This window comes from Gopherus evgoodei, chromosome 22 (assembly GCF_007399415.2).
Source record: "Gopherus evgoodei ecotype Sinaloan lineage chromosome 22, rGopEvg1_v1.p, whole genome shotgun sequence".
Classification (NCBI taxonomy): Eukaryota; Metazoa; Chordata; order Testudines; family Testudinidae; genus Gopherus; species Gopherus evgoodei.
This window is the reverse complement of record NC_044343.1, coordinates 1590095-1869363: the sequence shown is the minus strand read 5'-3', so window position 1 is coordinate 1869363 and position 279269 is coordinate 1590095. Positions and strand designations below refer to the sequence as shown.

Here is a 279269-nt window from a genome sequence, read left to right as displayed (position 1 = left end):
ACAGGCCCAGGAAGAGTAGCCGTTAATACAGAAAGTGACCAGCCCTGCCCTGGGGAATGGGAGTTGTAGGGGCTGGGACTCTGTAAAGTAGGCCTGGGGATGCACTGGGACTGACAGATTGCACCTAGCGGGGCTCAGATCAAGGCTTAGGGGCGCTTTGGTTAGCCCCTGGCCGGTGTGGGACGTTCAAGCTGCTTACACAGTGTTGAGCCAAGAGCAGGCTGAGAACTACGGCGTGGTAAAGGCTGCTGCACTGGATTGCCTAGGCTTGTCAGCAGAAAGACACCCAGAGAAATTGAGGGCAGCCAGGTGGACTTATGGGGTAAGAGCCAGCGCATTTGTGCAGCAGTTGACTGACTGGGCCACCGGACAGTGGAGGTTATTGGACGCGGTCATGGATGCCATGGCATTAGAGCAATTTGTGCAGCACCTCCCAGACACCACTAAGGTCTGGGTGAGAAGACACCAGCCAGAGGCGGTGGAGGCAGCGGTAAAGTTGGCCGAGGAGTGTGTCCAGGCAGATTTCCCAAGGAAAGCGGCTTGTCGGGATGGGGGGAAAAGGTGAGATTCCCTCAGTAGTGAGACCTGCGGCTGCAAGGCAGGGAGAAAATAAGGTCACTGTGATCAGCTGGCTGCCCGTGCAGGGGAAGAGGCCCGATTCCGTGGGGCTGCCGGCCCGTGGAACGCACACTGCCGGAATGCAGCAGCTGGGCTGGGGAAGCTCTCCGAAGGAGTAAAAGCAATCCCTGTAAGGGGAGGTGGGAGTTAGTGATTCAGTGGCCGGGGGGGGCTTGTTTGTGCAGAGCAGACTGGTGTGGTTTTGGGAGGGGACACTCTAGGCATAACGTGCAAACACGGGGAGAAAAGACACGTCTTCGGTGGCAGTAGCGCATTGGCGGGATGGGGGGTTTCCAACAAAAAAGCGTCGGGTAGTGGGAACTTTGCCCCATCCTGTGGTCTTAGGGGCTGACTGGACTCCACTCTCTTCAAGTGGGCGAGGGAGGTCCAGCGGACGGAACCTCACTGGAGGGTAGAAAAGAGGAGGACTGGGGTTGAGCGTGGTGCCCAGAGCCCAGCTGGGGGAGATGAGTAACTCCGGGATAAGAAATGACAAAACAAGAAAGTGGGGCCGATGTAGGACATGTGGGGCAGAAGAGACGCCGGAGAAGGGGGTGAAGAAGCAAGGGGTTCCTGTACAAGGACAACCCTGAGTCAGTGGCAAACCCCCCTTCCCAGTGAGCAGGCCCAGAGGAGACAGAGCTGCCCAAAGGCTTAACACCTAAGGGGGCACAGAATCCGTCAGATTGCGAGGAGTGGGCCCGGGAGGTCAGCCTAGCACGTCCTACCAGGGATGGGATAGACACCCGGCAAAAATCTGTGGGGTGCCCCTGGGGTGGTGGCCAGCGGGTGGAAATGGAGTTGCCCCCACTGAAGGAACACTGCTTCTGGGGATGGATAGTGGGAAACCCTCCCAGATGGAAAGTCAAATGAAGGGAACTCCAGGGGCGGCGGCGAATTGCTTCCCCCATAAGCCAGGTCAGGGAGAAAACTGAGCCCCAGGGGAAAAGGGGGGCCCTCTGCAAGCTGAGAAGCCTGAAGGGGGATAGTGCTGAGGCACAAGCAGTATGAATGGCTGAGCCAGGAGCAGGAAGGGGGCTTCACGGATCTACGGCCATGTTGTGCTGCACCGGGAGGATAAACAGCAGTAACGACACGTGGGGCAGGTACCGGCTGGGCTGGATTCACCGAGGGCCTCCCAGCCAGGGTTCCCAGGAGCTGACAGGGGCCCCCGTTCCCAGAGGGTGAACATGTGGGGAAAGGAGCCTGTGGGCATGTGGACAAGTGTGTGTGCACACACCACGGGGGGTGCGGGGAGTGTGTCTGTAGAACGTGTGTCCCTGGAGTCCCCTTCCTCTGGACAGCCCAGCAGACAGGGCAGCCGTTTTCCCCAGACAGCCCACAATAATTATGTATCTTTCTACGGCCTCCTGCCCACCCACCTACTCACGCACTTGTGCAATCACACACCATCCCCCCAGCCAGGCGCTGTCTTCCACTCCCTCCTTGGACCGGCCTGTGCACCCTGAGAGGGGGCAGTCCCGCAGCCCTCGCCAGCCCCACTGCCTGGGAGGGAAATGCCCTTAGTCTGGAGTAAGTGTAGGGCGAAGCTCCATTGTGATAGAGCTCTAAGCCCCCTCAGCCCTGCGTCCTGCTGGATGGAGGCAGCTGTTTCCTCTTGTAAGAGGGGACTCCCTAGGGGAGCATCTCTCCGTGGGGGAGTTTTCATGCTGCATGTGAATTCCATCCTCACCAGCAGCCGGGCTCTCCCTCCAGGACACTCGCGGTAGAGATGGCCGGGAAGGCTCTGATGTGAGACCCAGCCCTTCACACAGATTTCCACCTCAGCATTTGCTGGCTGACTTGGAATGAGTCTGCACTGTCACCATAACAACCCCCAAATCACACAGACACAGCACGCATTCCACTCCTGAAAAAATCACACAGACACAGCACGCATTCCACTCCTGAAATCCACTTCATGGTGCCTGCTCAGGCCCCACTGCTTGCGCGGCGAGGGGGGTGGCTTTTATCTTGTCCCAGGAACGGTACCTCTCCTTTCTCGTTAAGTTGGTGACAAATGATGTTTGTTCCACGCAGATCTCTAGTCCCTCTTTTGTGCCTTTCGAGTGCCTGGCTCCAGGGGCCTCGTCTCCAGGGAAGGGATGAGGCTGTGTCCTCGGCTGACCTGGCAGGAGTGTTGAATGGGAGCATCCTCCCTTTAACCACGCTGGTGGGAGCTGCACACAGCTGGCCTCAGCTGGTAGCCCCGCCTTGCTAACAGTGAAAGAGCCTCAGAGAGAAGCAGCATCGGTCCGAAGCCAGGCAGAGAAAGGGAAAGTGAAGCTGGAGAATCGAGCTGCCCCTGGCATGAGGGTGAGAGGCCACGCCGGGCCAGGCAGCACACTGAGCTCTGACCATTCCTGTTGGCAAAGCACCGGCTGCAGAGTAAAACGAGGCAGCTGCTCCCACGAAAGGCAGGGAGGGGAACATGGTGCTCCTTGGCCTCCCAGGGCATTGAGGACCTGGGCCCATAAACCCCTGCCACCCCGTGCCTGAGTAGGGATTGCTTCTTGTTGGGTTTGGGGGTGGGGGCAGTTTCCCTACCAAGAAAATATCTGTTTGTGCTCTGCGGCGACGTCCCCTGTCTCTGCGGGGCGGGAGGTGGGGTACAGAAGGGTTTAGCTGGTTCACTGCACGCCCCCTGGGTGTGCACCAACATGGAGAGCCGCTGCCCCCTTCCCCACGGTGACCTCAATAAAGCCACAAGCCCTGCTGATTCTTTTACAAACCTTTATTTCCATTTCTCCCCACCCCTCCCAGCCTGCTCCACGCTCCTGTCACAGCTTTTTTTAGATAAAAACAACAAACCAGCTCTCTCCAACAATTCCGGACACACACGGATCCCCAGACGACTCTCCAGTCCCCCCCCGCCCCATTTCAACCCAGCTTCCCTCGGAGCCACAGCTGCGAGGGGCTTTCTGCTCCGGGATCGTTAATGGCTGACTCGAAAGGCAGAGAGGCCCAGCTGGCTTGAATACACCTGCCAGGACAATACTACAAACGTCACCTCACTGAGCTGATCTGCCGAAAAGCTATCATGAAAAATTGTGGGATGGATCCCAGCATGTACACAAAATATCCCCGCCCCCTCCCCAAACTGCCCTCCCCCCTCCAAAAAACAGATAGGTTGCACACATTAAAGTGATACAGAACGATACAGAACTTAGAAGGGGGGAAGGATGAAAGAGTCTCTTTGCAATAACAACCTACAGGATCCAGTGAAACCGAGGCAGCGTCAAAGTAAAGGGTCAATAGAGATACAGCTTTCAAACCCAAGGGTAGGGAGTCCTAGGTAATAAGTTAATCTATACAGACAGCGTTAGGCGAATGGACAGATGAGCGGATTTCCCTCCGCTGCAGAAGGGTGTTCTCAGCGCGAGTGCCCATGCAGAGTGCCCAGGGACAGCGGCCCATGCCAGCACAACAAAACCGCAAGGTATGAGACGTGAAGTCAAGGGATATGGAACGTCCGTGAGACGTGCTCCCCACCCCACGCCTGGCCACAGGAGCACAATCACCAACAGCAAAAGGGGGTGAATTGGGAGGCCTTGTCCGAGCACCCTGGGGTGTGGCTCAGGAATTGCCCTGATGCTCTATGGGAGCTGGTGCTAGAGAGCCAGGAGTGGTGCGAGATGCCAAGCTGGAAAATGGCTTGAGTTGGCTCCAACGCCGGCATAGGGGCCTGCCACCCAGCCCTTCCACAGCAGCCGCATCCCTACTGGGGAACCTGGAGATCTGGCATGAACGGGCTGCAGGGCGTTCCAAATAGCTCCCCATGGGGGGTCCCCCCCCACTGCTATTAGAGCAGCCCCAGAGGGAACTTCCTCAGCATCTTGCTCAGAGCCAGGCTCCTCCTGGCCGGGGCGCGGTTGCTGCAGCCAGCAGCTTTCCTTGCACCGAGCATGGGCTGGCCAGGACCAGACAGAAACCACGTCTGTGGTGTCAGCCTTGGGCCTTGTCTCCCTGCCGGATTTACCCTAATTGACAGAGCAGAGCTGCAGCAGCGCAAACCCTTTACATGGGGGCAGCGCGTCGCATCCAGGGTCCGCCCAAGCATCAGTGCCAATCTCCTCCCCGCAGGGCGCATCCAATGAGTAGCCTCCAGGGAAAGTGAACCGAGAGCTGGAGCTACCCCACTGTCACATCCTCTCCCCGTGGAGCCATCTGCTTCGTGCCCATTTCCACCACTGCAAAACCAGCTGCCCTGAGGCCTGCCAGGTGAGGGCTCTGCCGTGAACCCCGAGGGGTCCCCAACCACATGCAGCTCCATGTTTCAGACGGGCGCTGCCACGCCAACTCCCACACTCCCTCCCCACCCCCCACGGTAGGGCACACTTTCTCTCTGCCCCCCCATGCTCCCCTCTTTGCTCCCACCAGTCATCTGACTCCAGGCAACCAAGCTCACAGACCGTGTTGTTCTCATCAAAGCTCCCACCTGGAGCACCAGAGACACAAGGCAAGAAACCCCCCGACCAGATCCCCCTCAGTACCGCTCCCTGCTGGGGCTGGGATTGTGAACAGGGGGAGGAAAACAATTCCCCCTCCCGCACACAAGAACAATGGATGGAGGTGGGGCCGGGAGTGGATTCCCCTCCCCCCCCCATGGCCCAGGAAGGTTATCTTCGAACACAGTGCAGGGAGAGGTCTAAAACAGCAAAAAGTGGGAAGGGAGATCAAAGCAAGGGGGGGGTGCATTAAAATGTTCACAGGAAATAAGGCATGGAGATGACAGGAGGGGCTCTAGAGCACAGTTTTGTCCAGATCCACCTTAACCGGCAGCGGCCCCGCCTCCTCGTTGTCGTCCGCTGGGCAGATGGTGACAGCGATCACGGGGTGCAGAGAAAAGGGGGTCGAGCCATCCAGGTCCTCCAGGTCCTCCTTATCGCCGTTAATGCTCAGCGGCTGGAAGAGAGCCAGAGCCAGACACCAGGTGACAGGGCGTGGCCGGGGACGAGGGGGCTGTGGCAGCGGGGGGGGGGCGGGGATGAATCACGGCAGGGGGCTGGTTTGCACCCATCGGGGACCCAGCTCAGAGTCTGTTATCACCACGGCTCCCCGAGTTTCTAGGATTCATTTCCCACCTGGCGCCACAATTTAACCCCTCGAAATAAACCAGTCTTGGGCACTGCTTGGCTAACATCAGGCTGTGAAGTGCCACAGCCCTGGTGTACTGGGGGCATGTGCGAGGACGGGTTATTTTTTAGTGCTTTCCAGGCTCTGCTCCCCACGCAGTGTCACCACCAGCAGACTGTGCTAGGCAGGCCAAGGGTATGAACTGTCCCCAGCCCACGCGGACACCCTCCAGCAGGCTGCGGCTGGGCTCAGCGCACGGTCACGGCTCAGTGGCATCTGCACCTGAGTTTGCCCTAGGATGCCGGCTGGCTCCGTACCTGGGTCTTGATGTGCTGGTCCGGGGCGGTCACCAGACTGGCGCAGCTCAGCCACAGCATCACCATGATGGAGAGGAAGAGGCAGGCAGCCAGGATCCAGCGAGGAAGGCCTGAGCGCCTGTAGCACCCCACCACCCCCCGCCAAAGAGAGAGTTCAAGTTTATGGCTGGGCATCAGGGTGGAGGGGGCACAAACAGGACTCAGAGTGGGCCAACAAGGGAAGGATTTCCCCTGGCTACCACCAGCCTGCCTCCTCCATGGAGCGTCCCCCTTGCAGTCTCACCCCTGTCCAAATAATCCCACCCCTTACCCAGATAGCCCCACCCCTGGACCAAATAACCCCACCCCTCACCCAGATAGCGCTGTCCCTGGACCAAATAACCCCACCCCCCACCCAGATAGCCCTGCCCCTGGACCAAATAACCCCACTCCTCACCCAGATAGCCCAGCCCCTGGACCAAATAACCCCACCCCTCACCCAGATAGCCCCGCCCCTGGACCAAATAACCCCACCTCTCACCCAGATAGCCCCGCCCCTGGACCAAATAACCCCACCTCTCACCCAGTTAGCCCCGCCCCTGGACCAAATAACCCCACCCCTCACCCAGTTAGCCCCGCCCCTGGACCAAATAACTCCACCCCTCACCCAGATAGCCCTGCCCCTGGACCAAATAACCCCACCCCTCACCCAGATAGCCCCGCCCCTGGACCAAATAACCCCACCCCTTGCTAGTAACATTTTGCAAGAGTGGTTTATTCTGCAATGGAAATCCCCATCCCCTGTCAAGCCTCCTGTCCCCTTTCCTCCCCCTCACATACCCCTCCCCCAGTTTGCCAGGGCTTTTCATTCTGCCTCTCCCTCTGCCCCCCTCACCCCTGCAGGGCCAGGCCTGCACCTACTTGGACATGCAGCCCAGGAAGTCGTGCTCTGGTTGTTGGGTCTCCAGGTGCTGGAGCTTCGTTTTGCTCTTTGGCTCTTTCAGGGGAGGTTTCTCCAGCTTTTCCTGGGGGCCTGGCAGGATGACACCCAGACCCAAGTGACTCCCCTGCCACAGCAGGCTGGGCACAACCACCCACCCTGGCCCCCAGTGAAGCTGGGGCAGCTGCTCGCATGCCAAGGCCAGGAAGGGGAAGGTAGAAAACAGGACAAAGAGGACTGCAAGGTCTTGACCTGGCTTACTTGATAGCAGCCTAGAACGAGACTATCCCTCAGGAGGCTGGGCACAGACCACCATCCTCCCTGGACTGTCGCGACGGAGAGCTGTGACTGGTCAGGACCCCGTGAGCTTGGTGGCTTCTCAGTTTGATTCCCAGCAGCCAGGTGTCCACAGCTCAAACCCACCCCCACACGCCTCATGCTGGCAGCCTCGGCAGAGGCTGGAGAGGGAAAGGGACAGGGCACCTGAGCTGTCTGATGCCCCACCCCAGGTCAGGACGAAGCCTCAGGAAGCTTGGTCCCAGTTCAGTGGAGGAGGGGTATGGGGCAGGATGGGCTATCTGCCCCTCGGGTAGAAGCCCGGCAGAGGCAGACACCAGGCCTGCACTAGGATTCAGCCCAGCATGTGTGCATGTACCGGGGGGCTAATCAGAGGCCACAGGCTCTAGTGAAACCAGCTCAGAGCTGGAAGCACCTTTCCAGCAGCTCCCAGCCCCCTCGTCTCCTCGCCCCACCTGGCCCACACGGGCCCAAGCACTGCCCCTTGCTCACCTGTGTGGGGCTTCAGGGCATTAGGACTGGACACAGGCCAGGACTTCTCCATCAGCTCCGACTTGGATGCTGGCGCCTCGGGCACCGGGTACTCGATCTCCGGCTGGGACTGCAGGGCCAGCGTTCAAAAAGAAACAAAAAAGACCAAAATGCAGTTAGTGACTGAGCCCCAAAACCTCCTGTTGGGGCAGGACTGGCCCATGGGGGGGGAAGCACGCAGGATAGTGAGGGTCAGATCCCTCCTGCATTGACCGCCAGAGGCAGCCTCTCACAGCATCTGGGCAGCACCTGGCACAGTGGGGCCCCGCCCAATCTCAGTGCCCATCCTCGGCCGCACCAGATACAAACAATAGAGTTATTATTGTAGGAACGCAGGACTTGCCACAAAGGCTCGGACACTGGTTTGTCAGTCAGCCTGTCTGTCTGTCTGTCTGTCCATTGTACTTCTCAGGCGCCTGTCATCTCGGCAGTGTCTGAGTGCTGGATGATACAATCTAGTCTAGCACCAGACCATGACTCCATCGGTAGCCCAGTATCCTACCTCCCTGCTGTACCAGACCACTGGCCCGTCTAATGCGGTGTCCCATTCCTGGTTCTGGCCAATACCTGATGCTTTGCAGGAAGGCAAATATACCTGGCCACTGGTGAAATGCTCGGCACGGGTGGGATAAGAGGGAACCTGCAGCATTAGCTTCTCACGTGAAGCATGGGATTCCATGCCCTGTTCCCACAGCCACGCAGGGCCACTGATGACCTCAGCAGCATGATCCTGCCCTACCTGGAACACCACCACTTTGCCATCATCTGCCTGCAGGTAGAAGGTCCAGGTGGAGGAGATGAAGCTCTGGGCAGAGCTGACGATGTCGTTGCAAAAGCTGGAGACCAAGTCAAACATGGAGAAGGACACGGGCGGCAGCTCCAGACTCTGCAAATCAGCAAAGAGAAGAGCACCAGCTCGCTGTGCTGGGAACCTCTGCGTCGTCCTGCCCCACCCCAGCCCCGGCTCTCTAGCGCACAGGAGAGGCAGTTCAGGGCTCAAGGCTCTGCTTGAGGGCTCTAAAGCAGGTCTATTGAGCAATGCTGAATGACCCACACAGTGCTCTTGGCCTTAATGAGCTATGAACCCTCCTGAGAGTGACAGGATGGTCTAGTGGTTAGAGCACTAGCCTGGACCTTGGGACACCTGGCCTCATTTCCCAGCTCTGCCACAGAGTCTCTCTGTGACCTAGGGCAAGTCCCTTAGCCTCTCTGTGCCTCAGTTTACCCACCTGTGCAATGGGGATTACAGCCCTGCACTGCAAGGATTAATCCATTGACAACATGGAGACTCTCAGATATTGCAGTGAGAGGGACAGAAGACAGCTAACCTCCATATCACCCAGAGCAGTGGCTGGCATGAAATGCATTAGTAGGACTCAGTCTACGGCCCCTTGCACAGGCACCCATCCCTTCTCGAAGGACCAATGGCCTCAGCACCGTCAGCCTCAGCACGAAGGCCCCAAGCTGAGCGGGCCATGGAGCTCAGAGTCAATACACCCTGGCAGGAGGCACTGGGGATAAACAGGGGGCTGCGTGGCTGCCAGCCCAGCTCCTTCAACCAGCACTAAACCCACATGAAAATGTTTTAAAGAGGAGCTGAGATGCTGAGGGTGTTTCTCTCCTGGCAGCTTAGCCACGCCCCGGATTCTTGGCTCTTTGCAAGGTTTGTTATGTTTTAAAGCATCCCTGCTGGAATTTGCTTGGCTGCTCCTTGCCATGGATGTAGAACATTTCCCAAGGCTGGGAATGCCAGAGCTCCTCATACGGTTAGATGAGCAAACAGGAAAGAAATAGGTCAGGTTCTGTAGCTGATTATTGTGCTAAATCTGCTTTGCTTGCTTGCCCAGGAATCCAAAGGAAACATGCTTTGGGTGGAATGAATGGAATCAGGGAATGTTTGGAACGCTATCGCCAGGGAGCAATCTTGTTTGGGACCTGGCCTTTCACAGAGTTTCATCCACCCCGTCTTTCAGGGGAAGCAGGGACAGATGCTTGTCCCCTTTACAGGGACAGCTGCCACTCTGATACAGCCAAGCAACTGAGGCGTCTTTCTCACAAAGAGGAACATTGACCTCTGCCACTGATTCTGTGTTCAACCTTGGGCATGTCCCTGAACCGTTCCACGCCTAAGTTTCCCCATATTTAATGCTTGTTACCAGCCTCTCAGATTAGTATTAACTAATTAGTAGAAAGCACTTTGAGCTCCCGGGCGGAGAAGCTATAGAGGCAGCACCGTATTCCCATGCCTGATCCTTGCTCCTTACTGCAGAAAGCCATCCTGCAAAGGTGAAAGCCTCTCCCCGGGACCAAAGGCTAACACAGTTATTTGGGCAAAAGCTGAATCAGTTAAATGAAGGAGGAAAAGAGGCGGAGAAAGGGATAGCCAATCAAAACCCAGGGAGCCTGGAATAATCACCGGCAAGAACCTTCCATCTTGGGAAGTCAACAGCATCCCCCAGCTTAGCCCAAATCAGCGGCGGGCCTAGCGCAATGCAATGAACCTGCTGCTTATGATTTGATTTAAATAGCACAACAGCCCTGCACTGGGTGGTTCTGCTTCCAACACAGCCCAGACCAAGCCACTCCCTGGGCAATGTTCTTAGAAGGTTCCCTGGAAGCACTGGCGCCATTCACCTGTCTCCTGCAACCCAGGTACCTGGTGACCATCAAACGCCCTGAAGGTGTGCCATGCTGGTGGGATTCTCAGAGGGGGAATGACAAGGACATGAAATAAGCAAAGATTCCTTTTTGCTGTCAAATATTTGTAAGTATTGTTTGCTAATGGGGAACTTTACTGCTGCGCGAGGGGCTGCAAAGACCTGAGATTGCAGGGATTCAAAATGCCCGGCTGCAAAGCGCAGAGCCAGGACAGCGTTCTTCCAAAGGGCTGCGGCTATTGGTGTAATGACACTGCGATGTGGGGGTACGGCACACGGCTGCTGCCATCTGGTGGCAAGGTGGACAGGGGGCAATTGAATAACAGGGGACAGCTGGCCAGATGTCTGTGATTCAGACAGGTGGCATACGAGGAGTTATCACAGCCGCCTCCATCTTCAGCCAGCTGATCTGCTGAGTGTGTGTTGTGGGGAGAAGAGAGAGACATCGGGAAGGGGAAATGGCAACCATGCTCTACAGTTTTCCTGTTTCAATACAGTTTGCAAAGCATTGTGGGACCTTTGGGGGGCTGGGAAGCATAAAGCAGTCCTTCCCAACGGGCAGGGTACACCTCAATAGAGGGCTTGATGGAGTAGCTGGGGGCATGGACAGACCTCTCGCCTCTTCTCAGCTTTCATTTTACAAAAGAAGTCAGCCTCTAGCTGCTAAGGCTGGAATGAAAACCTTCCAAAGGTGACGTGAGCGTACAGGGTGGAGTGACGCCTGCCTGAGTCTGCAGAGAGTCTGAAGCAATAGCTCCAAGATGGTCACTGCCCCGTGCATTTCAACTGGTACTAGCTCAGATCCAACCTCCCTGCTCATCGCAGCATGTGAGAAAGGAGAGGACAGGTCAGACTGTGCAGATCTGCACCAGCATTTCCCAAAATGCGAGCGGGGGGATTACCGGCAGGGAGGTGGCATGGTGGAAGATGAATCCATTCCAGTGGAGGAGTGTTTAACCCACATGGCGCGACTGCAGGGAGAGAGTGACTGACCTCGTCTTCCTGACGGGCAGGCTAAGACACGTTAGACATGGCTCCACCTGGGCGTCAATGCTGCACCCTGCCCACTAGCTCTCACTGCCTCTGCTGTCCACACAGGGGCAGGTCAGCTGGGATCAGAACACACAGCGCTCCCTCCTCCTGGGGTTTCTGAGACAGAAGTTGTCTCCTAGTCCCTTTAAAATCATCTCTGCCCCTGGCCCCATCACCGGAACAAGCCCCAGGGTATCACCCCCTTGGCTTGCGGCTGGGCTCTGTGCAGAGAGGCAGCAGCTGTACTGGACACCAGACCCACCAGCAAGCTTTAAACCCCAGGTTTGGCCAGGAGCAACAATCCCTCCCCACTGCCAGGCACAGCCAGTCACTCCTCTGAGGCTGCCTGCCGTGGCCATGACAGCTGTCAGCACAGATATGTCTGCTGCAGCGACTCCAGGCTGCCCTGCCTGCGCAGCTCTCTCGCCCACGTGTCCGCATGCCCTGGCCCCGAGACCAGGCCCATCAACAGCCCCTGTGAAACGGCTGCAGAGCAGGATCCACTGCCCCAGCCACTGGAGGGTGAGTACAGATCCTCCTGCACCCAGGCCCTGAGCACAGCTCCCAGGGGAGCAGCCGCTTGGAGCAGCATGGAGGCCCCGTATCCCAGGGAGCAGGTACTGACCACACGCTTGCAGGACCCTGCAATCTGCAATCCCAGACCAGGCCACCTCCTCCTGCCAATCCCAGTGCTGCCCAAGGAGACAAAAGCTCCCTACGGTGCATCTGGGCAGAGATGCAGGGTGCTGTACATGGGGCCAAGGCGCGGATTTGCTCCCAGCCCCCGCTGCTCCAGGCAGTCTCCTCACGCTCGGCGGCAGGAGAGGTCTGATCATTGCAGCTTTGCCGTGCGACCGTGAAACCGAACGTCCAGGGGCCCAGTCTCAGGCAGCCTCCCCAACGCCCCACAGGGCATGTGGAGGTCAGGGTATCCCAGGGCCGAATCCACCCCAGTGCTCTCAATGCAACACCTCATGCTGGGGCTGAATGAAACCCAACCCCTCCCCGCGGAAACCAATAAAAGTGGCGTCCGGGTAGCAACGCCCCTTCGCCACATTCCCTGGGGCTCTGCCAGGCACAGGGCTCACACCTCACACACTCCCACGGGGTGCGAGGGTCACAGTGGGGGCTTGCAATTAGTCTGGGACGGGGGGTCTGGCCCTAGATTGGCTGCACGGTGCCAGACCATCAGCTGAGGGGCTCTGGAGCAGAGGTGGGAGGAGAGCACATTGCATGGAGTGTCTGTGTGGCTGGACCAGGGACTGTATGCGCTCCACCCAGGGGGAGCGTTACCACCGCCCCTCCAGGAAGGGAAAACAGCAGGGGAAAATCACTCAGATGACAGGCTTCTGGTCCAGCCTGGCTTCTCCAGAGCCGAGCAGACAGAGAGAGGAGATCTGGCCTGGACCGCCTGAGCTGGGACTGACCCAGGACTTCATTCTGGTTCCTGATCTCAAGACCGATATGAACTTGTAACCAGAGGAAAAGCCCAGTTGGACAGACCACTACCAGGCCCTGGGCCGGAGTCAGGGTGACCTCTCAGTAGAAGGCAGGTAGGGCCTTTTATTGGTTTTAGAGGCTTTCTCTATAATGCTTTTACCCTCCAGGATAAATGCGCCTGCTGACAAGAGCTGGGAGGTAACTGGTAATGTGCTGGTCTCAGCCCTCGGAGAGAGAGCAAAGCGCCAACGCTGGCTGTTTGGGCTGCCTGGCCGGCTGGGGATATCGCCGCCGCGGGGAGCTGGGCAGTGACAGGGGAGTGAGACACGAGGCTCCCCCCAGGAGAGATGGCAGCTGAGAGCTGAATGACGCTCCCTGACACAGCCGGGAGGGAGCACGTAGGGGGAAATACACCTGCCGTTCCCCTGAATCTCTCACTCCTGCACTCTAATCACCAGACACATACCAATCCCCTCCAAGAGGCAGGAATGGAACCCCGGAGTCCTGCCTCCCAGCCCCCACTGCTCCGCTCGCTGGACACTTCCAGAGCTAGGAGTCCTGTCTCCTAGCATCTCGCTTGGCCCACTCGCTAGCAATCCCCTCCAAGGACGGGCAGAGAACCCAAGTGTCCTGCCTCCCTGTTCTCTGCTCTAACTGCCGGATGGCACTGCCTGACTGGCTTCGAGGACACGGCAGCCCAGATGCCTGCTTCCTCTGGAACAGATGCACCATGACTCTCACATGGGGATGTTCCCAGCCCCTGCCTTCCCCGCCTTCTGCCCACAAGCTCTTTGGAGAAGGAGCCAATGCACAAGCCTCGGCCTCCTGGGACAGACAGACCACACAGCTCTAATCCAATTAGAGCCGGTTTCCAGAAACTGTGCCCCTGTGCTGCTTCCCGCTCCCAGCTCTGGAAATGGCGAATCTGGTTCCCCCCACGAGGGCACTGGCACCAATGCTGCACCGTGGACAGGTGCCAAGAGGGGACGGAGCCCTGCATCGCCTGCCCAAAAAGTGCAGAGCTCCCCTGGGGGACTGTGCCAGAACCACCACCAGAAAGGGGGGAAACAAGGTCAAATGCTCCCACGAATGCAGCGGATCCACCCGCTGCGTTTCTAGGGGGGGCCCGGCTGTGGCCCTTTGAACACAGCTGGGTTGGGTCCCTTTTCCCGTTGCACCTTTAGCCAGCACGAACAATGACGAGGGAAGAAGGGGAAAGGAAGGGAGGAGAACGTGTTGCCGGACAAGGGGGTTCCTGCCAGGCCGAATCAATTCAAGGTCCATGTGCCCTTCCTCTGCTCCACTTACCTCCGGGATGCAGAGTCTAGACAGAGGGGGCAGGGCAAACTCGCCCTCTATCCTTCAATCAGACAGCGAATTCCTCTGCATCCACAGATCCCACCAGCCCTGCACTTGTTTCCCCAGCTGCCCAGTGGATCGTCTTCCTCCAGGACACCCTGTCGGCTCTGTACGTCCACGGCACCCTGAGCTGACAGGCGCTGGTGGCAGAGCTCTCTGGGCTTTGGCCCCCGAGAGGTAACAAGGGCATGAGGAGGAAGGGAACGGCCCTGTACCCAACTCGCCCTCCCCTGTTCCTTGCCTTGAACTGCTGCCTGTGCCATCTCACTGGGATCCCCCAGAGCTGGGCTGAGGACAGCAACTGCCCAGCCAGATTTCCTCGTGCCACAGCCATTAAATGGGACCTTTGGTTACTGTCCCTCAATCCCTCTGATCCTGGAACGTGCAGGGCTCTGTCTGCAGGAGGGGGCCTCCATTCCAGGTGCAATCAAGCCAGGTTTTCCTCCCAGCTGTCCCAGGCAAGAGGCCGAGCTCACCCAATCTGCAGGCCAGATGGTCAGCTCAGCACTGCAGAGAGATGAGCACTAGCTGGCTTCCAGCCCCCACCTGGAATGGACCCTGGCTCTAATCCTGCTCTCAGGAGCCTTGGGCCACGGTGGGAGCTCCCTGTGTGGGAGAATGAAACTCTTTCAGCTCCTTGGCTTCCCTGCCAGCGCGGCAGAGCCGGAGACAGGAGGGGCCTTCTGCTGGTGCTCATCTCCCACTACGATCCATAGGTGCTCGAACTAGGGGTGCTAGGGGGGCTGCTGCCCCCCCAGCTTGAAGTGATTCCCATCATACCCAGGGGTTACAGTTTGGTTCAATGGCTCCCAGCCCCCCCACTGTACACACTGTTCCAGCCCCCCCGCTATGATCTGTTCTTTTCAGGCCCATCACCCAGGCAGCAGAGCCCCTTGGCACTAGGGAAAGAGGAGGCTGAAACCTTGTCTTTCCGGCTCTGCGTCTCAGGCAGCTGTTTCCTGCATCCAGTCGTGCAGCCGAACTGCTCCTCAGCACTGCCATAGGCTTCGATACAAGCTGCAAGACAGGAGGGGAAGGGAATGGTCAGGACCTGGGCACCCTGCAGCCATCGGACACGAGCGAATTCGGAGCTCAGGACAACAAGGGGCTGGAAGCACGGCCTGGAGCCAGGCAGAGCGCAGCGGGGGTGTTCATCCAGCCCACACTGCTCTGCCCTGCCAGGGCACCCACAGCCCCCTCCAATGCCAGCCCTGGGCTCCCACGGCCAGCTGTCAGTGTTCCTCAGCCCTGACTGCTATTCCAGGGCTGGACTTCTGCAGAGAGAGAGGCAGGTCACAGTCCAAGTCCTGTGACGTTGACAAACGCCCCCCTGGACTCGGATGAGACCCCCCCCAGCTCTGAGTCAAACACCCAGCTCCAGGGTGTGTCCATAAGCCCATCGGAGTCACCCGGAGAGCGCCCCGCCCAGAGCCCCCCACCTCCTCCACCGGGCTGAGCTAGGCACAAACAGGGCTGCCTGACAGGCTCCATGCCCTAGTTCAGTTCTGTCCAAAGACTAATCAATCATGCCAAACAGCACAACGTTCCCAGACAGGTCTCAGCTTCCAACAGGAAACATCCAGATTTCCCATAAGCAGAGCGTTAGCCAATGTTCCAAGCAGCTATCCTGAGATCCCAGCGGCATGGCATGGGGGGTCGTCTCCCCTATGATACCTTAGACACTGAGGCCTTGTCTCCTCTGCAGGGACATTAAAGCCCCCAGAACACTTTCACAAGAGTAGGGGGGTTGCCCAAACAGCCCCGGCTAAAAAGTCCCCCAGTCCTGGTGCTGAATACTGGCTGCTCTGCCCTGCCCCAGAGATGGCTGCAGTTCAGTGAGGCTGCAAAGTGCTTTGAGATCCCTTCTGATTTGAGGCACCAGGGGGTTAGCGCATCGTCCCTGGGCCAGGGAGGAAGCCCGGTTTGCTCACATAGCACCGGGAACTTGCTGGACGGTCTTCGGCCTGGCGGGGGGATTCAGTCACTGCTGTGGGAAACTTCCATCTTCGCAGCTGCCTGGCGGTAAGGCTAGAGCTGCAGGGGGGCAGGGGGTTTGGCTTCAGCCGAGGATCCTCCCCTGTCTTCTCCTATCCCTTTGAGAGGTTGAACTCATGGTCGGAACATTATTAATCCCCTTGGTATTTGCTGTGGCCACGGCCCTAATGGATTCATGTGGGGCCTTGCATCCACGTGACCCTCCAACTTCCAGGATTTGCACCAGGGAGCAAGCGGAGTTGGCCCAGATTTGCACCAGGGAGTGAGCAGAGCCAGCCCGGATTTGCACCAGGGAGCGAGCGGAGCTGGCCAGGATTTGCACCAGGGAGTGAGCAGAGTCGGCCCGGATTTGCCCCAGGGAGCTAGTGGAGTTGGCCCAGATTTGCACCAGGGAGTGAGCAGAGCCAGCCCGGATTTGCCCCAGGGAGCTAGTGGAGTCGGCCCAGATTTGCACCAGGGAGCGGGCAGAGCCGGCCCAGATTTGCACCAGGGAGCAAGCAGAGCCAGCCTGGATTTGCACTGCCGGTGCATCACGGCCATGGAACTTTGTCTGGACAGCATGGGAGCGCAGAAGGAGCAGAAGCAACCTCTGTCCTGACAGGAATAAGTGGAGAAGCCACTTCTGGACAATGTAACTGAGGGGGCCGTGGCAGAAGAGGGGAGGGAAAGTTAATTGGCTGCGCTGTTCTTTACCTGATTCACATTCGGCTCTGGTTGTGTTCAGCTCGGCGCTTGCATCCACAAAGTGACAGATGGAGAACAGCCGGCATCCTCGGTAACAGGCGTTGAGCACAGCATCCTGGAGAGAGGAAGAGAAGAGCTAGAAGCCGGTACAACACACAGTGCAGTAGCTACACCCCAGCGCCCTGCAAATACCCAAATGCCCCTGGAGACCAGCTGTGCTCTGGGACTGGGGCAGCAGGGAAGAGGCAGGGCGGGAGGGTGCTATCCACTGCATAGGACCAGGACACCAGCTCCAGATCCTTCCTCCCTGTCAATGGAACACGAGCACCAAGACCTAGCACTACGTCTAGATGCTGGCACCGTCCCCCAGGAGGGGTGGTGGAACCCCAGTGCGCTGGGCATTTACAGCAAGGCTGGACATGGCCCTGCAGAATATACGGTAGAGAAGGAACGGGGATAGGGTTCCCAGGGGAATGGACTAGATCAGTGGTTTACAACCCGTGGACCATGGACCCCTGGGGGTCCGCAGACTATGTCTAAGATTTCCAAAGGGGTCCGCACCTCCATTCGAATTTCTGTAGGGATTCGCAAATGACAAAAGGTTGAAAACCCTCTGAACTAGAGGAGACCAAGCTGGCCTTCTGCATCTTTAACTGGTCCCTCCTGGCACTGGGCAGCCTGCAGAACCGCATGTTTCTCTGAAAAACTCAGCGCGATGCTGGAAACCTCTAGCTGCCCAAGAACCATGGGCCTGGCGAGCCAACAGGACGTGCGTTTCTCACACACAGACTCTCTGGGCCCATGCACGTGGGGGAGTCTGCGTGTAGCTGTGCACGCACATGGTCACTGAGCGGGCACAGTTCTGAGGGCACCTTCACCCCCAACCCAGAATCCTGACTGGCCTGAGAGAAACAGCTCCTGCCATGGGGCCGGGCCCCAGCGAGAGCTGCTCCGGCCTCAGCAAACACAGCAGCTTCAGCAAAAGAACTGAGGTGCCATTTGCTGCACTCTTCTCCTGGGTGCTGTGCCCAGCAACCTGCACCCGTGTCATCACTGACCAGCAGTGGGGGAGTTCAGGGCAGGACACACAACCCCCTCCCCCCTGCCTAGCTGTCTTTCCCAGGGCCAGATTCTGCCAGGCCATCATGCAGAGCAGCCCTGTGAGACGAGGCCAAGGCTGAGTCCTCTCACCTGGGCTCACTTCTGCCCCACATGGCCACTGAGGAGGCTGCTTGGAAACCAGCTATGTGACGCTTCCACCTGCAGCAGCCATCCATCTGAGTCTCTGTGGCAGCACAGCTCAGGCCCTGCACTTGGCACGGGTGTGAAGTATTGATTCTCCCCAGTATTAGTATCATCAATGTTGTGTGTATTGGGATCATGCCTGGCTGGGATCAAGGCCCATTATGCTTGGTGCCGGACACACGCGTAACAAAAGGATGGTCCCTGTCCCATGGTAAAGTAGCTATACCACTACCTAGCTCTTTGCATGAGTAGATTTGAAATCATTACCCTGTTTTACAGATGGGGAAACTGAGGCACAGAGCAAGGAATTGACTTGCCCAAGGTCATCTAACAGGCAAGTGGCAGAGCCAGGAATAGAACCCAGATCTCCTGAGTCTCAGGCCAGTGTTCAAGCCAAGAGACAGCAAACAGACCCAACAAAGACCAGGCAGGAGATATTCCCATCAGGCTGACAAGCACATGACCCAGTCACCGCCAAGCACTCTGCAGGGAGGGTAAAAGAGGTGAGTTTTAAGGCAAGCTTGGCAGAAAGTCAGAGTGGCCCTGGACCAGCAATTGTAAGCAGGGCTGCGGTTCCTCTTCCCTCCGTGCATGAGACTAAATGCCAGTAAACCTAGAACTAACACAAGGGCAAGAAAGGAAAATGTCTAGGAATAACCTGAGCACTGGCTGGCAAATGGAGCCCACAGAACTGCACCGTTAGTTTTCTGAGACCACGAGTGATTTATTCCAAAAGGAGGCAAGGAAATTTCCCATCTCTACCAGTCTGGCTTTTGGCTCGACATGTTCAGCAACCTCCCAGCCCGGGAACGTATTTCTCTCCGTGTGTATTTGTCTGTGGTCGCGTTTGAAGACAGACAGACAGACAAAGACACACTATTTATCTAAGTCTACAGCTTCATAACCTCTGCTTTGCACAGAACACCAGGGCTGAATCCCAAATGTCTCCGTGCCAGGCAATGGGAGCGCAGCCCTGCATTTCTCATGCTTAAATGCTGCACGGAGAACAGAGATGCCGTTGGATGCCCTTCGGCATAAACCTTTAGAAGGATCCAGTTTACACTTCCTCTTTGAGGAGCCATGGATCAGGCAACTGGCCTGTACACTGAGGGACGCCCTAGGGCATGGAAGCGGGGCAGGATCATCCTTGCTAAGAAAGGGAGATGCACCTAACACCACACTGTCCAGAGTCACTAAAACAAACAACTTTTATCGCCACAAACAAACAGCCACTTGCAAGGGGATACACCAGAGGAGCCCAAGTTGCCCAGTTTACACTTAAGACGGTAGCTCTTCCCCTGAAATCACTGCTTTCTGCACGTCCTGGCTCAGAGGAGTTATTCCAGCAGGAAGGAGATGCTAGCATCCAGAGGACAGCAGCAGCATCCAGTCCCCTCCATTCTCTGCTACATCACGGGCAGCCAAAGCCTTGTGCAAAAGCAACCCCGGGAATTCTACAGCACAGCCCAAAGCTGCCCTGATTTTTTCAATCATGGAGGTGTAGTGGGCAGAGGCGATAGATCCCAGCATGCCGTGTTCCAGCAAAGGCACTCAGCTCTCCATGGAAAGTTGCATGTTGGGACCTGTAGTCTCCACAAGCTGCAGTGAGGTGGCTGCAACCAGCTGAACACCACACAAGCCAGGTTCTGCCCTCACAGGCTTGGGCTAGGTGCTAAGGCCAGCTGTAGGCTTTTCCTTTCTGCAGCATGTGTCATGTACTTCAAGCGGGTTTCACATTTTAAGCATGTCTTTGCGAGATATAAAGTTACAGAGCCCCCCAAATCTTTTCAATTCGCACCCTGCTCCTGTGGCTGAACCCACAGGGGCTCCACGCTTTCACCTCCAAAGCAGGATCGCTAACCAGAAAGCCACCCAATGGCTTGGAAAGCAGCTTTCCCATTCCAGAATAACACAAGTTCTCACATGCACAAAAACAGAGCAGCCCCAGTCCTGCCCGCTCCACCTTCCTGTTCGTTTGAGAAAATCCTTCCCCCGAAGCCTTATTTATTGCAAACGAACAATCCAGAAAACAAAAGCTAAAATGGACACCAGCAGGGCATGGAAAACTCTTGGGCTTGGCATTTTAAAAGTATTTTTATTGTTGCTGCACAAACAAAAGTCGGTCCCATTTCTGGCTGAAAGGGGACGACACCAAGTGTAGATAATCCTGTTCCAAAGGATCCGTTACCAAATTTGGGAGGACAAAGACCGGATTCTTCTTGTCTGATGAATGACCAGAGTGGATACCATGAATGGGGGTGGGGAGTATTTCAATTACTTTTTAACTAAACTATTACTGGTGTATTATGGATGGCAAGTGTCTGACGACAACATGCATTTCCCCCCCTCCCTTGAGCTGGTTTTAACAGCAGAAAATGTGACTGGTTTTAAAACAAACACCTGGGCTTTTCCCCTGCTGTGTCTGGATATGTCACATGGATCTTCCATGGCCTTTTCTACCTGCCCATGTACCACCTCAGTACGTTTATTACAGCAAGGCTAGGCGGACTCTGATCCGAGGCCTTAGTTAGAAGTTATTAGTCTAGAAGCCAGAACTGGGTTTTTTTCAATGATTATTGTTTGTGTGAGCAGCAGAGAGTCCTGTGGCACCTTACAGACTAACAGACGTTTTGGAGCATGAGCTTTCGTGGGTGAATCCCCACTTGGTGGGATGCAGCTCTTTGTATGGTTCTTGTCACCGTGGCTCTTACGAAGGACACTCAAGCGATTTCCTGAGAGCACTGTTGGCTCCAGCACTAACACAGCTTCCTCCAGGGCTGTGTGTGAGGAGTTTGACAGTTCTCAGTCTCCCAGGCGTCCCTCCTCCCTTGCGGAGGATGCATGCTGGAAGGAGAAGCTGCCCCAGGGATTCAGTGCTTTTCTCTCACTCATGGGTGTTTGGGGGACTGGCTGGGGCGGGGAGGGGGCTACACAGGCATCTCTCAGCTGAGGGGGGAGCCGTGGGAAAGAAAGCAGGTGTCCGGCTGCCTAACACAAGCAGATCCAGTCACTGGCTCTTGCTCTTTAACTGGACACCTGGTGCCTTGCAGAATAAAATGGATGAACAGCAATTTTATCAACACTGTCCGTCATCGCCCGCCCCCACCCCCCGCACCCGGGCAGCAGCCTCCGCCCGGGCACCTTCCACATGACAAACCTTCTCCCTGCTGCAAAAACATAAGGAGACCCCTCAGCCCCCTTCCTCCTTGCAAATAAATCAATGCCCCCCCGCCCCCGGAAGCGTCCTGGGCACGATGCAAAGACGCTGGAAGATGGACGCCTCCCCCCCCCCGGTGTTTTGCTCACAGGTTCCCCCCCCCCAGATAAATCTGTTCCTCTCCCCCCGCTCCCAGGCGGGCAGAGACCGAGCAGCCCGGGCTCGGACCCGCCGCACTCACCCGGGCTGCGCCGGGGGGTTGGCCGCAGCGCTTCTGGCAGGCGCCGATGTCCCCCAGCGGCGCGGAGGAGGGAGCCCCGGGGCCCGCGGCGGAGGCCAGCGCCAGGCAGAGGGCGAGCAGCGGCCCCGCCATCCCGGCCGCTTGCAGTGCGGGGCTGCAGCCCGGGCAGAGCGCGGTGCCGATCTCCCCGTGACGCGCTTTGCACGGAGCGAGGGAGGCTGGGAGAGAGACGGGGGGAGGCAGGGCGGGCAGCCGGGGCTGGAGCCGAGCCACATGGCTCCCTGCTGCGGGGGCTGCCGGCTGGCGAAGCAGAGAGCCGGAGCCTGGGCTCCCTCCGGCCGGAGCTCAGCGGGGCTGCAACAAGGCCACAGGGACCCCAGGGGACAGGGGGTGGGGGGAAGCCAGTACAAATTACCGGGGCCCTGATGTCCGGAAGGGGACCCGGCTTCCTCGGCTAGGGTGACCAGACAGCAAGTGTGAAAAATCGGGACCGGGGTGGGGGGTAATAGGAGCCTATATAAGAAAAAGCCCCAAATATCCAGACTGTCCCTATAAAATCAGGACATCTGGTCACCCTATCGTCGGCCGTTTAGCCGGTCGGCCCTTGCTGGGGGGCCCAAACCCGTTCTCGGCAGCCCTGCCCTTCCTGCACTGGGGCTGCCTGATGGGCCGTGGGATTTCCCGTTAGGGAGGATGGTGCGGCCAGGCCTGCTCTCCTGCGGCGCAGTCCGCACTGGGGCTGGCCTGGCTGGGATCACAAATTCTCACGTCAGCTCACTTGCTGCGGGGAGAGGACTAGAGCAGGGTGGGCCGGAGGCGGGAAGGAGGCAATGGAAAGTGGAGGGGGCAGGTTAGCATGGGGTCTGCTGAGCAGTGGGATACGGTGGCTAAACCAAGAGAAGGGTGGAGAACTGGCTGTCCCCTCCCAGTGCCTTTCTATAAGCCAAGTGCATCATCTAGGTACTAGGCAATCGGCACATCCGAAACGTGGACAGATGGAGTTTCCCAAAGGAAGTGGTGGAAGCCCCATGACTTAAGTCATTCAGAACAGGACAAGGGAAAGCCATGAAGAGTAGATCCTCAGGACAAATCCTGCCTGGGGCCCAGGCAAGGGGCTCCAGGGTACCGAAGAGCTCTGTCACGCGGCCTCCAGGGGAGTGTTGTATTTCCTGGCTTGGAGTGCAGAGGCAGAGAAGATGTCAGGGCCACCTGCCCATCTCGTGTCTTGGAGTCTCCTAGTTAGCAGAGAAGCTCTGTTATGGGGCAGTCATCTTGCAAGAGGGCCCTGGCGGGGCTCTGGAGGTTCACCAGCTGATGCATGATAGGAGGGTTTGGGTGAAGGCACCTTTCCTAGGCTCTTCGGTGGAGAGGAAATCCCAGCATGCTCCTAGGTACAGCCCCGACACGCTTATATTAGCATCACTGTCCACGAGTACGACATCCTCTGCGCTGACTGGTCATGCCAGCCAAACCAAGGGTGCCTGGTGGCCTTCAAGGGATGCACCTTTGCAGCTGGGCGGCACCGGTCGCACAGCAGGGGAAGCAGGGAGTGAAGGAGCTCGGCATCTTGTATCCGGGCCTCTCAGATGCAGCTCTCTGCTGCAAAGGGCACCTGAACGGCTGGCCAGCTGCTGCCTTTCTCTGCTAAATGGTTCTGATCTTCCCGCTCCAGCCAGGGCCAAAGCATGTTAGGAGGGAGCACAAAGCACTGAGCATTGGTGCATGAGTCAGGCGTTTAGTGCGTTCCTTTGGATTAGATGATTATTGATTCCAGTGATTAACTCTTAAGGCCCCAGGCATTTCCCAGCATGCTAGTGAGATAAATGAGACAGAGAACAGCAGTGCACACCCCTGCACGTTCCTAGTGAACTAACAAGGGCATCAGTGAAATGACAGGTGGAGGAGCACCCTGGATTCACAGCAGCTGGGTGAGCAGTACCCAAGGGAGATGCCGGGAGCAGCCAAGAATAAAGCAATAATCATTGCCAATTCCATTCCACTGGGGCCCTAAGTCATCCCACTCTGCCCCCCCCCCCCGCAAATGCAATTGCCAACAATATTCTCTCTCACTTCCTGTCCTAAAACTGTTGTGTGGTGTTGCTGTGAGCTGTTCAACAGGTGCCACGTTCTACCCCAGAGCTGGCTGCATTTCAGTGGCAGGTGAAATTATCACAGCGAGGGTTGCGTTAATTGATGAAGGGATGAGACCCTTGGGTGGACAAGCCCCAGGGAAGTGCAACAGGCCTGGTTCCATTTCCCAGGCTGAGCCAAATCTCTGGTGAATCAGCTAGGGGAAGGGGGACGGGAGCTAGTGGGGACTAGTTTAGTACCAGTGAGTTGATTTATAGTCATTGCCTTCCTGGTGGCAGATTCCTCTCTCCCTCAGACAGAGCAACAGCCTAGTCCGGACAGACAGACCATGCACGGTTCAGTTATAGTGAATGGCTTTTACTCAGCCTCACCTCAAAAGTAACGGAGCTGCCATTAAAGGGACGGAAAGGAGCTATTGACTCTTTGGAGCAAAGTGTGAATCAGGCGACACCGCAGTGACCCCGTTGTTGGAACCAGGGCCGGCTCCAGGCACCAGTGCGCCAAGCGCGTGCTTGGGGCGGCATGCCATGGGGGGGCGCTCTTTCAGTTGCCGGGAGGGTGGCAGGCGGCTCCGGTGCACCTCCCACAGACGTGCCTGCGGAGGGTCCGTTGCTCCCGCGGCTCTGGTGGACCTCCCGCAGACATGCCTGCGGAGGGTCTGCTGCTCCCGCGGCTCTGGTGGACCTCCCGCAGACATGCCTGCGGAGGGTCCGTTGCTCCCGCGGCTCTGGTGGACCTCCCGCAGACGTGCCTGCGGAGGGTCTGCTGCTCCTGCGGCTCTGGTGGACCTCCCGCAGATGTCCCTGCAGAGGATCCTCTGGTCCGGCGGCTCCGGTGGACCTCCCGCAGATGTCCCTGCAGAGGTTCCGCTGGTCCCGCGGCTCTGGTGGAGCATCCACAGGCACGCCTGCGGGAGGTCCACCGGAGCAGTGGGACCGGCGAGCGGCAGAGCGCCCCCTGTGGAGTGCTGCCGTGCTTGGGGCAGCAAAATGGCTAGAGCCGGCCCTGGTTGGAACCTGCTGAATCACAAGGGCTCGATCCTGCAAGGTGCTGGCTGGGATCAATGGGAGCTGAGGGCAGGTCTGGGGAGGAAAGGAACCTGGCAGCAGCCGCTGGTGCAGGATGCCAGGCATGTGGCCTGAGTGCTACCACTGCTGAGAGTCCAGCCTGGCAGGGACCAGCTGTGTCAGGTGAGAGGAGAGGCTCAGAGGCATAGACAGAACGAGCCACATGGAGCTGGGCTGGGATGAGTCACCTCCCATGGGCCAGGCTGGTGGCAGGGTGGGCTGGGGTTGGTCTGTACCCAGCCAGCGTTACATGCACCACCCATACCCCAGGGTTTATGTGGATTGGTGCCGAGTCGAAACCCCTGGCACTGCTTGCTCCATGCAGGCCCTAGGAGCACAGGTGGGTCGCCCAGCCTCTGCAGCCCATTTGTGCAACATGGGCACTGGTCTCCGGCCCCCAAGGAGACGGGGACGGGACGAGTTGCACTGTCGAAGGGCCTGCCCCGTGGATGTGTCCCTCCCTCTCTAGACTTTCTCGGGCTCTGTGGGCCCCGGAGGGCGGGTGGCTCCTAACCCAGACTCAGTCACCTGACATGGGAGCCCATTGGGCTTCTCTGACTGGCCCAGCCAGCCTGAAAGTGCATCTCCCTTCTGCACGCAGGCCCTGGCAGACTCACACCCTGATGAAAACTGTCTATGCAGGCTCCAGAGCCATGCAGGGCAGGTGCACACCCTGCAGCACCCAGCCAGGTGGCCGGAGGCCTCTGCAGACAGACTGGGTGGGCAAAGAGCATGAGGGTTGGCGCAGAGAAGAGCCAGGCCCAGGCAGCTTCAGAGAGCTGGCCACATTTCCAGCATTAAAGCGGAGGCCGAGCGACCAGCTGCTTCTTATCCGTGGTGTGAGAAGCAGCAGCTAATTGAGCAAGTGTGTGTTGGATTGGGGAGAGCCCCATGAAGCCGTGCATTCCCGGGCAATTATACCATATGCATCGGGCAGGGCCACAGGGCCGGGGGCCAACGTGCTTTCACCACCCAAGAAGAGCAGCTAATCACAGGGAGCGTCTGAGGCCTGGCACGAGATGGAATCTGCGAAGGGGAAAGACACCAGATGCAGGCGTTTCCTGGGCATTAGCGGCCTGGCTGTGACATCGCTGGCGGCCAGTCAGAAAGGACCACTGGTGTCTGCCATGCCTCAAGCCTGAGATATTTCCCTAGTGACTTTAGCAGCCCGGAGAGTGGACCTGCCTCAGGGATTATGGGCCATGGCACTAGAGCTGCCCCAGGAACACCAGTGCAGCTGCACCCCGTTAATTGAGCACGGGGGCACCCTTTAACCGATCATTCTCCTCCTGTATGTGAGAATTTCAGTTCATCCTCAGCTTGTGGTTCCAGCAGCAGGACTGAGAGTTGGGCCTCCTGGGTTCCAGTCTCATCTCTGCCACTCTCTCACTGCATGACCTTGTGCCCCACTCCTACTCTGGAGATCTAATGGTTAGAGCCAGGGACTCCTGGGTTCCACAACAAGCACTAATCCTAACGCCCTTTGTGACTTTGGGCCTAGACCTGGGTGCTGATTCTGGGCTCCTTTTTTACCTCTCCCACTACCTCCTGGCTACCGTTACTCAAAGAAGCCATAAAGGGCTCGGCAATTCTGAGGCTGGGCCCAGCTTTTGAGATCTTGTCAGGTTTCCAGAAATCCTTCTTGCTGCCCTCTGGAATGGTCACCACCTACAATCCCAGTGCCCAGGCCCTGCTGGAACACGGGCTGCAGGTCATGCCCTTCCCGGCTCGCTGCATGGGAGGGCAAGGCTGGCGAGGTGGGAGCGCTGTGTTTCCGTCTAGCTGCCATGCCCCTAATGATCCTGAGGGTGGAGCTGGCCATCAGAAGGGCGGCAGTTCGGGTTTGAGGTGAACATATTTCATTACATCCCTGTGCGCATGGAGCAGCCTCCGAGCCAGGCCAGTTCCTAGGCGAGGGACATTACCAAACAAAGATACACATTGTTGGGCCTTTCCTGACACACTAGATTTATAACTTTTATTTCACAGGGTATTTTTTTAAGGCAGGAGGAAAAATGCCCGCCAGCCCCCCACCTGCGCCTCATTCCCACCCCCACCTCCTCGTCTTCACCATGTCAATCTCATGCTGGGAGAGCAATATTTCCTCCTGGGCTGTCACTGCTCCATTCATTATGGTTATTTATCACAGCCCCCCAAAGCGTGCTTGGAGCTGCTGATGGGCTTTGATAACCTCACACCCCTAATGGGGAACACATGGGGCAGGATCCTCAGCTGGTGCAGAGCAGCCTCGCCAGCAGTGAGTGTAGAGCAGAGCGGAAGCGGGGCAGCCCTCTCCCTGGACCTACCCATGGTGGGGGGAGCCAGGGAGCAGAGGGGGAAGAGAGTCCTGCTCTCCCCACCCTCCCTGTGCTTCTCCGCCTGCTCCCCGAAGTTGGTGGCGTGGCCCGGATTTGCACTGGAGAAGGATCCGGGCCATGTGGAGGGAGAAGGTGAAGGGGCGGGTGGCTCACACTGACACGTCCTGCCAGCTTATTCCGCTCAATAAAACGGGGCCGGGGTGAAAAGCTGCTCGTGAGGTTGCCAGTTTGGCTTTAGTTCTTCCCCCGTTCCGCCCTCTCCGTCCCCCCCGCTGGAGCTGATCCAGGCTCCGAGTCCTGCATCAGTGAGTAATGGCGAAGTAAATTGAATAGATTGAAGCCGTCACAGTAAATCACGCAGGGAGCGGAGTCACATGCCTGACAGATAGGGTTTCCAGAGCCCTGCGGCCAGCAGAATCCCTCTGCCCAGCACTCCCTCCCGGCTGCACAGAAAAAGCCAGAGCTGCTCGCTCGCGCTGATCTCACTGGCAAAGCGTGCAGATTCACAGGAGCCGGCCAAGGCACAGCCCTGCCTTTGTTAGGCGCACTCCCCCGCGAGCATGCCAAGCCCCTGGCACTGGGGGTGGGGGAGCGGGACACTGTGCACTTTGCAGCGAGAACGCTGTGTCCCAGGCTTGCTTCGTCCACTTGTTCAGGGCAGTAATTGGGAAGCACCCGCCCACTCCCCCGTGAGCATGTCCAGAGCTAGCTGCGCTGCACGGATGCTTCTCAGCCACTCCAGTTTAGTTATGGCCTTGATATCCGCGTTCCTGGTGATTGCCCGGGGGTGTCAGCAAACCCGTGGGCCAAGGCCTGCACCGTTCCTGTAGCTTCATTAGAGCTACGATTGCACCAGCTGGGGATCTGTGCCTGTGTCTTGATCTACCAACGCTCAGGACACGGAGCCACCCAGGGAAGGTGGGCTGCCAGAAGCTCTGGCCTGGGGTCAAGGGCCCTGCGCAAGGGGAGCCCCAGCTGCGGCACTGTGGGCCTGCAGAGATGCAGTTTGGGAAACAGCGGGTGCTCGACTCCTTTGCTGATCCGACTCTAAGGGTCTCGAGCTGGGCAACCAGAAGTGGAGGATGCTTCTGAAAGTTTGGGGCTTAAACTCTAAACGAATCTGGCTTGGGTTTTGCAGGACCCTGATACTCTGCTCTTCTTGCAAACTCTCCAGTAAGGGTCACGCTCTGTACCTACCTTTAATCCCTCAATTGCAAAGTACAAAGGTGGCATCATTATCCCCACTGAGCAGCCGGGACCTGCCCCAGGGCACGCAGCAGAGCAATGGCAGTGAGGGGTGCAAAGCCCAGGTGCCAGGCCAGTACCCAATACCAGATTCCAGGGAATATTCCTGCCCCAGCCGTGTGCCAAGGCTCCTGGAAAGGGATCACTTGCATGGTCTTTTTGGATCTTTGGCTGGAGAGGCCACAGTACCATTTTCAGCCTCAGGGGGGAATGGGTGCGGGTGGTGCGACTCCCTGAGTGGGGTGATGCCATCACCATTCAGTTAGGAGCCCCCACTCTGAGACACAGGGTTGTGGTTAAAAGGGAAAAATGCTCAGTTCAGCCTGGTGTGCTGCCCATCACAAATACATCCATGCAGCTTTCAGCCTACTCAGGAGAACCCCAGGCCTGGAATAGAGGGTGGGCTGCTGGGCGGGACTGAGTCGCCGTCTGAGATGCCCCGCACTAGAGAAGCCGGGTAGCTGGAGGTCAGGCTTAAGGGGATTGAACGAACAGTGTGCTGCAGGGAGCCCAAGCAGGATGTGAGGGACGCTGGCAGAGCTGTGTGGGGCCCAGGACTGGGCTAGCAGGGGGGCTGCAGGTCAGGACTGAAGTGCACTGGCAGAGCTGTGTGGGGCCCAGGACTGGGCTAGCAGGGGGGCTGCAGGTCAGGACTGAAGTGCACTGGCAGAGCTGTGTGGGGCCCAGGACTGGGCTAGGAGGGGGGCTGCAGGTCAGGACTGAAGTGCACTGGCAGAGCTGTGTGTGGGAAAAGGTACACAGCACCTGCCTGCAAGATGCCTGGCTCAAGCCTGTGCTGTCAGCTCCTCAGCTTCATAAGCACTAAATTCACTCACATTTTAATGGAAAAAACCTTCCCGTGCAATCCTATTCCAGTTGGCAAATATTTACACCTGATCATCAACCTCCCCGCCTCCCCCTCCACTCTCCCCTTTTCAATACAAACACTTACTGCCTTTTGCATTTCTCAGAAATGACCCCTGCTTCCTATCGCTGAAGAGGCAGGAGCACATGGGCCAGGCCCTTCCAACTGGGTTGGCCAGTTCGTTGCTAGGGCCACACCTTTGGGCCACATGGTTACCTGAATACCTCATCCAGGTGAGCCCCAATGCACAACAGGTAACGGCTGGCGGCCCCGAGTCCCGGATCCCAGTGAACACATCTGAGTTAATGAGGGCTTTGGGTTTTTGGTCTGTGGCGAAAATCCACTTTTCCACCGAAACTGCACTTGTCCCATGCAGTGAGACACCTCTCCCCTCCCCTGGCTGGACTCTCCCTGGCCTTGGAGTGACCCTGAGAACCAGCCACTCTCAGACTCAAGCACCATGCTCAACATTTGTCACATTTTTTTCCCCCTCCTTAGAGATTAGCAAACCAATCCACCCGCACTCTCCTCCGGAATTATTTGTGCTGTCTCAATGCAAACACTAGCCAAAAGGCGGGGCTGGCTCTTTTCAAAGAGGGCTATTGCACAAAGGAGAACAGATTTGTGTCAGAAGTGTGGAAGGGGTTAAACGGGTTGTAAATTACCCATTAATGTGGAAATGTTACTGAGAAGAATATAAGGACAAGCCTGACTGCTGGATTCTTTGCATTTCTAGCTTCTTTATTTTTCCCCCAGGTCACTTTAAAAGGATGCAGAAAGTAATATGCAAAGATCTGCTGTGGGCTTGGTTGGGGATTTCTTCTGGGGTTTTTTACACCGTAGCTTTGGAGCCAGATACTCTCGCTATCCAAGGACTTTATGGAGTAAGCCCCTGGCTGGGAAATGAAGTAATTAGATTAACTCAAGAGCTATCTGCACGGAGGACACACAAGGTCCCATGAGGGCAGGATGATGAGGGTCCACTGGCCAATCAAACCGGCCCCCCCAAGGAGCGCTGAGCCTGAGCCAAGTACGAAGGGGAACCAGTCTCCAGTTCGGCTCCACCGGCCCTGGGTTCAGTCACCTGAGCCACTTTCCGGGGCTGTCGTTACCGTGGGGCTGTTGCTGACCAGTCTACAACACGGACCCCATTCCACACGTGTGCGATTCATCAGGGTTGCGCCAGCCCAGCTCCGAGCCCCCTCGTGCCGAGGGCTGCGCAGGCCCGGAGGGAGAGACAGGCAGATTGGGCAAGGCAGACACAGGGCAGGAGGGGAGGCTGGTACATGTGGTTTCCTACCCAGGGGGGACAGTCCTGTCTGCCCTACAGAGTCGATTGTGCCGGGGGGACCCAGCTGTGTCACAGGCTTCTTCCCCACACAGTTCCATGGAGCTGTGAATTCTGTTTGTGCAGCGCCTCGCACTGCAGGGCGGGGGTCCCCAGGAACTTCATTAGCACACACAATAAGGGGGTCCCCTCTGGTGCTGGACTTGGTGGGGTGGCAGAACCCCGCAGCCTAGAAAGTGGTTTCTAGGGATGGTTATGGCTGCTCCCCAGTGGGCAGGACACACTCTGTGCAAAGCGGCTCAGCCAGTCCCCAGTTTAAGTCATGCTGCACGTTGGGGCTGCGTTACCCCGCCACAAAAGGCTACAGCCACTGCTCTTCGCTCAGTGGCGCCTGGTGAGCCACGGGTGACTGTCAGTCTGTGGGCAGGACGGCGCGGCCACGGAGCCAGCTCTTTAAAGGTCACTGTCAAAGGCCGAAACGAACCACATCTGGTTTGTGGTGGAAGCGCTGACTCAGAGCAAGTGGGGAAAGGAACTCTCTCCACTCTGCCTTTGTCTCTGGCACTCCCCCTCTGCCTCCGAGGGCCTGGTCCTGCCAGGCCTCCTGCGCCCTCAGCTGCCTGCTGTGCCCTCTGTCATTATTTATTGGCAGCCAGCACTGCTCTCCTAGGACAGTCACGCTCACCTCTCCCTGTTTTGTGCTGTGTTTTGGGCTTTGTCACCCGGGATAGAATTCCCTCCTGTCCATAAAACCAAACAGGGACGGAGAGGTCCGGCCCTTCCCCTGCTTTACCCAGAAGAATCTGCCAACCCCCAAGGCCTCCCTGTGTGCCAGTGCAGTGCCCAGCGCAGTCCTGGCCTTGCCTGGGGCCTGCAGCACAAGTAAGGCTAAATAATCAAAGCTTCCAGGGCACAGTCTGTGGGTCTCTCAGTGAGGGAAGGGCGTGAACGGCCTTGAATGTGCTGCTCTGATGTTCAGTCCTACTCAGTGCACCCTGGTCATTTCCTGGCCATTGCTAGCACCCTCTGTCCTGCCATCAGGAACAGATTGTCCCTCCTTCTTCCCACACTCTGCTGTTCCATTTACAGGCATATGGGTTTTATAACTAACTATTTCCCCACAGCTGCTTTGACCTCTGGAGCCTATAACAAAGCCCCCAGATTTGCCTTCAGTCTGCAATTTCCTTGCTAGAGCCATTAATTTACCCACTTTGCTTTCCTGCACCTCAGCAGCATCTACATGGGTGCCCTCATGCAGGTGGTTTGCTCATGTTTCCAGAGGCATTCCCAGAGCAGAGTGGGATCAACACTGGTAGACAAGCTCATAACATCCCTGTGTGATGGCTTCCGATTCTGTTCCCCAAAACACATAGCATTGTTCTTTGATCCAGTTGCTTGTCCTAAGCGATGAATATGCAGCATGTTCACATGCTTTTCTGGTGTGTGCTGTGCTACACTGCTGCAAAGGCACTACCTTCTGGGTGTCTGTCCCCCAGGCCCCGCACAGCTCCTTGCACTGGATCCTGGGTTGGAGGTTTGGTGGGACCTTGTAGATGAGATTAAAAAAACAATCAAGAGCCTGAAAACTCGTGGTTATTAAAAACCCCACCGCCCTTTTCACAAGAGAAGGGGAGTTCGACCTAAGGACCCGTCAACTTGGGTAACTGCATTTAGCCTTCTATAAGGTGTGTGAACAACTGGTTGGAAAACTGTCCTCAGAGAGTAGTGATCATGGTTCACAGTCAAGCTGGAAGGACAAATCGAGTGGGGTCCTGCAGGGATCTGTCCTGGAGCTGGTTCTGTTCAGTGTCTCCATAAATGATTTGGATATCAGCACAGAAATCACCCTTACAAAGTTTGTGGACAATACCGAGCTATTGCAAGTGCTTTGGAGGACAGGATTAGAATGCAAAATGATCTGGACAAACTGGAGAACTGGTCTAAAATAAATGGAATGGAAGTCAATACAGACAAATGCAAAGTGCTCCACTTAGGAAGGAATAAGCAACTGCACACATACAAAATGGGCAATGACTGCCTAGGAAGGAGCACTGCAGAAAAGGATCTGGGGATCATAGTGGGTCACAAAGTAAATATGAGTCAACAGGGTAACATCACTGAAAAAAAAGTAAATCTCATTCTGGGACGTATTAGCAGGAGGGTTGTAAGCAAGACACAAGCAGTAATTCTTCCGCTCTACTCCATGCTGATACGGCCTCAGCTGGAGTATTGTGTCCAGTTCTTGGCACCGCACTTCAGGAAGGGTGCTGACAAATCGGAGAAAGTCCAGAAGAGAGCAACAAAAATCATTAAAGGTTTAGAAAACCTGACCTGTGAGGAAAGGTTGAAAGAACTGGGTTTGTTTAGTCTGGAGAAGAGAGGCTGACGGAGGCTATGATAACAGCCTTCATTTATAGAAAAGGTTGTTTTAAAGAGGAGGGTGACTAATTGTTCTCCTTTGCCACTGAGGACAGGACAAGAAATAATGGGCTTAAATTACAATAAGGGAGATTTAGGTCAGGAAAAACTTCCTAGCTGTAAGTTACAAATTACCTGGAGAGGTCGTGGGATCTCCATCACTGGAGGTCTTTAAGAACAGGTTAGACAAACACCTGTCAGGAATGTCAGGGGCTAGATCAGTGAATCTCAACAGCCAGCCCGTGGACTGGCGCCAGCCCCTGAGAGCTCCCTGACACAGTTTGGGAAGGCAGCAAGCCAGCCCCTGGTATCAAAAAGGTTGAGAAACGCTGGGCTAGATGATCCTTGGCTCTGCCTCAGTGCAGGGGACTAGGCTAGATGACCTGTCAAGGTCCCTTCCAGTCCTACATTGCTACGATTCCACCTGAACTCTGAAGTGGAGAAATCATGTTTTGCTTCTTCTCCTGCAGCACTGCTGGGTAATATTTTTCTGTGTTGTTTAAACAGATGCCACTTCAGAGGCAGATGCTTTTCAATGCACTTTATTCAGAGGCAATGAAACGTGATGGGATCGTTTGGGATGAAGGGTGTTACTGCATCGTATGTACAGCTGTCAGCACCACCTATAATTAATTTGAGCAGGACTGGCCCTATGATTGCTCTTTGCCACAGTGTGGGGCTGCAGTAGGCATCAGTGGTGACAGCAGGGAGCCTGTCTCTCCTGGGCGCTCCATTACCCACCTGCCAGGCCCAGGCCACATGGAGGAGAACGAAGAGCAGCTTGACTGGAACACAGAGGGGTGATGAAGAGGGAAGATACAGGGTGGGGAACAGGAGCTAGGGAGTGTGACACAGGAGAGAGCAGGGTGGATTGACCTGGGAATGTCGTTTAGTTTTACTGGGGCTGTCTGCATGGGGGATGGGAGAGCAGGGGGTGACTTTAGGTGAGGGACAGTACCTGATCTTGTAACCTGAGCCAGGAGGGGAGGTGGGGAGAGTCGACACCTTTGCCCTGGAAACTGGACAAAGGGAGAGGGGGAGAGAGAGGGGCTGAGCCTGCTGGAGGGGTTTTTGGTTTCAGTTTTGGGCTGGCTGGGAAGAGGCAGGGAACCCCAAGTCTGGGGTCTAAGATCCTTGCCCACCAGAGGGACCTGGCTGGGGGGTCCTGCTTGGTACTGTGTTCCTGTCGTCTAATAAACCTTCTGTTTTACTGGCTGGCTGAGAGTCCTGGTGAATCACAGGAAGCCGGGGTGCAGGGCCCTGACTCCCCCACACTCAGTGACAGGGAGCAGATCCAAAGGGCAGCAGGCAAAAGACAGGAGCTGGGAGTGAAGGGGGTGAGGCAGGGAGAGTTTCTGGGTTGGGGAGGGTAGAAGAGTCTGTGACCAGAACTATGCACCCCTCTCTAGACGCTGGCGTGGAACCCAGGGTTCCCGTCTCTGCATTCCTTCCCTGTCGGCTGGTAGCTCTGCAGCCCTCCTGCAAAGTGTGTCTCCATCCCCCTCTACCGCTGGGTCCCCACAAAACATAACAGCCCTCTACTACCATCGGTGTGTTAGAGCTAAAGATCACAGCTCTGCCGAGGACCCGTGTGTGGCTGTGGGTCCACTGCATGGAACTTTTGTTTTGTCAGTGTTCCATTTTATTGGCTGTTTGAAATGAGGAAACCATGTCCCAGCGAGTTACATCAAAGAACATGAAGGCTGCAGAGTGAAGCACTGCCCAGTTAGGAAGGCCAGACTGAAGGCTGCTTTAATCCTGGTGCACAGCACTGCCCAGTTAGGAAGGCCAGACTGAAAGCTGCTTTAATCCTGGTGTGCATGCGTCGATACCCTCTGTAATGACATGAACACAGGCCATTGGAGAGAACCCTTACACCACATTGGCTAGCTTGCATTCGGTGTGAATGGAGGCAGGATTGTTAAATTGGTGTGTTGGGAACCAGGGTGGCTGGCGAGGAGCAAGAAAGGAAATTCTGCTGTGAGAAAATCCAGCCTTGCCAAGAACACCCTGTTTATTTATGTTTGTAGGAAGCCCTCAGCAGCAGCAGAGTCTAGGTCCTGGACAGATCATTAAGAGCCCAATTTCTCTCTGAAAGAAGCATATTCTCTGTCTTGTCCCATCCTTAACTGGACAGGCCCTCTGGCTGGCTGGCTTTACTGTGTGAGCCCTGGACTGGGACAGAGGCAGGGACTGGCTTATTGACCCAGTCCACACACTAAGTTGCACCAGTTTCACATAAGGGGTCTTTACATCAGTATCACTCAAAAAGCCTGTGGTCACTTTTAATTCCCTGTAAACCTGGTTTATATTGATTTAAATGGACCTGGCCCCCTTGCTGCCTTCAGCTCCACAGATATAAGGCCGAGTTACAGGGAAGGGAAACTTGCCTTTTCAGAGAAATGGAAATGGTCAGCGGAAAAGTCTGTTTTTCTTGAATTTTGGTTTCACTAAAAAAACCAAACATCTTTAAATTGCCAAAATCCCCCCAACATTTAAAAATAAATGTATTTTAATTTTTGGGACACACACACACACACACACACACACACACACACACACACACACACACACACACACACACACACAAAGACAAATTGTCCTGCAGGAAGAAAACCGATTCCCACCCTGCTGTTAAGAGTGCTCGGCAAGTAACAGATTTCTCTGCCGATCTTAGTTAAACCAGCTCAACCTTGTGCGGAGAGAAGCCCTTTGTCCCTTGTTTGTACAGCCCCGAGCACACCAGGCGCTGAGCGCTTCCTAGGGGCTCTATATGGCTGCAGGACAGAAGACACCGGCTCCTGTTATTAATAAGGGAAGGGCAGGAGCACATGAGCAAACGAACTTTCCGGGGTAGGGGGCCAGAAATGGCGGGTTTACTCTCGGCCAGACAAGCCCCGGACTAGGAGGAAGAGCCGCTGCGGTCTGGGGGGGGCGGCCAGGGCTCCTAGGCAGGCACACGTGGGAGAGCCCAGCTCCAGGCGCCCGCCCGGGGGCTGTAATCCCGGTTCCTGGGCTCCGTTGGGAGAGTTATTACTCACCTCATCTCGCAGGGAATGTGTCTCTTCCCAGCCCTGGGGGAGGACGGGCGGGACACCCGGGCGCGTTATTCCGGGAGGCTGGTTGCGAACAGACTCCAAAGCCCCCAAAGGTTACAGCCAGCGCACAGAGAACCGGGGCCGGGTCGGGATTTACAGCCGTGACTCACAGCTGATCTTTGCAAGGCGCTGGTTGAGTAAGAGGAGAGCGATTTCAGGAAATGTCATTGAGATGGGGAGGCGGGGGGGCTTTCTCCCACACCCCTCTCTTTCGCTCTGCCGCAACCCAGAGACAAGGGGGGGGGACAATAGGGGAAATACTAGAGGATCTCTTCTGACTCGGGTTTGTAAATTTCTGTCCCCCCATGGGGGCGGGACCGGGCAGTGTGAGGCGGGGCCAGAGGCGCATTAAGGAGCTTGTCAATTTCAGTTGTTCAGACTTGCTTAGGACTTTCCAAAACTTGTTGGTGTTTCTCTGCCCCCCCTCCCCAGGCTCTTCTTTCAGGCATTTCTCAAGATCTCTTGAAATTTAAAATTGGGGTGAGAAATACACACCCGGAAAAAAATTGCGGGGAGCCCCATTCCCCATTGGGAACATCTGCCAGGGGAAAGGAAACATTTCTGCCCCTCGAGGTGAAGAACAACCCCCCCACACACACACAAAAAGGGTTGAAATATGATCACTTTTTTGTTCCTTTGGCTTTGTCTTCCTGGAGTGGAATCCTTGACATGTAAGTAAAGCCTGCATTCCGTTCTCTCCGGGCCTGCTCTCGGGAAGGTGGGCAGCAGATGCACGGATGTGTCGCAAGTCAGTAATAGACCGTATCTGATGGGATAATGTTAGCAAGAAATTGATAACCGGCTGGGAACAAGAGAAGGGGTGTGTGTGTGTGTGTGTGTGTGTGTGTGTGTGTGTGTGTGTGTGTGTGTGTGTGTGTGTGTGTGTGTGTGTGTGTGTGTGTGTGTGTGTGTGTGAGAGAGAGAGAGAGAGAGAGAGAGAGGTGGGGGGGGGCATTAGGGAAATAGAAACTCCAGCAAGATGGAATTTTTAGAAGCCCGGAGAAAGTCACCTTGGCCGTTGCAAGGTGGGAGCGCGCGCTTGGTAAAAGGGGGTCGCCTGGCCCAGGCAAAGCTGCCTCGATGAGGGCAGAGACAAGACAAAAGGTGGAGGGAAGGATCGTTGTAGATAGAAGGGAGGGGGCAGAGCCCGCCAGGGCTGAGCAAGGTTGTGGCGCAAACGGCCAGTCCATTTCCAAGAGGTGGGGTGGGGCGCGCGGGGCAGATTTTGCTTTCAGGCACCCGGAGTTGTTGAATTCCCCGCGAAACGCTTCGGGGTCTGCCCGAGCCCTTTGCCCCGCGCACATGGGACGGCGGGTGCACGGATCTGCCCCCAAAATACAGTGCAAGAGAGAGAGGCACTAACAATGGCAATGGAAGCCAGGAGAACCTCCGTGCGCCCCTGGCGCAGCTGCGGAGAGGCGAGCGCAGAAATCGGTGATGCTGGTTTAAAATGCGGCTCCTCTGACCGTCTGCAGCAAACCACGGCCAAATGCGCACCCCTCCCTGCCTGTACCCGGCCCCCTGGCCGGGGGGGCGCTTTCCCCGGGGGTCCTCTAAGGCCCCTGCCCCCTCGTTCGTTAGTCCTCACTTTTCTTCCTTCGCCAACCCATTCATTTCTCTCGGTGGATTTCCGAGGCGCGCGGGTCGGGGGTCCCCGGCCCCTATAATAACCCCCCAGCCCAGGTTCTCTCTACCCTCCCCCCGGGTCCAGCTGTGCTCCCCGGGTCTCACACATCCTGTCTCAGGCACACTGCGAGCCTGGCTGGGCGAGTCCGAGGCGAACGTGCCGGGCTCGGGCCCTTGACATGACAAAGGGTTCCCAGCCCTCAAGCCCCCTCAACGGGTCTCAGCCTGCGCACAGAGAGGGGGACTCTTGTCCGCTGCTCGCTCCGCCGCGAGCCTTCGGAACCGCACCTGGAGAGGGGGCCCCCTTCGCTCCGCGCCAAGCGCAAGGGGGGGGTGCGCTGGCGCAGAGCTGTGCGCAGGGAGCAAGGCGGGGTGCGCGCCGCAGGATAACGCCCCAAGGCCGTAACAAAGGGCTTTATTGCTGCAAATCTAAATCCCCCGCGGGGCGCACGCCGGACCCGTCTCCCTGCGCTGGGCTGGCTCTGCGCCCCAGCGCAACTCAGCAGCCACGGCCCGCACAGATCCCTCGGTGAGACCAGCCAGGCCGGTGGGGAGGCGGAGAAACCCGCTCCCCGGGCTTCGTCTCCCGTCGCCAGCCGCCCAGCCCCCGCTTGTGGGTGCCGTTCTGCAGAGCCGCTGGGGCGCAGGCTGAGGCCAGGTGCGGGCGGCTCCCCCAGGAGTGAAGCGCCCAGCTCCCTTCGCCATTTGTGGCCCCCCCCCCCGCCGCCAGCAGGTCGCCCCAGCCCCGGCGGTGCCCTGCGGGAGCTGCCAGCCCAGCCGAACCCCGGGGGCGCACCCGTCTGGCTCGGGGCCCAGCGCTCCGGGAGGCAGCCGGGTCGGGGGACGTGTGGTCAGTCTCGCACTCCCGCAGGGCTCCGTTCCCAGTTCGGGACCCGCAGGGCGCAGCCCCCATTGAGAACAATGGAGAATCCCCCTCCCCCATTGAGAACAATGGAGAATCCCCCTCCCCCATTGAGAACAATAGAAGGGACCTCTCAGTCCCACTCCGGGTCCCGTTTGGGCAGCGGGGGCTCCTCTGCTCACTCAGGGGAGCAGAACAGGCCCTTCAGTGGCTCCTGAGGACCCAGATATTCCCCCCCAGGGGAAGGGTCTGGGTCGGAGCCAGTTTCTGCCTCCTTCAGTTGGGATGAGCATTTCACCGAGGAAAACGTGTGTGTATGTGGTGTGTGTCTCTGGGTGTAGTGGAGGGAGTGTATTTGTGGTGTGTGTGTGTCTGTCGGTTTATTTGTGGTATCTGTGTGTGTGTGTGTGTGTGCCTGTCGGTTTATTTGTGGTATGTGTGTATATCTGTGTGTGTGTGTGCCTGTATCTCAGATCAGGGAGTGTATTTCCTAAGGCCCCAGAAGTGCTGTTAACACAAATTAGCCTTTGGTTCCTGGAGTTGTGTGTTTGGTCCCCAAGCGAGGGGGTGGGGGGATTCCCTTTCTCCTGTAGCAGGAAGTTGGTGCTTTTTTATGATGGGAATCTCTCAAGACGATATTTGCTGCAAACACATGATCTAGTCCGGCCAAGAAAAGCTGCCGCTGTTGTTTAGGAAGCATCAGCCACCCCCTAGCCTGGCCTGGGCCGGACACCTAACGCTGCAGCAGGAGGCCCCAGACCTCAGCCAGGACAGTCCTGCTCCCAAGCACCTGTGGTGAAAGACCCTGCCCCGGGTGCTGCTGCTGGATGCTCCTGGGAACCCAGAGTGCCAGGGGTATTTTGTCACTTCCCTCACCCTGGCCATGGCCAATATTAACAGTAACAGTACAGGCTGTGGCTCCACAGTGCTGAGTTGTGTTTTCCTGACAGGCAGTGAGTAGCTTGCAATGACTTATTTAACGATTGATTAATAAGAACCATTAGCAGCTGATTATTAAACAGCAAGAGCTAGTTATTTGGAACTGAAATAACAGCTAAGCTAGGCTGGTGCCAAGGAAACGAACCCAAACTGAGGAATTCAGAGTTAAAGTTCCCAGGTCTCATCCTGCACTCCCACTACATTAAAGTCAATGGAAGTTTTGCATGGGGAAGGTTCACAGGACCAGTCCCCAGGCACTCCTAGGTTAATACTCTGTGGGTGGCACTTGCTGTGTTAGTGGGTGTCCCACATGCCAGCTGGCCCTGGGATTGCTACAGTCAGCAAGGTCCCAGGTGTGCCCAGACATTGATGTCAAGTCTGGAGGTATTTGATGGGCACCTACATTGGCAGGGGGTGATTGTTTAGGGGTTTTATGGCCAGATTAGGGTGACGGTAAGAAACTCAAGCTCAGTTAGAGGACAAACCTTGTCTGTTAGGCTGGGGAGCAGTCTTTCCAGGGCAGCGTAGGTTGTATGGAATTGCCTTGGAGTCTGTGTTTTCGGGCACCCACCTGGGGTTGGGGAGAACTGGGCTAGATGTGACCTGCCAGCCCTAACCCGCTCCTTGGGTAACTCTCCTGGTTTCACTGGAGTTCAGTCGATCCAGCCCTTTGATCCTGGCTGGAGCACTCCCATGCATCAAAAGGTAACCCTTTAGATGAAAGATTAAAGAGGCTAGGCCTCTTCAGCTTGGAAAAGAGGAGACTAAGGGGGGATATGACAGAGGTATATACAATCATGAGTGATGTTGAGAAAGTGGATAAGGAAAAGTTATTTACTTATTCCCATAATACAAGAACTAGGGGTCACCAAATGAACTTAATGGGCAGCAGGTTTAAAACAAATAAAAGGAAGTTCTTCTTCACACAGCGCACAGTCAACTTGTGGAACTCCTTGCCTGAGGAAGTTGTGAAGGCTAGGACTATAACAGTGTTTAAAAGGGAACTGGATAAATTCATGGTGGTTAAGTCCATAAATGGCTATTACCCAGGATGGGTAAGAAATGGTGTCCCTAGCCTCTGTTCGTCAGAGGATGGAGATGGATGGCAGGAGAGAGATCACTTGATCATTGCCTGTTAGGTTCACTCCCTCTGCGGCACCTGGCATTGGCCACTGTCGGTAGACGGATACTGGGCTAGACGGATCGTTGGTCTGACCCGGTACGGCCGTTCTTATGTTCTTAACCCAAAGGAACAGCTAGAGATGGAGCAGGGTCTGTTAAATGCACAGTGCTGGGGGAGAGCAGGGGACATGTCTATCAGTGGCTTGTCTGGAGTTGTCATTTGGGGAGGGGGATTGTGCCCTTTTCCTAAATCTCCAGAGTCTATAGTCGAAAGTCTTTCCTCCCCTTTTTGCTATTGGGTTGGTGAGGGAGAGGGACGGTCCCTCTAGGCTGGGAACATGTTCCCCCATCACGGCTAGATTCCCCACAAAACATCCCAGAAGAGGGTCAGAATGGAAACGGGCAGGGAATGGTGACGAGAACACAGTAAGCCAGGCACGGGCCTGCGTATGGCATTTCTATTGCCCCTGCAGACTTGGTACAATGCCCACCTGGGGACTCACACTTTCCTATGAGGCTCCTGGGCTGTGAGACATGCGAGGGCATTCCCAAGGTATAGACCATGGTACATGAGCACCAAGTCCCTCCTATGAGGTGTGTGTTGGAATTACACCCTCAGAGGCTGGTGTACACAGAGAGTGACATGACCAGAAAGTCTCTTAAGAGGGATAGGACTTGAACGGTCCTTTATCCACAAGCCCGTCCTTTCTCCTCGGCAAAGGTATACGGCTTTGCTGTGCTATTTTATGAACTCAGTCTGCATGGGTGGATATGCTTAGGATTGCTCTGAATAATGGAAAACACAGACCCCCCCTAGTTCAGAGGCCAGTGGGTAATTTTCAGTCATTTATAACTTTATACGTTTTTTTTCAGTCCTGTCCAAGGCACCCACCCTGCCTGAAGGCTAAGCCCATGCCAACTCTGACATGCAGAAATGAGCCCCTTCAAGTGACCAGAACTCAAAAATAAACCAAAGCACTTTTTAAATGACTAGTTCCCCCCCCCCCCCGCACACACACACATTTGACTCTAGTGAGTTTGATAAAACATTTAAAAAGAGTCACCTGAGGGATGGAGCATGAGAAATGCAGCCTCAAAACCAGAAAGGAAAAAAAAAGGTTGAGGAAGGTTGTGAAGGAACAAAGCCTTTGGCTGAAATGGTTCTTTCGGTTGGGGTTTCTGGGGACTGTCACATCACTTTGGCACTGCAACACGGGGGTCTGTGCACCACATTTCTCAGGATCTGCGGGAATGTTAACTGTATTTTTTACAAAATTTGAGACCGTACAAATTCTCCTTTGTTTTCCCCTTTGGGGATCTTGCAGATAATTATTTTTTTAAATCTTTACAATTCCCAGTTAATGCACACTCTCACTGTGTGATCTCAGAGGCTTTTCTCAGAGACTTTTCCCCCCTTTCCCAGGCATTTAAACTTCCAATAAAAAAATAAAATGAAATCCAGCCATTCAAAAGAAAAGAGTAAACGCGCCTGACACCTTAGACGTGTGGTTTTACTTTATAGTATTACTTAGCACCTGATCAGCATTTTTTGTTTAATAGGAAAGTAATAAAACTCCTAGCAGGTATTTGAGTTCCAAGTTGCACATTCCACACGTTGACTGTGTCTCTCTGGCCCATTCCTCTCCAATCTGAAAACTTCACGCTTTTCACTTTTAAAACACATGTTCATTTCTGGGTCTGTCTCGAAAAAACACTGCTTAAAAAATTGGCCCCTCCAGACACTCCCTCTCTAAGGCTTTGCGTGGAGGACGGGAAACGTGTCTGTTTTATGGTGCTCGTATGTGTTTCCAGTGGTGTTTGGATTAAGATTTACTAGAATTAGGGTCCAGAGCACTGGCTGCTTTTATCCACAGGGTTGCAGCTTTCTCACCGAGAGCTCCTGAGGGTTTTGACAGGCTGGTGGATGGAAATGCTTGTGTGTAGGGTGATTACGTTTTCAGAGGCCCTTTTGGAGGCCAAGGCGCATTTTGTCCTACACATCGGGCTGGATGTTCTGAACTGCAGAGATTCTTTGTGAACTTGGGGGGCTCTTGGGCCATACAGCAGCTGGATGGGCCTCTGCTTTTAGCAAAGGGGAACATAAAGGCAAAGCTTTGTGCAGCACCTGTACTGCACATTTCCCAGCGGCAGCTCTGCATGCTAGAGACATGAGGGAAAGATCCCTCTGGCTGTGGTTCCTCATCTTGTTCAGGTGTCTAGTTACGCGTAGGCCATTCTACGGGACTAGCCTAGGCCCATGCTGACTAAGCCACCCCCTTGCTAAGCGATGTCAAGGTATCCCCATGCTAGACAGCCCTGTTCATGGGCAGTGCTAAACATGTGCCAGACAGAACAAGGCCCCTGAGCCTTGCCTGGGGCCTCTCGGCACTAGCACAATATGAGTAAATAGCAATGCAGTGGGGGCCCAGTTTGCCTCTAGAATACCAGGGCCCAACTCCGCTGACGTCAGGGACCGCGCTGTGGACTCAGCTCCTTGCCCAGCATCTGTACAAGGCTGGGGCTTAAGGCACAATGTGTTCTTTTGTCATCAGCACTGCAGTTAGGGAGGTTGCAGGCCAGGAGGGCTGTTTTGCCTGATCGCTCTGGGAGCTTGTAGGGTGCCCCCAGGGCCAGGGGCTTGGAGAATTAATCCCAAATAAATGCCCTGTCTAGCTCCCTGAGGTGCAATTCATCCCTGGGCAGGTGGCCACAGAGGGAAGATCATCACCAGGAGCAGAAAATGAGCCTTTTGGAGAAGCGGTGGCACAGCTGACAAAGCTGTAAAGTGGCATCAGCTCAGCAGTGGTTGATTCTAGTATCTCCAGGGCAACCAAAGTGGCATTGGAACATTGAGCGTGTTAGTCTCTATGGAAGGGAGATCGGTGGCGTTTCCTATATTTTGATAGCTAGAAATGTTGTGTAAATCTCCCAGAGCTCGGCAGGATGGCCCTGTGGCACAGAGGGTGGAATATAAACAGCCAAATCAGATAAAGCCTCAGCAAACTCTTTAAACACATGCTTAGCCTTAAGCATGTGAGCAATTCCAGTTAGGTTAGTGGGACTGCTAATGAAAGTACGAGCTTAAGAGTTGTGCTGAACTGGTATCTCTCACCGCTGCCCGGAGTGAGATCAATACTGCAACTCTGGCTATACCTTTAGGGCTGCACTGTCAAATAGGGGCATCTGAGCTCTGTGTCAAGTGGGTAATGGGGCATAGGGAGGGAGCGTGATTGTAACAGCTTGTGCCTTTTCAGCAGGTGCTGCTTAGGTGTGCGACCCAGAGTGTACAAGTGTCACTGGGTGACACTCTGGGTGCACATCATGTTCCCAAGCGTAGGGGATGGATCTGCAGGTCCGGGCTCCACTTCAGCAAAGCTCTTAGGTGCTGGGCAGTGGAATCTTGGCTCCCGTACAACGAATGGGGCGAGAGGGGCCCCTTAGACTGCCATTCACAAAAGCCAATATGCTAGGCTCTCCCATGGGAGATGCCAAGGAGAGGGGTCTCCAAGCTCCAGGAGGCACCTGCTTCTGTCCAATTCACAGCCAGGAAACAGCTTTGGAGTCCAGCGCCTCATGCTGGTTGGGGATGAGGAGGGGTAGCCCTGTGAGAAGGACTCTGTTGCCTGGTGGTTAGAGCATTCACCCAGGATCTAGGAAACCCATGATCCAGCCCCCCTGCTCCAATGACTCTCTATTTATCCAGAGTACAACAGCTTCACTGGGAGAGCTTTGAGGGATTTTCCCCAGCTTGGACTATCCCCTAGGCCCGTGGTTAGAGCCCTCAGCTGAGAGGTGGCAGATCCCTTCTCCCTATCAGGCGGAGGGGGGATTTGAACTGGACGGGGGGCTCCCACATCCCAGGTGAGTACCCCTGACCACTAGGATACAGGGTAGGAGGGAAGTTCTCCTCTGAGCAGCACCTCGGACAAGGTAGATGGCCACACACAGGCCTGTCTTTCCCTGGTTTGGGAATCGGGTTGGGCGCAGGGACGCAGCCACGTGCACATTCACAGGCAGAAACATGGGTGTCTAGGGAGCTTTTACTGCCAAAAGTTAGACAACGAGGAAATTTAGGCACCTCTAGGGTCTCAGCGGGAGTCCTGTGCATCACTGTGGGCCGAAACTGGAAGTAGGTGCCTACAAGAGGGACATATGCTCCAAACTCAGGCCTTACGCACACGCTTAAAGTTAAGCAGGTCCTCCGGTGCCTTGCTGAATTGGAGCCCCCCAGAACAGTGCGTAACTGACCAGCTCTGGGTCCCTGACACTTCCCTCTCTGGTGCGGGGAGGGCTGGCTGCGGATGTGTTTTTTGAAAAAGTGTTTCCACAGTTGTTTTTGAAATCCCCTTTGCCACAAGCCCCACCCACCACACCAGCCACATGCAGCCATGCCCTACCAAAACCCAGCCCCACAGGCTGCAGCAACCAAAGCCAGAGCAAACCACAAACAATCCCTGCCCAGGCAGCGGTGAGCAAGAGACACCTTTGCCACTGACACAAGCAGCTTATTCTTGGAAAGAAATCCACACTCTACTGCCATCTCACCCTCCAAGCGGGAAAAAGTTGCCAAACCTGCCTATATAAATCCCAGGCATCTCCTAGGTTTTCATCAGAGGAAGAGAGAGAGAGGATTTTTACCTGGCAGGCAGATCAGAGTCTATCTGGGGGAAGAGTTAGAGGTCGAGCCCTGTAAGAGATTGTTCCTTGATTTTCCTTTTTTTTTTTTTTGCTGCAGATCCTGCAGTCATATCCCCCCAAGATCCAACTCTGGTGATTGGCTCTTCGCTCATCGCCGCTTGCTCAGTGAACTCTGACTTACACCTGAAAGCAGAGGACCTATACTGGACTCTGAATGGCAGACGTCTCCCCCCAGAGTCCTACAAGGTCCTCAATGGTACCACCCTCAGCGTGGCTCTAGCCAACCTGAACGGGTCCAGGCAGCAGTCAGGAGATAACCTGGTGTGTCACAGCAGAGACGGCAGCATCCTGGCTGGCTCCTGTCTTTATGTGGGATGTATGTTTGCAATGTTCTGCTTAGAGAGATGTTTTGCCCCAAACACCCCAGGCACAGCCAGAAAAACAAGCCAGCCCAAATTTATCCCTGGTACAAGTCTGCTGAGTTGGAAGCTTACACAGGGATGAATCTGGCTACAGAGGGATATTTACCTTGTTCATTGATAGACCCTAATTTTAAATTGCACCTTTTATCCTAAGGGGTCCCAAAGCACGGACTGTATGGATACAGCAGTTGCTGCCCACCCACTGATATGCAGCTGTTTCTGGGGTGGAACCTCCTGGGCAGCACTGCTCAACAGCACTTAGGAGGGGAAATTAAGAATACAATCTCTAATCAAAACTGCCCCGGGGTATTTAGAGAGGAGAGAACCACTCGAGTTGGAATTTGGCCCAGACACTAGGCTTAACACTCCAGCTTTTGTCAAAAAAGTTCCCCTGGTTTCTACCAATGGCAAGATGTTCAGAGGGATTTTGCTTCTTTTCCAGATGAGAAGCCGCGTGTTGTCATGTGTCTACCTATTTCATTAGGGGCTGAGCATTTCATTAGAACAAATGGAGTAATTTAAAACAGTGTTGCTAGTTACCAAGGACAGAGTCAGAGAAGCCCCTGCAATATTAACAGGAATCTGTACACTAACCCTTTGCACCTTTAGTGTTCTTGTAATAATTTGTACTACCTGCTCATTCCCAGCATTCATTAACGGAACTCTAATTCTGGGAGTTATCGGAGCTGGCTTGAGCCTCTGCATGACAGAGCACAGCAGCAGAAAGACTATTTGGCAACCACTGGTAAAATGACTGTGTCCAAATCAGTGATCATAAGATTTTATCTTAGGCTGTTTTAAGGACATTTTTAGGAGTTTCTCAGAATACAGAGGCTTAACTGGGAACAGAAAACCATTTGGTTTTTTTGTTTGTTCCCAAAAGAAAACTGCTTCAGATCTCAACTCAGTAACAGAATAAATGGGCAGATGTTTAAAAAAAAACCAACCCAACAAAAGCACGTACATTTTAAACGAAGAGCTGGAAATCATTTGCTCTTTCATGCACCTGCCAAGACCTAGGTTCAGGAGCCTGTCTTCCTCTTAGACCAGTGGATGGTTTTCTTGGCACCGAGCTCAGGGTATTTTCCTGTGTTCCCTGGGGTGTTCTGGATGTTGATGATATCATCCACACTTGCATAGGAATCACAGAATCCCGACCTTGGATCCTGGCAGGTGAGTGACAAATGAGCTGATTTTAGCTGAGCATCTAAATGCATTTAGTCAGGAATCTTAAAACAGTTTGTTAAACAAATCTACTGAACAAAGTTCTCAGGCTCAGCCCTTGTAAGTCTCTATGCTGCTTTGAGCTGGGGAAGCTTAGGCGGTTTCTTTGCAGAACTAGTTTCATGTCAAGGGTTCTTTTCTCTTAGTGCCACCAGAAAAACCAGTCAACATAACCTGCTGGTCCAAAAACATGAAAGACCTCACCTGTAAATGGGCCCCTGGCACGGAAGGCGAGACCTACCTGCACACCAACTACACCCTCAAATACAAACTCAGGTATGGGCAAGCTGCGGGGGAAGGGAGATGAATTCTTTGCTCAGGATAAACAGCACACGCTGGCCTTTTGGGCTGGGAATCTAATACCTTGCAAAGAGACGGTGCCAGTATTAGACAGCAGATGAATGAACCACAGTTCGTGTTAGGAGCAGTTAACTCCTGTGTTAACATGGATGGTGCAGGGGCGGCTCCAGGCACCAGTGCTCCAAGCACGTCCCTGCGGCAGCAAGCTGAAGGGGTGGCCTGCCGGTCGCCATGAGGGCAGCAGTCAGGCTGCCTTTGGCAGGAGGCCTGCAGGAGGCCTGCTGGTCCCGCAGTTTTGGCAGCAATTTGGCGGCGAGTACACCGAAGGTGCAGGACCATGGGACCTCCCGCAGGCATGCTGCCGAATCCACCCGACTGCCGTGCGTGGGATGGCAAAATACATCGAGCCGCTCCTGGAAGGGTGTAGAGTTGGCAGTGCTGTCCATGCCGATCGCTCAACGGATTAATACCAGTAACATCAAAAGCTGCTAGTGAGGAAACCAGACACACCCCTGCACACGCACTAGAGCCAATGTGCATGTGCACAGTTCCGGAAGCAGTTTCAGCTGCCTATGGAAGGTTGGACGGAAACCAAGGGCCAAATTTTCTGCTGGTGCAAACTGACTGAGTTTCCTTGACTCCAGAGCCAATTCACCAGCAGAGAGCTCGACCTGACAGGAGGGCTGGTGCCTCTTGTTTGCAGGTGGTACGGCCGGGATAACACGTGCCAGGAGTATCGCACTGCAGGGCAGTACTCCTGCCACATCCCCAAAGACCTGGCCCTCTTCACGCCCTACGAGATCTGGGTGGAAGCCTCCAACCGGCTCGGCGTGGCTGTCTCTGAAGTCGTCATGCTCGACATTCTGGACGTAGGTGAGACATTGGCTTGTGCCAGCCCCTTCCTGCATGGGACCATTGCTCGTGTGCTTCCCGCCTCTCTCTTTCCTTTTCTTTTTTTTTAAAGAGTAGATTTTTATTTTTGAGAGGGGGATCTAAATCCTTCAGAAACAATCCATGATCTCTGCCCTCTCCCCAGCCCAGGAGGGGTTTAGCCACTCCATTGGGTGCTCCGGGGTGGAATCCCAGCCCAAAGGGCTTCCATCGGAACCTCCCATCGCTGCCCGCTCCCCGTGGAACTGGATGCACCATTGTGGGGCTGGATGCCGTGGGGAGAAGTTGTGCACAGGGGACGAGAGGGGAGCCAAAGGATTTCAGTCAAACTCTGGTGGGAAGGCCTAGGACGGCCCGTCCCTAATTACCAGCGTGCCTCTGCTCCCAGCTAACCTCCTTCTTCTGGCTGTGCTGGAAGGCGAGACGGGTGGAGCACAGCGGCTCTGGTAATCTGAGCCCCGGCTGCTTGGAGCAGCGCCGACGGGAGTTGGGGGGCTTCTCACATGCTAAAGAGCTGCTGACACCTCATGGAGAATGTTACAGCCCATTGCGGCGAGACCTGATCCTTCCTTGAGCCCCCCAGTCTCTGCATTCCCTTCCCCTCCTCCCGCACTGCCTGCAAACAGGATAGTCCCTGCCCTGCTCCTTCCCCACCTGGAGCCACAGCCCTCCCAACTGTGATGTCACAGCTGGTTGCTGCGGAGATGACTGTGATGTCACACACAGGGGATCATGACCTCAGCTGCGGGGGAGGCATAGCAGAGCTCCAAGGGGGACCAGGATCCTGGGTTCATGGCATCTTCCCTGGTAATAGAGAAGGACGGAGAAGGGCAGCAGGAAATGGACGATATGTGAGCAGAATTGCTTCTAATCTAATTAGGATGTTTCTCCATGTTTTCCTGGAGGCATCTGTTGCTCCTTAACCCTTTCTGCCTCATGAGGCACATGGCCAGGAAAGGAGCTCCACCCCCATCCTGGGGCCTGCTGCCAGGCCCAGGCAAGGGGGGCAGGGCTGCCACGACCTGAGACCAGATGTCCAACCTGCATCGCGGAGAATGTAAAACATCCCTGGTTCATGGCCGGAGGAAGAAATGCCTGTTTCCTCTTGTATTGTAGACTTTGGAGGCAGTGTAACCCCAGCACAATGTGCTGATCCATGGGGCCCACCAGGAGGCAGATGTCACATCCCCCTCACGGGCCAGGAATGGGCAGTTGCTAAGGCCCATAGATCACAATCATAGAATACCAGGGTTGGAGGGGACCTGCAGAGGTCATCTAGTCCAACCCCCTGCTCAAAGCAGGACCAACCCCCAGACAGATTTTTGCCCCAGTTCCCTATATGGCCCCCTCAAGGATTGAACTCACAACCCTGGGTTTAGCAGGCCAATGCTCAAACCACTGAGCTATCCCTCCCTTCAGTAGGGGGAAGTGGGTGTCCCACAATGCACACACCAGCAACAGCAGCAAGGCAAGCGAATGCCCCAGGCAATGCCCATCGATTGCCCCAGCAGCCAACAGGGCAAGAGGCTGAAAGAAGGGTTTCATTCAGAGCCCCCCCAAGTCCCAGCTCTCCTCCCTTCCATCTGTGCACCGGGCTGGTCTAGCACAGCAAAACACTGTTGGTGCTTGGTCCTGCACTCCCAGCCCCAGGAGGGTCAGAGAGGCTCCCCAGTGGCTTGGGTGCTCATCACACCAGCACCCCAGCCCCTGAGCTTCCCCCCAGGCTGGAGCGTTAGCAGCTCACCTCCGTGGCCAGAGGAGCACCAGTGGGCCCCACAGCCACATGATGCTCCTGCTCCGTAAGCCAGTGGACTCACCCCTGCAGCGCCTCCTGCTGGTCATCCATGGGAATTAGCTCTTCCAGCATCCTGGAGCGCCCCCTGCAGGCTGGTGATCCACCTTACTGCTGACCGCCATGTCCCTTCCAGGATCCCAGTGCCCCTTTCTCTGGGTTGCTGTCCCCCTGGCAGTACCCCCACACTCTGGGTCTCCCCACCCAGGAGAACCCCCACCCACTAACCCCACCTCACCTCAGTGTAAGGCTACTGCCAGTCCCCATCTGGCCCCCCTCCCTGGAGCAGAGTGCAGTGTCAGCCACTCATCACAGGCAAGGGTGGGCTGCCCTTCTGCAGCTCCAGTACTGTCTTAGGCCCTCAGCTAGGCCCACAGCCTGGGGCTTTACTAGGCCAGAGCTCCCCAGCTCCTCTGGCCTTCCCCCAGCTCCGCTCCGCTCCGCTCCCAGGACCCTGCTCAGCTCCCTGCAACCAAGCCCTTCTCTCCCTACAAACAGAGAGAGACTCCTCAGCTTCTGGCTGCCCTGGCCTTCTTATAAGGCTGGGTTAGTCTGGCTGGGGCTGGGGCATGGCCCCAGCTGCAGCCACTTCCCCCAATCAGCCGGGGGCCTTGCTCCCTTCCCCAGCCCCAGCCCTCTCCGGGGCTGTTTCAAGCCTCGGAGGGCAGGAGCGGGTAACCACCCTGCCACATGCTCCCTGCATCGCACGCTAGTGGCCACGAGAACGGGAGAGCTGCCTGCATGCAAGATGCTTCTGCACTTTACACCTTACTCTGTCCTGGTATGAAAGTAATGAGGCAGGAGCAGATTCCTGCCTGAAAGCCTCCCCTGGAGAAGCAAACCAATCCCTTCCCAGGCCTTGTGAAAACACAAGCCAGGACCTGGGCACAGCTGCTGTCTGGCCAGGCCCTATTGCTAGTGACTCCCCGTTTCCATGCACACGCCCCATCTATCTCTCTGTGGCACCGTGGGCCCCCCGAAAGCAGCACTCTGGGTTGGGGTGTTCATCTAGGTCCTGCCAGCAGCCCTCTCCCAGGCACTGCCTGTACTTGGTGCTCTTAACACATCTCTCCCCCTGGCAGTCACCACCGACCCGCCAGCGGACGTCACAGTGAGCCGAGTTGGGGACCTGGAGGACCAGCTGAGCGTTCGCTGGAGCTCCCCGCCTGCGCTGAAGGATTTTCTGTTTCAGGCCAAGTACCAGATCCAGTACCGGGTGGAGGACAGTTCAGAGTGGAAGGTGAGCATGAGGGAGTAAACGTGCATGGCTGGGACCCAGGAGACTGGAGCCGTGCACGCCTGCTTAGAGAGGGAATGGCCTGGTCCTGGGGCTCAAAGCCCTGCCTGGGCCTGGCCTGTCCCTTGCTCAGCGTGGGAGCCACGTGGCTCTCTGAGCATCCTTCCTCCCTGCGGAACAAGCTCTGAGTGGATCTCTGGGCATCAAGGGAAGGCATATTCCAGGGCACAGCTGCCAGCTCTGCTACAGGCCTGGAACCCACCTTCCTCCTCTCCCGGCAGGTGGTTGACGACGTAGGGAACCAGACATCCTGCCGGCTGGCAGGGCTGCGGCCCGGCACCGTGTACTTCGTCCAAGTTCGGTGTAACCCCTTTGGGATCTACGGCTCTAAAAAGGCAGGGATCTGGAGCGACTGGAGCAACCCCACGGCGGCCTCAACCCCTCGGAGCGGTGAGCAGCACGGCCCTACAGCAATAACCATGGCAGGGGAGAAGGGAAGGGGCCCCTCTGAATCCTCCACACTAGCACGGCCTGCAGGTCACAGGGGAGGAGGCTGGGGCAATGTCCAGCCCTGGGGCATCTGCCAGGGACCCAGCTCCCAGCTGATCTGCATGGGTCACTGGAGAGCAGGACCCAGGCTCCTCCAGCGGGAGAGGCTGCAGAAAGGGGCCTCGGGCTGGCAGCGGGTACTTGGCCCATGGGCCTGGCTGCCAGGAGGCACATGGGCTCCCAGCTGGCGGGAGAGAGCCAGGTGAATGGCCTTGGCCATGGGGTACCTCGGGTTGCGGTGCTGGGGGCACTGGACACGGCACTTCCCTGCAGGATGGTCGGAACCAGCCATGCCCTGTCCAAGAGCTGCTGCCTGGCCTGGGCTGAGGCAGAGCTGCTCCCCCTCAGATGGTGCCTGGGGGCTCTGACAGCTGGGGCAGCTGTTATGGAAAGGCCCAGCCCCGGCTCCATTGCAGCCAGCACGGCAACTCCATCTTCTCCAGCTGAGGGTGTCGCTCATCACAGCACCCCCCAGTTCATTTGCCTTGGAGGGGTCCCTCTGGGCTCCCCAGCAGGCCGAGCGCCTCTGCAACACCCCACACGTCCCTCAGCCCGGGGTGGGGAGCAAGAGACCAGGCCAGAAATCCAGCCCAGAGCCGACTCCCCCATTGCCCCTGGAGATGTAACTTTCCTTGGCGTGCCGGGGGTCTTGGCACCCCGCCAGCTGTTGGAGTTCAGGGTCACCCCTCCCCGCCCCTTGGCTCTGGCAGTAATTAGATTAGCATTCAGTCCTGCTGGGGCAGCCATTCCTCCCGCGCCATATGCAAATTGGCTGCTGTTTGCATTGTCTTTTGGGGTAGTGGGGTTGGGAAGGGAGGGGGCAGTTGGGGTGGGGGCCGGGCAGGCTGCAGAGGCCCCAGCAGCCCAGCCTCTGCTTCCCCACTTTCCGGAGAGCGCTGGACGTGTGGAGAGGTTGTTCCCCCCTTGGCCCCGCTCTGTGCCCGGCACCTGGATTTCTTGCAAAGGAGCCAATTTGGAGCTCTGATTTCCCAGCAGGGAGAGCGTGAACCTTGTTTCCACCCCTCCCGCCGCGCCAGCACGGCCCGGCCGTTCAGCAGGGTTCGCCTGCCCTTATTTATGATGTGACGTCGATGTCACGCCTTCCCTGGGCATTTGTAACACAGGATCAGTGGGGGAACAGATCTGCCCCACCCTAGCCCTCGCTGGGGGACCCGCAGGCTCAGCCTCTGGACTGCACTACAGGGGGAGCCCGGGACCTGCCAGTGCAAGGACAGGGACCTCCACAGCTGCCCCCAGCCAGGAAAAGTCGCTGGGGGCTCAGCGCCGAAGGGAGGGGGATTCTTAGGCAGACAGAAGATTTTAGGTTACATTTGGAGGCATTAAAACTCAGGAGGGTCCTGTCTAGACAGCTTTGCAAATCGCCTTCCCAGGCATCACAGGCCCAGCCCCAGGGAGCTGGGGTAGGAGCCTTCCTGCTTCCACAGGTGAGCTAAGCAGCAGGGAACATGGACCGGGGAGAAATGGCCCCCTTGCGTCAGCTCCAGAATGGCAGGGTTCCCGCCCCGCCCTCCGGTGCTGGCACTGCCATAGCTGCACCCCGGGCCGCAGTTCCCATGTTGCTCATGAAACCCAGAACATGGCCAAAGACGAGCACGTCTGGGGCCACAGATGTGCCAGGGTTCGTGGCCATCCTCCCCCCAGTATCCCGAGCCCCAGCAGCACCGCTCTGACCCCCTCTGCTCTCCCTGGCCCAGATCGGCTCCCGGGCGTGTGCGACCCCAAGAGCGGCGAGCACAACACCACGCTGCGGCGGGAGCTCAAGCAGTTCTTCGGCTGGGTAAAGAAACATGCCTACGGCTGCTCCAACCTCAGCATCAAGCTCTACGACCAGTGGCGCGTCTGGCTGCAGAAATCTCACAAAACACGGAACCAGGTAGGTAAGGACCCTTCTCCGATTCCTTACATCTCTGTGCCGAGAGGGAGGTGGGCAGGGAGTTTGGGCGTCAGGTGCCCCCCACCCGCGTCACCTTGCCCTGCGAGGAGGAGCAGAGTCTCAGATACACAAGGCTGCCTCCATCAGGCGGCTGCTGCTGCTCCACCATCAGATCCCCCTTGCCCCTGAGAGCCGTTCTCACTGGCCCTGAAGAGGCATCTCACCTGCTGCAGCGCCTGCCCCAGGGCACGGTGATCTGGAGATGGGGGCCCAGGCTGGGGCACCTGGGAGCCAGCACTCGGAGATAGTCAGGCCTCTGCACTTTCCTGTAGTACAGGGGCTGAAGCGGAGATAGGGCTGCCCTCTGGATTTATACCGGGGAGCCTGCAGGGTCCTTGGCTCCTGGCACGGTGGCACCCTGATACATGCCCTCATCCACCGGAGGCAGCATGCTTTGCCCCTGGCCATGAGGCTCCGAGGGGAAAGCAGCACGCGTAGGCTCTGGCTGTCCTGCCCCACTTTGGAGAGGTAAAGCAGCTGCCCGCACATCCTGCCCAGCAAAGCTGAGCTGCAGTCTCTGGGGAATCTGGGTCCTGGAGCCAGCTCTGTTCCCCCTGCCCCACTGGCCTCCCAGAGACATTCCCGCCTGGCCCTGAGCCCATGCCCCAGCCCTCGGTGCCCATGCAGCCGCCAGCACTCGAGGTTATAGGAGGAAGCAGACGCACCCGGCATGCTTTACAGTTGCTGGAGGGCAAACAGGCTGACGGGACGCAGACAGGCTGGGACCAGGGGAGGGCTGCTCTGCGGCTGGCCGGGCGGGTGCGGGGGGGCACATTTGGCTTCGCGGTTACTGCCTCTGGAAGCTGGGCTGTGCTTTCGTTCTAGGTGCTGCCCGGCGATAAGCTGTAGCCCCCGCCGCGCTCGGCAATGGCAGGAGAGCAGAGGGAGCACTGGGCTGGAGCTGCATGGCACCCGCGTGCGGCTGCATCTCACCCAGCCCTCAGGATCGGGGGAAGGGCACAGATCCGCCGCGCCCCCCCCCCCCCCATCATTCTTCTCCAGCTGGGATAGGAAGAAACAGACTTGGACTTCGAACACCTCCCCCAGGTGCTCCCCTCCCAGCACCCAGCCCTGCTCCTCGCCAGGGGCCCCTGGTGCAGCCTCCCTGTCACTGCTGGGTGGGGTTCCCAGCATTGCCGAGACACCCCCGGTGGGGAGGGGCCCTCCCAGCACTTGGGGGGGGCGCTATGAGTGCCTACAAAGCACACCCCAAAGCGGGGGGTATCAGACTGCTGTCAGCTGGGCCTCAGCTGCAGGTTGCTCCTGGGGCAGAATTAAGAGGGGGGGCCAGAGGGGCCTAATGCGCCTTGGACCATTCACAGGCAGGGCACTGGCTGACACCAGTCCTGGTCACTAGCAACCTACATCCACTGCCATCAGCGGCCCCTGCATGAAATGAGTCTGTAGGGTCTTAGCTCTGTCCCCCCGGGAGCAGCGTCCCAGCCCCCTAAGCATGGTAACTGGTGCTAACCAGGCTGCACTGTTGGGAGGCTGAGTGTAGAACCAGCTCCCCTCACCCCAAGGGCACCACTGCTGGGTGGGAAAAACAGCGGGACCTTTTACCTGCCAGAAATCCCCCCCAGGCAAAATCCAAACGACAGGCAGGATGCTGCACACGCAGGCCCCTGTGCATGGCCCTGCCAGCGCACCGGGGTGCCAGGCAGTGCCACCGACTGCATGGCACCTTTACACTGCCCACGCTGCACCGAAGGGCCCCAGCCGCCATAAGAATCCATCCTGAGGTGCCTCATGGAAACGATGGCCATCTCCCCCGCTGGGTCCCCTGGGGGCCTGAAGCCCAGCCCAGTCCTGCCCCACCCCGAGGTGTCAGGGAAACTGTCTGTCTGTTTTCTGGCTGCACATTAAACACTAGAGCGCAGAGGCCTCTGCATTTGAAGCCAGGCCCGTGGTTCTCCGAGCACTGGGCTCCAAACAGACATCACCCTCAGTGCCTGCATGGACTCGCTCATTGCACACTCAGTGTTGCCGACTTTAGCCAACCCCTACCTCGGTCTGCGCGGGGAGGTGCGCGCCCCTTGGTTTTATTTAATAAAGGAAAGAAAACCAGGAAGAAAAAAAGATCTGGCCTGAGTGGGTGTGAGCAAGGGGCCACCGGCCCCTGGCACATGGGGCTGTGGGTGTAAAAGCGGGTGTGTGTCTGTCTGTCTCCCGTGGTGCACCACTTTAACATAAGCTGTGACTTAAACCAGTGTAGTTAGAACAGTGCCAAAGGCCACCTGGCTGCTCTTAGTTGGCACCAGCTCAGGGATAATTTGGTGATGCAGAAGTCGATCAGGAACTGGTTTGAGTTAAACCCCAATAAAGCACTCAGACCAAAACAGCCTCCACCCCAGGTCTGCCCCCTAGTTAACTAAATCAGTGCAGTGTGTGCAGCCCAGGCCTGAGTGGGATGGGCAGCCACACGCAGCACGGCCCGGCTAGCTACACATCCCTCAGCCCTGGGCCCGGGCCCTGCCGGACGTGACTGATCACGCTGCAGCCTGGCTGGCGCTCCTGATCCAGCTCCTTTCCCAGGGGAGGTGTGACAAGGAGCTGCAGTGAATGGCCAGCACTGGCGCAGGCCCAAACGAAGAGGTGCCGGGCTCAGGCCTGAGATGGCCTGGCGGAGCTGCATGAAGGGAGCTGTGTGTGCTGTAGGGGCAGCAGCAGAGCTCAGGGCAGGTGAGCAGGAGGCTGGAGGTCAGGCCTGAGGTGTAGTGGGGACACCAGCTCCTCTGCACCCCTTATCCTGGCGTGGGGCAGCCCTGCACACACCCCAGCCTCATGTCCCTCCTGGTTCTCCCAGTAATGAGGATTTAAACCAAGCTCTCCCGTCTGGGGTCCAACTGACCAAGGCTTTACACATGGCTGTCAGGGTCTCTGCAGATGCAACCCCTCCCTTCTGGCTGAGACACCACTGCCCTCCTCCCAGGGCTGCTCCCTGAGCCCTGCCTCTCCAGGCTGGCCACAAAGAAAGCAAAAAGCCTTCCCTGCCACAGCCCCCCCACATCCCCTGAGGCCTCCCCGCTGGGCGCAGGCTGCTGGCCTGGAGCCCAGGTCACTCCCTCACTGGGCTGCCCCCACCCCGGGGTCTCAGGGCTACAGGAGGTGCCTTCCTCTGCTCCACCCAAAGGGCACATCTTCCCCAGGGCCTGGCTGGATCGCATGACTCACCGGTCACAGGACTAGCTGTGACTCACCTCCCCTATGACAAGGGGCCTTGGCAGAGCAGGGGGAGCCCAGGGCTGGAATGCGGGGGGGAGGGGGAAGGTTTGGCTGCAGGTCAGGACTGAGTTTGTGGAGGAACTGGCACAGCCTGGCCCACCTTGTCTTTTGCTCTGGCCCAGCATCTGACCAGCTGGCTGGGGCATGGGGCAAGTGCCCCCTGCCCGCTCCCAGGCATGCCAGGCGGTAGGGCTGTGGGGTGCCCAGCACAGTGCTCATGAGAAGGTCCGTGGGGAGACAGTAGCCAGTGGCCAGAGTGACCCAGGGGCTTGGGTACGAAAGGGGACCCTCTCACCATTCAGCCTGGCCCTCCAGGGCACGGTGATGGGCAGCCCCTGGCACCACCAGCCTGGGCTGGCAGCAGTATCTGCGGGATCTCACTGAGCAAAGGAGACAGCGACAGGACTCTGAGCTCCCACCTGCCTTTTACTGAGCCACAAAGAAGCGCAGCCGCCTCGATCAGCGAGGACAAGACCCCGCCACAGAACGTTACCTGCCTTCCTAACGCCACAGTTCTTTGCTTCATTCTTAAAACAAACTGACTGGAAAGAGGTCGCAGCCCGTCGTTAAAACACTTTGCTGCACTGGGGGGGCCTTTCCCAAGCACCCAGAGGATTTAGGAGCACAGCACCCCTCAGCCCCCCAGCCACCCTGGCACTTGGAAGATCCCTCCCCAACTCTGCAGGTTTGGCTCTGTCTGTACTCAAAGGGCCCTTGTCTAGGCTGCACGCTGACCCTGCCCGACGGGCTTGAGGGCACCCCCCGGCACCAAACTGGATGCTAGGGGAAAGCTTGTTAAGGGGGCTCAGCCTCCAAAGCTCCTGATGCTCTCAGTGGGGGGTTCTCCACTGCACTAAGCACGGGAGTGGGTTCCCCATTGTTCCCACTGGGAGTTGCTGGCTGTGGAGCCCTTTTGCAAATCTGCCCCTGTGCTGGGACAACCCAGCTCAAGCTGCTCCTCCGCTGCAAAGGCCGCTGCCCACCTGGCAGAGAGGGCCCTGGACATGTCTCTTGCAGGGGTGCCAGGGCCAGGGTTTGCTGGGGAGAGGATCCCGCCATGGAGCGAGACCCCGACGTGAGCAAGAGCCCCGCAGTGCAGCCCAGTGCTCCGCCCAGCTGGGCCCCTGCAGTGCTTCCCGCCTCCTCCGGCCATTCCCACGGGGAGACCCATCACTCGGCTTCTTCCGAATCGTACTTGAGGTCCTGGAGAATTTCGCTGATTGCCTCAATGGTTTTAATTAGCCTAGGAGAGCGGATGGAAACTATAAATAAAGGCCATATGGAGCGTATTATCTGGGCCGCCTCGCGTTCCCGGCGCTGTTTATGAAACACTCGGCCGGGGAGAGGCTGATCGGCACCAAAGCCATGCGGCAGTGCTAAACAATCCGGAGGGCCTACAAACAAGAGAGCTTTTGAAGGCACCATCTGGGTCTCCTTCAGCCCTGGTTAAGGGGAGGGGGCTGAGGGGTTGGGGAAGGCGCTTTCATCCCCCCCAACCCCCTTCCTCCAGCCCCAGCCTTGAAGAAAGGCGATGATAAAGGAGCTGCCAGGGCCTGGCGCAGCACATGCCAAGTCCAGCCTGCTCCACCGCCCCCTTGGAGGATCCCATCCCGGAGCTCACACTCCCCCCACTCCTCCCGGCCGGTCACATCCGTCGCCCCCCAGCCTGGAGGGTCCGAGATGCAAAACACTACACAAATAAACAGCCGGTGCAACTTCCCCACTGCTCCTTCCCAGCCCTCACCCCCGGTCGTGCCACACGCTCAGCTGGAGCTGTGCCTGCCTGGCTTCATGGGGGGGCTCCCACTGGCCCCTATGCCAGGGGGCGATGCCCCCTCCCTACCATAGGGCTCAAAGGTGTGCGGCATTCAGAGTGCCGTGGGTGGCAATGGGGTGGTACTGCTGCGCCCAGCTCCCCGGGGTGCCTACTTGTATTTCAGCTCTTGCACCTCCTGCTGGTGGGCCGGCACACTGGGCTGGTCCTGCGCGTTCTGCCTGGCAAGCTGCAGCTGGGCCGTCTGCAAGGGGGAGGGCAGGCGGAGTCGAGGGAGGAGACACCAACCCCACCCACAGAGCGACACAGAGTACCTGGCACCTCGGGGCCCAACCCCTACCCCAGGCTGCCGCACACAATAATACCAAAGCCACATGGCTCCAGGGCTACTCAGGGTCAGAGTGACCCCACCTCACCCTAGCCCCCACCCCTCGATTCCTTGTACCTAAGGCCCCCCAAGCACAGGAGAGGGATGGGAGCAGAGGCTCACGCCAAATGCTCCGCTGCCCAATTGAGCAGAGGCTGCGGCTGGGGCAATGTGACCCTGTGGCTGGGCCTCGGGGCTATGTCACTGACCAACCGCGTAGCCGTGGGGAGACGACTGCCTCCCTCACTTCATCTGTTCAACCTGGCAGCTCTCTGGGGCAGGGTCTGGAGCTGTGCAGTGCCCCGCACGATCGGGCCCTGATCTCGGCTGGGGCCTCACACACAACACTAGCCCAGCAGCCGGGAGTGCAAGCTCCTGCCCTTTCGCGGCTGGGGGGTGCTGTATGAGATGAGTTTGCTAGGGCTCAGACCAGCCCCTAGGAAGCAGCGTCCACACTACAACCCCACCCCACAGCGGGCACCAGCAGGCCCCCTTGCCTGATGTGGCTCTGAAGACTGGATGGTTCATGGGGGAGGAGGGGCCCTACAGGGTGGGGGCGGGGATCCTACGCTGGCACTGCACCTGCTCTGTGAGTAAATCAAGACCTCAGCCCAAGGGGAGAAGACAGGGGCCTCTCACCAGCTCTAGCTTCTCTTTCTCCTTCTGCTGGACCCTGCACAGGTGCTGGGCGAGCTCCGGCCGCCCATGCTCCGTCTGGAGCTGCTCCTTGAGCTGCAGGATCTCCCGGGAGATGCCGCTGAAGGCCAGTGTGATCTCATGGACCAGCTGCCGGTAGCGGAGGAAGTCGTAGTGCGGCCCGCTGCTCAGATACGCCCGGTGGCCCCTGCAAGCCGGACAAAGCAACCGGTTACCTGACATGAATGAGCCCCCCCCCGAGAGCACCCTGGACTGGGCCTTAGGAGACCTGGGTTCAAATCCCAGCTTTGCCACTGACTCTGTGTGGGCCACTGGGCCTCAGTGATGCTCCCTGGGGCAGAGACAGTCTCCCCCTGGCTCTCTGTGCAGCACCTGGCACAATGGAGGCTTGCAGTGGGTTTTACAGTAATAACTTCCAGGTGCAGCAAATTGTAGGCAGGGACTCGTAGCCTCAAAGCCTTTGCTCTCAGCTCGGTGCCGCAGAGAGGTGCACGGCCCCCCTCCCTACCCTCTGCATGACCCCTGCAGTCAGCAGCTCAGGTATTTTCCTCTTCAGCCTTTCCACGATATTATTGAATTAGCAGCTAGTGCCTCCGCTGGCTGCCAGTGCTCAGGAAGGGCTCATTACTGAGGCTTATTACCAGGCCCAACAGCTTAACCTTCGCTGGCCTGGCTCGGGGCTGGTTTGTTTGTTAAAATCCAGGGCCTGGATCCGGACAAGTAAATCATCTCCCAGCTGCCGCTGAAATGGGCTACAGGTGTCTGGAGTGCTGGGTCCCCCTGCCAGCCGGTGTTCAGCCCCAGCGCGGGGGCCGGGCCCAGGCATTGGGCAGCAAGCGGCCGCTGCTGCTTCCTGGGGTCCTTTGCCAGCCAGGTGGGGAGGCCTGAACATTAGAGACTGGGCACCACGCACTGGAGCAAGGGAGGAATGGCCCCGGGGCCAGCATGTGCCTCAGCCGGAGCCATGGGGTTTAAGGTCAGTGGGGCAGGGGATGGCCCAGTTTTCCCCTCCTGTCTCATTCCCCACCAGGAATCCCTCCAATGCCCCTGGGACACAGGTGGGAGAGGAAGAAGGCTGCAACGGGAAGCATCAGAAACTCAGTCTGGGGCGCCCCACAGGCAGAGGGACCAGCATAGGGCCTCCAGGTGGAGTGACATCCCCCACACGTGTGCCTGGGAATAACGGGAGCAGCCAGAGTGGGCCAGCAGCAGGAAGAATCTGCCTGAAAGTCTCTGTTTGGCAGGAGTTAGCCTCCCTTGTTTTGGGGCTGGAAGGAGAAGTCACTGCAGGGTGCTGCCTCCCACGCCGAGCCGGGCTGGGGCTGCATCGTCTGCCAGGGCAGTCTGCACCCGAACACACACTGCACGCGGGCTGAGACCCTGGAGCCCCACCCAGCCCCGGCACACCGGTGTCTCCAACGGGGCTGAGCCTGCCCTTACACACCAGGATGCGGATCCCCCTAAGAGCGACCGGGGCAGAGGACAGGATGGGATCCGGCACGTGAGGGAGCCAGGGCCGGAGCCCACAGCCGCCAGGAATTCCCTGGCCCTGGGGTCACTTACTCCTCAAAGAGCCGATAGGCTTCTACCCGCTCCCCCTGCAGGGTGTAAAAGCGGCGCAGCAGCAGCTTCACGGCGTCGTCCGTCTGCCAGCAGGAGAGAGAAAGGGACAGCGTGAGACTCAGGGCGTCCACCAGCCCTGGGGCAACAGGCTCCCGGATGGCTCTGAACCAGCGAGACAGGCCCTGCTGCATGCCCCCTGAACTAGCCCCTCCACCCCTCGACCAGCCCCAGGAGGGCGCTGCATAGTGATGGGGCACCTCCTCCTCCCCCCCCTGCAGGGCTCCCCACCCAGGGACTGCGACACTAACTCCAGCCACAATGTCACAGCTGCCTGCCACTGCCGACCTGGGGCCACACGGGAACCAGTGCCTAGAGGGAAAAGACCCCGTGCCCCATTCCCGGCCCCCCGAGCCAGTCAGTCTCCCGCCCTGGGATGGATCAGAGCCACGCCCCATAAAGAGAAAGGCCCAGTGTCCCATTTCCCTGCCTGAGCCAGCCAGTTCCCTGTCCTGGAGCTGGATGGGAAAGGCCTCGTGTCCTATTACACAACCCCCAAGCCAGCCAGTCCCCTGGAATGAGCACAGACTGGAGCTGGTGACAGGCTCTCCCCCCTGTGGAGTCAGGGGTTCTTAACCCTGTGACCATCCAGTCGCCCCAAAACAGGGACAAGCTGGAACCCAGGGCTGTAGCAAGGAATGTCTCAATATCCCATTCCCTGACCCAGCAGGTCCCCATCATGGGGCCCATTGCATCTCCCCACCGAGGGATGGGCTGGAGCCAAGGCCATGGAGATGAAAGCACCCCAGGGCTCCCCCAGTACCAGGGACCATCTTGTCCCCTCTAACCTAGGGCTGGATTTGAACCAGTGACCAACATGTGGCTGTGGCTACCCCCTGCATGCACTCCCACTTCCCCACCACTCCAGCCCACCATTCTCAGATGCCACACCTGAGGCACAGGGACGGGGGGTGCAGGGGGCTGCAGCTGCTCCTCAGAGGGAGGCCGGGATGGGGAGCCCGGTGAGGAGTGCATGGCCTCAGAGCTGGCTGTTCTGGGGCCAGAGTCCTCGCTGCCGCAGCTGCGAGATCCGGTTTCTCTCGCTCTCCAGAAGAAGGTTCCACGGGCTCCCAGAAGCCTCTTTCCATGGGCCTGTTCTGAGCTGCGGAGCAGCCGCGGGGCCTGAGTGTGTGCGTGGAGCCTCCCCAGAGCTCTCACCGTGCTGGGGTCTAGCGCACGGCAAGGCCTCCAGCCCCCGACACAACAGCTGTGTTTTCTAACTTGGCAGCTCCAGAGGCTCTTTCCTGTTGGCAAAGCCCCCGGCCGGCCTCTCCGGTTCCAAGCCCCATTGCCTTTGAGCGACTCCTTGGCCCCCAGCACCAAGCCAGGAGGCTCTGCTCCAGCCTCGCCCAGGACTCCCACGAGCTCCGCCCAGCCACCTGTGAGCATCCAGGGCTGGGCAGCCCCTCGCCAGGTGATGGAGGTTTCACATCATCTCACCCAGCACCGCGGGAGCCCCCCCGCCGTCTGCAGCCAGCGCTGCGACCTCGCGACCTTCCGAGCGGGTTCTGTGCTTGACAAGTCTCCAAAGCACAATTCCAGCACTTTCTGAGCCAGGGCTTAGCAAAGCGCCTTCCGCTCCCTAACGCCTCTGCTTCCAAACGGGGCGAGGGCTGGGGGAGGCAGAGAGTGAGCGGAAGGGAGTGCTGTCTTAGCAACATGCTGGCCGGCTGGCGTTTTTAGTTGCGGTATCCCACCCAGTTAAAAGGGACAGTAAATTCCAAGCTAACGATCCTCCATGCACTGCTGCTGCCCACGAGGAACTCAAACCATACCCAGTGTGCCATTGCCCAAGCACTACGGGGCATTAGAGGGCGCACACCTGAAAGGGTGGCAGCAGGCACTGGCCATGGCATCCTCCTGGGATCATGAGACTGGAGCAGTGCAGCAGCCTATCTAGGTCAGATTCCTCTCCCCACCAGGGCCAGCCCCAGCAACGTCAGAGGAAGGAACAGCAGGCAGAGACAGGATGACCTGATCCCTCCTGACCCCGCTGGTCATAGGTTGGCTTGTGCCCTGTAGCATAAGGGTTTGTTTTCTAATAGTTACTATTCTAGCGCTAGCTATTCATGTTCTCGACTCACATGGAGATTACTCCTGGGGGAATTCTCCGTTACTGTGCATGTGCAGAATTCATGGTCCCCACAGATTTCTTTGCTTCCCCAGAGAAAAATGACTTCTGACAGGGAAGCAAAGGTAAGCTGCAAGAGCAGTCACGCATCCCCCCTGAGCAGCGTAGGCAGGCTGCTCTGGGTGCTCAGAGTAACCAGTAGAAACGTAAATCACCGTTGGGGCATGGTGGCTGGGCGGTCATGCGTGTGAGAGAGGCACACTCTGTCCGTCTCAGTGCTCACTCCCTACTGCGGCAGGCTCGGTGAGGAGGGGAAGGGCTTTGGGATGTTTCTGATGAGGTAAGTGTGGGGCAGACATTGTGCCTCTGGCAAAGCAGAATGTAGCAGCCTGCCTGTTTAGTGAATTGTTCCCGTTATTAGTGAATTCCCCCAGGAGTATAAAACAGGTGTAAAAATGTTAAGGCTCCTTTACATGGCCAGAGTGATTGTAAAGGTCACAGTATGACCTTAGAAATGATTATGGCGCTTTAGTGATTAGAACTAGTCTAAATTTTTGGACTGAAAAAGTTTCCTATCAAAATGGGCTCCATGAACTGTTTGCTACTGACCTTCCTGGAGACCGTCAGTAGCCAGTATAAATTGTGAGCTTGGAGTCCCCAGCCCTTGCCTGGTCTGCAGTAGACTGTGATGTATCACTGAGCATATGGCTGCATATATTTTCTGACTAATAACTACAAGTAAAGGGTCAATATTAGCTAGGTTACTATTAGACAGAGGGGGGTTGGGGATTTCCTCCAGTGCCCCCCCCACTCCCATTCTCCATCCATTGTACTATAGTTTAAGCTCATGCTCCAATACGTCTGTTAGTCTATAAGGTGCCACAGGATTCTTCACTGCTTTTACAGAGCCAGACTAACACGGCTACTCCCCTGACAGTTTAAATAAATTATCTGTTAATAATTGCATTATTTTAACAAATAAAATATGCAGAATTTTAAAATATTGTGTGCAGAATTTTAATGTTTCGGCACAGAACTCCCCCAGGAGTAGGAGAGGAGCACAGATCTAGTTATCCACATTCAGGCCTGAGCCCTTTTCTCACTCCTGCTAAACTCTTGGTCTCAGTATGATGTTGTGGCAGGGAGTCCCACAGGGACCCTGCACATGTGAGGAAAGGATTTCCTGTTTTATCCCTTGCAGGAGCACCGGCAGCCTTTTTGGCGCTCCAGGCGGTGGAAGGTCTCGCCCCCAAAATGGCGCTGATGACCGCAGCAGCCGAACATCCAGCCACCGCAGTCACTGCCCCCCAAATGTTAGCGCCCTAAGTGACCGCCTAGGTCGCCTAATGGGTTGCGCCGGCCCTGGCCCCTCGTCTCAAGTTTATTTCAAGGAGGGCTGCTAGGGGAAACTGAGCTTCCACCCGGGATTTTGCAGCTTTGAGTTGCAGTCACAAAGCACCAACTCGCACCACAGAGATGCCAGCTCTGCTCTTGCCCTGCTGAGACCGTGAATTATGAGGGAAAAACATGTTTGTTTGCTCATTTTTTAAGAATCTTATTTTTGTATTTACTCCCTTTGAAACATTATCCCTGGGCTATTCCTGGTGTAAATGAACCAGTGGAAGGGTAAAGGGTTAAGCCAGGTCGTCTCAGTAAAGAGCCATTGTCACAACAGACCCAACCGATGGCAAATGGTGGCAGAAGAATGAAGACAGGCCAGGTGGGCCAGACACATCCTGCTGCTTTTGACTCAACACAGGGCCATTTCTATTGGTAGGTCCCCTTAACTGGGCTGGCATTCCTGAGCCTTCTGCTGGGGGCAAACTGGGGGGCGGAGGGGGGAGCCTCAGCCCAAGTTAGGAACCCAGGAAGGGAGAGAAAGGCCTCAGTACAGACCAAGGGTCCTCGCCCGAAGAGTGGGAAGGGGCCCAGCCCGGGGCAGGCTGAGGAGCTGGTGTAGACGGGTTTCCTCACCTGATAGCGCCTGGCTTGGTTCACCTCAGTCACTTCCCCTCTGCTCCCCCCGGCTGCTTTTCACAGCGGGGCTTCCCCTGCTCCAGTCCCAGCCCCCCTCCTATTACACCCCCACCACCCTGAGTGTGTGCAGCCCCCAGCCCAGACCCACAAACCCGGGGTGGGATGGGGACAGTCAGCCCCGGAGCGCGCTAAGGCAAAGGCGAGCCCGGCATGGGGGGGGGGGGGGCAGGCTGCGACCCCGGCCCCCGAAGGGGCAGAAACCAGCCCCCCCGCTCGCCCTGGGCTCCGACCTACCAGGGGAATTTGCAGCCTCCTCCTTGTGCACGACCAGGAAGCGCCCCCCCCTCGCCCCCGGGGAATGCGGCTCCGGCCCCCCCGGGGAATGCGGCTCGGCCTGGCCAGGCTCGGGCCGCCTACCCCCCCAGGAATGCGGTTCTGCCCGCCCCCCCAGGAATGCGGCTCCGGCCCCCCCCTGGGGAATGCGGCTCGGCCTGGCCAGGCTCGGGCCGCCTCCCCCCCAGGAATGCGGTTCTGCCCGCCCCGGGGAATGCGGCTCGGCCTGGCCAGGCTCGGCAGGGCCCCCCCACCAGGAAAACGTGCCCGGCCTGGCCAGGCTCTGCCCGCAGGGAAAGCGCTCGGCCCGGCAGCCCCCCCGGGAAAGCCGCGCTCACCATTGCAGGAGGTTCAGCCAGGCCCCAGGCTCCCCCCGGCCGGGCGCCGCCGCCGCGGAAGCGGGCAGGGAGGGGCCTGCAGGCTCCAGGCCGGGTGCAGCCCGGTAACTACCCCCGGCGAGCAGGGTCCCGCGGGCCCCCAGCACTGGGCTCGCTGGGGCCCAGGGCGCTGAAGCCGAAGCCTGAGCAATGCAGCTTCACCCAGGGTGGCAGGTTTGTATCATTTCTGGGGGTGCCCAGAGCTGGTCCCCGGAGCGGGGGCAGCACGCAGAGACACCTCCCTCCCCGGGGCCATAGGGAGCGAGGCTGGGCAGGAAGCCGCCTGAGCCCCGCTGCTGCCGACGGTGGCTGGGTGCCCCCAGGCCCTTTTAAATCGCCCGGGGGCAGCAGGTGGAACCAGGAGACGCTCCATGTGGGGTGCCCAGGCAGGGGCGGCTCTAGACATTTCGCTGCCCCAAGCACAGCAGCATGTCGTGGGGGGCACTCTGCCGGTCGCCGGTCCTGCAGCTCCAGGGGGCATCCCGCAGGCCTGCCTGCAGAGGGTCCATCGGAGCCGTGGGACCAAGGGGCAGGGGCCACAGGCAGGGCCGGGGTGGAGACCCAGCTCTGAACATTGGTGGAACCAAGCCCTGAATATTCCTGGAGCCTGGGCACCATGGGCCCATACAACTCTCCACTCCTGGCTTCACTGGAGCCCCTGGGACAATTGCCCTACTTGCTGTCCCCCTGATGCCAACCCAGGGCTTTCCTATGCAGTTGTTGACACAGAGGTGGGCTGTGGAGTTTTTATAGCAGGGGAAGGAGGAACAGAAAGAAAAAGGTTGAAAATCTCTGAGCTAGATCAGTATTTATATTGCTGTCTCACCTGGCCATGCAGAGCAGGAACACAAGGCTGTCCCCATGCCACAGAACTTACACACACAGTTAATTAGCTCTCACGGAAAGCATGGGGGTCAGGATCATCCCCATGTTACGGGGGGACTCAGCTGAGAGACACCAACAGCAGACCCAGGACTAGGTGTCCCATTTCCTAATCCCATCTTGTTCCTGAGCCCATACTGCCATTCCCAGTCACCCGAACCAGGGGCAGCCTCCTGCAGTGGAGCTTTGATGCAGATTTTGCTGGGCTAAAGCTCACACAAGCTCATGTTGGAGGCCAGTATGAAAGGTCCCAGAGCAGAGGTAAAATATTTCCTCACTTAGAACAAGGTGTCTACATGGACTCTTTTGGGTTCTGGAACTGGAGACTCACTCAGCTCCATGATCCCCATCTTCTGAACTAGGAACCGAAATACCATTTCCCTCAGAGCTGTACTGTGCACTAGCTGGGTTCAAATCCTGACCTAGGTGACAGGTGGCCATGAAGTGGGGGGGGGCTCATGGTGTTTCTTCTCATCTACAAGATCATAGGCCAGGCATGAGGTATGTTGGCAGAGCTAAACTGGGAACCTTCCACCTGCATTTCATTCCAGAAAACACCCTTCATCAAATAAATTTGTTAGTCTCTAAGGTGCCAAAAGTATTCCCTTCATCTGTGTTTTGAGTAAAAGCCCCATGTCAGAACACAATGGGCTAGTAAACCCCCATTCCTTACAAGGGCAGCTGATTTAGGGTTAAGCTCAAATCAAACTCCAGCCACTAGACAGGCACTAGTATATCTGAGCAGGAGCTTGTGCTGAATTGGAGCAAACAATTCCCCAAATAGATTGTCCAGGCTTTCAGCTCACTAGGATGGCACCAAGCACTGATCTGTCACTTTGCCATGTAGTTTGCCTTTTCAGTGTGGCACCAGGATCTGTCCATTCCAAGGGGCAGTCACTTAGAACACAACGGAAGAGGCTAACTCTCCTGCCCCCTCTTACCTGTCGGTGAGTTATTTTGGTAGGAGGAAAGGCATTTCCCCTCTTCCCAACTGACATGGTCCTTTCTGGGTGGAGCTGAGGAACAAGCTGTCTTCCCAGTGCTGCCCCCATAGTACTGTAGCTGCTGGGCTTTTATTCCAACCACTGGGGTCTGGAATCTCCTAGGGTTCACCCTCCCCCAGCCACCAGAACAGCTTTTGGTGTAATCCTGATTGCCACTTTAGGATGGTGGCAACTAGCCACAGAAATCCTCAACCTATTCCTAGAGGCTATTCCCTTTAAACCAACAAGAAAATAGGTATCACCTTGAATCCGAGGTGTGCTTTTAGCAAATGATATAGTCCATGGACTTAGCTACTGAATTCTGTTTCTACTGTACAGGAATATTGGCAGAGAAGTGTCTGAATCAAGCCCCGCATTTCATGTTGAAAAGACATGGAGTGAAAACACATTTTACAGGATATGCAGAGAAGATCATGTGCATTGTTCTGGACAGCATTAAAGTATGTCAAAGCAACTGTGCAGGTGAGAGGGCAGAGGATAAATGACAGACGCATGGCTGAGCACTGGAAGTAGATTTATTCAACACACCCCTGCTTCACACAGGACCAAGTTACATTGCAGCAGACTGACTACCCAACTTGAATTCAACAGAGCACAGCCACACGGGCTGAAGACAGGTAGCTTCCTCTACTTGACCTTCTTCTTGGGACGCAGATTATTGGTGTGGCCACACTTTTTCTTACGGCAGTTAACAGCACGAGGGTGCAGGCGGGCGTAGCACCTGAAACAGGCAGAAGAACAGCGGTTAATTCTTCTGGGGCTCGGGAACTCCCAAGAGGCTCAGCTTCGCATGGCAAGGTCCCAGTCAACTCCCCTGTAAACACTACTAGCATACGTACTAGAGGCAGCAAGTACAGGGGAAGAATATGCAGCTGAAGAGCATGACGGAAGTTTAAGTTATATAGGAAGGACAAATGTAAATTTGTTCTAGCCTCCTAGGTTCGTGATGCAAAGGGATTTTAATGAACAGCTACCAGTGCAGTAGAGAATGCGACACCCACCAATCTGATGGAATAATGGAATCTCCTCTTTCCCATGCAGAATGGGCAAGGTGACCCATCACAGGCCCTTCCCAGCCCCAGTGACTGAAGATGACCTATCCAGAACAGGAGCCTCTCTAGGAGGTTAGGAAATTGATACAGGTAAAAGGAGTTAAAGTTGCCAGGATACTGCTGTAGTTGCCCAATGCAGTTAGCTACTCAGCCCAGCTCCTCCTCAGCCTCTTTAGGCCAAGAGAGAGCAGTCTGACAGATTCTATTACCAATGGCCTCCTAGCCCACTGATCACCTGATGAGCACAAATTAGGATGTACGGATGCTGCTCAAAGCTGTTCACTCTTGGAGGGCAGCGGCTACACTCCCTCCAGAGGCTGTAACGCTGAGTCTATTGCATAAGACACATACTTGCGGCAGATCATTTTGTCACAGTTGTACTTCTGTGCAAGCTGGCGAAGGGAAGGCTCAATGATGCCTCCACGCAAACGCAGCACCAAGTGCAGAGTGGATTCTGAAAGTAGAAATACCGAGTTAGCAGCATTTCAGAGCTGGCACAGAGACTGTCTGCAGAGGGCTGAGCACAATGGGACTCTAGGTTCCAAGTGCTACTGCCACAGAAAGAAGTGACTACTTCAGTTCTGGTGGTTTCAGTCTCAACCCCAAATTAACTCAATTCCCACTGCAGAACCAGACTGTCATGGCTCTCCCAACCTTCCCTCCTGGCAGTATCCGAAAGGCAAATGGGACAAAGCTCTCCAGTTCTTTAGACACCTGGGCCCCCCTTATTGTTCCTAAGGCACCATACAGGTGTCGCAGCCTAAACCCCACAAACCCAGGTCATCTATGGATAGTGGTGAACACAAAGCCAGTTTTTTCAAAGCCATTTCTAAGAGTCCATACGCTATAGACACACAAAACAGCAACAGCATCTTACATGAAACCTCAAATTCAGATTTCAAAGCCAGAAGGGCCCCTTGTGATCTCGAACTTAGTATACACCACAGGCCAGACAATTTCACCGGGTAGTTCCTGCATCAAGACCACAACTTCCAGTTGAGATGAGGCACATTGTAAAGCGACTTACAAATCGTGGTTCAAAGACTTGCACATGGTGTAGAATCCACATCACTAGATGATTTGCTCCAATGGTTAATTACACTCCACTAAAAAACGTGCACCTCATTTCTAGTCTGAATTTATCTAGCCTCACTGGATCTTGTTATGCCTTTGTCTAGAGCCCACTGCTATCAAATTTAGTCCCCAGGTGGGTACTTCTATCACCCTGAGATAATCTAACCTTTGTAAGTTATATAGACTGAGCTGGTTTAGTCACAGGCTTTCCAAGACAATGCCTTGTTCTTGTAGCTTTTTTCTGAAGAGTTTCCAGTCTGTGTTCACACCAAACTGGACACAGTATCCCAATAACCATCTAACTAACACTTGTTATTGTCACACCACTCCTCACTACACTTCTAGTCATTATTGCCCTACTTACAGAGTCAAGGAAGGCATCTGCTCTTAGTTCCCTCATTGTATCAAACTAATTCTACAAGTTATCCACTGTAACCCTGAAATCCTTTTCTGAGACATGAACACACTTCAATATTCCCCAGTGCTTGTAGAAGACACCATGCGATAGCTTCTGCAGGCAGAAAGAGCTGAGTTTCCTCTAGTGGTTCTTTAAGCTACTGTTTAGCAACCATGCTTGAGGCCAAGTCTAATACAGTGGTAATATGCTGTCAAACAATACCTTTTTGGATGTTGTAGTCTGAGAGGGTACGCCCATCCTCCAGCTGCTTCCCAGCAAAGATCAGACGCTGTTGGTCAGGAGGGATACCTACAAGACATCCATGCATGGAATACTGAATTGCTTTTGTCATCACATTGAGATTATTTGAAGAGCAAACCATGACCCATGGGGCACTATACTACAGGGAGGCAGCAGACCTGATGGGAGTGATCTGCTGTAGCACAGCAGCATAGCATAAGGAGGTCTTGATTAGCACTACTGGGGTGGTGGCACTTGTGTCAACTCCACAACATTTTTATGCAAAACCTTTTCACTAAAAAAAAAAAATGCAGATTCAGGTCAATCAAAACAATTCACAAAGTCTGCCACTTCCTAAACAAAGAGGAAAAACATTTCAGTTTTGTTTTGGAATTTCCTCAAAAGTTAAACAAAATGTTTTGGTTGACAAAAATTTTCACCAAAAGTTTCAAAACATGATTTGGGTCAAACTAAACTTTTGTTTTTCAAATTTGCTGCGGAACCAAATAGAGGAGATGGGTGATGCAGTATCTTTTATTGGATCAACAGAAGTTGCCTCATCCATCTTGCCCCTCTAACATCTTGGGACCACCATGGCTAGAATTGCACTCTGAACCACATGGGCACTTAGGGCTTGTCTACATCACAAAGTTGCAGCGCTGGTGAGGGGGTTGCAGCGCTGCAACTTAGGAGGTGTACACATCTGCAGGGCATCACCAGCGCTGCAACTCCCTGTTTGCAGCGCTGGCCGTACTCCCGTTTTGTCTCGGGTGTAGAGGATCCAACGCTGGTGATCAAGTGTAGACACTTACCAGCGTTTTTCTAGACCTCCGTGGAATAAGCAGGTATCCCAGCATACCTGAGGAAGCCTCTCTGGTAATCAAGCAGGTTTTTCCTTCCCCGCGGTTTGCTCCGGTGTTCTCCGAATCCCCCCCCAAGCGGGTCTCCTTCCCCGCGGTTTGCAGGGGGGTTCGGGGAACGCGAGAGCAAACCGCGGGGAAGCAGGTCTCCTTCCCTGCGGTGTGCTCCAGTGTTCCCCGAACCCCCTCCGTGCAAGCAGGTCTCCTTCCCCGCGGTTTGCTCTCGCGTTCCCCGAACCCCCGTGCAAGCAGGTCTCCTTCCCCGTGGTTTGCAGGGGGGTTCGGGAAACGCGAGAGCACACCGCGGGGAAGGAGACCTGCTTGCACAGAGGGGGTTCGGGGAACACTGGAGCAAACTGGGGAAGGAGACCTGCTTCCCCGCGGTTTGCTCTCGCGTTCCCCGAACCCCCCTTGAAGCTGCCCAACAGCGCTGCAGTGTGGCCACATCTAACACCACTTGCAGCGCTGGTTGCTGTAAGTGTGGCCACTCTGCAGCGCTGGCCCTATACAGCTGTACTAATACAGCTGTAACAACCAGCGCTGCAAAACTGTAGATGTAGACATACCCTTAGTTGCACAGCCCTATGTGCAGCAATGCTGTGTGGGTGTTTAACTGCTACCATGTCTTAGCAGTTGCATTTTAGGGGTAGGTAAACAGCATTCATCTGATCCACCCACTTGTCAGGAGTGCAGAGCCCAAGCGCTCAGACAGAAGGTATGTCAGGGACTATTTTTTATAAAGCTGTAAAAAGGTCACAGGCCACGATTTTGTCACAGAAACTGCAACTTCCAACACAGACGACAACACCACTGACTGAAATGTGGCCCAGCCATCCCCACATCTGTGACCTGGTGCACAGCAGGGGAGCGGAGGTGGACAAAGAGGACAGGATCAAGACAGATGAGACTCAGCACGGCCAGCCCCCCCGCGGTCTCTGAGCAGGGGCCAGCCCCTCATACTAGATAAAGGGGTGTGTCCAGACCCCACTGGAGGGTCAAGCTGCCGAGGAGAGATTAAGGCCCCAAGGGCAGTGCAGGGGACGGGCACTGACTGCCCCAGATTTACCAACTGTGGCCCTCGCCCTCCAGTCCTTCCGCCCCTTACCCTCCTTGTCCTGGATCTTGGCCTTGACATTCTCGATGGTGTCGCTGGGCTCCACCTCGAGGGTGATGGTTTTGCCCGTCAGGGTTTTCACGAAGATCTGCATCTTGGCGCACGCGTGACCCCTGCAAGAGCCAACAGCCGCTCAGCGCCGGCCGCAGCCCGCGCGGCGAGTCCGGCCCGCAGCCCCGCCCCCTCCCCGCCGCCGGTCCCCCCACCCCCACCCCCCGGGCTAAGCGGGGGTCCGGCCCGCAGCCCTGCCCCCCGCCACGCTAAGCGGCCACCCTGCGGGGGGTCCGGGCCGCAGCCCTGCCCCCTCCCCGCCGCCGGTCCCCCCACCCCCACCCGCCGGGCTAAGCGGGGGTCCGGCCCGCAGCCCTGCCCCCCCCGCCGGGCTAAACGGAAGAGTCCGGCCCGTAGCCCTGCCCCCCGGGCCCCACGCCGCTCACCCAGCCGCCTCGCTGCAGAGAAGAGAAAGGGGCCTTCCCCGGAACCGGAAACAGCCCAGCGCACGTGGGCTTTACGTCACACGCCCCACGCACGCAGTATTATAATAGTGCCCCGCCCACTTCATCTCTTGCGTCATAACCAGCGCCCCGCCCCCGGTCAAGCTCCGCGCCAATCAGCTCCCGGGCAGGAGAGTCCCTCCGGGGGCGGAGTCAGCGCGGGGCTGTGGGCGGGGTCCGGGTCCTGGGCTGGGGGGGTCGCGGACAGGGGTCAGGCCCGAGTATCTGTGCGCCCACGTGTCTCACCCCCCCCATCCTGCACCCTGGGGCTGCCCAGGAGACAGCTGAGCCGCTGGAGGGGGGACAGACTCCCCGAGACTGGCTTACAGACCAGTCCAGTCCAGTCAGCTGTTCTTCTGCACGGGAGAGAGCGTGGAGCGAAGAATGAGGCGTTCAGTCTGCAAACACCTGGAAGATAGCAAGATGTTAAGTAACAGCATGGATTTGTCAAGAACAAATCCTGTCAAACCAAACGGAGAGCTTTATTTCACAGGGTAACAAGCCTTGTTGATCGGGGGAAGTGGCAGATGTGCTACATCTTGACTTTAGTAAAGCTTTTGATACTGTCTAGCATGACCGTCTTATAAACAAACTAGGGAAATACAACCTGGATGGAGCTACTATAAGGTGGGTGCAAAAATGATTGGAAAACATTCCCAGAGAGTAATCATCAGTGTATCACAATCATGCTGGAAGGGCATAACGAGTGGGGTCCCGCAGGGATCAGTTCTGGGTCCAGTCCTTTTCAATAGCTTCATCAGTGATTTAGATAATGACATAGAGAGCACACTTACACAGTTTGCAGATGATACCAAGCTGAGAGGGGTTGCAAGTGCTTTGGAGGATCAGATCATTTTGAGTTATAATCCTGACCAACTGGAGAAATGGTCTGAAGTAAATAGGATGAAATTCAATAAGGACAAAATACAGAAGGAAGATTATATATATATATATATATATATATATATATATATTACACATACACACGGGAACATGAAACAATGGGTGTAACCCCAACTATACATACAATATGATGGGGGCTAATTTAGCTACAATGAGTCAGGAAAAAGATCTTGGAGTCATCATGGATAGTTCTCTGAAGATGTCCATGCAGTGTGCAGCGGCAGTCAAAAAAGCAAACAGGATGTTAGGAATCATTAAAAAGAGGATAGAGAAAAAGACTGAGAATATATTATTCCCCTTATATAAATCCATGGTACGCCCGCATCTCGAATACTGTGTACAGATGTGGTCTCCTCACCTCAAAAAAGATATTCTAGCACTAGAAAAGGTTCAGAAAAGGGCAACTAAAATGATTAGGGCTTTGGAGAGGGTCCCATATGAGGAAAGATTAAAGAAGTTAGGCCTCTTCAGCTTGGAAAAGAGGAGACTAAGGGAGGATATGACAGAGGTATAGAAAATCCTGAGTGATGTTGAGAAAATGGTTAAGGAAAAGTTATTTACTTATTCCCATAATACAAGAACTAGGGGTCACCAAATGAAATTAATAGGTAGCAGGTTTAAAACAAATAAAAGGAAGTTCTTCCTCACACAGTGCACAGTGAACTTGTGGAACTCCTTACCTGAGGAGGTTGTGAAGGCTAGGACTATAACAGTGTTTAAAAGAGAACTGGATAAATTCATGGTGGTGAAGTCCATAAACGGCTATTAGCCAGGACAGGTAAAGAATGGTGTCCCTAGCCTCTGTTCGTCAGAGGATGGAGATGGATGACAGGAGAGAGATCATTGCCTGTTAGGTTCACTCCCTCTGGGGCACCTGGCATTGGCTACTATCGGTAGACAGATTCTGGGCTAGATGGACCTTTGGTCTGACCCGGTATGGCTGTTCTTATGTTTTCTTGTTCCCTGTGTATATCTATCTATCTATCTATCTATCTTCTGTATTTTCCACCACATGCATCCAATGAAGTCAGCTGTAGGCCACGAAAGCTTATGCTACAATAAATTTGTTAGTCTCCAAGGTGCCGCAAGTACTCCTATTATTTTCACAAGCTAAATATGAGCGAACAGTGTAACACTGTTGCAAAAAAAGCAAACAATTCTAGAATATATTAGCAGGAGTGTTGTAAGCAAGACACGAGAAATAATTCTTTTGCTCTACTTTGCACTGATTAGGCCTCAACTGGAGTATTGTGTCCAGTTCTGGGTGCCACACTTCAGGAAAGATATGGACAAATTGGAGAATCCAGAGAAAAGCAACAAAAATGATTAAAGGTCTAGAAAACATGACCTATGAGGGAAGATTGAAAAAACTGCGTTTGTTTAGTCTGGAGAAGAGAAGCCTGAGAGGGGACATGATAACAGTTTTCAAGTATGTAAAAGATTGTTACAAGGAGGAGGGAGGTAAATTGTTCTTATTAACCTCTGAGGACAGGAGAAGAAGCAATGGGCTTAAATTGCAGCAAGGGAGGTTTAGGTTGGACATTAGGAAAAACTTCCTGTTAGGGTGGTTAAGCACTGGAATAAATTGCCTAGGGAGGTTGTGAAATGTCCATCATTGGGGATTTATAAGAGCAGGTTAGACAAACACCTGTCAGAGATGGTCTAGGTAATACTTAATCCTAGCATGAGTGCAGGGGACTGGACTAGATGACCTCTTGAGGTCCCTTCCGGTTCTAGGATTCCGTGTGACACCCGCATGCTACACACGCACATGGACAGTTCAAAATGCTTTCTCAGCATCAGGTACTGTAGAGCTGCTGCCAAAATGTAAGATGTTTTCAGAGGTAGATAAAATACCTGCAGGACTCTGCACTGTGTTTGGGGCTTAACACCAGCTGTATGTGACACACCGACCCAAGAAACAGCTTCAGTGTTTGGGGATTAAATCTCCCCACCCACCGCACCAAGCATTTGTCCAGGGCAGAATTCACAGCATGTTGGGGTTTTGTCCCACATCCATTTGTCATTGTTACTCATTCCTAGTCTGCATTGCTTCTTTCTCCCAGCATTAAACAACATTCCTTTCTCATTTAACGGAAAGCCTTTGATCACTTCTGGAAGTAACCTTCTCAGGATACATTGTTCACACGCCTGGGCAGACCCCAGCTCTACAGGAATGAATGCTTTCTCAATGGATGTAGCACCAACACTAATTCACTTTAAAAACAAAGACGCTTTAGTTTAAAGTGTTAGTTTCCACCAACATGGCCACTTTTCTGTATCGGCTATAAAATCCAGGACGGAGGTTGTGAGCCTTGTGCAGGATCCTCATTTGCCTAAAGTAATATATACCGCTGTGCTATAGCTAATTTAGTGGTGCTATTGGCCGCTGCTATTAAATATTTTGAATTGGGAGCAAAGGCACATTCATAAAGCACTGACCTGCTTCCCTCAGTTGCTCTCAAAATCTGGCCTTTGCTTTGTCCAGTAAAGCTCACCTATTTTGCTCCTATTTTCATTTAAATTCACACTCTTAATCATGGTGTAGTGATCGCATCTCTATAATTAGGCCCACTCCTATGTCCCTTTTGTGATAGGCTAAAAGAGTTACAGCCACTACAGCTATCAGAGAAACCAAATGTCACCTCTAATGACCGAAAGAGCGTTCATGCACCAATTCCAGCTAATAAAGAAGGAACATGAAGTGGTTTGGATGGATGTTTTATTAATGGAGTCTCTAGCGGTTATTTTCGTCTAGCATTTGTAAACATGTAATACAAAAATATTTTTTCACTATAATATTTCTGGACATATGCTGATCACAACCACTGAGGATTAGAGGGCAACTTTCCCCTCCCTCCTAGGTTTACACGCGGTTAGTTATTACCACCCTAGCTCTCAGCAATACAGTAACAGAGATATTGACAAAGTCAGGTGAAAACAGACAAGAAGCAGACATTTCGGTACAGCGTCTTTATCACTGTTTGAAAAATGAAAGGTTTCACCCAAAGAAACTATCTGATAATTTAACATATAATGAACACTATAGAGAGCAAGGTACAGCCATAGCAGTTGTCAAATTGTTCCATTCAAAGATCTCCTTAAGCAATGTAAGTGCAGTTATGAAAGATTCCCTCATGAAAATCCGAGCTGCGGCACAGGACAGCTGAGCACTTAAGGAAAGAGGACTTCAGGTTCTTGCCACTATGTGGGAAAAGAGGTTCTGTAGGTGCTAGAGAAATCATTATCATATCTTAATTAGCTACATGGCCCTGTAGTGCAGGCAGGCCTCTCAGAAGGCAGAGATGACCCCAAAAAGCAAGCTGGTGTGGCTTTGCAAGTACACGCTCCTGCGAGCCACAAGCTGAGAGATATTTGTATCATGCCGGTAAGGAGGCTATAGGCTGGGTTTGCATGCACTGTAAATTACAGAGCCTCAAGATTTCTGTGTAAAACAAAGTAAATTATTTAAGAAAAGTAAACAACAGCAGTTCGAGTGCTCTTCTGAGACGATCTCTGTCCAGAAACTAACGATCAAAGCTGAACTTTGGGTTTACTGCTCTCCCCTGAACACACAAACAAGAACAGACTAGAATCATTTTAATCCAAACATTTTGCATGTTTGCCATATCCAGACTTGACGTTTGCATTAAGATGGCAGTTTTAATACCATGGGATGGGCCCCTCTCCACTCAGCCTTCACTTTCCCTCTCCCCACAAAAAAGTAAATGGCCAAAGAAACACAGAAATATAAATAGAGGACAGGAAGTTCTCTGGTTGCGCTCCACAGTCCACGCAGCTGATTCAGCTGATGCCTTAGTTTTTAGTATATGTTAGTCCAGCTCATTGGCCATTTCATCATCTGTTAGACTCTGTCCATTAACAGCTGGAGAATCATACCGGCCTTGTGATAAATCCTCAAAATCCTGACTCATGGTTGGAGAAATAATGTCAGGGCTTGTGTCACAAGACTCTGTGCTCTGCTCAGAGGTAGCAATGGTGGTCGTCGTGCTTTTTGGAAGAAGGTCAAAATCATCATCGTCTTCTAGAATTGGAGATTCATGAATATCTGAAAGGAGAGACACAATTTACCTTGGCTGTTTATTCTATCTGCATAAAGACGACAGAACTCCAGGTATCTGCCACATAAATTGCTCCAACTACCCAGAGTAAAGAAGACATGGTACAGATATCAGCAAGAGGAAACAGATGAGTGCACAAGGAATCCTCAAACACCACCGAAATGGATTCAGGAAGGACTCAAGAGTGCTAGAACGTACAATTTCTATTAAAAAGACTCCGGCGGCTCATTATTGTAGTAACAAAAAACCTGCCAGCTCTTCTGCTGCGATGTGCACTCAACTTGGCAGCCATTTGGAGCTTTGTACCCTACACACAGCCACCTTTCACTGGGTAACACAGAGGTGTTTACTAGAGACTCCCCACTGCAAGCTGCCAGCCCCTGGCCCAAACACACCTTTCTCTTTAGCTTCGGTTGCCCTGGGACTCTAAAGTAACCAGAAGTACTGATTTATCAGAGTGGAAGGAAGCCAATATAAAGGCTGTAAGTCAAATTGAATAATAAGGAGACACTCACTGCTGAAAGCTTCTGGGTACTGTTTGGCCAGCTTCCCTTTCAGGGTCCTGTAAGGGGGCAGGAGGGAGAAGAAAGAGAGAGCTGAGTTTTAACAAAGTACATAAATATATCTACCAACCCTTTGCCCCCTCCGTTCCAACGAAAGAGCTGCCAAGTATTCAGCAGAACAAGCTTTGTTGCAGGAACCCTTTAAGCGGATTAAGATAAAACGCCCTTGCACTGCACGTTCATGCTATCGCAGGAACAGAAATCCCAGGCCCTCCTGAGCTCTGGACCCTGCTGAATAAAGGCTAGATGTGAGGAGAGAAGTGTTACAGTCCTGACCACATCTCCTCTTGCCAGATGTTCCCCAAGGGGACATTTTCCTTCAAGCACTTTATTAAACCCCATAGCAAGCAGGGATCCTGAGGTCCCTTCCCACCCTGGAAATGGGGCACTGCTGCATTGAGATGTGTCATGCACCTCAACCAAGGAGCAGCAGCTCCAGGACCCCGATGGGTCCAGCAGCCTCCCAGTCTCTTCATGGACTGTCTGCTTGCTGCACCTCCCCACCATATGACAGGGGCATCTGCTGCTGCTCTCCATGCACTGAGAAGTAAGGGGGCCAAAACACCCCACCCCCACCCCAGAACTTTTAAATAAAGTAATTCACTATAAATCAACAAATACTCTACTACTTTGCAGACTCGACAGTCTCATGACTTTACCTCCTCCTTAGCAAAAACAAGGCTGTCCCCAGAACTGAAATCAGAAGTTTTTAAATAATATTTAAACCTTCTCTACAGCCTTTTACCCAAGAATCACACCCCCACAAGGATTAAGCCACATACGGCCTCTGTGAGGTGGGTCTGCATTATCCCCATTTTGCAGAGGCATAGAGAGGTGAAGTAGCTTGATCAGTCAGACAGTCAGTGGCAGAGCTAGGACTGGAAGCCAGGAGCCCTGACACCCAATGTACTATGGAAAGCACCACATCCCTCCTCCTCCCACATTGCTTTGTTTTGCAGAATAAAAGCAACCTATACCTTTTATTCACTCCCCTTCTGAACGTGTTTGTTAGTCACCATTCTGTTGTTTTGTGACCCTCCTGGGGTGCTGTACAGAGGTCACTGTGTCTCAGTAACCTTGTCTGGGACAGGGAAAGCAGGGCAGGATACCCTTGGAATCCTCTCAGGGCCCTTCCTCTATCATCCAACAGGAGGCACTGTAGAGAGACGCAGCATCCCAGATCCTGAATCCAGAACCCACCTGATTCTTCGGAATATACTATCTAGATCTTTCTTCATTTCCACCAGCGTTCTAGTGTGATGCAGGAACCTCTCATTCATCTGCTGCATGCGTACATTGGATAGATTATTAAAGTTGAGCAGCATCTCATTGGTTTTCTCAAATCTATCGAGCCTAGAGTGAGGAAGAAACATGGGAAATTTGTCCATGAGTTTCCTAAAAATAAAGCACACCAGGTAAGATTCTTCACAATTTTCTCAAAATGTGCACAAACCCCACAAAAGTCAGAAAGAAAATGATATTCTTTTCCCCACCTTGAAAAGTGATTAAAGCCCCAATCCTGCCCGGAAAACTCTGCATGAAAAATTCCACCCTGGGCAAAACCCTAGTGAAATCAATCAGTCTAATTGACTTTTTCTCCTGACAGGAAAGTTGTCAGGAAATCTGGGGGTGGAGGGAAGAATTCAAAATAAGTGAACTGAGGAGTCTGAAGCAGCAGCAAGAAGGAGAACAGACGTGAAGATCACTAAGATGTGCCGGATGGACTTTTCTTAATATTTACAATTTGTTTAAAACAGGAAATTAATTCAGCACTAAGGATGGTGCTGACTTGACAGCACTGCAGACTAAAGGCCTCTGTTTATTCCCAGAATTGACAAAGCACCAGCAATTGAGGAAGCTTCCATTACCACAAAGCGGCTCACCCATGCCCTGGAAAGATCAGCTCTTTCTGTTTTGACCTCTCAGCTAGGGCAACCTACAAGTGGCAAATGTAACCTTCTCTTCTGCAGCCCAGATACATGCCCACTAGGAACTGAACAAAGACCTTGCAACTCATTTGACGAAGTGGGGGGTTTTCTTGGGGTTTTCCAGTGGTTTGCATGCACATGGGGTGGGACTCAGTGTCCCCGGGCATTACTGGTTTAACGAGGTGAGGGGAGAGGGAGTCTGTTGTTACAGAGGACTGGAGAGGGACTTGGGACCCCGGACGATGGCCTGGAGGATGGAGACCCCAGCGATCGGTGACCTAGTGACCCGGAGGCCCAGCTCAGGAGACACAGCCAGTTCTAGCCAGTGGGAGGACAATGGGCTGTGAAAAGAGGACCCCGGTGACCTGACCAGCCAGTTCCAGCCAGAGGAGGGCTGAGAGGAGGGGAGACCCAGGCCTTCCTGTTTACGACCCTGTTTACCTGGAGAGAAGACAATGGACAGAGTTGGGGCTTGGGGCCGGGATATCGGAGGCCCAACTGGGAAGCAGGGGGCTGGAAAGGGGGAGCAGGCAGAGCCCACCTGGATGCAGGGGGACTGGGATATGCTGGGCTGAGAGAGGCCAGGCTTGAGGCCCTGCGAGTTTCCTGTGCTGTGTTTATCTCTCAATAAACTCTCCTGTTTTATGCTGGCTGAGAGTCGCTCTTGTCTAGAAAACAGGGTTGCATCAATCCCTTTGTGGGTGGAGGCCTGGGGGGTCCAGAGCAAAGGGACTCCCTGAGGGGGCCCATGGCGAGAGACAGATGTGCTAAGGCTCAGAGAGGTGCAGCTCCAGGAGGTGGAGGGCCCTGACCCTGAGAGAGAGTGGACCCCTGAGAAGGGCTGTCTCACTGAAAGGGGCACCCCCATGGACCGCACGGGGCCACGAGTGGGCACGATCTGTGAGTCTGTGACACTAAGAATTAGAAGGACATTTGTATATTTATTGGACAGAACAGCAGAGTTTTTTGGCTGATAAGATTCCACATGACTCACATATTCTTCTGAGCCAAAATGATGGCATTCACGTCTTCAGAGTTCACCATACTTAGCACCCTGCTGCAAAACACACCGGAGGCTGTGGGCTCCATTTTACTATACACTGCAGCCTGCAGGAAGGGATACAGATATAGAGGCGAAGTTCATAGGGTTGTTCATAAAAATACAAAGCAGCTTCCTCCACCGGCCCTAGCAACAATTAACAGCAGCAGACACCCTCAAACTGTTTTCCAGCAGTGTCAGATCCTTGAGGCAGGAAGAGAGCAGAATCTGCACGGACCAGCTAGGCCTTCGCTGCGACCCAGAACATAACCAGAACGGCAGCAATGGGCCAAGGCTGCTCGCTAGCCCCTGAGCCCTTCACCCTCCCCGAGAGCAAGAGCTGATCGCACTACAGAGCTGCCCAGCCAAAGCCACCCAGCCGGGGGATGAAGTGCTGCCCGCCGACCCCAAGCGGGAAGGGTGGATCCGTTAGCGATGTGCCCGCCTAGAACGGGCTCCTGCCTGGCTGGAGACCCTGCCAGCCCCGGGGATGGGGGCCACCCAGGGGCCTCAGCTGTCCCCTGACTGCGGGCCCCGCGGGACGGCGACCCCCGCCCCCCCAGGACCCCCATGGGATGGGGACCCGCAGAGCCCCTCCCCTGCTGGAGAGCCACGTCTCGTGACCCCCACGGCAGCCGCGGCCCCCTGGGCCGGGAACCCCCCGACTCCCCAGCCGGAGGCCGCGCACCTGGACGGGCCGCTCCCCCCGCCCAGCCTGGGGCCGCCGCCGCCGCCTTCACATAACGGAGGCGGCGCCCCGGCCAGGGGGCTCCGTGGGGCGGCGGAGCAGGAGCCGGGGCAAGCGCGGGCCCGCGGGCTAGAGGCTCCCTTCCGGGATGGAGGTCACGCGTACGACGTGACCCCCGCGTCAGGACGTACATGTGCGTGAGGTCCTGCAAGGAGTCCGCCACCACTGCCCCTCCCCCTCCCCCTGCGTGTCTCTGTGGGGGAGCCCCCCACAGCTCCCCTCCCCCCCAGTGTCCCAAGAGGAGCCCCCCCCAGGCCCCCCCCGTGGCTCTATGGGGGAGCCCCCCTCAGCTGTCCTCCCCCCAGTGTCCCAAGGGGAGTCCCCCCCAGTGGCTCTATGGGGGAGCCCCCCTCAGCTGTCCTCCCCCCAGTGTCCCAAGGGGAGTCCCCCACAGCCCCCCCAGTGGCTCTATGGGGGAGCCCCCCCTTACAACATCCCCCCAGTGTCCCAAGGGGAGTCCCCCCCCAGGCCCCCCCAGTGGCTCTATGGGGGAGCCCCCCCTTACAACATCCCTCCAGTGTCCCAAGGGGAGTCCCCCACAGCCCCCCCCAGTGGCTCTATGGGGGAGCCCCCCTCAGCTGTCCTCCCCCCAGTGTCCCAAGGGGAGTCCCCCACAGCCCCCCCCAGTGGCTCTATGGGGGAGCCCCCCTCAGCTGTCCTCCCCGCAGTGTCCCAAGGGGAGTCCCCCACAGCCCCCCCCAGTGGCTCTATGAGCGGAGCCCCCCCTTACAACACCCCCCCCTCAGTATCTCAGTGGGAGCCCCCTCAGCTCCCCTCCCTCTCAGTGCCTGTGTCATCATGGGCACTGTGGGGACTCTGGCAGAGCATGGAAACTGGCCGTGATGTTGTAGGGACCCTGGCCCAGTGGGTAACAGTTCAAGTTCATGTGACCCCCCTCAGCTATATGGATAACATAAGTGCCCTCCCATCCCTAGAGATAAATTTCCTCAGGGATGAGGCTATAGAAAATCAATGTTCCCAGAAGGGCTCTGGGGTAACTACACAGACAGAGAAATATTTATGAGATTCTCTGGGAGCTGTACATTCTTGTATATCACCAGAACACTAAATCAAAGACAGATTGGCTGAGCAGAGTACAGGCTGAGCCCAGTGGACTGGAATAAAATCAAAGCAATTTTTCCTACTTCATAGAAGGTCCGGTCAGTGCACAGGCTGGTCCAACTTCAAGCTTCTTTGCCAGCACAAAGCACCAAGAGAAAAGTTCCCAAGTCTCTGTGAGTCATTTATCAGAAAAAGTACTAGAGCTGGCAGGGCTTTTTCAGGAAAATTATTGCTTCACTTTTTTCTCAGTTTGCAGTAAGCCTCAAAGTTACTTATAAATCAGACAAGGCAGACTTGTTGCCAGCACAGATAAGCAGACCGGGTGTAATGCTGCTTTCTTTTCCACTTGCCTTCCAGAATTTCTAAAAACAGGGCCTCATTTAGCACTCTTTCCCCTTAATAAACTAAATCAAGGATCTGTCATTAATAGAAATTTCATCCATCTTACTGTAAGAAGGAAAGGAAATTTCATCCTCTTTTGCTACTGGCCTAGCAATCAAAAACTAATTCAGTTTTAAAAAGTGATGCATCTCTAGGTAGTTTTGCAAGGCCATATGAATGGATTTCTGAATATGTTCAACATTTCTCCTCAGATTTTGATGCGGATAATGTCATTTTAAAAGCTTGCATGACTCAAGACAGAAAATAAAGAAGAGAAGGGAGGATGAATTCCTGCCCCTGTCCAGTAAGGTCTCTTTTACATAAAAATACCCATATGAAGCAGTGGCATGTATAAATGCATATGTATGAACCAGTGGTCAAGTGACCTGGAAAAAACTCACAAGGTGACGATCTGGTGACCTTGAACACAAATGGTTGCTTTTTTGCCCTAGAAAAAAATCATGTATCCTTTCTTACAGAAAAATCAAAATACTACAAGTTCCTGGTTGAAATTTAATCTAGAAGTAAATCAGTAACCCTGCACTGAATATTGCTCCTTTGTGTGTGCAGGAAAGTGATATGAATAATGGAGAAGAATTAATCTGCTCATCCTGGCAGGGGCAGTGACTTTCTTTTGTTTAAATCTCAAATTTCTGTGTTGATTTTCTGTTTGTTAAATGAGTATTAAAGCAGAGTAGTCTAAGGCCACAATTTAAGAAAGCCCTGAAGCATGTGCTCAAGTGCTGTCCCAAATAGGGATGGTTTCCTGAATTGGGGCTTAGTTCCTTTAGGCTCTCATATTGCGGTGTCAATTTCAGAATGCTGCCTGCTGACAGATGTTACTGGACCATACTTTACACATTCTAGGGAAAGTTCTTTGGATATTTCCTGGAGGTACCTAGCCCCAGATTTCTATGAATTTAAAAATACTTTCTCTGGTATCAGAGGGTATGATGAGGATTTGTGCTTTATGTTGTAATAAAAATCTGTAAGATCCAGTAGTTTTTTAATTTTGAGATATAACCCATATGAAGGGCTGAGGGAAAGAGGGTGGTATTGTAACACCATTTGTAAATGATGGTCAGGGGAGATTGCTAGTGATACCCAAACAAGAAAAAGGACAGTTGGAAACAATACTTTGAGAGTCTCTTAAATAGACAAACCCCTTTTAGGGCAGAGGTGCCACTATATGATCTTAATGTTGTGCCTGAGCCTGACCTAACAGAGGAGGAGGTGAGAAGCGTAGTCCAGGAAATGAAGGCAGAGGGACATGGTCCCAATACATAAGAAGGGAAGCATCCATGAACGTGTTAACTTATTGAGCTATTAGCGCAAGAGAGGAAGATTGGAAGTTTACTCTAGGAGAAGGCAGAATGTGCCCTTCCCCCCCGCCCCCCGAGTTCAGCCACAAATACATAGTGTCATTAATAAAGAGGTGCAGCCTGCAGTGCTCTGCCCTGATCACACCTCTCAACCTGCCAGACCCACCCCCCCCACACACACACTGGGATGCAGCATGTGACAAAGACCCTGAATGGGGGTGCTGTAACTACATGTCAGAGGTAGCTAACTTTCAACCAAAAAAATAACAGGGACACCAGCTCTGTGCGGCCACAAGGACTCCTGGGATTAAAATGAGGGGGTTTGTCTCAATCTAAGTTGCAAAGGGGAGGCAGAGTCTAGGCTGCCAGCATCAAGTGGCACATGCACTGATGGGCTGTGCCGTCCCAGTGGGGTGTGTGGCTGCAGAGCATGCTGGGAGCTGTCATCTCCCCAGGGCTGGGGTGCAGGGGCGCATGCTGGGAGCTGTCATGTCCCAGGGATGGGGTGCAGGGGCGCATGCTGGGAGCTGGCATGTCCCAGGGCTGGGGTACAGGGGCGCATGCTGGGAGCTGCTGGCATGTCTCAGGGCTGGGGTGCAGCAGTGCATGCCGGGAGCTGGCATGTCTCAGGGCTGGGGTGCAGCAGTGCATGCTGGGAGCTGTCATGTCCCCGGGCTGGGGTGCAGCGGTGCATGCTGGGAGCTGTCATGTCCCAGGGCTGGGGTGCAGGGGCGCATGCTGGGAGCTGCTGTCATGTCCCAGGGCTGGGGTGCAGCAGTGCATGCTGGGAGCTGTCATGTCCCAGGGCTGGGGTGCAGTGGTGCATGCTGGGAGCTGTCATGTCCCAGGGCTGGGGTGCAGTGGTGCATGCTGGGAGCTGCTGGCTGCCCTTTCTGCATGGGGGTGGGGGCTGCTACAACCTGCTCCCGTCTGTGCCGCGCCGGGGACCCAGGCCAGAGCCCCGGCACGTCCCAGCGCCGCAGCCCGTGCTGAGCCCACCTGCGCGCAGCCCCAGGCCGCGGCCCCTTTAAGAAGGAGCCGGGCAAAGGCCGATCCAGACGGGACGGGCGTTGCAGCCAGCCAGTAGCGACAGGCTTCCCCGGCCAGGAGAGCCAATGAGAGCCCGGGGCGGGGCTGGAGCAGCCCCGCTGAGCCAATGAGAGCCGGGGGCGGGGCTGGAAGGGCTGCTCCCGTGGGCCAGGTGGGTGCTGGTGCTCGCGGCGCGGGGGCTGCGCAGTGTCTGTGAGTTCGGGGCGGGGCCGGGCTTGTGACGCCCCCCCCCACCGGGCTCCCAGGTCCGGGGCGCGGGGCCCCCCCGGCTGGGCTCTGCGCGGGGGTCCCGGAGCACCCACCGCTCCGCGTTCCTGCCCCGGCGGGGCGCCGTGTGCTGGTGCCCGGGAGGCGTCGGGGCGAGGCGGGGGCTTCTCCCTCCCGGGCTAGCCCGTGGCTTGGGGGTGGCCCTGGCTCGACGGGTGGGGAGCGAAGCGCCTGTGAAAGGCCGGGGAATCCTGGCTCCAGGACCCAGGAGCGGTGGGGCGGGGGGCGGGGAGCCCCGGAGGGACCCGCCCGGGAGCGGTGGGGTGGGGGGAGCCCCGGAGGGACCCGCCCGGGAGCGGTGGGGTGGGGGGAGCCCCGGAGGGACCCGCCCGGGAGCGGTGGGGTGGGGGGAGCCCCGGAGGGACCCGCCCGGGAGCGGTGGGGTGCGCAGAAGGACGGTGTGGAGGGAGGATAGTTCCAAAGGGGCAGTTCCCCCATGGCGCACGGTGACCCGCAGTGGCTCGGCAGAGAAGTGGGGGCATCAGTTCCTGCTCCCTGGGGTTTTGGGGAGGCTGAAGGGTCCCCTTCCCATATCGCCCTCACCTTCTTAGTGGCGCGCTCCTGTTAAGGCTGGTGCTTGGGTCCTGACATCTCTTTCTGTGGGTGGCTCCTGCTGGGAAGCTGAGCCTGAAAAGGGCAACTGCTGGAGGGGACGATACCTGTACTTCTGCCTGGGCTTGTTAGCTGGGCCAAGGCTCCTACGGGCATTGCCAGCTTGGGCTGGGCCCCGCACAGAGGCCTTGTCTTGCTCTCTGATTGAAACACCTACTAGGGCAAATGTGACTTCCTCCCCCTGCCCCATGCTGCAGTGATGGGGGAGCACTGAAGGGGAGATGGGACGCACTGTCCCATAAATCGAGGCAGTTCTCTGTGCATCGTGGGGCTCACAGAATTAAGCTGCCTTCTGGTGCTTTTTTGTAGACTGGTACGGCGTGAGTCTCTGGAAAGGTGCTCTCTGGGGGGTGCCTATCCATGCTGTGCTCTTGGCTGAGGGCTTTACTCTGAATTCCCCCTTGGCGAGTGACTTGGGGCTGGTGGGGCAGGGTGGTGTGGTCAGGAGCCCAGGAAAGTGAGACTGGGTAGCTAGGGTCCTGTTTGTTAAAGGACTTGTACCTTGGTATGGTGACTACAGCCTCTAGCTTGCCTGTTGTTCGGGAAGCGTCCCCGCTGGGTGTGTGTTCCCCTCTGGTGACCCAGCATGCTGCTGCCTTCTGCGCTAGCTGCAGCCCATCTCGTAGCTGGGCTGGCAGCCTGGCCTGAAGGGGCTGGCAGTGAGAGGCAAAGCCCAGCAAGCAATGGGCTGGGGGGACAGTGGCTAAGGCAAGGATGAATTCATTATGGCCCTACGCAGCCCTGTTGGACCCCTGAGTCTCCCTGGCCAGTGACTGGTTAAGGGACGCTCCTGGACTTGTCCCAGCCATGTTTGTCCTTTCAGGGCCCAGGGTTCTGGGAGCACACTCCTCGGAGTGACAAGTGTGAACAGGAATGTCGCTGTTACGTTTCAAGGGAGTGTAACTTTACCTCCCATGTTGCGTCAGGATCGCAAGGAGCCTGGTCATTAGCAAGGGCCTGAGAACCAGGAGGGGATGCTGACCGGGTGGGATTTGTTTGTTTTTTATGGGCCTGATCTTCATTATTCTACTGAAGTAGCTCCCAGAGGCCCCCAGTGCTGGGTGCTGCACTGACTTGCAGTGTGAGACGGGCCTTTGATTTACACTGTTCAACCCTTCAGGCCAGGGACTAAGGATGGGAGACAGTCAGGATCACTATCCCCCCTACTCACCTGGTCCTCATCACTGTGGGTCTGAGCATCTTTCTTCGTTCCAGAGCGAGAGAAAGGAAAACGAGCAGTGGCAGTGGTGAAGAGAGAACTTCTATTAAAAACTCGCCAGTCTTTGCCTTTTGATAACTGGGGATGGGGGTGTGACACTGAGGAGTAACTTCCTAAAACATGGCTCTTTTCTGGCCTGTGCCTTTGCTGTAGAGTGGTGGTTTTCAAACGACTTGCATTGGTGACCTCTTTCACACAGTGAGCCTCTGAGTATCACCCCCTCTTATAAGTTAAAAACGGGGGTGGGGGGAATTTAAAGGGGGCTCGGGGCTGTCAGCCCCATAGAATGGGTAGTTCGTGACCCCCATGTAATTACCTTGGGACCCCCTGAGGGGTCACACCCCCAGTTTGAGAACCCCTGCCATAGTGGATAGGAATGGATAGAGCCGAGCCAGGCATTGCTGTGTGGTGCATGATGGTGCTTCAGCCAGGAGGCTGGAAGGGCCCAGACGGGGAGAAGGATGCTCTCTGGCAAGCCTAGAGCCCCGAGATGGTGGGTAGGCAGTTCTGAGCTGCATCTTCTGTCACGTGTATTGCATTAGGGCCTCGAAGTTCAGTTCCTGGCTGGGACCCCAAGGTGCTAGGCACAGCACTGTAGGTCTTGTCTGGGTGTTTGGGCTGCAGACTCTGCTCGCGGTCCCTCTATGGCTGCTGAACATGACCCCCGCAGTTGTTTGCCTCAGTAGCTCCAGTTGCAAGTGTAGGTCACGGGTCGTCTTTAGTCTTGGGCTGGTGTCCAAGACCAGCGTTGGTTTCGCTTCTGTAATTAACTGGCAGAAAGGCTGACATCTACTCCAGAGGAGGATGCCAAGGCACCTGATCTCCATCAGCTGTCACCAGACCAGTCTCTTCCTGTCCATCCCAAACCTGTTCTCTTACATGTTCATCTCCTGCTCCGCCCAGGTTGATTGGCACTCTGCTCTCATCTGTCCTCTGTGGAGCTGGGTTCCCCCTGTGTTTGACAGCAGCCAGGGTGTTCCCGTTCCATCTGCGAGCTGGCTGACCCTGCGCAGAGGGGTGCCTGGCCCTTCTCCTGCCCTGGCTGGGAGCTGACCTGTTAGCGTGTTTGCTGTTAGCGGCAGGTGCCTTTCCTCAGCGCGCTGCTTTGCTTGTAATAAACAGCTCCCAGTGAATGGTGTTTGCCCGCAGACCAAGCTCTTGCTGTGAACAAGCCTCCCTTGGTGCTGGGAGTGTTCTCTGCTGTATCCAGAGCAGCAGTGGGTTGTGCGGTGGAGACACAAGGTTCCTGTTTCTCTTTGAGGCCTTGGCTTGTCCTCCGCCCTCTGAGTGTGAGGCCAGGCTGGGAAGCTGGGTTGACCTAATCTGTCTGTCCTTGGACTCTTGGCGGCATCACTCGTTCGCGGAGATTTTTTTTGCAATACTTGGCTCTAAAGCAGCCCAGTTTATGGGTCGCTCTGGTATCGGGTCCAGACATCTCCAAGCAGGGGCTGGGTGGGGATTTCAGACTCTGCAAGAGACTCCTCAAGCTTGATTGATTGGTTTTTATTTTCAGATACCTTGGAAAAGAGGAATGAAACCTCTCTCCGAATGGCTGGCCTTCTGGAACTATCCCCTTGACTGAAGACCAAGAGCCTACCTGAGGGTGCAGCCCAGCCCAGAGGTACCAACCGCCCTTGTTCCTCCAGCACCAGGGTAATCTCCACTGCCGGGTGTTTGGCAGCCAGGCCTTTCTGAAACCCTGGTGAGAGGCTCACCTGCCACCCGTCCTGCTGTAGAATCTGGATCTGGGAAATATTTTCCCTCTGCCAATTAGGCTCTTTGCTGCCTGTGAGCTTGATGGCTCCTCATTCCTCCCCATGCTGCGCCACGTTAGGCTCCATCTCCCAGCGAAGCCCAGCTCCCAGGTCTTGCTATAAATGGAAACAAGTTAGGGAAACGTGTGGTTGCAGTGATCCTGGGATCGGCCTCAGATTAACTCTTCCATGCCGGGCTGCTGGCTCTGGGAATTTCAGGTGCTTTGGTTCTGTGCCATTTGCAAACCCTCTGGTGGTAGCTTAGGGTCCCGGACCCTGGCTGTGGCTGAGTGATGATCGCTATTTATCAGAGTGAGAGTGCTGACTTCCCCGAGAGTGCTAGGCTGCGGAGAGACAGGATCTGGGTTCTAAGGCCCCATTTCAAGGTAGCTCTTGAATCTCAAACTACGGTTCTTCTTAATCTCCCTCTGGGGAAAAAACCCCAAACAAAACATCCTCTTCTGTCTTTACTTCCTAGTTAGTTGATCCTTGTCTCACCTCTCTGCCATGGCTTCTGGAGGGGAGGGTCTGGCAGATGGCTTCCCTGACTGGGGTGACACCAGCATCGATCTCAGCTCGCCAGGCCTCGCCAAGGCCAGCGCCTCCATCCTGGACAATGGGGAGGACTTCGAAGTCCTCGATGAGGATGACGACGATGACGACTTGAGTGAACTCCCCCCTTTGGAGGACATAGGGACAGGAAGGACCCCACCAGCCAGAGATGACACCCAGGTGCCTGAGTCAGAGCAAGCCCCAGAGGTGGCCTCCAACATGCCCCAGGCAGCTGAGGAGTGGCTTGATGTCTTGGGTAAGATCCTGTGTAGGAAGATGCCATGCTGTTTCCCGTTGTCGTAAGCCCTTCCCCTTCTCCCTGCCTCCCAGTGAGGGCAAGCAGGCTGAAGTCAGGGCTCCCATGTGCCCCCGGCAGCAGCTCTGCCGTAGTGGTGTGGGAAAGGGGGCCCGAAGGTGTTGGCAGATGCCTCGCTATGGAGCCTTTGGCCTCTGGGCCACCTGTCTGTACCCAGGTCAGGTGTCAGCAGTCATTGCGGTTTGATTACAGTGCCTCCTGTGAATCAGGTGTGTGTTCATTCAGGAGAGGTCTTGGCCCAGCCTCCAGCAGTATGCAGGTTGTTGGCTTGGATCACCGCAGCATTGAGAGCGTGCTAGTGCTTCCCAAGAAGAAAAAGATCTGGGGACTGTGGTGGCTAATCTGCTGAACGAGACACCCAGTGAGATGCTGTGGCAAAAGGGCTAATGCCATCCAGGGAAGCACAAACGGGGGGATGGTGAGTGGGTGCAGAGAGGTTATGTCACTTATGCACTTGGCACTGGTGTGACTGCGGCTGGAATCCTGCGTCCAGCCGTGGTGCCCACAGTTCAGGAAGGATGTTCATACTTAGATAGAAAAGCCACGAGGCTGATGAAAGAATTTGATGATGTGTCCCTCCGGGAGGGACTTGGGAGCTCAGTCTGTTTGGTGTGACAAAGAGGTTAAGGAAGGACTTGGTCCGTCTAAATCCCTACCTGGGAAAGAGATCTGATGATGGGCTCTTCAGCGTAGCAGACCAGGGGATGATGTAACACAACCGAAGGGCTGGAAGTTGAAGCCAGACCAATTCAGACTGGAAATATTCTTTAAATTTTCAACAGTGAGAGTCGTTAACTCGTTTACCAAGGGGTGAGCTGGATTCTCGATCGCTGGTGATTTTAAAGTCAAGATTGGATGATTTTCCAAAAGTTTCATAGATCCTAAGGTCAGAAAGGCTCATTGTGATCATCTAGTCTTACTCCCTGCAGAGCACAGGCCAGAGACCTGCCCCCGCCCCAATAACCCCTAGAGCAGATTGGTTAGAGAAACATCCAGTCTTGATTTAAAAATGGCCAGTGATGGAGACTCCTCCGTGACCCTCGGTAAGTTGTCCTGATGGTTAAATACGAAGAGCTACTCTAGAATGAACGGGGGCAAGTTTCTGGTCTGTGTTACCTGGGAGGTCAGACTAGCTGATCACAACGGTCCTTTCTGGCCTTGGAACCTACAAAATGCTGAGCAAGACGCAACCCCCACCCCCGGGAGGTAAGTGGCAGCTCTTTAGGGGATCCCCCAGCTAACATCTCAGCAGAGAGGCATGGAGCGTGAACCCTCCCTCTTGTCTCTAGCCCAGTCCCTCCCTGGCAGGATAGTAACAGGTTGGTGGTAGTTGCTGGGGATGAGTTTGCTTTGTCCCGCTCTCCCTCCTTGGTGTCTGTATCCAGGAGCCTTGGTTCCCCAAGGCTGTGAATCTAGTGGTTCTTCAGGGCCACCAGGTTCTTGTCAACATGAGCTGCGGGAGCAGTAGCTGTGTGGCCAGCTCTGAGCCTGGCATCAGCTCCCTAGTGGGAATGTGCCAATTTGTCTGCCTCCCTTCCTACTTTAAACCCAAGTGGACGTGGGCGGCATGAGCCAAGAGAGCCTTTCTCCCTCCCGCTGGCTGTGATGTGCTTCTGGCTCCTGTCTGTCTGCCCAGGGAGTGGCTTACTCAAGAAGAAGACCCTGGTGCCAGGTCAAGGCGTGGAGAGCCGGCCACGCAAAGGCCAGGATGTCACTGTCCGACTCAAGGCGATGCTGGAGGATGGCAGCGTGGTGGAGGACAATCCCAGCCTCTCCTTCACCTTGGGAGACTGCGACGTCATGCAGGTAGGTGCAAGGTGACTGAGGCCTGTGTGCCCTGGAGCTGGATATGTTTGGGGCAGCGGAGGAGAAGAATCTCTGCACAGCACTGACCTGCCTGGGGGAACCCAGCCTGCGTGCAAAGCCTGGTTCATTGACTTGGGAATGTTCAGGTGGGAGGGCCCAGTGTGAGTCAGACTCCTGCTTCCTCTGGGCCCGGTATCCTGCCTGCCCAGAGTGACTGCAGACACCTGGTGCTCCAGGGAGAGCTCTTGTTCCTTTGTCATCTCCATAATGCACCTGGCTAACTGAGGAATGCTGTATGTGGGGCAGTGCAGGGGAGGAAGGGCCCAGGAAATTTCTTCTTTATCCCCAAAGGGATATCTATACCCTGAGGCAGAGGCCGTTTATCTTACACCCAGCTGCCGTGTAGCTCTGTGGATTTGGCAGCTGGCAGCTCCTCTAAGAACTCGGGGGGAGAGAGGAGGTGGAGCGGGAGCACATCCTCCCTGGCGACCCACAGGAGCTGTGTGAGTGCTTCCTTTGCCCGCCTTGGCAGCGGGGCTCCCTGCCTTGCTCGAAGGCACCTGATCGCGTTGGCTGATTGACCCGGTGCTCTGCGCAGAGACCCAATTCTGGGACCTACAGGCTGATGCCCTCTTGCCCTGCCCCGCTCTGTCCCTGCATTGTGCCGTGCTCACTCTGGTTTGCCTGGTGCCCGGCCGGCCTGCATGCTGAGCTGCTCTGTGCTGGTTTAATGGCCTATCCAGCAGTACAGCCCCTTTGCCCACACTACAGCAGCCCTCTGGGGAGGAGCCCAAGTCTGGCTGTGGGATTTGAATCCATGACCACCCGCTCCCGTGCAGAGAGGGCCCTCCGCTGACCTCCCTCTGAACTCTGGGTCCCTGCAGGCCCTAGACCTGTGTGCACAGCTGATGGAAATGGGAGAAACTGCCTTGATCATGTCGGATGCCAAGTACTGCTATGGCCCGCAGGGCAGGTGAGTGGGGTCCTGGGACTTGTGGAGAGGTAACCACAGCAGGACCAAAGGAAGCGGGGGGATCCTTTGAGAGGAGGCTTTGCTGGTGTGGTCCCTGGCCTGCAGCAGCGAGGCCAAAGGCTGGAATCTCTGCTATACGAAGAGTGAGAGGAGGTGTTGGTCTCAGGGCCGGCACAACCCATTAGATGACCTGGGCGGTTGCCTAGGGTGCTAACATTTGGGGGGTGGCGACCACGCGGCTGGATGTTTGGCCGCCCCGGTTGTCAGTGGTATTTCAGGGGTGGGACCTTCCGCTATCTGGAGCGCCAAAAAAGCTGGCAGTGCTCCTGGTTGGTCTCATTACAGTTCCTCATCAACGTGTCCCCAGCACAGTTCACCCCCCAGCCGCAGTCCCAGTAGATAAGCCCAGGTGTCAGTCGGGGTGGGGTGGGATTTCTCCAGGGCAGGAATGAGGCATAGCTGGCAACAGGGTCTGTTCTGCTGCCCTCCCTGGTCTGGCTGCCTCCACACATGTCCGTCTTTGGGGTGCCCCTTTCCCCAGTGCTGAATCTGCATGGCTCCTTGGCAGCCCGGGGGTGTTCGGGGGCAGCAGCTGGCACTGGGCAGCTCTGATGCAGAGCCATAGTGTTGCTGGCCCCAGAGCCACAGCAGCCTAGGCTGGGCCTATTCTTCCTCCTGCAAGAGATGCCATCGCATCTCCTCCATCATGTGAGCAGGAGCCCCGACATCCTGCCCCACGCAGCCCTCACCCTGGAAGTTCAGCTGCTGGCCGTGCAGGACGCTCCTGACCTGGAGCTTCTCCGTGGGAGTGAGAAAATCCAGCTGGCCAATCGCAAGCGGGAACGCGGGAACTTCTACTACCAGCAGGCAGACTACGTGCTGGCCATCAACTCCTACGACATTGCCCTGAAGACCATTGACTCCAGCTCCAAAGGTACCTGCCCTGCCCTGGGGTCAGCCAGACCTGCCCAGGCAGTGGGGCTCTGGGAAGTGGAGTTACTGCACATCTGAGGTGTCTCCACCACCACTGTGCCCGACCCTCAGGGCTCAGCCCTCCTCATCCTCCTGTGTGACGCTGGCCCCTCTGGGACACACTGCGCATCGAACAGCGTCTCCTTGCCTGAGCCAGGGAGTCCCCTGCCTGGGAGCTGGGTCTCCTGCCTGTGTCTCTTGGGAGCTGTTGCCCTCTGAGATGCCTCCTTGCCTGGGGCACTTCTGCAGTGCCAGGGGAGATTTTTTGGAAAGCAGTGTTTGGTGGCTTTACAGCCTGCTTCCTTCATTGCCCACCTGCTCCTCACCCAGCATCCCCTGCGGGCAGCCACAGCAGCATGATTCTGAGATCCGGATCTCCATGGGCACCCTCTGTTGGTGTGCCCATGGCTGTGAGCCCCTTGGGGCAGAGGCTGGCTCCTCTCTGCCCTGCCCAGAGCCCAGCAGCAGCCTATTGGGGCTCCCCCAGGGGTAATCTTTCTGGGCTGTTGGTGGCCCAGGTGAGGTCTAGACACCTCCATGGCTTGCAGGATAGGGAGGTGGGTTCCCTGCAATGCAAAACGAAGGGAACTGGAGGGAACGAAGGGTTGGAAAGCAGCTGTACTGCAGGTGTAACTTAGCTTTGGGATCTTTGCAGTCGACTATAGCCCGGAGGAGGAGGCTGAGCTGCTAGAGGTGAAGGTGAAATGCCTCAACAACCTGGCAGCTTCTCAGCTCAAGCTGGACCATTATGAGGCTGCCCTGAGATCCTGCACCCAAGTCCTGGAGCACCAGCCGGAGAACATCAAGGCCCTCTTCCGCAAGGGGAAGGTAAGGGTGGGGCTCTGTGCTGCGCGAGGCCCCCTCCCTTTGGCAGCGGGAGCGTCGGATGGAGACCCTGGCCTCTCGTGGCCTGGGTGAGGGCATGTCCACTGGGGGTGGCCAGGGCCTCTCTGCTCAGCTTTGTGGCTTGTCTTCCAGGTGCTGGCACAGCAGGGAGAGTACAACGAGGCTATACCCCTCCTCAAAGCAGCTTTGAAGCTGGAGCCATCAAACAAGGTAGGCTGCTGTGCCCGCGCTGCATTGGGTTCGGGTAGCAGATTCCTCTGCCTGCTGGGATATAAGCGAGCGACCATCTGAGGATTTTTTCCTCTGGAGCCGCCAGGTTCCTGGTTGTGTGGCATCGCCTCTCTGAGACTCTGTGTTCTTGTTGCCAGCGATTCTGGCGTGGGGAGGCTGACTGGAGCAGGGCAGTGCTGCTCTGCTGGCCCGTGCGAGGCAGGCAGTGTCTCCTGGGGGCTCATATTCAGTGGTGCCATATGGCATGTGTTCACACTGTGTAGTGCGGAGACTGAACCTGCTCTGGCTACGGATGGGAAAATGGACCTACTGGGTCTCTGCTTTTTTCCCCTTCCTCCTTTGCCCCCAAAATCAAGTCCCATGGCAGGCAAGGCCCCCTCCAGCCCAGCCTTTGTTAAAAATGCCCCCTCCATTGATGGTTCCAGCCCAGCAACTTCCAGTATCTTGGGCCATCATTGCAGGAGGTGGGGCGGGAAGCAAGCCCTGGCTCCTTGCTTGGCACTGCAGGGCATGACTGCCCTGGGAGCAGCCCCGTAGGGCTAGACTCCAGGTCAGCACATGGGCCGGGACGAGCTCTGGGTAGAGAATTTCCTGCTGCAGGAGTGGAAGCCCTGAGGCAGCCTGGAAATACCCCGGATGGCAGTGAGGATCGTGGACCAGGGCAGAAGACACACACTCCATGTGGCAGGGCAGAGAGCGGAGTAGGGTTTTGGTCTGGGTATGAGCGCTCCCTGTCTGTCAGTGAGTGCCCCTGACTATGAAAAGGCATCTCAGTGGGCACTTCACTGCAGAGGTGTTAGACTTTATATCCCTGTGGCACCTGAAGGCCACAGATAAGATGGGCCCATTGTGCTAGGGGCTGTACAAACCTAGTGAATGACGATCCCTGCCCCAGAGAGGCTACAGCGTAAAAGGGGGCATCTCTGTTAGGAAGAGAGGTGGTGTTTGTGACGGGTTGGATCACAGAAACCCTCTTGGGAGCTGCCACCTGATGTGCCAAGGCTACTTCTACCCCTGCCTTCTCTGCCAGCTCAGGGCCCCACCACCCTGTCTTGCTGAGCCAGACACTCCCACCTTCTCCAACAAAGACCCAGTGTCTGAATTACTTGCCCCAAAGCTTCAGGTTTACCTGAAAGCAGTTAACAGAAGTGTTCTTGTCTTTAACACTCAGATGCCCAGCTCCCAATGGGGTCTAAACCCAAATAAATCTGTTTTACCCTGTATAGAGCTTATGCAGGGTAAACTCATGAATTGTTTGCCCGCTATAACACTGAGAGAGAGAGATGCACAGCTGTTTGCTCCCCCAGGTATTAATACATACTCTGAGTTAATAAGTAAAAAATGATTTTATTAAATACAGAAAGTAGGATTTAAGTGGTTCCAAGTAGTAACGGACAGAACAAAGTCAGGCGCCAAGCAAAATAAAATAAAATCAAACTGAATACAGATAAGATCCTCACCAGTTCCAGAATGCTCCCTTTTACAAATTTAAACTCCTTTTAGCCTGGGTCCAGCAATCACTCAAACCCCTTGCACACTGTCCTTTGTTCCAGTTTCTTTCAAATATCCTGGGGGGTGGAGAGGCTCTCTCTTTAGCCTCTATGTGGAGGTGCCAGATTCTAACTCTTCAAATAGAGTAGGTGAAAAGGAGGCTCTGGCCAATTCCTTCCCCCCACGGGGGCAGGTTCTGCTCTGGAGATGTCTTGCTGCACAGCAAGGGACTGCACCCAAAAATTCCTCATGGGCTCGCAACTCTCATGAAAGCTATTGGACGTGACACCTTCCTAACAGGGCCGACCTGGCAGACAGCCTGTGGGGTTTGGACAAGCAGCAATCACTGGGCTAACTTGTTGCATTTCACTCTCAAAAGCATCTTAAACACACCATCTGGAATCCAATCTTCTCTCGGGCGCCACTGATTTTTATTACTTTGGAAACGGTCAGATTAAATTTGGCTCGAAAGGCTGTTTTTTGAAAGGCTCCTCTTTCCAGAGCCTAAATCTCTTTCCATGAAAGGCAGAAACTGGAAATTCTGCATAGCTTGTCAAGGAAGAGCCCTTCCCCTGCAGCGCTCGGCTAGCGTACAGGAACCAAAGCGAGACGGCCCTGACTCCTCATTGCTCCAAATGAGAGAAGTCATGGGGAGAGCCCATCAGTGGGGAACAGCAAACTTGGATCTTTTAAATTAGCTGAATCTTAGAAACACCCAGGATAAATAACAGGAGTCCAGGTACTTTTCACCATGCCCGTGTGCCTTTACAAAGCCACTTTGTGGGATTGCCTGCTGTGAAGAGACAAGTAGCCAGCTTCCCACAGCAGAGGGCGCAGTCCCACTACACAAGTGGCGAAGGCCGGAAGCCAAATACCTGACACTTTCCAGGCCCTGGGTGTGTCTTGTCCGCACTCGGCTCTGTTCTGGTTCTTCTGATGTGGGCTTTGGGAGCCGGCTAGTGGCTGCTCGGAATCCTCAGCCCATGGGGCAGGGGCTATTACTGCCGTATTCCAGAGAGTGGGGCTGAGACAGTGACCTCTCGCCGCCCCAGGTGCTGGGAAAATGCCCCTGAATGGATCTCGAACCTGTCTTGTCTGAACCTAGCTCAGCTCTAAGAGGGTAGGACTGCAGGGCGGCACAGGCTGCGAGCTGAGTTCCATGCTGCACAGGGACTAGCCTGCACCTCTTGTGAAACCTCAGGGCTTTCCAGCGGAACTTCCCGGTGCTCCCAGGGATGCAGGCCAGGAGGGAGCGGATTTCAGTTTCAGAATCCACTAAATTTTGTCACTGATTCTTAGAGCAGCCGGGTGACCATGCTAAAGAGACTGGCAGCAGCTTGACGGATCCTGCTAGAGTCCAACTTCCGGCTGATCTTAACTGACCCTCTCCTCCCTTATCCAGTCTCTCTGGTGGGAATCCGAACAAACACTGCTGCATTGGTGCCATTCTTGGTTTCTTGGATACAGAGTTTTAGTCTCATTTACAACCAAAAAAAGTCCTTTTCCAATCAGCACACGGCACCGCTTCCTGTGAGGTGGCCTTTGGCCCCTTGCCCAGCCAAAGTCCTCTTCCGATGGGCCCTTATACCCGGTGAGCAGAGGCAGGTTTGGCTTCTAGGAAGGATGGAATCTGACATCCGTTCCATCTCTTCAGAGCTATTGGGTGGGGGGGGGGAGGGGGGTTGGAGTTCTGGTGTGTCCGTCTGCCTGTCCAGCCATCTCGCTCTTCCCTTCACTCCTGCTTCCCCATAAAGCCCCTGTGATGGGGTCTGTTTACCCCATGCTAGCCCAGACAGGGTTAAGCCCCAGGTATTGACAGCGGAAGTCCCGCCTCCCTGGCAACACGGGGCATGCTCCAAGTGCTCTAGTAATATAAAGGGAGGGAGACCAGCTCATTCTGGGCTGGAGGCTGCAGGGGAAGGACCTGCCTGGGAAGCTCCCGTGGAGAGTCAGCCACAGCCTCTGACTGCACCAGGAATCAAAGCCGTCCACAGCCCGCCTGCACCCTGACAACTGGAGGAAACCCTGGGGACGACTGGCCCTGCCAAGCACAGGGGAAAGCCCAGCACAGACTCTGGTAGGAAGTGACCCAGGGAGGGTGACGAAGTAGTACGTCCCACCTGGGGAAACTCAGCATGTTTCCGTAGGACCCCTGCGCTGAGTCAGTGGCAAGCCACTATGCCACTGTTAGGGCCCTGGGTCAGGGCCTGGTGGAGTTAGGTGGGCCCAGACCCTGCTACCAGGGCTGCCCCACCCCATAAGGGGCACCACAACGCTTTGTAGACTCTGGCCGCTAGGCCACACTGCCCTACGCTGAAGGGCTGCTTCGTAGACTGTGACGGATAGGCCGCGCGGGCTGCTGCAGCCCCATACTGCTGTGCACCTTCGCTTGCTGAGGTGGGCTAGCCTCTGCTCCGCTCTCGCTTGATCCTGGGCCACATGTCTCTTAGATGCAGGGGCAGCTCCAAGCGCATGCCTGGGGTGGCAAGCCACGGGGGGCGCTCTGCTGATGCCATGTGGGCAGCAGGCAGGGTGCCTTCGGCGGCGTGCCAGCGGAAGGTACGCTGGTCCTGTGGCTTTGGTGGACCTCCCACAGGTGTGTCTGCGGAAGGTCTGCCGAAGCCACAGGACCAGCGGACCCTCCGTGCTTGGAGTGGCAAAATGTCTAGAGCCGCCCCTGCTTAGTTGTGTTTACTCCAAGCCTGGGCTGCTTTCCCTCCTCCCAAGCCGGGTCTCTGTGACTCTCGGAGCTGGGAGCACAGAAAGTAGCGGGACCTGGGAGAAGCCTGGCTAGGCCGCCATGCCCAGCACCTGCCAGGAGCTCAGGCCTGAGCCTGACAGCAGTGTCCTGCCATAACAGCTGTGGCATTGGCTGCAGCTGCACCCTGGAAGAGGCTGGAAGCTGCAAGACCTGCTTTGCCTGGGACCCTCCTGTTGTCCTGCCCTTGCTGGTGCTCTCCCCTTTGCTGGGGATTCCATGGCCTGACCAGCAGCCCCAGCCAGGCAGGGCAAACAGCCATCCCCAGGGGTTGTGATGGGCCTGTTGCGGCTGATGGAGCCAGGCTGAGCCACGTGCTCGTGGAGGGATCTGGTTTGGTGGCGGGGCGGGGGGTGGTGGGGAGAGGAATTGTAGCAGGACTTTGCCCCAGGGTGGGGCTCTGGCAGACCAGCTGCAGAGGTGTGGCTTCGTTACCCACCACTAGGGTGCATCTCGCCCTCTAGCAGTGGATTTCAAACTCTTTTACTGGCGACTCTTTTCACATCGCAAGCCTCTGAGTGTGACCCCTCCACCCCCAATAAGTTAAACGCACTCTTAAATGTATTTAACACCATTATAAGTGTTGGCGGCAAAGTGGGGTTTGGGGTGGAGGCTGACAGCTCATGACCCCCCCATGACCTTGCGACCCCCTGAGCAGTCCTGACTCCCAGTTTGGGAACTCCTGCTCTAGAGGGCTGGAGCAAATACAAGGCCCTGTCACCCACACGTGAGGCTCTCGGAGGTGGGAAATTGAGGCACAGAAGTGATGTGTCTTGCTGTACAGCAAGGACCCGTACTCAGGAGTCCTTGTTCTGAGCTGCATGCTCTCCCGGGCAGAGGCCTGGCCTGCCTGAACTGAGCAGCCTGGGTGTGCTGCCCCTGCTCAGAGTGGGGGCTAGGTGGCAGTGGGGAGAGGCGGCTTGGGCACAGATGGCTTCTGCTGCCCAGTGGGGTGGCACAGCCTTGGTGTCTGAGCTCTCTGTGCAGCCCTTGGACGCCCAGGTTGGCAGAGCCGGCTCCGAGGGGCTGCTGGCTCTCTGTCCTCGCAGGGCTGTCGTGTTGCTCTTTCCTCCCTGCCCTGGGAGCTGGCTGGAAAGGGGAAGTGGGGCTGGCATCTCATGTGTGCCTGGCTGTCTCGCTCCCAGACCATCCATGCGGAGCTCTCCAAGTTGGTGAAGAAACACGTGGAGCAGAAGAACATGGAGACCGCAATGTACAGGAAGATGCTGGGGAATGCCAGCACCACCAGCACCGCTGCACCGTGCAAAGACAAGGCGCCCCGGGTGAGTGGTGGAGGATGCGGGGGTGGGAAGGAGCCTGGGAAAGCAGCAATGTGCTGGGGCCTCTGAGATCTCTCCCGGCTCCGAGTGGTTCCATGCTCGCTGTGTTCTGGCTGCCACTGCCTGTGCCCCCACATGCTGGCAGAGCAGGCCGCAGAATGCGTGAGCCTTGCTGGGGCTCTCCTAGTCAGCACAGAGCCAGCACATGCCAGGGAAACTGCTGTTGTGTGCCAGGCTCTGAGCTGAGTCTAGAGCTGCCAGCTGGAGGGGTCCGTGGTGGAGAGGGCAGAGGTGCCTGCTTGTTGTGGCTGGTCGCGAGGGGGCAGGCTGCGAGTGGGGCAGAGGCATGGCTCCCAATCTGGCAGCCCAGAGAGCTGCAACACCATCGGTCCACCTGATGGCATCACCCCGGCCAGATAAAGGGAGCCCCCTCCCCTTCTCTGCTGCGCACAGGCTGCTAGTCCAGCCCTGCTGTGCCCAAATGCTCCTGGGGCAGGGAACCTCCCTGCACCCCAATTTAGGATTGGGGTTCCCAACCCCCCATGTGACAGGCACAGGACTGGTCCCTCCTGCTCTTTCCATGCTGCTTTTGGGCCCCAGAGCCAGTGGGGTTCTAACGAATTCCTTGTCAAGGGCGGCCTACCCCTGGAGCACCCCGGTTGGCTCGGCTGGGTCCAGCTGGCTCTCTAACATTCGTGGCTCTTTCCTTCCTTTCCAGTCTATTCCCTGGAAGTGGCTCTTCGGCGCAGCAGCTGTAGCGCTCGGTGGCGTGGCCTTGTCCGTCGTCATAGCCGCAAGGAACTAGCGTAGTCTGCGGAGAGGCCCAAGGAGCTATGCCACGCCCCAGTCTGCTCACCAGCTGCCCCGGCACATCCGGACCTGCCCCGGTGAGGACTGTCTGATTTTCTCCTCCTAGAGCGGAGCTGGGGCTCTGTGCATCGCTCCCCTCCCCCTACCCACTGATTGTAAATCACAGACTCAACCTCCTCTGTCTGAGGGTCCTGGCCAGCAGCAGTTGCAGCGACACCTTTGCAGCAGGACGAGGCGTGGGTGGAGGGGTGGCAGGCCAGGTGGAGATGCCCAGGGCGGGTGAGCCCTCTGCGTGTGGGATGAAGAGCCCAGCATCTCTGCACCTTGACTGCTGGTTCGTCATTGTCCTACTCCGCAGAACCTGTGACCTGGTGCCAGCAGAGCAGTAACTTCTGGTGCCATCTGCCCCTTTCTGATGGTCAGGCCAGGAGGGGCTCCCCCAAAGAACCACTCTGTTAAGGGATGCACCTGTTTCTGGGGAAGGGTAGAGCAGGCAGGGCTTGTGTGGCCATGACTCTGGTTCTGCAGAGCCGGGTCCATGGTGGGGGATGCTCTCCATGTGGCTGTGGGGGAGGGCATGCACTCGGCACCCCATCCCCCTAGTTAGAGGGAGCTGGGAGCTGTGCCCATGGGTGAGGGCTGGTTTTCCTGTTGTAAAGGGTTCTAGTGCCATTACAGCCACCATGCTCTGCGACAGGCACCTCAGGGTGTTGGAAGGTGGCACCTTGGCCCTGTCCCTGGATCTCTTGGGCAGTGGGGCTGGGCGGGAGTGTACAGCCCCTCCAGCAGAGTTCTCACTGATACATCAGGGACGGGGGGGCTCTCTTGGAGCACGCCCTGCCCCTCAGCCTTCATGCGCACCTCTCTGCCTTCTTCACCACAGGGTGGGGTCTAGTGTGCGATGGCCAAGAACTGTCCTGGGAGCATGAGATGCCCCCTGGAAGCAAAATGCCATCTGGCAGGAATGGTGCAGGGACAAAATGTCTGTGTGTCCATTTCATCCTGCTGGTGCCCAGGGCTTTGATCTCTCTGCGGGTCCCCTGGGGAGGGTATTTCCCCTCTGACTGTAGCTCTTTCCAGCCCTGGTCCTGGATTTCCCAGCTGTTCTGTCTCCCTCCCCACTGGGCAGCAGGGCCTGTCTCTTCTGTGTGTCCACACTGTCCTAACAGCTGCGCTTCGAAGGAGTCAAAGTACTATTCCGCCCCCAATCAACTGTGAAAACCCTCCAATAAAAGGACAAGTCACAATTGTGTCTCCTCCAGAGCTGGGCCTCTTCCTTGCTTTGGGTTTCTGTCCTGCTGGGGCAGGGGCAAGACCTGGCTGTAACCGCCTGGCCCTCGCACCAGCTGCTGTGAATGGGGCAGAGGCAGCAGCTGTGGCCACAAGCTGGGGGGTGGGTGGGGAAGGGGATTATTTACCCTGCCCATCCGTGCCCTCCCTGGTTCAGGTCTAGGTCTGGTTCCTCCCAGAGGAGGGACCTGTTGGATTCTCTGTTGGGCCAGCAGGGAGGGATGGGGTGAGGGAGGAGACCCTCCCCTGGCCAGGAGCCACAGCTGGTCCTTGGAAACACTTGCTGTGAAAGCATCCAACTTGCAGCGTGTAGTCCAGGCTGTCCCCTTGCGGGTGTGTCTCCCCCACGTGCCTCTCAGCCCATCCTCCTTGGCCCTCAGTCCCTGCCCCCCCCGGTATGTCTTCATAGACTCATAGATTTTAAGGTCAGAAGGGACCATTATGACCATCTAGTCTGACCTCCTGCACAATTCAGGCCGCAGAATGTCACCCACCCACTCCTGTATCAAACCTATGTCTGAGCCATTGAAGTCCTCAAATCGTGGTTTAAAGACTTCAAGGTGCAGAGAATCTTCCAGCAAATGACCCATGCCCCACACTGCAGAGGAAGGCAAAACCCCCCAGGGCTTCTGCCAATCTGCCCTGGAGGAAAATTCCTTTCTTGCCCCAGATATGGTGATCACTTAAACCCTGAGCATGTGGGCAAGACTCACCAGCCAGCACCCAGGAAAGAATTCTCTGTGGTAACTCAGATCCCACCCCATCTAACATCCCATTGGGCATATTTACTGCTAGTAGTCAAAGGGGAAAACTCTTGTCTTTAATTGGGGCTCAGGAAATACCCAGCCCCTCTTCTGTAAGGGGAGCTGCCTGGGGGCCTTTGCTGGCTGGAGATCTGCCTTGGGCCAGCGGGGAGAGATGGTCCAGGCAGTGGGAGGGGGATTCTGAGCCGTGCTGGGGCAGTGGCTGATGAGGGGCAGGGCAGTTGTGCTGGCTTCCCTGGACAACTGGCTGGGGGGCTGAGCCCCGCCGATGAGCAGCACCATGAGCACCCCTGGCCCAGGAGCTGGTCCCGCAAGGGCAGAGGGGAGCAGTTGGTGCTGCCGGCACTGTTGCTCAGGTTGCAATGGGGGCTGAAGCTTTTTGTTCTCACTGCTGCTAAATGTGTGGGACAGGCCGGGACAGTGCTGCTCAGACTTGGGGAGGAAAAGCATTTGGCAGAGAACCAGCCCGTGTGCAGGGGTGGGGGCGAACAGATGGGGGAACAGGCCTGTCTTGCTGTCACCTTCTCCAACACCTAGGATCTTTCAGTCAGACGGCAGGGCCAGGCAGCCCTTCCCAGGAAACGCCTTCGGGGTCCCAGCACCTCAGGGCAGGGGGAGAATGGCCAGTTGCACCAGCGGAGCGGCGGGCTGGACTGCAGGCATGCACCGCTGGGAGCAGGACGTGTCCAGTACCTCACAGCCTGGTGGGAAAAGCCTCCTGCAGCTGGGGCAACCACCCTGGGCCCTGCACAGGTGGATCTAGCCCCACCCCCCCACATACCCTTCCAGAGGGCAGGGATGGGGGTTTCTGATTTGCTGTCACACTCTTGCACCTGCCCCTGTATTTACCCGTCACACACACGGCTCTCAGCTGCTGTGCAAGGAAACCCAAGTCCATCTGCAGGCCAGATTACCGGGCACTGGAGCCATGATTCACCCCAGCCTCTGTCCGCCCATGGGCACCTGTGCCCTGCGGTCTGCAGAGTGGAGCTTTGTCTCTGGCCAGGTGGCTCTGCAGCTCGGCACTGTCTCTCTTGGGGCTCTCTCCTATCAGGTGGGACCAGGGGGAGTGCCACATGGGCCATGCCCATTGGGAAATCCCTTTTGGGGGAGCTGCTGAGTGAGTCCCCAGCACCCCTGAAAGCTTCTCCACATCTGGCAGCCCCACTCACAGGCCAGCCCCATGTCAGTGTCTGCTACAAGACAGGCAGAGTGCACTGCAGTGGGAACAGCACAGGGGAGTCAGGGTTGGGCTCTTCCTTTGCCTGCTGCGTTCTGAGCTGCTGGGCCATTACCTGCATCCCATGACCAAACTTTTCTCTGGACCCATTAGGATGAGCCCCTTCCTCAGTGTTTTTCTTTAAAGCAGCTGGGACTCAGCACCTGGAGTCCCAGGTGCTAGCACGAGATGTGCCATGATGCCAGAGAGTTGGCAGCATGGAGCTCAGTCGGACCCTGGCCCTTTCTCCACTGCCAATGGGAGACCATCAGCCACAGAAACCACGGCGTTCTCTGTGTGTGCCATGTTGGGCCCAAACCTGCTGACGGGTCCAGAAAACCACTGGCTCCCTTGTGGCTGAAATACTGCAGATGCCAGCGTGCTCTGCCATAGGTCAGAGCGCCGGGCGCCCAGTGGCTGCTGCTCCACTTTAATAAACAAGGTGCCAGCTGCCGGGCGGAGAGGACAAGCCCAGCCTTTCCCTTCCCGGCCAGCACTGGGCAGTGGAAGCTGGGGGTAACTGGAGAAGAATGTTCTCAAGAAAACAGCCTCAATCTCCCCCGTTCAGCCAAGGTTTGTGACCTGCCCCTGTAGGCATGGGCTGCGGGAGAATGACACAATCATGGGACGCGCATCCCAGGCCCCTGGAGTGACTCCTAAAGAGCCACGTTCATCTGTGAGTGGCTGAACCTGGGTTCTAAAATCCAGCCCAGCAGCCTGGACACCTCGCATCCTCGGCACAGGTTAGCTGAGATCTGAGATGGCTGCTTGGTTCCCTCCTGTTGGCTATAAACGCACCTGGGGAAGGAGAAGCGTGAGCACTGGCTGTGCTAAGCTGCTCCACCGCAGTTGTTCCATGACTGAGCCCGTGTGCATCTGGGGCAGGGGCTAGAGCATCTACACACTGTGACACTGCAGAAGAGCCATGGCAACAGCTGGAAGAAGGGGACAGAAAACCCCTCACCATATGCTTGGCTGCTAGCTCTTGGAGATGCTGTGATTATGGTTTTGGTGCCCTCCAAAGGTCTGTCTACAGTGCAATTTGACCCTGTGACTGGCCTGTGCCAGCTGATTTGAGCTCACGGGGTTCAGGCTAAGGGGCAGTTTAATTGTGGTGCAGACATTTTGAGCTCTGGGACCCTCCCGCCTTGCAGGGGCCTAAAGCCTGGGCTCCAGCCCAAGCCCGCATGTCTGCACCGCTATTAAACAGCCCCTTAGCCCAAGCCCCACGAGCCCAACTGAGCTGGCACAGGCCAGCCATGGGTTTTTAATTGCAGTGTGGACAGACCCATGACGCCCTGCTCAGGATACTGTGGCTGATTTCTGGGTCTGGAGCTATTTTTAGTTGCTCAGGAGACTGAAACTCTATCCTGGTTTCTAGTGAAGTCGCAGAACCCATCTGGGGGGTGGCAGCCCGAGCAGACCTACGGATGTGGCTTGGCTGGGTTGCCATTGCTGTTGTTTAGTAACCTCCCAGGAGCTCTGGAAGGTGCACGCACATGCACAGATAATTCTAATCCCCTTTCTCAGGGACGGACGGGCTGTCCCTGAGGCTGCTGCCTGGTGATGCCTGTGCCGAATTTCACAGGCTAGCTGCATTTCAAATAGCACGATGGTAAACTAAACCAAAAGGCAGCATGTCCTTTGGAGAGAGGAGCCTCCTTTCTGCCCGCTGACCCACAGCGTAGCATGAGCTCAGGAGGCCAGACCCAGACCCACCTCGGGGAGCCAGTGGGCTGTGTCCCAGATGCTGCTCATTCCTTCCAGGGCAGCAGGTGCAGCCTGGTTCACTGGCTGCCCTGTCTGCATTTTGAGGAACTTCTTTTCTAACAACGGAAGTACCAGTAAGGTGACCAGACAGCAAGTGTGAAAAATTGGGACAGGAGGTGGGGGGTAATAGGAGTCTGTATAAGAAAAACACCCCACAATGGGACTGTCCCTGTAAAATCAGGACATCTGGTCACTCTAAGTACCAGAGATGGCACCATGAGCTTTCTTGTCAAGTGCTGGGGGGCTAGGGAACCCCTACATCCTCCAGCCTTGGAGCTGTTCCCTGCAGTAGCCCTGAGACTAGCTGGCGATGGAGGCTGAGTGGGGTAGGGTGGAGCAATGATGTGCAGCTGCCAGAAACTACGAACATTCCCCCAGTTTCAGAGGAGGAGCAAACCTCCCACAAGCAGCGGAAGGAAGCGATGCCAGCACAGGAGGAAGAGGGACCCTCCACTGGTACTGTACCAGCTGTTCCACTGTACGCTGGGCTTGCCACAAACCCCAGCGCTTAGTCACAGGTGCCTGGGACTTTGACATGTAGAGGGCTGCTAGCAGCATGTCCTTCAGTGACGCGCTTGGTGGCTGCCTGGCTCTGTGACAGAGCTGAGCCTTCTAACAAAGCCGGGGGGAGCAGCTAGGGCCAAGTGCTCAGCACACACTGCCGCCTCTTTGCGGTGCTAGATCTGAAGAAGTTTTTCCATGCTGACCCCAGCCCACCCTTTCTCTGGTGGCAGCAACCCCATGCATTCATTTAGTAGACTATACAAGCGGGGCCCTAATCCTCTGGGCATTTAAACGTATGGCTGGAGCATTTGGCATGTGGGTGAGCCTATGTTCCTAAAGCCTGAAACCCTCTCCTGGAGCCTGTGCTGTAGTGGACTCTGCATGGGCCTGGGGGCACGGGAGGTTGGACTAAAGCAGGGTAGGCAACCTATGGCATGTGTGCCGAAGGCAGCACGTGAGCTGATCGTTAGTGGCACTCACAGTGCCCGGGTCCTGGCCACTGGTCCGGGGGGGCTCTGCATTTTAATTTACTTTTAAATGAAGCTTCTTAAACATTTTATAAACCTTGTTTACTTTACATACAACAATAGTTTAGTTCTATATTATAGACTTATAGAAAGAGACCTTCTAAAAACGTTAACATGTATTACTGGCATGCGAAACCTTAACTTAGAGTGAATAAATTAAGACTCAGCACAGCACTTCTGAAAGGTTGCCGAACCCTGGACTAAAGGGATGGGCTGGTGCTGGCATTATGACACTGGCTGGGCCCGTGCCAGAGACTGCACCAGCTGTCAAACGAGGATGACCGCCCGTCCTTTTGCCAGCCCTGTGTAGACAAGGCCTGCTGCACAGAGAGTGTCCCACGGGCTGAGTTACTGGTGGGAGTGATCTACTGCCAGCTATGCAACTTCCTGTGTGGACACTTGTATGGGCTTGAAGTGCATCAGGCAAAAGCTAAATCACTGCAACCAATGTGGGCTACATGGCATTTGTATCAGTAGCAGTGTAATAATGAGGGGTGAGTAATTTACCAGTACAACCCCTCACACGGATGTCATAAACTGGTAAAAAAATTCCTTACGGGGTGCAGTGTATTCCCCATCCCATACTGTAGTCCTGTGTTTGGAGTGACTCTGGTATAAACGTGCTCACTCCGGAGTGGGGGCAGCTGTTGCTTTAACCCCCCCCCCCCCCGTGATGCTGTAATTAGCAGGGCGTGAACCAGAGAGTACATCTAACCCCCCCACCCAGCCTGGGGCAATTGTCCTGGGGCAGCCAGGCTACAAACTGCAGAGTTGGTGGGTTTGGGGTCAAGCCGGGACCCTGAGGCCCCCCCCCTTGCAGGGGGCCAAGACCCCCACTCTGACACCCTCCCCCTCGCAGGGTGCAGCCCAGCGTCCCCAATCCCACCGCGCGGGAGCAAGGGCTCCCTGCACTAGGGAATCTCTATCCCCCCCGCTCTCCGCCTGAGGGTGGCTCCAGGACCACACTACCCACAATGTACAGCGGCCTTTATTTGATTACCCCCGCCTCTCACGGCCGTACACCAATCGGAAGCCAGCCTTCCTCAGCCTGGCCAATCAGAGCGCGCTTGCCCGCCCACTTGCCCCCTCTTAGCCCAGCAACAGGCTCGCCGGCGGGGCGGGGCTCAGCGAATCGCCTGGTGAATAATCCATGAGGGGGCGGGTCATCGGGCGGGAGGCCCCGTCCTCCCCAGCGCGGAGGGGGAGATGGTCCCAAGATGGCGGCGCTGCAGGCGGAGCGCGGGTACGGGCTGTCCTGCGGGCGGCTCGGCCGGGGCACCCGCGTCTCCGTCTTCCACGTCAAGCTGACGGACAGCGCGGTGCGGGCCTTCGAGGGCTACCAGGGCAGCAAGGTACCGCGGGCCGGCGGGGGGCGCAGCTGGGTACGGGGGGGTGGCCTGGGGGGCACAGCTGGGTATGGGGGACTCCTGGGTATGGGGGACTCCTGGGTATGGGGGGGTGGCCGGGGGGACTCCTGGGTATGGGGGGGTGGCCGGGGGGGCACATCTGGGTATGGGGGACTCCTGGGTATGGGGGGGCGGCCGGGGGGGCGCAGCTGGGTATGGGGGGGCGGCTGGGGAGGGTGCAGTTGGGTATGGGGGGGTGGCCGGGGGGACTCCTGGGTATGGGGGGGCGGCCGGGGGGACTCCTGGGTATGGGGGGGTGGCTGGGGAGGGTGCAGCTGGGTATGGGGGGGCGGCTGGGGGCGCAGCTGGGTATAGGGGGGTGGCCTGGGGGGCACAGCTGGGTATGGGGGACTCCTGGGTATGGGGGTTGCGGCCGGGGGGGCGCAGCTGGATATGGGGGGGGCGGCTGGGGAGGGTGCAGCTGGGTATGGGGGGGCTCCTGGGTATGGGGGGGCAGCTGGGGACGGTGCAGCTGAGTATGGGGGGGCAGCTGGGGAGGGTGCAGCTGGGTATGGGGGGGCTCCTGGGTATGAGGCGGGTGACTGAGGGGTGCAGCTGGGCATGGGGGGATGGCTGAGGGGTGCAGCTGGGCATGGGGAGGCGGTCAAGAGGACTCCTGGATATGGGGAAGGGTTGGGGGGGCCATAGGGGGCAGGCTTTTGTGCATGGGGGACAGTGGAGTGATGTAGCACTTTCCTGGGGTCTCGGGGATCTGATCCTATTCTCCCCACAGGCAGGGAAGGCAGTGTGGGGACAGGCGAGGGCCCTTCCATCGTGAGGGTAGTGTGTGGGTCCCCCACCCAAGTTCCAGGAATTGGAGGGCAGCTTCCCTGGTCCTGTGCTGGTGTTGATGAGGTTCCTGCTCTAAGGGGAGCTGGGTAGGGGGGATCCAGGAGGTGCCCATTCCTGCCGGGGTGTGTCTTCTGTGAGGATGTTCCGCCCAGCCTATGGGGCATCTGTCCCAGCTTCCCTGGCCAGGGGCCTGGATCCCCCTTGTATGCTGTAAGGAGCAGCAGGGGGCACTGGGCTTGGAGTCAGGCCTGGCATAGGGCTTAGCTAGGATCAAGTAGATAGAGAATGTTATTGAGGCACCTTGCACACCCCTTTGGTGGTTTTAGGGGGGAGGGGCCTGATGGGAAAGGTTCTCCCCCATGGAGTAGAAATCCAGGGTGGTGGGGCTTGGGTCACCTCCATCGAGAAAGGGTTAAAATCCTTGGCCCCTTGCCACGAGCCAGTGATGGGTTTTATACTGTGAACTTTCTGACCCCATCCTCCCTTGCTTGGGCTGGGGGCTGCAACCTTCAGTTTGAAACTTCACCTGTGTAAACTGAAAATACCAAGAAAATACACACACACACACACACACAGAGCAGTGAGGCAGAGATCTATGTTGTAATGAGGGGTTCAGCACCACAACAATTCAGGGGGAGTTAATCCTTGTGTATCACGGGGTGCTAAAGAAGGGGTGAATCAGATTCTCTTCAACTGGAAAGAGCCCAGCTTCTACCCTGTAGGAGCATTCAAGAGAGAGACTTCCCAGGAAGGAAGAGGCTACAGCTTTCACTCACTGTTGAATATTTAACACTGTTGGGTAAAATGGGGAATTTCCTTCTCCTGTCCCTGTCATTGCTGCTGCTGATCTCACTTAAAGCTCTGATTTATCAGCTTCTCCTTCCAGGCAGGCAGATGCCTTGCACTGACCATAGACAAGGGTTCCCCATGCTCTAGAGCAGACTGTTGATTGCTGTAGGTGAGAAGGAAGCTAGCTTTTCTCTTTCTCTTCAAGTATCAGAGGGGTAGCCGTGTTAGTCTGGATCTGTAAAAGCAGCAAAGAATCCTATGGCACCTTATAGACTAACAGACGTTTTGGAGCATGAGCTTTCGTGGATGAATACCCACTTCCTCAGATGCATATTCACCCACGAAAGCTCATGCTCCAAAATGTCTGTTAGTCTATAAGGTGCCACAGGATTCTTTGCTGCTCTTTCTCTTCGTCTTTGATATCTTTAAAATTTTCAGGAAGGCTGTTGTTGAGATGTTTCCTCAAATTGCATCCAGTTAGCTTATTAGCTACTGCATAAATAAATAAAAATGGAAACACTGGACATCTTTTGCTAAGATGTCTCTAGAATTAATTAAAAAGATACCTCTTTTCTTTGCTCTTGCACAGTACACATTTCTCTGTCTTCACCTTGCAGGTAGGTGGTAAAAGCTGGGACTCTAACCTGTTTGTTGTTAGAAACATCCTGCTTGCCAGCGTCTGTAGAATAAACCATATGTTGTCACAACACTATTTTTAATTTAGGGTGTTGGTTACATCCCATAAGTGAGTTGGGCAATCTCTGCATGAGGGTTAAAGGTAATTACAGTCCCAGGGTTTGTCAATTTAACATTGGTAACAACAATTTATATTTTAATGAGTGTTTATCAGCTTTGTGAAAGGTCAGCAGCAATGAGTGAAGGAAACATTAGGCCTCTAATAGTGCGCTAGCTTTTCTCCAAAATGAGTCTGTCAAGGAAATTTTTGGGGGAAGGGGGGGAAATAAGGATTTTAGGCAGCTGTGTTAAATATTTTGGGAAACTTGTTTGAGTGCTTGTCGCACATGAATAGGGTTGCTTATTTTCGAAATGAAGTGTGGTTTCTATCTTTGTTTGGTAGCCAAGGGCTACTGATGGACTTTGCTTTCTGCTCCCCATCTGACACAGACAGACAGTTGGGCTTGTCTGCTACTAATGGTTAAATGGGTAGGAAAGGATAAGAATTCACTAGTTTGTGTAATGAATAACATGACAATTCGTGGGCTATTAAACACATACACTGTTTCTGCATTTGTTCTATCAACAAGCTAGAGAAACTGTTTAACTTGTCATCTTCCTCTGAAATGTGCTGTGCCAAGAAGCTGTCTTACTGCTCTTTCAGTATATGTGAAGGCTAGGCTTTAATTTCATTTGGGCTTGTAGAAGGTAAATAGAAGGATCTTGCAAAGAGTTTGTCCTGGTCTTTTTGAGTTTGAATTTGGTGTGACTGCAGTACTGGTCTAGCCCTTATCCAAGAAAATGTAAAAATCCAGTCCTGTTTGTTACCTGAAGTCAAATCTCTTTGGAGTCTGACCTGTCAATCCCTGTATAGTATGTTAGTGTGATTCCTATGGCCAGTCTCTGGAATTCTGCCAAAACAGTCAAGATAAAAAAATTGTCTCCAGTTCCTTGCTGAGTTTGCTCTTTGACTTTGTAATGCATGTGTTGAGTGTATACTCCATAAGTGAGCACCCAAAAGGAGTATTTGCCATCAGCTTTTCATTTTTCTCTTCCCCTCCATGTTCTTGCATGCTTGATAATAGCTTGCACCACTGGCAGATAACACAGACAAAGCTAACTTCTGTTCCATGACTTAGCTTCTAGTTAGAAGCCTCTGAGCAGCTTATTGGACTACTTCTTCCTAGCTGGGTCTTTGATACATGGTAAGTCATTTTTTGGCTCAAGTAGCTTTGATGTACCATTCTTGTAGACTTGGGAGTACTTGAAATATTATTTATAGATGGAGGGCATAAAACTCCTTTTGGAGAAGGCCACATTACGTTTTTACTTGTCCATGACTCAAGTGTGTAAAGTTAGGGTCATATACTCCCCTTGATCCACAATGGATCTCCCGATGAGGTGGGCATAAAGATCAAGTATGTGCCGTGACCCTTGTGTAGTAACAAAACTTGTAGCAATGCTACATTCAGCGTCACTGGGTAGGAGAGGAGAATGCACTTCTAGGACCACTATTATTTCTGCCCTTTGTCTGACCAATTGCCCTCATGATTGTGGACTTTTGGAAACTAGATGCACAGTTGCACAGCTTACATTTGAATATCTGATTCCGTGTCATCATTCTGTTTAAGAACTAATAGCCACAGAGATAAAATGGGGCAATATTTCACATCTTAGCCTGAAACAGCTCTGTCTGCAATCCAAGGAAAATGGTTGTGCATCAGACTTGCTTTACTCCACCTCCGCTATTGGCATATGCGTATGTTCTGCTTGACAGTCACCTTGTGTGTCAGGCAGGACACAATTGCCAGCTTTCTCCTGCCTCCTGTTCCTTCTGGTCAGTCAAAAATTCCCATTACTCTCCTGAAAGGGTCAGTTCAAGACACTGTTGGTGCACTTCCTGTTTTTCTGTTTATTTAGCCTGGGTCCTGAACATTGTACAGTACTAGTGTTGGCCCATTTCCTAATTCAGAACCAAAGATATGTTCTTAATCCACTCACCACCCTTTTCCTATGTAGACAACATAAGTTGTACCCATCCTCTCAGCCTGTTGTACAGCTGAAAATCATAATACAGGATACTCCCAATTAGCTGAGTAGCATGAGGGATGGGGATTTTATTCAGATAAATCCAGAGGACAGGAGCCATTCAGCTGTGGAGTGGCCTGGAATGATGATGACTCCTCTGAACCCTAGCGCAGGGTCTCTGCTGTGCCCCACTCACTCACTTCTGTCACAGCAGGACTGCAGAGGGCTCCCTGTGTTGTCCCAGGACTGTTAACACCCCATCCCTGCAGGCGCAAGGTGTGGGACTGAGCAAAGACCTCCAGCCAGGACTACAGCCTTCCCTGAACCTTGTGCTTACAGGGATCAGGTGTCACTGGTCCTGCTGCAGTGCAGGGAGCTCTCTACAACTCCGCTGTCACAACCCCATGTCAGTGGGGCCACAGAGGGCTCCCTGCACTGGTGCAGCGGTCATCCTCCTCACACTTCTAACTGGGGATCTCTGCTCTGTTATCTGAACTTCTGCATTATCCAACCCTTCATTTTCCCACAGCATGAGATACTTGGGAGACAAGGAGGAGATTCAGATAATAGGTTTCAGAGTGGTAGCCATGTTAGTCTGTAGCAGCAAAAACAAGGAGGAGTACTTTGTTAGTCTCTAAGGTGCCATAAGTACTCCCTGTAGTTTTTATTCCGATAATAGTTATTTTCAGATAAGAGTTTTGACTAAATGGGCATATACTGTACTAAAATGTGCATACATGACATGTCAGGCTTCAATGTCATGTCGTAACTTTCAAGGTTCTACATCCTGTGATGGGGTGGGTGAGGGTATGTGGATAGAATTAAAGCTGATGATGGAACCTTTAATTGTGAATCTCCTGAGTCTCTAGCCCAGGGGTGGGCAACCTTTCAGAAGTGCTGTGCCGAGTCTTCATTTATTCACTCTAATTTAAGGTTTTGCATGCCAGTAATGCATTTTAATGATTTTAGAAGGTCTCTTTCTATAAGTCTATAATATATAACTAAACTACTGTTGTATGTAAAGTAAATAAGGTTTTTAAAATGTTTAAGAATCTTCATTTAAAATTAAATTAAAATGCAGAGCCCTCCGGACTGGTGGCCAGGACCCGGGCAGTGTGAGTGTCACTGAAAATCGGCACGCGTGCGATAGGTTGCTTACCCCTGCTCTAGCCTGTAGTTCTTTAAAACTGCAGCTTCATGGTTTAAAGGACAATATGCTGTGAATGTTTAGAATTAATGTATCTGCTTTCTGTATTACATCTACCAGTCTTTCTCCTTTATTTGTGAAGATGGTAGTGATTATGAAATTCAGGAGCTAGTGGGGTTGCTGTGAGTATGACAGGTGGAGATGATGCAAGCTTCTGTCCCTGTTCCTCAGTCCTAGCCTGCAGGCACTCCTCCCCCACTACTTTTCCATAGCACCTCTCTTGAGCTGAGGCACCTGATTGAGCCAGACTGGTGAATTTTGGGATGTGGACTACCACAGGGTATTGTCCCTCTGCAGCACACCCTAGTCTTTGGCTTCAATCCTGGAACCTTGGTTTACTGACAAATCTGAATCTTCCAGATTTTGGAGTGAGGATATGGCTACACTTGAAACTTCAAAGCGCTGCTGCGGCAGCGCTTTGAAGTGCGAGTGTGGTCGCAGCCTCTACGGGTGTAGCTTGCAGCGCTGGGAGCCGCACTCCCAGCGCTGCGGCACTGTTTACACTGGTGCTTTACAGCGCTGTATCTTGCTGCGCTCGGGTGTTTTTTTCACACCGCTGAGCATGAAAGTTGCAGTGCTGTAAAGCCAGTGTAGCCATGGCCTTAGGTACTGCTCCTGTGCCAGTCGCTCTCTTGGTTTTATTTTCAGTCATATGCCCATTAATTTCTCAGTGGTAAAGTGAAGGCTCCCGAAGCAGCTGCTGAGTGGAGGAATAGATCAGTGGTTTGAGCATTGGCCTGCTAAACCCAGGGTTGTGAGTTCAGTCCATTTAGGGAACTGAGGTAAAAATCTGTCTGGGGATTGGTCCTGCTTTGAGCAGGGAGTTGGACTAGATGGCCTCCTTAGGTCCCTTCCAACCCTGATATTCTATAAAATCTGCTTCATTTGCACATCAAGTTATTTTACATGTTTGGCCACACAGAGTTTTCTTTTTGTTGTCTTGTGGGAATGAAGCCTTTAATTTTCAGCACAGACTGTTCAAAGGGATGGACATGTCTCGCTGCTTGTTGAGAGCATGTAGCTTTTTAATCAAAACCCATTAAATTGTCTTAAAGCTTTTTGCATAATTATTCCTTCTCTGTAACCTGTCTCTTCTCCTGCCTCATTAGTTCACAAATGCCTTCAGTCCATCAAAACTGAAGCATTTATGACATCATTAACATGGGATTGTGACGTTGCTAAGTGAATCAGTCAGGAGGAGGTTAGTTAGAAAGGAAACTCATCTGTTTGCACGTACACCCTTTGATGGTAAGCAGTGATGGGGCAGGATATAGCAAACATTACTGGTCTGTTAAAAGTTCTATTAGAGATTTTTTAATCTTGACCTGAATGTGCTGCCTTCCTTTTCAAGAAAGGGTACAGACAGAGGTTTAATCTTGTGTTTGAGGTATGTTTTGGCTGTTTCCTTTCAGTTATTTAGGGTAGCTTTTCTTCCAACGATATATCATTTAGATCTGCTCAAATTATAGATTTATCTCTCTACTTTTCAAATTGCCTGGGAAAGAATTGTCTGTAATTTACATCTAAAGTGACGTACAGTTGCTATGGGATTCAGTGGCAGATTATAAACCTATTATGTGCTTTTTTGTACTGCTGGTAGCTGACTAAAAACTAGGACTACTTGGTGATATGCCAGTGAAAAGTAGAGAGAACAGTATTTTGTCAGACCATCACTGAAAATGGTAGCAAGAATTTGAAAAGTGCTGCAGCAGTTTTGTGCTTTAAAGAAGGTACACTATTAACTTGAAAATCACAATTCTGTCTTGAAATATTTTATCCATATATTGTAACAAGCAACTCTTAGAGCAACTAACACTGAAAGATTAGTGCCCAGTTCTTCATCTGCAGATAGGTCTTAAATCCTGGAAGGTGCTGAGGAAAAATTGTGGCACAAATCCAGCAGCTGGATTAAGGCCACTGTGTTCAGCATCTTGCAAGAAACTCATGCTTATTTCCATTGTGTGATCAACTAGCTTCTGTACTGAAAATCTCTTCTAAACATCAGCAGGGGAACAGAAAAAACATTTAAAATTCCTTACAAAATACTTTTAAATGTCAAACTATTATTTGAGGTATATCTTATCAAACTCTGGTCTTCCAAAATTAAACTTAAGAAAACCCTGTTTGATAACATCCTTTTCAGATGAGCCCTGTGCACTGTTAAAAAGTCTGTATCTCTAAGTGGCTTGTATGCTTACATTATAAACTAATGGTTGACCTTAGAGCCCTCTCTATTAATAGGTGACCCTCAAACACATGTCTCCATCTCTTGGAAATGTTTTCTTCTTCTTCTTCTTCGTTTATTGTAATGTTCCCTGGCAGAGAGACTACTGCTGTTACGTCACAGTCACTCACTCACATAGTACAGGCTTTTGTCCTGCTAGCAGAGCAATTCTTTGTTAACAACTGGGGGAGGAGAGAGTCTTTTTAAAAAAAACAAACAAAAAAGCCCCCAAAAAACAAAACCTAAAATTTGAGAACTCAGAGTGTAGACAAATGAAGGCTGGTCAGTTGTGCCTTTATTTCCTGGATAATTTGCAGAGACCCCACTGTGTACTGCGGGCAGGACGAGTTTGCAAAGTATCTCTAAATCTCTGTGCATGTTATAAAGTGAGAAGGAAGAGACCATACATGCATCACTTTAATACCAATTTATGCCAAATAATCCCTGGAAGAAGAATGCATTTTGGCTGACTTAGCGGTTTGCTGAGTGAGATGGACGGAGTTGCTTTGCAAGAGTAAGTAAAGTTTGGAGCTACAGCAGCTACTTTTAGGCTCTCTAGAGTAGTCAGTGCAGTTGTAAGGACGCCAGGGGTTGGTTTTTTGGTGTGAGGGAAGAGGGGTTCTCCTTACTCTAGCAGCAGCAGTAATTTCAAGAGCATGGACAACTTTGTGCTTACCCCTGAAATGTTAGGGATAATGCCACTTTTATAAACATCATCATCCTAACAAAAGGAATCGGATTGACAGCCCCCAGACTAGCCATCCTCTTACCCACAGAGCAGGCACGGAATAGACAGTAGTAAAGCCAGCTTTCTCCCCAGCCAGCATGCCTAAACCCTTACCTGGAGGCATCATCCAAAGAGGGAGCTTAAATTTTGTAGGAGAAATAACTTTCTGTGGTAGCATTAATGTTGCTTGGAGTAACCCATGCATTAAGGCAGCCTTTGCACATTGTAGTAACTTAGTGTTGTGTGTTGATTGATCTTGAAGAATTTTGGTATAATAAACAGGATGGCACCATTTTTTTGCAGCTGTTGTCCTAACCTGATAGTTTGTTTTGAGTTCCAGTACTGCAGTGAAAAGGGAAACGTTAAAAATCCAATGCATTTTGCATTGCTGTACTGAATAGACATTGTTTAGGAAAAACACTTCGTCTCTCCTTTCTTTGTTTTGGACAGATGCCTTTTTAACTTAAAGAAACCAGATTTGTTTAACTTTGAAAAGTGGTCACTGCATATGAATATGACTTTATTTGGCAACCAACCTCCACCCATTTTGAGGCTTCTCTGATCTAGCTACAGTCTAGTGGCTTCTGTTAACCTCTCTCCTCCCCCCTCACCCAACAATCTATGCAGCAAAACCACTTTTTTTGGCCTGTGTTATCTAGGAGAGAATTTCATGCAGTGTGGACTGTAGCAGCAAAGATCAAGTACTTGATGCGAAGGTTTTATTAGAAGGTCAGCCAGTTTTGTTCTGCTCCTGAGGGCTGTTCCTTACCTGACAGGTGATGTTCCAGCCCATCAGCAGCCATGTGTGGCGTCTGCTTATGTGCCCAGCCTCCAACCATTCCTGGGCGCTTTGAGGTAGAGAAAAGATAAACACTTTCTGATGCATTTGCCTCTTGGACCAACTGGAGTAGAGAAAAGGGGTGGCCCATGTGACTTGAGAGATGTGGTCTGAGCACAGGACTGTGAACCAAGGATTCTGGAGTTCTGCTTCTACTGGAACCTTTAGTCCAGATTATGCTGTTTATTTAAAGGTGGAGACTGAGTTCCCCTTTTTAGATCTATGCAGCTCCATGTGACAGATTAGCGGTACTACAGAACACTCTAAACATTTGTCATTTCCTATATGTGTTTACTGGTGAAGTCTGATTATTACCACATCCCTTTTCAAGTTATTCTTTGGAGAGCTGGTTAAGAGCTTTCAAGCCCCAAATTCTAGTTCAGTAATTTTTGTCACTTGGATGACATGCCCTTCCTTTGATTAGAGAGAGAAGACATTTCCTGATACTTACAGCACTTCTGCTCATATTAATAAGATCTTGATAGTAAGAAGAGTTTAGTATGGACTAATAGTGTGTAGAAAGAATAAGAATGTTGCACACAGTCTTAGCAAAGGATACTAGTAGGGATGGAAGAAATATTGGCTTAATCCACATTGTGTTATGCCCGAAGGATCTGCATCTCCCAATACCCTAAATAGAAGAAGCTTTAATCTTCATTTTTATATTCCTGATAGCTGAGGGCCTGCATTATGTGATGGGCTTCAATCAGAAGCTTATGTGGCAGTTGTGATTATTAGAATCATATTCCACATTTCAGTGTCTAGACTCTGTTTGTATGATTTTTGTTGTTGTTCCTTTTCAGCTTCTTGGCACATATTTAAATTGTTATTGGCCCATTGTCATTGTGAAAAAATCAAAGTGTGTCTCTGTTGATTTTTTCCATCCCCCCTCTTCCCCCCCCACCCCCCCCCACCCCAAAAAAAAGGCGGTGGAAACAAGGGAATTGACAAAACTTCACTGTATAACCTGTTAGCCACTGAATTGGGCTTTGCTGAGGAAACTCTCACTTGGGCAAGTTGTGTCAAGTAAACCTACTCTGAAAGCACTTTGAAATCTGCAATGGCTTGGAAGTCATACCACTTGATCACGAGATGACAGATGTGAGGAAAGATCACAAATTCTTGATTGGTTCAGTGGGACAAATATCTTTCAGTGAATGACATGGATATGAATTTTATTGTAAGTGTTTAAAAAAAATTCCCAATGGAAATTAGAGACTCAAATTTAATCTTCCTAAAACTAAAAATAACACTGAATCTGACTTAAACCCACAAAAGCAAGAAAATTCCTAGTTGAGACTGGAGTAAAGCACCTTTTTAATTTGAGTCAGAACTGCTCTAGTCCATTTTCAACCAGGAACTTTCTTGCATTTGTATGTCTATAAGATCTTTAATATTCCAGCAAACACATTCTCAGTGGACTTCATCTTCTTTCCATTGCCTTCAGTGGGAGCAAGATTTGGCCCCATCCCTTGAATCTTTAAAAGAGATGGACTGCTGTTATAAGTTGAATGATTTGTGCCTAAATCATACTTGCATTACTACTGTGAATAGACCTACTGAATATAAAGGATCATCACAGAATATCAGGGTTGGAAGGGACCTCAGAAGGTCATCTAGTCCAACCCCCTGCTCAAAGCAGGACCAATCCCCAACCAAATCATCCCAGCCATGGCTTTGTCAAGCCTAACTTTAAAAACCTCTAAGGAAAGAGGTTTTCACCACCTCCCTAGGTAGGCCCATTCCAGTGCTTCACCACCCTCCTAGTGAAAAAGTTTTTCCTAATATCCAACCTAAACCTCCCCCACTGCAACTTGAGACCATTACTCCTTGTTCTGTCATCTGGTACTACTGAGAACAGTCTAGATCGATCCTCTTTTGAACTCCCTTTCAGGTAGTTGAAAGCAGCTATCAAATCCTCCCTCATTCTTCTCTTCTGCAGACTAAACAATCCCAGTTTGCTCAGCCTCTCCTCATAAGTCATGTGCTTCAGCCCCCTAATCATTTTTGTTGCCCTCCCACTGGACCTCTTCCCAATTTTCCACATTCTTCTTGTAGCGTGGGGCCCAAAACTGAACAGTACTCCAGATGAGGCCTCACCAACGCCAAATAGAGAGGAATGATCACGTCCCTCGATCTGCTGGCAATGCCCTACGTATACAACCCAAAATGCTGTTAGCCTTCTTGCCAACAAGGGCACACGGTTGACTCATATCCAGCTTCTCATCCACTGTAACCCCTAGGTCCTTTCCTGCAGAACTGCTTCCTAGCCATTCGGTCTCTAGTCTGTAAGAGAGAATGGGATTCTTCAGTCCTAAGTGCAGGACTCTGACTTGTCCTTGTTGAACCTCATCAAGTTTCTTTTGGCCCAATCCTCTAATTTGTCTAGGGCCCTCTGTATCCTATCCCTCCACGCCATCCTCCAGATCATTAATGAAGGTATTAAACAAAACCAGCCCCACCGACTCTTGGGGCACTCCACTTGAAACCAGCTGCCAACTAGATATGGAGCCATTGATCACTACCCGTTGGTCCCAATGATCTAGCCATCTTTCTGTCCACCTTATAGTCCGTTCATCCAGCCTATACTGCTTTAACTTGCTGGCAAGAATACTGTGGGAGACCATATCAAAAGCTGTGCTAAAGTCAAGGAATAGCACATCCATTGCTTTCCCCTCATCCATAGACCCAGTTATCTCCTCATAGAAGGCAATTAGGTTAGTCAGGCATGACCTACCTTTGGAGAATCCATGATGACTATTCCTGATCACTCTCCTCTCCTCTAAGTGCTTCAGAATTGATTCCTTGAGGACCTGCTTCATGATTTTTCCAGGGACTGAGGTGAGGCTGACTGGCCTGTAGTTCCCCAGATCCTCCTCCTTTCCTTTTTTTAAAGATGAGCACTACATTAGCCTTTTTCCAGTAAGATCTTTTTTATCATTAACTCTAACTGGCAAATGGAGCACTGTCTTGAGCTGGATTGGAAAAAAATTAGTCCCATGTGTGAAGCTGTGGTTACCTTGCTTGATGAAAGCTGCATTCATTGAAGAACCCATCTACGGGGAAAGAATGAACTTGGAAAAATATCAACAAGTAGAGTAAAAGTTCAGAAACATCCTCAGTCTGATGAAATAACTATACTAGGTCTTCTTATATAAAATGTAAATTGGATCTTCCTACTGGAACTAATACAGACTAGTTGGTCTCGATTTTGAAAACAAAATAACTCATGATACCCACAGGAAAAAATTAAAAGTTGCACATTTAAACTGGTAAAAGGAAATGGTATTGTTCATAACGCATTTTATGGCAGTGAGTTTCACAATTATATCGGGATTCACAAAGGGCTATGCATATGTCTGGGTAATAAAGTTCAAGTACATGATAGGATAAGAATATAAGGATATAAACTTGTGATTCAAGACATAAGATAGCCCAGGGGTTGGCAACCTTCAGAATTGCTGGTGCCGAGTCTTCATTTATTCACTATAATTTAAGGTTTCTCATGCCAGTAATATATTTTAATGTTTTTTAGAAGGTCTCATCTCTTTAAGTCTATAATATATAACTAAACTGTTGTTGTATGTAAAGTAAACAAGGTTTTTAAAATGTTTAAGAAGCTCAATTTAAAATTTAAATTAAATGCAGAGCCCTCCAGACTGGTGGCCAGGACCTGGGCAGTGTGAGTGCCACTGAAAATCAGCTCGCGTGCCCGCTTTGGCACATGTGCCCTACGTTGCCTACCCCTGAGATAGACATAAGTTGACAGGAATTAGAAAGAAACTTCCTCCAGCACACTTGTCCATTTTTTTGGTGATTAAAATTTGGTAGACCTAATTGGTTTAAATGTGTAATCAAAGAATTCACTCAATTTAATAAAATCATTAGAAATGACATGTCATAAGCAGTGTAAAGATGCTTACTCCTTTTAAATAGAGAACTCCAATAATTATATTACTGTATAACGTTTATCTAAACAAAAGCTCACTGCTGTAATGATTATTGTATTGTCTGTGATACTTACCTGGCTAGGATTTTTAAAGCTGTTAAGACTTCCCAAGTAAATACATAAGTGAAGGTGGGGAGGGGAAGAAAGAGGGAGGAAGAAAAAAAAAAAAAGCTTACTCTTAAGTCAGGTTATTCCATAATCTTTTTCATGATGGGGTTTCTTGAACCTTCCTTGTAAGCATCTAGTACTGGCCAGTGTTAACCAGGGATGCTGGACCAAATGGACCATTCATCTGATCTCACAGCACTGTTTCCTAATATGTTTTAAGAAGAGATCTGAAAAACAGATCAGTTGAACTTTCAAGGGGTTTTAATGGGATACTTATCAATCTTGGTAAATTCCAAATCTTGACTTATACTTTTTTATCCTTTAAGACAGAAATCTTATTAATCTAGTTTCCCACCTCCTCCATACCGAAAAACCCCTGACAAGTGTTTCAGTATTTTATTTTAAAGGGATGTTACTCAAAATCTCCTGACTTTCTTGAGCTAGTCTTTGCCCTCTGACTTCCCCACTCTGCTCCTGCACTGGGAGTTACATTATGTGCGATGACTTGGTAGCATCCTGTCCCCATCCCATGGGCAGCTGTTTGGTAAGAAGGGGAATCCCTGGCTGTCTGTGGGAATGCGAGCTTTCTCTGTTAGATTTCCAGTGCATGGTATAAGTGGTCTCTGTTCTGCTTTCTGTCTCCCATTCAGGATTTGGGAGTAGGGGGTGCTTCCTGTATTGCCACAGCAGTTGCCTGCAGCTGCAGTAATGGATCCCTGTGGGCTGCCTTTTGTTGACGTCATAGCAGAAGTTGGGGCTTGTTTCTAGTTTGAGGTTAAAAGTTTCTGCGTGGTCCTTATTGTCTCAGAAAACAACAAAACCCTTAAATTTCAGTTTGACTCCATAAGAAGCAGTTACTAATCCTGACTTTCACTTTATTGCAAAGTGAGAATGAGAGCATCATCCTAAATGGGAGTGGGTAGGAAATCAATGCAGGCAAGTGACCCCACAATAACAAACCAGTATGCGCAGCTCAGAATTAAGAAGCAGGTCTGCAATAACAAACCTGGCGTGCTGGAACAAAAATAAGTTTACTGAGGAAGTTGGCTTTGGTTTTCAAGTTTCCAAAGGATTATTGTCAACAAAGGGGTAGTAGTGAGGATAGTTATATAACATTAATGAGAATAAATGGGATATCCTTTTAAATCTGCTTGAAATCTGAATTTCAATTTGTGTAACAGTTGTGATTAGGAACTTGCTGCAACTCTTTTACTAGGGGCATGATTTATAAGTCCTAGATCATAATGGTCCCTCCTGACCTTGAAGTCTGAGTCTATAAGAATAAAACAAGAACTTTGTTGAAGCTGCCCACACACCACTGATGCCATTTTTAAGTAGTGCAGGACTGACTTCTACATCAAGATCAACTAAAATGTTTATTTTGTAATTCCTAAAGCTAAAAAGTCTTACTCCCACTTACCAGGAAGAAGTGGGGTTTTTTACCCATGAAAGTTTATGCCCAAATAAATCTGTTAGTCTTTAAGGTGCCACCAGACTCCTTGTTGTATTTACCAGGAAGAGTTGCCGCTGGTATTTTGCGGTATATAGACTGGCTGTTAGGGTTTATTTGTACAACTTCTGAGTGATACTCTGCAATGTAGAGAAACCCACAGTGGTTGTACCTACCTGTCTAAAGATGAAACCGCATCTTTCACATATGCAGTTATGGAGCCAATGCATCCAGCTCAGTACTGAGAAGCTTTTTTAAAATTGAATCATAAAATAAAGCTTGGATGAACTGACAGCAAAGAAACATCCTGTGTCTGAGCTCAGATAGCCCAGCCATTTGCCTTCTTAAAACAATCCACTAGCATTCCAATTACCATTCTTCTGAGGCTAAAAATTCTGATCCCATAACTGCGTAAAGATTCAATGGCCATACTATCTCTTTGGCGTGTGTTACTAGACTAACTCTGCTCAGTGGCAGAGATTCTCTGTCTGCTCAGCTCTAAAAGGCTCTTGAGGACATCTAAGCTTGTGCCCCTGTGAGGTTTGGTGCAGGGATGTGGTTTTTCTCTGTTTAGCCAGCAGAGGTAGTATATTTTTACTGTTCTTATCTTAAGATTTTGATATTCATTTCTGGAATCCCTTGTAACCATTAACTTCCACAGAGTGCCTGATGGGAAGCAGAGAAACATCTGATTTTAAGGGCAGATTTCTTCAGTTTAGAAGTTTCTTCCATTGTTTGTTTGTTTTTTGGAATGGATTTTGTTACCAATCAGCCTGGCAGTGTAAACAAAAAATGTGGCTAGAACAGAGCTAGTTTTGTGTGTTCTCATCCAGAAGGTCTATTGAGGGGAAGGGAGAGCCTCACTTCGCTCAGCGGAGGCCTCTCCAGCCAATTGTTAGTAGACAGGAAGGAGTCCAGCAGTACAGAGGGGATGGTGGTTGCATCTTCTCAGTGGCAAGCAGTAATTGCAATGGGGAGGGAAAGATGGTTAGGCAGATGAATTAATTGTGAAGTTAACTCGTCTGCTTTGCATAATGCTGTCAACTTAGTTGGAAACAACTCAGTATCATTCCAGTGGAAGTGCTGAGTGTTTGCAATGACTCCATTTCTCATTTAATCTGCAAGGAAGAACTAGTGGTTTCCCTGAATTTCTGTGACTCGGAGGAGCCCTGATTGAGTGTAACTGTGCTCTTAGATTCATAGATGCTAGGACTGGAAGGGACCTCGAGAGGTCGAGTCCAGTCCCCTGCCCTCATGGCAGAACCAGATACTGTCTAGACCATCCCTGATAGACATTTATCTAACCTCCTTTTAAATATCTCCAGAGATGGAGATTCCGCAACCTCCCTAGGCAATTTATTCCAGTGTTTAACCACCCTGCAGTTAAGAACTTTTTCCTAATGTCCAACCTAAACCTCCCTTGTTACAGTTTAAGCCCATTGCTTCTTGTTCTATCCTTAGAAGCTAAGGTGAACAAGTTTTCTCCCTCCTCCTTCATGTCGTGTTTGACATTTTACTAAGGACTTGTCTACACTTACATTTTATAGTGTTCTAATTTGCTGGCTCGGGGGTGAAAAATCACTCCAGAGTGCAGCATGTCTGAGTGCTTTAAAGTGCTAGTGTAGACAGGCTCTGAGCACTGGGAGCTAATCCCCTCGTGGAGGTGGATTACTGCATGACCGCGGCAGCACTTTGAAGTTTCCAGTGTAGACTCAAAGTGCCTTGGCCTAGCTGGCGATGCTGCATGAAAGCATGGTGGAAGCTAAATTTGGACTCTTGGCTTCCTTTTTTATGGTTGGGATGAATTGTAGAGGGGTGGGATTTCTTCAGGCTTCACTTGATTCTTATTCCCCCTCTGAAGGTCATGTACCTTGCATTGCAGCAGCCTACTTTCATCTCCATGTTGCTTCAGCTGTACAGCCTAATTATTTAAAAAGATAAATGTAGCAATAAAATCTGATGCCCACAGCAGTAAAACCAAGAAAACCAGTTCTGGCTGTTTATCCCAGGTTCAGCAATGCACGTGGTGAGGTATGTGCCATGGTTGGGACAGCAGGCATGTTAAGTCAATCTGAACTCTCGATTCCATGGCTGTCGTCTCTCCTGCAACAAAAGTAGCATAAGGATCACAGTGACGCTTCTGCCAACTAGCGAAGATCCGTCTGTGGGCAAGTAGCCATATGAAAGAGCCTTGTATTTTGTTTAGCACATTCTAAAACAAATGAGGTGTTTTCTTTACCAAACTTGGAGGCTTGGAATTACCATATTTTCATTAAGAATACAGAGAAAAAATCCTCTTTAAAATTGAGCCTTGGTGTGGTGTTTCATAATATCCATTAACGGACAGTTAATGGAATTACAGTCACTAATGTTTACTTTGTGTAATGAGTTTGATGTTGAGAATGGAGTACAGAACTGATGTTATTGCTACCCTTCTATTAGATTATCACTTGTTGTATATAGCTTGGTCTACTGACTAAACTTCCTTTTACAAAAACTGCCAGAATTTATATGTAGTAAAAAGCAACAGTCCTGTGGCACCTTATAGACTAACAGAAGTATTGGAGCATAAGCTTTTGTGGGTGATGAAGTGGGTGTTCACCCACGAAAGCTCATGTTCCAATACTTCTGTTAGTCTATAAGGTGCCACAGGACTCTTAGTCTGGATCTGTAAAAAGCAACAAACACAGCTACCCCTCCTGATACTTAAATGTAGTAGTTTCTAGAGCCTGGAAGAAAAGTTTTGGTAGCTAGTAGTTTGGTAACTTTGTTTTTAGTACAAAGGTCGTTTTAAAGCCAGACAAATTTCAGGTCGGTGACCTACAACTTCATGGGGGTTACAAATGGCCACTAGCTGCTCGTAGTTTGCATTTCTGAGTGAGAGTGCAATGAGTCGGATTTACAACGCCCGACTTATGTCGGATTCCACTTATAACGCTTTTCAATTGACTAGGGTGACCAGATGTCCCAATTTTATAGGGACAGTCCTGATTTTGGGATCTTTCTTATATAGGCTCCTATCACCTCCCAACCCCTGTCTTGATTTTTCACATTTGCTGTCTGTTTTTTTTGCTGAGTGTAAAAACAAATAGTTTAAAAATTAGGAAAATAACTGTAAACACACACAGATTGGGAAGGGAGCAAAAGGGCAGAAATATTACTTGGAGTTATTAACTACTTTTTTAAATGACTAGACTTTGACTTGACCGGGCCTCTTCAACACTTTTTTTTTTTTTTTTTTTTTTTTAATGCTGTTGGTGAAAAGGTGCTTGAGGGCTCAGTGAAACCCACTAGGTAGTGTTAAAAGGAAAGGACAATGATGCTCATCCATTTTGGCAGTAATTGGGAGGCTATAGCAGCAAATACTTAGTTATGGCAAAATAATCAGCTGTTTGACGTGACAGTGATAACCAGAAATAACCGTTTAGAACTACCAAGAACTCCAGAATGACAGGGGATTTTAGATTTTTTTTTTCCATTTCCAGTATTACTCTAAAGATACTGATTAAATTCCAGTTTTCCTTTGAGGATCTGAGTACTTGGCAGATATTAATAAATTAAGATTTATAGCACCCCGTGTATCACACAGGTTGTTAGCCATCTTTTACAGAAAGAAACAGGAGCACAGTGGTGCAGTGGCTTCACAAGGTCATGCAAGCCTGTGGCAGGAGGAGATGTGGAACCATAGTCCTGACTCCAAATCCTGTGGTCTGGCCACTTGATAAAGCTTCTTCAAAATAACCAAGTACTTATGCTGAAGATGTTTTATGATGGAATAACTTGGTTATTTTACTAATTTATATATATTCTCTCACTTTTTTTCTTGGAGTGGACGAGAAGGAAGTTCTGGAAGAAATAGACTTCCATGGGACAATTTTGCTACATGTGGGAAAGCAGCTCTTTCTTTTCACAGTCTAGGATTTTGTACAGTACAAAAACTGAAGCCAAAATAAACAGGGAGCTTAAATAAACAGTCTGTAGTATTAAACAGTGCTTTTATTTGATACAATTCAGCATGGAAAAGATTTCTTTGATCTACTTTACTGTTTAAATGGAGAGAAGTGATGGCCACTTTTTTTTACACTAATGTCAAAGTTCATTAGTTTGGCCAAAGCATTTCAAACAAAAGCCAATAGGGAAAGGATGGGAGGTTGACTAGGTCAGTCGCTATTCTTGTTGTTCAGTTTGTATGAGGAAATTTGCCATAAAACTCTCAGTAGCTCTTGATTTGGGGAAATGTGATATAGAAGACAAAGGGCTTATTTTTCTTTCAGCAGATGCACATAACTTGTATTAAATGTAGTTGCACTTTAGTACTGTATTTATATTGCACTATATACAGGAGTCACTTCTTCTGTCCCCTCTGGAGTAGAACATGGCAGCTGTTTAACCATGCATTACAACACTACACAGTTTTAGAACAGGAGCTCAGGAAGAACAGCATAACAAATTGAAGAAGAAAGAGATTTTTAAGCAGGCTGTAACTAGCCAGAGCCATAGGTTAATATCCCCAGTGAAAAATGCTATGGAATCTCTGTCCACAAATTGCCAGGAGTTCTGATTTACTTCTTCTGAAAGTAATGTGATTTCATTTTAAAAAATAGACCAGCAGGAATAATTAGTCTAAAATCTTTATTTTGGAAAGATTGGTGAAGAGTATTGTGAAAGATGCCTTGCTTTTCCAGTCATGTGTGGGAAATCCCTCACCACCTCCAAACTACCTAGGAACCTATCTCACTAATGAACTATGTGTCGTTTTCAGAGTACTTCAGACAGTTCTTAACTCTTCTCTCTTTTTCTTCCTGGTCACAACTTGTTTGTTTACCTTGTGAGAGGTGATCACGTCTCAAGCATCTAGTACAGGGGTTCTCAAAATGGGGGTCGGGAACCTTCAAGGGGTCGCAAGGTTATTACATGGGGGGTCGCAAGCTGTCAGCTTCCACCTCAAACCCCACTTTGCCTCCAGCATTTATAATGGTGTTAAATATATTAAAAAGTATGTTAAATTTATAAGGGGGGTTGCACTCAGAGGCTTGCAGTGTGAAAGGGGTTACCAGTACAAAAGTTTGAGAACCACTGACTAGTAAGTAGTTCAGGAAAGCTCTTCTCTCTTGGAGGGAGTACAGAAGCCTGATCTCAAGCTGCCTCAGGGAAATGGCTTTTAAAATATTAATCTAACAAAGTCTAACTGTATAGTTAACTGATATTACTGATGTTTGGATCTTAAACTGCTTAAAATCTTTAGAAGGGAAAATAGCAGCTCTTTTCACCTTTAACAGGGTTGGGAATTTTGGAATATTCAGGTTTCCTATCATCATATTTTTCATTCCTTTCCCAATTTAACAAGATTTGATTGTGCCAATAAAATACTTATTCAGAAAAACCAATGTGGTTCAAAGAGATTATATAGGGAGTTTTGAGTATGAATGTCTTCATGTGAATCTTGGCAGAACTGAGATCACTGTAAACCAGGGGTAAGCAACCCATGTCACGCATGCCGAAGGCGCTACACGAGCTGATTTTCAGTGGCACTCACACTGCTCGGGTCCTATAGTTTAATTATATGTTCTAGACTTATAGAAAGACACCTTCTAAAAATGTTAAAATGTATTACCGGCATGCGAAACCTTAAATCAGAGTGAATAAATGAAGACACAGCACACCACTTCTGAAAGGTTGCTGACCCCTGCTGTAAACTAACTTCCAGTACAGAGGAGACCTCTTGACTTTTATATACAGTAGGCTGCATCATTTGAGCTTCTTGAGATAATGTTAGTAATTATAAACTTAACACCATTGCACAATTATAACAATTTTTCCAAATTGCTATGTACACTTTACTGTGTGAAAGTGTTTTTTTCTGCCTTATTGGTTAAGAACTCTGCCCTTGGTTTTAGAAGTGAAAATCACAAAAGGAAAGATCTTGTTTTGTTGGTACACACTTTGAAAGTGCAGTTATTTCACCTTTTGTGTAGCAGAGCAATCTTGAAATCTGCTGGTGATTCTGCCAACAGAACTGTGCTAGAAGGTACATGGTTGTGCTTTGGCCTTTAGAGGTCACCTAAATTCCGACTCAGTCTTTCTAAAACATTTCCCCCTTCATAAGCAAATCACTAAATGTCTGCTATTTTTGTAAGAAATGGGTTTTGGAAACTGTTGCATTAATGCAGAAATGGATTTTTCCTAGAGTTGTATTATACATCCTTTTAAGCAAAAAAGTGTAGAATTTATTTGTTTTCTACTTCATTTCTTGACTCTGAATTTGGCAAGCCCAGCATAATACTCTCAAGGTGCTCTGGGAAATATTGTCAACTTGTTTTATACTCTCCTGGTATTGTCTTTTATTGCTGCTAGTCTGAGAGTTATAAGAACTACCTTGTCAATAGAACAGGATTACTTGTGGCACCTTAGACTAACAAATTTATTTGAGCATAAGCTTTTGTGGGCTACAGCCCACTTCATCGGATGCATGCAGTGGAAAATACAGTTGTCAATATAATCTGTCCATTCCTAATACACAAACAAAGAGAGAGAAGAAGAACTCTTGAATAGCCATGTTTAACAGAAGTTTTCAAAGCTCATGATACTACATTGTGGATGGGAGTAGTTTCACATGCTGTCACTAAGAATAACTTACAAAATGCTAGCAGACTGCTGGACTGTTCTGAGGGATCATACTATATTTTAAGAATTGTTGAGTATGGCTTGATCCTGTGAGGTGCAAGGCCATTCAACTCCATTGGATGTGGTAAGAGTTGTGAGCACTTGGGGTTTGGCCTATTATTTTCTGGCAAATAAAACATTAAGGAGCCTAACTTTGCTTCCATAGTCCTTGGGAGTTCTGTCAGTGAGTTTAGAGGGAGACTGTGCTTAAGTATCTTTTCCCCAGCTAGGCACTGCCAGGCTTCTTCAGCTTTTTGTGGCTCTGTGAATTTTAGCAAGGCAAGCGGAGAGTTCTTGATTGTCATTCCTCCAGGTGGGTTTATTCAGGATGGCCACCTCAAAACAAACAAACAAACAAAAATGGAGTTCCACAAGCTTTATTGGAAAGATTTTAATTAGTAAATATTATCAGGAACTCTCCAGTGGCGAGATTTATTTCTCATCCATGGTAAAGATGACAGTAATAGTCAGAGTGTGAGTGAACAAAACAATCAAATATAAATTAAACTGTAGCAATAGGACCTCACTACTTAATAAAAAGCAATTACATCACGATAAAGTAGTAGTTGTCCAAAGGTAAAACGGTGACATGTTCCAGAATTGTTATCTTTTCTACAAGCTACAGAATCCTTTCAATTCAGGTATTTCCTGCCTTCAGTAAAAAAAAACAACTGTATAGGTGAGTAGAAATTAAGTCTAGTCACTGTTTAACCCCAAATCCCAGTTGAGATGAAGATAATACTTAGACATGTTGTAAGGCCAATGGCTCTAATTTTTGAACTCTTACTCTCAGAAACAAGGTTCGTATGTTATCAGAACGTAACTTGTAAGCATATTGCTGGGCTTCTGCGATGCATGCACCTTATCCTGCAAATTGTCATTCCTGTCTAATAAGATTACATTTAAAATGGCACATTCAAGTTTTCCATTATTAACCTGATTTCAAATTCCAGTAGGCTGAAATCCTGACACTTTCTGGGGAAAAAACAAAGAAAAGTCTCCCAAACTTCTGCATATCTTTTTAGTGGGTTGGGAGGTACTGGGTTTGGGGGGGAGGGGATAGCTCAGTGGTTTGAGCATTGGCCTGCTAAACCCAGGGTTGTGAGTTCAATCCTTGAGGGGGCCACTTAGGGATTTGGGGATTGGTCCTGCTTTAAGCATGGGGTTGGACTAGATGATCTCTTGAGGTCCCTTCCAACCCTAATAATCTATGATTCTATGATTACCACATTGTATGTGACCAATTAGCCATTTTCTTATTGGTGTTTAGGATGGTAATTTGAATTAATAGTAGGCTAATGACTATTTTATTATGCTATCATATATTGTGAAGATACAGAATGCTAAACAGATGTGCAATATTGTGGGCAAAGTTTCTGAACTTGGGGACCTAACCACATACCCTGATTTTTCATAGGCACAGAGGCTCAGTAACTGTCATTGACTTCATTGGGAATGGTAGGTGCTTGGTGTCTGGGTTACAAGACTAATTATACCTGGTGGTCTCTTGGGGTGCACCCCCCATAGGTTTCAGGCCTCTGGACCAGAGCTTTTTAACCTTTTTCTTTCTGAGCCCCCCCCCTGCTATAAACTCTATAGCTAGCCCACCTGTGCCACAACTGTTTTTCTGCGCATAAAAGTCAGGGCTGGTGTTAGGGAGTAGCAAGCAGGGCAGTTGTCTGGGGCCCTATACCACAGAGGACTCGGCAAAGCTAAGTTGCTCAGGCTTTGACTTCAGCCTCGGATGATGGGGCCCCAGGCTTCAGCGCTGCTTTGCAGGGCTTTAGCTTTCTTCCCGGGCTGCAGTGACCCTGTAGCCATGCTTGGTGCTCCCCCTTCCCCCCCCCCAGCTAGAACTTGCTCACGGACCCCCAGGAGGCCCAGACCTCTGGTTGAGAACTACTGCTTTATACATCACCTGGCTCAGGGTGGAATCTTGTGATTCTCCTATTCTCCAGCCACCCTTTAACTGCAGTCTCCTGGTGTTTACTATAATTACTGCAGTGGGCACTGAAGATCTGTTCCTTCCAGGAGTAATGACAGTGGCATCCAGTGACCCAACTGTCATCTTACAGCATTTATTTTGAATAAAAACATTTGACAGACAGACTGTAAACAATAAACCAGTCTCTCTGCATGCCTGCTTTTTCCTAAGGCTTACCATTCTTTGGATGTGGGGGAAGAGACAGCTCTTTGAGACTCCTAACAGCTCCTCTGTCAACCTGTCCTCCTGACAATTGACCTCATCTCTCCCGAAAAAGACTTTTGATCATTGGGTTTCTAACTTGGCAAAAGGCGCTTGCATCTTCACAGGAGACATGATGTAGGATCTTCAGAGCTAACAGTTTCCCATATTGTCTTGTAATTGCTCTCAAGTTTCTGCTTGGAGATTGCTTACCTGGATCCATTGTGTTGCTTCCCTGGTTATTTTTCTTACAGCTCCCTAATAAGCTAGATCAATACATTTTGTCCAGAAAGTATTGTTGTATATTGGGTTATAATTTCTCCTCACTGACCAGGTCACACATAGCTTATATAAAATTATTACATCTCCATATTAGATTACATAGCAATTCCACATCCATCACACTTGTGAAAATCCGGCTGTTTAAAATAATGCCTGAGATTAGGCACTTACTAGTTTGCTTGCATAATATTTAGCATGTGCTAAAGTCAAATCCCATTTATTTTGAAAAATGTTTGTGTAAGGAATTGAACTTCTTGCAGTTCTCCTTCTGAAAGACACCCCTGAATTGTACTTACTATGTGCACCTTTTTGTTGGAAGACTGTGTCTTGTTTTTCTTAATGTCTTAGCTTTTTTGGTTGCGAGCAACGTCTACTCTAAGTCCCTGGATTTTAACTGTGGTGTACAGTGTGTTGATTTCATTACCAAAGGTGCCTTTCACAATATTTGTTGTCTGGTGCTAAAAAGGGGTTCAGAATATCACATCTCATGTCTCAGAGGCATCTGTTCTCTTGGGTGTTAAAGGCTTATTTTTGTACATACAGTGTAAGTAAAAACACAGTATGGCTCTGCAGTGAGGTGAAAATTCTCATAGACTCATAAGTCTCATAGACTCTAGGACTGGAAGGGACCTCGAGAGGTCATTGAGTCCAGTCCCCTGCCCTGCCTCTCTCAAGAACAAGCCATTAGTGAAGTGAAGTTACACCAGCACTAAGGTTGAAATTAAAACAGTTTTCACTGTGCTTAAAGGGAAGGTTTATGTAACTTAAAACCATTCTGTAAACAAATCATAGTAATATGCATTCAGCCCAGTGTTAGAGCTCTTTTTGAGACCCTCTTATCAAACAGGAATACTAAGGAGCTTAGAAGACTGCATTGTTAGTTTGCCTCCATTGGACCTCCTCCATATCAGACAGATGGGGGTTGGAAGTAATTGGCCACTTACCACAGAAAACTGGAGGCTACTTCACAGCTAATTCTTCCCTTCAGCCATTTTGTTCAATCCACTTACTCTTAAGAGTGATAGAAACTGTTCAATGCATCATACAAGTTGTGGCAATAGAACCAACCTCAAAGAAAAATTTCAGGAAGTTTACTCCATATCTTGGTTTCAGAATCTTCTGATGGCATCTGGACAATTTTAGACCTAAAGAGCTCTTTTTAAAAAAATTAAAATTCAAGCTGAAACCTTTCTGAAGTCCTCCCTTTCTCTAGTTCCCAACAAGATTATCTCTTCAGTTGACTGTAGGGATGCATTCATTTCTCCTACTGTTGAGATCATGACCAATACATACTCTTCTCCCCTTGGCTTTTACAAGCCTCCTAAGTTGCAGCTTCTCCAAAAAATAAAATAAATTATTTAGGCACTTAGGCCCCAATTCCTTATTGTGCTGAGATCCACAGTTCCATTAAAATGGTTACTTTAGCCTGCTTTCAGCTTGGGGGCAGAACCAGTTCACCATCACTGACAGCAGGGGAATGCCCCACCCGCTTAAGTTCCCTGTACCAGGAGTGGTGAGTTGTATGGGGCCGTGGTGCTGTGCTCCACCAATATGAGAGCACGGGGGCCCAGCTCCACCAAAGTTTGGGGCCGGGTCTCTCCCCTGGCCCCACCTGCTGCCCTGCACACCTCCCCCAAAGCATCCCTCCGGCCCTGCCTGCTGCTCCTGGGCAATTTAAAATAGCCCATGAGCCTCGGCACTGCCACTGGCAGCACAGCGGGGCTGAGGTGGCTTCCTGCCCATTCGCTCCACTTCCGGAAGTGGCTGGCATGTCCCTGCGGTCCTTTGGGGGGGGGGGGGTGTACATCCCCGTATGCTGCCCCCATTCCAAGTGCCGACTCTGCCAACTGTGGCCAATGGGAGCTGCAGGGGTGGTGCCTACGGGCAGCGGTGCGCAGACACCCTTCTGACCCCCCTGCCTAGGAGCTGCTGCCAGAAGGGGGTGCGGGTGGCTTTTGGGAGCCGCCCAAGATAAGTGCTGCATCACTCTCCCACACCCCTGCCCCAGCCCGCACCCTAACTTCCTCCTAACCACCTGTCCCCTGCACTGCCTTCCACCTCCCAACCCCCTGCCCCAGCCCAGAGCCTGCACCCCGCACCCAAATGTCCTCCCAGAGCCCACCCCTGCACCCCCTCCTACATCCCAACACCCTGCCACAGCCCAGATCCTGCACCCAAACTCCCTCCCAGAGCCTCCCCCCTCCCACACCCAAACTCCCTTCCAGAGCCTTAGACAGGTGTGTGTGTCTGAGGGGTACTTGGACCCATTCTGGGCACCACCAAAATGATACAAACCTGCTGCCTCTTCCCTGTAGTTTTAGTTGTCTCCCTAGCAGCCAGCTGCAGCGCTTTTTCTGAAGGAAAGTTTTATTTCAAATTTCTGATAATTGGGGCTCAGTGTCTCTAATTCCCAGTGGTGTTCCAGGACTGTGTTTTTCTTTTGGGGAGATTGCCCTCTCTGCTTTTACTCCTCTTGAGGCATTTGAAGCAGCTGCTGTCCCTACAAGCTTCAAGGCAAGACGTAGGCCAAGAGCCAGAGGTTGTCTCTGGGTTCATCCCCTTATCAAGTTTTTCATTTGAGCTGTGCTGACACCAGGCAGGCAGGGTTGGAAAAACGTCCTCAAGGGGTAAGCAGCTTCATGAGAGGAGTGATAATGGAAGGGCAGCATGCCAGATGGAGGATTGTACCTAAGTCCCTGGAGCCCACATTAGCAGCCACGCTTTGGACTGCAGAGCTCAGGTGCCTCCTTCCCTGCGCATGATTTTGGAACCTCATTCTGCTCCTTACAGAACTATCCAGATGGAATCTCTGTGCTATCAGAGTAGACTTCCTGATAGTGATCTCCAGACAGACAAGTTTTGAAATTAGGAGTTTTCCCAAATGAGACATCTAGTGTTGTGCTTTTAATTAAGACAAGCATATCTCCCAGCTATCACAGCATTCATTCACAACATAAATTCAAGAAATATTCTTCCTTCTGATAAGCATCAAAGTCCACATCTTAGGAGCACCGACAGTCTAAGGGGAGAGAAGTACATTTCTTCTGTACTGGGATCTGCTAGGTGTCCGTCAGTACATAAATTTACCAAGAATCTGTCAATCATCTAGTCTTCAGACACAGCCATATTTTTGGTGGTAGTCTTCTCCATGCCTTAGTACCCAGATGAAGATGGAGGATATATAAAACACCTCATTTAGATGCCTGTATTTAAGGATAAACCTGCTTCCCACCCTGGAGGCACAGGGTGTGAAGATCCCATTTTCATTGACCTGTGGACCATAGAATGATGAATAGGAACACTCCAAGTAATAAGGTTCTTGCCCAGGAGATACTGATCATCCCAAATAGAGATGAGAACTGATGTCCAGACACTTGGGTTTGTTTCAGTAGTGGGAATTTCACATGGTCTGCATTAGGAAAAATTGTACTTTCCTCAAAGTATATTGAATACAATCTATAATTTAGTAAAATAGAATGGAATTAGTTTGGCTATGGAATCTGTCTCAACTGGAGGGGAGTTTCAGTGGCAGGGTGGTTCCCTGCTGCTGATGAGTGAGAGGTCTGGTGGTACCCCAAGTTGCAAGCAGGTTGAAGTACCCATTGTACCGGATCTATGGTGCATATTTAAGTGACTGTGTATTTAAGTACATGTTTATATTTCATCTGCTGTAGCATGACATGGATCTGTAATGCATCCCACACATACAAACTGCTTAACTTGAGCTGTTTATACCAGATATAACTAGAAGGACCAGACTCTTGTCCTTTCTACAAGTTTTGGGATTATCTAGTTATACTTCAAACTAGATTTAAACGGGATTAGGGGAAAAGTCTTGAAATACATATGTGAATCATACTACATAACTTATATGGCAAACTCGAATGCATTTTTTTAATGCCGGCAGTGGACAAGTTCACTTTTAGTAAGGGAACTGTAATGCTGGGCCTGTTTAAACATTCCATACTTAAATACACCATGTTCCTTTTTATCCCTGGTGCTGCACATTGCTGTATGCTTGGCTCATTTTAATACCTTTTGTTTACGTTAGCTCTGTGTGTGCATTATCTGAAGTTCAGCGTTAGGTTTGACTCTTTCATTCTGAAATCTCTTCATGCCAGTACATTCCCAATACTGACTTTGCTCTGCTTGTTGGAGCGCATTCCATTTCACTAGATTCTTGATTGTGACACAACTCCTTCCACACATCAGGTGACAAGCCTCTTGTTGAAAGACACAACTTCCTTCATTGCCTGTTCATGTTTTCCATTTTCTGTATAGCTTCTGAAATTTCTTGCAAGAGTCTTGAGGCATTTTGACTCACCAAGTAATGTGACTGCAGTGGTACTGTTCACATGCTTTGTTAGGCACCTGCTTAAGTGTCTTACTGGATTGGAGTCATAATGAGTAGATCCACTGTAGTTTCTAGAACAAAAAACCCCAAATACAGAGTACATTTAGATTTTTTATAATAAATGCTTGGGGAAAAAAGTATTGGCAGTTGCTATGAGATACTATTTACAGATAACTCTGCTACCTATTTGAATCTCCATTTAAGAAGATAAAATTGCTTGTGCAGTAAACCTTGGCTACTAGTATTTTTTGGAGCATCTTTTAAAGTGATATTCTGAGAGTACTTCATAACAATTTGGGAAACTCTCTTTAATAGCTCATCAGATTTTTGTGAGAAACTGAATTGCTGTTCAAAGTAAACTGTTTCTTCTCATTTTCTATTCTGGAAAGTAGTAGTGGTATTTAGTGAAATAACTTCCTGCATTTAGATTCCTCCCAACCAATAGATTCAGTTCCTACCACATGCTGTTAATGTTGAATATATTTCTAATTGACAGTATTTAAGATCCACTGCAAACTTCATATATACATTTTTCATAAACTAAGTGTACCACTTTGACCTGTGGCTGAAGAGGGTTTTTATTTGTTTATTTCTATTTTATAAACTGTTTTTACACAGTCTTATGAAGGGTTAATTTTCACAGCTGTTCTCTGTATGTTCCTTTTTCATCTGGACTCATTAGTCCTGTTACTAGATCTGTATCTGGATATTGTTAGTAAGACTCATCCTAATTAAGCTCTATCTGTGATGAGTTAAAGCTTAAAAGTATTGTTCCAGTTAGGTTCTTCCAGCAAGATTCAGAGCAATGAAACAAATTCTGGAAACTATTGCCCAGAAGTTCAGGAATCTGATTTAGTGACCTACTTTTTCTTGTACACGTAGCATAGCTTAAGATGTTTAGTGATCATGTAGCTGTTTCATGGAGATTGTTCTAAATGATGCTTTTTAACCTTTTCAGTTTAATGTGGTGTAACAGTATATTGATCCTTTGATTACTATCAGACTTTCTGAGGGGAAAATAGTGATTTTTACTTTTGTCTTCAGTGATTTTTCATGGTTAGACTTGGCAGAAGCACATGTTCTATGGGTAGCAAGCCCAGTTCTTGAGTGCAGTATGAGGATCTTGGTGAAGCAAAAGTCTTATCTGTTCAGTGGCAGAAGATCTCTTGTTCTGATACATGTTAATTTATTGACACATCAGACAGTAAATGTAATTGTTGTCTTATAGATTGGATGTGTCTTACACTGAGCTCCGCTCAAGCTAATTTGAAGTTCTAATTAGTGTTGTGTCTTAACCAATTTCTAACAGAATTCTAATGAAATTATAACATCACAAGAGTGAAGAGACTGAAAGCTCATCAGCAGAAAGGAGGCCTATTTAAATCTGTTACTGTTTTTTCTTAACATCTAAATTCTTCTGCCTAATGAACCCTTGGGTGAAAAGACGTCTTGACAATTCAGCATTCCATCCCCTCAAGTAAGGTGAGAGAGCTCCCACTGTGCTTGTGTGTGAGATTCGCCCCGCCCCCAAGGGTCTCCCGTGGAACCCTGGGAAGGCCAGACTTCATGTTCTTGATATTTCTAAGATTTAAAAAAAAACCAAACCCTTCCAGGCTGCCTTTATACATAAGGGTTGAGGAAGGAGGTGGGGGGAAGGGCAGGTTTTAAAAAAAAGTCCTTTGGCAAGTTGTATTTAAAATTTAAGGTCAATTCCAAAACAGTCCATTTACAGAAATGAGGATTCCTCTCTCCTTCTGAAATCCTGCCTCCAGAGTCACAGCAGTCCTGAGTGCGTCTTGCAGGAAGTTCCTACATCACTCAGGCTACTGTGTAATGGGGAAGTAAAGTGACAACAGGTTTCCTGTAATGCAGTGCACAGTGAAGGGTTTCAGTTAAGTTCAGTTGAGAATCTAAACTCAAATGAATTATCCATCTAAGGATCATATAAAGAAATGCAGTTCTGGCTTTTCAATACAGTCTGTTTTTTTTTTTTTTTAACCTGGATTAGAAGAGGTGGTATCTGGGCATGTGTGAGAGAATAGACTTGAGCTGAGCTAGCTCTAGAGTTCTTTGTGAAGTGATGTCCTGATGACAGGGGAGTCAGTTGCTTGGAGGTTTGCATACTATTGTTTAGGGACCGGGTGTGTGTGGGTGTGTCTTTGCGCTCACAGTACAAAACCTTTTTCATTATGCTACATCTTGAACTTGATCTACAGGAGTTGTAAATCTTCCCCCTAAACTGACTGACGTGAACCATCTCATGTGACTCAAGTGGTCTGGTATTGTTGGTGGTCTTTTTGAAAATCACATTGCTACAAAAGCTGGCACCCCCCCACACCAAAAAAGAACCCCAACACCTGTTAGTGCTGAAATTCTCCAGGTCAGAGCCATAGTTCTGGAAGTTTAAAATCTTTAAGTGCCTTTAGCTCAGTATTGGCACTCTGACCAAAACTTCTGTTTGAACTTTTTAATAGGAACAGAAATGAAGTAGCGCATCTAATTTCAGGTACTACAGTGCTGAGGAGATGGAATTCTCGCTATACCAATACAGTTTGAGTATGTGGTTGAGGGCAAGGAAAATAGTATAGGACTGGTTTCTAAACTATTAATTTATGGTGGATTAACACTTTACAATCCAAGTGAACTTTTTGTTCGTGTCCTTTTTATTCTGTGTTCGTAAAGCACCTATCAAAATGGGGTCTTGGTCATGTCAAGGGCTTGTAGGTGCTACTACCCCTGGCTTGCAAGAAGGCAGCATTTTAATAATATAAGTAATAGACGGGTGGTAAATTTCACTTTTAAAAGCATAGATGAGTTGACAATATTCCAGACAATATGCCCTTCTGAATGGATGGTGCCTCTATGCAGTCAGACTTTGGAATGTCTTGAGATAGACCTCTTTCATCTCTGTTTAGCCTGTGCCCTTTTCAGAACAATAGATGCTAACTTAATTGGTGACTAGTGAATTTGAATTTTCTTCACCCACCATTTGACGTTCCTGGAGTACGTTCCTTACAGATATTACCAGTGGGATTTGTATGCTGTGCTACTAGAACTCTTAATGAACCTTGGGACTCTGTGATGTGGATCTCTTATGATTCCTTGGCAACTAACCTTTGGATGTTTTTGCTTTGGTTTTTGCTGCATGTAGTTTCACTCTGCAGAAAGACTGGAGTGAGGTGTTTGAAACAAAACAATAAATAGTAGATAATCAAAACTACTTTCTTCAGGACTTCAATGGGGCACAGGGGTCTGCTTGTGCTGAGTAAATCATAGGATTGGAGCATGTCATGAGATTTACACAAATAGAATTCCTTGCCTTGTGTTTGGGCCTTTAGAGTACACTTGGGTCATGTTTTCCACTTTCTCTCTATAAGGGTAAGGGCTAGTTCGTTCCTTAGCTATGGCTGGGAAGGGTGGGAACTTTTTGCCTTAGGAAGCACCTAATGGAAAAGGCCACGAGGCAGCAATTGGACCCAGACTCGGGCACCCCCTGTACATTTGCCTAACTCAGCAAAGACAATGCCTCCTGCCAGAAGGTCCAAATCAGGAGCGGAGTCTACTCTTGGCCGGGTCTTGTTGGGAGAGCAGGGAGCATTCTCATAAGCATGAGGCTAAGTCTTCCTCCAAATCCACTTGGAGCAGGTCTGATCCAGCCCTGCCTAAACCAAGCACTATCTCAGCTCAAGAGAATTTAGGACATCCTAAGTCTGAGGCACAATACGAAAGCGCACAGTCTAGTATTCTGTTGGCACCGTATCAGAATTGTTTGGTGCCCGTGCCTGTGGTACTTCCCAAGCACAAACCTGGCATCTGCTGGTATCAGTGACGACTGAGTGATTGAGAACACCGATCATCCGCGGTTCTATCTTTGCTTTCAGCAGCTATGGCACAGATTGTCTCTATTGCAGCTCCTGCGGCCCAGGCAGACAGGACTCTTCTCATGCTGGGAAGAACAGACAGCTACACTCCTCCTGAGGACATCTTTGCTCTCCCAGTCCTGGAGTCTCCCACTCCTTTGGGTCCCTCCCTTTTGAGAGAGGTGGTTGTTCTACCAGGGAGCCATCCTTTGGAAGTTTATCTCCCCTTCCATCTTCGGGCTGTGATTTTCCTCCAGTGGCACCCTCGGTAGCAGCATTGTAACTGGAGGTTCTTTGAGATGTGTAGTCTAATCAATCTGTATTCCATTGTTTGCCCTCCTTCCCTCTGCTTCGGATCTTCTCTGATTCATAGTGGAGAAAGAACTGGAGAGGCAGTCAGACTGATATACTGTTTATCTCCTTAGTCAGAGGCCTGAGGTGAACCAGGGCACAAGTGTGGACCAATGGACACTGCTTTCAAAATTCTCCAGCCCTGGGCACATAGAGCACGTGTACCCACAGTGCATACAGATAGGGACCACACATCTCAAAGAACCTCCAGTTGCTGTAAGATAAGTACATTTCTCTTTTTGATGACAGTTCACATCCCAGAGCTCTTTTGTACTGAGGCTGCTACTTTGAATGACATTTGAAAGGCTTTCTATGCAAACATAATGCCTAGAAATATCTAAAAAAACGAGTGCTTATGTTCTGCAGAAACTGAATTTGACTGCAGATTAGCAGTTTGAAACCTCTAGTCTAGAGATTTTGTATTTTAAAAACTTACTACTGTACATCACTGATAACTGAGGTGTGGAGCAGGAGCAGTGAGAGCAGCAGTTAACAGATTGGAAATGGAGAGACAGGTTGTGTCTCCTAGGGAACAAGTGAGTGATGGGGTGTAAAGTGGAAGGTTCCCTGTTTAAATAAGTGAAATCTTATGTTAACTGTGCGGATCTGGGAGAGAGGTAACACCTGTGAACCGCAGTGGGAAGGATCATATTTCCTGAATGAAATGAATGAATTAAGAAAAACGTATCTTATTTCTCATTCTAGGTAAATGCTTAGTAGGGCTTCTTGGCCATCTTTCAAAAATAAAATTACATTTGAGACAGTCTTCTCCCTAGCTCAGATGCTATATGATGTGAGAAATCTGTGCTTACGTCTAAGTCTTTAGTAGATGATTTAGTCCCTAAACTTATAAGATCTCCAATTAGAGACACGAAATGGGGGAGGTAATATATTTTATTGGACCCAACCTCACCCACCTTGTCTCTAATATCCTGGGACTGACATGGCTCCAGCTACACTGCGTACAAACTCTCCAGTGTCTGACTTCTTGGCCCTCACTCTTAAGAAAAGGTGTCCTACTATAGAAAGGACCATAGCCATGATTTAGTACAGCTTTGGTCTAATGGTGCTCTTACTAGAGAGAGCACAAAATGGCTACCTCACTGTTACTGTCATACAGGATGTGGCTTGGAGACACCTGTCTTATGGATCAAGGTCTACTGCTGTGGGAAGTATCTAATAGTCTTTTTGGAAAGGGTGAAACCTTGATAACCTTTCAATTCATTTATCATGGCCTGTAGTTCCTATTTTGAGGCATCTGAAACAATAATGAAACAGAGCAAATAAGACTATGTAGTGTATTATGTCCACTGTTTGGATTTGCCATAGACTGGGTAATGAAGAAGGGTGTTAGCCATGTGAGTAGATCTAGACCATGCCAGTGATGCTGCACTAGAGTGTCACTGCCTTAAAGCTTTCAAGACCGATAACATGGCAAAAATAGTAGGCCAAGCATGGCTCAGAATTAGTTACACCAAAACAAACATCCTCAAAGTGTAGATGTCAAGCGTTGTCATCACAGTAGAAGGCAAAAACAAAAGGAAAGTAGAACAGTTCCTGGGCAGCATCATACTAGCCAATGGAGACCTTAAGAAGGAAGCAACACTTAGTTAGGAAAGGCGTCCACAGCAGTTGTTAAACTCAACATATGGAAATCAGAGATACTAGGAGAAAACTGAAAATCAGATATGTCAGAACAAAACCGAGCATTTTCAATTCAAACATAATCTCAGTGCTAACATGTAGCTGCGAGAGCTGGAAATCTACCAAACCGTTGGACCAAAACTAGACTCCTTCAGAAAGAAGTGCCTATGAAAGATCCTGGTCACTGGATGGAAAGACTTGATCACCAACGAAGAGATCAAAGATATTGCCAACTTCTGGCCGTAGGAAGGGAAGAACAGTAGATAGGGTCGGCTCTAGGTTTTTGCAACCCCAAGCAAAAATTTGGCTGCCTGCCACCCCAGCCCTGGACGTCTCACCCCCCCCAACCTCCTGCCGGCCCCCAGCCCTGGGCTCTCTCTTCCTTCCACTGGCCCTAGCCCTGGGCTTCTCTCTCTTCCCACCCCCCACCTGCACTCCCAGCACTGGATTCTCTCTCCCCCTCCCCCCAACCCGCACCCCCTCTTTCCCCAGTTCTGGGCTCCCACCCCACCAGTGCTGACTCTGCCCACTCCCCCTCACCTCAGCCGGTCTGGTGCTGGCAGGGTCGGGGTAAGCAGCAGGAGTCACAGGCCGCGCCTCAGCCCAGAGTCGCTCCGCCAGGGCTCCCGCCTCCAGGACCAGCCAGACCCAGGAGGGCAGAGCTGGGGAACCACCCAGCAAGGGGGCTGAGGAGCCGGGGCAGGGTATCCCCAGAGGGAGCAGAGCCCCAGAGACTGAGGCGTGGGCGCTGCACGGCAGTGCCCCACCCTCGTATGGCCTCGCTGCTGCTGCTTCTCTCGCGCCCTGCCACATCCCTGGGTGGCTCGGGCCGCTTCACACAGCCCCAGCTGCGGCGCTGGGGGGTGGCCGCCCTGTGGCACCTGCAGACAACTCCTATGTTCCCGTGAGGCAGCCCCCAGCCTTGACTGTCCCCGGCTAGGAGCCTGCCCAGCCCAGCCACAAGGTGCTGGTGTTGCTCCCCTGCAGCGCGAACCGCAGCAGCTCCATGGCGCCCCTGCACACCGGCGCATTGCTGCTGTCAGGGCTGGCTCTAGGCTTTTGCCGCCAGAAGGAAAAAAAAATGGCCATAATGCCGCCCTTGAAAATGTGCTGCCCCCCAGCATTGCTTGGTTTTCTGTGCCTAGAGCCTGCCTTGACAGTAGATAACTTTTGAGCGTAGGGGAAGTACAGTGTAAAATAAAGCTAAAGCTCGTCACCTAATTCATGAGACTCCTTCCCCTGGAATCTTTCATAAATCAGCTTTTACTTCTGCAGTGGTGTGAAAGTGAATGTTGCTTGTTTGGATATGGTACATTTTAATAAAATAATTCTGTGATTACAAATTTGTCATGATTTGCATACAATATGTCTGGACTTCATGGGATTGCTTTTTATTCCAGTTAAGTAATTTCCAGATTAATTGCAGATTTTAAATCTGTAATTAGATATAGAAGTGCAATGCTCTTATGCAATGCAGTGTTCTTTAAAATGCCTTCAAATTCAGTGTCCTCTAAATTAGTCATATGGATTTATGGACATACACTGTACAGTACATGCTGACACGAAGAACAAGAGCTGCCAGTCCTGTCTATGAAACAGTGTGCTGTTGGTATGCAGTGTCGTGGTAGTTAAAGAATTTAGTGAACCCTGTATGAAGTGCCATGAGAGACGTTTATCATTTCACTATGAAGTTACATTGTCTGCAGAGTATTCAGTACAATGCAGAAAGTGAGTGCTTTCCAGACTTCAAAGACCACTGGTTTTCTTTAGTGATAGTGGATACCTGACTTGGTTACATTGTTGGAAGTTATGTTTAATGACTTAAATCATAATGGATGTGTAGTGACAAACACCCCGTGGATTTCGTCTTGCTCTAAGCTTGTTGTTTGTCTATAGACTTTTTCTAGATCAGGGGGTTTTCTTTGCTAAGCCACAATAATTTGATGTCAGTATGGAAAAGATCCCTTATGGAATTCAATAGGGAAAACTCTGCTTAATAGACTCTGAAGCCATTAACTCTTCACAGCGAGGCACACCCTCTTACATATGCATATTTCTAGGGCATTAATCATTGAAATCTGTGAAATGTTGGGAGGTCCCAGATAAATGGAAAGTAACACAGAAAACGTTCCCCTATTGTGTGCACCCAAACACATCAAAAAAGTTAAAGCAATTCAGAGAGAATCCTATGGAATGTCATTCCTTTGAAATGGCATCGTACAGGGTATAATGTAACTACTTGCTTTTCATCACTTCGGAAGGCTGGTATTGAAATCAGTCTCTCCCTACCAAAATGTATTAATTAATTAAACATGCTGCTCACCCTATCAGTAGAGCATGATGGCTGGGCTGTGAGCAAGTGTCTATTGCGTTAAAAATGCACTGAAATGTTTTGGGGTTTAGGAGTGAAAAGAACCTACATAGATTACAACCAGCTTCCAAACCAATTTGTAGTTATATGCATATCGTAGTATCATACAAGCTTTAGTAGTCTTTTAAGTAATCACTTCAAACATGATTATTCTTTAGCCTCCATTGCCATCAAAGGTTAAGGTATCAGTGGAATGCATCCGGTATAATATGGTTTTTTTGGATTACAGTGTACCCATAATCTAATAAATGTAATGATTGAATTCAATTGTCTATTATAAGGACTTTTATAGGGTTGTGACTGACAAACAATAGCGGAAACTTCCTGAAATGAAAGCAAATTAGTGTCACAGGAAAACAAAAACCTTTTTGAAGTGGACAGTCGAAAAAACATCACAACCTCATTGTAAGATATTGTTAACAGGAACCTGACAGCTAGTACGTGTGAAGAGTTAGGTGGAATGATAATTACCTAAAATGCTAGATTTGAGTGCTGTAACAGATTTTTCCCTTATATCCTCTACTAAGATGTAGGCTTACAACTACTTAAGCATTGCAAATATACAACCAATGTGTCTGTGCCTCAGATATAATGCTTCAAGGGTGTAAGGTAATGATTACAGGGATCAGGAAGGAATTCAGTATGTGGTATTTCAAAGGTGCCAGGAGATATTATAGTATTTTTGGCGTTCCTCTGAAAAATGTATGAAAGAATGTAAGGGGCAAAGTATACTGTTGGGTATTGGACACTACTGATGGCATAATAGACTAATGTCTAATTCAGTATGGCATTTTTTATTATTCTAGGGATGCATCCCTATTAATTTACAACTTAAAAGATCAGTAGCAAAACTTTGTGGTTAGGTTCACTATCCCTTTTCCTTCAAAATATATATACTGTAGTGTCCTTGTTAATGCAAACTGAATTATTGAATATTTTTGGTAGTGCATGTTATAACTGAGACTGTTTTGGTTTTTCTTGTTTTGTAGGACTCTGTTGCCATTGAGACCAACAATCCAATTCCAAGGAAACCAAGGGGTAAGTTTTGTGTATGGGTCTGGCTGGAAAGGCTGTCCCAGGGATGTGAAATACTGACTGCTTTGAAGTTAACCTATCTGAGATCTGTCCTGGGTTCAAAAATGCATTAGATGAGTTCATGGAGAATAGGTCCATCAATGACTATTAGCCAGATGGTCCAGGATGCAACTCCCATGTTTCGGGTGTCCTTAAGCCTCCAACTGCCTGAAGTTGGAACTGGACAATGGGATGGATCACTTGAAATTTCCCTGTTCTATTCATTCCTCTGAAGCATCTGGGCTCTGGTTGCTCGCCAGAAGACAGGATACTGGGCAAGATGGATACTGGTCTGACCCAGTATGGCTGTTTCTTATGCACATATCAAAGTCTACCTTACTGGGTGATATGATTTTTTAAAAGCATTGAGTTGTGTGCACACAGTATTTTCCAAGTAAAAGCATTGGGTGTTTCTACACAGACTGCCTTTCCTTACAGTTTCTCACCATTGTTTATCACTGTTGATAGCCATGGTGGGGCACAGTAAAAAGCCTTGTTGCCAAGAAGAATAAGGAAATCAAAAATACAAGTGATACGACTGTATGTGATAAGTGTAGCAATTCATGGAAGCCTTGCCTATGCCCTGGGGAACACACCTCACCCAACCTGGCATTCTGATGCTACATTTTGAAGTGTGAATCAGAATAATACTGTAGGCTGAATTATTAGTGCACTGTGATATTTGGCTTGACATAAAATCAGTCCCAAGCAACTGTGCAGCTCATGTGTTGAGCACAGCTCAAAGTTCTTCTATTCAGGAGTCTTGGTTCCTTTAATCATTTCTCTTCCTTTGCTGAATTAATCAGATGTTTATGGAAGCATGAAACTGATTTAGTTACTGACAAGGGAAGGGCTAAATTTCCATTATCTCAATAAAAGTAACTCAACACCTCGATACATTTTAAAGCTGGTCACTTATAGATCTGTAAATACAAAAGGTGTTATTTTTAATGTGGGACTCTCAACTAGAAAGAAGAAAAATTCCTCATCAATTCTGCTGCTCAGTCTTGACGCACTCTTTGTATCAAAGCATTGCATTAGTCTTAGAATTGAGTCATCTTAATTATCATGTGTTGACATGCTCAGCATAGGAAGGAGAGCTAAGAATGGAGTAGCTGCCTTAATACTAGATACCCTTCTTGATTTTTTTTGTTTAAATGATTTCCTTAACGGACAATTCTACTCTGAATGGCACTGTACGTTCCCTTACGGGGTATGCCTCTGTTGCAGTTAGATGCCAGCTGACTTGGGCTAAGGAGCTATTTAATCGTTGTAGACATTTGGGTTAGGGCTGCAGTCCAAGCTCTAGGACCTTCCCACCTCACAGGATCCGAAAGCCTGGGCTCCAGCCGAAGCCCAATGTCTACACCGCACTTAAACAGCCCTGAGCCCAAGTCATCTGTTTTAATTGCCATGTAGATATTCCCACTATGTCTTAACTCCAGATCAAGGTTTGGTCCACTTCCAGGATGACTTTTATTCCTAATCACGGTAGCACCCGACTTACCCTGGAGTATGAAACAAGTTGTGTTCTTTCTACAAACCAGGTTCTGCTTTCATTTACATTGTGTGATCCCACGTCTTGTTTGTGTAGTTACACAGCTGTAACTGAACACTGAATATGGGCCCTGGCTTAAAACTGGTTTTGAACATTTTGACCTGAGTACCTGAACTTGAGCTCCTAGATTCAATATTAGTAACCTAAATAAAAAAATGGCCTTGGAGTGCAGAATATCTGCAGCTTTCAGTGTGATTTATACGTTGAAGTAAATTGTGTCATTCTGAGTTTACATCAATGTTAGAGAATTGGCCCTAAATAAAGAGCACGAACACACGGAGCCCAAGCTGTGGGCAAAGCTGTTATGAACAATTTCTTCTCTAAATAGAATGAGTTACAGAAACAACAATGGCTACAGAATCAACAGTGCCTATTAATCAGTGATTACCAAGATGGTTCTGAATGCTCTGCTTTGAACATTGATTTTTGTAACCGAGTTAAGAACTTCTATCAAAGTAGGTAGTTTTAGGTTGAAATGCAGTCCCAGCATTAATTGAACAAAAGTTTATATATAGCCCGGCAAAATGTGCAATTTTTCCCCCCAGGTGCACATGTAACAGTCTCAGTAGCATTGTGATGAAACTATTTGGAAAAGAAAACAGATCTGAGTATAATATGTAGCCAAAGGAGAGTGTTGTGGTTGGCACAGAGTGGGGACTGTAAATTTGAAGTCAGATTTTAAAATTGGTGTATGTAAGGCAATTTCTTCTCCTTTTGTTTAAAGGGCCCAGTTTATGCCCTCGATATAATTGCTTGTTAAAGCTGCTTTCCCTTGTTAAGATGAGAACTTTGCAAATGTGTGTTTGGCTCCTTCCCAACCCTGTTTAACCTTAACTTTCATGAGCCCCAAAAGTATACAAATCTCTTCCTGGATTTTGTAATAGGGTTTGTGCCTACGTCCAAGGCATTTTAGTTTTAAATAACTTCACACTGAAGGGTTGGCCACAGGTTCTGGAAGCCTTCCCTGCTGCTGCCAGCTCATCCCAATTGGGATGCTGATCTCTAACCCGAGGGAGTCTTTGGGATGGTGGATTGTGATGGAAGTCTCTGGCTGACATCTTGTATTAGTCTTAAACCTCATGTTGTTGTTGTTATGATGACATGATTTACTTCCGCAATATGCGGAATACAGCAAGGCCAATCTGTCCTGACCACTCAATGAACTGTTAGGGATTGTTTGTGTAGTGAAAATGACGGGTCTTTTCATAAAAATTCAAATCAATTCAGTGTGTATAAATGTGAAATACACATTGGAGAGAATAATTAGAACTCACACACCTTCTAGGTGTATTAACTGATGCACACAGGAAAAGTGGGGCATTACTGTGGTCAGCTCAATAAAGACCTTTGTTCAGCATGCAACAGAAGTCAAAGCAAACAAAATGTTATCATGCATAGGGAATAGGTGTAAGAACAACTCACAAAATGCTATAATGCATCCTAAAAATAGTCTTGCCTCACACATTGAGTGACCAGAACTGAACATTCCATCTGAAAACAAGATGTAGCTGATTTAGAGGGGGTAGGGAAATGGGCAACAGGAATGAATTGGTGGCATGGAAAATTGCTGTCCTATGCAAATTGAAAAACTAGGGACTACTTCCTCTAGAGGAGATAGGAGAACACGTTTTAAAAATACACAAAATAAATGGTATAGAGACGGAAATCAGGAGCACTGTTCTCTGATTTAAGTTGGTGCGGATCCTGTTGTAAGTGCACATGTGCCACGTGCATGTGCAATTGGATTTTTTAAGGAACTGTCCAGGCCATGCATGCACCCTATGTCCCTTCATGCTCTTGTATTGGGGATTTGAAACCTGTTGGCTTCAAGCACTACCTATCTTGTGATGGGCTAATTCCACTGAAAGATGAACACAGCAGGTGCCTCTTCCACTTAGTCCCATGTACTGAGCAGTTGTGCTTGCCAGTCACCTGCAGTGGAATCTACATGGATATGTACTTGAAGAAAGAATGGTCACTTACCCTACAATGACTGTGGTTCTTCTAGATGTTGTCAGTGTGGATCCCACAACTTGTCCTCTGTCCCCACTTTTCAAAGTCTTCAACAACATTGGCTTTGAATTGCAGGGGAAGTGTGGGAAGATTGTGGCTGCCCCCATTATGCCTTTGTATAAGCACCTGCAGTGGAATCCATTCCGACTACCACATCTTGAACAACCAGAGGCACTGTAAGGTACCTCTCTCTAATACAAGACCAAAGGGACCTTCAGTGAAATTGTCAAATTCAAACCAGGACTAGATCTCCTGAGGTCCCTTCCAACCCTAATAATCTGTGATTCTGTGATAACTTCCACACAACATAGCTAACCTGTGAGGCTCATTTCCACAGGTTATCACAGTCCAAGAGCTTATCAGGATTCAAAAAAAGATTATTGGTAACAAGAATATCTAGAGTTCTTATGGCAAATTAAAAAAAAAGAAAAGGAAGGGATATAAACCCTCATGTTTCAGGGCATCAGCCAAGCTTTAATTATTGGGGATCAGCAGGAAACTTTCACTGGTGTGGGCTATCTCGTAGCTGTCTGAAAGTTTCTTACAGCTTCTTCTGAAGTATGTGGGACTGGCCTTTGTTGATGGAATACTCTACCATGTGGCCACCAGTCTGTTCCTGAATGGCAATTACTACATTCCTAGTAGAGGTGGAACAGATTTATACTCAAATTTGAGGATATCTGGGGCAGTTTCCAAGAGAGATCTTAGCTTATAAGCAGGGATCTCGTTTCTTGGTTTCATTGTCTTGGAAAATGAAGTAGAGCAAAATTACACCGTCTGTTTCTTGGAAGCAAAGTTTTATCTTCTGACTCGCCATCACACAGGATTGCAGCTGAAATGAGAATCGAATTCAAATGCTGTGCTCAGCTCCCTCTCTCTTTTGTGATTCCGCGGCCATGGAATTTGTTGCAGAATCCACCCCTCGCCAAGGAAGTGTGCAGCAGAATCTGTGCTGTCATTTTGTAAATATTACACTTCTAGCCCTTATGTGGTTGCGAAGAAAATCTTCCAAATGTGAGAGTTAAATAGATGTTAACAAACTCTAGTAATTCCTTCCCTGCGCAGGTGCTCGCATTTCAGTGCCTTGTACTTTCGCAATTCTTCTAGCTCTCTAGCCCACCAACAAAACAGGGAAGCAAGGTATAATAGCTTTGGTAAAGTTTCAAACAAAAATAACCCCAAGCCCCTTTTTGGTTTTGGGTGCTGGAGGAATGCAGGGAAGGTGCCACTTTCAGGCTTTCTTTATAGATAGTGGAATTTTTTTGAAAAATTGCACGTGCGGCAGACACTCAGCATGGAAAATTCATGACCCAAAAGTTAGATTGACAGTTGTAAGCAATTGAAAACAGGGCTTTTTAATGGGATGTGTTGGGCAGCCTTAATTCAGTGGTGCCATCAGCCCTGCCTGCAGTGAAGAAGCCAACAAAGTGCACAAACTTCCCCCTTGACAGGTCACCTTTTAAGGATCTAAATATGATTTTCACTGTAAAACTTTATAATAATAAGAATTAGAAGTATTTTCCCTTTCTAGCTGTTTACATTATCTTCGTCTTCCAAGGATGTAGTTTAACAGTGGGAAAATTCATCTGAACAACTTCAAAGTCCAGCCCCTGCCCTCCCTATCGCGTCCCTTTATTTAGTGAAGTTGATATTGCAGAGTTACCAGCACCACTGGGAGGCTGCATTCTTAAAGCTAGTGCACTTTTGGCCTAATTGAATTAAAACATACTTTAAAAACAATATTGATGATAAGAACAGATTAAGAAAAAAGTTAGTGTACTTTATTGAGGTTTTTTGGCCATGAATTTAAAGCTTCACAGAATAGTTTTTAATGGAAACAGCTGTCAGTCATCTGTAATTGTAGTCTGTTGAATAAAAAGGGAATTAAGCAGTGTGATTACTTCTAACATGACCATTTAATGAGTGAAACACTGAGACTTGCGCAGTTTGAGCTGCATTGTGGGTGGAGAGAGGCTGTTGGCAGCTCTGAGCTGCCCTCTGATTGCCTTGTTGTCAGCTGTGTAATTAATTGCACTGCCAAGTAAAGGCCAAAGGTAGAGCTTTGAGGGGAAGGAGAACCAGCTCACTTGGGACAGATAGAAGGAGCTTTATCTTTTTTCATTGTCTTTGCTGAGTAGGACAAGAAGCTGGCAGTTCTGTAATCATCTGCTTTTAAATTTAGTATTTGTATATGTGAGCAGTTTAGCTTTAAACAATTTCTAGTAAATCTAATTCAAGCAGAACAAATAAGAGCTAAATCAGTAATTAATAAGACCTCACATCCAAATGATCACATGAATACCTTTTTTATCTATTATTTTTGGAACAAACTTATCTCCCCCCCATTCTTCCTTTATCTCTTCTCTTCTCTTCCCCCCCCCCCCCCCTTGTATGTTGCCTCAGAATGTATGTTGCTATGGAGATGATTTTGATATCGTAATTTTTAAGGGTCACAAGTTCTGTATCTGGGACATACTTCCAAGAGAATATAATTTAAAGACGCAGTTTCCAGCAGCACATGGTTTTTAAAGGCTGAGGCGCTTTTTCCCCCTGTATGCCTCCATCCTACAGAGAAAAAAAACCTGCAAATTATTTAGAAATGTTTTGGTGGGGATGGGAGGGAGCAGGGGGAACGAGAGGGTGAGAAACATTTTAAGACAAATGTGTCTTCCCTTACATTGGCATTAATTTTCTAGAAATGCTCTCCATGCCATTTGAGACTTCATTACCCATTTTAAAATAAGCCCTATGTCCACCTTCTTTCATTAGCATGTAATGTTTGCAGTAAGTACCTCAGACCACTGTCTCCCAGCTGTCCATTCATCCTCTGGAAATACCTTTCATCTTGATCATTATTCCATAATTAAAGTGATATTAAGGTTGGGAGGCACAGAAAGTTCAGGTTCAGAAAGTTCAAGGCATGGCAGTGGTTCTACATTGTCTAAGGAATGCAGAGCTGAAAGGAAGGCTGTCAGGGTTGTTGGCTCAAAATATGACTGACAGCTCTTTCAATTATTAATTTGCAATCAGGAGGAAAGATCTTCCAAATATGACCACTGTCCCAGGTGGATTACATTTGGGTTCTGAAAGCTTTGACAGGTCATCTTAATCACATGTTGGAAATTACACATCTCACAAGAGCAAGGATATCTTCAAATTAGCATGGTTTTGTTAACTATGTTCTTGGTGTGTTACCATGTAATGTTTTTATAACTTTCAGCCTTTCCAGAATGTCTTCAATAATAAAAATAGATGGTCATTGCTGTAGTGTTACTCAGCCTTAAAGCAAGTGCTGGATCCATTGCTGAAATAAACTGCCTTATGGTCTTCATTAAGCTCCTTGAAAGAGGCAAATCAGTTTGTTACATTTGTATAAAGATTTTTCATCATCAACACGCTTTAATTTATTAATTTTATAAAATATTCACTTTACTCTTTCCGTGAGACAGTTCTAAATTAGAGTTCAAAAGCGTCAACAAGGGTGGCAGTTCTTGCAGTGCAAATCATTGTGAAATGTACAAGAGTTGCTGAAGATAGTTTCTATTTCAGTAAAAGGATGTACTGAGGGTAGGGTTGGTGCTGTGTCAGATTTGCAGGTGGTGAGTGGAAAGAGGGAGCAAGGAGAGAAACAGTTAAACGAGTTCAAATTAATTTTAAAATCTGAAGTTTCCTTATACTTTTGTGCAACTTTATCTTAATATTTTCACAAGGTATTTTTAAAAACCCAAAATGTGTGAATAACAACTTAATTGGAAACATGCCATTTTTTCCACTTCTTGGCATGGACTTGCATTGGCAGTAATGTTCTAAGTGAAACTTACATTCATCTGTGTAGCCTTTTTGTTTCCAATGATTTCTTGTAATAGAGAACAAAAGTCACATCTGTAAATGGGCTATATTTAAATACCAGTGGTTACATGGTAGAGTGATTACTGAACACCAGCATCATGGCTCTTTTGAAGACTTATTATGTGGATTAGGTAGCTGGAGGACCTGCTGCTTCAGCTAAAAATAATTCCTAGATAACTCAATTTGCATTAAACCTACTTTTCATTACTGAAACAAGCAAATTTTAACGTAAATGTTAATTGTGGATCTTGGTCACCTCAGTCTCAGTTGTGTCCCTGGAGGGCACTGGCTTTGTAACTATTACAGAAATTCTTCAGAAGTGCTAGGTTTGGGACTTTACGAGCAATCATTGTCTAGTTATAGCCAAGTGTCAAATTTGTAGTAGTTTGTTAACTTCTGATCTGATTTCTTCTTAGTATGGGACAAAACACTTGAAAATGTACTGTAAGGAACAGTGCCACATTGGTGGGGGGGGGGGGAGAAAAGGCCCACTAGATCATCTTGTCTATGTTCGATGCATGCTGGTTTATCTAGAAATATAAAAGGGAACATTAACTGTGTGTAAAAAAATTAGAGGACACGTAACATTTTAAATCTTCAAACATCCTCATATCCCACCTGTCAGAGGCCAGAATTATACCCATTTTACAGATGAGGAAACTGACAGGTTGAAATACCTGGTCACCCATTATGTGTTTGACAGCTGAGAAGTTCCCAGGACTCAGTCCATTACGCTGTACTTTGGGGAAAGAGTTGATGTTATATCTTGGTAGAGCACTGATAGCTGGAATTCTACCCAATCAAGTCCAGTGAATTTACATTAAAATAGTGAATTCCCAGATTGGATAACTTGGTCATGTTTCACATTTGTAAACTGTATGAAGTGACATTTGAGGTTTACCTGCTCTTTTGGAAATGAGGAAAATCACTTCTAGGAACTAGGGGCAGGCAAGCTTTGTTGTTGTAAAAATTATACTTTGTGTAGGGGAGGAGCACTACGGGCACTCATTTTGCCAAGCGCTGCTCCCTGAAGCATTTCTTGCCAGAACAATAGTAAGACATAATAAGCATTGCGTTCCTAGGCTGTTAGAGCACTCTGCTGTTACAGTACTTGGAGGCCAAAACTATGCGACTCTGAGCACCCAGAAAGCTGTATAGATCCTACTAAATGGAGTTTATATTATTCAGGAAATGGCTAATAGTTGGACCCATGGCTGCGCTGGACATGGTAGACATGGATGTGAAATATATGCATGTATGGTGATACAACCAGTAATTCACTTGGGGCTTGCCTGCGAGGTGAATTAGTACACAGAAAGCCAGGGTGTACATGCACATTGCACCAGCTTGTCATGGACTAACATACCATATGAACACTGCTCCAGCAAGTCCTCCAGTGTCTACATGGCAAGTTAGTAGTGTGACAAGTTGGTGTGCTGTCAGTTCACACTCTGGCTAGCTTTTGTACTAACTCTCTATGTAGACAAGCCCTTATAGGCAGTCAAACTTTAAATAGTATATGGTACAACTGAAAATAGATTACAACGGGCATTCACTCTGCACCCTACGCTGGCAACTGTCTTAATTATCATTTATATTGTGGAAGGCCCTATTCCATGCTGAGCCCAAAACATACATGGAAAAGAGACAAGCAGCTCTTTTCAGTTGGAAAAACTAGCATGGTAGGACTCAGAGAATTCGTTATCCATGAGAAAATGGTACAAGTTAGGCTGATGCCAGTGTCATCTGTAGGGTTCTCTGCAGAGCACACTTAATGTTTGATTCATAGCAGGGTCACACTCCAGTGTGAGCCTGAAATCCTGATTAGGAAGTTATAATCTATCAAGATGATAATCCTGATTTCTAGTGGCTTGTGTTGCACTGTTTAGTGCCAGATCACTAATTTTAAAGAAGCCAGCCCACACTGGTTTGAATTAAACACTGACCACAGCAACCATGATTTGAGGATGAGTGAATGAGGGTGGACCAACTTCCTAGAGCGGTGTTTGTCAGTGTCTTCTGGGGAGACTTCCTCCCTCCCCCTGTGATTGATTGGCAGATAGCTGTCAGTCCCCACCCATGCCTTCATACAGATTCAGCCTTTTGGTTTTGGGGGGGGATTTTTTTATTTTTTGTACCATTTCCTCTTTGCTCATTTTCTGCCTGTCCTGTTTTTCTTTCATCGAGCCTGTGTGTGTGGCAACTTCTATTCTACTTTGTGGCTCCTACCTCCCTATCTTCCACTTTGAGCACTACATGCTACTTGACATGAGAAGGGTACCCATTGGGAGATCTTTGGGACCAGGTGCTGTGTTCTTGCAGCTGTACTAAGTGTTGCAAAAACTGGCTATGCTGGCTCTTGCAACTTTACTGAGAGTACCCCAATACCTGGTATCTTATTAAATCACTAGCTCCTGGAAGCAAGTGATTATATGAGAATCTCAGCTTTCATTTAGTGTTTAAAAAAAAAAAGCTTCTAGTTCTTATGGTTCCATAGCAACTTGAAAATATAATCCTAATGCACTCTAAGTTCCAAAACTAGAAAGCAAATAAAAAGAATCCCAAATTTTTGACATGATTTTTTTTAAAAAGCCAATCTTCATTTTTTGGCGGTGTGGGGGTCTGACTCCTGATCTCTGAATGCCTGGAGTTGGCAGAGCCCAAGACTAGAGGAGAAAAGCTGGGGCTGGTGAATCTTGAGCCTGCAGCCAGATACGTTTGAGCTCGGGGTAGATAAGTGGATTTCAAGGAATTGCCTGTTGCTTGACATGCAGGAGCACGTTTGAGCCTTATCTACACTAGCACACTGACTGACTGAAAAAAATCCCTCAAAGCTGCCAGCTGTGGTGTAGTACCAGTGCAGCTCCTGCAGTGGTAGCGACTTCGATGGCACTGGTTCAGACAGAGCACAGGTGTTCACCAGCATTCCTCCCACCTTATCTAGACCTGCTCTGAGACGTCTCCATGACATGATGTTAAAAACAGCGTTGTCCACAGCAAGGCTCCCCCTGCTGCTAACACAGGAGGAACAGCGCAAATGATAACTAGGAAATTTTTGAGGGAGAAGACGAGCACATCCTCTCACTACTAGGAGCTCTGAAAGCACAGCCAATTTTTCCAGCTTATCTTTCTGGAATCTGGCAGAAATATTTCAAATGGCTTTGTCTAGCCTTCGATCTAGATTTAACTGGTGCATTACTTTTTGATGAGCTGCTAAGCCTTCCTACCTCCAAAAAAATCTATCATGAAAGTCTAGTCTATGCTAAGAGGTTTTTGCTGGTTTAACAATACCAGTTTAACTAAACTGGCAAAACCCTCCTAGTGTAGCTATAGTTACACTGATATAAGTGTCTACAGCAGTGTAACCTACTGCTAGCTTTGTGACCGACGTAAGCTTATACTGCCATAAGCACTTCTGTACCCATATAACTGCACTTATACTAGGGTTTTTACCAGCATAGCTGTGTTGGCAAAATATCACACCCCGACTGACATAGCTGTGCAGTCAAGTCTAGAATCTACAGCCCTAAGGTGAACCTGCTGGGGGGATAAAACCAACAGGAAGTGTATACCTCTTCAGAAACCTTCCCCAGATGGTTTGGGTTCCCTCTTGCTGTGGTAAACCAGAATTTAAAAAGCCAACTACTGCCTTAGATTGAATTTGCTGGTAAAAATTCATAATGCTCTTCTCCCTCATTCTGTCGCTATTTCTAAATCTCACACACATCTTACCCTTCTGTGACCAAGACCAGACTGCCATTTTCTGGTACTGTGTAACTGAAGAAAATAAATAAAGCTAGAAAATGACTTGGGGTTGGGATGGAGAAGGGAAGACAGAAGCAACTGTTAATGTTCATTAACTATATAAAACTGCCCCACTGCTGCTCCTTTTGCGTGACATCATTCCTGTGTTCTGTGCTGTAATTCACAAAGTTACGTGCTGAAAGTGACTAAAGAGAAATAAGCACTAAGTGACCCTCTGAATGTCTTGTGTTTGTGATAGAGCAGACTTGCCAATGATCTACCTTTTTTTTCCCTTTCCAAACAGCACATCACTATTCCCAGGCCCGATTGCCAAACGGAAGTGCGAACTTTCATGTTTTATCTTTCAAATATTGGCAGGGACAGCCCCCAGGGGAGTTTTGACTGCATACAGCAGTATGTATCCAGGTAAGTGGTACATCAAAAAGGGAGGGGGAAAATCCTGTTGCTCGGAATGAAGGGTTTTTACTTACTTTATGAATAAAAGTGAAATGTAAATGTGCCTTTAAAGTAAGTTTTTTTTTGTTTTTTCGAGGAGGCTTTCCCTTTGTGGGACCTAGTGTGTGTGCCGAGTGGTCATGCACAGAAAAATGGCTACCTGTCCCAGCCACTTCCTGAATTTTTTGCAGATGCGTTCGAAGACTACCCCGTCCTCTTCACATTCCACATTCTTTTGTTATTTTACAGGCTGCTTCCGTGTCTGTGTTAAACTTTTTTCTAAAAATTTCAGCTCTAGCAATGGTGGAGGTGCTAACGTAGACTGGCCACTAATATTTTAACCCGCACACTGACTAGCCCCACTTAGAGCAGCAGGTCTAGAAAACTTGGTGACTAAAATGCTGTTGGCCACTAGTGGCCTGTGCACGCGAAGTATCCTGCTTCACTATCATAATGGGACTGTCAATGAGAGCCTTGGAAATTCTTAGTTTAGTGCTTTGCAGGAGGGCTTAAATATTGGGCTACAATCCTTTTCCATGTCTGTAACATCCTACCTTTCTCTTATCCTTAGAAAGCTGTAGTGACTTTACTGACCCTTTTCCAGTGATAGGGGACGAACATGGAATCATAGAATATCAGGGTTGGAAGGGACCTCAAGAGGTCATCTAGTCCAACTCCCTGCTCAAAGCAGGACCACTGAGCCTCAGCTTCACCACATGGCAAATGAAGATGTCATCATCTTACAGGAATATTAGGGTTTATTCATATTTGTTAAAGAGTCTGAGCTGTTTAGATGAAGCATAGCCATGTGAGTGTAATTATTTCTGTAATAACTTGCTGGCAGGAATCTCAAGTAATAAACTGATTAGCTGACTAGCAAGTGTGGGGGTTTTATTTTTTGTTTTATTTTTTACTGCATATATAGAAAAATGTTGGTATGGTTTGTTATATAAGGAACTGACGTTTACCAAAAGGCCATGATGTGCACAGCTGCTTTCAGGTAAATTCAGGTCTCTCCATGGCTCGCTCACTAGACCAGCAGGGAAATGTATGTTAATCCTAAGAATATCTGATTATATCATTCATTTTTTACAGCAATGGTAATATCCATCTGGATTGTCTTGGAAGCATACAGGATAAAATCACTGTGTGTGCTACTGATGACTCCTACCAGAAGGCAAGGCAGAGCATGGCACAAGCTGAGGAGGAAACTCGCAGCCGAAGTGCAATAGTAATTAAACCTGGCGGGAGATTTGTAGGTAAGAAGCAACTTGATTGTTGGAGATGTACCTGGTTCCCACTTCGGAGGCATCTGTTAGTGTTTGTCTGGGCTATTCATGGCTTGACTGTAAGTGGTTTGTTGGCCAAACCTGACATCTTCACAACTCGTTCTTTTAAACAGTATCTGATAGTGTCTGATGAGGGTCTGGTAACTTCTCTAGAGTAAAGATGCTGAGCACAGCAGAGCTAGGGGTCAGATATTCAGTGACCATTCTGTTTCTAGATGGCAGCTGAGGATTGGTCTTACATAGTTCGCTTTTTGAGAGTCTTCCTTTATTTCTGTTACCGGGGTCCAAATTGTTGTATTGCGTCAAAAAGTGTTTCTGTACTGGCCAACTGACCAGATACACAACCCATGACCCACCCATCCTGTTCTACATACCTGGAATGCCTCTGCGCTGAAGGGAAAGCCATTAAGTGTCGTCTGGGGACTGAACTTGTATTCATCAACAAAAGGATTAAGGTGGTGGTGTTAATTGCAGCCATGAAAGAAACCGTTCTACCTTACAAGCTGAAAGGTAGAATCTCTGCTGGGACGGAAGAGAGACAGGACAAATACCAGTGGGTTCCAAACTCCAGTGGGGAGACCCCTATCCACTGCCAAAACATGAACAATTAGTGCAACCCAGAAGGCCCAGGCTCAGTTTTTATGAGTCAGTTGGTTTTTCTTCTCCCAGCTCATGTGATCTGACGACTTGTTTCCTCCCAGAGGATGTCTATGAACAGAACGGTGAGTTGCAGAATTTAGAATAGACCTTCACTCTTAGTTTTATCAGCCAAGTGCTCAAAGCTGAGAAGTAAGATAGTAATCAGGAAGGAAATTCATTGATTTCCTGTACTCTAGAAAATTTCGTTTAACTCTTCATATTCGAAAAACCATTAGAGTAAAGGGATAAAGTTGTCAGATTCATGAGTAAACAGCTTCCCAGAAAGAAAGGATAATAAAACTTAAAGTTCTAGTAAGGATTTTAAACTTTCCCTTTATAAAATGAAGACTCAGCCATGCAAGGGTCGGGGTGGAGGTGGGATTTACTGTGTAAGATGAGACTTTGATGTCAGAATGTCTGGGGATGGGGAGGAGGAGAAGACTGGGAGCACAGTAGTTAGGTTTATTCAAGAAAAGGGAAGAGATGTCCGGGGTCCTGCTCTCAAGCCTAGGGTTAAAGATGCATACTCAGAGTAGCCTCACCTTTTAAGATGCACATTGTGCTGACTTACAGGATCCTCAAGTATGTATGTGACTTGTTGACTTTATATGATCTAAGAGAGGAGGGAAAGCTGGTTTTTTTTTTTTTTAAATGAATGTTTATATAAGATGAATATGTAGTGATTTCGGGCAGCTCAACCTGATTGCTATGAAGAAGTTAATGAGAAATTCTTTAAGTGTGAAAATTAGAGCAGTCTGGATAAACCTGACCCTTGAACAGAAGACTTGTTGAGGTTAAAAAGGGTTTGGTTGAACATCAGGTATATTTTCTGTGTATCTCTCCAGCTCTTGGTTCCATCTATAAATGGAAATGCCACAAAAAACATATTTCTGGTGTTTGATTCCTGGCAAAAAACCCAAGCAAGCTCTAGAAACCTGACGAGTCTGTTCTTGTGACATTTCCTATCCTATTTCTAGAAATTAGATCCGTTTAGAGCTCTCAACTTCTGGATGCTTAACAACATGTGTGGACTTTTTTGTTCTCTCCCTTTTTATCTTCACTCAACCTCACCAGTGGAACAGCCTTTATTGACTTGCATCAATGTGTGTAATCAGAACCGAGGAAATGATGACTTAAAAAAATTATGCAACCTACATTTCAGTAGAATAAACATTGCACACAATCAGCAGCATCTTCAAATGACTTGGTTGAAAACATTGTTTCCTAAGCAGAGAAAACTGCCATGCTGAAATAAGATCACCAAAAATTGTCAGAATAAGTAGCTGGATTTCATTTATGCCAGATCAAATCACTCTGTTTGAACTAAAATGGCTGTTAATTTTTTATATGGCTTCTGTAAAACTGTGCAAGATATGAAGCCTCTGGTTTTGGCATCTAGTTTTCTTTTCTGTAGACTGTATTCTCTGTCATGGGGGCACATTTATGATTAATAGGATCTGGCTTTTCATTAAGAAAGTTCTTGTTTTCCATATGGAAACAACCCAGGTTTTTTTTAGAAAGAGGGGTGACTGATCTTCTAGCAAATGATGCAGTTTGTCTGAGTCACATCAAAATGATTTCTCTTTTAAAATAAAAAATTCAGGCTTTGTGGTAGCTGGAAAAACTTAGGCCCAGAGGGTATAATCAAAAGGAAATAGATAAAAACAAAACTCCCAAAATGGAATTGAGGAAGTTTTCCTGGGGGATTTGAACTGAATGTTAACTATTTTACAGTTCTCAAGTGTACACAAATACCCATTAAGAGGCTGAAAGTTATTACTTAAATAGAAAATCATATTAAATAGTTGGTATGATACATGCAGTCTAGACATCTAAGTGTTAGACCCCAGTCATGTCCTTGTGTTTGCTCTCGGGGAAGGGCTTGTGGAACCAGACCCATAAAGTTTCTGTTGTTCCAAAACCAGAAATGTTTGCTGGAGAAGAGTTTAGCTGAGATCAGCAGTGGGCCTCTCGTTTGCCACTTCTGCTCTTATCCCTCTGTATTGCAGCACTGCTCTACATAGCAATTGTGGGACTTTCCTTTTCAGAGGAAATATCTGGCTGGACCAAGTAGGCGATGTAGAACATTGTGAAGAAGGAAGGACTGGTGAGCAGAGAATTGAAGTTCGTCAAGTTTGTAGCCAGTAATAGCCATGTTCCCCATGTGTGATGATGCAGCTTTGGACTTCCAGTTATTTTTATGCTTGGATTAACTCTTCTTAGGTTTCACAGAATGTTTTTCCTGGACTTTCATTAGCACAGGAGTGTGTGTATTTGAGTCTTCCATTGTTGTTGTCTCAGGGCTTCATGTTGGAGTTTATTATGTACATATGCACATTGGCAAAACACTGGACTTTGCAAGGTGACTCCTGCAGTTCACTACGTTTTCATCTCATTTTAGGTAAAAAGGTTCAGGTTCGTAAGCCTGCACCAGGAGCTTCCGATGCTGTTCCCTCTAGGAAACGTCCAACACCAGTCAACCTCGCTAGTGCAATAAAGAGAGGCAATAGTGCAATTTCTCAGAGACCCTTCAAAGATAGGGTTGTGCACTTATTGGCACTGAAGCCTTATAAGAAAGCTGAACTTATTCTCAGATTGCAGAAGGATGGACTTTCTCAGCAGGACAAGGATTTGCTGGACAGCCTCCTGCAACAGGTTAGTGTCCTACCTAGATGTTTGCCTAAATCATTAAGACACATGTGGTGTCATAATGTTTGGCAGACTTTCTTAGTCCATATTTAAGCTGCAGCTTTAATGTGATCCATAGATTAATTTTCCTTAATGGCTGTGCCCAGTAAGAATCAACTAAGGGATAGGTTGCGGTGTTACATTGGTTTTCTAGAGACACATTAGCAGCTCCTCAATGTTTTCACTTTCAGGGGTTTATAACCAATTTGTATAAATTACCTACCAATTAGGACAGCTTTAAGAGCAGACATTTTGGTCACCTTCCACACTTTCAAATTGCACTGCAGTATATTGGATATTTAATGCCGAACTGTGACCTCTCTTTGTTTTTATGGCTTTGTGGCAAACACTTAACACTTGAGTATGAATTGATATGAACTGTGGTAGATAGGGTTCAGAGGTGTTCATAATACATGCAAAACAAGAACATGTCAGTAAATTGGCATTTGCAATATTTTCCATCCAAAAGAGAAAATATATTCCCTGCTCACTTTGTGTCCCTCAGCTTCTCTCAGATCATGCTTTTACTGCTAAAGAAATGTATTACATTGTTTAACTCTGAAGATCATGCAGCTTCTTGCTAGACATGTTCTCATGTATGCCAGACATTAATGCTTGTCTTCCAGTTATACCAATTCAGTAATACCAGCCTGAATACTCCGACTTTATTTGTGCTAGCTGAATGTGCCATTTATAATAATTATCTTTACTGCTTTTATAGTATTTACATTTTCAGAGCACATTATCAACATTAATTAAACCCCGCAACATCCCTCTTCGTTAGGTATTGGAATTGTTAACCTTCATCTGTAGCTGGTGAGATTGAGACAGAGAGGTGAAGTCGCTTGTCCAAGGGCATATAGCAAGTTATTAGCCAAATTAGGATTGTAACTCTGGCATGACTGGTTCTTGGTCTGGATTTTAATCCACTAGAACTACTGCCTCAATGTTCAGTACCATTCTGAGTTCTTTTTAACTTCCTGCATGTCTTAATGTTGTGTAACTTCAATGAACAGTGTCTGCTGTAATGTAGTCACAAACCTCTAGCAGGTTGCTACTATGTCTAGTAGTCACAACACTACTAACATGATTAGGATAACTCTGGCTTGGCTGGAAACTTATCACTTGTAAATTTATTACCTCTCAGCAGCAGTGGTGCTCCCATCCTCAAGCAAACACAGATAAGCTACAGAACATGGGCTGTGTTAACTTCTTGCCCAAATGTGTCTGGGTGTCAGTTCGTTATGCTGTTTTATCTACACAGCACTGTGCTACTATTGAGTGTACAGTCTAATTTCTCAAAAGATACTACTGGAGGAATGGAGCATGCAGGTCCCAGGAGCTGCAGTGTTCCCAGGACTTGCTGATGTGGAAAGCAATTTAAAAAATCCTGAGAACTTTTTCTGAGTAGATTATAAAACCTTCTGAGCAGGGCCTCTCTGTACAGTACCTGGCACGCTGTTGGTGCAACAGGAAAAATGATCTGGGTATTGATAGAAAATATTTTTGGGGAGTTTCTGAGGCAGAAACTAGCTTTGTTTCCCTTTTCATATTGGACATTACTGTGTGATTTAAATGTAACGTACATTGTAATTTATCTTTTGCTTGGCTCAGGATTTTGGAACATTGATAACTGAAAGGAAAAACGAAATATTTGTCATGTAAACTGACAATTGTATGTTTATCTCTCATCTGCAAAATGTGCAATATTTAGTCCTTGACTAGAACTTTTTAGATGAGATTGTCACATAGTGTTTCTTGTTAGGTGTCATCTTTCCTGCTCCTTCACTTTGCTTTTATGGGGGTAATTTCTCGTTTTGTGAGGATAATCTAATAGCACATTTCATACAGTGAGCTGTCAAGATGATTTACAATCCATAAAGACAACCTAAAATGGAACTGCTTCTACTGAGCTCTGTAAACCCTAGAAAACATATTTAATCTCAAACTGATAAATAGTATCTCCACTGGCAAACTAAGAGGACATGTCGAAATGTAAAGTGCAGCCTATTTTAGGACAGGGGAGTAAGAACCCGTGGAATATGCAACTTCTTTCCTGTCTTGGCCAATTTGTAAACATGACATTGCACAAGTACTTAACATGTGTGCCTCCGTTTCCCTTTCTGTAAAAGTGAGCCTAGTACTTCATCCCATACGTGAACTGTGATCCTTGACTGTTGCTTTGGAAAGTGCTTTGCAGTCCTCTGACAGGCTGTAGAGACATGTAGAGTATTTACAAAGGCATGATCCCTGCACGTGTAAGAGTTACTAATACATTCGTATGAACTTCGTATTTTTCAGATGAGAAGGTAATTGCAGCTGAGAGTTTAAATTTCAGTCTGACTGGTGAAAGATGAATGACAGGAGGGAAACCTAAGTTGTTTCCACGCTGGCATGTTTCTGTTATCTCCAACAGAGTTCCTCATTAGGCCTCGAATGGTCTCTGTGTATAGGAAATCTCTCAGTGTTAGGTTCTGTCAAAATGCAAAAAGCTTCCCAAGGTCATGTGCTGTATTAGTTATAGAATATGATTATTGGGTGAGGTGATTATTTTGTTGAGCTCTGGAGTACAAGTTATTAATGGTAGGTTTTGCTTTCTCTCTTCATAGTAGCTGTCAACATGATCACTTTTTCTTCTCCCATAAAACTAAGCAGGTCACTTTAACTAGAAATCTATCCCGTAAAACCACATTGTGAGGACCCTGAAGTATCGAGGAAAGCATTCTTTCTCCTGCCCTTCCAGACTATTACATCTTTTCTATTTTTAATTACTCCTCTCTACAGTGGGAAACTTTGTCTTCAAAGCTGTCACCATAACAGTTTGTATATCAGTTGATATGCAGCTTCATCTTAGGTGTTGGACAGCCTTGATAAATTGTCTGCCTGTTCCTAGCGGGTTTTATTTCCAGATGTTTCCCTTAGTTCACGTTGGAGCAGCCTCAGATTATGTTGTGTCTGTATTGAATGGCCATTTGTAGTCTCCATAGTTTTTTGTACTTGCATCTCAGTATAATTTGATATGTACTTAATAAATGAACATTTGCTGGGGCTCCTAGATGCTGCTAATATTGTGCTGCCACTGTACGCAAAAAAGAAGACGGATAAATAATTTGGAAGCAAATATTAATCCTGGTGCTTATTGACACTTACGACTCTAACTGGTTCAGTAAATCTGCTGCAGCTTTGCATCCAGATTTTTTGAATTTTTTTTGTAAAAATGTGTGAAAGTAAAACCCTAATGATTTTTCACAAATTACTTTTCTATTTCAGGTGGCAAATCTGAGTGCCAAGGATGGCACTTACACATTGAAAGATTGTATGTACAAAGATGTACAGAAAGATTGGCCTGGCTACTTGGAAGGAGATCAGCAATTACTGAAGAGGATACTTGTTCGGTAATTGTTCCACACTTTGATGTCATCTTCTAGCTGGATCTCTTACTAATCTACTAATTTGGGCCTATGAATAGTGAGCCAGAGGCTGGTGTAAATCAGGGTAGCTCAGTGAAGTCCATAGAACTACATCAAGCAGATCTGGTTCATAGTGTCAAGTATTTGATTCTAACATGCAACCTATTTAATCTGCTACTAAATTTTGCTGGTGAATGTGCTCAAGAGCATCAAAACCATATGCAGTCTCTAGTAAACTTAGGAATTTCACAAGTTACATGTCACTGTATTCTTAACCAATGAAAACGCAAGCCACAGGGAAAATATTGGAAGAAAGGAAAGGCCATTCCTTAGATGGGAAGTGAATGATTGTTTAGAGGACTCCTGGAAGAGAATTTAGTTAGCGAGGGCTGTAGTTCTCCATCAAATTTGGCTCTTCATTTAATGTTCCCTCCCCTTACATGTCACTTTGTTGCCTTGCTGTCCTCTGTGCACAGACTTCTGTTAGTCCCTTCCCCTGAGGACAGGTTATCCAGTGATGTGATTTCTCCCTTCTGCCCTGACATGCTGCTCAGCTACTGTGTTCCCTGCTCTTCTGGATGTTCCCCTCCCAATAATGGCTGTGTCTTTTTATGGCAGCTTCTATTTTAATCCTCTCGAGCCCTATCTGTGTGTACAGGTTTTGGTCGTGTTTAACATAAATTGTTCTAGATGGAACAATCTAACACACTTTCTGTCCAAACACAAGTCTCTTAATTGTGTGCCTGCTGTGCTACAGTTTGTGCCAGGTAACCCAGGGTTAACTGTGACTCAGGATCAATCACGTTAAACCTCAAGTGGATGGAGATTAAAGCAAACAAAGCAGTGTAGCTCTGCATATGGCAGCCATCCCTCCTCTGCCCATTTACCTAACCTTCACTGCCTAGGTGTCCACCTGGACAGAAGCCTCTTACCTTGTACATTTCCCTATTTACTAGCAGCCCCTCATAGAGACAGCTAGGATGGCTTCTCTGTTTCCAGCTGTTTTTTCAGGCCTTTGAGTCTTGTCTCATTAAAGCCTGTGGGATTGGAACCTCTATTTGGCAGGCAGAAGGAGTGAAAACATGTTTATTGCTGGGGGAGGGTAGTAAGCAGACTGTTAGAATCTGTCCACTTCATCAGGTACTTGTCCCTAGGATTGAAAGTCTCCCTCAGTCTGGGAGTTCCCAGAAGAGACTCTCATCCAACCTTTGCAGCTATACTCCTTAAATTACAACGAGCACTACAGATCTTTTAGGGTACTCCACTCTGTTCTACAGGTTTGTAGTCCCACTTCTGGTTTCTGTGTGTTTTTCTCAGTCTGTGCTGTTTGTGCAGGTAGAGACTTGATCTGGACTTGTTTTGAGACTTATTTCCGTTGTGATTTTGGTTAATATAAAATATAGCTTTTTGTTTGAACAGTTTCTGTGATTTGAAAGCACAGTTGGCTTGAAGATGAGACTTTTTAAACCAGCAAAGTCTGTAACACTAAATGTTCTTTGGCATACTTAGGAAAATTCAAACTGGTGTGTTGTAACCAATTTAAACATCCTTCGTGCTGAATTATAGTTAAATGGAAAATTACAACTATCCGCACGGTCTGTATGGCTTTTTATTAAATAAAAAAAAAAAAAGTTGATTCTTCCTAGTAGAGAAGTGTTTACTGCTTTGCTCGAATTGTGGCATTCAGTTATGCAGCGATCTAAAAATAAACCCCGGAAAGGATGTATTCAACTGTACAAACAAAGACTCGCTCAGCCAGTGCAGGTAATGAGACTACAAAATGGAAAAAACATGTCGCATTGAAGCTGGTAGAAAAACATTCTCAGAGAGCACAGACACCAAATGCAGGGTTTTACATAGTTTTGCCATGGTGGCCTCAACTGCTGCTTAGTTCTGTCCAATTGTTAAATATCCTTTGTCACCACCCTAGCTCTTTGTTTTTATGCTCACAAAACACTTGGGATGGGTTAGGAATTGCTTTAATAACCCAGCTTCAGACATTTTAAATGGTTTCTAACAAAATTAATGTTGGGTTGATTTGCTTTTTCCAGTGTTGCTTCCTTTTTCCAGCTTTCCTGCTGTGCTGTAGCGCAGTCTTTGGAGACCATGTCTCTGCTCTGGGCCCTTGAGCAGCATAGTAATGGCAGTACTGCACTAAGCACTAGTGTAGATGCAGACGATAGCAATTAAAGGAGCCTGTCTGTCACTATAGTAACTCCACTTCCCCAGGCAATGGTAGCTAGGTCTATTGGAAGCATTCTTCTGCCGACCTAACTGTGTCTACACCAGGTCAGGTTAGCATAGCTACGGTGCTTAGGTGCAAATTCTTCACACCCCTGGCCCTGAGCAGGTTACTGTCAGCCTAAATTTTAACTGTAGGCCACGTCTGAGTGTTAGCAACTTATACTGTGCATTGGATTCAGTGGCTTTATCCCTTTTTGAATACTGTTCATTTCAGTGAAGAGAGACATTCTGGAATTGCTTTTGTTAACTAGTTGAGGAGGTGAATTCGTCGTACTTCAGGCTAGTCAATGAGAAACTGACTTTAAAATGTTAGTTAGTTGTAACCTATATGCATTGCCGCTAGTCCCCTTCATAGGTGTACAAATTACCGTCCACTCAAGCATGTTTCTTGATGACCGTTACCACTGAGGCATGGTTGTTTGGTTTATATTGTCACTTCATTTAGTTTAAATCTCTTATTTAAGAGGATGTGGCTTTAAACATGAAAATTAACTGCTGAAGTATTGCTGGTGTGTAATCAAAGCTTCAGGTAAGGGAAAGAAACAAGTTCCTCTGAAATTTTGCAGATATCTCTGTAGTAGTTCTCTAGATTTGCAAAGTAAATAAATTTAAAAAAATAACATTTGTCAATTTAAAACTATCTATTGAATCATTTTATGGGAAAACTTAGATCTTGGTACTTAACATGGACATGTGGGTTGTAGAACTGCTGCAGTAAAACCTTCTTTGTTCTAAATCCTCTTCAGAGTTAACTCGTTTACAGATGCAACCTGATTCAGTAAAGACATTTATTTCCTGAGTGATTTGAGACATGGGTTCTCTGGCTCATGCTGGAAAAGTCCCAGGGCAAAGTTAATGTTCTCTGAAACTTACTCTGGGAGCTATGGAACTGCATAGAAAAATTAGCCTGGTACTTAAAAGGTGGATGATGGATTTAGCAATCAAAATGAACTGTAGTATCTTGTTTTGATGCAAGAGGTTGCCATCTTATTTGAGACAGTACTGCAAGTGCAGCACTTGGAGCAATCAACTGGGAGGTGCAAGTTTAAAGGGTATTTATTATGGAGCCTTAAATGTGCCTGGTGCATAACAGATCAATGAGGTTCTTGTTAGAGATGCCACTTTCCTTCCCCTAACCACCCCAATGGTTCACTTTTAAGGGATAATTGTCCCACCCTCTCTGGACTAAAATGCTCTCCTAATGGGGAGATATTTTCTCCATTTAACACTTGAACTTACTTTCAAAGCAAGGACCCAGTAAGAATGTCTCTGCTTTGATTAATTTTTTGTAAGACGACCTTAACCCTACAAGACTTAAAAACGTTTGAAAAGTCAGTGAGAATCTAAATGAATTCTGGTTACTAAAGGGCATCCATCAGTCTTCAAGCACTGGCTAGAACACACTGTGGCCTCCAGTACAGTCACTTGACTTTTTTTCGTTTTAATATAAATGTTTTATCTGGCATGCTCCTGGAATAATTTTGTTAGAGTAGAATGAATTTCTACAGTAGCAATTTTTAGGTCTAGGCATCAGGAAAAACAAGCCAAAGGGTAAATGTGAAGAAAATAAGCCACCTCCCCATCAGGGAATGCTGACTCCAGTCTCTCAGGCAGGGGTATTCACTGCTCTATTGACTCTACCCTTAGAGGCTCTGCATGGGCCTGTTCTCTTGTGATGAACAAGCCGATGTTGGGGAAAGAGGGAGATTCCTTCAGTATTTTGGTACCCTCAGTATTTTACTGGGCAGTTTTGTACATCTTGAACTTGGTTTCCCTTCCTAGAGATTTGACTCGTCTGGAATCTGCCTTTCCCTTTCTAAGGGCAGAGTAGCAGCTGTCCCTGAGGTAAGGAGGGCTTTCTCCCACACCAGCTATTGCTGTTTGCAGTATTTGCCGAGTTGGAATGCTAAAGTCCCCACTGGCCCTTAGAGCTTGCAACTACTTCTGCCACTAGACCTCCAGGCCAATTGCATGGGATTATCAAACATGAGTGTTACTATGGGTGCAGATTTATTGAATAACTTTTGAGATGATCCTCTCATGCTAGAGGAGGGTCTTCAGTGCCACCTGATGCTTTTTTGTCCCTAAGGAACAGGGTGTAAACCACCATACATTCTGTTTTTCAGGAAGCTCTGTCAGCCCCAGAACGTTAGCAGTTTTGTGGGAGACGCTCCTTCCTTGAGTCCCCCAAAAGGCAATGTGAACTCCTCTTCCCCTCCTCAGGTAGGTGGGTGAACTGCCGGGGCTAGTGTGTGGGGTAGCTTGGTGTCTGGTGATTAGCACAGGGCCTGGAGCCATCACAGTTTAAACACAACAACTGCCTCAGTGTTGGGCTTTCGGGAGGTGGTTCAACCTCTGGTTGCCCATCTGTAAAACTGGACATAGTTACTGCACAAGAGTGATGAAGATTAACCGACTATAAAGCTTTGCACAAAGGTAGAGCATTATTGTGAGCAGCACGCTAATCCATTTCCCCTCCTAAGGTGCGGTGCTGTGCTGTCTCTGTGGGTCAGCAGCCAGCAGCCTGTAAGATTCTTAACCTCGCCTCTTAAATGCTTTGGAATGCTTATTGAAATCCTGTGGCACTTCTGCTTCTCTGGGACTTAAACACTTTTTGAAATTTTTGAAAATTATCAATAATGTAGAGCCAGCCAGTAATGACCAACTCCCAAGCACAACTAAGGGCTTGTCTGCATGCAAGGTACTATGCAGCAAGTCCATGTGTGAATCTATAGTGCACCATCTTGCTGCTCAGTAACGTCCCACATCAAGATTGCTGCAGCGCACTCTGGGGCTTTCACTATGCTTGCTGTGTACCTCATTCTCAAATTGAACTTTTTCTAAAATAAGTGTTTATTTAGTATGTTTCATCCAAGAAAATCAAGGTGTTGCTGTTAACTATAATACAGGCCTTCGTTTAAGGTGAGTAAAAATTGGCTATTTATTTGGTTTGTTTTCATCTGTCAGGATCTGCGGACACCAGAATCTGTGAGTCACACTTATTGGAGGTTGCTTGTAGTCTTCTCTATCTGCACAGCCCTGCACCTTGTAGCAAAGAGGCGGTAACAGTATTGAAAAGCCACCAGGAGGCATTGAGGAAGTGATGTGGTTGCCCCATAAATCCTTGGCAGAGTGCATATTTCCTCTCCACATCCCTCCTGATTGTAACTAGTCTGGAAAGCAGGACTTCGTGTCACCAAGCATTCTTGGGCCTTCTCGAGTAGGCAAATGTGGGGAATTAACTGAAAGAAGAAAGCTAATTGGATGATTTCCATCAAAGGAGCTGAGATTCCAAATGCACTTTGAAGGAATAAAAATTCCACTTGCAAACACAACAATCCTGTCTGAGACAGTAAGAATAATCATTAAATATCCCAAAGAAACACAATCAAAACTTCCCCATTATTCCAGTGGGTGCTAAATAATCCTGCCTCAGATTCTGTGAAGCCTTTTGCAGCAAGGTAAATGTACACTGTGGTACTGAAGGCTATCCAAGGTAATTTGGCTGCCTCTGAAACTGGATTTGGGCTGGCAGCCATAGCTGCTGGCTCCAAGCTAAGCTTTTTGTACATTGACTGAAAAAAGGTTCTTTCACAGTGTAACTCTTCCTAAGCTAACCTGTAACCCCCAACAACCACCTGATTTAAGATGCAGATGTGGTTAGTTACCCTCATCCATCAACAGTGGATTTATCACTGACAAGCATTTTCTCAAAGCATTATCTTCAGAACTCCATCCCAATAGGTCTCAAAGGGCAAGTGGAAAATTCCTGCTTTCTCTCTACTTCCAGCCTACCAGGAGTTTTCCATATGTCAGTAGTTGTTAAGATTTAAGTGCTTACGTTTCTGCATTTCTCTAGCATCTTTTGTACTGTGAACACACAGCTCTTTACAAACATTCAGCCTTGGGCCCACTTCACCTTCCTTGAATCCCTTTGAGGTGGGGAAGGATATTATCCCTATTTTATAGGGGAAGAGACTGAGGCACAAAGTTCAAGTGACTAACCGAAGGCCACAGAGTAAGTCAGTATTGGTCTGGAGTAGTATCCAGAAATCCTGACTCTTGGAGCTCTAACCACTGAATATGCTTCCTCCTTTGCCATTATCCTACGTAGGTGTTTTGCAAATGCAGCATCTTTGGCAAATACTTATTGGATATACTCTCCAGACAGAAGAGATTGCAGCCCTCTGTTTTGTTAGTGTTCTTCCATTACCCCTTGCATGGTGGTAGCTTTGCTCCAACTGGGTGAAATTTGAAACAAAAAAGTTGGAAAGAGACTGATGGGTTGGTTTGGGCTTCTACAGGAGAGGCAGAGAGCAGAATAGTATGTCTATGACTAAGCTTGATAAGTTTATGGAAGGGATGGTATGATGAGAGCGCTTAATTTTGGCAATTGATCTTTGATTACCAGCAGATAAGTATGCCCAGTGATGGGATGTGGGATGGGATGGGATGGGATCTGAGTTACTGCAGAGAATTCTTTCCTGAGTGCTGGCTGGTGAGTCTTGCCCACATGCTCAGGGTTTAGCTGATCGCCATATTCGGGGTCGGGAAGGAATTTTCCTCCAGGGCAGATTGGCAGAGGTCCTGGAGGTTTTTCGCCTTCCTCTGCAGCGTGGGGCATGGGTCACTTGCTGGTGGATTCTCTGCAGCTTGAGGTCTTCAAACCACAATTTCAAGACTTCAATAACTCAGACATAGGTTAGAGGTTTGTTATAGAAGTGGATGGGTAGGGTTCTGTGGCCTGCTTTGTGCAGGAGGTCAGACTAGATGATCATATTGGTCCCTTCTGACCCTGAAGTCTGAGTCTATAAGCTTTCTCTATCCACTTGCTCATACAGCCTCTCTGGGCAAGGGCCTTCTAGTCCTGTGTAACACTCCCACTCCTTTTTTGTGTGGCTGTGCAGTTACTATTAGGGTCTCTAAGAGAATTAGCTGCTTGGGGAGCAGAATCAGGTTTCTCCTTGTATTGGATTGAAGGCTGGCAGTTTATACTGTAAGGCACAAGCTTGTGTCCTATCTGGGGTCTCCGGTGAGAGAGCTTGATGGATTTGCATTGGATTCAAAGATTCTAAGGCTGGAAGGGTCCATTGTGATCCTCTTGTCTGACTTCCTGTATAACACAGGCCAGAGACCTGCCCAAAAATAATTCCAAGAGCAGATCTTTTAGAAAAACATCCCGTCTTGATTTAAACATTGCCAGTGATGAAGCATCCCCCACAAGCCTGGGTAAATTGTTCCAGTGGCTAATTACACTCACTGTTAAAAAATGTGCCCCTTATTTCCAATCTGAATTTGTGTTGCTTCAACTTCCAGCCAGTGGAGGATGTTAGACCTGTCTTCGCTAGAGTGAGGAGCCCAATATTAAATGTTTGTTCTGCATGCAGGGACTTACAGACTCTAATCAAGTCATCCCTTAACTTTTGTGTTTAAGTTAAATGGAATGAGCTCCTTGTGTCTATCCAGGTCACTAATAAAAATGTTAATAACATCAAGCCAAGAACAGATCCCTATGGTAACCCACTAAGACACAGCTGCTAGATGATTCCCGGTTTACAATTCCATTTTGAGACTCATCTGTTAGCCATCTTTCAATCCACTTACTGTGTGCTACATTAATCTTACATCGTTGTGGTTATTAATCAAAATGTCATGCATTTGCAAGTCAAACACCTTACAGAAGTCTCATCAGCACTATCACCTTTATTCCTTAAACTTGTAACTTCATCAGAAAAAGATATCAGGTTATACAGGATCTGTTTTCCATTAACCCGTATTGACTGCATTAATTAGATTATCCTCCTTTTATTCTTTAATTGAGTGCTGTATGTTACCGATAGGCCTAAGATTACTTGGGTCATCCTCTGCATCCTTTTTAAGTATTGGTACAACATTAGTTTACTTCTAGGTTTCTGGAACGTCTCCAGGTTCCAGTACTTACTGAAAATCAACTTTAATGGTTCAGCAAGCTTCTCAGCTAGCTCTTTGAAAACTCTTGGATATAAGTTATCTGGACCTGCTGATATTAGAAATGTCTAACTTTAGTAGCTACTGTTTAGTATCCTCCGGAGAAACTAATGGAATGGAAAGTTATAATATGACTGTCTGTTCCCCCTCCACACACACACATACGCCCCCAAAGGAGAATGTTTATTGAATGCCTTTCTGCATTGGGCTGCTGGCCAAAGTACTTAATTTTTTTTATTTCTGGTCTAGTGACTTTTTTGTTTGCTTGTTGATACACCAATGCCACCTACTGGTGAAGCAGAGTATTTAAAGCAAATGACTGAGTTGAAATCACTGTCTTGTTAGTCTTTAAAAGAATGTTTTTCTTTGTCCTCAGAAACGATCCCAGCCTCTGGAATTCATTGATCCACTAGCCAACAAAAAGCCTAGGATATCTCACTTGGCCCATAGAACTCAGCCCACTTTCAATGGGAAACTGAACTCCTCGAACGGGAAAGATGCACCTGCTCCTGCGGTGCAGTCGGCTGTGGCCGATTCTGTCAGCTCCGGCTCTCACTTACCAGTTCTGGAGCTTCCAAGGCCTCATGACCCCCTTTCCGATGTCAGCAGTGACCTAAGTCACAATGGCAGAGACTGTGAGAACCCAGAGGCAACTGACAGATTGACTAATCCTTTGTCAACAGACTGTCCCCAAACGAGCAAACACAACTGTAGCTCACTGTATGTGAAAACAAAGAAAAAATCCAAAAAGCACAAAGAAAAAGAGAGGAAAGAGAGAAGTGAAGAAAAATGCAAAGAGGAGAAGCAGGACTGTGAACTAATCAAGAAAGGTGACTTAAAAATTAATACCTCCAAGGGTGTCACAGGTATGTGAATTTTGAAACTCTCTGCCTGCCTGTATGAACAAATGGCTGCGTGAAAAATATTGGTATAGATTGTATGATGGTTTTTGAACAGAAACAGTGTCCTGCCTATAGATTTGCTAGTGAAACACTCTCACTATCTCTATCTAGATCACGTGTGGGCTTTCTGTGCAGAGTATATCAAACTTTTTTCCTGTTTAACTTTTTTTATTTTATATGGTTTTGGAATCTACTTCTGACTGTGTCAAGTTTCTCCTAATTAAATTAAGCCTTGTATTAGTACATGGATAGTCATTCTAGTCTGAATACCAGTTTGCAACTGAGTACTTATAGCTGCCACTCTATTTCCCAATGGATTTGCATTTTCATATTGTTGATTGTGTTGAATTTAACTCCATAGTGGAAAAACTAGTCACATCAAAGTCTTTTAATGTTGAATACAACAGAAGCTATAGATAAACTTAACATGATACCTGTTGTTGTTAGGACTTGCAATAATGAACCTTATACTGTCTATCTCGTTATTTACCTGATCTAATTTTCTCAAGGATGGACAAAGCTACCAACATCTCAAGTGTTAAAAAAGGAAGAATGGAAAAAACAACTCCAATACAGTGTTTCAGAGATTACTTACTGCGTAGATTCACAGAAATTACATGGGAAAACGTCTGTTGGCTAATCTAGTCCATTCACCTGCTAGTGCAGTTGTGTTTCCTGTTTGCTACTACTTTGTCAAGTCTAATTGATAATGTCTCAAGTGATACTGCTTCTGCTGCAGCCTTTGGAAATAGGCTCTCAGACCTGTCATTAAATGATACATTACATCCAGCCTTTCCCTTAATTTTACCCCATGACTTCTAATTAAACTCCATTTTTAACCACACTAAACCCTCTCCACCTTTGATGCATGAGAATGCATATAAATTCTTTTCTTTTGAATAGTTTATCTTTTACAGAAGATACATTCTGTTAAAGCCCAAATACAAGTGAAAAATAGAATGAACTGTTTTTGATAAAGGTACACACTTGTTTTAGAGAACAAACTTCCAGTTCAATATAGGTGAACTCAATAGACAGGATATTAAATCTTGTAATTTTCCCCATACCAGCCAAAGCAGTTCATGTACACAGCATCTGATTGTTGACAAGTGATTTTAACTGCTCTCATGTAGGCTGTTCTGACCATTATAAATGGGGAAAGTTTTGGTACTTCAGGTGCTTTCCATTATTACATCAAACCTCATTTTACTATTTTGATCCTATTTACCGTGCGCCTCACTGTTCTGTGAATTTCTTCTCTTCCTGTTGCTTTTGTCTGTGTGACTATTGTCTTGATTTTTGGCATAAGTCATGCAGAAAATACATGCTATTTTCCTGACACTGCTTGTTCAGTAGCAAAATATTACAGTTCGTGTTGTTGTTTTTTTTAAATGAGCTACTTACTTTCTGGTTTGGGATTTTTTAAGTGTAAGGTAGAAAAGTGGTAAAACAGCAGTTTTGCAGTTCTGACTTGTTGCTGTATTAATGGGAACTGGGCTCGTTGTTTCTTCTTGACTTGTCCCAGATACGTCATATCTATACATTAATAAAGTGACTTATTTTCCACAATTCCTAGCAGTGCTCCAAGTGATTGGAGATCGTAAGTAACCATAAACAAAATGTAGTAGGTGATGCATAGATTCAGCATTGTAACTGGTTGGGTAAATCTGGCTAGGTTCACCTCCATGCCTCCCAGATGCCTTGTATAGAAGTTGAGTTTGTCCTTGCAGATTGTTTTAGTTGGAGATGAAGACCACATCGGGGTCTCCTGAGTTAGACAGTAGGTGGCACTCAAGGGCAAAATGAACCTCTGATTTATTTTTCTCTCCTCTCTGCTTTACTTCTTACCCTTGTCCCAAATAGTCCTTCACTTCACTAACCCATGCTCAGGTAGGTAAGTAATTTGGTGGGGAGGACTCTCTCCGCTCACCATCAGAAATCAAGATTGCTGTACTCCTGCTGATAGTTCTTCTGCCCCCCTTCCTGTTCCTGGTATGGTTTTCTTCACTTTAGGGAAGTCTTGGTACAACCTCCAACAGGAATGTATCTTAAAAGGGAGCATTGGGCAGCTCATCCTAGGACAGGATTTATTACTTCAGAAGTAGCTTTGGGGTAACTACTCCAGAGGAATTTTAGGGGGATGAAAACACCAAAGTGTAGTTGTAGCTGGTGCTATAAATGTGGGTCTTGGGGAATATGTTACCATTCCTATGTAACTCTTTTCTGTATTACAAGCTCAATATATAGTCAGATTCTACTTGCTTTGCTGACTCATTTGCTTTGAAGCACATTGTACTTCTCCAGAATAGGATTAGTACACCCTCACTTCTATGGCTTTGAAGCCACCCCCGTTTGTCTCTGCAACTTGCTTCTTTCTCTGACTGCAGCTGACTTCCTAGTAGGGCCTATCAGAGCAGTGCACACTTCTAACCTTTCAAGTTAATTTCCCACTGCCTATGGGGTATCCTCCCCTGAGGTGGTCATAAGAACATAGCCATCCTGTGTGCCCGTGGCCAGATGCTTCAGAGGGAATGAACAGCAGAGGGCAGTTTTGAGTGACCACTAACCAGTTACTGATCCATGAGAGGATAACTTTTATCCTCTGCTGCTTGATTTGCTTAAGAGCCTTTGCTGAGGAACCTTGTCAAAGGCATTCTGAAAGTCCAAGTACATTTTCAACTGGATTACCCTTGTCCACATGCTTGTTGATTCTCTCAGAGAATTCTAATAGATTGGTGAGGCATGATTTCGCTTTACAAAAGCTGTGTTGACTCTTCCACAACAAACTTGTGTTCATCTATATGTCTGATCATTCTGTTCTTTACTTTAGTTTCAACCAATTTGCTTGCTACTGAAATTAAGAATATTGGCGGCCTGTAATTGCTAAGACCACCTCTGAAGCCTTCTTTACAAATAGTGTTATATTAGCTACCCTCCACTTACCTAGTACAGAGACTGATTTAAGTGGTAGTTAGTAGTTCTGCAATTTCACGTTCGAGTTCCGTCACAGCTCTTGGGTGACTATCCGGTCCTGGTGACTTATTACTGTTTAATTTATTAATTTATTCCAAAACCACCTCCTAATGACACCTCAATCTGGGACAGTTCCTCAGATTTGTCACCTGAAAGGAATAGTTAGTTATGTGTTCAGCTCAAATTGAAGTCAGGTCTACCTTGGACCTAAATCTTATGCCTGCCAAGATCTGGTGTCATTCTCTTACCCCAAGAAAACCTTAAGGGATTTTTAGGTGATGTCTATACTGGCAATTGAACTACAAAACTTTTGTCTTTCAGAGGAGTTCTCTCCTTGCCCGAAAGACAAGTTTTTGCTGTGAAGAGTGCTAGTATGAACAGTGCGTTGTCGGCAGAAACACTCTCCTGCCGACAACGCAAACGCTACTTGTGGGGGGTGGAAGTTTTTTGTTAGCTAGAGAGCTGACAGACAGTGGCTACACTGCATGCCTTTTATTGGCATGGCTATAGCAACACAACCATGTTGCTATAAGCTGTGTAGTGTAGACATAGTCTTAGTCCTTTGCCAATTCACTTCCGCTTGTCCCCAACTCCCAGTTTTCCTAGCTTTCTGGAACAGAGTGGTTTCTGTTGTGCTCTGTGAGTGGATGGCCTAGTCTATGGACACGCATGAATGACAGCAGGCGTTTGCTTTATGAAGCAATAAATCTCTAAATGCAGTGTTGAACATATTCCTTCATCCCATTCTGACATTCCTCCAGGAATCCATAGTGTGAATAGCAGTAAAGCATCTAGTATAGAATAGAATGGGAAATAATTATACTCTGCTCAACTTTCTGATCTGCCCATCTGGACTGCATTCATTTGTTTTGCAGTTCACCAGTGCTGGGTTTAGTACATTCTCACTGGTGGGAGGCATGCAGCAATATTTATAAACTTGTTACATTAAGAGATGTGTGTGCTGCTCAACGCATTTGCAAATAGATGAATATTAGCTAAATCTTGCAGTTCCAGCCATCTCATAATGTTGATACACTGTCTTTGGTCAGTTTAAACTGGAACCACAAATCCTTTTATATCAAGGAAAATGCATTTTGTAAATGGGATATGAAGTTGGACTGTAGCTTTGTAAGATGTAGGGCTGATGCAAATGTGGGTTTTTATTTTTTGCAGGTTTAAATGGAACATGCAATAATTCTAGTGTACCAACATCAACTTCGGAAATGCCAGATTATTTATTGTAAGTATCTTCATTGTATCATTACCTTGGGGTCCAATTCCAAACTATCCATCAAAACCAGTTAGTGACTAAGACAGACTAACTCAGTTATTTTCTGATTTCTACGTTAGAACTCGGTAAAAATTATTTAGAAAAACAAACACAAACCCAGGAATTGAATCCAAATTCACAAATGTATGGCCTTAAACTCCAACTAGGTGTTACAGCAGGTAGTGCTGCCAGACCTCTTCTAGCTTCATTGGGTCCATTTCAGGGTACCCAGGGATCATGCAGCCTTGTGCTTCATGAGGAGGTGGAGAGGAGGGCATCCTTTATTCTGCCTGCAATGCAAAAATGGTCAGTCACAGCTTGGTGTATTAGAGGGTATGACTGTATCCCATACTCTAATCAGAGTGATGGTTTTATTGGTGTATAGGGGACTTCACAACTGAGTTCTTTGAGCTGATGTTGGCACTGCTGTTGAAGGAATTGAGGACTCTTTGAATGCAGCATGCATGTAGGATGTTACCTCTGATAGGCCACCATGTCTTTCTAGGGTGAGGAATCCTTGGAGGTTATAGCCAGAGAGAACACCTGAGCTGCCAGCCATATTCTCAACCTTGTCTTTGGGTCTGATTTGAATGTTTGATATTTGAGTCACAGTATAGGCTCTCCTGTGTAGTCACTCTGTGCTGACGGGACAGAGCTCTCCCGTTGACGACATTCAGCCACCCCAACAAATGGTGGTAGCTGTGTCAGTGGGAGAGCCTCTCCTGCTGACATAGCACTGTCCACCCCGGTTGGTGAAACTTATGTCAGTCAGGTGTATTTTTTTTCATACCCTAACTGATAAGAGTTTTACTAACAAAAGTGCTAGTGTAGACACAGCCTTAGTATCCAGCAAAATTATGAAGTTAAGTTCCCAGGTTCATCTTTTTGAAAATGTTGAGGGTGAGGATTGAGAGCTCAGGTACGGAGTGATCGCTTTGTGTCATCTCTCCTATGCAGTTTGGTTGTCAGTAGCCCAGTAAAACCACAACTTTGCAGTATAGAGAACAGTCATATCCTCTAATAAACTAATATGTAGCTGTGACACTTGGAGCACCTTTCCCAGCCCTGAGGAGGAATCTGTGTAGCTGGAACACTTGTCTCTCACCGACAGAAGTTGGTCCAATAAACAATATTACTTCACCCACCTTTCGTCTCTCTCATTCTGGGACCAACGTGGCTACCACAACACTGCATACAACATACATGTCAATTCAGTCACTTCAGTGATGCATCTCTGTAAATTAGGCTTCCTTTAATACAGAGTCCTTCCCTCTGTTCTCGTTCAGTCACTCAAGACCTGTGTTAGCCTGGCAGATCTCCAGCCCCCACTGTCATGCTGCAAAGAGTAAGGTGAGATATTGGTGCTGTCACCTATGGTAAACTTGTTAAAGCAGATGTGAGGTCAAACATGGAGATGAAAAGGGAAGAGTGGTCCCTTATATCAGACTAGACAGAAGGTGCCCTGCTGAAATTCAGGTGAACTGTGTTTGATTAGACGGAGTGGCTTTTAACTGACCTACGAGCGGTCTCTTTGGATACGCATGGGCACTCTGTGTTCGGTTCGTGCAAGGTATTTTCAGAAGGTGAAGAAGGGGATATGTTCCCTTTTTTAACATGGGAAGTGCTGTGTCTTCTGTGTTCTTGCAGTCCCCAGACCGATGGGGGCCCAGTGCTGACTGAGGCATCCAGATGCTGTTGCAATGCAAATAACATGGTTTGTCCTGGAAGGCAGGCACCTGCCAGGCCACCTTCTTTGAACTGCAGTAACATTGCTGCTTGAAAAGAGATTTGTTGTAAACTGTTTAAACTCTGTTCCCTTCAGAAAATATGCCTCCATTTCCTCTTTGGAGCAGCGTCAGAGTTATAAGAACGACTTCAATGCAGAGTACAATGAGTACAGAGACTTGCATGCCCGGATAGAGAGAATAACTCGACGGTTCACCCAGTTAGATTCCCAGCTGAAGCAGCTTTCACAGGGCTCTGAAGAATATAAGGTATAAGCAAGAATTTCTGTTTGAAAACTTAACCCTGCCACTTACAGAGCTGTGGTTTGTTTGTCGTTCACATGGCCGCTGTGTTGGGGTGTCTTGGGCGGACTTGCATTAGGCACTGTGTGATTGTATTAAATGTACTGTACACAGCCCTGAACTGGTGGGTGCAGAGCATTCATGCAGCTGACCACTTTTCAGGCTGTTTGTACAACAGCCCCGTGTTTCAGTTGAAACACATATTGTGGTACTTGTTGACAATGAGCAGCCTCACTGAGACAATTGGTGTCCCCAGCCAAATCCTGCTGGCAGTGATTAGTATATCATCCTCGCCAGAAAAATGATATTTCACCCGTATGGGACCTTATTAAAGGTGGAAAGTGAGCTAATATGGGGTCATCTGTTTCTCCTGATTCTTTGATCTTAATAGTAGAGTAGTATTCAACCTGTCAGACTGATTTTAAGAGCTTTAACTATTCATTAGCTTGAGAAAATAAATTTCACTGAGGATAATGAACTGTTCTTTACAGAGCACTTCTTGTGCTGCTCCAGTGTCCTTCCCCTCTTCCGAAATATGCTTTGTTTTGCTGTTGCTTTTCTTGGGACAGCAAAACAATGCAGCACTTGTCAGTGGAGGAAAGTTAAGGTACTTGCAGAGTAGACTAGGTAGCTCTCCTCAAGAACGGCATTCTTGGGGCCTGATCCTTCCAGCACTTGCTATTGGTGTAGCCATTGCCATAGTGAGTCACTGAAGCCAATGAAACCACTCTCAGTAAAACACAGTTACTGTTGAAGGGATCAGACCCTTGTTTTGGATCAGCTAATTGTTGGGCACCTGTACGTATTTCAGACTCTGTCCCTGCCACATCTCCTCCACTAAATCGTAGCTGCTTTTTTCCCTTTTGATATTGAACGTTCAGCTCTTTTATGTGAATGCAAATATACATTTTTTTATTTCTATTTTTTTCCATCTAAGTTAGCATATCTCCTGTACGCTGTAGTGGAAATTCCGAACTGGCCACTTTTCAGTTTGGAAAGGGCCAAGAGGACCTAAAACACACCAAAATAATTCCAGGTGCAAGAAACTGGGGGGCGAGGGAATATACAGTAGTTCTTTACATGTGATAGTTTGATAAACAACAACCTCTGGGAAAGAGGTCAGGGTCTCACTTGACTCAACTTTGAATAGTCAAAGGCCTTGGCTACACTGGCGCTTTACAGCGCTGCAACTTTCCCACTTGGGTGTGAAAAAACACCCCCCTGAGCGCAGCAAGTTCCAGCGCTGCAAAGTGCCAGTGTAAACAGTGCCCGAGTGCAGCTCCCAGCGCTGCAAGCTAATCCCCATGGGGAGGTGGAGCACGTGCAGCGCAGTGCTGGGAGAGCTCTCCCCCAGCGCTGGCGCCGCGACCACACTCAAACTTCAAAGCGCTGCCATGGGAGCGCTCCCCCGGCAGCGCGTCGGGGTTTAGAGTGTAGCCAAGCCCAAAGTGCCACTCACTAAAGTAGGTTCCAGTTGTATTGTTTTTAGGGAAACACAGAACTTGATGATGTTCTTTCTTTTTCAGACTATCCATGATCAAATTTTACAGGAATATCGTAAAATTAAAAAGGTGAGTGAAAACTCTCAGCCACAAACTGAAATAATCCCTTTCTGCACTTTGCAGAGGCAAGGTTTATCTGATGTGATTTGTCTGGCTGCTATTTGTCAGGAAGGAAAGGGCTCCCTCTGCTGGTTAGATGGGGCTCAATGGCTGAGGCAAGGCCCTGCAGCGAGATGTTAGTCCAGGGGTAGGAACCTATGGCACGTGTGGCACACGAGCTGATTTTCAGGGGCACTCACACTGCCCAGGTCCTGGCCACTGGTCTGGACGGCTCTGCATTTTAATTTTAAATGAAGTTTCTTAGATATTTTTAAAAACCTTATTTACTTTACATACAACCATGGTTCAGTTATATATTATAGACTTATAGAAAGAGACCTTCTTTAAAAACGTTAAAATGTATGACTGGCACGGGAAGCCTTAAATCTGAGTGAATAAATGAAGACACAGCACACCACTTCTGAAAGGTTGCTGACCCCTGTATTAATCAGCACTTTGTGTTGAATGAAATGCTGGCAAAAGAATGAACGAGCTACATTTCTGCGTTAGTGCCTGAGATCGCAAAAGGGCACCTCTGAGGCTTTGAGTGCACAGCCTGAGTGACCGTTATTGGAGTCCCCCTTGTTTTGTGGTGTCACTGGCATTTCTCAATGCATGCCGATATTACACAGATGGACCGAGTATTAAAATCCTCCACTGAGGATACTGGCTTGCTGGTGTTATTCTTTGTGTAGCACCTGCAGTGTGTTGTGTGCCTCAGGTAAAGTGACATGGTCCCTGCCCTGAAGGCTTGTAGTGAGAGTGGTGAGGTAGAAATGTAGGCAGGGAGCGAGCCAGGAGGTGAGCAGTGACGTGAGCGCACTTTGAACCACTGTGGTTTTTCTTTTATCAGTTTTTTAGTTTGTGAAAGGGATTCTGAGCCCTCCCTTTGCTGAGTAGTTGGTGGGCTTTGTGAAGTGAGTTTCTGGGGCACTCTCCCCTGTGCTCCACTTCCCCTTTAGAAGGATCCCGTGTTTCAGCTCCCAGGCGGAGAGGGAGGGCAGAGCTGTGTGGGCTGCAGATAACGCTATTGTGCCATTGCTTGATAGCCTATCTACACAGGTGACCTCTGTGTCCCCTTTGCGGCCTTGCGGAAGAGGCCCTCACATCCCTCTTTTTTAGCTAATACCTAGGTTAGGGGCATTGCACGCCACATTGTACCCAGCATGGAGGCAGATATGGTAACTGCATGTGTTTGTGCTCTTCCCACAATGCTGTTCACTTCTGCTCACTTGTGTCAAGGTGTATATCCCACAATATCCTGCACAGCACAACTCAGCACTTGGCATAGGCAGATCTGGAACGTGTCAGAAACCAGACCACATGAATGCCTTGCCCTCAGCTTGGGAGGTGTCTTCTCAGCCCCTAGCACTTGGACTGTGGTGTCCGGTGAAGGAGATAAAGGAAGATGCAGAACCAGTTAACAAACAGCTGGGTTGGATCTTAAGTGACACACGCAGTGCTTTTAACTTGTACACAGCCCTACTAAAAAATATGACGACTATGAATGCGTATTTCCGGCAATAACCTCCGTGTAAGGTGAACTGCAGGCTGCAAAAAACAGGTTCATGGAGATGCTGCTTTGCTTTAGACAATAAATTGGCTGCGCTTGGTTATTTGGTCTCTTACAGTTTGATATTCAAATTTTTCAAGTGTAGTAAAAATCTGGCTATCCTTCCAGCAATACCCTACTTAGCGTTCCTAATTCAGGGGCTGGGGGCTCCACTTACAGGACAGACACTGAGGCCTATAGCCTTGCACTGTTAGGAGGGGCATTATCTTAATCAAAATGAAGTCTGGTTGCATTTATAAGGTTCTGTTGATAGTTTTATAAGGGTTTAATGTTTTAAGCACATTACACTTATGACGGTGTGTTGTGGATGGTAATATAACCACCTATTATAACCTGTAACAATTAACCATTTCTTGCAATGTCTATTAATCAAACTTTTATAAGTAATATAAAGTGACTCAAAAGTAATGGGCACCTCTTTCCCCTTCAGTCCTCCAGTGGTGGGAGAGTTCACTCCAGAGCTTCTCTCCTGAGAAATGTACAAATTGCTGGCCTGTGCCCTCCCAGATCTGCAACAATGCAACCTGCTAGGATACGCGTTGCAGTACCTGCCCTTGCCTAACCCTAACCTCATAAAGGAATCTGACGAAGTGCATCTGAGGAAGTGGGTATTCACCCACGAAAGCTCATGCTCCAAAACATCTGTTAGTCTAAAAGGTGCCACAGGACTCTCTGCTGCTTTTACAGATCCAGACTAACACGGCTACCCCTCGGATACTCATAAAGGAAGAGGGGCTTATCGCTGTCTCCCACTTAAAGGGGCTGTTTTGCTTTTTTTCTGGAGTTACCCTGCTCAGAACAGCTTTCTAATTTTAGATTGAGGGCGGGTTGAGGAATAGAACTAGTCCACACAATCCAGGACCAACACTGTTTGCTGTAACCTGGCAACAACAAATCCAAGTGCCTTTTTGAGGGAGAAGGAAAGATCTTCCTGATGAAGAAACTTAATTGGATGGTAAAACTATTAGGCTTATTGGTGAGTCAGGGATGGTGACTGTCCATCCAGCGAAGGAACCAAACTTCAGTGCCTACTGTTAACCAGCATCAATATGGTTTGCATTTTGGGGCTGTCTGACCCACTCTGTGATGTGTGTTATGATAGAACTGGAGAACTATTAACTTCGGTAATTGTATCTTCCTTTTCCTTGCAGACAAACCCTAATTACAGCCAAGAAAAGAATCGCTGTGAATACCTCCACAACAAACTGGCTCATATAAAAAAACTGATAGCAGAGTATGACCAACAGCAGTTTTAGTCTTGGCACTAATATCTGGACTGGGTAGTGCAAAAAAAAAAAATCACTTGGATGTTAGTTTCCTTTATACAACAAAAAAATAAATTCCTTTCAGAGCCAAGCATGAAGTCCTCGTGGTTGGAAGAACTTGGAGATGATGATGATGCGGAGTCTGTCACACCAGCATCTGAGCCAAGTAGTGAAACTAGCGTCTGGCATAGTCCTCTCAAGTTTTACCATCTCTGAATGCTGGAAAGTAAAATAAAGGAAAATCTGCTTATTTGAAGCCAGCTTTTGACACTTAAGGGAAACTTGCCTAAAGTGAATAAAACTCCCAAAGGTAAAGAATCAATCGTTTTCATGGATAAAGTTTGGAATGAAGTTTAGTTCTTGCTGGCCCAGCTCTTGCTGTGCTGCATATTCTTTTCTGCAGATGGTGAGGAACTGGAATGCTGCTAAGTTACCTCCTTCTCTGGCACCTGCAATGTTCATATGCAAGCTGTCTGCGCTACATGGCACCATGTTAAATGCTCAATTTCCCAGAGCTCTCGTTGGTCATTCCTGTTTGTCGTCATCTCCAGTTTGTGCTCTCCTAGAGGTGGCTGTGTCAGCAGGAGGGGAACTGCCCAGGAATCTGCACCGAATGCTTTGTCCGACGCAGACTTTTGGATTCTTCATATATGAAATCTTTTATCCAGCTTGTGCATTTGGAAACAATCGGCGTAAACTTTGCCATGGCTTCTCCAGTGTGCACAATTCAGTCAGCCTGCATTATTCTTCATATACCAATGCCAGGAAGACTGAGACCTGTCTGTCTTTGACTTTTGTAGTTTTATACCAAGACAGCCAATTTTATTAATTGCTAATGAGACTGTGGTCTATTTTTCTATATATATAAAAAGCATCTTTTCTAAAACTGTGCCTCCCTTTTCCTTTAGGCCAAGTGTTTCAGAACCTTCCCTGTCTTATAATTGCAGTATTACTAATGCTCATTGGATAATTACCCAGAGAAGTTATTTTGTTTGTAATGACCCTTAGAATGGGATAAAAAAGGATTTGGTGGGGTGTGGGAGGGCGATGCTTTCTTGTTCTGTGTTCTGCACATTTCCAAAGAAGCAGCAGCAGAGAATCAAACCCTCCGAATAGGAACCGGAAGAGAGAAGTTTGAGAGAAATAAGGTAGCATGTCCAGTGTGGGTCACTTACACTGTTCTACTTTGTCCAACCTTTCCTCTGGATTTTTGGACTTGAAGGGAATACTTTAGAACATGGCCGAGGTGCGAGGAACTCAGCAAAAAGCACAAGGGTGCCCTTTAGCGCTGTGGTTTTTACCTTTTAATCCTGCCAGCCTGTGTGATTTTACTTGCTCCCGCTTCCACTTTTATCTTCCAAACAGCAGAGCTTTTCTTTCGTCCCCAGTTGTGGCTCCTTGCATCAGAAGAATGTGATCCTCTGAGAGAGAGTAAAATGGCAGAGTCAGGTCATCAGGAATAAAGTGGGGGGAGCGGGGGGGGGGAGGGACGACTCATTTTTCTCTGACTAGGTTTTGTTTTGTGTTTTGCTGCCCAAGAAAATGTGGATCTATCTGAAATAATTCCATTCCAGCTGGACTCTATTGCTGCTAGTTTAATAGGCTTGTGCTCCAAAACTCTCACCACTTGTCATCTTAACAGGCCCTTGTTCAAGGTGTAGATAGTTTTAAAGTGCCAGAGTTTCTCTTTCCTGCTTAGTTCTCCAGCACCAGTGGAATTGCTGGTGCTGCCATAGTTTGCTCCCACAGGGATCTGGCTTAGTGCTAATGGGAACCATTTGCATATACCGCTATGTCGGTTCTGGTATGGGGGTTCTGCAGCCATGATCCATGACTAGCCAGTGGCCAGTTACAATTTGCAGTCTAGCAGGAGGGCCTCATGTGTTTTCAGAACCAAGCAGTAAAGGGTTAGTAAGGAGTTGGGAGGATAAGGAGGCTCTCACAGAGGTCTGCAGAATGACTTGGTGGAAGAATCCAGTGTTTTGTAGGAGTGAAGTCCTAGAAACAGCTGAAGTTTTAAGGAAAACGTTGGTGTCTTCGCTTCCCCTACCCACAGAGCAGGCTAACGTTTCGTGGGGTAAGAGAGTAGGGGAAGGTTTATTCTTGTCTCGTGGACATAAGTAGCTGTCTTCAGAACATCTCATGCCCCACTGGGGCTTCCAGTGGCTAGGGAAAGCTGAAAAATATGGATGATTTTAAAGTGAAAAGCTTTTGTCAAATGAGTTTTTTTTCTCCTGATGTTACACGCATGAGTTCCCCCTCACCTCCAACAGCAAGTGGTGGTTTCATGGGAATCACAAACAAAGGATGTCCATTTTTCCTTGTCTGAGCTCAACGAGGGCTAAAAACGGGCGATCTGAAACAGCTTTGATCCGACAGACTTTCTGTAGCTGTGAGTCGCATCAAGATCTGTTTTATTAGAGCATCAGTGATCTGTTTTGTTCCAGCTGTGGTTAATTTGGGGGGTTACATTGCCCTGCTGTTGGGCTCCCTCTTCACCTTGTTTGTACTGTTCTCAGCAGAGACCTCTGGGCATGTTGTGAGGATTCACAATGCAAGCAAAAAGCAACTGAGTATGGCTGTAGGCAGCTTTGCTAGCCAGCAGTTGTGGGAATCCAGCATTTTCTGGTGGCAGCACTAAATCTGTGTAAAGGCTCTGCCAGAAGGCAGCGTTGTGATTTCGGGATGCAAACAGCAACATTCTGCCAGACGATGCAACCAGTTGGGCTTGAAAGAGTTTTTTCCTCGGTGGCTTTCAGATTGGTGGTCTAATCTGTAGCACAAACATTTATCAGCCACCATGTTTTTTTAGCAAAAGAAACACAAAGTATGCTTCCTCTTGAAAACGCAAGGAACTACAAAACTCCAAATGGCAGAAAAGGGCATCAGTTATGAACCAAGATAAATTCTTCCATAGAAACACATCTCGTTCTGATCCTTAATATTTTGAAAGGGTTTTTTGGATTTTTTTTTGAGGGAAGTAGAGATGGATCTCAGTCTTTATACATCTACTATAAAATATTTTTGCAAACAGAGTTGTATACAAAGATGTATTATGTACATTTACATGTATATTCTGGAACTTCTAGAATCGGAATATAAAGCTGAAAAAAATCTTTAATGACTATCCAAACTGTGAGACCCAATTAGCTTAACAACTTTCTGCTTCATTTTCTTTTGGTCTGTGTTATGTAGTCAAATCTGCCTTTTTCTTCTTTTTTTCCCCTTTTCTTTTTAGAGAGTATGAAGCTAGGCAAATCTTGTGCTTTTTGGGTTAATAGAAACCAGTTCTAGATAATTAAGTATGATCTAACTTATTGACACCGTGTTTTACTTTGTAATATTGTACTGTGGATAAAACCATATTGAGCCATGGAGTTGGAGTTTACAAAGAGCTTTTCACTTTGCCAAAATGTTACAATTTAAAGGCAGCATACCCTTCAGCTTTCCTAATCTTTTCTTAAAGAGCTAGTGTCTTTTTGTACACTGAAAAGCTGAATGCTGATTTTGCAACATATAATAAATTCACTGTATTGGAAAACAAGCACAACAAGGTTGTAATTTCTTTTCAGAGTTTATTTCTGAGGGTAAATGGCTGGCATGGGGTTTAACCCTCCAATAAAGAATGAACCAGAATTTTTGAAATATTGTGCTGAAATTCTGTATTACAAAATGTAAGGAGTTATCGCTGCAGAAGGGAGAGAACCAATGGCACAGGGTGTGGTCTGACACATCAGGTTGTGATAGGGGTACATCCCAGGGCTAGCGTTCACCTGTCACCCGCAAAGGATTTGGTAACTCATCAAGGAACCATCATTGCAGATGCAGAACAATGGAGCTTTCAGGGAGGTTCTCTCTCTGTTCCTGTGTGACTGAGGGTCAGGGTGCTCAGAGAACTCCCTCAAGATCTGAATTCAGGATCAGCTGCCTTATGTCCTTGGAGCTTTAGGATCGGGTTGCTCTAATTGGCTCTGATTTATCCCCTCTCTGTCCCCCGGTGGTTCTTAATCCAAAGCCCCATCTGTCTGCAGTGTCTAGGTACTTACCTGTGCTCCATCGCTGGAGCGATGCCTCTCAACCCCCTTCTGGGTAAAGTGTGGGCAAGGTGCTCTCTGAAGTGGACTAATCCTAATCTCGGAATGTTCTCGCTGGAGGATTAATAGTTATTTTTGTTAGCCCTGCCCTACTTGCCTGTGTCTGTTGGGAGGTTGAAAGGGCTGCGAAAATAGAGACCTGAGACCCGGTGGAAAATTTCACAAACGGCCGAGTCCCACTGCACAAGGGACCTGTTCCAGTGCTGCTCATGCAGCTGCTTGACAGACAAGAATTAACATGCTTTCTACTTGGCCGACCTCAGTGTGTACAGCACATCTGGTTCCAAACTGGCTTAGTGAGGTGTATGACAATGTTCAGCCACCAGGGGGCAGTACAGGGGTTCTCAAACCTTGGTACTGGTGACCCCTTTCACACAGCAACCCTCCGAGTGCGACCCCCAACCCCAATTAAAAACACTTCTACTTTTCTATTTGGCACCATTATAAATGCTGGAGTGAAAGCAGGGTTTGGGGTGGAGGCTGACAGCTTGCGATCCCCAGTTTGGGAACTGGTGGGGCAGTGCTCTCCATGGCCTCTGACTGGCCTGTATTGCTTAGTTAAGGACACATTCTTGTCAGTCTAAACATTTCTGTGTGTTTTAATTTTCCACTGACTCAGGGAAAATCCTCTTTGGCAGCAGCAACCCCATGCACATTCCCATCCTCAAGCCTAGTGGTGTGGAGAGCTTGAACTGGGGAGACGCTGTGGGTTGTGGAGGATCAGCAAGTCCCCTTGTGGGGAAGGTGGGAGGGGATTCTTTGCTCCATGGCCGATTCCCTTGGTTTGAGGCTGACTCATGAGAGAACACCTGGAAGAACAGCAGAATTCTAACTGAAAACACAGCAGGTCCTGGCGCCAGTAGGCATCCCCTCTCAGGTGTGATTAGGAGCAGCCTGTACCACATGCAGTGCTGGGGGAGGTCGAATTGGCCTGTACGTCAGCTGTCACATGGGAATCCATCTCCTGTTCCACGAACCAGTGAGCAGAGCATCTGACCCAAGCTGCCTTTGCGGCCCATGTGAAAGCCTCCACAATCCAGGAACGTTTGCTCAGCTGATGGGCAGGAGGTGATGGTGCACCCTCAGTTGGTACCGATTCATGGCATGGGTGGAGCACGCTGTGCTGCTGGATACCCCACTCCACACACAGCACTTGGTGCCCCTGCTTGCTTTGGGGCATTTTCACAAGACTTGGAGGTTAGCTCTGTCTAAATTCCCACCTGCTCTCTCTCCGGGTGCTGCTCATTCCCCTGCCATGGGCATGTGCCGCAGTCAGTGACCTGATCCCTGTAGATAGGGTGGCAGAGCCCTCAGAAGGAGCTGAGAAAAGTAAGAATTTAAAACTTGGCTAGTGGAAATTTCCAGCAGGCTCTCCAGTGCCCCACCCAGGCTGCTTAAGCTGAAATCCTCATTTGCATCTTATTGTCTAGAAAGCTGACTCTGGCAGGCTGAAAGTTTAATGTGCAAATGAGATCTCTGCATATTTAAACATGGCAAATGCCTTAAAGGGGCCATTACCAAGTTCTCGTGGGAAACTCCAGCCTGTGGCATTACTTCAAAAGGTGGATTTTTGTCCCCTTAAGACTTCTGCTCTTTGCCTCAATATCTGGCTGCCTGCTTGCTGGTATGGCATTGTTCCTGCGGGAACCTCCCAGGGCCACCAGTTCAGCATGACTTGCAGTACCTGCTGGGGAGAGTTGGGGTGAAGGCAGCAGGGAGTGTCACAGCTCAGGATGAAAGGCCTTGGCGAATGGGAAGGGGCTCGGGACTCGCAGAGCTGGCTGAGGTTGGGCTGGAAGAATGGACTCAACAAAGCAATCCAGCTCATGGAGTCCTACTTTCTAATTTGAGACACCAAAAGTGCCTGTCCATTTATTTCAGATACTTTAAAAGAGAGAGTAAATGAGGGACACTAAGAATCCTCCAGCACAGAGCGCAGGCTGGGTGAGGAAATCCTGCCTAACACAGGAATTAAATGAGAACATCTAGTGACTGGTCAGTATCCAAACCCATTCCTAAAACAGCCTCTGTTCTTCCCTTCATAGCTGCTGTCTGTTCTGTGACCACGTGCTGTAGTGGAGGGGGAGAGGGATGCAAGTGTCCATAGCTGGCGGGTGGCTTTTTTCTAAGGCCCAAAGGGACCATCCACAGGACTCCTGGGTCCAGTTAGTGTCAGCAACATAAGAAGGATGTCGATAACCTATGGCGGGGTCAGAGAAGAGCTGTGAGAGTGATTCAAGGGTTGGAAAACCTGCCTTATGACAGACCCAAGGAACTCAAATCTATTTCGCTTGACACAGAGAAGGTTACGGACTGACTTGATCACAGTTCAGAATGACTTATCTGGGGAACAAACACTGGATAATGGGGGCCCTTTGGTCTAGGAGGCAGAGGTCTAACAAGATCCAATGGGCTGCAAGCTAAAGCAATTCAGACTTGAAATAAGGTGCAGATTTGCAAAGGAGGGTACCTAACCACTGGAACAATTTACTGAGGGTAGTGGGGAGCAGGGGCGGCTCTAGACATTTCACTGCCCCAAGCATGGTGGCATGCCACGGGGGGGGGGGCGCTCTGTCTGTCGCCGGTCCTGCGGCTCCGGTGGACCTCCCACAGGCGTGCCTGCGGAGGGTCTGCTGGTCCCGTGGCTCCACCAAAGCCGCAGGACCAGTGGACCCTCTGCAGGCACGCCTGCAGGAGATCCACCGGAGCCACCTGCTGCCCTCCTGGCAACTGGCAGAGCACCCCCAGGGCATGCTGCCCCAAGCATGCACTTGGCGTGCTGGGGCCTGGAGCCGCCCCTGGTGGGGAGTTTTCCAGCCCTGGCAACAAATCAAGACTGGATGCTTTCATCAAAGATCTGCCCTAGTGCAAATGAATTACTTCAGACCAGCCTGGGTTCTGCTTGAGGTCAGACTAGATGATCTGTGGTCCCTTCTGGCTTTATTAATCATCTAGTCTGACAACACGGGCCCCAGAATGTCACCCAGTGGTTCCATATCTGTCTCCATGCGGGACTAGTGCAGTTTTATTTAGACCAGTATCTTGTCTATCTAAATAGCAAATCCTTCAGAGGAAGGTGCAGGAAACCATGTCATGCAATAACCTGCCTATAACACAGGCTTCTTCATAATCTCCTTACAGTGGCTGGTGATGTAGGAGCATGAGGGTTTATATCCTGTACACATGCAGCTACAGTAGAGACCATGGGTGCTTGTGATCCGTATGTGCACAGGTCAGTTCTTCTTTGGAATCCTGCTAAGCTCTTGATCTCCTGTGCAGGGAGTTCCATAGTTTAATTACATGTTCTGTTTAAAAAACATTGTTTTCATTTTTTAATTTCTTTCAATTTCATTGAATTTCCTTTGATCTTTTTATCAGAGGAGATACAGGAGTGTCAGATCTCCCTTCTCTGCTCTAGTCCTTACTGTGTGCATTTCTGTCATGTTCTCTTCACTGTCTGCATCCTGTTTTCCAATCTTTTTCACGTGGAAGTCTCCCAAAGCCACTGTGTGGAACAGCTGATCCAAAAGTCCTGTTCTACCTCCTCCCCTTGTTCCCAGGACCTGTGCAGGGGGCTGCCTGAGGCTCTAACAAGCACTGAACTGGGGGAAGAAAAACAATACCTAGCAACGCTGATTAAGACAGCTTACCCTTTGGACAGAGGCTACCTCTCGGTTGCCAAAATGGAATGTGTGTGTAAATAGCACTAAATTGCTGCTATCCTGTCACTTCTAGGCAATTCCAAGTCCATAAACTGCTGTCAGATTGTGTTCCGGGCGGGATCAGAAGAGAACCAATTAGCAGACTGCCTGGAGCTTTAGCAGGGCTGCAAGAGAGAAAACTGCCAGTGGAAATTTACCAGCCGCTTCCTCTCTGCCACGCCCAGCATTGCCACAGAAGCTTCCCTCTTATCTGAACCTAATTGTCTGGAAACTTGACTCTCCTGTCCGTTAGCTGAAAGTTTCATGTGTGATCACTAATTGGCTCTGAGCCTGCATGCTCCCAAAACCCAGCTCTCTATGGGGGTGGCCAGAAGCAGGGATGGGCTAACAGGTGCCAGTTTGACATGCTGAGCAATGGGCCCTGGCTTGTTTCTTCTGTGGGGTTAGGCTGTGTTCTGGGACAGGACTCACCTCTGGCCAACTTCTCCCAGGGAGTTCTGTGCTGCACAGCAAAGCTGGGCACTCAGGGTAAGCGGGGGTCAACTTAGCTACATCAAGCACAAGCTGCTGCTTTCCTTGCTCTGAAGTTAGCGTGATGTTGCCAGCTGAGAGGCAAACAGCACCAAGGTTCAGCTGTTAATAAAGGTGGTTCCCTTGGGGTAGCCTTAACGTGGAAGAATTAAAAACTTTCCATCACAAAAGCTGCTCCTGTATCTGTTCACTTAGAATCGCTTCCGGCCTCCCTGGGTTGTGCCTGCCAGCCCTCGGCTGTCTCTTTTCACGTGGTGCAGGGCTCTTGTCTCCGTAAGCAGCTTGTGTCGATATGCCAAGATGACACCAAGGGTCCCCATCTCAGTCTGGCTCTGCCCGAGTTACAGCCCTGTGAAGTGCCAGGACGTTTACAGGGCGGCAGCGGGGCTGGGGTTAGGCCCTGGAGCCCTGTTAATGGGACCAGGCGCCTTTGCTCCAGCGAGGCCTTTGCTGCCTCCCTCAGAAGAACGGCTCCATGGGGCAGAACAGCCTGGGGCCGAGTGATCAGGGCTCCTTGTAGAAGCCTGGGGCAGCTCTCGCTTTTCGTGGGGGGCGGGTGTTTTCATGGTGGTTTCTAAGTGCTGGTGAGGTCACATTGGTCTCCTGGAGTGATGCTCTGCCAGAAGGCAGCGTGGGCTGGTGCTGGTGTTGGTGTTGAGAAGAGGGCTGGGGAAGCAGGCGCTGCTGCTGGCCTCGCCGTGATGCTGGAAAAGCAGAAGCCAGGGAGCCCCTGCTCGTGCTGCTCCGACAGGGCGGGTGGGAGCTGGCACGGCAGGACAGGAACAATGGGGGAAGTCATGGGCGGGGGTAAAAAGGAAAAGCAGTGGAAAAGTACCAGCTCCAGGCCCCCTGGCCAGGACTTTCAGAGCCAAGATCCTGGTACAAAGCCGTGTTTTTGTTTCAATCCTTTGCTGAGGCTTTGGAATTCCAGCGCTCCGGCCGTTTTGTCCTTCATCTACCCACCAACGCCAGCAGTGTTCAGCAGGGCCCAGCGCGCACAGGCTTCCTCAGAGGGGATGCAGCTTTTGCAGGCCCCTTTCTCTCCGTTTACTGTTAATGCACAGCATGCGTTCCTCCCAGGGACACAGAACCGCCTAGCGAGCAGCAGGCTCTCTCCCAGGAGAGCTGGCCTGGGAAGCTTTCCTCTGCAAGCCGCAGGGGATGCTAGAGAAGCAAATGGGGTAGCAAAAGGCAGAAGAAAAGGGGCTGTTGACGTGGAAGGTTTGCACTGGGCTCATGGTAACTCTCTGTCCGTGCTTCCTCCACCCCAGCCTCCCTGCTACTGTGGGACTTGTGGCCAGTGCTCATAGCCCAGGGCTGCACAAGGGGTGACTGTCGCTTTTCCAGCACAGAACGAGCTCGGAGGGCTGCAGAGGCTGCTGAGTGGGAGGGTTTTGCTGAGTGCAACATGGCCGCCAGCCTTGTGTTCTCACTGCACAAGCCAAGCCACTGAGAGTCTGTTTGCAAAGCACTTTGGGACACCAAGTCAGGATGAAAGGCGCTTGGGGGAGGACAAACGGCCAAATTCTGCTCCCCTGAGAGTGAAGCCTGTTCCTATCCTTTTTCCGGTCCCCCTGTTTGTTCTCTTGTGCACGGTGTTCACTAGCAGCTGTGCTCCTGTGCTCTGACCTCTCTACTTTCGTTAACCCGTCTGCTGCCAGGTGCCCACCCTCACCCCATCAGCCCCCCATGACAAGACTCCTGCAGCCGCTGGACCCTGGGCCAGCTGTGAGCTTCCAGCTAGGCTGCTAAGGCAGTCCCTCCCTCCATTCCCAGCTCTCACAACTGGTTAAGGAAGTTTCTTTCTGATGAGCCAGGCCGGTCTGAGCACATCTGGCTGGGAGAGTGAGGGATGCCCCCCCGGGCGTGGAGTATCAATGATAATAAATGCTATTGCCTGTTGGCCTCTCCTAACACAGCAGCCAGGTGCGGTGCAAGGAAGGACAAACACTTCACCCCCTGCCTTGCTGAGCTCCCGCGGGGGCTTGTCGATGGCTGGGAGGAGCTGGTGAGGCCAGGCAGGCCCCAGCACCCCCTGGACCAGAACAGATCTGAGGGGGAACTGGCAGAGAATCTTGGGGGAATGGGAGGAAGGCAGCAGCCCCCCTGCCTGCTGTTCCGGTCCAGCTTCCCGTGGCCTCAGGCACCCCTGTGGTGAGGTGTAGCTCAAGCACGGATGGGTCTAGTGCTGTGTGGACAGTCCAGCAGCAGGATCTGGTGTTCCCAGCTCCAGGAAGAGACGGGGGTCTAGATACTGTTGTAGTGACCCTGTGTCAGGACGCCTGGGTCCTGTTCATTCCAGACGTGCTGTGTGATTGCAAATGCCTTCGGTTTCCTCTGCTTCAGACCTGGCCTGGGGGGAGGGGGCGGGGAGCTGCAGAGCCTCTGAGCAGTTAAGGGGCTGGGCTAGAGAAGGGCAAAGCATCCTGAGCTTGGGAGGCTGGTGCTGTATTTCTCTTGCTCCTTTGTGACCTGAGGGGCTGGGCAGACTCTGGGGCCCTGCTCCTGTTCCAGGGGAGGGTAGAAAGGGGGGACAGGTATTTATTTGAGGCAGTTTTGCTTATTTACAAAGAATCCGCAAAGTCCCATATCTCACCAGGCAATCAACCACCCGGATCCAGCGGCTTTGCTCCAAGCACACACATAACTGCACACACACACACCCCCCACGCTCTCAGCTGCTGCCTATTCCCATCAAACTCGGGGGTCTGTCTCTGTTTTCTGCCCTGGGTGTTAACTGGACGGTGCCTTCAGACCCCTCTCGGAGGTTTGGGATCGCTGCAATCCCAGCACTGCTCCACCTACCAGTCCTCTGCTGGAGCCAGGGGCCTGCTGCCCGGGCCTGCTGCCCAGCCCTAAGCTCTGGGGCCTGGGCCTAGGCCTGGGCCTAGGCCTGGCCCTGTGGTGCATGCAGGACTTGGAAACTCCGCACGAGCGGGGCAGGGGGGAGGGTGTTTTTGCAACCCCCACCCCCCATAGCAGCTGGAGTCTGGGAGGTGAGAAGGGATCTGGCAACTCCTCAGCTCTTCAGAGTGGCCAGGGCTTAGTTGCTCCACAGAGAGAGTGCGGCCCGGCCTGTTTCCAGTGATTCTTGCTCCGCAGCTTGAATTCATGAAAATAGTCGACTGAGAAAAGGAAGGGCCCTGGCTCCTTTCCCCTTGAGAAGGAAGCAGAGTGCCCAGTGCTGGGCCACTGGCCAGCGCAGGGAATGGGCCGCAGGGCTGGGCCAGTGCTGGTTTGGGGACTGGGCCGCAGGGCTGGGCTGCCGGGTGGGGCAGGGAACGGGCCACAGGGCTGGACCAGTGCTGGTTTGGGGGACTGGGCCGCAGGGCTGGGCTGCGGGGTGGGGCAGGGAATGGGCACAGGGCCCTGGCTCCAGTGGGGCCGGGAAGAAGGCTGGCTTAGTGGTTCCCTTCGTGGGCATGCACTTGCTGCCTGGACTGAAGCCAGAGACCAGTCCCTACTCTGGGGCTGGGAGGTGGCCAGGGATCCCCCTTGCAAGGGGCTGGCAGGGGGTAGTGCTGATCTGCTGTTGGACACCCCTGGGGTGACCACATGACTCGATAGCAGGGGCTTTGTCTGATCCGCAACTCGACCCTCTCCTGAAAAAAACAAGTATTAAGATGTTTCCCACTTGCTACCTGATCCCTGTCCCTGCCCTGTGCGTAGCTGAGCCCCCCCACTGCCTGGCATTGGCTGTGAGGGGTGATCGCCCGGTCCAGTGCCCCCCACCAGGGGAAGAGCAGCAGGACAGTAGGTTGCAGGGGGTGGTGGGCACTGATGCTGCCTGGGGGTGTGTGGACAAGGTGGGCCGGTGCCTGCAGCTGCTGGGCCCGGGGTGCAGTGCCCACCTCCAGGGACAAACCCCAGGGCATTATGGGAGAAGCCTGAGCCCATCACTGCCCAGCTGGCAGCACCCTCGGTTTGCCTGGATGTGTTTCAGCACATGCCACAATGGTTAATTCCTGGGGACTCCAGGACCATCCTGGAGGGTTGGCACCTGCACAGCTGCCTCAGAAAAGGGGCGATCCCGGGAGAACCTGGAGCTGCATGGGGGGGGGGGCAGGGGGTGCTGGGGCCCCGCCGTCCTGGGGGCTATGGGGCTGCCAGGTGCATGCACCTGCTGGGCGCGGGGGTTGCCTGGCCAGGCGGATCTAGGGGACGGGGGGGGGCAGAGGTACCGCTCTGTGCAGTCCGGGGGGGCGGCACGTGTCCGGCCCAGGCGAGCTGGGGAATCCGCAGCTGATGGAAATTTACGGCGGGGCGGAGCCGCGGGGGGGGGGGCGGGCCCTGGGAGCCCATTAAGCCGCCGCATGCCCCGGGGGTCCGCAGTAGAGCCGAGCCGAGCCGAGCCGAGCCAGGTGAGCCGGGGCTGCGGGCGGGTCCCGGTGCCCGCGGGCGGGAGTGCTCGGGACGCGGGGAGCCCCCAGCTCCCAGCCCGGGGCGGCTCCGGCCCCATGGCAGGTCGGGGGGGCGCGTGTATTTCCCGCGGGCTGCGCCCCCTCGCCAGGCCCTGGCGCTCCCGGGGAGCCGGGGCCCCCCGGCCCAAGCGTGCGCTGGGGTGCCCCGCCCCGCGGGACGGGGCACCGGGGAGCTGGGATCTGCCCGGGTCGGGCCCGGCCCCAGTTCTCTGTGGGGTGGAGCCTCCCCTCCGGCTCCGCCCCCCGTGCCGGGGCCCTGCCCAGCTGCTGCCCCATGGCAGGGCTGGCTGTGGGGGTAGGGACCGGCAGGAGAGCCCCATAACCGAGCCCTCTCCGCGCGCACCGATTAGCCTCGCGGCCCGACCGTGCTCCCCTGTGATTCACATGGGGGAAACTGAGGCACAGGCGGGACCGCCGCGGTCCGGTGGCGAGTCTGCGAGCTCTGGCAGTGGAGATCGCGGGGCGTCGTGCCCAGGCCGGGCCCTGTCAGAGCACCTGGGGGAGCCCCCCCCCCCCAGCCAGGCCCCCACCGCCTGCCGTGCCCTGCCCATGGTGTGCTGGTCATGGTACTAACTGCCCTGCGGGGAGGGGGCAGTGGGCGGAGAAGGGGGTCTGGGCTGGTGGGGCTGCCCCTGCCCTGTTCCCCCTCGCTCCACCGGGCACCAGCAAAGCAACCTGGTGCTTCCCTGCCCTCCTGAGCCCAACGCACCTGCTGGAATAAGCCAGGTTCTAGCCCTGTTTTGTTGCTGTCTGGCACGTCCCCGCCCTGAATGGTCCTGGCCAGGCGCGGTGCCGGACCCAGCCCACATCCCGCAGCCTCCCAGAAACCCAGCCACTTCTGTGCTCCTCTTTGTGGAGCGTCTGGGTTGCTGGCGGGCTCCTCCTGCCTGCACACTGGCAGCTAGGATGCCTGGGTTCTATCTTGGGGGGACAAGCCTCTTCACTGCTGTGTGCCTCGGTTTCCCTGCCTGTAAAATGGGGATTATCCCCCTCCTTAGCACAGGCCTCTGGGAGAGGAAGAGCCAGTCTAGGGCAGGGGGACATGGGAGTATCCTGGCCGCAGGGGCAGTGGGTGGGGAATGATTTGCACACTCAGTCCTGCCAGGGCCCGGGCATGAGGGCTGACGGGTCTATAATAATTTGCTTCCTCTACATCGCAGCTCCAGGAACCATGGCTGAGACGTTCCTCGTTGAGAGCCCTGATGTGACCTATAGCAAGGACTACATTGAGGCCAAGTACACGTACAGCACCGTGCACGTGAGCAGGGAGGATGGCGTCACCAAGGTACCTGCTGTTGGCGGGTCCAGCGTAGGACCGTGGCCCTGTGCCTACTGGAGAGGGAAATGCATTTGTTTGGCTCTGTGCACCTTCCCCACTGGTAGGAGTGGCCCAGAGCCCTGCTTGGCCTGGCTGGACTCAGGCTGTGTGAGCTGCCATGAGGCAGGTTCCTCCACTGGGCCAGGGAGTGATGGGGCACTTGGGGACACTACAGGCAGGACGAAGTGCCTGAGCAGTGTCTGCCTGCAGGCTGCTTCCCCTCTCCGCCTGCCACAGCCTGGGGGCATCTATGCCATGGGGCCAGGGCTCTAAGTTCTAACATTTAACAATGCCGTGTTGGGCCTGATCACATTGCCGCTGGTTTCCCTGGGCTCTGAGGAGCTAGTGGGAGCAGCCTCCCCATTGCAGAGGGAACCAGCCTTGGGGTGGGCTGGGCAAGCTGTCCTGGTGCATCGGTCGGGTTCTGCTGCCCCGGCCCCTTGCGAAGCCCTGTGGTGCTGGGTTCCCTCATTCCCCTGCCGCGCCAGCGGACGAGCATGCCCCACGTGCGTCTTGTCCTGTCCCCTGCCGCCTCCTCTCCTTGTGCTCTGTCCGAAGGCTGCACCCCGGTTCTCACTGCCTGTCTCGGGTTCCCAGGTGAAGCCGCAGTCCACCAAGTTCACCTTCCGCACAGAGAGGCAGGTCCCCCGCCTGGGGGTGATGCTGGTGGGATGGGGTGGCAACAATGGCACCACAGTGACAGCGGCTGTGCTGGCCAACAGGCTGGGCCTCTCTTGGATGACCAAGACCGGACGGAAGGTGAGTGAGTCTCGTCCCCCAGCGTCTGGTGGCGCTTTCCAGGGCGCAGGTGGTCTCTAGCCAGCTGCCGAGGCTGCAGGGCCTGCGACCGGCTGGCTCGTCTCAAAGGCCCAGATGCAGCCCCAGCCGGTTGCCCGTGAGATGGAGCCTGGGCCCAGGTGAGTGGGTGGATGAGCCAAAGCCCTGCCCTGCTGGGGTGTGCCTGGTTGTGAGGCCTCAGAGCTCCAGGCTGGCCCCTGAGGCTCTCCCAGCCTGTGGGGTGTGCGGCTGTGCTGTGCCTGGGGGGCCATGTCTGTCGTGGCCTCGGCCTGGGAAGTGTTCGTGGGGCTGTGGTGACGGGAATGTGGCGCTCAGACCCTGCGCAGGGGGCTCTCCCCAAACCATGTGGTGTGGTCCAGCTGGGAGCCGAGCTGCATGGGCTGTGCCGGGGCCTGGGCACTCAGACCTTGGGGAGGGGCCCCCGGCTCCCATGTTCTGTGCCCCCTGGAAGGTCCCAGGGGTGGGGGAGCTCCCCTGCCTGGGCACCCCTGGGGCTCAGTGTCCCCTTGGTGCTCTCCCTCTTCCCAGTATGCCAACTACTACGGCTCCTTGCTGCAAGCGTCCACTGTCTGCCTGGGAACTGGCCCCACGGGCGATGTCTACGTGCCCTTCCGGGACCTGCTGCCCATGGTGCACCCTAATGACATCATTTTTGATGGTGAGTGTGAATGCTGTGGGGGGTGGGATGGTCCAAGGGGACGGGGGCCAAAGGGGGGGGCTGTGGATGGGGGGGTGGCCCAAGTGGGGGGCTCTGTGGGCAGGGGCCCAGAGCTCTGACTGGCATCTCCTCCCATGTCTCAGGCTGGGATGTCTCCTCCCTGAACTTGGCTGAGGCCATGAGACGGGCCAAAGTCCTCGACTGGCAGCTGCAGGAGCAGCTCTGGCCCCACATGGTGAAGATGAAGCCCCGCCCCTCTATTTACATCCCAGGATTCGTTGCAGCCAATCAGGACGACCGAGCCGACCACGTCCTCCGTGGGACGAAGGCTGAGCAGGTGTGTGTCGTTCCCATTGCTGCAGGGGTGAGCCCTGTGGCTGGGGTGGGGGAGCAGCAGGCTCCCTGGGGCTCCTGGGCTGGCTCTGACCCTGCAGCCTGGGCTGGGGGAGCTGGGCCAGGATTTCGGAGCAGCCTCTGCCTGCGAGACCTGGGACGAGCCCTGGGCTGCGTGCCAGCAGTGGGGAGGCTGGGCCCTGTGCTCCACAGGGGGGTGCTGGGGGCACAGTTCTGGCACCTACCTCTAAGCACCGTCCCTGCTGCCCACCGGAGCTGACCCACACTGGGCAGGACAGGATTCCTCAAATTGCGGGGGCCTGGGGGGCCCAGCAGCTTCCCTGCCAGTGCCCTGTCCTGGGCTCGTGCTGCTGGGCGCTGACAAGCCCCTCGTGCAGGTGGCACAGATCCGCAGGGACATCCAGGAATTCAAGGCCACCAGCGGGGTGGACAAGGTCGTGGTCCTGTGGACGGCCAACACCGAGCGCTTCTGCGACGTGCTGCCGGGCGTTAACGACACGGCTGCCCACCTGCTGCAGGCCATCGAGGTGAGGACCCATGGGGGGCGTGTGCCCCCCCGCCTACCAGGGGATGGGCGCGCTGCGTCAGCTGCCCTAGTGGCAGCTGGTCTCGTCTCTGGTGCTCCGGATGCAGCCAGCCTGGGGGGCTGGTTCTGGCTCCTACCAGGGGCAGGGGCACTGGTTTTGTCCTTCAGTGGGGCCACAGCACAGTCCTGGAGCTGGGGGGGATGGGACTGGAGGAGCAGGTTTTGGGGGCAGCGGCCCCATTGTGTGGGGGGGCTGGGTTGAATGGTGGGGATGTGGGGGCAGAGCGGACAGTGGTGCCCTGTGATATATTTTTTGAGGGCCTGGTGCTCCAGCTGACTGTCTGGAGGGGGCCCTGCCCATGCGCTGTACTCGGCTCTCCCCATCTACTCAGCGAGGCCTCGAGGTGTCTCCCTCCACGCTCTTCGCCGTGGCCAGCATCCTGGAGGGCTGCGCCTACATCAACGGCTCCCCCCAGAACACCTTGGTGCCAGGTGCCGTGGAGCTTGCCCTGCAGCGCCACGTCTTCATCTGCGGAGACGACCTGAAGTCCGGGCAGACCAAGCTCAAGTCGGTGCTGGTGGATTTCCTGGTTAGCGCCGGCCTCAAGGTGAGCAGGTGCCGGGGGTGCCCGCTGGGCGGGCGACACCGCTGGGCCGGGTCAGTGGGCTGCCAGGGAGCTCTGGGTGGGATCCCCTCCTGGAGCCCAGGGGCCAAGTCCCGGCACAGTCACCAGGGAGAGGGAATCTGGCCTCAGCAGAGCCCTGGGGTGGGGTGGGAGGGATTGTAACCCCTCCTGCAGCCAGATGCAGGCCTGCTCCCCAAGGAGGCAGAGGCCTTGCACCGCACGAGTGGAGGGGCTGCAGGTTGGGATTAAGGCATGGGAGGGGGGGGCTGTGGGTAGGGAGTGAGGCACATCTGAATGGTGACAGCTGCATAACCCCCAAGGGCTTTGGGGGATGAGCAGGGCTGGAGCATCCTGGGAGTGGGGCCAGAGGTGGTTCAGTTCAGCCCTTCCCCTTAGAATCAGACAAACCTGTCCCATGGCACAGGGGTGGGGGGCACAGAGCAGAGCCCTCTTCCCTGCCCTGGCTGGGCCTCCCCAGCAGCTGGGTTTGGAGCTGTGATCTGTAGGGCTGCTGTGACCCATCTTCCTTCCCCTCTGCTCTCTGCCCCAGACTGTGTCCATCGTCAGCTACAACCACCTGGGCAACAACGATGGGAAGAACCTGTCTGCCCCGCAGCAGTTCCGCTCCAAGGAGGCCTCCAAGAGCAACGTGGTGGATGACATGGTGCAGTCGAACCCCCTGCTCTATGGGCCCCAGGAGAAGCCTGATCACTGCGTGAGTCCCAGTGGAGGGAGTCCCCTGGACTTGTACCTGGCTCTGTTTGGGGGTGGGGGGGAGCTGCCCTGAAGCCCCTGCCCGGGGGTGGCTCCGGGGCCCAGTGCTGAGGTGGCTCTTGGTTGCAGGTGGTGATTAAGTACGTGCCCTACGTGGGAGACAGCAAGCGGGCGCTGGATGAGTACACCTCCGAGATCATGATGGGCGGCACCAACACCATCGTCATACACAACACCTGTGAGGTAGGGCTGGGAATTCCTGTCCCTGGGCATGGGTCACCCTGCCCCCCAGCCTGGACGAGCTCAGGCCAGGTCCATGCCTCTCCCCTCCCTGCCCTGATGGCACCACAGGGAGAAGCAGCGGCTGGGGGGAGCATTGGCCCATCTGGCCCTTGGGGAGGGGGAGCTGGGCCCTGGCCCCCCTACTGACTCTGCCCCACTCCCAGGACTCCCTGCTGGCCAGCCCCATTATCCTGGACCTGGCCATCCTGACCGAGCTCTGCCAGCGCATCAGCTTCTGCACCGAGAGTGACCCCGACTTCCAGGGCTTCCACAGTGTCCTGTCCATTCTGGGCTTCCTGTGCAAGGCGCCCCTGGTGCCTGAGGGCTCCCCCGTCGTCAACGCCCTCTTCCGGCAGAGGAGCTGCATCGAGAACATCCTGAGGTACCCCTGGCTCTGCCCTCCCACCCCCTGCCCCTGGGGTGCCACTCTACCCCCAGCTCAGCACTGACTGCAGCTCCCCACTCTCCTCCATGCCTGGGGTGCCCACTCCCTTCGCCAACCCCTGGGCCCTCGGCTGAGCCTGGCAGGGATGGGGAAAGTTGCATTAGCCCCCGTGGGACCTGGTACTGAGAGCCCCTCTGGGACCTGGTGGTGCCCTGTCTGTGAGATGTCCAGCTGGCTGAGAAGGCCTCTGCCCCCCCTCCCGCCTGACATGCTGCTCTCTCTGGTCCTGCCCCCAGGGCCTGTGTGGGGCTGCCCCCCCAGAACCACATGCTGCTGGAGCACAAGATGCAGCGGCCATGTCCGAGCCTGAAGCGAGCGCGTCTGGCCGAGTGCCCCATCTCCCTCAAGAGGGCAGCTGCCCAGGTGAACGGCTACCTGTGCCCGGCCAGTAACGGGCATGGCACCTCGCAAGCTCAGCTGCACGCTGACAACTAGGGCCCTGCCCTATGGCCACAGTGACCCCCAGCTCCCAGGGGAGTATGGGCTGAGACATGGTGGGCAGAACTGCACTTCTGGAGATGGGATCAGGGTCAGCCTGAAGGGGGACAGGAGCAGTGCTCCCGTGGCCCATTGGGGGGCTGTATTTTGTAGGGGGATTCTTAGTTTGAATTAATTTGGGGGCACAGGAGCCCCCTCCCCCAACCACCAAGGCTCTTCTGACAGTAAATAGAAGTTGTAAACGTTTGGGTTTGGTTTTGTTTTTGGAATAAAGTGGGAGCATGCACGTGGCTGTTTCTGCTGATCCCTCTGCATCTCCCCCCCCCCCCCAATCCCGCTCTGCACTGCCTGGTGTCCTGCAGCCCTCTCTGGGAAGGGTGTGCCCAGAGCCAGCAGTGTTCCTGTGAAAGGGGTCCCCCTGGGGTGTGCCCCACAAGCCCTGCCCTGAAATCTGTGACTGGGGCTAGACCCAGCTCCAGCTGGCATGGGTCTTTTCCTTGGTTTCCCCAGCTGTCCCATGTCTCTGCCCCCCAGTGAAGGGGGAGTCCTGGCTCAGCGAATGCTGGGCAGGCAAGTGGGATTCAGGACTCCGGCAGGAGGAGGGTGCTTGGTGAGGCACCAGGCTCAATGTACAATGGTGCTTGTTGCACTGGTACATCGTTCCGGGGGGGGGCGGTTGTGGAAAAGGTCTCTGAGGAAGGGGGAGACAAGAGTCAGAGCTATGAAAAAAATCAAATTACATTTATTGATGCAGGTATTTTTGGGTGGATTTTTTGTTTTTTAGTTTTTTTGTTTTTTGTTTTGATAAGTAACTTTCAGTCTAAAGCCTTCAGAGTAGAAAGAACAGACAAAATCCCTACACAGACGCACTAACCTAGCAGGGGAGGCACTGCCCCCAGCAGCAATACGCCAGCTGGCTGCATCCCCTCCCAGCCGGCGGCGGGTACAGCACACATGTGAGGCAGGCGGAGGCTCACCCCGAACAGCAACAGAAACCCAGCTAAGGCCCCCTTGCCTGGGCGGAGGCGGCTCTGGGTTGAGAGCTGGAGGGAGCACGGCCGGGCTGCTGCTGAGGTCCTTCATGTTTATAAAAGTGGGGGTGGAGGGAATCCTTCATATGAAAGTTAAAAGTGGTCCTGACAGCAGGTAGAGGCGGGCGCCCGGGGCAAAGGGGGCTGCTGGGGTGGCCTATATACACTTGCCTCCCTTTGCTGCAGGGCAGGAACCGAGCCCAGTCTGCCCATCAGGGATGGGGCAGGGGGGAATCACAGTGGCTGAGCAAACAGACTGGGCTGTAGGGGGTCTCCTATTTCCTAGAGGCTCCATGGGGTGTTTCCAGCTGTGGAACGGTTGGGGGGGGCAGAGCACTGGGGGCAGCAGGTCTCCTGGGTGAGCTGGGAGCAATCACATGGGGGGTGCAATTTCCTCTGCCCTGGGGGTGCTCATGGGAACGGAGGGGTGGGTTACTGGGCACCATGAGGGGGCTGAGGCATCTCTGCTGAGCTGGCAGCCAGGGGAGGGCTGTGCCAGGCCTCCCCGGTGCTGGCAGGGGCAGGGGCTTGAGGAGCTGTGGGACTGCAGGCATGGCTATCAGGGCAGCATGGGCAGAAAGGGAGGGGTACAGTGTGGGGGGGTACCCCTCACCTTGGCAAATATCTTAGGAGCAGCTGACAGAAGTGGCATAACTACAGGGGGTGGGGGTTAGCCCAGAGCTCCTGCTGATGGCCTGAGGGGGCAGATTGCTGCTTAGACCTGCAGAATCTGCCCCATGGGTCCACAGCAGGCTCTGGTGTGGCCAGGGCCCTGGAAGGGGTGAGGGTGGGGGATCCCTGGAAGCTGAGAAGCAAGTGGGGGTGTGTGGGGGGAGCCCATGATAAATTAAACCCTGCACAGCAAAATGAACCCTTAAATAAATACCCCCCCTCCCCCCACCCTGCTGTGTGGGGCTGGGCCGAGCTGGAGGCAGAGCTGCCAGCTGTGGTCTGTAACCCCTGCTGGGATGGGGGCAGCAGGGCAGTGTTGCAGCAAACCCAGCGGGGCTTGGCCCCTGGCAGGAGTTCATCCCCAGCCTCCTTCTGCCCCACTTCTGCTGCCCGGCTGGGAAGGAGGCTGCCTGTGGCTGGACCTGCCCCCCAGCAGTGCGCTGGCTCCCAGCCCCCAAAGGTGCTGTCTGATGCAGCCGCAGCTCTGTCCTGTCCCCTTCTCTCCCCCTGCCCGCCCCCCCCGTACAGTCAGCAGGTTCCACATCCCCCCCCCACGTGCCTAAGAACAGCATCGTGCCTAGCACAAGCAGGCCCCCCCCCCATGTACCCCACAGCCCCAGGTTCTGGTGGTTTTCTCCTCTGCCTGGCGTGGGAAGAGAGGGGGAGCGGGGTGCCAATGGAGCACTGGGGGGGAGGGGGACACAGGGGGGTGCTGGCAGGAGGGCAGGCGGCCAGTTCCTGCGAGTGTTTTAAATAGTTTAGAACCGCGGGGGCGTCTGGCTCTCTGCGCCGGGACGTCCGAGCCGATCACACGCTCATTGTCATGCTGGGCGAGTACTAGAGAGACGGGAGACACCAGAGCGTTAGCAGGCGGGGGGAGGCCGCCGGGGCCAGCCCGACGCGCTGGGGCGGGGGCAGGGCAGGGCAGGGGGAGCTGGGGCAGCTCACACCTCGGGGAGGCTCCTCCAGCGCAGGGCTCCCACCGCCGGTCCAACCGTGCCAGGCTTGTTCTTCCAGGGGATGGCCGATGCCTTGCAGCTGCCCCGCCCGCCCCGGGAGCCCCGCCCGCCCCGCCCTCTCCGCCTGCCCGGCGGGCCCACGCTGTCCCTTACACTGTCGCTTTGGAAGGGGTTTAAGAAGGTGCCACTCATCTCGCCGTCGTCCCGTGGAGTCCCGGGCGGGTTGCTCAGCCCGGCCATGTTACTCGGTGAGCTCTGCAGGGGCACAGGAAAGCCTGGGTTGGGGGGGGGGGGGGCTGCTGCCCCCTGACCCCAGGGGTGAAAGGCCAACAGCTCCCAGCAGCACTGGGTGGGGCCCATGTGCAGAGTCACCCCCCCCCCCCCCCTGTGCCCAGAGAAGGCAGGGATGCACCCCCAGCAGCTGGCAGGACCCTGACCCTTTGAAAGGGAGATACACAGACCGCCCACCCTGGGAGGGGGCTGGCGGTGCCCCAGGGAGGAGTTCAGCCCAGGGGAACCCCCCCATAGGGAGCGGGTGGAAGTGGGGTGCTGTGCTCTCACCTTTGGCAGCCCGTCCATGTCGCCAGAGCCTGGAAGGACAAGCAGGTCCTGTTAGCAGTGCCCAATACCAGGTAACGGTGCCCCCTGCCCCACCTCCCAGGGAGCCCAGGCCATGCTGCAGTGTCAGCCCTACTGCCCTCACCCCCAATATAGGTAAGGCCTTTGTGGCCTCTCTGCCTCAGTTTCCCCCTGCACCATCGGAAGTGATGCTAACATGCTGGGGGGGTGGGGGAGGCACTGACAGGCAGCCTCCTGGGGGTGCTGCTGGCCCATAGGCCACCTGCAGCTGCAGAGCTAGGGGCTGAGCCTCCCCCCGCAGGGAGGCTGGGGCAGGTCTGAGCGCAGGGGCCAGAACCGCAGAGCTCCCAGCCTGGCACACCAGGGATAGCACCAAAGGAGAGGAAGGGACCTGCCCACAAACAGTCAGGGCACAGCCAGATCCAGGCTGCGGGGCGGGCCTCAGGTGTCCTGCTGTCTCTCTGCTCGTGTGGGCAGTGCCAGGCCCCGGTGGGCAAGAGGCCGTGCTACCCACCTAAGGATCCATTCATGTGATGGGGCTCCATGGCGTTCATGCCTCCCATGGGCCCATCGGGGCCAGGCCCCATGGGGAACTGCAAGGAAAAGGGAGTGCGTCAGTGCTGGGCACAGGCTGCCCGGGCGTAGTGGGGCCAGGGCTCCATGCACGAGCTGATGCGAGTGAAGGGGAAATGGGTGCCGGGCCTCAGGGACGTGCCCAGCATTGCTCTGGCCCCGGGTACTCCCTGGGGCTGCCCGGAGCCTGCACGCTGCTGCACAGAACCTCGGGCACCGCAGACCTGACCTGCCACAGGGTGGCCAGCCAGCCATGCCCATGGCCACCAACCACCCAGCAAAGCCCTCCTTGTCCCCCCACAACACCCCGCACGCCCAAGGGCAGCAGGGACGGAGAGAGGGGCCTCGGCAGAGCTGTGGGAAGGGGGAGCCCAGGGCTGGCCTGGCAGGGATCTGTGGGGTGGGGGGCACTGGCGGAGCTGTGGGAAGGGGGAGCCCAGGGCTGGGCTGGCAGGGCTCCGTGGGGCGGGGGCCACTGGCAGAGCTGTGGGAAGGGGGAGCCCAGGGCTGGCCTGGCAGGGATCTGTGGGGTGGGGGACACTGGCGGAGCTGTGGGAAGGGGGAGCCCAGGGCTGGGCTGGCAGGGCTCCGTGGGGCGGGGGCCACTGGCAGAGCTGTGGGAAGGGGGAGCCCAGGGCTGGCCTGGCAGGGATCTGTGGGGTGGGGGGCACTGGCGGAGCTGTGGGAAGGGGGAGCCCAGGGCTGGGCTGGCAGGGGTCTGTGGGGAGGGGGGCACCGGTGGAGCTGTGGGAAGGGGGAGCCCAGGCCTGGCCTGGCAGGGCTCCGTGGGGCGGGGGCCACTGGCGGAGCTGTGGGAAGGGGGAGCCCAGGGCTGGCCTGGCAGGGATCTGTGGGGTGGGGGGCACTGGCGGAGCTGTGGGAAGGGGGAGCCCAGGGCTGGGCTGGCAGGGCTCCGTGGGGCGGGGGCCACTGGCAGAGCTGTGGGAAGGGGGAGCCCAGGGCTGGCCTGGCAGGGATCTGTGGGGTGGGGGGCACTGGCGGAGCTGTGGGAAGGGGGAGCCCAGGGCTGGCCTGGCAGGGATCTGTGGGGTGGGGGGCACAGGCGGAGCTGTGGGAAGGGGGAGCCCAGGGCTGGCCTGGCAGGGATCTGTGGGGAGGGGGGCACCGGTGGAGCTGTGGGAAGGGGGAGCCCAGGGCTGGCCTGGCAGGGATCTGTGGGGTGGGGGCCACTGGCGGAGCTGTGGGAAGGGGGAGCCCAGGCCTGGCCTGGCAGGGCTCCGTGGGGCAGGGGCCACTGGCAGAGCTGTGGGAAGGGGGAGCCCAGGGTTGGGGCTGAGGGGCGCTGGCAGAACATCCCTGGCTGGGAGTTGCTCTCTGCGCCTGTGGCTGGGTCCCCATCAACTCTCTTTGGCTGTGGGGTGGGGCAAGGCCTGGGCTGCCCAGAGCTCTCCGTGGGGGGGCACTGTTGGGGGCACTCACGTTTGGCCGGTTCCCAGCGGGCCCGATGGGGTTCATCATGGTGTACATATTCTCGCTGGAGTTTGTGGAGTCTGTGGGGGTGCAGAGCAGAGTCAGTGCTGCCAGCCCGAGAGAGCACGAGAGGGGGCGGGCACTGCGCAGCCACGCACGAGCTCACCGGGGTTCACTGGCCGTGCAGCCCCCTCCCCACCCCCCAGCAAGAGGCATAGACGTGTCCGTTGCTTTTACCTTCCCGGCTGAGCAATGCCACCCGCCCCGTTCCCCAAGTCCGTCCCCCCTCCTCCACCCCACACCATGCAGATACTTCACCTCCTGGGCTGGGCATGATGGGGGTTCCGGGGGGGCCGCCGCCTCCTGGAGGGCCCTGTGGGAGAAAAGCAAAAGGCACAGGAGCCGTTAGAGCCTTGGCCCCTGGCACAGAGCCAGCCTGGGCCCCGTGGACACAATCTGCCCCCAAGGTGCAGGGCCTGCATGCTGGGGTGCAGGGGGTGCTCAGCATGATGCTGTGGGGCAGAGCACCTCCCTGCCCCCCGATTGCAGCTGCGGTACTCACCACGTAGCTTCCGGGTGACGAGGAGGAGTACGCGATCTGTGGGGGGATGAGAGGAGACAAGTCAGCACCAAGTGCACGTGGAGTGTGTCTGGCCATGTGCCCTCCCCCGGGCATCGTAACCCCCCCTCCTCCCCTGTGCATTGTGCCTGTCCGCACCCCCACCCTCGTGCATTGTGCCTGGCCCCGTGACCCCCCCCCATGCATCATGCCCGGCCCTGTGCGTCGTGCCCGGCCCTGTGTCCCCCCGTGCATTATACCTGGCCGCCCCCCCCATCCCCCTGTGCATCGTGCCCGGCCACGCACACCCTCTCGTGCACTCTGCCTGGCCCCGTGTCCCCCCCACATGCATCGTGCCTGGCCCCGTGCCCTGCTATGCGTCGTGCCCAGCCCCGTTCCCCCCTGTGAGTTGTGCCTGGCCTCCACCATGCATTGCCCCATGCCCCTCCTCCAGGACTCACAGAGTTGGTGTTGGGGTTTGGCCACGGCGCTCGCCCTCCTGGGCCCCTGAAACAAACAGGCGTGAGGCTGGCACTTCCCCAGGATCCCTGTACCCCACCCCCACTGCATGCACCCTGTCCTGCGGGGGGGCGCCCCGGCACTGGGATCCAAGGTCGCTGGGGGTGGGGTAGGGTGGCACGGGCAGCTGGGAAACTTGGATGATTTGTGGGGATGCCCAGTTTCCCCACCAGCCATGGATTCCCCCGGATTGGCCCAGACAGCCATCCCCCTGAAACCTGTCCCCCCCCCCAGATCTGTGTGTCTGTCCAGGGTATCAGATGGTGCTGGGACAGCCTGGACTCCTGCCAATCACTCAGGCTCTGCTAGGCAGCATGAGGTGGGGTGAGGGGGCGTGCTGGGTGTTGGCCAGGGGTCACTGCCAGGAGGGAAGCTGCAGGCCCCAGCCCATGGCCAGGAGCAGACGGGCGGCATCCTGCTGGGCTGGGACCTCTGCCCAGTGCCAGGGAGCCCCATCTGGTGCTGGGCCAGGCCCCCAGTGGCCCCCAGCCCATCCTGCAGGCGCTGGGCTGGCTCTGTGCCCCTCCTTGTGGGTCATGGGGGGCAGGGAGGTGTGGCTGGGGTACAGGGGGAGGAGAGGGGCCTTACATGTTCATGGTGGGCATGCCAGGGCCGCCCAGCGAGTTGGGTGGGGGCCGCATCCCGCTGCTGTAGTTCTGCAAGAGAGGAGCAGGAGCGAGCTGAGCATGTGGTGGGGGAGACGGGCCCAACCGCTGAGGGGCTGCATTAGCCCAGTCATACAGAACCCAGGTGTCCTGGCTCCAGCCCCTCCCCCCACACCCACTCCCCGCCCAGAGCCAGAGAGAGAACCCAGGAGTCCTGGCTCCAGCCCCTCCCTGCACATCCACTTGTGTTTTCTCAGAATACTGTGTTGGTGCCTCAGTGTCCCCTATGCAGTTCTTCAGTATCTAGGTGGTGGAATAAGGGTGTGATTGCTGCAGAGCAAAGGGCCAGTGCCCCTAAATGCCTGGCACTCTGTCTCCTAGCAACTGATGGCCTGGGCCCCTCCCCTGCAAAGGTGCCAACTGAAGGTGTTGGAGACAAAGGGATCAGGTGACCTCCTGGCCCCGGGGAAAGGAACGGAGCAGAGAGGAGGGGCTGGAGGGGGTTATTAGTCTGGAGCTGGTGGGGACGAGGAGTGAAATGCAGACGTGGGGGTCTGGCTCACTGCCCCCCAGAATGGACCTGGCCGAGGGGTCCGGTTCTCTGTACCTACAAGCTCTGTTTTAGACCCTGTTCCTGTCATCGAATAAACCTCTGTGTTACTGGCTGGGTGAGAGTCACGTCTGACTGCGAAGTGGGGGTGCAGGACCCTATGGCTTCCCCAGGACCCCGCTGGGGCAGGCTTGATGTGGGAAGCACACGGAGGGGCAGAGGATGCTGAATGCTCCAAGGAGAGACCCAGGAGGTGAAGCCGTGTGAGCTTCTTGCCCTGGAGACAGTCTGCTCCAAGGGAAAGGAGGCTCCCCAAATTCCTGACTGGCTTTGTGGGGAACAATTCCAAAGCATCGCCCTGGAACTCCGTGACACCACTCCCCTCCCAGAGCCAGAGAGAGAACCCAGGCGTCCTGGCTCCCAGACCTGTGCCCATGCTGCCCCATCTCCTCCCCTCCCCTCCCCTCCCCTCTGGGATGTTGCTGTGGGTCCAGCAGCAGTTCCCAGCGCTCCCAGATCACAGCGCTGCACAGCAGGGCTGTGCCAGGACCCCGCAGAGGGGAAAGATAAAAGGCACCCTGAGAGACACCCACCTGAGGAGCCATCCCCGCCATGCCTCGCGGGGGGTTCATCCGCTGCATCGGGCCCCCCATATTCGGATGCCCTGTGCAAAGGGAGAGGGGAAGGTGTACAAGGCAGCAGGGCACAAACACCCCTGAACCCCAACTTCTGGGGCATGGCTCCCTGAACCCCCCAACTCCCCACACTCAGAGCTCTGATCCCCCACCTCCCTCAACCTCCTACTTCCAGGGCATGGCTCCCTGAACCCCCCAACCCCCAACTCCCAGAGCTCTGCTCCTCCAATCTCCTTCAACCCCTCACTTCCGGGACATGGCTCCCTGAACCCCCCAACCCTCCACTCCCACAGCTCTGCTCCTCCAATCTCCCACTTCTGGGGCATGGCTCCCTGAACCCCCAACCCTCCACTCCCAGAGCTCTGCTCCCCTGACCTCCCTCAACCCCACTTCTGCCCCCCCATGGAGTCCCCAGCACTGAGAGGGGATGCCCAGTGAGGGGTCATAATCCCAAGGTGCCCTCCCAGCGCAAGGCCTCATCCTTCCCCACAGAAACTGGGGGGGCTGCTCCTGGGCTCGGCTGTGAGGGGCTTCCGCTCCCCTCCTGGGGGCTCCTGTCTCTTCGCAGTGAAGGGTCCCCCCCGGGGGAGGGGCTGCTCCCAGCCAGGGCCCAGGTCTCCTCCCTGATGGCTGACCCACTCATGTCCCGCTGGTGCCCCAGAGTTGGGGGCCCACAGGGCCTGAGATGGCTGAGGAGAGGGGGCCGCAGACCGGAGACCCCGTGGCGGGGAGGGGCCCCGCGGGCAGCATGACTCACCCTGCGATCTCGTGCTGGGGTCCATGCTGTTGGGCAGCAGCGGCTGGGAACCCGGGACCCCCACGGGCGGCTGCAGGAATAAAAAGGCCATGAGCCTGGAGCTGCAGCCATCAGGAGGAAAAGGCATGGACCGGGCTCCCCCTGGGGAAGGAGCACCCCCACTTCCCAGGAAAATGGCACAGATAGACCCCCCCACCCCCGGAAGGAGCACAGACTGACCCCCCCCACACTCCACCCCGGGGGAGGAGCACAGACTGACCCCCCCACTCCACCCCAGAGGAGGAGGAGAGACTGATCCCCCCCTCACTCCACCCTGGGGAAGGAGCACAGACCAACCCCCCCCCCACTGCACCCCGGGGAAAGAGCACAGACCAACCCCCCCCCCCACTGCACCCCGGGGAAAGAGCACAGACCAACCCCCCCCCACTGCACCCCGGGGGAGGAGCACAGACCGACCCCCCTCCCCAATGCACCCCAGGGAAGGAGCACAGACTGACTCCCCCCCGCACTCCACCCCGGGGAAGGTGCACTTATCCCTGGGGCGACCCGCCCGGGGAGGTCCCCAGCTCTCAGGGCCCTGGGGGTCTCACCTGGTTCGGCATGCGGAGCGAGGGCCGGGGGCCGCCGGGGTAGCGAGGAGACATGAAAGGCTGCAAGAGACAGAGCAGGAGGGCAGGTGAGAGCACATCTCCAGAGCCCAGCCAGGGCGGGGCATGAGAACGGAGCCCCCAGGGCTAGTGCTTGGCTTGCCGGGGCACGGAGGCCTGAGCTGGGAGCTCGCCCGCTGCTCAGGGGGGTCTAACCGCACGCAGTGATATGTGGCCCGGCTAGCGGCTGCAAGGCAGGAACCTAGGTGTCCAGGTCCAGCCAGACCAGATGCACCCAGCATTCCACATCCCGCAGCCCTGGGTAAGCGAGAGGCTTGGTGCCCGCAAGGGACGTGGCAGGGCACCTGGGGAGTGGAGATCACTGCCTGTCCTGGGCCATGCTGAGCCTGCGCTCGGGAATGGGTGGAGGGGCCTGAAAATCGGAGTCTGCCGGGCACTGGGCACAGCACTGGACTGTGTGGCTGCGTGGAGTGGGGTGCAGATGGGGGGCTGGGGTACACCTGGGGATCTCCAAGAGTCTGTGGCAACATCTGCCCAGCCTCCAGGCCACAGGGGCCCAGAGAGCCTCAGGTGAGTGACCCCATGCAGAGGGGGTGAGTATGCAGGAAGCGGGGGGCAGAGTGGCTTGTGGGGGGGATGTGCACACTGGGTTTTGCAGGCTTTCTCCCCTTGTCCTCAGGCCCAGCCTGCTGGGGGGCTGTGGGCCGGCTCGCCCCAGACAGCCTTACCTGGCTGTGGGGCCCCAGCATGGGGGCGGCGGGGTTGTGGGGTGGAGGCTGTGCGTGCGGTGATGGCTGAGAGCCCGGAGGTCCCTTCAAGAGAAACAAACCACAGAGCGTCACAGGAAGGAGGGGCTGGGCCGAGCCCCCGTCACCCCTCGCCTACTCCTAGGCCCTGCTGGTGGGTCCCTCCCCTTGGGGACTGCCAACCAGAGACCCCCCCCCAATGTACCTGAGCTCCCCGCTCACCTCTGCCTGCCTGCTGCCCTGAGCCAGGACAAAGGGCCATTGCCCTCCCATGCTAAGCCCCAGCCATCGCCCCGGGTGGGGGGACATGCCGGGGGAGGTGGAGTCTGGAGCATGTGGGGTGCCTGGCATGTGGGGGGCAGCCCAGGACCCGGGCACTGGGAGTGGGTGTCTCCAGCTGCCATTGGAGATGCTGGTGCCCAGCGCTGCGGAGCGGGGCAGAGGTGAGGGGAAGCCCCGGGCACCAGTCAGCCTGATGGCCTCATGCGGGTCCCCACATCTAGCTGCAGGTGGCAGTAATGCCCATTTCACCAGCGAGTGTGCATCACTCCCCCCAACACCCCTCCACAAACGGGGGGCTCTGCACGCCGGGCGTGGCTGGGCAGGGGCAGCTGCGGAGCAATGGGGGGCACTCATTCCCAGGAGTAAGGGGCAAGAGAAAAGCTCCAGCTGATAGAGCTGAATGTTGGCAGTGCCAGGCGACTCCTGGGGCCATGGGCACCCGTCTGCGTTCCTAGGAGACTGTCCCTGCAGGGGAAGGTGCAGTTATCCCAGGGCCCCTAGAATGCTGCCCGCCTGACTCCAACCCCATGGGGAGGTGAGGTGCTGTGGGCTGGCCCCGGATCCTGCCCAGACTCAAAGTGAAGCCAGTGTCCAGCCGGAGCAGGCCAGGGGTTCGTGCATGGGCTGCGTGGCACAGGCTGCACAGTGGCTCCGTGCAGGGCAGGGGAAGTGTCATTGAGACAAGGCTTCGGGCTCCAGCCACGAAAGCCCCTCGCACTCCCGGACGTCACTGCTACCTGGCCCTTACAGCCTCTCCCGCCTCCACCTGCCTACCCGAAGTCCCCAGCATGTTGCCAACAGCCAGCGCATCAGTGCTGTGTGCCCGCAGCCACAGATCTGCAGAGGCGCGCGTTTCCCACCCCCGGGCGCTGTGACCTGACTCTGAGCACAGGGCAGGTGCATGAGGAATCGGGCTCCCGTCTCCTCCTCGGGGTGGCGGTGCCGGGACGGGCATGAGGACGCGGCGGAGCCAACGAGCCCATCCCCACATGGCAGCGCCGCTGGCCCATATTTAATACTCAGCCTCCCAGGGCTCCCGGCCTAATGGGGAACATATGGCGTCGGCAGCGCTGCAATATTGAGCCGGCTCCCGCCAGGCGGGCTCAGCCAATCCGTGGGCGCCGTGCAGGGCTAAATGATGCAATTAATAAAATCATTTTCTATCCAGCTAAGGAGATAACGACTTGGCACAGCAGTGCCTCCTGTTCAGCACCGGCAGCACCCCGGCAGGCTAGCAGGGGACAGCCAAGGAGGCATGTGGCTGGCTCAACACTAGGGGGCAGCATCTCCCCACACATCCCTTCCCACCCACACACACACCCCGCCGCCCCCCCTGCACGGCGAAGCCGGTTGGGCCCAGAGGGTCTGAGCCCAGAGCAGAGCAGCTGCCAGCGCCGACACCCGCAGCAATGCCCACACCCCAAACCCCGGCTGCACCTGCACCACTCCATGCAACCCCCCTCGTGCACACCCCAGGCACCCTCCCCATGCGCGCACATACCCTCCCTGGCACACACACTCCTGCACACACCGACCCTGTGCGCCTCCCACCGTGCACATACACTCCTGCATGCACCCCCCCCGCGCACATGCATTTCTGCACACACCTGAGGCATCCTCCCCATGCACACACCAACCCTGTGCGCCCCCCATGCACACGCACTCCTGCACACACACCCCAGGCACCCTCCCCCTGCACACACTGACCCTGTGCAACCACCCTCATGCACACACACTTCTGCACACACCAACCCTGTGCACCCCCCCGTGCACATGCACTCCTGCACACACATACCCCAGGCACCTTCCCTGTGCATACACCGACCCTGTGCAACCACCCACATGCACACGCACTCCTGCACACACAACCTCCTCATGCACACACTGACCCTGTGCGCCCCCTGTGCACACGCACTCCTGCACACACACCCTCCCCACGCACACGCACTCCTGCACACACCCCAGGCACCCTCACCGTGCACCCACTGACCCTGTGCACCCCCCAGCTGCACCTTCCTCTGTGCCCACGGCATCAGCTCCCCTCCCCGGCTCCACCTCCTCTGCCCACCATGTCTCTAGCAGCTCCACCAGCCTGGCCACAGCCTGCCCGGCCTCCATCTCAGGGGGCAGGTGAGCCTGAAGCCGACCGTGTGTCCTGACACTGCCCAGAGCATGTGCCAGCTGCACACGCAGCACCTTGGGCAGGGCCCCCTGGAAGCTGCAGCTGAGCATACAGCTCTGATTGCCAGGTGCACGGGCCACGTCCACTGTACTGCAGGGGCCACCCATTCCTATGCACGGGGGCGCTGGCCACAGAGCAGCAGGACCCCCTCAGCACTAGTTCACACCGCTCTGGGTGGCCAGGCAGCTCCAGACTGGAGGCCCAGCAGCCAGGCTTAGGACCCCTCCGCAGCGCAGTGGCTGTTCCTGAACCGCAGCAGGGAAGAGGGAGGGGGGCTGCTGCTTTTGACTCTTCCATCACCCCCCCAGGGCCCCCGTGGGAACAGGCAGTCCTCGGGAGCAGCAGGCTCTGACGGTGGCTTTGGGCACTGCTGGAGGTGCCCAGCAGAGGAACAGTGGTGCCAGCTATGCCCCAGCACTGCAGTGACCCAGCAGAGTCCGCAGCAGCAGGGCCAGGGCAGAGCTGGCAAGAAGCCCCATGGGGTCCCCCTTGGCAGTGCAGAGCTGTGGAGGGCCGTCTGGGTCTCAGAGGGCAGTGCGCTGCCTCCCTGGGGTTACCTGACCCCAAGGGAAAGGACTGGGGCTGCCCTCTTCCCCCATAGGGAATCCCTGTGGGTACTGCCCACCCCTGGGCACCTTGTCCCCTGGGCGTTCGCCTGCTCCCCACAGCGCACCACGAGGCTGCGATGCCCCACAGCGCACCACACAATCAGCCAGCCGCGCAGTGGGGCAGGGTACCTGAAAGAAACCGGGTGGCATGGGTCCTCCTGGCATCCCATCGTTCGGGGGCATGTTCCCCATCACGGGGCTGGGGGCTGCCGCGGCACTCTGTAGAGAAAGGGCAAAGGTCATCCCGAGGGGTCACATGCTGTCCAAGGCTGGGGAGGGGAGTCTGGGACGGTGGGAGTCAGCCCACCCCCCCCGGGAAACATGCTGTGCCCCCCACTGCCCAGCCCCGCTCCCAGCCCAGAAAGGGGGGCAGCCCCCAGGTAACTGCAGTGAGGGGTCAGAAGCCTGGCAGGTGGGACAGAGTATTGGTGGCCCCTCCAATACCCCATGCATGCCCCTCCCTCAGCGTCCCACATGTGCTCCCCACTCCCTATGGCTGTGCTTAGACCCTCCCCCACTCCCTGGTGCTGGTTTGGGCTGGTTCTCATAGGGGAGCGGTTTAATTTGGAGCTTGGGGTGAGCCTCCCCACACATGCTCCCTGTTATCCCCTGGAGGCTGTGCTGCTGAACATGCCCTGTGCCCCCCCAGCTCTCCCCCCCTTGCTGCCCAGACAGACCCCCACAGCTGGCTGGCCAGTAACAAAACACCTCCACCAGGGCTGAGGTGGCAACCTGGCCTTGTGGGTATGGCCCAGTCCAGGGAGCCAGGACTCCTGGGTTCTATTCCTGCCACTGCCCCTTGGTGAGTCACTGCCCCTCCTGGCACCTCCCCTGTCCATGAGTGTGAGCTCTGGGCCGATGCCCACAGACGCTGTTGAGAGACGTGTGCTCTGCCCTGGCTCAGGGTCCTCTGTGAGGAGCCTGAGGCCAATTTTAGCCCTGTGAGGGATCCTGCCCCTGCCATGGGTCCATCCCTCACCCTAGTGGGGTTCCGCCCCCAGCAGGGAGGGAATTCACCCTGCTGGGGGCAAGGAGCTATCAGGAGGCAGGCGTGCTGGGCCATCAGCAGGGTGGCCACAGGCCTGACCCCTTGGCGGGATGGCTTGGTTTTGAACAGCTGGGCTGTCAACCAGGCAAAGCAATGACCAGTGTGCCAGGGAAGGGCTGGGAGCTGTCAGTGTGTGGGCTGGGCATGGGGTGGCACAGAGCGCCAGGGTGGCCAGGACTCCGGAGCCAATGCCTCTCTCCTAGGGCGCAGGTGCTCTCGGCACCTGACAGTGCTGCCTGTCTTGGCCAGAGACGCTAACTCCTGTGTGGATACAGCCGGTGCCAGCCATGCCCAAGGGCAGCACCCCCTCCTGGGGACAAGGGGGGAGCTCGACTTCCTTGGGGCAACAACACTCAGGCCAGCCCCTGCAGCCCCACAAGCGGGGAAAAGCCAGGTGTTTGGCATCTGCCCGTGCCCCCAGCAGCTTGGAGGTGGTGGGTCCTTGCTCCCTGGGCACCCTGCTGGGGTCTCTGTGGAGCTGCCAGGAACAGAGGGCTGGAATTGTGTCCCTGCCCATAGCCCAGCCGGCCCAGACGCCTGCCACACCCAGCTGAGGTGCCAGACCCTCGGGGGACACCCCTCCTCCCCAGCCTGCTGCCCCCAGGCACTTGGCGAGGCTCAGGGCCACCACCAGCAAACAAACGCAATTAGGCTCAGCCTGGCGGCGGCTCATTACCACAGCTGCCGATTACCGCTCAGCTCTGGTCACCATGGTCCCCGTGCGCTAATTACGGCCCCTGCCCCAGGTCAGCTCCCCTGACTGCCCTCATTACAGATGGCACCAGGGGCACTGACCCCCGCACGTCTGACAGTCAAGGCAGCTGGGGCTATGCTCATGGCCAATGTGCAGCTAACTGGATGAAATTAATGGCACTAATCAGCGAGGCATCAGGATGGGGGAACGAACCATCATTCAGGGCTGGGTTGAGCTGGCCCAGGGGGTCCCCACCCAGCACAGACCAGAGCAGGGGACTATCCCAGCTCCCTGCCAATGCCCCTCAGTCCTGACTCGCAGCCACTCTGCTCTGCCAACTCAGCTCACTCCCCAGCAAGAGGGCGGGTGCAATCCCCTTAACTGCCAGGGGGCTGTGGGAACAGGTGGGGGGCTCCCAGCAGCCGCTTTCTGCTCCAAGATCCCCCACATCTGCCCCCACCATGCACCAGGAGCAGATGCCCTTAGTAGAGACAAAGGGCGCTCCAGACTAAGCACCCCTCTCCCAGGCCACACCTGGCCTGCAACCTCCCTGGTCTGCAATGGGGCGGCGCAGCCCATGGACACTATGGGGCCAAGCAGGCCGTGCCCAGCCAGAGCATTGCATGCTGGGGCCCACTGGCCAGGTAAGGAGCCAGTGAGCGAGTGTCTCCTTGCTCCCAGGCCGTTCCGCAGGACACATCTCAGTACCAGTGAGACAGCAACACATGGAGAATCCAGCCAAAGCTGCCCCCCCCCCCAAGTGCAGCCCCCCTCGACAGAGTCCCCACCCCTGCCCAAGGAGTCAGAGCCAGGCCACCTGTGGGGCGGGACACTGCAGGCTTGCGCTGGGCTGTGGGGCAGGCCCACGTGGGTGTGCTGTGTGCAAGGGGGCATACCGGGCCCCGCCGCCCGCCTCCGTCCGAGGGGAGCTATTAAAGCGAAGGAATGTGCTGGCTTTCCGGCTCGGCCCCTCGCTGCTCTGCCACAAATGGTTTCAATTTGAAAGGGAGGCGGCTGCTTTCTGCACCTCCATGGCCCTGCTGGGGAAGGGGCCTGTGTAGGGGCTGGGGGGCCCAGAGGCCCTGCTCCATGGGGCTGGCTGAGACACTGCCAAATCCAGGGCCCCGTGCAATCTCCCCTCCTCCTCCTGATCCTCTTGTCTCCTGCCCCCTGCGCTGGGATCAGCCCCCTCCATCAGCCTGGAGATTTCCCTTCCGTAAGGCCCCCTCCCCGTCCCATCTCTTGCCTGGACAGGGCCTGCCCCTGATTACAGCGCTAGGAGTTGCCCCTAGCTGGCCCTACCATGGCCTGGCAGACCCCGCCTTTGCTCCTGGGGACACAGCCCAGGCGGGGAGGGATGGCAGCGAACAGGAGGGATGGGTCAGACGAAGTGGTTGACACCTGGGCACGGCGCACAGAGGCAGCATCTCTGCCCACGCAGACGGTGGGAAGGAGCTGAGCAGCCTGACTCTCTTGCCTGGCACCTGGGGCCCAGTGTCCCCCTGCACAGCGGCTGTGAACACCCTGGAATCCCAACAGCAGCATCTGTGCCCACTTGGCCCCGGGGCAACCGGCAAACACAGTGCAGGGCGGGGCCAGGGCCCCCAGTAATTAGTCCTCTGGACAGGACAGACAGACGGAGCAGCAGTGAGGGACGCATACAGGCTGCCCTGCTCTGGAACAAAGCGTGTCCAGCTGTGGTGAAAGGAGCTGGGGCTGGCCCAGTAGCGAGCGGGATGGGCACATTTGTTACCAGCATCAGAAACAGCCAGGCCACGGAGCCCAGATGCCCTGTCCCCTTCCAGAGCCCTGTTAGAGCCAGGTTGGGCACAATGGCCGGCCCTGCTCTGGGGGATCAGTCTAGCCATCCCCAGAGCACACCTGCTCTCTCCCCAGCAGCAACTTGAGCACGACTCACCCAAGGCCAGGGTCCCCCCACCCCACCTGCCAAGCCCTGGGGGAGGCTGCAGCTGTGGCTTATAGATTCATAGACTCTAGGACTGGAAGGGACCTCGAGAGGTCATCGAGTCCAGTCCCCTGCCCTCATGGCAGGACCAAATACTGTCTAGACCATCCCTGACAAGACATTTATCTAACCTACTCTTAAATATCTCCAGAGATGGAGATTCCACAACCTCCCTAGGCACTTTATTCCAGTGTTTAACCATCCTGACAGTTAGGAAGTTTTTCCTAATGTCCAACCTAAATCTCCCTTGCTGCAGTTTAAGCCCATTGCTTCTTGTCCTATCCTATCTATCAGTCTTCTCTTTTCCAAACTAACAGCGTCTGGCCCTCACCCTTGGATCAGGCCGGTTTCCCCCCCAATCCACGGCTCTTTCACAGCTCAGAGCGTGGCTGTACAGAGCCGTGACCCCCTGTGGGGCACCTGGGGGGGCTGGCACAGGGTGTTAGCATCCGCCTGTCTCGCTGCTGAGCCTGGCAGGCCCCTGTGCCACACATGCATTACATCCCCCCACGGCAGACCCATTCCATACTGGTTCGGGAATGACCAGCCCTGGAGACCCCCAGCTGTGGGGAATTTCAGCCACCTCCTGCCACCATGGGACATCCTGTCCCACAGGCCAGCTGGGCTCCAGGGCTCAGCAAGCGACCAAACCACCGCATGGCAAGCCAAGGGTTAATACTCGCCCCCCTCCACCTTCCCCCCAGGCGATTAACAGAGTCAGGGGCCTCACCACCCTCCAGGAAAGATGATTTGGTTCTAAGCAAGACTGGCTGGGGGTGGTGAGGGAGATTCAGTGGGACCTGGGGCCTTTCTCCTCTAGGGGTGCCAGCTCCATGGCAGGGGACTGGCTAGCTGAGGGGGGGGGGAACGGGGCCCGGGGTCTTTCCCCTCTAGGGGTGCCAGCCCCGTGGCAGGGGGATGCTGGTGGGGTGGAGGAAATGGGGCCCGGGGCCTTTCCCCTCTAGGGGTGCCAGTCCCCTCTATGGGTGCCAGCCCCATGGCAGGGGGCTGCCTGGCTGGGGGAGGTAATGGGGCCCGGGGCCTTTCCCCTCTAGGGGTGCCAGCCCCGTGGCAGGGGACTGCTGGTGGGGTGGGGTGGAAGGAATGGGGCCCGGGGCCTTTCCCCTCTAGGGGTGCCAGCCCCATGGCAGGGGACTGCTGGCAGGGTGGGATGGAAGGAATGGGGCCCGGGGTCTTTCCCCTCTGGGGTGCCAGCCCCATGGCAGGGGACTGGCTGGCTCGGGGGCGTAATGGGGCCTGGGGCCTTTCCCCTCTAGGGGTGCCAGCCCCATGGCAGGGGACTGCTGGTGGGGTGGGGTGGAAGGAATGGGGCCCGGGGCCTTTCCCCTCTAGGGGTGCCAGCCCCATGGCAGGGGACTGCTGGCGGGGTGGGATGGAAGGAATGGGGCCCGGGACCTTTCCCCTCAAGGGGTGCCAGCCCCATGGCAGGGGACTGGCGGGCTTGGGGGTGGGAATGGGGCCTCTCCCCTCTAGCCATTGCCAATTTGGATCCAGAACAGATCAATAGCCCCCCAAACCCATTCCCTTCTGAACGCGGATGGACTCACCAGAGCTGGTATCCTCTGTTGCCTCGCGGTGGGGCCCTTCCAGACTAGAGGGTGGCTCCACGCTGCTGCCCCTGGTACCTACTATGGGGAAGATGTGTCCCCAGGGTTGTCAACATAAGCCCAGGCCTCACAGTGCCAGGCCACCTGCCCCCCTGCTCACTGTATTTATCGTGGGAAGCCCTTGCTGAGCATATGGGGGGAGGGTGCTCGTTAACTGCTCCCCCAGGCTGCACCCTCTCTCTGGGCGCAGACAGTGATTTCTGCCCCGTGCCCACCGGCTGCTTGACACACAGTCCTTGTCTCTTTCCACAGGCGCCATGTGCCAATGCCTGCCCGAGGGGCCCGACCCTCCATGTCCAGCATGTTCAACCCTGGGTGCCCCACAGGGACCCACCCTGAGTGCTGTATATGGGAACAGGACACACCACCCCATGGAGCATGGGTCTCCCATTGCTGGCTAGCACTAGGCAGCTCTGTGTGTGCACCCTCCAGCCCCTCACATGGCATGTGCTCCACTACCCCCACAGCTGCCCCCACCTGACAGAGCCCAGCGGCTCCACTCAGGAGCCAGTGACTCATTTACACGAAATATGACTAATCCCTTCCGTGACAGATGTCACCAATTGAGCAAGCGGGCACTGCACACAGCCGGGCTTGCCTGGAAACACTCCCTCCATCACACTTAAATGGAGAGGTGACGCTGGCCACCCGCCTGGGCACAGCCCCACAGCTCAGCAGCCCCGGGGCCGGCCAGCTGCAGGCTCTTGCAGAGCAGGGCTCCTGGTGGGGGAGGTGCAGGGAGGGGTGGGGGCACCATGCCCATGTGGTCCTGTCGGGAAGCCCCCTCCCCGCTGGGTCTGCAGGGATCCAGGCTGTGCAGCGCTTGCCCACGAGTGCTGGCATGAACGGCAGAGATAAGGAGGCCGTGTGGGTGGCTGGGTTTCTCATTCACTAATTCCCTGCCAAGCAACGACATGCGACACAATCACAACTGGGACAGGAATAGACTGACAGCTGCACCCCCCCTGCGCAGAGCCAGCGCCCGGCTCCTTCTGTCCTTGCTGGCTGAACCCCCACCCCTGCCCCTGCTGGGTGTCACCACAGGGCTGGCGCAGGCTGGGGGGCAGAGAAGCACTAAGACTCAGGACAAACCAAATACAGGGTTCCTCTTTCCATGCTGTTTGCAATGGGGGGGGGGGGCTGGTGGAAGTTTCTGGGTGCCGCTCTGATGGCCGGGTGGTGCCAGGTGCTTTCTCAGATGCATCTGCTGCCAACCTGGAGCCCGGAGAGCCGAGGCCCCTGCCTTCACGGTGCTCCAGCCCCAGAGCCAGGCCCTGTGGGACTCCCAGCCAGCTACCCACCTCCCCCTCCCACCCCCCACGGAGCCACACGCCATCCACTCCCACCAGACACTGTGGGGCATGACAGGAATCTAGGAGGCAGCAGCAGCCCCAGCGGGGACATGTTACCCAGGGCAGAGCACTGGGCAATCTGCATCCCTGAGTCAGTATCACGGGTCATGCCCACCCTCTCCCCCATGAAGTCACACAGGTCATAGGCAGCAGGAAGCCCCCCCGCCAGGCCCCGGGGCCCAGATGCCCTGTCCCTGTGGGCCAGGGGCTTGACCCAGGCAGCCTCTCTGCTCCGGGGGGGGGGGGGGGGAAGGCGAGCGAGCACTAGGGCCCTGCAGCTGGCCGTGCAGACAAGGCTATGGCCCCCTGCCTCATTTATCAGCTGCAGGATCAGAGCAGGCTGGGCCCAGCTGAACTCACTTTACAGCCGTGCACAAATCATTTGCAAGACAATGGAGAGTCTGTGCAGGCAGCCAAAACCAACAGCGCCGGAGGCGAGGCAGCCGAGCGGCACCCCATGAAACTGGCCTCCCCAACTCCAGCCGCGCAAATCCTCCCCCCCCCCGGCCATTCCACCCGCGCTCGTTAACCCCCTCACCGCCTAGCCACCTGCACCCGCCTCACGCAGCCCTTTGTCTGGGGCTGGCCGCAGCCTGGCCCCGCTTTGCCCCAACAGGCACCCCCCCTCCAGCCACACTGCCACAGGGCTGGCTCCCGGCCCCTCCCAGGCCTGGCAGGCTGGCAAATGCCCCCAGACGCACACCCCAATTCCAGGCCTCCCCAAGGACCCCCCATCACCAGCCAGCTCCCGTCTCCCCTCGGGGTTCCCCGCAACACTGCAGCTGCTCTCCTCACCGCAACTCAAGGCACGCATGCATGTTATCGCAGGGGCTGGTAGGGTCAGGGCATTGGGCTGGGCAGCGGGCACCCTGGCACAGCAGGGTTGCTAGCATATGTCTCCTTGAGAGCACTGGGGCAACTCAAGAGAGCCAGCGCTAGGAGGGAGCTGGCACCCCTGCCCCCAGCTTGGGCAGAGCTCTGGTGCCCCCAGGGAGCATGCCACTGCAGGCCGCGCCCAGGGATGCCAGGGCAGTGCCAGGAGCAGGGGAGGAGAAGGCTAGCTGTGGCCAGCAGAACGTCCGGGAGAGCTGCTGGCACTGGGGCTTGCTCCTAGCTGTGGTCTTGAGTCCGTCCCCCAGACAGCACAGCATGGTGTCAGCATGGACAGGGCAGCCTGGAGAGGGTTAAAGCTGGAGGTGTCAGTGCAGCGGAGCAGCGTCTGCAGCAGGGTCGCTAGGAGCTGCCGGTAGAACTCACGGGGTCCAGGAGATTCAGGGCCTTGGCCCACGGTTTCAAGGGCCTGGGGCGCTCAAGGTGGCAACAAGGAAGGAGTTGGAGAGCCAACGCAGGCGCCCAGCATCCTGGCTGTTTGGCATGGCCCAGGAGTGTGTGTGACAGAGCAGGTCAAGCACCCCAACAGAAGAGGCACCCAAGGGAACCCGGCACCACAGGCTGGAAGCCCCCTTGAGCCCTCCACGCTGGCGCCAGGCCCCATGTACCCCCTGAGCAGGGTGTGGTGAGTTGGGACATGGCTGGTTCTGGTCAGCACAGAAGAAGGGGTCAGGCCAGCCCCCCCAATCTGAGCTCCTGGGGACATCACCCAGCCCAGCTCCATGGGGCAGTGGGCATGGGCTCTGGGGCCATCCCACACCAGCTGGCCGGGCGCTGCCGCAGAGGCAGTGATGAGAAAGGAGGGTGAGGGGCAGCCCAGGGCTGGGGGAGTGGGGCTGGGGACCACCACCCCCCAGCACTGTCAATCACAGCCCCGCTCCAGGCCTGGAGATGCAAAGCAGGTGTTGCCATGGCAACAGGTTGGGGAGTCTCTGCATCAAGGTCACGAAAACCAGGGAGAGAAACAAGAGGGGAGGGTGTGTGCGGGGGATGGGAAGGAGGGGGTGCTAGGAGAGGCAAGAGAAGGGCAGGATGGGAGGCAGTGTGGGGGAGGGGAGAGAATCCATGGCAGGGGGGCGCACACCAAAGCTGTGGAGGGAGAAGCTGCCAGGGCCTCGAGCCAGGCCTAGTGTGGGGCCATGGGACTGCGAGCCACAGCAGCTGGGGGCTCCCAAGGACCCATCAAGCACCCGCCCTCTGCACCTCCTCCTGCCTCTGCCCCAGCCTGCCTCCAACTCCGCATCGGCTCTTTCACTTGGCACGCACTAGTGCCAGGCTCCATCACTGCATAGCCAGGGGCTGGGGGTACCACACTCAGAGGGGTGTGCAGGGTAGCAGGGCCTGGATCCCAGGGGTGTTCCCAGGAAGAGCTGTGGCCGGGGAGCACAGGCACCAGCCCATTGCAGCCAGCAGCGCCAGGAGGCTGCGGTGACGGGCACTACAGGGAGACACAGGAGTGGGGGGAGGGACTGCCTGGAGCCTGCAGGCAGCCCGTGAGATCCCCAGGGGTGCAGGATCCCCCCGCCCTCTGCCCTGCTCTGACACCACCTGCTGTGGCAGGGAGAGGGGCAGAGACTTGCTGTCTCCATCTCCCCCTGGGAAGAAGCACAAATACCTTAAGTAGCTACTGAGGCCTGTAACCATGCACAGAGAGGGAGGGGCACAGCCACGTGGGGCGGGGGAGCATGTTTGTGCGTATACATGTGTGTGCCCTTAGCATGAGAATCCTCCCCCACCTCCCTGATCCCCACCCCCAAGGGGGGGGTGCGTTGTTCAGGGATCACGAAAGCAGAGGGGCCGGGGGCATGAGCATGAGGCCCCCACCGTGCATGCAGCACCCCCATGTCCTCCCCAGTCTCCAGGGGACAGGCTGCCAGCACAGTTCTCTCCACTCCTGACCCAGCAGTGTCTGTCAGGGTCCTGGAGTGCCCCTCCCTGGAGGGGATCAGCCTCTGCCGATGCCCTGTGTCCTTGCCCCCAGGGCACTGCCCCCTGCCTCCACACTGCCCAGCAGGCCACGGCACCCCGCCCAGCACTGGACCCTCCCTGGCTGAGTGAAGGCGTCAGTGTTCGGCCAGCCGAGATGGGGTGGCAGGGGAGAGTGCGGCGACCACTATGGACAGTTGTCACGCACACCGCGAATGCCAGCCCAGTGGGGAGGGGGGCAGATAACACAGCACCTCCCCTCAGACAATCCCTCCCCAGCCAGGGCCCTGTCCCCACACACACACTCAGCCAATCCCCCCACTCTGACCCCCACGGTCACGACCCTTAAGTCCAGCAGAGTGGCTACTGCCCGCTCCCCATGGTGGGGCCGCCCAGCTTTGCCCCAGCTGTCACGGGGCAGTTTCTCCGCTGTCTGCACAGCACCAGCAGGGCGCAGCACGCTGCAGAGAACCATCTGCCATTAGGGTTGGATGGGCAGCCCCAGGGTTTGGCTGGTGGCCAAGATGAGCAGCTAGTCCCCAGGCCCCCCCAGTTCAGAGAGCAGGGTGCTGCCCATGGTGTGCGAGTCAAACCGCACGCACGTGGTCCTGCCCATGGTACGTGGGGGGCTGTCAGCACCCCCCCCATGGCACGACCCCAAATCTCACTGATCCCAGCACTAGGCCTGGGTGTCGAGGACCCCACCACGGCCAGCCCCAGGACCCCGCCTGCAAACAGGGCTGAAGAGAGGGGGCACAGCAGGCCCAGTCTGGAGGGCCTTCCCCTCACATTCCCAGGCAGGGCACCTCCACCGAGGCTTGGTGGGAGCTTGGGAAGCAAGTACTGGTGGCCCTGTTCCCCCAGCCCAACAAGTGGGAGGCGCTCAGCCCTGCTGCTCCAACACCAGATGGGCTAGAACCAGGGAAGGTGCCAAGGGAGCCTTTCCAGAGTCAGACCCGGGTCCCGCAGCCAGGTGGCCAGCAGCAGAGCGGCAGAGCTCAGAGAGCCACCCCCATGATCTCTGGGGTCTCCCCCGGTGCCCACGTGGGCTCTGGCCAGGCAGCCTGGTACTGGCAGAGGGCCGGTTGCTGTGTGCTCCACATACCATCAATTCTCTCCGCTGCCCACATCCCTGCAGCCCACGAGCTGAAAGAGCCAGCCATGCCACTCAGCTGGCTATCGGGCAGAGGCCAGGCGGCGGGGGTGCAACACCAGCAGCAGGTGAGCTGCGCTGGGCCAGTCCTGACTCACTCTCCCACTGGGGCAGGGGGTTGGCACTGGGGCAACAAACTGTGGGGCTGTGCCCCTGCCCCCCATGGATGCACCCCTCTGCTGTGGCTCCCAGCCCCCCAATGGCCTCCCCGCTCCCAAAGCACTTTCGCTTTACATATGCAAGGCAGCGCTGCCATGGCAACGGGGCCTGCCTGTGTCGCTGCGCCAGATTCTCATTAACTCCAGCGTGGCAATCAGTTCTGCCCAGAGCACACGGCTGGGGGAGGTGGCGGGCATCTGCTAACTGCAGGACCTGGCTGCACTGCGGGCCCCTGGCAAGCGGGTTTGTGAGAGCACCACAGAGCTGGCCCTGAGCTCCCCCCTGCTTGCTGGGGCTGGAGGGTGGGGGGAGAGAGCACATTAACCCCTTCCGTACCCCTCCCACTGCACCCTCACCTGATAAAACACTCAGCACTTGGCAAAGCCGCAGCCAGAGGGGAAGGGCAGGGATCCCGGGGGGCTGAACCTAGACAACCGTCCTAGAGAGAGGGCAGCCTTGCGGCCGGAGAAAGACAGAGCCAGCCCTGCCCAACGCCCGGCAGCAAGTCAGGGGCTGAGCTGGGAACAGATCCAGGGATGGAGGGGCATGACTCCCCATCCCCATCAGTAACCACTAGGACCTAATGTCAGCGAGCAGCAGCTGCGACAGCCTGGCTGCATGGCACCAACTTCAGGGCAGGGGGCTGCAGCCCCACACAGCCCCCAGCAACTAGGCCTGACCTCTCCTTCCCCTCACCAGCTACTGACCGAGCAGGCGTGGGCCATTCTGGGGGAGGGGGGCATGGGAGATCTGGGAAACGGGGGGTGGTGGTGGTGGTGTCGGGATGGCTATGCCCAGAAGACGGTTTCTCTGGAACCTATCTGTGTCTTCCCAGAGCTGGTTAAGTCGGGGAGTGGCACCCAGGCTGGGGCACTCCAGGGGTATGTGCTGGGCAGAGCAGCAGAGCCCCCAAGCCCTATGGAGCAACGTTCCAGGGAAACCAGGCAGAGCCAGCCTACTCCAGCTCTGGGTAGTGCCAGGTGCAGAGGGCTTGGAGCACAGAGGCAGCCTCAGCCCTAAGTGATAGGGATTGGGGGTGTCCTGTCACTGCTGGGGGACATGGGCCCCAAGAGCTGTCGCTCCTGGGCAAGATGCTGCCTGGGTGCCAGGAGCTCCATGGGGCTATGGGGTGGGAGGGGCTGGCACGGACAATGGAACTAGCCCAGCCTGACTCCTGTCTCCACGAGGAGGAGACAAAGGGGCCAGTGCTGAGGGGGCAGAGCCAGGAGGGAGAGGGGCAGCACTGGGGTTGGGGGGGGAAATCAGCATTTTCTAGCCAACCTAGATGGGGGAGGGAAGCAGAGGATGGGACAGCAGGAGTCTGCATCCCCTCCCCCTGCAGAGTTTGCCCAGGCAGGATGGGAGGCAGGAGGCCCCTTGGTTCAGTCAGCCCCTAAGTGGAGCCCACCTCATCTCCTCCCCCCACACATAGGCTGGTTAGAAAAGGCTGATTCCAGCAACACACATGCACACACACCCCCTCTTGAGCAGAGGGCTAGGATCACACTGGCCTCCCCGGGGGTCTCCTTCCACTCAGGACTTTCCCCAAAGGAGGCTGGGGGCGTGGGGGGGGAGCAGGGCCCAGCCCAATATCAGAGTATTCCTGAGCTGCCAGGGCCCCCCCTGGCACCAGAGGCCCTGAGTAAAGCCAGTCCCTGGGCAGGATCCAGTGCAGGGCCTGTGCTGGCACACCCCACAGCTGCCTCCACCAGCACCCCTTGCCCAGAGCTGGCCTGCGGCAGGCCCCGGTCCTGAGGCAGCACCCTGGAGCTGGGAGGGCTCCTGCCCCAGAGCACATGGGACCCCGGCCTGGAGGGCATGTGCCCACAGTGCTGGGGCTGCATGGTACAGGATTACGCACATGGCAATTAGTGTCCTTCTCAGCAGCCTGATGGCAGCGTCAGTAAATAGACTCGAGTAATTAAAGAGCCAGCAAAACAAACAGATGGCTCCATGCCGGAGGGCAGCTGGGAGGGGGGCACCATACTGGAGCACTGGGCAGAAGAGGGGCACTGCCCAGGGGGCCAGGCCAAGAGGGAGCATCATGCTGGGGACAGAGCTGGGAAGGGGAGGACCATGCCAGGGAGGGAGCGAAGGGGTGACATCGTGCTAAGGGGACCATGCCAGGAGTACTGTGCCATGTCAAGGGGGCTCCTTCACAGCGGGTGCCCCCTAGGATCATCTCCACCAGTATTCTCACTGCCCTCCATCCAGCACCAGCCTCCTTCCCACCTGGCCTCAGTCACCAGGCTCCCAGCATGGGGGCCCGAGGGTGCCATGGGGTGTTCCACCCCTGCCCATCCCAGCACCATGTCTCCCTGCTGCAGCCCAGGGCTGGACTCAGAGCCAGTTGGAGCCCCCCGGAACCAGTGCCCCCTAGCCCCTGCCCACTTCACCAGTTGGCTCCCTGGTGCCCCACACAGTCCAGTTCCTCAGTGATGGGGCAGAGCTGTCCTCCCACTCTGCACAGTGGGTATCCTCCACAGGGCCACTGCTGTCTTGCTGGGCCCATAGCCCTGGGCAATGCAGGGCCAGGAGCCCCACCCCACCCTGGGCAGCCCATCCAGTGTAGAGGGTGAGCTGTCCTGTCCCGCCAGGACCCTGCCCTGCCAGAGGGGCTGCCCGGCCCGTCCATGGCCGAGGCACAGCGTGGCACAAGCCCACAGCGATAGATCAGCTGACTGCGCCAGCCACCACGCAGTTCGGCGCTTGGCAGCAGAGCAGCAATGCCAGTGCCAGGACAAACAGCTGGGCGGCCTGCCCCACACTGGTCAAACACAGGCAACCAGGGGCAGCAGCTGCACTGTTGACTCTGTGGCAACTGATTAACTCCCCAGGAGCCCTGTGCAGATAAGTGCCCGAGCTGCTGCAGAGCCCTGACCCCGGCGCTGCCTGAGCACCATGGGGCAGGGGAACAGCCCGCAGTGTGCTCCATTCCCCAGGCTATGCAGTGACTCCTAGGGGCAGGTGGCAGCATCTGAGCAATGGGAACTGGGTCCCTGCCAGGCTGGCAATGGAGTGGAAGCCAGGGTGGTCTCTGGCTGGTGGGATGGTGCCTGTGCTGGGCCCGGCTTGGAGCAGGGCCTTTCTCTGTGGCTGCCTGAGATGTGGGTCCTCCAGGGCAGGGGAGTATAGACCAGCCTCCAGCCCATCCAGCTGTATGCAGGGAATGGGGCCCACAGGGGCTAATCTGGTGCCACTTCAGCCCAGAGCCTGGCGCAGCCGAGAAGCGACAACCCATTTGCTGGCTGCCCCTGGCTCCTGCTCCCAGGCTAATTCTCTTCAGATGTCCGAGCCGCTCAGCCTCCCACAGCCAAGCTAAGCGAGCCAGGTGCTCCCCTTCCCCCCGACAAGCTCTAGAGCCATCCAGCGCCCCATGCCCGGGGCATCCACCTGAGTCCCCCAAGCACACCCCACACCTGCCCCACAGCCAGGCTGGGTTACAGGGCGATCTGAGTGGCTGCCCCACTGCTGCTCACCCTGCCAAGCCAGGGCAGGGTTGGCATCAAATGCAGGGGGGCTTCCCTCTGGGTCAGATCCCTGCGGAGTGCCAGGGAGTGGAGCTGCTGGAGGCACAGTAGGGCCTGAAGCTGAGGCCCTGCCCCCCACCCACCCCTTGCTCGTTAGAGGCACTAGATCACTTCCTGCCAGTGCAGGGGGAGGGCCTCTGCATGCATTGGGTACCAGGAAGCACGGGAAACTGACCCCCCTCGCGGTGGCAGAGGTAGGTGAAGAAGGGGCCATGGCTGTCCCAGGTCTCTGGGAAGAGGAGAAAAGGCGGCGACGTCTCGCCCTTCCCTAGCACTGCCCCCTGGCACCGAGCCGTCCCCCAGCACTGCTCTAAGGCACCAGGGTCAGCACCCCCATACGCACCAGCCCAGCAATTTCCACACAGGTCTGCCATCCATGGCCTGCCCAACACGAGGGGACGCACACCAGCCCGGGGACACTGGCTCCTGAACCCCAGGGGCCCAGGTTGCAGCCCTTCCAGTTACAAATTAAACCTTGAAAATGAGATTTAAGTGAACCCTGAAGCCTTGGCTGGAAGAGAGGGGGGCACCAGGGAGCAACCAGGGGCCTGGGATCATGCTGGGGCACGTGCACATGTCTCTGTCACAGTAGGTGTGTGCACATGTGAGGTATCTGCGTGACCGTGTGTGGTGTGTGTGTGTGTGTTCACAGGGGCTGTGTGCACATGCACGGCCCCGCCTCTGTGCACGCTCATGTGTATGGGGTGCATCTCTCTCTCTGGGAGCACGACGTGTGTGTGTGAGCACAGTGTGCCAAGCCTGGCCTTGGAGATTTCTGGGGGCAGCAGCACCTGTGGCTGAACTCAGAGCAGGGGGCAGTCAGCAGACACCCCGTGGGGCTGCAGGCCTCTGCTGGGAACGAGCCACTGCCCCTTTAAGCACCCCCCCCCCCCCCCCAGCTGAGGGCTGGTGCAGCCAGAGCCTGCTGGCTGATTCTCAGGGGGCCGGCCCAGCGCTCTGCTCCCCTCCCAGAAAATTATTCATGTGCACAGAGTGCCAGCAGGAGCTGCGCTGCTCCCTGCAGCATGGGCCTGAAATATTAATACCCCACACGCCGCAGCCGGGCAGCCAAGGGCAGCCGGGCCAAGTGCGCGGCCAGCACTGTGAACCTCTGCCGCCCTGCCCACACCCTGCGGAGCTGCAGGGGCACCCGGGGAAGGGGGGAGCTGCCATCTGCTCGCTCTGCACAGCCCGAGGCAGCAGGCATGAGCTCGGCCAGGCACGCCACTGGGGGCACTGGGGCTTCTGCACAAAGAGGAGGGAAGGCGGAGGCCCTGGACCACCCCCCCAAGGCCTAGGACTGGTTAGGAAGGGGCTGGGCTGGACTGGGGGGGCTGCTCCCAGGCCCTGCAGAAGGGAGACTCTCACTGTGCCCCTGGGCATCCCAGCTAGTCACAAAGCTCCTCAGCCAGCCCAAAGGGGAGACTGGCAGCTCCCCCATCACTCTGCCCCCACCCCCTTCCCAGCCCAGTCTCTGCCCTTCCAGCACCCTGCCGGCTCAGGAATGAAGGGCACTGCTCTGGCCTTAGGCACCACTGCCAGCCAGGTGCCAAGCACCACGCATGGGGCCTGCATTCCTGCAGGCTGAGAGCAGGACTGGGGCACCAGCATGTGGGGGGGGGGGCCCAGCTGGGACAGCAGGGGGCTATGGATCACATCAGCAGAGCTAGAGGGGGTAGTCTGGGCTGGAATAGCAGGGGGCTGCAGGTCAGGGTTGAAGGGCAGCATGAGCACACCGGGGGGGGGCGGGAGACAGGGAGCCTGGGATGGGTTAGCAGCGGTCTGGGGGTCAGGGCTGAAGGGCAGTGTCCAGGCTATGTGCGTGGAGTGGAACTGGATCATGCACAGACCTACGAGCTGCAGCGGGGTGCGGTGCCGCCAAGCGAGCTCATCCCCTTTCCAGTGTTTCATCCTGCAAGTACCCACTGAGATTGGCAGGCGCCCCCACTCCCTGGCTGGCCCCATGCAGCCCACTCCTCCTCGCTTTAGGGTCTGCACCTAAACACACCCAGCTGTGCCCCCTGCTCTCTGTTACTGACACCTCGCGGGATCTGGGCTGCAGCTGGTAATGGGTGGCCTGGGCCTGGCTCCAGCTGCACCAGGCTCTCCCTCCCTGGTGTAACCAGAGCCGCCTGGAGGGGAGCAGAGCCCTGCCAGCCCGCTGGATCCTAGTGAACCCCGACTCCCTGCCCCTCACCCCAGGAGGGTGGTGAGCTAGAAGTGGGGTGCACCCCCCACCCCACCCCGCCCTCCCACAGGGCGCGCGGCCCAGAGTTAGTGCAGAGAGCCAGGACACCTGGGTCCCATCCAGTCCAGACTGATGCCTTCTGGCCAACGTGGCCCAGCCCCCAAATCCCAGCTAGGGGCTGGGGCTGGAGATGTCCCAGGGGGATGAGGGCTGGGCCTCCTTCTCCCAGCTCCAGACCTGCTGCTCTCCCCTGCAGACAGAGCACGGCCAGGGGCCATGGGGGCACTTGCAGTGGCCAGCCCCCGCCCCACACAGCCTGGCACCCAGCCAGCTCCCCCTGATTTTGTGAGGCAAACTCTGCAAACCAATCTCCCCTTCTCTGGACAACTGCACCACAATCTTAACCCTCCCCTGCCTAGACGCCAGCCTGCCGCCCCGGCTCACACAACAAGACTTCACCCGTGGATCCTGAGGCTGCCCTGCTCTGCCGGGCCCACGCTGCACGAGCCCGTCCGTGGCCTCACTGCTGCAGCTGCTGCCTAGGCCACCATGCCACCAGCTCAGCTACTGGCACCTGCTCTGGGAGCTGCATGGAGCCGAGGATTCCCCAGCCTCTGGCGTGTTCAGCCGCGGCTGGCAAGGGGTGTGGGGAATGGGAGCTGGGACCTTGCCCCTCCAGGGGGCACCTGCTCGGATCCAGCCCCAGGGTGGGGCTTTCCCCTCGTGGGCACTGGGTCCAATCTCACCCCATCCTTCAGTGAGGCCACCTGAGGAACAGTCAATGGCTTGTGTAAGCCGAGTCTGTGGGTCCTCAGTTGGGTCCCTGACGGATGGTGCCTGTGCCATGCAGCCGCCCTCACAGCTGGCTCCTCGAGGATCAGCCCTGCAGTGGGGAGAAGGCCTGGTCTGGCCATGTGGCTGGCGGCTTCCCCAGCAGAGGGAGGGGGGCTGAGAAGTGAGTCTCCCTGCAACAGCCTGTGATTAAATCACTGCCCTGTCCTACACCAGAGCTGGCCGCAGCACACGGGGGCTGGTGCCAGGAACATGGCTCCAGCCCTGGCTGTGCAGAAGTTGTCACACACACACAAGCCATGAGAGCAGTCAAAACACACAAGCCACCTGTCCAAATGTTCCCATCACAAGCCCCGTCTTCGCGGCTGGCAAACAGGGTGTTTAGCAGGGAGACAATACAGCTGAAAATACAAACTGAATGACAGGAGAAAGGAAGCTGTCGGCACAAAGACACAGCCTAGTTAACAGTAAACCTGTCCCCGCTTCCAGCCCCATGCCCAGCTCCTGCAGAGAATTCCCCGCTCAGATGCAGACCAAGTGCTTCACGCCCTCCAGTTATGCCAGGAGCTCCGGGCATGGGGTTCCGCGGGGGCTCCCGACCCCAGGCTGCTCCTGCAGATGCACAGAGACGGGCAGGGCAGAGCCCCGTCAGACCAGCTCAATGCAGCAGGCTGGGTGCTTACAGGAAGTTTCGGCCCTGGGGGCAGCCACTCTCCAGCCCAGGACACTTGCCCGAAAGCTCCCTCGCTCTTCTCCTGCCCATGAGAGGTGCCCCTTGCAAGCTCCCGCCCTTAGTCTTGACCTCCTCCTTGGCACCCCCCAGTCAGCAGGTGCTGAACCACTTGCCCGGTCGTGCAGGTGCAGCAGGGTGTAAGTGTGCTTGCACACACCCGTGCAAAGACAGCAGGCATGCCTGCCATCTGGGGGCGGAACCTAGGCGGTGGGCCATGGCAGCTCACCCCCCAGGTGGAGATGGCGCCTGCCCATGGCCCGGAGTCTATGATCACCCACAGGGGGGTCAGAGATCACAGTGGATGTGTGAGGAACTACCCAGCAGGGCACCGTGGTGACAGCTGCAGAGCCCCCACTGGGTGACACCTGGGCACCCCCACCCCACCAGGTCACAGCCCTTCCCCTATCTCAGACAGGGAATATGTGGTGGATCTGAGAGTAATTAACAACTGGAACAAATTTCCGTCCCTGGGCTGTTTCCCTGACAGCTCCGCTCTAGGAACAGTGGGGGCAGGTCTCTGCCCGTGTTACACAGGGGGTCACAACAGTCGATCTGGCCTGGAAATACAGGGTCTAGCTCCCCCACCCATCTCGAATGTCGCCCCTAGAGTGGCTACCGTGGGGGCCTGTCCCCAGCAGCCCATTTCCCAGCACCCCTCGGCCTCCGGGGAACTTTCCTGGATAAACCCAGATGTTCCCAGTGCACATGGTGGGTGTGAGCCCCTGGGCCCCAGCCTCAGGCCAATGCAGGGAGCCCTAACCGAGTGACTGGGGCCATGGGGGGCAGGGAAAGTGTAGTAGCAGGGAAAGAGCACGATGCCCCCCCCCATTTCATGTCCTGTTTAAAATAGGTCACTCCCCTGCCCCCCACTGCTGGCCAGGGAGGTGGCTTTCACGGGCAGAGGATTAGTTTAACCCCCAGGATGCTGGCACCATTTAAAGACAGGCCTGAGGGGGCAGCCTGCCCACCAGGAACCACAGCGAGCGCCTGAGTCTGACGCCAGAAGCTCCAGGACAGCCCAGCTAACCCCTCCTGGCTGGGAATCCAGAGGCCAAGAGCCTGCTGCTGGCTCAGAGAGCCCCCAATCCACACATGCTGCCCCCCAGGCCTGGGAGCTCTGGGGCACATGCCACATCCCCCCATCAGTGCAGCGCTGGGTGTGAGCGCGGCACGAACCAGACACGAGGCCGCGTGGAGCTAGGCATGGGAGGGCCTCATCCCACAGGGAGGGCAAAGGGTACATGAGCGGCCAGGAGCCACTGCAGGCCAGGGAGGCCCCACAGGGTGATGGGGCAGCTGGAGCAGTCAGGTCTGGCTGAAAGCTCCCTGCCCCAAGGAGTGCCTGATGCCAACTGGGCTGGGGATGTGGACAGGGCTCCCTGCTACCAAGCCCACCGGGCCCTTCTCCAGGCGGGAGGAATTGGAGGAGGGGTCAGTCTGCAGCCCAGATGTTCGGCACCTTGCTCCAGAGCCCTGCCAGGCAGGATCTTGCCCAGGCCCCACACAGCGTCCAGCCGGGGTCAGGTCAGAGAACACAAGGCCTGGAGCTAAGGGCCCAGCAACGACACCTGAGTGCCGAGTGTGGCCGGGAGGTGAGGGGGCTCCTCACGAGCACCTGCCCAGCCAGCAGACACGGCCGTGCGAGGGCACACTGCCCCCTCCCCCAACCTTGTAACGGCACACTGCCCCACCCCCAGGCTACACAACACCCCACAGCACAAGGAGTAACAGCCACCGCCCCACAACTCTTCTGGCACAGCTGGGTCCCCCGGGGGCTTCTCAGTAAGGCTGCCCCACTCTAGCCCAGCCAAGAGCACTGTAGGGCTGGCCTGCCCCAAGCCCTCCACACAGGAGCCTCTGCACAGCCCCGGCCCTGCCCTGCACCGGCTGCCGGCGGGGACGCAGTCACTCACGTAGTCATGAAAGGCCTTGGCTTCGCTGGAGTGCTCACACGTCTCCCGGCGGTCCGGCGCCGCGCAGTACAGGTCCCAGAACACGCTGTGGGGGGAGAGCGCATCAGTCAGGCCCTGTCCACTGCCCAGCCAGCAACCCCCAGCAACACTTCCCTCTCAGCTCTGCCGGTGCCCCTCGATCCCGGCCCGCAGCCTTGTTCCCCAACCCTGGGCTCTCCCAGCTCTGCCGGTGCCCCTCAATCCCGGCCTGCAGCCCCCAACTCTGCCAGGGCCCCTCGATCCTGGCCCGCAGCCCCGCTCCCCAACCCTGGGCTCCCCCAGCTCTGCCGGTGCCCCTTGATCCGAGCCTGCAGCCCCCAGCTCTGCCAGGGACCCTCGATCCCAGCCCGCAGCCTTGTTCTCCAACCCTGGGCTCTCCCAGCTCTGCCGGTGCCCCTCGATCCCGGCCTGCAGCCCCATTCCCCAATCCTGGGCTCCCCCAGCTCTGCCGGTGCCCCTCGATCCCGGCCTGCAGCCTCCAGCTCTGCCAGAGCCCCTCGATCCAAGCCCGCAGCCCTGCTCCCCAACCCTGGGCTCCCCCAGTTCTGCCGGTGCCCCTCAATCCTGACCTGCAGCCCCCAGCTCTGCGGGTGCCCCTAGATCCTGGCCTGTAGCCCCCAGTTCTGCCAGTGCCCCTCGATCCCGGCCTGCAGCCTCGTTCCCCAACCCTGGGCTCCCCCAGCTCTGCGGGCCCCTTGATCCCAGCCCCCAGCTCTGCCGGTGCCCCTCGATCCCGGCCCGCAGCCCCGTTCCCCAACCCTGGACTCCCCCAGCTCTGTCAGTGCCCCCTGTGCTGAGCTGCAGGGCAAACAATGAGGCCTAAGGTTGTACCTGAGCTGGGGGAGGGGCCCTGGTGCCAGCCAGCTCACCATGCCAGCTCACGAGGGGTTAACTAGTGCCGCCAAGTCACTGCTGAAGCCCCTCAGCCAAGACCCACCAAAACTCACTCCACCACCAGCCTCACACGATGGATCTGAACCCCTGGACCCCCATTCTGCGCTGGTGCCAGCCACGGCCGTGGGGTTTGGTCAGATCCACAGGGTCAGGGCAGTGCATGGCCGCTCACCCGCAGTGGAGAATAACCATGCCCTTGGGGGAGCGAGGGCCCATCTGCACCTGGCCCAACGTGCTGGGAACAGCCTATTCCAGATGCAGTGGCTGCTCCAGGCACAGGGGCTGGCCCGGCTCCCACTCAGCCCACAGGCTTCACCGCAGAGTGTTTTCCCCGGTAACAGTTGCTAAGAACATCAGCTGGAGCTGAAGTTGAAATTCCAAGAACTTTCCATCACGCTGAGGCATCCTGGGGAGAGGGAGGCCAGGACCTGGCCAGAGCCGCCCTGCTGCTGGCGCCCACCCTGCCCCAAACAGGCTCGTTCATGCACTGGGCTGACAAGCTGTGATGCAGTAGGGAGTGGGGTGGATTGACCTGGGAATGTCGTTTAGTTTTACTGGGGCTCTCTGCATGGGGGATGGGAGAGCAGGGGGTGACTTTAGGTGAGGGATGGTACCTGTGCCTGTAACCTGAGCCAGGAGGGGGTGGAGAAAGTCGACTCCTTTGCCCAGAAAACTGGACAAAGGGAGAGAGCCTGCTGGAGGGGTTTTTGGTTTCAGTTCTGGGCTGGCTGGGAAGGTGCAGGGAACCCCAGGTCTGGGGTCTAAGCTCTTTGCCCCCTAGAGGGACCTGGCCGGGGGGTCCTGATTGTACCCACAAGTCCTGCTTGGCACTGTGTTCCTGTCGTCTAATAAGCCTGTTTTACTGGCTGGCTGAGAGTCACAGTAAATCACAGGATGTAGGGGGAGCAAGGCGCAGACTCCTCCCCACTCCGTGACACAAGCACATAGGAGGGGGCTGTGGGGTGGATGGAACATGTGTGTCCATGTTTCTGGGCAGCCCAGGGCTTGGGAAGAGGTTCAGCTATCTCCGAGTCCCCAAGGGAGCCTGCAGCCCCCTTGCCCGTGGCTGCTCACGCTCTGCAGGCAGCATGGTGTAGCCCCGGTGAGCCACACAGCCATGCCACCAGCCTCACTCACGTCTCGCTCCACTGCTCGGCCATGGCATAACACACCAGCAAGGCCTTCCGGGGAGCTACTCCAGCAGCCCAAGGGTTAAACTCAATCGCCCCCCACACACACAGCCCCCATGCCTGCTATAAGCCATTGCCTAATAGTTTATTGGAAGCAGGTAAATACACGGACATCAGGTCCCGACAGGCAAACACCCCCCTGGTTCCCAGCTGCCAGGGCCCTGGCAGAAGGAGGGGCAGGGGCACTCATGGGTGCACTCTGCTGCTAGGCCCTGTAGCTAGATTGGCAGGATGGGTCTGGTCTCTGCGAGCTCAGGGCAGAGCTTATCCTGCTCACTCTACAGCCAAGGAGGCAATGCCCAGAAAGGCTGCCCAAGGACACGTTGGAAGTCGGGGGCCGAGCCAGGACTGAACCTTGCTACCACGACTCCCAGACTGACCCCTTCCCCCGGTGGGCCAGGCTGCCAATGTGCCTAAGCTCGGGGAGCCCCAGTTACACGCTAGCTGCAGCTGGCCATTTGGAGACCTGCTCCTCCACCCCGCTGCTGGCTGGGGGCTTTGCCCCACGTTAGCTGGCAGCGATTCTCCCCCGTCGGCCCTGGTTTTATTTATGGCCCACAGAACCTGGTGCCATGCAGGGGCTGCACCGGGTCTGTCGAAGCCACTGGGCCAACAGCAGCGCTGGCCCCTCGCCCCGCGGGGGCGGGACTCGCCCAGCCCTGAATATTTCTAGCTCTGCCCCTTTAAAAACCAATAGCTGTCAGCTGCTCCTGGCATTTCCAACCAATAGGACGATGGTATGCAAATATACTCTGGGGAGCCAGGTGGTGAGTGGCTGGGTGCTCTGATGTCACCATCTCCTCTCTCATCCACCCCCCACCTGCCCTGAACTTCCGCTCACTCCAGGGGTGCCCCAGGGCCAGGCTGGGCTCAGGGGAGATGGGGCAGCGGGCCGGGCACCCATACTGGAGTCCTTGTCTGGCCAGCCTCAGCGCCCCCTGCAGGAGGCCGGGCACCAGCGACGCTGCTCCATCCAGCCATAAACCCCCCCACAGCCCTCGGCATCGGAACAGACCATGGCCTCATCCGCCCTCTGCCCCCCACCACAACCCCAGCTGCTAGGGGATCCCCCTGCTGCTTCTGGGACACCCTGCCCTGGCTATCACAGCTCCCCAACAGCCCTGGACTCCTTCCTCCGCTCCGGCCCAGTGCAGGGACTGCCCCACATGCACATGCTACGGCTGGGGTGTCCAGAGCTCAGCAGGCTCTGACACACCCCCAGGATGGAGGCACAGCACTGTGGATAGACAGACACCCTGAGCACAAAGGCAACAGTGGATCAGGCAGCCTCACTGCACCCCAGCTTTCTCCTGAGCTCTGGGGCCCTTTCACCAGCCTGTCCCATGGGGTGGGAGCGGTTCTGCTGCATTCACCCCCAGCGGCCCCCAGGAACAGGAGCAAAGATTACAGCACCTTGCATACATGCAGGGGGACACTCAGGTTCCCAAGTCTCCCCCCAGGCATCTCCTGTGGGTACCCAACACGAGCAACCCCATTCCAGGAGCTGGGCCCTATTCCCCTGCAGCTCTGGGGGCAAAGGACATGGAGCTAGGAACAGCCCCCAACCCCTGCTCTCCAGCCAGTGTCCTAGAATGCCTGGGCCTTCATCTTCTCTTTGTGACATCATGGCTGGTTGCCAAGGGGACTACTGTGATGTCACAAGCAGAGGATGTGGGGGGGGGCAGGCTCTGAAGCACGAGACAGCTGGCTGGGCTGCACAGAGAAGACCCTGAATAACCCCGTCCAGCTGGGGCACGAGGGGGGAGGCAGGAGCCCCTCCCCACCTGCATCCTCCCATAAGCACCCCCAGCCAGACACACCCTGGGGCAGCACTCCCCACAGACCCAGGAGTCCATGCCAGGCTGCAGCAGGCATCCCAGCCCCATGCAGCTGGGCTGTCCCAGCATAGAGCTGTGGGGCTGTAGAGCTCTCTGCAGCTCAGAGCCAGCCCTCCCTTGTGGGCCAGGCACAGATTACGCCTCCTGCAGCTGGTGGAGCCAGGCACAGGGCATCTGGCGGCTACTTTGTCATGGTGCAGACAAGCAGGACAGGGCGTGGACAGCTCAGCAGGTGGGGATGGGAGCTCCGTGCCACCAAGCCTAGGCCATCAGAACAGCCCAGAACCAGACCTGGCTCCACACCCAGCCCAGTGAGGCTCCTGGGGAAGGAAAGAGATGAACCCTGAACGTGAGCTCTCCCTGGAGTCCTAAGTCTACCCCCCTTTAACAGAGGAGCTGTGCAGGACAAGACACAATCCTGCCTGGTTTGTCCATCAGGCTCTGGTCTCCTTCGCGCTTCTGTCTGAGCTGCGTGAACTTGGGAGGATCCCGCTGGTCCCAGAACATGGGGGTAGGTCAGGCCCAGGTCTAACGGGATGAAGCCCCGTGGCTGCCTAGGAATGGTGCTTTCTGCCTTTTTGGGGCCAGCCAAATTGTCTCCATATGTGTGAGCCGGGCTTGGTGGGGCCCAGCGCCGGGGGAGCTGGGGTGTTTCCGGGAAGCAGGGGGGGGGGGGGACCAAAAATAAATTCCAGTTGCTCCCGCAGGCTGATGGGAAAAGCAGAGCAGCAGCTTTATGGGGTTCGAGGTGATGAGTGTCAGCGGCAGAGGGAATAGCCAGCAGGGACAGGACCTGGCGGGAGAGGGGACCAGCCCTTCCCCCTCCCCACTCCACTAACAACCCCCCATCCCCTGTTCCACTGACAAGGAGAGGGCAGGGGGCCATCCCCCCCACGCAGAGCCCAGCTGATCCAGGGAACTGCATACCCACCCCATGGCTGTAGCCCAGGGAACAGTGCCCCCCATCCCCCCGAGCTGGGAAGGGCACTTACCACCACCAGGAGTGCAGGAACCCCGGGGGCTCCCCCAGCGTGATGTTCTTCTCCCATCGGATCTGCAAGAGAGGGGGCAGGTCACCCGAGCCGTGTCTGGACAGGGGGCCCCAGCTGGAAATGCAGCAGCATCAGCAGGCACAGACCCCTGCAGCGTTCCAGCCCTGCCCCCCGCAGCGTTCCCGTCTGCTGGCCCCCCAACTCCAGCCTGCAGCCATGGTGTGCAGAAAGCTACCTGCACTGGGTGACTCAGTGCAGGGGTTATTCTAGGGTGAGGGAGGAGAGGGGTCAGGGCTCCGGGCACACTTCCAGCTCCCCGATGGTCTCCAAGGTGTGCTGTCCCTGCAAGCATCCCCCTCCTAGGGCCTGTGCGCTGGGCCAGCCTCACCCAGGAGAGCAGTGGGGGCTGCAGGGCAGGATCGAGGGGCACCGGTTCAGCAATGTGCTCCATCAGGCCCTCACCTTCACCCCAGAGCCGAGAAGCCCCGCAGCCGGCTCCTTGCCCCCAAGACCTTACATGCAGGAATCAACCCAACGTCCTGGCCCTACAGCCCTTCCCTCCATCCACTCCAGCGCATGGGCAGTAGGGCTGCCCCAATGCCCTGCAGTGGCACAGAACCAGATGTGGCAGCACCCAGGTGATGCAGCCTCCGCTGGACCCATCCCCACTACACTCGGGCCTCCCTCTCCCTGCCCCAGCTGCAGACCCTGTATCCCCGCCCCCCTTGGCTGGGAGCCATGCACCTGGGGCACCTCACCAGCCTGGGACTGCCCCCTACAAAGGGCCAATCGAAAGCTCTGGCAGCCAATGGCCACCCTAGTCTTACCTCTGAGAGGAAGGTCTGTGCCGATTTCTGGGCTCCCACATGCAGCAGGTACTCGTACACGTACAACGCCAGCCTGCGCGAGACGAGAGACGCCTCAGTCCCAGGAATGTCCCCCCACCCAGCCCAGATGTTCACAGCCAGACTGACCAGCCTCAGTCAGCCCCACTGTGCTATCTCCACCCCCCAGGCACAGCTCTGCCCATGCAGGACAGGGGCTGTGGGGAGCAGGCCCTGGCAGTCTGTAGCCAGTGCTTCCAGGAGCCCCTGAACACCAAATTCCCCATGGGGAGAGGTTTCCTTCTCTCCTTGCCATGAACAGGGATGTAGACAAAGGCTCCTCCCCAGGCCCAGATCTAGCATTAGCAAGCACCTCCCATTGGGGGAGCCGGTGGGTCAGGCAGCTGCCTCTGGGGTGGAACACGACAGCTGTGCCACACACCGGGCTGGGGCAGGAAGCCAAGTACCCCCTGCCCCACAGAACCAAGCATAGTGTCAGTCTAGCAAGTGCCCATCCCTGTCAGGCCCTGCTAAAGCCAAGGGGAACTGCACGCCCTCCAGGTCCACAGGGCAGAGTCTGACATGCTGGGACCTGTGTCTAGAGCAGACAGCTCAGCTCAGCTGGCGTCATGCCAGGCTCCATGGAGCAGGGAGGATTGGAAAAAGGACTCAGACTAGACCAGTGCCAGCCCATGTGCCCCAGGGGTGCCCGACTCTTGCCCCACAGAGCATGGGGGGGGCTGCAGCTGGGTTACCACCATTAAGATGCAAAAAGTCAGGCACACACTCTCCCCACAAGCCAAGCCCGCTGCACCCCCAACCAACTCCGCAAACCCCTCCCCCGTGTGACTCAAACCCTCTCACGCCCGCGTGGGGCGCTGGCACGTTGGTGGGCAGGCGGCTGCTGTATTTGCAACAGTTTTGATCTGTTATCTCAAGCTGCAGCATCTTTGGCTGGACACAGAAACTGTCACCATTTGCTACCCCAGTGGTGATGATGCAAATTGTTAGACCCATATTCAAAAAAAACCACCCACCACCAACCCAGCAGATTAAATTAATTATTTTTCTGGCAACTGGCAAATCCAGAAAAAACCTGGCCGGGGGTAACCCCAGCTGCAGCAGGAGGGGCAGTGCCCCCAGGATTCACCTGGGGGTCAGGGTATTCATTCTGCAACCAGCATGGCACCCCCAGTGCCATGCGGTGCCCTGGAAGTGACACAGGGAGCACCCCTGGGCACACCCTGTCTGCCACAGGCCCTGACCAGCCCAGTGCCTGCATCCAGGAACAGACCAGCCCACCTGAGGACTCTGGCTGGGAGAGGAGATGGGTCCAGCAGGACGAGACACTGCACAGTTCACAGCGAGCCACGCAGCCCCCCACGACCCCTGGGGCACAAGGCACGGCTGGAACCACAGGGGAAATGCATTTCCTGACAGGGCTGTCCAAGGGAGAGTGGGGCAGCTCCGCCCAGTCCCCCTACACCTTGGGCACTGCCCTGTCCCGCATCATGGGGCCCGCCCAGCCCTGCCACTGGCTCCTGCTTCCCCATCCATTTGCCAGCACTGCAAAGCATCAATTATTCAGAACATCCTGAGCAGGTTGAAATGCTGCGACAATGCAAGAAAATCCGGAGCGTCAACACCACCTGCCTCCCAGACAAAGGCACCGCACGGCTGGGCTGAGCCGCCACAGCAGGGAGCCCAGCAGGCCTTGCAGAGCGGGAGGTACGTGCACGGTGCTCCCCGCACCTTGTCCCCTTCACACACCTCACCCACAACCCCTCTCATCTGGCTCCCTGGGGACAGGTTCCCTCCCTTCCCCTGCCCCAGTGCTGCCCCCACTCAGTAGTGACCCACAAGCCCCAGTTCTCACAGCTGGCCCCTTCTCCGCACCATACCCGCTCGCCCCATCAGTGGAGGGAAGGGGGCAAGGTCTGTTGCACCCCCATGTGGCCCCAGCAGGCCAGACCAGCCAGTTCACACAGACTCACAAGGGCAGGGTGCTGAAGTGTCACCTGGGAGCAGGGGCTGATCCCTCCCCCGCAGCCCTGCCGGGTTTACACAGGGAGCCGGGCAGGGCCCAGCTGCTGAGCTGGTTCAGAGGGGCCAGCGCGCTGGGCTTGCCAGAATCCAGGGTACCCCTGCTCCCCCAGGCAGCCAGACCCTCCAGCCCAAGGGAGGAGCCGCGGGGCTGGGAAGGACATTAGGGGGATGATGAGAGGCGCATATGGAGCTTTCCTAGAGCACCGAGAATTAAACCCCGGGACTGAGAGCGCCTCCCCCGCCCACAGCTGCAGAGCCAGCCCCCTTCCCCCCCCAAGCAGCCAGGGCGGCTCCCACACAAACCAGGAGCCATAAATGAGCGTCCCATGCAGGGCTTGGTCCCCAGGGGCCGCAGGCAGTGAAACCTCATCTGCCCTGGCAACAGCTCCACAAACCCTGGTCTGAGTCCGGCCGGGTGGGGTGTTCCCAGCCAGCCCAGCCACAGGGCCATGCAGAGAAAGAGCAGGAGGGGGGATTAGCAGGGGGATGAGCGGAAACTCAGCCACTTCCCCACCCATGCAACATCCTCCCTGCACTCCCCGGGATCCCCATGAGATGCAGCCAGCTCTGCGGCTGCAGCCAGTGTGCAGGACAACAGGCTCACGGGGCACTGCTGAGCCCACGGGGAGCAGGCGGGGCACCAGTTCTAAGGGCAGCCGGCTATGGGGTGATGAGACTGGGGGGCTCAGATCCCTCAGCCCAGCCCAGCCTGCACCACCAGCACTCGATGGGGGGCTGACATCTAGACACACAGGGGGAGGGGCCTCTTGCTGTCCTCACAGCCCCCTTGGGAGGGCACAGGGGGTACAGAACCTGCCCCCCTATGCCAGGAATGGACCTCCACCCAACACATAGCCAGGAGCCTTTCCCTGTGCCAGGGCTTGAGCCAGGCAGTTCAGCCCCACAGCTCTCAGAACGGGACACGGCCATCACTCCCCTACACTGCTGGCGGCTGGCACAGGCAGGAAGGTGCCCTAGCCACAGGAGGAGCCGAGTTCCAACCAGGGCCCCGCTGGGCACACAGACATGCCATGGGGAAGAGCACAGCACTGGACAGATTCAGAGAGAACCGCTCCGGCTCTGCGCAAGTAACCACCTCCCCCATCAGGGCCCCCCCACAAGCGTTATCGGTGCAGGAGTCCGAGGGGCCCAGCCAGCCTGCTCTGGCACATGGAGCAAAAGGCAGCAGGGCCGGCTGGAGAGCAGCAGCCCAGAGTAGGGGGAGATAGGAGCGTCCCCAGGGCACAGAATTACCCCAGGTCGCTCACGCTGCTGAGCGAGTGCCCACTTGGTGTGGGACACAGCTGTGGCCTGGGCAGCACTGGCACGCCTGCCCACTCAGCTAGCTGGGGATGCACCAGACACTGGGCACAGTTTCCTGGGATCGGCCAGGTGCCCAGCCTGGCCCCCGCCCCCGGTCATGGCTAGCAGCCAGCCAGGCTCAGGATATAACCTGTGGGTCTCCAGAGGGGAAGAGCCCAGCCCAGGTCAGGCCCTGCACAAAAATCCCCCCGTCCATCCATCCTGGCTCCACAGCACAGCCCAGCTGACGCTCCCAGCCAGGCACTGCTCATCCTCTCATGGGAGGGAGCTTTCTGCACACTGACCCCCTGGGCTCCCGCAGTCCTGCCAGGGCCCCCGCCCGGCATACCTGGCAGCCATGATTATAGGTACCACCAGCAGCCCCAGCCCAGCTGGGCACCCAGCCGGGTTACCCCAGCCAGAGGGCCGTGCCTGGAGATCTCCACTCTCTCTGCTGGCTCCATCGGCTCCTGCCCAGCACCCTGGGGGTTAACACCACCACACGCTTCTACCAGTGCCGGGACTTAATGCCACAGGGGGCAGAGGATTAGAACAAGCCAGATGATGCAGGAACGCCAGGCTCAAGGCAACCTCCGTGTGAGGGTAAAGACAGTCAGGATGGCAGAGGAGCTGGGGCACCTGTTTGCTCCAGCTGCTTCCCTGGAGGGGTGGGGGGTTGGAAATGGGACCATCCCACCAATGCAGGGGGGCAGCCCCCCACTGCTGGCAGTGGCAGACCCTGACGGGAGCCGTGCATGTGGCAAGGGCTGAGCTGGCATCGAAGCCAGCTGGGAGGGTGGGGAGCTGGGGATGTCCTGCTTGGCTCCCTGGGAGGAGCAGCTACAGCCCCCCCCCCGGGCGCTAGGCGTTGTACAGATACCTTGGGTGCCAGGAGAGCCTGGGCCCTCCCCCAGCCCTCTATGCTAGCTGCAGACAGCAGTACAGCCGCACCCCAGACAGGATCGCCACACGGCCAGGTTCTCCCAGGGCCCTCCTGCTTCCCTCTGAGCTGTCGCTATGGGGCTCGCAGCCCCGCGGCTAGCAACAGCAGGGCTGTGACAGCAGCTCAATGCATTGGAGGGAGGCTCCACCGCGCCCCAAACCTGATGCTGCAGCTCAAGCAATGGCACCATGGTGCCAGGGCATCCCGGGTGTGCGTGGGGGGCAGGAGCTGAGGGGCTGCGAGCTGGGAGCGTGCCAGCTGGAACAGATGATGCATGGTTTTCTAGCCCAGGACCCAGCTCCCTGCACTCCTACAGGGAGCACATCCTGCGAACCAGTCCCCCTGCCACAGTTTACCTGGCACGTGCCGTGGGCAGTTACGGGGTCTCTGGCCCTGCCATTACCAGAGCACCCAGGGCTGGGCAGCACTGCTCTTCTGGGCACAGTCACTTGCACAGGGCTTCCTGGGACAAGAAGCCCTCAAGGGAATGGACCACGTCTGGGCCAGGAGAGAGAGGAGCAGGAGCACCTTCCCCCTATGCCCCGATGCACAGGCCTGGCCTCTGGAGTTGGGGGAGCCACGGGCTGCACGGCAGAGACCCTTGGGACCCTGGTTTGGGACACTATGGCTCACAGAGCCCGGGAGCAAGCCTGACACCTGAGACCCAAGTAGAGGGGACCCAGTGTAGCCTGAAGTGTCTCTGCAAATCTTTCCTCTTGGAGCCCCCAAGGGACACGTGCATCCTTCCAGTCAGACAGCCCCCGGACACAGAGCCTCTGACAGCAGCCAGCCAGACGCAAACCTCCCCGGAAGGGACGGGGTCAGACACTCCATGGAGCCCCCTGGGGACGCGGCTATGGCTCTGGACATGGAAGGAGCCCAGATACTATGGTGATGGGCGCCAGGATAGACGTCTGGGGGCGGGGAGGCACAATCTGCAACAGCCTGATTTGAAGCATTTTCGCTACACTCAGGGCAGGGCTGGACCTTTTTCTCCGTGTTTGTGCAGCACATAGTACTCTGGGCAAGGCCCTGCAGAGAACCGCCAGTCCGCACTGCCCTGAGACATTGGAAGGGATGTCTCTAGCCCCTGCTTCCCTGGGCCAGATCCTCAGCTGGTGCAAGCAGTGGGCAGGGCGATGCCAGCAGACAATTCGGCCCTCGTGTCATCTTCTCCTCTCCCGGTGCAGCAGCCGGGAACGGACAAACCCCTGCAGAGCCGGTGCCCACACCCAGGCACAGACCCCGGGGCTGGCACCATTCCCCACCTCTGCCGGTCTGACATCAGCAGCTCCACAGCCCCCCCAGGCATGGGGACAGGCGCACTGCCCCCCCAGTGACAGGCAGGCCCTATGGGGACGCTGCTCTGGGCTTTCTCACGGGAGCCTCTTGCTGCAGAGGAGAGAATCAATGCAAACCACATCTCCGACCAGCTGGCAGCACCCTCTGACCCAGTCCCTTCGCCCGGCACCAGGGACACACAAACAGGACAGGAGGAACCCGACTGGCCTCCCATCGAAAGTGAACGGGCACCTCGGTGGGCAGGCAGGGCAGAGTCCCAGGGCCGAAGGAGCCATGGGCACCGAGCTCCCCGCTCTCTCCTGCTTTACTCCACGAAAGGCCAAACTCTCTAGGAAGAAGTTACTGGAGAAAGTGCTGCTGCCACTGCCATCCTCCATCTTCTGAGCAGGCCCCCCCTTCCAGGAAGGCAGCCCCCCCACTCATCCTCTGCATAGAGGGAAGGCTGCAGGAGGGGTCTGGCTGGCACATGAGGGAATGCAACTGGAACAACCTGGGCAGGTGAGGGCAGGGGGGTCCCAGACAGTCTACATGGGGCAGATTCCCAGAGCAATGCTCTGGGGTCTCCAAGAGATCTCGGATGGTGGCACAACCCCCCCCCTCCAGCTTTCCCCCCGCCCGGCTCTTCCCTGCTCCTGCTACTCCAGAGAGCAGCACCTCCCCGAGGCAAGGCTCGGGCTTGGCCCTGTATCTCCTGGCAGGGTTTGGCTCGCTGGCAGGTGTTTGCACTTCAGTGCTAACGCTCCAATGCAAAGTTTTCCTTAAAGCAAAACTAATGACCCCAAAGCCAACAGCCCAGGGCTCCCTGCAGTAACCCACCAGCACCGGGAGGCCCAAGTCCCCGAGCTGACCCACAGAACCCACATGGCAAAGCCAGTTGTCCCCACTCCCCCAAGTGCAGTGTATCCCCACAGGCTGCCATGCCCCCTCCGGGGCCTCTCTTCCAGCTCAGCCTCCTAAGGGTCCATGTCTAGCTGGCGCCTGCCAGCCTCTCTGCCCCTGCTCCAGGACGTCCCTCCCAGGTTCAATTCCCCCCTGCCCCATCTCCAGCCCCAGGCCAGGGCTGCCTGCTGCAAGTCCTACCCCCTGCTCTGGATCCTCCCTCCAGCACCAGTCCCTAGTCCCTGGGCTCCTCCCAGCGACCCCCACTCTAGCCTGCTGCAAGGGGGCTTCATCCCCACCGGGCTCCATTCACCAGGGAGCCCTGCCCCGGCTCCACCGTTTCAGGCTTGGCTTCCCGCAGCCAGGCGCAATCACCTCCGTTCCCAGGAGCGGCTGCACTAGCTCCTGCAACTCCCCAGAGGTTCCCCAGCTCCAGTCTGGCTTCACCGACCGTATTCTTCACTTCGCAGTCTCCCCAACAGCTCCCTGGTCCCCCTCACCTCTGCCATGCCTGCTTGGCCCTGGCCTCCAGGGATCAGGTGCCCCCTTTAGAGCTCAGCTGGGAGACAGATGCAGTCACAGGTGCACTGGCCTCGTCCTCCTATGACAGCTACGACGACAAGGAAGTGCATGCAGGCTCAGCCCTTACTGGCAACCCTACAATAACAAACTTATGTGCACACGTGTTGGAGGAAAACCAATGCCAGTGAGTCGGAGCTGAGATCCCAGCTTCTCAGCCATCACCAGCCGAGCCCAGAAAACAACAGGAACAGTCACTGGCGATCATCAGCACAGGGCCTGGTTGGGACTGGCCCCCTACGGGCAGCACTCCCCACCCGCTCCTGCCTCCTTCCCTACGAAACACCCCTCCCCCCCAGATCTTCACTCTCCTCCTGCCACGCCAGGTAAAGCAGAAAGGTGATAGACGACACCCAAAGCCCCTGGCATCTCTCTCCTCATCCTCATCCTCCTCCTCCACAGCAGCTCCCAGCTCTGCCCAACCCAGGTGCCCACGGGGCCAGGCTGACCTAAACTAGCAGCACCAGCTGTCCTCACCAGGCAGGCAGGAGCACTGGCAGTGCCAGCGCAGACACAGCAGGGGCACTGCACGGGGGGGGGGGGGGAGCGGGTCCAGATGCCCCTGTCCAGGAGCCTGGAAGCAGCTGGCATGGGCCACACACAGCCAGCCAGCTCTAAACTCCAGCCCAGAGACAAGAAGACCAGGGCTCCCAGCCAGCAAATTGCAGGGGGGGCGAGGGGAGCAGGCCCTCCCCCCCGAGAGGAAGACGATGGCCCGAATCCTGCAGTGAGTAAACTTGCTTGAGTAGCTGCACTGACTCCAATGCAGTCACCCCGTGCGGAGCCCAGCCAGCCGGGTGCACGGACTGCCTCACCCCCTCCCTCCTGAGTTCCTAAACCCGGCCAGGGCCTGGAACCACAGGCCCTGCGGCTCCTGGAGCAGGTCACTGACTCTTCTAGCCATTCCCTCCCCCCAGCCAGTTGGGCCCCCACATCTCACAACCCCCAGCACCGCTGAGCCAGCCGGCAATCCCCCCCAACTCCCAGAATGGTCATGTCACGGGACAGACCCTCTCCCCTGGGCTCCAGATACAAGTCAGGGACATTTCAATGGGCCAGGCTGGGGCTGGTCCCTCGGCCCCCCTGGCCTGGCATCGCCTGGGGAAAGGGGGCAGAATAGGGTCTTGCACTGACCCGCCAGGGAGAGGTGGTGACAAACGGACAAGCACAGGGCAGGCAGATGGACAGACAGACGCAGACAGGCAAAGAGCCCCCCCCGCTGACGGCTGTGTTTGTAGGAGGTGCGTCTCCGGCTCTCAAGGAGCCGCTTTCATGAATGAGCGAGTGACAGCGCAGCAGCCACTAAGATGCTGCTCACCTGGATCCCGAGTCAGCGCGGCTGCCTCAATGGGACCGACCGGCGCCAAAGGCAGGTCGAGCATCAGGCTCACGCGAGTGACTCAGCCCGGGCCCAGCTCCTCTGCCTGCTCTGCTCTCTGTACCCCCAGGAGAGGAGAGGTGAGGCAAGGCTCTGAGCCAGGACAGCCCCAGAATCAAAGTGAGGGGAACTGTCCGGACTCTGTTCTAATACCAGCACCTGCCCTGGCACCACGGGGGGGAGCAGCTCGGTCCTGGGGTTCCCTTGTCCAGCCTTTTCCCTGCTCCTGCAACAGCCCCAACGTTTCCTAAAGCAAACGCTCCAGCCGTGCACCCCCTCCTCTGTCCCAGCACCCGCAGCCTTCCTGGCCCCATCACAGCAGCAGCGAATGAGCCTCTGGCCCCTGGATCAGACACACACAGAGCCACTGGCGGAGACAGGCCTCTTCCTGCGGGAACCCCCGTGCTCCCGACTGACGCCCACCAACCCGGGAAAGCTCCAGGGGCAGGCACCCAGGGGCCGTCTGGTCCCAAGGCTGCGGTGTCTTCCTTCCGTGGCTGAAACATCACCCCAAGTCCCCCTGAAAGGGCCCGGCGTGGGGGGGGGGGGTACCAATCCCCTCCAGGGTCTCTGGCTGGTTCCTCACTCTCTGGTCCCAGTGCCAGTCTCGGTAGGAAGAGGTTCAGCCTCCGCTCCCTGCGGGATCCCGTGTCTGCCTGACAGCGAAGGGCTCAGGCTGTGCACGGAGCCAAAGGGCCTGTTGCAGTCAGGCACGATGGCCGTGATGGGCCGGCCGCGGCACGGACGCAAAGCCCCCACTGGGAGCTGCCCCGGGGCAGAGGCTGGGGGGGGGGGCTCGCCACAGAGTAACTGCCCCCCAGGGGAAAATCTGTTTGCACATGGTGAGGCATTGCACCTCCCCCAGACCCTAGCACCTCCCCCAGACCCAACACCCGCTAAGCTGGCACTTTTTACCCCCCCATCACACTGAGCACCCCCCACTGCCCTGTACCCCCATTGCACACGTGCCCAGCCACAGCTCTGCCGCAGGACGGGGTACGGGGCAACCTGCTGCCCCGGCTGGCAGCGGCCAGGCGGGCTGAGAAGCGCAGAGCAGCGGTTTCCTCCTGGCCAGGACCCTTAGCCCAGATCCCAGCAGGGCTGGGACTGGCTCCTCCGGCACCCCGACAGGATCAACACCTGCTACCAGCAGCAGCACAGGGGCCCCGCCTGGCCCTCAGCCCCGGCCAGCAGCGAATTGCGGGACCGGCTCCTGACACCCCCCGCCCCGCTCCCGGAGACCCCAGGCACAGCCCCGGCCGGGGCCAGGCGCTCCTCGCGGGGAGGGGACCCGGGGAGCCGAGCCGCGGAAGTCACCCAAGAGGCGGCCGTTCGCAGCCCCCCGCCTGGCTCCGGGCTGGGCGCCGCCTCCCCGGGCCCGCGGAGCCGCTCTCCGAGCCGAGCCCCGGCCCCGTTCAGAGCCGCCAAGCGCGCACCGGGCACCCCAAGCCGAGTCCCCGCAGGGACCGTCCGGCTCCGGCCCCCGACTCCGCTCCCCCCGCCGGGCGCCCCGGCGCCCCCCCAAGAGCGCAAAGTTGGCGGGGCGAAGTTGAGACGCTTCGAGCCGGCTGCAGCCCCCGAGTTTCCCCGTCCGCGGCGGTCCCCAGCCCCGGCCCCGGTCCCGGTCCCGGCCCCGGCCCCGCAGGGGGCCACACGCCGCCCCCAGCCCGGGCAGAGCGGAGCGGGGGCTGCCCGCTGCGCCCCCATGTGCGGGCCCCACTCCGGCCCGACCCGCCCGGCAAGCGTCCCGCGTGGAGCCCCCCCGGGGCGGGGAACGGGACCCACGCGGCCCCCCGCTGCCGGCCCACGCCGGACTCACTTCTCCCGGGCCTGGCTGTCCGAGGGCACGGCGGAGCCCTTCCCCTTGGCGTACATGCTGCGGCCGGGTTCGCCTGTGCACGCCCGTCAGCGAGCGCGGCCGGCGCAGCGCCCCATCGCCACGGCCACCCCGCCGGCCCCGGCCCGGAGCAGCGGCCGCAAACCCGGCAGCGGCGCTCGGGCGGGGGAGCTTGAAACCGCCGCGCAGGCACCGGGCGAAGGGGGCTCGCTCGCCCTCGCGCGCTCTCTCTCTTCTCTGTTGGCTGTTCCAGGAACGGCACCACCTCCCCTGCTCCGGCTCAGCTCTTAAAAGGGCAACGCCGGGGCTGGAGCGGGGAGTTCTGCACTCGCGCACGTTCCCGCCGCCTCCCACCCCACCGTGACACCCACCGGCCTGGCGCCCCCCTCGATCACCCCCATTCACCCGCACCACGCTGACACGTGCTTCCTCCTGCCTCAGACTCTGCCCAGGGCTAACATGGGCAGCCCAGCATAGTACCGCCAGCACCCCGCTGCCTGCTCCCAGCGCCCCCTCTGCCAGCACCCAGCACCCCCTGCCAGGGCCCAGCAACCTGCACCCAGAACCCCCTGCTAGCACCCAGCAACCTGCACCCCCTGCCAGCGCCCAACAACCTGCACCCCTTGCCAGCACCCCGCTGCCTGCACCCAGCACCCCCTGCCTGCACCCAGCACCCCCTGCCAGTGCCCAGCAACCTGCACCCAGAACCCCCTGCTAGCATCTAGCAATCTGCACCCAGCACCCCCCTGCCAGCACCCTACACAGTCCTTTCAGCATCCAGCAACCTGCACCCCATACCCAGCACCCCCTGCCAGCACCCAGAAACCTGCACCCAGCACCCCACTGCCAGCACCCTGCACAGTCCTCTCAGCACCCAGCACCCCCTGCCAGCACCCAGCAACCTGCACCCGGACACCTAGTGCTCCCACCACCCCACACCCAGCACCCCCCTGCCAGCACCCTGCACAGTGCTCTCAGCATCCAGCAACCTGCGCCCAACACCCCATGCCAGCACCTCACCCAGTGCTCCCACCACCCCACACTCACCACCCCACTGCCAACACCCAGCAACCTGCACCTAGCACTCCCCAGCCAGCACCCTGCACAGTGCTCTCAGCACCCAGCAACCTGCACCCAGCACCCCACTGCCAGCACCTCACCCAGCATGCCCAGTGCTCCCACCACCCCACTGCCAGCCCTGGACACTGCTTTCTGCCACCCCCCCTCTTGCTGTTTGTCCCTCATGCTGGGAAACCATTTCAGGACCAGCTAGGCTGGGAAGGGTCAGAGGAGTAGCCGTGTTAGTCTGGATCTGTAAAAAGTGACAGAGTCCTGTGGCACCTTACGGACTAACAGACGTATTGGAGCATGAGCTTTCATGGGTGAATACCCACTTAGAAGAAAATTCCTTCATTGTTTCCACTTTATCTGGAGATGCCCCATGGGTATTTTCACCCAGCAGCTCCTGTGTGCGCAGATTGCTGGGTCTAGTGGCTCTGGCTTTGAAGGAAGAAGAAACTGCTAGTCTGTTTCTGCTTCCTGCGTGACTGGCACATCTGGGTGCTAACGCAGGGGAGTGCACATGTCCAGGGCTCCCCTGGACAGGACATGGAGGCTCGGCTGAGAGGAACGCTGCCCCTCCTCGGGGTGCAGGGAGCCCGGCTGGGAGAGATTTCGGGACTCTCAGAATATCGTGGAAACCACTTGCTGGGAACAGATGTGCCAAGGGGCTGTGTTTCAAAGTCCCCTGCCCTCAGGGTCAGTCACCACTGACCCCCACAGGCTGTGTCCAGGCCAGTCGTCCCTGTCCAGCAGCCAGACTGCACCTCCAGCAGCAGCGCTGCTTGGCCTCTGGCTGGGGCCCGGCGCAGCCAAGTGGGTGAAAAGGCAAATCCTGCAGCAGCCACCTCCTGCAGCCCCAGTGCCCTCCGCCTGCGGCCCCTCTCAGGAGGCCGAGTTGCATTCACAGGCTGGGAATCAGAAGGGAGGCCACACTCCGGGACCTCCCTGCTCTCACTGGGGGTTTTGGCACATGGCACCTCATGCCTCGAGTAGGTTGCCAGCAGCCTGGAGCTAAGGGCCCAGCCAAAGCTGTGGCCGGCCCATTGGCCTCCCTGCTCCCTGTGGCCCAGGCCCCACTAGAGGAGGATGGAGGGGAGGAGATGCTGAGCGGGGCCCAGGGCGCATTGTGTGGAAAGTCAGAGCACTTCTCCGTGGGCAGAGTGGGATCCCCATCTCCCCTGGAGACGGGGCAGAACAGGATCCCCAGGGAGATGGGGGAGGGGCAATTATATCTGGGCTCTTGTGCTGCCCCCTCTCACCCCAGTGTCTCAGCACTGGGATACAACGTCTCTGTTGCTGTGCCAGGGGCTGCCAGTTCAAGGGGGCTCGTGAGCTCAGTGTATGGGTGCCAGTCGGCTGTCAGCAGAGGAGGCGACGGTTCCTGTTCCCCTGCGGGTTGGCTCCAGCCCCAGGCCCCAAGCCAAGCACTCCCACCCCATGCTGTGCAGCAGATGCCCACTCATTCCCCACCCCACCCCGGTCTCTCTCTCCGTGAATTGCACATGGGAACCTGGTGCTGGCCTGGCTGCCCTGAAGATGGAGGAGGGCACAGGCCTTGCCCCTACCTGGCTGAGGTTCCAGCTCCCTGCCCTTCCAACCCCGATTCTGCTGAACTGGTCACTGGGGCCAGGGGAATGAGCACTTTGTAATCAGATGCCACAGTTCAACACCTTGCCCCCTCTCCCGAGCCCTTGGAGCCATGGCTGCTTGGCAAACTGCCCTGGTGAAGCCCTCATGCTTACACCCCACCGAGCAGCCCCCCAGCCAGAGAGGAGCATCCCGCAGCCCTGAAATCCCAAGAGGGGAGCTGACTGGCTCAGCCGCAAGCCAAGCCCATAAAGACAGAGGTGCTGGGGTGACGCTGCCCAGGGCTTTGGGAGAATGAGCAGAGGAGGTTTCCGGGTGCAGGGAACCCACGGCGAGGAGTGCCCCTGTCACAGCTGCTGCAGGGCCAGGAGGGGGCGCTCATGCACTGGGGTTCTTCCTCACAAGCCCCAGAATGAGGCTGGAGTCTCTTACCTTTTCCCTGGTGCTGGGTTTTTGGAGCAGGGTTGTGCAGAAACCTGGGCCTGACCCACTCCCACAGAGTGAGGGGTGGGGGGACTAGAGTCGTGTGACCCAAACCTCCCTCTGCAGTGGGCCTGGCCAGAGCTCAGCCGCTCGGGGAGTCAGGAGCCGGCTCTGGGCTTTGCTTGGCCCCATCTCGGCTCAGCTTAGACCCCTGCACATTCCCCCAAATCACAACGTCACCGTGAAACTATCCAGCGTTGACAAACCTCCGCGGTGCAAGGGAAACACATCTTGTCAGCCGCATGCCGGGCAGCTCTAGTGAACGCCCAGGAATGTCTGGGGCCCAGGCCTGTGATCTGACCATTAGTCCCTGCTCTTCTCTAAACTCTGGGTCAGGCAAGCTGTGCTGGAGCTGCCTGCACATCCCTGGGCACCCGGCTCTGCTCTGTTACATTGGGAAATCCAGAGTTGCTCTGCTGAATTCAGTGAGCTGCCACTGGCCGGCAGGAGAGCAGATCCGGGGAACCCTCCCCCCCAGTTCTGTGGCTGGGGGGCAGTCCATGGAACTGAGTGGTGGGGAGGAAGCCACAGCCATTCGAGAGGTCTGGCTGGGCTTGGAGCTGTCTCCTGCGCTCTGCAGACAGCTTTGGCTCTGGAGCTGAGACAGGCTGGCGCAGAAGGGCTGAGGGAGCACTGTAGAGGGATGGTGACCCCAGGGCTGAAGATGCCCAGGTTAGCGCTGTCCCTGGGGGAGAGGTGCCCCCCACCCCGAAGCTAAGGGCCCAGTTTGGCTCTCAGGAACTCCATGGAGATCCACAGTTATACCGAGGCGAGATTTCCCCGAGAGCCCAGCGAGTCTCCTTTGGTCAGCTGGGCGGTGTCCCCGCTGCCGGCCAGGTGTGTTTGGACGTGGGAAGAACCAAGGAAATAAAGGGTGATTTCCTTTTTTCCTCCCCATTCATAAACCGCAATGTGATGCATACGAGGGGATGATTGTTCCCTGTAGTAACACAGGATTAATAACCTGCCGAACTAGCCATTCTGGGCCAGCTTTGCCAGTGAACGGCAACGATGCTTCATGCAGAACCCACGTTTGCAATCCCTGTGGGAGGGGCCCCAGAGAACGAAGGGCCCGGTTCATGCAGACGGCAGGTCAGCACGGCTGGGCTCAGCTCTCTGCATGCTGGGCCCCTGAGCCTTCTCCTTTCAGTCCCCCAGGAGACTCCGTGTACAGCTCTGCCCCCACTGAGGTGCCTTGTGGGCCTGTTCAAATCGAACTCAGAAGCACATTTGATTTAGAAACTCTTCTGCCTTCCCTCAGAACCAGGCTGCTGGGGCTGGCACGTTCCTCTCCCCCATGTTCTGTGCAACCAGGGCCCCGGGTCTCCGAAGAGCTTTCCAGCTCCCACCCTTGTTCCAATGCTCTCGGTGACATCGCAGAGCCAGTGATGATGTCACCGGATGAGGTCATCAGAGAGGAAAAGCAGTAGGAGCGGGTGACTCACGGAGAAGCAAAGATCCTGTTTCCACAAACTGATAAAGAACAGGGGAGCAGGACGTCAGAACCTGCTGCTGTGGCTGTTACGCACACAGAGAAGAGAAGTGTTGTTGTCTGACAGAGCCCTGCAGAATTCGACTGGCCTTGGCAGTGTGTGTGTGTGTGTGTGTGTGTGTGTGTGTGTGTGTGTGTGTGTGTGTGTGTGTGTTTCCATAATTATTTGTTTGCACATGCAGGTAAAAGACCTTCTGTTTCTCATTATTCCCATTTCCCCGGGAAGGGCGGCCAAGCAGACTTTGTGCCTGGGCTGATGAGCACTGACGGCTGTTTTGCAAGGCTGCCCTAGGCAGGGGATTTTCCAGGCTCTGCTCTGTCCCCACAAGCTGCAAGTGCCAGCCACTCTTCAATGGGCCTTCAGCACAGAAAGAAACACCAGAGCTTTTTGGAAACGTGCCAGGCACTTTTCAGCACCTTTAAAGTCCAATTTTTAGTCATTTAATCTGTTTCCTCCTCCTGGTGCTCTGGGCAACCAAGCCCCTAGCCAATGTGCAGAACCCGTCCCCATGCATAGGAGCAACATGCAACTCAGCCTGCTCCTGCAGCCTGTGTGTGCAAGCCACACGCCAGGACCCACAGCGCCCCCCCCTCCCCCACGCACACACACTGATCAGCACAACCGGCCCAGCAGGCACCAGCGACCTTCTGTCAGCACAGTGCATCAGCAGCCCCCTAGCAACCTGTGGGTGCAACCCCATAGCCACACAACCTGCAATAATAAACACGGCATGCACAAACCCTACGAAAACACAGCCCCTTCGCTGATACGCCAGCGAGGGAAATAACCCCCCTAAGAAGAGATTTCCTGGCCAAGTTGCCATGTAGAAAGCTCACTGAAAGAGAATTGGCTTGAAGACTGAGTAACCTCCCCGCCCCGTGCACACTCCTCCTTTCTTCTCTGCACCAGGGTGATGGGGAAAGGAGGAGAGCCATGGCCCATCTTCCTATCCAGCATCTTCAGCCTGGGGACAGCACGGGTGCTGTGTGACAGTGAACTGTGCAGCAGCTGTGATCCTGGCCAGCCTGCAGTGCCCCACCCAGGGAAGTCGGATTCATAGGTGCTCTGGGCAGAAGGGACTGCTGTAACCACCTGGTCTGAGCTGTCTTCTGTTGTGTCCTCTGGTAACAGAAGTGCCACCCTCCTGGCAGCTCTGCCTCAGTTTCCCCACATTGTCAGCCCATCAGATACATCTGAAGAAGTGGGTTTTTTACCCACGAAAGCTTACGCCCAAATAAATCTGTTAGTCTTTAAGGTGCCACCGGACTCCTGGTTGTCATTGTTGGCCCAGTGAGTTCAGCCCTTGCCCAGGTGACGGGCCAATGCCAAAAGAAGGATAAAATGAGGGAATCCTCGGCCCAGCCTGGCTGCGCCTCTAGTCCCTTTTCCAGCAGGCCGGAGCCCACTGCTCCAGCGTGATTCAGTGCCTGGGCTTCAGTCAAACCAAAGACCCCCACTCTGGGCTGGCCTGAGTCCCCAGACAGCTCCTGGCCCCACTAAGAGCAGCCTGTCTGCCCCCTGCCCCCAGCCGGCCGCACCGCCTGGGCTTCCCTCTGTCTTCGGCCACCCACCCCCCGGCGCAGGCGCAGTGAGCAGGAGGGGGGTGAGCCCCTGGCTGCTCCATAACCCCGTCCTGGCCAGCACAGGGTTTGGACAGCCAGTCGCAGCCCTGCTTGGAGGAATGTGACCTGCCCTGTGCGGCATGGCCCCCTCCGGGAGCCTGCTGCATTTGGGCTGCCCGGCTGTGCTGAGGGCACATGGGTGAGGGCACTCAACAGCCAGAGCAGGAGGCTCCCGTTCTCAGGCTTTGACCTTGCAGAGCGTAGGGAGCAGGGGGCAGTGTGGGAGTGCCCAGGGGGGCAGGGAAGGGTGGGACCCCCAGCGGGGGGCTGGAGGAGGCAGGCGCTGGGGCTGGCAGCCAGCTGAGGTCGGTATGAAGGCCAGGGGCTGTGACGGGGTTGGAGCTGTGGGGACGTTGTGTGGGAGGGTCTGGCGGGGGGGCAGGAGAGCTCTGGCTTGGCACTGGGAGGTTGCTGGTCTGAAGCCAGCTTGGCTGCTCAGAGCTGCCTATTGCTCAGCGTCAGCCGGTGACTCAGCACCTGCCTGCCGCCAGGCTGACGGCTCCCCAAACGCCTCCTCAGTGACCGCCACTCTCCCCAGGCCGTTAGGGGGGAGGGGGCTGGCAAGGCCATGGTGCTCCCCCATTCTGTGCATCATGTCGGCTGCTCTGTGCCCAGCCCCCAGGCTCCATCTGCCCTCCGCAGGGTATAGCACAGTATGCTGCCCTCCACTCCACAGAGCGTGCTGGCACTGATGGGGTTAATCGCCCCCCCAACACCTGTCAACGTGTTCGCATGGCCCCACCAGGCAGGCGACAGGCCCCAAATCTCCCGCTGAGCCATGTCTCCAGCAGGATGGAGGGAGAAGTGCCTGGGCCTTCCCTGCCATGCCCGCTGATGCCCCCCACCTACCCCCCACTAATGCCCCCTCCAACGTCCATCGCCCATCTGTGACACACCTGCTAATGCCGCTTGCCTGCCCACCGTGCCCAGTGACGCCCCTCGCCCACCGCCTTCGAGGGCAGAATAACATGCAGGCGGCTGGATTCTCGAGGAGCCAGAGCACCACCTTGTGTCGGTTCTGGAAGCTACTGGTCTGTACACCTGCCCCCCGGGGGCTGTTCCCACCCTCACCCTCATTGAGCATTTAGCACTCCCGGGTTCCCAGAGCCACCTGCCCTGTGGGCTCCCGGGAGCTGGGCCTGCGGCTGGGCTCCCCAGCCAGCTCCCTGCATGTGAGGGTGTGAACCAGAGGAAGCAGGAGAGTGGGGAGGCTTCCCAGCTGCCTTCCCCCAGCAATGCGCCCCTCTGGGTGGTGCAGGGAGTGTTTTAGCTGGGGTGTCTTCATTCCTTTTTATTGCAGCTTAAGCAGTGGCTGAACAGCGCATGACCTCGCTCTCGCCTCGCGCACCTGCTCCAAGCACCCCAGGTGTGCGGCTCAGTTACCAGCCTGGCGCCCAGGCGCTAATGAGCTGCAGGCAGATATTCCTCCACAATATGATTTATGCTGCTAAATTTGTATTTGAGACGGTATCTGTCACCCAGTGCTGCAGCTGTGCAAAGGCACACACCTGCACACATCTGCACAAGCGAGGGCCCAGCGCTGGCGGGTCTGGCGGGACCCATCGAACCCACAGAGCTGGCCCAGGCTCAGTTACACCAACTGTCATTGGGGCAATTGGACACATGCCTGGGCATTATGGGATGTCTCATGCCTGCCTTTCTCCCCTCCCCTACCCTCTGCAGCCCAGAGGGGGATCCCAGCTGGAGGTGAATGGGGACGTGCCAGGGATGGGAGCTGCCCCCAGTCAGTGGGAGACAGCGGGTCTGTGCCCCTCGTGCCCTCCATGTTCAGCCAGGAGTCCCAGGCCATAGCTGTCAGTTCCCAGATGTGCCACCTCTGCTGTGTCCTGTGGGAACCTCCAACCCACCAGACGAGGCTTCCAGCTCAGGGCTCCTCCACACTGCCCCAGCCGGCTCAGCCAGGCCCCATCATCCAGGAGCCCTCAGGTGCTGGCTGGGGTCTTGGCAGCCAGGCTATGTCGGGCACAGACGTGGCGAGTCTGACAGCCTGGTTGGGGTGGGTGGTCCCTGCAGCTGATGGACGCAACCAACCTCTCTCCCCCTTGCCAGTTGCCCTTATGCGAGCCCCTGGGCAGGGGACCAGCTTGGTGCCCTGAGCTGACAGGCCCAGCCCTGGGCATGGAGGGAAGCAGCCCAGTTGGTGGGGTGTGGCTGACGCAGGATAGGCCTCGAGGAGCAAGATGACACGGAGCCTATGGGCCTGGGGGGAGAACCGGGGCATTGGGCAGGGACGGGGGCCCGGAGTGTGCTGTCTGACAGACTGCACAGGGCCTGGCCCTGGCTGACAGAGCTGGGCACTACGCTGGCTGGGCAGAGACGTTGCTTCACATCAAGGCAAGGTTGAGAAATGAACCATCAGAATCTGAACAAACAGAAGCCAGGCCCAGGGGCTGCCTCAGCACCGGGCCCAGCAACACCCGGCCTGGCGCTGGCCACCCAGGACTCTTGCCAGGGCAGCTGCTGCAGTGTCACAGTCGTCCCTGTAGAACAGCATGTGGCTGTCACTGCGCAGCCCCCGCTGCATGGGGGGGTGTTACCCCATCACCCCAGATCCCAGCTCTGTCTGCAGGGGGCCCGCAGAGCTTGGGGGGGGGCGTTCTGGCGACTGGGTCCATCCTGGGGGGGCAGGAGCAGCACATTCTGCGGCACCGTGCTGGGGAGCAACCTGAAAGTCCAGGAGCTTCGGGGGATCCTGGGTCCCTTGCAGAATCTCAGAGAAGAGGCGGGGGCTCCGTGCAGCAGCCCGAGCTCTGGAAGAAGAGCCACTGCACTGATAAATGCAGGGCAGGAGTCCTGCTCCATCCTGCTCCTGGGGCAGGATCAGCTGGGGGTTCCTCCCCCAAAGGGAACGTGTGGGGACTTGCTCTAGCAATCAGATCAGAGGACCGGCAGGGTGGGGGAGGTCAGGACTCCTGGGTTCCATTCCCAGCTGTGCCGCTAGCTTACTCTGTGAGCTCTGGAGGTCATGCCAGTGCCATATGCCTCAGTTTCCCTCCCCCAGGGGTGCTGCAAGGCCAAATCCATCTGTGCCAGCAGAGCAGGGGAGCGGGATTGGCCCCAGAGGCACATCCCAGCCATGTGCCAGCACGGTGCTGGAGGACCTGCCACCGCTGTCCCCACCAGCCCAGCTCCGCTTGGGCTCTGTTTGGGTTCTCATTTTTCTGTTGCACTTAGGAAATTAGCGGTAATTACAGCTTGCGTGTAGTAATGCTCCGGCGCACAGCCCCCTGCCTTGCTCAGCTGCCGCTTGGCTGCCTACGCAGACTGTGCCACACACGCCGGTTTCTCCCCTCCAGAGCACGTGGAACGGGGTGGGATGGCGCTGGCTCCCCGCAGGAGGGGGGGGTGAGTGCAGCAGCAGCCAGGGGCTGCTCCCAATGCAGAGGTGTGCAGACAGGCCAGTCGGCACATCGGGGCAGGAGCAAACAAAGGCCAAAGGGAGCAGGGGGCTGGAAGAAAATGGCTAGAGGGTCCCTAGCTCAATGGCCCCAAGTGGTGGCCATGGGGGACCTCAGCCAGGAAGGAGGGCCATGCGGGGGTGGGAAAGCCCTGGACAGGAGAGCCAGGACCGGGTGGGGAGTGGGTGGAGGAGCCCTGGGCAGGTACCCAGGTACCAGGGTGAGGGTGCATTAGAAACCTGGAGACAGAAGGGCCCTGCAGGCCTGCTCTGCAGCCTGGCTCTGCCCCCATCGGGCAGGTGGAGGGGTAGCCTACCAGAAAGAGGGAAGGGGTGGAGTCCCTGCCGGGTCCCAGCACATGGTGATGTGAATGCAGGAGCTGCTCCAGCAACAACTCTGGGAAGGAGCAGATCGAAAGCCAGGCCAGCTGGGCTCTCACACCATGAAGTGCTCCATGCCCCAGAGGGGCCATATGAGGAGATCCGGGGGCACTGAGGCAGCTGGGAGGGAAGGCCAAGGGAGGCTCGTATGCCAGCACAGCATCCACCCTGCCATTGCCTATGGTCCCCTGGCATCAGCTGGCAGGGTGCTGCACAGACACCTCAAGGGGGCAGGGGGAGCCGTGCCGAGTGGCCTCAAGTGGCAATGGGGGGTCCTGGCACACAAGCGGAGGGTGGTGTGATGAACTAGGAATGTTCTTAATGTTTGCTCTAAATACTGTGTTGGTGCCTCAGTGTCCCCATGTCAGTTCTTAAGTATCTGGCAGAGCAAGGGCCAGTGCACCTACATGCCTGACCCTCTGTCTCCTAGCAACTGATGGCCTGGGCCCCTCCCCTGCAAAGGTGCCAGCTGAAGGTGTTGGAGACAAAGGGATCAGGTGACCTCCTGGCCTGGGAAAGGGGCTGGACAGAGAGGAGGGGCTGGAGGGGGTGATTAGTCTGGAGTTGGCTGGGGTCGAGGAGTGAAGTGCAGACGTGGGGGGTCTGGTTCATGGCCCCCCAGAATGGACCCAGCCAAGGGGTCCGGTTCGCTATATCTACAAGCTCTGTTTTAGACCCTGTTCCTGTCATCGAATAAACCTCTGTGTTACTGGCTGGCTGAGAGTCACGTCTGACTGCGAAGTGGGGGTGCAGGACCTGGTGGCGTCCCCAGGACCCCGCCTGGGCGGACTCGCTGTGGGAAGCACACGGAGGGGCAGAGGATGCTGAATGCTCCAAGGAGAGACCCAGGAGGTGAAGACGTGTGAGCTTCTTGCCCTGAACAAGTCTGCTCCAAGAGACAGGAGGCTCCCCAAAGTCCTGCCTGGCTCTGTGGGGAGCAGTTCCAGAGCATCGCCCGGGGACTCCGTGACAGGTGGCAAGTGGGAAGGTGAGGAGTGAAAAGAGAGGAGCGAGGGGAGGAGGAAATGGAGGCAGGGCTATAAGCAAGTAGAAGGAACCACCCCCCACCGCCCTTCTGTGCCAGGCCTGTGACGTTTGGTGCCAAATTTCCCTGGCTGGACTCAGGCCCCAGCTGGGTGCTAAGTGCCTGGCCTCTCGGTATGCCATGGCAGCTCCCAACTCATTGGGAAGGAGCAGATGGAGGCGAAAGCCCCTGGCACACAACAGGAACCAGGAGAGATCAGCAAGTCCCCGGTTACATAAACAGGCTCGTATCGTTCCATCCAGCACACGCTCCCAGGCCAGACGGATGCATCAGCTGGCAGAAGGACCCACTGGAGTTCAGACGGCAGCAGGGGGGAGGGGGGGGAGATAACACCCAGACATGACTGTGCAAGGTGACGAGGTGAATGGGGCTGGCACAGGGGATGTGCTGAGCCAACTGTCCATTCTCAGCCACCCACCATGACTGTCTGGGCCGGGGTTCTCGGCACAGTGATCCTGTGCAGGGGGGAGCTCTGTGCAAACACTGCATGTACCGCCCCCTCCTGCTCGCCTGGGCGGCTCTATGGTTACCCCCTTGGCAAGGCTGGGCACCTTGGGACTTGTTCCCCTGTCTGTGCTGCTTCCTCTCTCCATCACGGTCACCGTCCCCTCCATGCACCCGAGATCCCCTGAGGGCTCCCAGCCAGGGCTTGGGAAGAGCCAGCAGAGCCGCGGGGGCCAGTGCCAGCTGGGATGGGGCTTTGGGAGGTGGGGCAGAGCAGTGGGGATGCTCATGCAGCACGGCCAGACCTGCAGCCCGCTGGGAGCCACGCTGCTGCTCCTCTCCACGGATGCTGCTCTGCTCCAGCTCCCCACCCGCCCAGGCCTGGCAGCCGTGGGTTCCAGCCCAGCGCTCTCATTTGCATGCCCAGGGTGAGGCTGGGAGGTGCCCAGAGGAGAGAGAACCAGTGGCGGATTAATGATTTTGCTGCCCGTAGGCCCTGAAATAATTACCACCCCCGACTGGCCCCATATGAACTTGTTTTAGTTTTTTTACAGATTCGTTTGAACTAAAATGAATCTAAATATCATTAAAATAATTGACCATTTAAAAGTTTTATTATGAATAAAATTACAAGCCCAGCAGCCCCTCGTTTGAATGCGTGTCTGTATAGCGCGGTTTTGCTGATAGCGCGGGGCCGCGCATGGATCCCAAACCCCACGTTCAATACGCGCTGTGATTGGTAGAATTGTGGCGTCACTGATGCTGCAATTACAAAAATGCTGCTATTATAAATTTGTTGGCCTAGGCAATAATACGCCACTGGGGAGAAACAAGAAGAGCCAGGTGAGCTGGAGCGCTCAGCCTGGCCCCCAGGACACTCCTCTCTTGCTGGGTTCCTGCAAAAACCCTCTGCCAGTGCCGGCTGCAGCCAGCAGAGCCAGAGCGGAGACTCTTCGGGCTGTGCCTTCCACGCTATCACTCCTTCCTGGGGAGCTTTGCGGCCCTGCAGGGGAGGGCCACAGCCACTTGCCCAGGCAGCAAAGAGTTAAACACGGGCCTTGGGAGACTTGCTGCCTGGCTGGAGTCAGACTGCACGGTGCTGCACTGCGCCCTGCAAGGCCGGGCTGCTGGGACCTGTTTAATGGGGATGGAATCGCACAGCTGGAAGGGAGTAAGGGTTTGCGAAACAGCAGCTCCAGCCTGACAGGCCAGGCCACCTCAAGCCCAGAAGCCATGGTGATGGGCCCCTAGAATACAGACACCCAGTTGGCCCTGACTGTGCCTCCCAGACCCCTGGCCCAACCAGCAGCTCCCAGGATAACCCTGTGCTGCCTTGTGCTGGTGGGAAGTGGAGGAGCCTATGCAGGGCCCTTCTAGGACATTTGGCTTGGAGCTTTCCAGCAAAGGGGGCGGAGGGAGCCACGAGAAAGGCGGCAAAGCTGCCTCAGCGTGCTCCCATGGCAGGGGACTGCGAAGGATCCAGCCATGTGTGTCGCTCCACGTCTGTGATGAAGTGGGACTGTTCTTAATGTTTCCTCTGAATACTGTGTGGATGCCTCAGTTTCCCCTATGCATTTCTTAAGTCTCCAGTGTGCATAAATGGCCAACACGCTGTCTCCTGGCAACAAATGGCTGGGGCCTTTTCCCCCTGGAAGGGGATGGCTAAAGGTGATCAAAGAGATCAGGTGACCTCCTGGCCCAGGAAAGAGACAAAGCCCAGAGAGGAGGGGCTGGAGGGGGTTTCAGTTTGGAGCTTGCTGGGGATGGGAAGTGAGGGCAGACGGGGTTGTCTGGCTCACTGCCCCCAGAATGGACCCGGCCGAGGGGTCCGGCTCTCTGTACCTACAAGCTCTGTTTTAGACCCTGTTCCTGTCATCGAATAAACCTCTGTGTTACTGGCTGGCTGAGAGTCATGTCTGACTGCAAAGTGGGGGTGCAGGACCCTGTGGCTTCCCCAGGACCCCACTGAGGCGAGCTCGCTGTGGGAAGCGCATGGAGGGGCAGAGGATGCTGAATGCTCCAAGGAGAGACCCAGGAGGTGAAGATGTGTGAGCTTCTTGCCCTGAACAAGTCTGCTCCAAGGGAGAGGAGGCTCCCCAAAGTCCCGCCTGGCTTGGTGGGGAGCAGTTCCAGAGCATCGCCCAGGGACTCCGTGACAACGCCTGACAGCAAAACAACCAAGGGAAGGCAGGAGAGCAACTCTGGCACCAAAGCTGGGGTGCGAGCTGGGCGGGGCCCCTTTCCCCATCGCTCTGGGCTGGCAGGGCCACATGCCAGGCAGCCAGGCTTCCCGCAGGGGAACTCCAGTGCCCAGTTCAGCAGGTCTCTGGGGACGCGGTAGGGCACTGCACCATCAACAGCCTCCTTCCCCCTCAGGCCCAGGGCAGGATCCCCCATTGTTGTTAGGCCCTAGGGGAAGCCATGGCTGGGGGGGCCGCGAGCGACTCTCCAGAGCCCAGGGGAGACTCGACGGGGGTGAAGAATCTCTCTGTCACTTCAGTATTCAATGCCGGGTTCTCGCTGGGAACTTAGGAGTGATGCAAATCGAGCTTCCGGCCACCCCAGAGCAGGGCTCAGATGCGGGGCCCTGGCAGCAGCTCCGTGGCGTGGTGTGTTTTGAGAACCAGCCCGTTGCTGGGAGATTCCGTGGGCGCCTCCCTGACAGATGGGAATGCGAAGCCCCCAAGCATCCTGGCCACCCCATGGGGCGGGGGAGCACTGTGCCCAGCAGCCCTGCCAGCCTGGGGGCAGGAGAGGCACAGGCCTGAGCAGCAGGGCTCATTACATACATGCTCACTGCTGGGGCTCCAGGCTGGGCGGTGGGGGATGGGACTTGCTGGGGCCCAGTCACCCATGTTTTCCTGAGCGCCCACGGGTTTTGGGTGCTGGCATAGGACACCCAGAGTCTGATCTGCAGAGGAGTTAAGTGCCAACACCTCCAACTGATTTCACTGTCACACCCAAATAGTAAGCACAAACCTCAGCCCCTCTGTGCCTCAGTTTCCCCAGCTGTCAGTTGGGGGTAATGATGCTGAGCCTGGAGATTCCCAGGCAGAAACACACAGGGCCAGTTTCAGGAGCTCTGACTCCACACCAGGAGACCAGGCTGAGACCCTGCCGCCCCTCCGAGCCTGTTTCACCAACAGCCCTTTCACAGGCAGAGCGGGGCAGGGGCTCCCAGTACCCAACAGTTCCTCGGGGAGGGGTCCTTCCAGGGTCAGTCCTGGTGCGAGTTTGACCCTTGCCCAGGAGCCAGGTGGGCTTCCCCCTCCAGCATTCACATATGGGAGCGTCCCTCCAGAGCTGCACAGACACCTGCTCTCTGGTACCCTGCCACCTCGAGGCTCCTGGGCCCTGCTGGGTCCCCCGGGAAAGGTCCTGTGCTAATTCCCAGCATGGCCACTGTTAAGATAAGTTCCTGTCTGCATCCTAAAGACTTGCCCATACCAGTATTGCCCTGGCCTCTTCCTTTGTCAGTCAGTGTTAAAGGGATTCTGAACTATATGCATTTCCTCACCTTTTGGGGGCGAAGCCAAACTTTCAGGCACCTGCTCCCCTACTTGGTGTAAACTTTGCTTGTACCAATCAGAAACGAACACACACAGTTTTTGGGCCCCGTCCTCTATGACACTTCTATGATGTCATAGTGGGTATTTTAGGCTGGTCTGCCATGTGCAGGCAGAAGAGGAGAAAGAAAAACGAATCCTGTGTACCTTATACACACCCGTAACCGAGCCTGATCACCTCGAAGCCTCTCTCAGCTCACGTGTTTTAAGCAGAGTTTCTATGTTTGCCGGTCGTTATGAGTTGGTTTGTATTCGTAAGTATTGGTTATTACTAAATGCTGCATCCATGTTTATAAATATTGTTTACTGCATCTTTGTTTATAAATATTGTTTGATAGTAAATACTTTAGCCATTGTATGTTTTAAGTTCCATTAACCCTATTAGCTAATCATACGCTGCTCCCCTACCCCTTGTAACTATCCCCAATAAAACTTTTAATTAATTAATTTTAGTTGTGTGCGTGCCTGCAGTTTGCATCGTGACCCAGACCCTCCTTGCATCCCTTACCTATACAGTCTATTGCCACGTGCAGCCTGGTAAATAACAGCTCTGCATTTTTCTTTTGCCCCTAAAAGTGCGTGGCAATCTACAGCCACCTGTCCCTCTTCCACTGGCAGAGAAAACCCAGTGCAAAGAGAATGATCCGGCCCCTCAGCGCCAGCTGCTTTCCAACCCCGGGGCCAGCAGGCAGGTATGAGCATTGAGACACTTGCAAACTTACCTTCCCGCAGCAACATCAGCTCCAGCATACTCACCGCTGCCAGCACGGGGCATCACTGCAGTCATGTGACGTGGTGTCCCTCTTAAAGCCCCAGCGCCTGGACTCAGGTGACAAGGTGCAGATCTCAGCGTTCCTTGAAAACAAGAAAAGTCGGTTTCGGGCCCTCCTGGCTGCCGGGAAGAGATTGAGCTTCTGACTGGAGTGGGACCCATGCCCAGAGATCAGACACCGAGACCCAGAACCTACGGCTCGTGGCCCCAACACCCATCCTACACAGTAACAGAGGAGCCCCTGGCCGCGTCAGCCCTACTGTCCAAGGAGCCTGCTTGTCGCTGGCCAGCAAGCGCCCGTGCTGGGACCCTGGGAACTGGCCTTAGCAGCAGTCACAAGGACCCTGGGCAGAGCAGAGCTCAGCAGAGGCACTTGGGCCGCGCTGTGTGCCTGTGTCACGGAGTCACCGGGCGATGCTCTGGAACTGCTCCCCACCAAGCCAGTCAGGACTTTGGGGAACCTCCTCTCTCTTGGATCAGACTTGTTCAGGGCAAGAAGTTCACACAGCTTCACCTCCTGGGTCTCTCCTTGGAGCATTCAGCATCCTCTGCCCCTCCGTGCGCTTCCCACAGCGAGTCCACCCCAGCGGGGTCCTGGGGAAGCCACCGGGTTCTGCACCCCCACTTTGCAGTCAGACGTGACTCTCAGCCAGCCAGTAACACAGAGGTTTATTCGATGACAAGGACAGGGTCTAAAACAGAGCTTGTAGATACAGCGAACCGGACCCCTCGGCTGGGTCCATTCTGGGGGGCAGTGAGCCAGACCCCCAGGTCTGCCCTCCACCCTTGACCCCAGCCAGCTCCAGACTAACAACCCCTCCCACCCCCTCCTCTCTGCTCAGCCCCTTTCCTGGGCCAGGAGGTCACCTGACCTCTTTGTCTCCAACACCTTCAGCTGGCACCTTTGCAGAGGAGGGGCTCAGGCCATCAGTTGCTAGGAGACAGAGTGTCAGGCATTTAGGTGCACTGGCCCTTGGCTCTGCCAGATACTTAAGAACTGCCATGGGGACACTGAGGCACCAACACAGTATTCAGAGAAAACATTAAGAACTTTCCCAGTTCGTCACAGCCTGCAGCACCCAAGTGGGAACTGGTGGGGGGCGGCTTCACACTGCTCCCCCATTGCACTGCCTGGGTCCCTGGCCAGGGACACTGAGCCCCCCGTGCTCACCCCGTAGGGCCTGGATGGACACTCCACGTCTCACGGTGCCTACCCACCATCTCGGGTGCAGGCTTCCTGGAATCTCCCATGCGACCTCCCCCTGTGGTGCTCGCACCTCCTGGGAGTGAGTCACAGGGTTCAATGCCCCAGCCAGGGACATGGGCCCTGGGAGCCCCTGCCCAGGCACAGGGCTGTGGGCAGGGGATGGCAGTGGGGAACTCGGGCTCCACAGGGCCAGGTGGGAGAGCCAGTGCCTTCAGTCCAATGGCCTGGCCCCAGAGCCTGCATCCTGGCCCATGGGAGAGGTGTCTGCGGCTCCCAGACCAGGCAGGGTGTGGGAGGTGAGCACCATGGCTGGGAAGCGAGCAGGAGCCATGGGGCACGGCCGGCCCTTGGAGTGAGGTCCCCTGAGGCGAGGGCATTGGGAATCTGTCCCAGAGGCGATGCTGCTCCCTGTCCCAACTCTAAGACTGTGGGCTTTATGGGCCTCTGGGAAGGGGGTGGGGGGAGAGACTCTGGAGCAGAGCAGCCTGTGATAGGCACAAACCTCCCCCAAGTCACCCCAGCAGCTAAGGAGAAAGGGACAGCAGCTCCCATTTCCGCCGGGAGGCATGGGAAGGACTCGGGGCTTCTCCTCCTAGCCACAAAGTAGGGGTGTCGGTGCAATGAGCAGCTCTCTGCTCACACGGGAGCTCGGCCTGCCCCGCGGTGGGGCTGGGGGCGCCTGCAGCCTCCCTCTTCCCGGAACCAAACTCTCTGTTGCTTTCTGTGCCCCCTCCCAGCAGGGCCTTCCAGCCCCAGTTAGCAGGAGCCAGGTGGACGAGGGGGCTGGATACTCGCCTGAGTGGGAATTTTTGGTAATATTTTTATGAGTTGTTTGTGCCTCTGTTTCCCCTCTGTGCTGTGTTGTTGCCTAGGGAGTGGGAAAGAGCTGTTTGCTCTCAGGCCAGGCAGAGACATAGATATGGGTGTCATCTAGCGGTCTGGGTATCAATGGGGGTCTCTGAAAGACCATGGCAAATCCAATTGCCTGGACATGAATACCTAGCAACCAGCGCCCCAGAGCGATATGGACTTGCCCAAAGCTCGGGAGCAAACGGCTGGGGGGACGTGTTGGTTGTTGGGGACAGTCAGGGCTCTGACCTGGAATTTGGACCAAGAGGGTCAGAGATGGAGAGATGGGGCTTCAACAATGGGGCTCACCACGGCTTGGCTATCCAGAAAGGACAATTCTCTGTGCTAAACCCAGGCCCTTCCCATGCTGCGACCAATGACTGATGAGCCAGCACTGGGCGAGGGGCAGCGAGTGCACAAGTCTCCCCCAGAGGCTGAGTCAGTGGGACTCGCTGCCTGGAGCTTGCAGGGGAAGCAGGGGCTGAAGGCCCTGCAGTCCAGCTGAAGGAGTCAGTGGAAGAGTGAGACCCCCAGGGGGTCTGGCCCACTGAGCGGGTTCCAGTGCTGCAGTCCTGGGGATCTGTGACCCCCGCCCAGGTCTGTGCATTAAACACCCCAGCTACCGACCCCAGGCTCAGAGACAGGGGGAACCCTGGGGAAGTCACTGCAAGAAACAAACTAGCCAGGGAGTTGTGTGCTGCCCCTGCCCCTGCCCCATGCTGCAACTGGCCTGCCTGTCCCAGGCCAGTGGGTCTGGGGCAGATCCCCCCAACCACACACCTTTCCCCTCCCTCTGGAGAGTGGGTCTGGAGGGTGCCAGCGCTCTGGTGGGCTGAGCTGCCCTGTGCCCGCCCGGGGCCAAAACGTCCCATTCCTCATGCTGCAGCTCCTGTCTGCAAAGCAGCCACTAGCAGGTGCTGAGGTGCGACCGCCCCCCAAACCCCAACAGCCCCCGAGATGGCTCTCTGGGACCCAGCGAGCACCAGTGCCAGGGACCCCCACCCATGGGCACTGGGGTCCCGCAGCACCCCAACCCCCTGGGGGTGACCCAGCAGGCGGTGCCCTGCAGAGGGGCAGGAGGCAGCGGGTGCTCCGCCATGGGGCAGTGCCCGGGGCTCGGCCATGGCCCCACCGCCTGCCTGCGCCCCGCTCCAGCAGGCGGAGGCGGAGATGGGCTGGGACCAGGGGTGCTGCCCCCACACCCCCCGATCTAGGGCTCGCCCCGGACGCGCTGTCTGGCAGCGGAGGGAGGGCAGGCGCCTGCCTGCACGAGCCGCTTCCTGACCCCGAAGCTGTCAGTCTTCCCGGGACAAATGGCGGAACGTTCCACTGCAGCGGCGCGGGGGTGGGGCCCGCGGGGCCCGCGGCTCCTCGGCCCAGCGCCTGGGGGCTCCGGCGGGCCGAGACCCCGCCCGGGCCTGGCCCGGGTGCAGCCAGCGGCCCGGCCGCCGCCGCCTCCCCCCGCATTCCCAGCCCCGAATCCAGCCGGCCCCTGAGCAGAGTCAATTGACATTGCGGGGAGCTTGAAACAGCCGCTGCCGCGGGCGGGCGGGCGAGCTCGGGAATTGGGGGGTCTCTGTGCTGGGGGGGCACGGCGCTGCTGGGTAGTGGGGGGGTCTCTGTGCCCCGGGGGTGGCGCGGCGCTGCTGGGAACTGGGGGGTCTCTGTACTGGGGGGGCGACACTGCTGGGAATTGAGGGGGGTCTCTGTGCCCCGGGGGTGGCGCGGCGCTGCTGGGAATTGGGGGGGTCTCTGCCGGGGGGGCTGTGCTGCTGCAACTTGGGGGGGTCTCTGTGCCTCGGGGGGGTTGCGTCGCTCCTGGGAATTGGGGGGGGGTCTCTGTGCTGGGGGGGCGACACTGCTGGGAATTGGGGGGGGTCTCTGTGCCGGGGAGCGTCGGGGCAAGGGTGGGGCTGAGCGCGAGCCGAGCTGCTTGCAGGCGTCCCCGTTGCTCAAAACTTTCCCAGCTCGCTGCGAGGCGCGAACCCGGGGCTCCCAGGGGAGCTGCCGGCAGCGCTGGGGGGCGAGGGGCCCCTTGTCCGCAGATTGCTGCTGCTTCCCGGAATCCAGTGCGGGGGCTGCCCCTCCATTGCCTGGAGCGCCGCAGCCGGGACCCACAGGATGGCAAAGCCTCTCTCCTCTTCCTGAGCTGGGAAGCAGTTTGAGACTCCAGCTCCCTTCTCTGGGGGCTGCTCTCCCCACAGCACCCTCAGGCCCAGGCACACTGACTGACAGGGAGCCGCACAGGGCGAACATTTCTCCAGCCCAAGTGCTCTTTTATGTGTGATGCAGCAGCCAGAGGTGCCAGCCACAGCCAGGGCCGCCCGGGGGGGGGGCAAGAGGGGCAATTTGCCCCGGGCTCCGCAGGGGCCCCCACGAGAGTTTTTCGGGGCCCCTGGAACAGGGTCCTTCACTCGCTTGGGGGCCCCAGAGCTTCTTCCACTCCCGGTCTTCGCTGGCGGGGGGGTCCTTCCGCTCCGGGCGGAAGGACCCCCCGCCATCGCATTATCGCCGAAGCAGGACCTGCTGCCGAAGTGCAACCCGGTCTTCGGCGGTAATTCAGCGGCGGGGGGCCCTTCCATTCAGGGACCTGCCGCCGAAGTGCCCCAAAGACCCGCAGCGGGGGCCCCCCGCCGCCGAATTACCGCCGAAGAGCGGGCTGCACTTCGGTGGCGGGTCCTGCTTCGGCAGTAATTCGCCGGCGGAGGGCCCCCGCCGCGGGTCTTCGGGACACTTCAGCGGTGGGTCCCAGAACGGAAGGGCCCCCTGCCGCCGAACAGGGCTGGCTCTAGACATTTCGCCTCATGGGGGGCCCCCTGCCGCTTGCCGGTCCCACGGCTCCAGTGGACCTCCCGCAGGCATGGCTGCAGTGTGTCCGCTGGTCCCGCGGCTCCGGTGGACCTCCCGCAGGTGTGCCTGTGGATGCTCCACCAGAGCCGCAGGACCAGCGGACCCTCCGTAGGCACGCCTGCGGGAGGTCCACCGGAGCCGCCTCCCGCTGACCGCCCCAGGCTCCCAGAATCCTCTGGGCAGCCCTGGCCACAGCTGTCTGCTCTGCACAGCCCTTCCGCAAGCTGGGCCATAGCGCTGCCCCGGGGGCTTCTGGCCCAGCCTGCGGGAGGAGGCAGAGAATTCTGCCCACCGACAGCGAGGCACCCATCTCACCCCTTCTGCAATGCCGAGCAGCTCCAGCCCTGTCCAGTTCTCTGGGGCTTCTCCAGGGGGGCGATTTTCCACTGCTGGTCGTCCCCAGCAAGGCCCTTGGCATGGCTGGGAGGGGGGAGGGTGCAGGGGTCTGCCCTCCCAGAGCCAACACACCTCATTGAAGCCAGGCCCCCTCCCCTGCCTGGGATTCCCCCCAGCTGCACACGGCCCCCCTCTGGCTGTTAGGGATGGAGGGGGCATGTGGCCCTGGGAGTCAGGACATCTGGGTTCTAGTACCACTCTGCCACTGAGTCGCTGCAGGCCCTAGGGTAGGTCTGTGAACCCCTCTGGGCCTTGGGGCTGGCTGGGGGCAGCCACTGGCCTGTAGCCAGGCCTGGTCAATGGTGACTGGCAGCTGTGGCCATTGGTGGCTTGAGGGCTCAGGCCAGTTCCCAGGGACGAGCCATCTGCCTAGCACGGGCGCTCGCTGGCCCTGAGCTGCTGGGCTTGGCAGGGAGGCCTGAGCCCAGTGGCCAGCCTGGAGCAGGCACCATGTACAATGGGGATGAGGCCCTGGGGGCCTCCTCCATTACCCAGTGCAATGAGTGTTGGTGGCTCTGCTCCCAGGCACATCCCTGTCCCAGCAGTAGGTGCTGGGGAGGCTGAGCAGGGGCCACCAGCCACCCGGCCTCACTTGCCTGCCTGGTAACACCTCGGCCCATGTTCCTGAGGCCCTGGGTGACTGATCCCTCACCTGGTGGCTGAATCTGTGGCAGCTCTGGCTTGCTGGCACCCAGCAGACCCAGGAGCCTCCCAGTGCCGTCATGCCAGCCCAGCTGCCAACGTGTGGGTGTCACGGGAAAACCGGCCAAGAAACCTGAGCAGGCTCTTCCATCTCCCTCCAACAGCACCTGCTGTGTCCTAGTGCAGAGAGAGCAGGGAACAGGACGCTGCCAGGAGCTGCAGCCATAGGCAGGGGTCTCTGACTCCTTGCTCCCCAAGCCCCAGTCCTTGGCATTCCACAGCCAGGATGGCCAGGGGATCAAGGAGCAATGCCTCCCCCGCCTAGTCATCCCCCATGTGCCCACCAGTGGGCTGCAGCCCCTGTGGTGCTGGCAGCGAGCAGACTCAAATCACCCCTCTGGGTGATGTGTAGACGAGAGGGAAGGATGCTGGTGGGGGGAGGGCCTTTCCCCTGCCCCACTCCTGGGTTCCCAAGCTCTTTGCCAGGCAACACACTGTGACAGAGCAGAGGCAGCAGCTTGGCCATGATGCCAGGCCCTCCATCATCTCCCAGCAGAGCCCAGCATGGCACTGGCCCGTTGGCTCACTCCAGCCTGTCTGCCAGTGGGTGCCCTGCCCACCAAGCATGCTGGCAGAGCACCAGGCCCTCAGGGCTGGCCCGAGGGGCACTCTTCCAATGGCATTGCCAAGCCGTGTGCTGCTGCCCCAGCTGGGGGACCTGCAGCCAGGGGGAGAGGCTGCTCCTTCTCCCATTTCCAGGCCAGAAGCTGAGTCCCAGAACGGATGGGAACCTGCTTGGGGTCCCCTGGGAAATGCATGGCAGAAGCAGGGATTGAACCCATGTCGCCCAGGTCCCTGGCCAGGGCCTGCTCAACCCTCCACCCCCACCTGGCTCCTGCTGCAGCAGCTGCTCCCAGCATGTCCAGACAGAGGAAGTGGTTTCCCTGGCAACAGGGCCCACATGGCTGCTCTGGGACGCCCCGGGTCCTTGGCCGAGACAGGGAGCTGTGGGCTGGCAGCTTCGTCCGTCTCTCCTGCCAGCCCAGCAAGGTGTGGGGCAGCGGCTGGCAGTGGTACAGGGAGCTGGGGGGCAGATGCACAGACAGCTGTGGAGATGTTCAGACACAGCACCTCAATTCGTCTGTTGGATTAGGAGCTGCGTGTCCCCTGATGGCGCTGGGGCTGGTCTTCACACAGCACTCCCAGGAGCCGGGGGAACCCAGCCTCCACGCAGCACCCAGCAGTGGGGACCCAGCGCCACATGTCCTGGCCCATCCCGGCAGGAGGCGCCCTCCACAGCGCAACTGCTCGCACCACGGGAGCCCCTTGGCTCAGGTACTGCACAGGGTGTGCATGCTGTGAGCCCGGCTGCCGGCTGGGAGAGCCCACAAGGGGTTAAATCTTGTTCCAGGAGCCAGTCACAAGGTGCAGAGCTGGCCCCACCCTGCAGGCAATGGGTTACCCCTGTCCTTGCAAGGGGGCCCAGCAGGGTGCCCCCCAGCACCTGCGCAGCCTGGCATGCCTAGGGTCCCTGCTCCAATGGGACTGGTCCAGGCATGGGGGCTGCCCTGTTTGGAGCCCTCTCCCAGGGGAAGCACAGGGAGGCTGCTCAGCCAAGACCCCCAGGTGGTGCAGGCAGCTGGTCTCCTGGAGCCGCTGCCTGCCCAGTGCCCACCCATTTGCAATGGCTCTGCTTGCTGCAGGGCTGTATTGAGCTGGTCTGGAACCATCCTGGCCCAGACACCCACGGGCAGCGTGACGCCAGGATCTGTGTTCCCTGAGGGTCAGAGCATCCTGCTAGTGAAGGCAGGAGCAGTAGCCCCAGCAGGGAGAGGGAGGCGCCCCGGGGGAGCCGGGGGGAGCGGGGAGTGGCTGTGCTTAGGGACATTCACTGGGGCCAAGGAGCAGCAGCGCCAGCCCCATCTGGTTCAGATTTGTCAGGGGCCGGCACTGGCCATGGCGCTGTTAACCCCTCGGTGCCTGTGGCCGTATTGTGTCTTCTGGAGCGTGATCTTCTGGGAACAGTGTCCCAGCAACATGATCTGGCCCCAGGCTGGCTCAGGGAGAGAGCCCAGGCTGACCTGGCCCCTGTCTGGGGACTCCCCCACCCTGCAGCACCCACCCCTCATTCCCCAGCGTGTGGGGTCTGCAAACCCCTGCGGAGGCATGTGCCTGTTCGGTGCCAGCTACCACACCAGGCCCTGTGCTGGAGTCTAGCTGGGCAGCGCTCTTCGCTCCGCTTCAGCCAGGGCAGCGGGCAGGCTCCCTCGTATCTGCCCAGGGAGGGGGCACAGTGAAGTGAGCAAGGCAGGGCTGTGGGGGGAGCTGCCTGGTGGCTTTACTCATAGGGAGGAGCAGCAGAACGGTCTGGGCCTGGAGGCCCCATGCCCTGCCCCTGGGCTGAGAGGTCAGACACAGCTGCTCTGAGGGCAGCGTTTCACCTCCCTGACTCCCAAGAGGCTGGGCAGGGATCCCCACATGGGCACATCCAGTCCCCGCATGCTCACGTCTCATGCTGATTTCCAAGGTGCCCCAGCGCTGGGGCATTGCATGCTCAGGGCAGCAGCGTTAAGCCCCTGTGTGTGCCCCATGGAGTTGGCTCGGCCCCACAAGGATTGGCAGGGATTAGCCAGTGCGCCGTGGCCAGTCACTCCAGGATTTCTCAGGCGCTTTTTGTGCCAAACATGCAGTGGGCCTTTCAGCAGCACGAGCCAAGCATCAGCAGCACACGGCCTCCATGTGCCCCAGGGGCTGACG

General features: G+C 54.2%; 9 protein-coding genes and 1 long non-coding RNA gene across 20 annotated transcripts; 5 read left to right on the top strand and 5 right to left on the bottom strand.

Moving 5' to 3' along the window:
- Window positions 1–3337: 3337 nt before the first annotated feature.
- Window positions 3338–21715, bottom strand: TMEM59L (transmembrane protein 59 like). The gene is made up of 8 exons (XM_030540650.1): window positions 21569–21715; window positions 16935–17040; window positions 15169–15263; window positions 8498–8644; window positions 7720–7828; window positions 6912–7023; window positions 6012–6129; window positions 3338–5523 (listed from the first exon to the last, which is right to left on the bottom strand). Exons 1-8 carry the CDS (start codon window positions 21698–21700, stop codon window positions 5362–5364), a joined length of 981 nt encoding a protein of 326 aa, XP_030396510.1. The 5' UTR covers window positions 21701–21715; the 3' UTR covers window positions 3338–5361.
- Window positions 21716–36351: 14636 nt separating this feature from the next.
- On the top strand, window positions 36352–55411 carry CRLF1 (cytokine receptor like factor 1). Of its 3 annotated transcripts, none has more exons than XM_030540320.1 (8): window positions 36352–36629; window positions 45243–45521; window positions 46938–47067; window positions 47795–47964; window positions 50857–51014; window positions 51293–51461; window positions 53276–53454; window positions 54340–55411. In XM_030540320.1, the coding sequence occupies exons 1-8, from the start codon at window positions 36575–36577 to the stop codon at window positions 54361–54363; spliced, it is 1164 nt and encodes a 387-aa protein (XP_030396180.1). In that variant the 5' UTR covers window positions 36352–36574; the 3' UTR covers window positions 54364–55411. The 3 variants fall into 3 exon arrangements, with proteins under 3 accessions (XP_030396180.1, XP_030396182.1, XP_030396183.1); XM_030540322.1 differs by having other exon boundaries at window positions 53276–53458; XM_030540323.1 differs by lacking the exon at window positions 36352–36629 and adding an exon at window positions 36674–36706.
- Window positions 55412–57145: 1734 nt separating this feature from the next.
- REX1BD (required for excision 1-B domain containing) lies at window positions 57146–65879 on the bottom strand. Its single transcript, XM_030540782.1, has 6 exons — window positions 65793–65879; window positions 65500–65640; window positions 61101–61183; window positions 59520–59724; window positions 58669–58757; window positions 57146–57982 (listed from the first exon to the last, which is right to left on the bottom strand). The coding sequence occupies exons 1-6, from the start codon at window positions 65877–65879 to the stop codon at window positions 57910–57912; spliced, it is 678 nt and encodes a 225-aa protein (XP_030396642.1). The 3' UTR covers window positions 57146–57909.
- A 10-nt stretch (window positions 65880–65889) lies between these two features.
- On the top strand, window positions 65890–68515 carry LOC115638577. Its single transcript, XR_003997480.1, has 2 exons — window positions 65890–66089; window positions 68120–68515. It is a non-coding gene; the product is annotated as an uncharacterized LOC115638577 (long non-coding RNA).
- On the bottom strand, window positions 68299–73081 carry UBA52 (ubiquitin A-52 residue ribosomal protein fusion product 1). The gene is made up of 5 exons (XM_030540324.1): window positions 72976–73081; window positions 72530–72651; window positions 70547–70633; window positions 69205–69307; window positions 68299–68522 (listed from the first exon to the last, which is right to left on the bottom strand). The coding sequence occupies exons 2-5, from the start codon at window positions 72630–72632 to the stop codon at window positions 68429–68431; spliced, it is 387 nt and encodes a 128-aa protein (XP_030396184.1). The 5' UTR covers window positions 72633–72651; window positions 72976–73081; the 3' UTR covers window positions 68299–68428.
- A 3559-nt stretch (window positions 73082–76640) lies between these two features.
- On the bottom strand, window positions 76641–82351 carry KXD1 (KxDL motif containing 1). Its single transcript, XM_030540548.1, has 5 exons — window positions 82236–82351; window positions 81503–81615; window positions 79781–79933; window positions 78533–78579; window positions 76641–78004 (listed from the first exon to the last, which is right to left on the bottom strand). The coding sequence occupies exons 2-5, from the start codon at window positions 81595–81597 to the stop codon at window positions 77769–77771; spliced, it is 531 nt and encodes a 176-aa protein (XP_030396408.1). The 5' UTR covers window positions 81598–81615; window positions 82236–82351; the 3' UTR covers window positions 76641–77768.
- Window positions 82352–86169: 3818 nt separating this feature from the next.
- FKBP8 (FKBP prolyl isomerase 8) lies at window positions 86170–103258 on the top strand. 5 transcript variants are annotated; one of them, XM_030540404.1, is made up of 10 exons: window positions 86170–86261; window positions 89722–89829; window positions 90441–90770; window positions 92467–92636; window positions 93521–93609; window positions 94326–94543; window positions 95237–95409; window positions 95560–95637; window positions 101053–101190; window positions 101906–103258. In XM_030540404.1, exons 3-10 carry the CDS (start codon window positions 90470–90472, stop codon window positions 101990–101992), a joined length of 1254 nt encoding a protein of 417 aa, XP_030396264.1. In that variant the 5' UTR covers window positions 86170–86261; window positions 89722–89829; window positions 90441–90469; the 3' UTR covers window positions 101993–103258. The 5 variants fall into 5 exon arrangements, with proteins under 5 accessions (XP_030396264.1, XP_030396263.1, XP_030396267.1 ...); XM_030540403.1 differs by having other exon boundaries at window positions 86251–86302; XM_030540407.1 differs by having other exon boundaries at window positions 86251–86302; window positions 89722–89861.
- Window positions 103259–109271: 6013 nt separating this feature from the next.
- ELL (elongation factor for RNA polymerase II) lies at window positions 109272–190152 on the top strand. Its single transcript, XM_030540096.1, is given in 13 exon segments — window positions 109272–109423; window positions 146964–146975; window positions 146977–147012; window positions 158517–158638; window positions 159764–159927; window positions 162998–163251; window positions 166555–166679; window positions 171065–171161; window positions 175282–175771; window positions 179954–180020; window positions 181873–182044; window positions 183604–183648; window positions 186403–190152. Coding segments are annotated over 13 exon segments (1824 nt in total). The 5' UTR covers window positions 109272–109288; the 3' UTR covers window positions 186508–190152.
- Window positions 190153–199083: 8931 nt separating this feature from the next.
- ISYNA1 (inositol-3-phosphate synthase 1) lies at window positions 199084–205673 on the top strand. Of its 2 annotated transcripts, none has more exons than XM_030540169.1 (11): window positions 199084–199164; window positions 200385–200509; window positions 201140–201301; window positions 201869–201998; window positions 202142–202335; window positions 202730–202879; window positions 203271–203486; window positions 204055–204219; window positions 204348–204461; window positions 204665–204882; window positions 205182–205673. In XM_030540169.1, the coding sequence occupies exons 2-11, from the start codon at window positions 200396–200398 to the stop codon at window positions 205378–205380; spliced, it is 1662 nt and encodes a 553-aa protein (XP_030396029.1). In that variant the 5' UTR covers window positions 199084–199164; window positions 200385–200395; the 3' UTR covers window positions 205381–205673. The 2 variants fall into 2 exon arrangements, with proteins under 2 accessions (XP_030396029.1, XP_030396028.1); XM_030540168.1 differs by having other exon boundaries at window positions 199087–199156; window positions 200382–200509.
- Window positions 205674–207837: 2164 nt separating this feature from the next.
- On the bottom strand, window positions 207838–254799 carry SSBP4 (single stranded DNA binding protein 4). 4 transcript variants are annotated; one of them, XM_030540170.1, is made up of 18 exons: window positions 254678–254799; window positions 244433–244505; window positions 243606–243667; window positions 238653–238737; window positions 218809–218898; window positions 215590–215673; window positions 214844–214903; window positions 214254–214323; window positions 213455–213525; window positions 212295–212362; window positions 211649–211694; window positions 211191–211226; window positions 210947–211001; window positions 210638–210708; window positions 209139–209217; window positions 208607–208635; window positions 208199–208300; window positions 207838–207923 (listed from the first exon to the last, which is right to left on the bottom strand). In XM_030540170.1, exons 1-18 carry the CDS (start codon window positions 254731–254733, stop codon window positions 207894–207896), a joined length of 1167 nt encoding a protein of 388 aa, XP_030396030.1. In that variant the 5' UTR covers window positions 254734–254799; the 3' UTR covers window positions 207838–207893. The 4 variants fall into 4 exon arrangements, with proteins under 4 accessions (XP_030396030.1, XP_030396032.1, XP_030396033.1 ...); XM_030540172.1 differs by lacking the exon at window positions 208199–208300; XM_030540171.1 differs by lacking the exon at window positions 215590–215673 and having other exon boundaries at window positions 207894–207923.
- Window positions 254800–279269: the final 24470 nt, after the last annotated feature.

Coding starts and splice junctions, on each gene's coding strand:
- UBA52 (XM_030540324.1), bottom strand. CDS start 72,632: ATGCAGATCTTCGTGAAAACCCTGACGGGCAAAACCATCACCCTCGAG. Junction 70,634..72,529: donor CAAGATCCAGGACAAGGAGG/GTAAGGGGCGGA, acceptor GATGTCTTGTAG/GTATCCCTCCTGACCAACAG. Junction 68,523..69,204: donor GACAAAATGATCTGCCGCAA/GTATGTGTCTTA, acceptor TGCCTGTTTCAG/GTGCTACGCCCGCCTGCACC.
- ISYNA1 (XM_030540168.1), top strand. CDS start 199,117: ATGCCCCGGGGGTCCGCAGTAGAGCCGAGCCGAGCCGAGC. Junction 200,510..201,139: donor GGGAGGATGGCGTCACCAAG/GTACCTGCTGTT, acceptor TCGGGTTCCCAG/GTGAAGCCGCAGTCCACCAA. Junction 203,487..204,054: donor TGGTTAGCGCCGGCCTCAAG/GTGAGCAGGTGC, acceptor TCTCTGCCCCAG/ACTGTGTCCATCGTCAGCTA.
- KXD1 (XM_030540548.1), bottom strand. CDS start 81,597: ATGGAGCCCACAGCCTCCGGTGTGTTTTGCAGCAGGGTGCTAAGTATG. Junction 78,580..79,780: donor AGTATATTCCGAAGAATCAG/GTGGGTTCTGGA, acceptor GCCCCCTTACAG/GACCCTGAAAGGGAAGCTGG. Junction 78,005..78,532: donor GTACCCAGAAGCTTTCAGCA/GTGAGTGTCTCC, acceptor CTCTCCTTTCAG/ATATTCATGAATCTCCAATT.
- TMEM59L (XM_030540650.1), bottom strand. CDS start 21,700: ATGGCGGGGCCGCTGCTCGCCCTCTGCCTGGCGCTGGCCTCCGCCGCG. Junction 17,041..21,568: donor AACCCCCCGGCGCAGCCCGG/GTGAGTGCGGCG, acceptor TCCTCTCTCCAG/GATGCTGTGCTCAACGCCTG. Junction 6,130..6,911: donor TTCCTGGGCTGCATGTCCAA/GTAGGTGCAGGC, acceptor GGGGTGCTACAG/GCGCTCAGGCCTTCCTCGCT.
- FKBP8 (XM_030540404.1), top strand. CDS start 90,470: ATGGCTTCTGGAGGGGAGGGTCTGGCAGATGGCTTCCCTGACTGGGGT. Junction 93,610..94,325: donor TGCTATGGCCCGCAGGGCAG/GTGAGTGGGGTC, acceptor TCATGTGAGCAG/GAGCCCCGACATCCTGCCCC. Junction 95,638..101,052: donor AGCTGGAGCCATCAAACAAG/GTAGGCTGCTGT, acceptor TCTCGCTCCCAG/ACCATCCATGCGGAGCTCTC.
- CRLF1 (XM_030540320.1), top strand. CDS start 36,575: ATGATCACTTTTTTGTTCCTTTGGCTTTGTCTTCCTGGAGTGGAATCC. Junction 45,522..46,937: donor CTCCTGTCTTTATGTGGGAT/GTATGTTTGCAA, acceptor CTTTTCTCTTAG/TGCCACCAGAAAAACCAGTC. Junction 53,455..54,339: donor CTCACAAAACACGGAACCAG/GTAGGTAAGGAC, acceptor CTTTCGTTCTAG/GTGCTGCCCGGCGATAAGCT.
- SSBP4 (XM_030540170.1), bottom strand. CDS start 254,733: ATGTACGCCAAGGGGAAGGGCTCCGCCGTGCCCTCGGACAGCCAGGCC. Junction 214,904..215,589: donor TGCTGGGGCCCCACAGCCAG/GTAAGGCTGTCT, acceptor TGTCTCTTGCAG/CCTTTCATGTCTCCTCGCTA. Junction 208,636..209,138: donor TCACATGAATGGATCCTTAG/GTGGGTAGCACG, acceptor TTGTCCTTCCAG/GCTCTGGCGACATGGACGGG.
- REX1BD (XM_030540782.1), bottom strand. CDS start 65,879: ATGGTGAGCGCGGCTTTCCCGGGGGGGCTGCCGGGCCGAGCGCTTTCC. Junction 65,641..65,792: donor AGGCCGGGCACGTTTTCCTG/GTGGGGGGGCCC, acceptor GGGGGCGGGCAG/AACCGCATTCCTGGGGGGGT. Junction 61,184..65,499: donor GGAGGCTGCAAATTCCCCTG/GTAGGTCGGAGC, acceptor TCCTGCTGGCAG/ACGGACGACGCCGTGAAGCT.